Here is a 202418-nt window from a genome sequence, read left to right as displayed (position 1 = left end):
TTCCAGACTCCTGGGCAGTACTTGTAAAGCTTGTATGGTATCCCATTGTGGCCTGGGGCTGAGCCGGCTCTTGCTTTGTGCAAAACCTCTTTGACTTTGCTGAGCTTGGGCAAAGCAGTGTCAAAGAGGTAGGGTGGAGTGTCTGGGCGTTGAACTGCTGGTCCTAGCTAGGGTGGCCAGATGTCCGGCTTTAGGGCGGACAGTCCGGATTTTCATTGCACTGTCCGGCGTCCGGCGCTGCACCCAGCCGGACGTGTATTTGTCCTCCTTTACCCCCAGATTCCACATACTCCGTCAGCGCTCCGCCCCGCTCACGTACGGAGTACTTGTCTGTCATGTAAATCAATGAGAGCTGTTCCACATCCTCCGCTCGTCACCGCCCACGTACGTCTTCTCCGTCCTTCACCGTCAAAATACGGAGCTGAGCTATTTTTTGCTCCCCTCCGGTCCGTCCAGATCAAGACCCGCTATTGCAATCGCACCAAACAGAAAAAAGAATGTAGAGAAGACCCGGTTTGTCAAATTAAATTATAGTAAAAACAGATCGGTATCTAGAAATTAGAGCATAGTTTGTATATATTCCCAAAAACTAAGAGCAATTAATTAAATAATTGGATGCAGACTATTGGTGCTTCAACAGACCAGGAAGAAGTTGTGAGATTCTAGAGTGAATCTCACAACTTTAAAAGAAAATTCTTATTGCAGGAATGGATGAAGAGATGATGAGTTTGGAAGCAGAGAATAAACAGAGTTCATACAAACTATGTATGATCCTAGTTATCCCTGTTACAAAAATCGGCAACAGAAAGAAAATATTTGGGCAGAAACTGAACATCTGCTGGATGATGATGGGGATTTTTTTAATATGTCAGATTCAATTAAGCGTTCACAGGTTTTATACAGGAATGAGGAGCTCTAATTTAATGCTCTTTTAATGCTATTAGAAATAATTTTAATGCCATCAACAAGTATCATGTACACAAGTTATTAGTTTACATGAAATAAGGAGCTGTAAGCACAGTTCCATGACTCAAGTTTATATATATATATATATATATATATATATGTATAGATAGATAGATAGATAGATAGATAGATAGATAGATATGGATAGATAGATAGATAGATATGGATAGATAGATATATAGATAGATATGGATAGATAGAGAACATGGTGAAATCATCTTTACTCTCGACAGGCTGCAGCCATGTCATGAATTCCTCTTTTCCAGCCACTTTTTGCAGTTTGCATCGTCCTATTCTCTAGCTCTTTCTCGAGCTTCTTTTCCAAACAACTGCTTTATGATCAATTGCAGCAGTTCTGCGCAAATTAATTGTGTTAAAAAAATTGTCACTTTTTAAACACCACAATGTATTAAATAAATACAAATGCTGGGAACCAATTCTTTTTTACATTTCTTTAATATTTTGTTCTATTCAGCTACACAAGCATCCTCTTTAAACTACTAAGAATTGTGCTATAAATGTGACTTTACCCGATTCTTATGTACACCTTAGTAATTTATTGATATGCCGCACAATGTCCTCCTTTTTGGTGCTATAGAAATGGCCACCCTAGTCCTAGCGCAGTTTGTTTTCCTGGGTAGCTGTTGTGTTCCTTGAATTAACTTTCCAGCTCTGATTGTGTGATCTCCAGTTTGCCGCACCTCTTATTATATAGCAGCTGTTCCTATTATAAATAGCTGCTCCTCTCCTTCTACTTCCGCCTTCTGCGTCTGCAGATTAGCTCTGCTCTCCACAGGCTGCTAAGACTATTCCTCACCTCTTCACACATTGACTCTCATCATTGCCACCTTTAGAGAAAACGGGGTCCAACACGGACTCAGCACTGTTGTTATTGACCTGGTACCTGGTTCCTTTTGTTTGACCTGGGGTTGCAGTGCATTGTTGCTTTTGGCCCCATGTTTTGCATTCTTTCCTCCCCTGGTGGATCCTTAGTCCTTGAAAGGTGGTTAACTTCTCCCAACCACACCTGCCTAAGCTCATAATTTAATAATATATACCCAGAACATCCAAAGTGGTGCGAAATAAGAGTGATAATTCTTAAAAAAAAAAAAAAAAAGGTGTTTATGAATAATTGCCATATAAACGTTGATAGGTCCAGAATAATGGTTATGATAACATCAACACGAAATAGGAGGTAAAGTCACTTGAGACTGAGCTCAGGGATTGTCAGATCTTATTTACGCATTGACAAAACTGAGAAATAAGTTCTCAGCCTTACGCTTAACGCAAAAGGAAGACAAAAAACAAGGGTGAAAAATTGTCAAGAGTTTGAGTGTTGTTGCTGATTTAGCAAACTTTTAACTTTCAATGTGAAAGTTAAACATTTGCTAATTAGTCATGATTTTTGTACTACCAACTTATCTTTAGCATTAGCATTAGCGGACCTGGCAAAAGGTTGGTAAACTGTACATAACACAAGAACAAATGCGCCACCTACTGGCCAGAAAGAGTTAGTTTTGTAGCTATCGCCTTTAACATGAAATGTAGAATAAGAAAATATTTGTAAATGTGGAAACCAATGCAAGTAACAAATATATCAGAATAAATATCTATGCCTAACTTTAGCAGTTTGTGTCTTAAACGCTTAAAAACCAAATGATAAAAAAAGAAAAAATACATTTTAGTCATTTTAATGAATAAATCTAAATTAGTTTGATCACCAAAAATAAACTTAAGGGAAATATGGTCAACAGAATAGCAAAATGAATAGGTCAAATGATAAAGTTAAGTAACTTTTCAGTTAAAGGTTAAACTGTTTTTTAATGTGCTTTAAAAGAATAAGCCCTCTTAGCTGGTAACAGGTTTCCATTGAGACTGTTGGAAGGATTTAAACAGGTTTATGTCAGCTCAGACAATAATATGACAATAACAAAGCAGGTATGAACAACAAAGCTACATATTCAGGAGTGTAGGTAATGCAACATGTGATAAAAAAAAAAAAAAAAGTCCAAATGAAGTTAGATGTCTTCCAGTGAGGGAGTATTCAATGTAGATAAAGAAAAACATAAATGAGGCAATGAAGGGAAACATTTCTGTAAAACAAAAAAGTCATAAAATGCGACAGAAAATGACTAAAGATATAAATTACTGATATTTTCTGACACTGTAAAGTCACACATTTGCAATAAAATAAACTCCTGGAAATTATTCCTGGAAACTTGAAAGTTTGCTGATGATTTGTAATAGAAATTTACCACCATAAATCCCAAAGTCCTCCAAGATTGAAGTGACCCAATGTAGGTTTGTCATTCTGATCCATAGAAAAAGTACAAATCAACCTTGAACACACTGGAACATTTCTAGAACTGCCTCTCATAGCTTTATATATATATATATATATATATATATATATATATATATATATATATATATATATATATATATATATATATATATATATATATATATATATATATATATATATATATATATATATATTATATATATATATATATATTATATATATAATCATATTTAGAAGAATTTCATTATGACTCTGGAGTCTGGAGAGTATGGAGTTATTTTAGTGTTTTTATTAATTTCAAGAAGAAAAGTGATCTGAAAGGGGAAAATAAACAAAGTCTTGGGTTTTGACAAAAAGAAGAAAAAAGGTTTGAGAGAGAGATCTATTTTTGTGAGAAAATGTTTTCACTCCGATTGGAAAATGAAAAACAGAGTAAAAATATATTTTTATATTTTTCTGTGCTTATAAATCATTTTCCAAATGTCAAGTTATGTTTTATTTATTTTATGACAAAATATGTTCTATCAAAACTTTTTGTTTAGTCTTAAATAACAGCCATTTTTGTGTTCTTTTAAGCCTTGTTATTTTACTTTCCGAATTATTTTCCCATTTCAGATCGCTTTTTTTAATTTACTTAATAAAAACACTCAACAGAGAGTCAGGAGAAAGCTTTTTTCAATTAAAACTACCCAAAGGTTAACATATTTCTTCACATACTTTTCTATGTAACCAGCCAACAAAATAACCACACAGTCACCCATTGGCATTACTGACTTGCAGAATTTTCCAAGATCCCTAAAAAATATTGATAAATAAGACTTAAAGTGTGCAACCGCCGAAAGAATTGGAAAAAAAAAATATCTGAGTCAAACATGCAGCTCAGATGGTTATTGACTAGATGCTGGTTTCAAATCAGATGGTTTCACCTGAAACTAACTTAAGAAAAAAAACGGCAGTCATCTGCATAAAATATAAGCTTCCAGGGTAAATAGCAGGATTTACCTGGATCCATGAGGAATTCCCGAATAAAACCTAAAATATTTCCTGTTGTTGCTAAAACAGTTGGAGATGAGATGTTAATCTCAGAAGGCTGCAGGTGTGACGCTAATTATAGACCTCATATAACTCCATGGGTGGTCTATAATGTGCTGAGGGAATAATCTCAATGTCTCAGGTCTGTGACACGGACACCCGAAGGTAACACCAGGATTCAAGAACATTTGAATAAATCCAAAGATTGAACAGCATTCTGAAGTTGAGGAATAATCAGACGCGGAAATGAAAAGTACAGTCAAGTCATAAACAGTAACTTATACTAGTTGCATTCTGTTTTGGTGACAAATTACGTCATCCTGCAGGTATATAATTTATTAGTAAATATAGACTTTTTGTGAATATTTCCCAGATTAGATACAACTGGTAAACAAGTAGAAGAAATGGAGTCGAACAAGTGTGGAACTCCAGTTGTAGTTGCGACAAAATAAAAAAAGAAAAGTCCAAGATCAAGTGTAAAAAGGCACAAGAATATATTTGATTCCAAGAAGGATAAAACTGGAGTTACACTGGAAAACAGTTTGACAAGTGAATTCACTAAAGCTGGAGCTAACGATCAGGAAGCTTTCTGATGTGGCTGTAAAGTTACTAGTAGCTACATCAATGGCAACCATCTGTCTTTCTTGTAGTTCAGTGTTGCTGCCAGTAGATGGCCCTGCCTCTCTCTATGTCAGTTAATCATGTCCGTTGCGGAGGTTCTATTTAGGCTAAAAAAAAAGATTATGCAAACACCATCAGGATGAACGGTTTGGATACATAGCCTTATTTTATCATTATCTGGATTCTGGTCTGTTTCAATCTAGCATATAGCATGACTAGGTACCTTTACGGGTCTGAATTTGTAGAGGATTTACACAGATATAATATAGAGGGGAAGGGTGGGATCTTTGACATGGAGATAAACTGATTGAACACCAGTCCAGAGGGGAGTGTTGCAGAGAAGAAGGTAGAGTGAGATGCAATCCTCTGTCTCATCACCAGGGGGCAGTGTGAACGTGGCTCTGAATCCAGTCCACATATTTTTCCACCCGGGTGTACACGCCATAGACCCTCTGACTGCCACAGTCCTCGGGACCGCCCCAGGACACCAGGCCAAACACAGCCCACCTCCGCTTCACCTCCATCACGAACGCCCCCCCGCTGTCCCCCAGGCAGGTGTCCTTCCCCCCCTGGAAGAAGCCGGCGCAAAACATGTTGTCCGTGATGTTGTAGTAGTTGGAGCGCGAAGCATAGCTGGCCCGACACTCATCCAGAGGGACAACTGGCAGCTTGACGTACTGCAAGAGGTCAGAGGTCAGCAGGGACATGGATGGGGTGGAGGAAGCATTGGATATCCCCCAACCAGCGACTAGACCCAGAGAGTGGGGCAGCAGGGACGGAGGATGGTCCTGGTGGAGACAGAATTTAGAGCTAAGGAACGCCTCACTTTATCAGGAAAGAGCAGCAGTGATCTTACCGTCAGCATCGTCTCCTCAACAGAACACCTGAAACCTCCATCCCCCTCCTCACCTCTCTGTGAGCTGGTGGCAGACAGACGGGTCGAATCAGTCGGTTAAACTCCACCCTCTGGCTCAGCCTCAGCAGGGCGATGTCGTTGTCGTAGTTGTTGGGCTGAAAGTCCGGATGGAGGAAGATCTGGTCAACAGAACGGCTGGTGGACAGATGTTTGTCTCTAATGCTGTGGAGGCCGAGGACCACCTGAAGGAGAGGAAGTCCTGTTTGAGTCACGAGGACGGAGAAAAACCTAATGATCTAATTCCGGTTCCTTTCCACCTTAACATGATCCGGGACCACCGGAACAACGCTCGCGTCCCTCCTCTGGGAGCGCAGGACATGGGCAGCAGTTAGAATCCAGGACTCGGAAAGCAGAGCCCCGGAGCCAAACCAGCGGTCCTCAGGGACCCGGGACAGATCCTCCACGCTGAGCAGGACCTGCCAGGGGAAAAGGCCGGGCTCAGCACTCCGACCACCGACTATGCGCTTCACCTGAGGAGGGAGGGAACGGGACGGGAGGCCACAGGCTGGAGGGGAGACAGACAAAGGACAGACACGTAATTACACAGCAGATGGACAAGGAGAGACACAGACCGACAGGCAGACTGTTTAAATATCTACAGGCAGAAAAAGGCAGGTAGAAAGATGCAGATAGACAGGAAAACAAATAGAAAGACAATAAACTGGTAGGAAGACAAGAATACAGCAAGACAAGTGGTATAAATAGATGGGTTAAAAAAACACAGGTCAAAAATGGACAGATAAGTTAGACAAAGAGGAAAACTGATGAAAAAAACAGGGACAGGCAGGTGGGAAGACAGGAGCCAGACCTGGCAGACAGATGGGTTCCTCTACTCGTCCTTCAGCATCCACCCACTCACCGGTGGGTCCACACCTGAATGAACCTACAGCACAGGTAGATCAGACTGAAGCTTCCAGTAAATTTAGATGGAAAAAAATCTAAAGTTCGTTCAGTAGAACTGAAATAACACAAAGTTAAAGTTGATTTAAAGCCCTGGATAAACACCAGTTAATTAACCTTAATGACGTCACCAGTTGCCTTACTGTTACTCTGCAGCACACCGTCCTCCACACAGACGTAATGAACCGTAGCTCCAAAAAGCGTGCTGTTGTCATGGTTACCAAAGATCACAATAGCTCCTTCGACATTCTTAGGATTCCCACAATCCACCACTGCAACAGATTCAGGAACCAATCAGTGTTTTAGGATGATCCGACTGCGGGGAAATGTTCTCCAGTTATTAAAGCCACAGTTCAGCTTTTAAAGTGGGGATCAGTGGAGTGTTGATCGGCAGTCAGTACCTTACCTGCAGCAAATGGGTGCTTAGTCACAGTAGGTTTGTACAGTGATGTTAATGGCCTGGCAGACTCCCAACAGATCCTCTCCGAGGAGGTCACCCAAACATCTTAACTTTTTCTCTTAAGTGTCATTTAATTTTTTACTAGCAAATCCAACATCTATATCCACTCCAATGTGTAATCATGCTGATTTTTTATTTAATTAAGTTATTTGTTTTTCCACAAACAACTCAGACTATAAAATGATAACGTTAGGATAATCTCTTATCTAATTAATTACGGTCTTAGATTATCTAAGGTTCATGTGAGGGAAGAAATTCCAGTTCAAAATTTGTCAAACAGATTTATTGAAATCTATTGCCACCTGCTGACAGCGGTCGGGTACTACATGGAATCAATCAAGCTCTTATTGGTTGTATTCAATTTTTTGCTTCCATGAAATAAACCTAAATTTCATCTATTTTTTCATATCTGTTAGGGTCACAGTGGGACTGATGCCTATTTCCATAAATCATCTGAAGCCCTGAACAGGTTGCCAGTCTGTTGCAAGGCAACATAGAAACATGAAAACACACCTAAAAACATGTTAGAGATGCCAGGTAACCTACAGTAGCAGTCAGGTTTTCTGACTATGGCAAGAAACCAAAGTACTTGGCGAAAACCTACGCACATATAGGGAGAACTCGCAAACTCCTGCTACAAACTGCACCCCTGTATGTCTCAATAAAAATGATTTGTAAATCCAAATAAAAAAAAAAGACATGCAGTTCAGAAATTTAATAAAAAACAAGGTTTTGATTAAATTCTTTATTTCCTTTTTAGATTTTTTTTTATCAAAAAGAAAATGTCATGGTTTAATATTTTCTTTTTTATATATATTTTTTTTCCATTTCAATTTTCAGATCGAGTTCAAGAATTACATATTTTTCAAATTCATCACTCTGCTTCATTCTATGTTTATTCTCCCATTCTGCAGAATTATTTCGACCAATCTCTATTGTTATATACTCTGCTTTTTCTCATCATCTGGTCTGTTCCTGTTTGGCCTGCTGAGAAATATCAGCTCTGCTGCTGCCATCAACACCTTTGTTTATATCTGTTGGAGATCGGCCTGTTTTTCAGTTTAGTCCTGTTTCTCTGACAGTGACTGTCTGGATGTGCTCTCTTCATCGTCTCACATGGGAGCTGGCTCGGAGCTCGTCGGCCTGGCTGTGTGTTTCCTGGATTGGGCCACCTTTTTACAGTTGCCTTTTCTATTTCTGCTTCTGTCTCCTTGAACCCCAGTCGCCCTCAGCAGATGGCCGCTCGCACTGAGCCTGGTTCTGCTGGAGGTTTCTTCCTGTTAAAAGGGAGTTTTTCCTCTCCACTGTCGCTACAAACATGCTTAGTGTGAGGGATTGCCTTCGAGTCAATGAGTCGACGCAATCAACAGGTTTTTACTTAAATAGAAATCTTTGACATCAATCTGGTGAATTGTATGGTACCTTGAGATGACGTGTGTTGTGAATTGGCGCTATATAAATAAATTTAATTTAATTTAATTGATTATTTGAGACAGGGAGCTTCTGATGGTCACCAGCATGAGTCCAGAGGTTCGAATTGGGACTATGTCTGAGTTATACAGATTTCTTTTCTTTTTTTTTTTTTAACACCACCTTCTCTGTATCACATTATCTCACATATAATGAACAATAATATTTTTTTGTGAAAACTTCTCCCTGACGTTGTCTGAGTCAAACTTCAGTACCAGAAGCTTAGTCCATAAAATGTTGGAGACGAGGCAGCTTTACAGTTTACGACATCATTTAATGTGGTTATGTTAGAAAAATAAAACAGCTTGAGGTATTTAACAAGGTAAAGAACAGAAACTGAAGATCTGCGGCGGTTTGATCAGCATATGTGTCGATCATCAGCTCTGAGCTCAGATCAGAGTCTTACTGTGACAATGAGGAGGAGGGCCGCTCCAAGAACCGTCAGCCTGACATTCCAGCTGCAGACGATCCAACATCCCACCGTCCTGCAAACACATAGATCAGATTGAAGCTGAATCCTTTCCTCATCATGTGGAGACCAGCAGGACCAGCTGATTTTTGGGCTTTTAGAATCGTTAAAACAAACAGCAGCAAACCCCTGAAAATATCACTTGTTGTTGATTAAACATGTACACCAGCTTAAATAAATAAAGTTAGATCAAATTTAAATAAATTTGATACTCTGAGTCTGGTCCTTGTTCTTTATAGGTCAAACAAAACCAGCAGGAACTCAACAGGCAATCGAAATTCTGTGGAACATTACTGCATGTTGGTATGAAGTTAGTATTCTGCCAAATGTGCACATACTTAAAAGGAACTAGCGCCGGGAACTGTGAAAGAGTAAAAAACAATTCGTTTTTTAAATGCTACTGGCTGATGAACCAACGAGCTGCCCTGTGGTTCTCTGCAGTGCCTTGAAAAGGCTGTGTGTACATGATATACTGCCATCGTCCACACTGGATGCTGCATGCACGCCAGACATGTTCACAAGTCATTTTTTGCAAGTCCAAGTCAAGTCTCAAGTCTTGAGAAGGCCTGTCGCAATAATCAATTAATCGCACAAAAAATTCTAATCACTTGCTTAATTAAAAAAAGTGCAATAATTTTCGTGCTTGCTTGTTTCTCCTTGTGTTTTCATCTCCGTCACTGAGACGGTATAGCTTAAAGGTCGCTATTATATCTATGGAATTATCATTATCTTGAACTGCTAAATAAAAAATACCACTAAAAAAAGCACACACGCAAAAAAAATTTCCAGATAAATTTTGCATTTTTAGTTTTTTTTCTTTCAAAAAAAAACTATTTTCTTACAGTATTTACCTGACATTTGTGGTTACAACTTTTTGTAGTTTTAGCAGTAAATGTCTGCTCTTTTATTTTTAAGTGAAAATGAGGACTGTGGGGGAAAAAAAACAATCACAATCCTGCCTTTTATTAATACATATGAGGTTAGCAACTACAAGAGATAAAGAAAAACCCTAACAGCAGGACAATAACAATACTTTTATAAAAGAAACATTGTGGCAATAACTTTTTGTAACTTAATGACTTGGCGGGCAGTATTTTCAATTCAATTCAGTTTATTTATTTAGCGCCAATTTACAACATTATTAACAACATATTTCTCCTCTACCACTGCCATGAAGCTTTTAAAGCTGGGCTTGTCGATCAAAGACAAGGGGAGGTTGCATGAAATAAGGTCCTGAATTATTGCCTTATGTCTGTGATGTCCCTGTCTGTACACCTGCACTGCACTGTGGCTGATAAAACTAGATGTGGGGGACCAAGCATCGTGTATTTTTTTCTAAAGAAGCTGCAGTTTGCTGCTCTTTTATTCCCGCCTTATGTAAAGTTTTTGTAGCCAAAGGTTATTACGGTGGCACCGAAACAGGGGGGGTAATCATCGCTTCCATACCTGTATGGGTTGCATGCATGCATGCGCACGGGCATATATGTCACGTACTGTTGCGTCAGTGACGTCAGTGTGTTGCACAGGGAAAAATATGATTTATGGTTTTCTTTCATTTAAATGTTAGTTTTATGCTTTGCATGTTTGGAGAAGAAGATATGATTTGTTTTTCTTTGTATTTTCTTCTTGAGCTTTGCATGTTTTGATGTTTCTTTTTTATATGATTGTTTTCCTTTATTTTAGACTTTTGAATTTTTCCTGCATGTTTGGTTGTTTTGGTTTGTTTTTCCCTTGTGACAATCCATGCGCACTGGACTGAAGTAGTTGTCTGAGGAGGCCGTGTGCATTAATTGCGCTGCGTAATTGCTGCGCTCAGGTGTGAGCAAGGGCTGATTAAAGCCGACATAAAAGGAGTCTGAAGGAAAGGAGAAGGAGAACGGAATCTGCAGGTGACAGAGACGGACGTGCTGCCAGGGGAGAGGCAGGCGGGGTGTTATGCCCAAAAGTGCATGCCTGCCGAAATATGCATCCCCAGTCGGGGGAGCGCGAATCGCTCTGTTGAACTGCATATCGACGAGGAAAGCGGATTAAAATATGTTCAATGGAGCTGCTGCAAACCGATCACTCGCACCAGAAGCAGCATAACAAGCGGAGCCCAACTTCCAGCCTCTGATTTTTAAGGAAAACTCTTGAATATTAGGTTTTATCAGGAGAAGAAAAGGACTGTTTTATTATGCCACTTTTGCTGTGGCTTTTTGTATAAATAAAACACTTGAACTTGAGTGCTTCACCGTTTGGGTCTTTGAGTTGTTTGCTCCCCCTTGTGTCAAAGACTGAGTGTGGGGCCATACTGGCCACAAGCGCTACTTTTTTTTTTTTTTTTACCTCTTCTGTGTGCGGGTAAGACGAGCGGCGATCAGTCAAGTTAGTAAAACAAACACTGGAATAAAATATTGTTCACAAGTCGGAAATCACGAGTCTCAGTCGAGTCTGAAGTCCTTCAAATGTAAGTCTAAGTCGAGTCTGAAGTCATTAAATATGCGACTTAAGTGCGACTCGAGTATGAGTCACAAACTCGAGTCCCCATCTCTGATGCACGCCCCCTACAGCTTTGGTACAGGAAGTCCCAGTTTTTTCAGTAGTTGAAGAAGACTTGCTTGACATGGTTGTTGTTGATCATAAGCGTCGTTAGACCTATTTAAGGGTGGCTTCAGCCACCCTTTCTTTGGCATTAGCCACCCTATAATTATTTTGCGATTTTAAAAAATATATATTTTTTTCTGTATTTATTTTTTCCTCATATTTTCCCAAAACAAATGCAGTAAAGGACCGAATAAAAGCCATAAAGAAGACAAGTTAATCTGAACAATCATAGGCGTAACTTCCTTAAGGACTGGTGTGGACATGTCCCCACCAATATTTTGTACACGTATTTTGCTTTCGGTGCTGTGTATATCTGATTAAAACCCCATTCATGCCGCTCCTCAGAAAGAAAATAAAAAAAAAAAGTTCTCCCCGCTGCTCACCGTCCACAAACCCCGACAAAAAAACTCAGAAAAAAGAATCTGTTGCCTCTCGCTTTCTCCCCATCACCCCCCTCCAACCTCTCCCCATAACATTTGAATTGAAGATATCCGCGGGTGACGGGTCGGGTTCGGTAGTCATTCTAACGGGTTCGGGCGGGTGCGGGTTGGTAAAACTCGACCCATGCAGGTCTCTAAGCTACACTACATTCAGTATCGTTGCCATAGAAACAGACAACAGCGCCAATATATCAGAATTATACTAAAACACACGCAAATAATTTCCCACATAAAAACAGGACTTTCAGTCCATTACAGTTTTCCGTTTTTAGAGGGTTGTTTATTTTGCGTTTATTAAGTGATGGCTGTGGTATATTAGCTTTCACTGCTATAAGCTTTCGCAGCAGTGATTGATTAATTTAAACACCTGCTCTACTGATGGTCTATCGGAGTTGGTGTTTAGGTTGAACATAAAGAACACCTTTTATTTGAAGCTACTTGTAGCTACTGTTTTAATCCCGGCTTTACTTAAAACTTTTTCCTGACTTTGATAGTGTTGCCATTCAGTTGCAAGCACTGCGCCCCTTTTTCTTTTATATGTACACGTACATTTAAGATTTAGCGTGTTATGTTGACAACTCATGAGCAAGCTGCTTTTTGCAATCTAGCAGGAAGGTAAGGATAGGATCTTGCAGGTGTGACGTCACTCTGCAGGGGGTCCAAAGATAAAAGCTTTAAACAATTTTGGCATTGGAATTTCAGATTTAAGGGAGTTAGAAAGTTCACTTAGTAAAAGTGCAAATAATAAATCTGATTAGCGATTACTTTTAAGCTGGTTGAACATACTGCGACAGACTGGTGACCTGTCCAGGGTGATCCCACCTCTTACCCAGAACGTGGCTAGAGATATGCACCAGCACCTCCTGATCCCACTCAGGGATAAGGTTAAAGAAAATGGATGGTTGAACATAGTCCGCTCTCCCAGATTCTATCAAATCAGTATTGATACCCTCAGGGGCGGATTTAGGAAATTTGGGGCCCTAGGCAAAGACAGGCAGGGGGCCCCCTGAGAAGAAAACCCATAAAACAGACCCATTCTACAGATAGAGAAATGTTAATAGAATAGACATCCATTATTTGTTCTAGGTTTTGTCCCTCTCTTCTTGTCCCTTTTTCCTCTCTATTTATCAGCGTTCTGATGGCATTTTAGCCAAAGGATTTTTATCAAAAACATAATTAATGTGCACAAATAAGGATTAGTTGTATTAACCATACATGGAAACAGAGTTTTATGGAGCCCCCAGAACTTGGGGCCCTGGGCAACTGCCTAGTATTGCCTAATGGTAAATCCCCCCCTGGATACCCTGCTGGTGGATGTTCTTGACAGAAAGACGGAGTTGCTTAATCATATTCTGCTTAAGGTCCCATAAGATCTTGTCCGAGTCCTGGTTTAAAAGTAAATTAATTTTAAAAAGTGACCCAAAATTGACTGTCAATAAATGTTCTACAAAATTGATATATTTATTTGATTTCTTTGATTTGTACTGTCTGTTTAGATTTATGTGATATTTTTTGCACAAAATATATAAGTGAATATTGTAACAGTTATGTTTTCAACTGTAAGCATTAAATTGATAATGTTATTCGCATTTTTTTGGCTTTATCCTTTCCAACAAAAAAAAAAAGGCGTCGCGCAGGTAGCTCCCTTTCCTTATGAGCCGTCCCCACCAACTTTCAACACAAAGTTACACCCTTGTCTTAGACAACGCCTTAGCAGGTGCACTGAAAAAATTCGGCGCGCGCATGGCGCGCGCATTATCTTCTAGGGGCTAAGCCACCCTTGTCTCTTAAACCTAGAGACGCCCCTGTTGTTGATGTAATAAAACATGCACGAGGTCTTGTATTAACCAGCAGGTAGTAAACAGCGTTCAAGCATCACCAGTGTAGTGCTGTCAATATGTTTCTGCTCGCTCCCATGTTGGTATGGCTGGTGGCTGCGGTCACCTGCAGGGCTAGTTGTGTCACTCAACAGTCTCATTTCCTCATCCTGCCTCTACATCTTTCAATAGGTTAAGGTGACATGATTTCTGCAATCTAATCTGGGGACGATACCAGCTCATAAATACATTTTATGAAAATTAAAATAGGAAACGGGGACAGTTTCATCAATTTTTACATGTTTATTAATATTTAAACAAAAATCAAGTGTGAAATCCAGGAATCCACCTCTTCCATTCCCTAAGATAAATAATATTAATCAATCAGTACTGTTTATTAGTGCCATCTGGTAATTCAGTCTTCTCTGTCTTCTTCCTTTGTGAGCAACATAATATTGTGTTCAGGGACAGGCCAGTATGCATCACTACAGAGTCTGTGGGAATTTCCCTCTTTATCCATTCTAGATGATTAAAATGAAACTTATATATATATATATATATATATATATATATATAAATTGAGAATCATATTTTTTTTCTACATTATGTTGATAAAATGCAATATCCTGAACAGCTGCAGTGTATTGGGTAGCCTTCAGCAGCCTGGATTAAAATCTGTGTCACTATTTAAAAAGTTACGTTAGATTTTTATATTCAGATTCAATTATCTATAATCTATAAATCTGGATCATTCTCATGAGCAGCTTGAAGCAGCCACTCCAAAAATACATGTTTTGTCATCACATGTATAGATGAATGAAAAATAAGGTCTCAGGGCATAAAAATAATCTGTCCTTTTAAAAAGTCATAGTGAAACCTAATAGGAATATATTTTTACAATCCAAAACCTATTTTCTATTCATGTGCACATAGATTCAGCTGTGCTTTTTGTTTTAAAAAAGCTGTTATTATTTTGATAGGATGTAAATATAAATATATTATATGATCCTAGTTATCCCTGTTACAAAAATAGACAACAAAAAGAAAATATTTGGGCAGAAACTGCACATATGCTGGATGCTGATGGGGATTTTTTTTAATATGTCATATTAAATTAAGCGTTCATTTCTGCATGTTTTGCTCCTTTAAATTTAATAATAAGATATATAGCGCATTCTCTCCTCAAGCTCTGAGGAAGTCGCAGAGGAGCAAGACAGGAGGAACAGCGGAGGCTGTAGGCTTTGCTTTGCGCAGGCAGTCTGGATCAGAGGTGTCAAGTAACAAAGTACAAATACTTCATTACTGTTTCTAAGTACACTTTTTAGGTATCTAGACTTTACTCCATTACTTATTTTCTACTCATTACATTTTCACAGAAGTATCTGTACTTTCTATTCCTTACATTTTTAAAACAAACGTTAACTGTTACTATTGGCTTCGGTTTAATGTTTATGAATATTTATTTCCCGTCATGTGCGCCATCCAATGCAGATAATTGGCTCCATCCACATCTAGTGAAAACTAGTGTAATTGGATGAGTCATATAATGCAAACACTGATTGGTTAGCTAAAGGAAACCATCAGAAGCAAGCAGGTGTTCTTCAAACTGCAAACGTGAATTGTCTATGCCATGCTACAATGTAGGATTCAGAAAAAGATGTTGAAATGTCTGAAAGGTCGGATACAGGCGAGAGCGTATCGGGAGGTGGAGACCAACAAGACCTCCCTAGTCTTTGGCCATTTTTAAAGAATTTTTAGAAATAGTAGAAATACTGAGCTTTCAATTCATATAGTTGTGTCTGGCTGTTTTTTTTTTTTAAAGGTTACTTTGTACTTTTATACTTTAAGTAGTTTTACAGCTGTATACTTTTTACTTCTACTTGAGTACACCTGTATAAAATATTACAAATTTTTTGTTACTCTATCTGCTGTGAGTAACTTCACTATCTAGATCAGGGGTGCTCAAGTCCAGTCCTCAAGAGCTACCATCCTGTAACTTTTAGATGCATCTCTTCTCCAACACACCAGAATCGAACGGCTAAATCCATCATTTAGCCCAGCAGAGGAAAGGTAACGAGCCACTCATTTGATTCAGGTGTGTTAAAAGTGGGGTGCATCAAAAAGTTGCAGGATAGTAGCTCTTGAGGACTGGACTTGAGCACCCCTGATATAGATAGTCCTGAACAGAAGTGCCTCAGACAGAGACATGCAGTCAATGTTTATGTTAACTTAGTGTTCCTTTATGATACAAAAGCTCACTTTCTATCTGAGGAACCTATTTAGTAAGGGATAAAATTATCACTGGAGGTATTTGACACTATATTTAAGGAGTAACCAATTAAAAATCAGCGGGGTCTGAATAAAGAAATTCATCAACCAGTAAACGTCGAAAGACATTTTTAATTATAATCTGTTACTTTAAACAGAATTTAACACTGAAATAAAATTAGGTTTTTATGTTATCCATCCATGTTATTGACTTTTTAATTAAAAATATATTTAAAAAAAAATAGAAGATTTTTCCTTTGTAAAATCTAAAGTATTTTTTGAAGTAGAGAACAACAGTCGTTCAATTTGGTATATAGACAATTTCCTGATTCACATATTTTATTAAAAACCTGAACTGATTGTTTGCTTGTTTTTTTTTTTTTCTGGCTTAATAAGAGCAGTGGGCTTTATGCTGCCCTGCAAGGCTTTAAACCTGGGTTTGAATGGAGACTAAGCCATTCTAAAGCACATATCAAGGAGCTCATTTTGAGCCTGGATCAATATTTATTTTTGGTTCTGTTCATGTTGGAGAATCCTGCTTAACAGCAGCAGGTTGAGCCAAACATCCTCTAAATGTGCAGGGTCATCTTTGAGCCCCATTTCACTTTTCTTTCACCAGTTCACCACAGTTCTTCCAGCAGTCCACACTTTCTCTTCTCTCTTTTTCTCATCATCTCCTTCTTTCCCATCGTCTGGCTTGTCACAGGTTTGCCTGCTGTGTCCTAAAGTAGCAGCAGCAGCAACCCAGACTGACAGCAGCTCATTGGCTAGTTTGGATCACATGCAGCCTGGTGCTGCTCTAGACGGCTTTACCGTAAAAACAAGAGAAGTGGCGCAAGTTAAATTAGACACTGCCGTCGGACAACATGCAGTGATTTATAAAGGTTTTAAATCAGGTAGGGTCCGGATTAGCCAGCAGGTGGCTCCAGACCGCGGTCCGCTAATCCGTGACCTCTAATATTGTATACATTACCTCCTGTGAGGACTGGTTTCATATTTCTAAAAAAATATTTAAAAATGTTCTGTTATCTCCTTCCTTCCTTTTTCAATTATGTTTTTCATTTGTTTTAATCATCTGGGCATAGTATAAAACACAACATGTAAAGTTATTTTCAAATTCTGCTATTCTATGATAGTATTAAAATACCAGAATGGGTAATCAACTTTACATTTTTGTCTGTCTTGTTATCATTTTAAATAGTAAATAGTAAATTAAATATAGTAAGTTACTCAGTACTTAAGTCGCCTTTTTACAAAAATACTTTGTTTCATCTTTACCTGAGAGATTTATTGGATGGGTACTTTTTACTATTACCTAAGTAACAATATGAATATGAAGTACTGCTACTCTCATTTGAGTATAAATTTTAGGGACTCTACCCACTGCTGGAAAATAAGCCTAAAGTGAACAGCTATGAGCCTGAAGATTCTTTGCTAACATTTCTAGCTGCAACCAGGAAGAAAACTGTACTGTCTCAAGATGCGGGAACCACCAAAAAGAAGCCAATTACAGGCAGTTCAGTTTTTAAGGTTGAGCCCACCCTCAAAATGTGCACAGAAACAGATCCACATTGGAGTAGGAGAGAAATTACAGAAGCATAACAAGAAAGAAAGAAGCACAGATGATAAACTCATGGTAATGACAGATTGAGGGCCTTATAGTATAGAATCAAAACATGTGTGAAGAATAGTTTACTTGTGTGTGTTTTAAATAAAACTGCTCATATGACTATAATGTGTGTGCACTTTTGGCCGAGTTCTTACTCCGTATATGAGAACATCTCTGGCCAATTGGGAGTGGGAGAAGAGCCTCACCTGGAGCAGGAGGAACCCTGGCTGACAGCTGAATACCACGTGATCGTTGAAGGAGTACTCTGATTGGACGGGGACCATAACAGCATTGGGCGGAGCCTCAGGTACTGGACACCGACTTCCTGTCATTCAAAAATAAAAGACAAATCTCAGTTCTCCTGGAGAACACACACACACCTCCTCCACCCCCATGTTCTCCCTACCCTCAGCGGTGTAGCTCAGCCTCCAGCCAAGGTTTTCTCCAGATCCGTCACTATGGAATCGGATGGAGACGACGTTGCTGCCAGTCTGGATAAGTCCAGGAGATTGATCTCCACAAAACGGTCCGAACTCTCTGCCTCCTGCTTGGATCTGACACACATACACATTCATTGTTGGGGCACCTGAGGGTGAGTGTGTGTGTGTGTGTGTGTGTGTGTGTGTGTGTGTGTGTGTGTGTGTGTGTGTGTGTGTGTGTGTGTGTGTGTGTGTGTGTGTGTGTGTGTGTGTGTGTGTGTGTGTGTGTGTACCTGTCTCAGATTGAGGACCTGTTATGATTCTCATTTGTTGTGACTCTGAGTTTTCTGTCATCAGTTTTGTTTTTATTTTCCATAATATTCTAGCATTCTTTAGTTACTCTCTGTTGCCCCCTAGTGATTGTTTTCTTTCCCCTTAGATTCCCTCTTGCCAGTTCCACCCACACCTGCTCCTCATTCAGCTCATTAGTCCATCCTTTGTTTTGTTCTCCTTAAATACTCCACCTCTGCAGTCACTCAGTGCTGGTTCCTTCTCGTTGCTGTACTCAGCTACTCAGCTCATCTCCCCGTGGCTCCTCAGGCTAGTTTTTCCCCCTGATGTCTCCATGGTTTTGGTTTGTTTAATATTTTAAGTTGGATTTTTGGATTTTTGCCTCTGCTACCTTTGGTCTGCCATTAAACCTCTCAGAACTCATCTCTGCTTCACTCGTCTCTGCATCAGGGTCCTCGAGCAACCTCACCACCCATTGTTGACAGGACCATTTTTCCAATTTCGCCATCAAATTGAGAACCAGTTGCTGCAGTGTGGACATTTTGCCAGTCCTCACATGCTATTTTGCTAATGGTTAGGTTTAGGGATAAGGTGTCAATTGGTTAAGATTAGGGTGAGGTATGCATTGGTATTGGTCAGCTTTAGGGGTAGCTTTAGGGTTAGGCCATAGAAAGGGTTGAATATGACTGAAAATCAATGGGAGTCAACACATGGCCCTCACTACGATGGCAAAAAGAGTGTGTGTGTGTGTGTTTTAAGTGTGATAGTCCCACCTTAATGTAGTCATAGGGGCAGGTGACGTCTGGGTGGTCCTCCACGTCAAAGCGGGGATCAAACTGGAAATGGAGCCTGAATCCCTCCTCCACCTCGATTTGGTACGAGCAGTTGGAGCTCTTTGGATAAGGAGCGGGAAAATTAACGCTGCTGATCACTCCAGAGCGTTCCCTGAACACAGCCCCGCTGCAATCCACTGGGAAGACACACACACACACAGGGCCTGATAAACCCTTCCTCCTCCTACACACAGAAACATGTTGATCGTCTAAATATTTCCTCCAATCAGCAGCTGTTATCAGTCACACTGAGGTCGGAATCTAAGCTACCAGCAGGTCCAAGCTGCCAGCTAATGATGGTTTATAACAAACTTTTAGAGGATTAAATCAAACAGAGGGGAAACAGGAACGAAAAGCAGAATCATCACAGAAACAAATACTGTAAGACACCTCAACATGTTGGAGACCATGGGTTGACAATACCATATATTCTGGACATGCCCCAAATTACACTTTTATGGAAATGGTTGGAACATGTAATTATTTTATCTATTTTTTTTTGTTACCTGTAGTTTTTCTGCACTAGAGAGGTTATTAAAAATTGCTTAAACTCATTCATTCAATGTGTTAATAAAAGAAATTGGCTGAGCCAGCCCCACCCTTAGTGACTGGTAAGATCAACATGATGCCTGAAGTTTTTTAATGTGATCAATATAAAAGTGATGAACTTTACTTTATATGGGACAGATGGATTCTACATATTACCCTAACAAGAGCTGATTCTTCATGACTTATCTGCTTCGCCTATATTATCAGCTGTGAATACCCTTTCTCCCCTTCCACTACTGAAAAGCCCCCCTATATCTCTAAAACTGCACATTTCTTTATACAATTCTCTCTTTTATTTTATTTTCCCCCTCTTTGACATCTAAACATGTAAGTGTATCTATGCCTATGGGCTTGCAAGATAAATATACCAATTCGTTTTAACATAGAGAGGATTAAAGCTTATAATTATCTGGAGGAAGAATCCACCCACATATTTTCAACAAAACAACAGAACAGGGGAGTGAAAGCTTCTTTATTTTTCTCTTCACTGGGGAAAATGGTATTTTCTGTTAATCTAGAGATGCGTATGTATACCTAGATTTGTTTAATATTTACATTTAAAAACAAATTAATAAAAAAATTATCTGTTTCATGTTTTTAAACTTTACAGCTCTATAAGTTGTCAGAATCTTAACAGGACCTCATTTTCTAAGATATTTCCATGTTTTCTTAAAGCCCAGCCACAGACTTTAGATAACTTCATACATGGAAAAATGGAAGTTAAACTATAATAAGCTAAATACATAAAAAAAAATTTGGTGTGTAGTTTTGTTCACCCCTCTCTACTCTGACACCCATGAATAAAGTCGGGTGCAACACCACGACTTTATAGCGTTCAATCAAGCGTTCTAAAAAATTGGAAAGAAGAAAAAGAAACCCACAGTTCAAACTGTGTAAAATAATGTTGATGGCTGATCACAAGCCAGAAAGAAGACATAGCAAACATGTGGTAGAATATTCTCTGCTCAAAATTGGTGGCTTATATGCAGAAATATATGTTGGGTAGGAAAACTAAATATCCCCATAATCATCAATGACCAACTTCTACAGTGAAGGATGGTAGTGTCAGCATAATGCTTTGGACATGCTTCCCTTTAGCAGGGGAAGGGGAGTTGATGAGAAGATGCAGGGAGCTAAATTAAGGACAGCACTGAAGGAAAACCTGTGTGATAAAAAGCAAAACTTGAACCAGCTGAGAATCTGTGACAAGAAGACTGATATTGGCAGATGTTCTCTGTCCAGTTTGACTAAGGTGGAACGGAGGACGAACAATGTGAGCCCTAAGAAGACTGCTGCACTAAAATATGGTTCTGCAACGTTCCGATCGGGTCTGAAGCTATTACTAAAGATCTTCTTTCCACTCAACAATGAAGCTCTTCTTGATGTTGGAGAATCTCACTGAAAAGCTTTTAAACTACCTGAAAGTTTCTGTACCAAGACAGAATGTTTGAAGGTTCTGTAGCCCTGAGATTAAAAATTGGAGTTCTTGATTATTTATTTTCTGATCCGGTTCTACTGGAATTATGACTTGATGATGGCAGATAATCATCTCAACGATAATAATTCCGATTTTCCCATTTAGCAACAGTTCAGGTTGCTAGGTTCAAACCACTGATATCTATTTATTGGATTGCTGATAGCCCGAAAAAAGAGAAGCCATATTGGTATTCCCCACTCCCACAGAGATGTGCAGTAAAAAAGCCTACGTGTGTAGCATTTGACTGCAAAAACAAGCAGTTTGCCAGCTGTGGGAGGACGTTTCACAGGTAATTTCACAGTCAGTGGACGTACTAACCAAAAAAATTCATATATACATTGATATACCCTATAGTAAAATATGTAGCATAACACGAGCCTGGCTATCTTGGACTGACTCAAAGATATGGACCGAGTTAGCCATCAACATGCGTCTAATGTTAGAAAATAGAAAGTAGAGTAGATAGAAAGTAATTCACTGTAAAATGCCAATGTAGTAATTCTTTATTAAGTGGATGACAAGGTGGTTTTTGCACTGTTTGTTGTATTTCTCATTTGAAAAAGTCACGAGCTGAAATATATTGCGTGTTATATTGACCAAAAAAAAAGTAACTGAAACATTTTGAAAGGCTAGTGCACAGACACAGCATAAAAGTATATGGCATCATGCATGCATAATTCGCAAATAGGAAAATACTACGGCATTAACTGACATGTGCTTGAAATTGTGTGTAGGATGTAATTACCATAACAACGTAATCAATACATTTATATTCCATGTGCATCATCACTTTAGCACTTTTGGCACATCTGTATTATTGTGCTCCATTAACACACTAATTTTGTTGTGATGAATTTGTATAACATGTTATATTACATGATTTAGAGACTTCGCTGACTTCATACTGACTAAGCAACGTGATGGGCCTATTTTTTTATTATAAGGTAAAGTAATCTACTGATGCTATGAAACACCAAAGGTTTGTCAAATTGTTGAATTTATCTTTATTTTTAAAGTGTTAAAGCCCCCTGAAAATGAGAAAATCATCATTGTTCGATGCTGTAGCGCACGTATTGTTTACATTGCGACCGGTCTAACAATGGAATACACAAAAACGGCAGCCTGTGGCACCACTTTAACCCCGTACTACCAATGGGCAATCAGCGATCTAGTGAATAAATAAAGATCAGTGGTTCAAAAGCAGAGGGATAAATCATGACCGTCCTTCAGAACACCGACTGATGATTTCAATTGGTGGGTTTGACACCAGGCAAGATGGGTGGATCTGTCTGGGATTAAGAAAGGCTCTACTCGAGCCTTTATGGGGCGCCGGCTGACTCACCTCTGCAGGTATGGTTATCTGTGTGCAGCTGGTATCCATAGCGACAGGAACAGTAGTATCCCCCAATGAAGTTGTGGCAGAAGTGATCGCAGAGCTGCTCCTCGTCGCTGTGCTCGTTGCACTCGTCCACATCTGCAGAAGAAGAAAAGAATGTCCTCCTTGATGGATTGCTGCCAAAAAAGAACCTAAAAAAAGCTGATTTGTTGTTTAGGAATCTTCCTGTTCTCTGAGCTGACTTAACTGCAACTCCTACAGCAGCAAAAGATACATTGATGAAAGTGAATGATAATAGCTTTGCTCTGGTGCATTAAATGAATACATTGAATTTTTGGAGTTTAAATCAAAAATATAGATTGATCTAAACAATGTGTGGAAATATCTGAAAAGTTTAAAAAGTCTTTCTGTTAAAAATTGAATCAAAATGCAACATTTGTCCAGAAAAAGTCCAGCTTCCTTTAAGACTTTCAAAATTGGCGCGGCGGTTCTGATGGACGGTAAGACTGAGACATGCTGGTAAATGAAGGGGAACCGCTGCTCCTCACCAACAGCACTGTAGTGAGCCACGAAGCCGGAGAACCGCTCCTCGTTGGAGAAATCCGAAGAAAACCAGATGCTGAGGAAGCTTCTATGGGAGGTGATGACCCGCTGGGCCGGTACCTGCTCTGTATCCGTCTCCTCCTTCCCACAGAACACAGCCAGCACCTTCCCCTCTGCCTCCACCTGCACATCAACACAGCAGCCCGGATAACGTCAGACACACCAATGCTCTGAAAACCAGAACAACAGTAGGAAACAGAACTGTTCTAAATCTGATTATTTAATGTCCAACATCAGCAGCAGGACAGAACAGAACTTGAGGCTGATTCTCCTGCCAGGCCCGTTTCTCTAAAAGATGAACGGGTCAAACTGGAACTGCTAACCTCCCAGAGATCAGGGTCCCTCAGGGTCAAATCCAAACTGAGGAGAAAAAACAGACTAGCAGCTTTGTTTACCTTCAGCTGCTGTTTATCTGACCCAAAGAGCTCTGGGGGGGGGGGGGGGGGGGGTCAATGGACCCAAGGGCACCGACACAAACGGACTGAAACACACTCCAACCAACAGTGAATCCGCTCCGAAACCAGAATAATCCGCTATTAACTGGCTCTGGAGACGCTATAACTGTATATTCTTCCATCTTTGTTGGATATGGGAGGAGGAAAAAATTATGGTGAAGATTCCCAGTCATCCAGGTCATAGTCATTCCAAAAAGTAAAAAAACTGGACTTTTTTTCCAAGTTTGAAGACATTTTGCTTCCCATCCAGGAAGCCTTTTCAATTCAAAATGTGAGAAATAGCGTTTAGTTCAAGGCTTTATAGAGTGGACCTAAGCGTCTAAGCCAAAACAAGGCCTTGTTTTTTGGTCCACTCTATAACTCACTGCTATTTCTCACATTTTGAATTAAAAAAAGCTTCGTGGATGACAAGCGAAATGTCTTCAAACATGAAACCAAAGTCCAGCCGATTGTTTTTTGTTTTTTTTTTACTTTTTTGGAATGGGAAGAGGAAAGTTTGTTCAACTATCTTTTGTCCACAAGTCCTCTTAATGTTCTATAGTGACATCCTCTTTCAGAACTAAACGTTATTATTCCTCTGAAGCAGACCTTCACACCTCAACACTGCTGTTTGGGTTGTTTACTTCGGTTCTGTGTCCGGGTCACTTCTGAACAGCTTTAAAACGTAGTTTAGGATAAAAACCTTTGTGATTTTGGCACTAAAAGCAACCGGACCCATTGTAGTTTCTTAGTAAACAAAAGCAGAAGGCTTTATGTAACAACAAAAAATAAAATATATAACATAAGAAATGCCTCTGTTGTCTCTCAGTGAGGAAAGGTGTGACAGAGGCAAAAACAAGCAGGCGGACGGAAGACTGAAAGATATCAAAGGAACATTTGAGTTAAGCTGTTCAACAATAGAGAAATTAAACACCTCAACGCTAAATCTGAAATCTAAATAAGTGTATTCTTACCTTGTTTTGAGAAGGTAAATATGAGAATGTGCCAAAGGAAAACTGTGATTCATATTTAAAACAAAAACAACTACATCCTTATTTGCAAGTGCCAAAAAATGCCCATTCCATCAGCAGATAATTCTATGTTCCTGTTTAAATTAATAGCTGATATACACTTGTTTATAAATAATTCTGACTTATCTTGAGATCAGCTTTTGCAGTGCTGTCAGAGATGGACAGCAGAAATGTGTATTGAAGTGGGGGGGAAAGAAAATCCGCAGCATTTTAGCCAAATATTCGTAAAAACAATGTAATAAAACCCAAATAATAACAGAGCAGCTGAAGAAAATAGTCATTAACATCTCTGCTCTTTAACATGTGTTAAGGGGAATAGAACGGTAAAATTTTGGAATAGATTAATTCATGAATATGAATTTCCCAGGAAATTTTAGATATATACATATATATTTATACCATCAAATAAGGATTTGGGGCATTATGATGTATTATTTAAATATAATTTCTGTTTTTATCAATAATTATACCGTTAAATTGTTAAATGCAACTTTCAATGTCATTCAAAACATTTAAAATGATTACTTTAATAATAAAATGTTTGTTCATCTAAAAACAAATATGATTTACTTTCTATGTATAAGTAAATATGAAGGAAAAGTAATTACTTAATCTTCAGGGGAGCTCAGGTCTGTAGTGTTGTTAGTTTTGGGGTCAGGAGCTGAGGTGTTTAGGAACCTCTCCAGCAGTATGTGTATAAACACTTACAGCAGCAGAATAGATTATTCAGCAGCAGGTGGGAAGAATCTGCAGGGACGCTCCTTTGTGCATTGAGGATGCAACATACTCTGACTGAATCAACTCTGTAGCTCTGCAACATCTTATTACAAACGAGTGTTAAACAGCAGCAGATGGACTCCAGGAAGGTTTGGTTTTTTGTTTTTGTTTTTCAGAACTTTAAAGCTATATTTTAAGATCTGAACCAGAATCTCCCAATGATCGACTCACCTCTGGTCAAGGCGTAACATTGATAATCTCATCCCTGATCCAAACCCTAGTTTCTGTTTTTCTCAAGTCGATGAGCCACACTTCCCTGAATCTGTTGAAGAAGTTCTGATGGGCTTTCTGATAGCCCCTGACCCAGTAGCAGGTGTTTCTTGCTTACCTTGACATAATCATACTCGCACAGGTAAGATGGTTCCAGGTCAAAATGGGTGAAGAACAGGCTGATCCGGAACCCTGCTGGAACGCTGATGTTCCAGTTCCGCTCAGTGTCTCTGGGATACGGCTCTGGGAAGCCAGGAGACATAATGGTACCGTACATCTCCGACAGAAGCTGAGTGCCGCATCCAAACCCAATCAGCATGGAGAAGATGAAAATCCTGAGGGAGAGAGAGGGGGGGGGGGATCAGAACCAGCCAGACAGGATCAGATCAAACAAAACAACTTAGAAAGAGCTGGATCAGAGAGAAGCAGATCAGAGCCAGTCAATGAGAAATTAATCAGAACTGATCCGAATCAAAGTCAAGTGGATCAGAACCAAAGAGTATTGGTACTGTCCAAGGTGCTGACTCTATGTAGGTATTGTGCAGGTTCTTTCTATCCAGTGAAAACTTTACTTGCTAAAAGAAACATGGTTCAGGCACCAGAACTGGAAATGCTGCAGCCCTTGGCTCACATGATCCTGCTTGTGTCCCTGTCCTTTTCTTCTGATCAGTCAGAAACAAACTCGAGTTGAGGGGGGATGAGCGGGATGGCATCCTCAAAATCTTAAAAATCATCCCCCTTCTTAAATGACCATCACCCCATACCATCCCCCTGTAACATTTTATCACTGAATGTGTACAATTTCTACTATATATTACCAGAAATGGCAATAATATTGCCCTTTTAACATTTGGCGGACAGTGGGCTTACGAGAAACCTGAGCAAAATAGATAAAATCAAAGAAGTGGCCTACCAGGACTATGAAGCTGATCCCAGTGGGAAACTAGTCCTCTGCATTAGTCCCTAAGTATGGCAGTGATAGCTATGCCAGTACAGGGACTGACTGCAGTTCTACCTTAAGGTGCCTTGGTCAAGATCAATGACATGTAACAACCATACCATGCATAGTGATTCGGGTTAATAGACTATATTAATTAGGCTATGTATGCTTCCAAAAAAAAAAAAAAATCCCCCTTCTTGTTTTTTTTACAACTAGACTTCTGGTTAGAAGGAGAATCAGTCAGAACTCAGCATCTGTTCTCAGATCAGGTTTAATCAGCCTCCCTGCAGGTCAGAACCAAAACCTCACTCAGACCAAAAGCCTAGATTCTGTGAGCCCAAATAAAAATCTTTTCTGCTCTGATCAATAACTGATCATCGATCAATAATCAGCTGAAACTCACCTCATGATGTGGTGAAAAGTTCTGCTGCTCCTGCTCAGTCTGTCCAGTCTGGACCCGCACAGGGGCCTGCAGAGGTTTGGCCCTCAGTAGGTCACGTGACTCATCATCGGCGGAGTGGTGTAACAGCGGTTCCCCCTGGTGTGCACACCGACAACAGCTCCAAACGGTGGTTATTTCTAAGGTTCATCCAGCTGTTGAAGAACCAGAACCGGGATGGATTCATTATCAGGGAGTAACTTTGTGATGAAAGTCGGTGGGGAGTGGGACACTCTAAGGGTGGGGGCTGATGGATCTACAGTTACTAGACACTGACACTTTCAATAGGGCTTGCATTTTCCAAAAATGAGCTCAAACACATTTTTATTTAATGCTTTCCTATTGTTAAGAACACAAAAGAACCCAAATACACGGATATTTATATTTATAGTTAGACATTAATCTATATAAAAAAAGAGGAATAACAGCCAATTCCGATGCCAACAGCAATATTTCCTGCCTCCCCAGTTTCATGCATCCATCAATCCATCCAGAAAAGTGTGAATAGGTTGATGGATGTTTTCCCTTTCAGCTACATCAGTGATTATCCTCCTTCAGAAGCAACAAAATCAATTAGAAATTTAGTCCCTCATTGTAAAGAGTCAAAGTGTTTGTATTGAAATTATTGGAGGGGACATGTCCATACCAGTCTTTTGGAAAGTTAAGTGCTTCATCACATCCGGAGCTTGTCAAAAACCAGAAGGCAAACTATGGAAGCCCGTTTCCGACACTCTGTTAAAAAAAAAAAAAATCTCATTATAATGAGATAGTAACTCATAATAATAAGATACTATCTCATTATTATGAGATAGTAACTCATTTTAATCAGATACTATCTCATCATAATAAGATAGTATCTCTTTATGATGAGATAGTAACTCATTTTAATCAGATACTATCTCATCATAATAAGATAGTATCTCATTATGATGAGATAGTAACTCATTACTCTGAGATAGTATCTCATTACTATGAGATACTATCTCATTATAATGAGATAGTAACTCATAATAATAAGATACTATCTCATTATTATGAGATAGTAACTCATTTTAATCAGATACTATCTCATCATAATAAGATAGTATCTCTTTATGATGAGATAGTAACTCATTTTAATCAGATACTATCTCATCATAATAAGATAGTATCTCTTTATGATGAGATAGTAACTCATTTTAATCAGATACTATCTCATCATAATAAGATAGTATCTCATTATGATGAGATAGTAACTCATTACTCTGAGATAGTATCTCATTACTATGAGTTACTATCTCATTATTATGAGATAGTAACTCATTTTAATCAGATACTATCTCATAATAATGAGTTCCCGTCTCATAATAATGAGCTATTATTTTTGAGTTACTATCTCAAAATAATGGGATTCTATCTCATGAGATAGAATCCCATAATTTTGAGATAATATCTCATCATAATGAGATAAGTTTTTTTTACATTTTTTAACAGATTGGCGGAAACGGGCTTCCATAGCAATCAATTAACTGAACCGATTCTATTAACTAGTTTTGATCTGCTAGCAGAGAGCGCCCCCTGCTGTCAGAGTCCAACAGTTTGGATCTGACCCACTCACCATTCTTTGACCATGTTTCATTAAGACCTGTGATGGATTTAAGGTTCTGGTGAGTTTAATGTTTGTTTGACACTGTTTGTATAAAACAGAGGTCAGTAGGACGGTTCTGAGACACTGAGCCATCAGTCAGAGTTTATGGGACAGTTATGATCCTCCTACCATCCAGGAGGTAATTGGAGGCACCGTTGTTATGGTGACGGGAGAGCAGTAGAGGAGGTGTCATCTGATCTGATCCCTGTTCTGATGGACCGTCGGATCTAACAGCACAGCAATAATCCTGGGAGTTATTAATCCCTGCGGTTTAGTTTGGATTTTTCGGACCCCATGGAGTCCCGCCCAGCTTGACCCGGACCCATCATGCCGAACCGTCAGAAGCAGGTCCTGTTCTGCTCCGCCGGCATCCTGAGCCTCTGCTGCGCCCTGTCGGCTGCCGTCATCAGCGGCCTGCCCTTTTGGCTCCGCGGGTCCGTGCTCTGCAGAACCGGGGCCGAACTGGTCAACGCCACCGGAGCCGAACTGGACCAGTTCGTGGGAGATCTCAGCTACGGACTTTTCCACGGAGAGAGGGTGAAGCAGTGCGGCCTGGGCGGCAGACCGTCCCGCTTCTCATGTGAGTCCCACTGAGAAGTGCGTGGAGTGGATCAGAACCTGGGATGGGCTGGTTTTAGAATCCCATGGGTTTGTTAAAGTTAAAATAGTCTAAGGCTGAAGATAAAGCAGCAACAAATCTGTTTTATTTTATGATTTATATATCATAGATAAAAAATAATGTCTTCATAGTTTAGGATTTCTCCTTTTTCAGGGATTTATCTAGATTACAGGGGTGGACAGTTCCAGTTCCTGGAGGCCGTAATCCTGCAACTTTTATTCCAACACACCTGAATCAGTTACCTCCTTAATATGCAGTCAGTTCCTCCAGAGTCCTCTCAACCATCTAATTATTTGATTCAGGTGTGTTGTATCAAAGGTGCATCTAAAAGTTGCAGGATAGAGGCCCTCAGGAACTGGAATTGCCCACCCCTGATCTAAAAGCTTACTCCAGAATGTCCCGTATGGAACTTTTAAGAACCCAGAATGTTCAAATGGTTCCTGATCCCAGTTTCATCCCAGCATTATCATTTAAACTGACAAAAGAGGAACAGTCAGGCTTTGGGTCAGCACATGAAAGCACTGGATCAACCAGAGTCTTCCTGGAGGAGGCATTAGGTACTGACAGGGACGGATTTAGGAAACCTGGGGCCCTAGGCAGAGACAGGCAGGGGGCCCTCTGAATTGAAAAGAGAACACATAAAATACAGATACAGAAATTTTAATAGAGAGACAAAAATTGTTTGTTCTAGGTTTTGTCCCTCTCTTCTTGTCCCTTTTCTTGTTTTCCTCTCTATGTTTTGTACTCAACTGACTTTTCATGCAGTCTGAATAGGAATGAAAGAATTTTTTCCCATCACTAAGATCACTTAGCTGATCGCTCCTCCCTGTGTTTTCAAAAAGTCAACAGCAAAAGTAAATAACCAGAGATGGGAAGTAACGAAGTAAAAATACTTCGTTACTGTACTCAAGTAGATTTTTCTGATATTTTTACTTTACTTTACTACTTATTTTTATGGCGACTTTTTACTTCTACTCCTTACATTTTTACACAAATATCTGTACTTTCTACTCCTTACATTTAAAAAAATTGTCTCGTTACTTTTGTTTTGAATCATTTCAATGGAGTTACCATTATTATTTTTCACGTCATCAATACCAAATTGAATCTGATTGGATGGGAATCTACGTCGCATTTGACGCACCACTACAAGATTAATCGACAGATTTGGCGGTATTCATTCGCGGCAAATCATTGCAGCTTGGTGGCGGTGGCGTTAGCATAGTAGAATGGAAAATGAGATGATTGAAAATAAACACAACGGAGATCTAGTCCTATTGGCAGACATCCATTTAAAATTTAGGCAACGGCATGAAAAAAGTGGTTTCTACTTTTACTTTTATACTTTAAGTAAATGTACAAGCCTGTACTTTGTTACTTTTACTTGAGTAAAGAAGTTTAATCAGTACTTCCACTTTTACCAGAGTATTTTTTAACACAAGTATCTGTACTTTTACTCAAGTACGGAAAGTGAGTACTTTTGCCATCTCTGTAAATGACCCAGCCCTTCTTTTTACTGTAGACAAGCCATGATCGGCTTATCTGTTCTCCATTTTTCCAAAAAAAAAAGAAAAGAAAAAAAAATCCACTGGACTTTGTTTCCAACTTTAAACACATTTCACTTCCCACCCAGGAAGCTTTTTCAATTCAAAATGTCAGGAATAGTGCCGAGTCGAGGTTTTATACAGTAGCCCAACAAAGCCTTGTTTTTGTTTTGAAAACATGCAAATTGAGGGAGCGTGCAGATGGCACAGCAGTTAGCGTGCACAGCCCATGTACGGAGGCCTTAGTCCTCGACGCGGCCGACCCGGGTTTGAAGCCGACCTGTGGTCCTTTGCCGCATGTCTCTCCCCCTCTCTCATACCACCTTTCCTGTGAGCCTAATGTCGAAAAAATGAGCCACTAGTGCCGCAAAAACAAAAAACTAAAACAAACATGCAAATTGGAACAGACAAAGGGACCCACCCATTTGGAATGGGGGTCGTTTGGCTTCTTTGTTAGACTGCAATGCCTTATACCCATCTAAGTGTCTGAAAGGTCAGTCGTTAAAGGGGATTGTTGGCCTGGCTTCTCCATTTATCATTTGTATGAAATAATAGCTGCATGAATCATAACTGCAGACAAGACAGAGGAGAGCAGGAGGCAAGGTTACCAATATTCTTGCTCTGGAGAGCTGAGTTTGGTGCTTTTATATGTTGTCAAAGTCTCCAGTAGCAGAATAGGCACTTTTTTGAAATAAAAGTGTTAGAGGGGTCTGAAAACTTGCTAAATATAGCAAAAAAAAAAGCGCTAAGTTGGCAACACTGCTCGTTGCGTTGTTTTTTTTTTTCAAATGGTTTGCTGCTGTCTGTTTGGACCTTTCTGAACATGTGCAGCAAATGGACTGATCCAATGTGGTAGACTCTGGGGGGCTGGGACACACTTACGGTAATATTATAAGAGTTTAGTTGTATTAATTATACCTGTAAACAGATTTTTATGGCCCCCCAGGAATTTGGGGCTCAAGGCAACTGCCTAGTATTGGTAAATCACCTGTTGGATGTTGAAGATAAACGGTGTTAGAAAAAGGTCTGCATATAGACAAATACTTATGATTATTATAAGAAAAGAAAAACATGTTAAAGGGTCCAGAATGTTTCCAACAGGAACAACAGTAAGATTCTGCTTGATTTTTTTGATGAAAAGTCCTGCTGTTTGTCTAACAGGTGGATCAACAGGTTTCATGGATTTTTTCCTTTCAAAGTTCAAAGCTGGACCGAAACAGCAGAGCTGCTCTGCAGGCTATTACCGCTAGGTGGTGCTAATATGCAGCACAGAAAGAGATAGTTAACGTTAGACTTCCAGAGGAGCCAGTTTCACTTTTTTTGTATAAAGACATTTTAGTGTTGAAATGTTCTGCTTAGGTTTGTGAATTCAGTCTTTGGAGTGTTTTCTTTCTGTCCCTGTGGCTTACTTCTTTTTTCTGTCTCTGGTTCTGACCCACAATCACTTATTTTCTGCCCCTTGTTTTAAAACACTCCAGTGTGATTAATGTGTTCCGGTTCCCATCTCTCTATTTCAGCTGTTTTTGAGATTTTTGCTCTTCTGAATACAACCCAGATTTCCTGTTTGATCTTTTACCTTGTTGATGAAATGCACTAACCTGGGTCTCAGGTTCTAGTTCTGTTTCTCTAAAGCAGACAAGATGGCCGTAGCTTTTGGAACTTGAATCCAGTTCTTTTCCCTGAAACAGTGACCAGAGGAGAACAGAGGGGTCAGTTAACACTAATAAGCTTCATGCCTGAGTGGGCCGGATCAGAAGCACTCTGTTTCTCTGAATCACTGACAGTAATGAGTTCTCTGAGTTCAGTGCAATGAATTTTTTGACCCAAATGCTGTTGTTTGTGAGCAAGGACCCAGAAACCAGAGTAAAGGCTCAGAACGCTGCAGAAACTGGGCGTGTTCTACAGGTTTCCAGCAGGGCTTAGAGGGCCCTATGTATGTCGCAGCAACATCTTCAAATAAAGGAGAGATTTTTCTGGTCTTATTCTATAATGTTCCGGTTCAGGAAACAGAACTCATCTCTTTCCTAAACTCTCTCTTTCATCATACCTTCATTGTTTGTAATCATTTCAATAGATGAGCCAGGAACCTTCAGACATCTAGAGATTGGACCCGAAGAGGATCCAGAGTGTCTTTAGATTTTCCCTCATTGTCAAACCAACAGGCAGCGGTTTTTAAACCTTACCTTAAAATACATTCACACTGGAGGGCCTCCATTTAGTTTAGATTTATATCAACCAATCAGAAGTTTTGATTTGTTATTATTATTAATTCAGTTCAATTCAGTTTATTTCTATAGCGCAAATTCACAACACATGTCATCTCAAGGCACTTTACAGTTCACCAGATCATCCAGTCAAGCTGATTCAAAGTTTTCTATCTAAGGAAAACCAGTTGATTGCATCGACTCATTGACTTGCATGCAATCCCTCACTCTAAGCATGCTTGTAGTGACAGTGGAGAGGAAAAACTCCCTTTTAACAGGAAGAAACCTCCAGCAGAACCAGGCTCAGTGTGAGCGGCCATCTGCTGAGGCCGACTGGGGTTCAAGGAGACAGAAGCAGAGATACAAAAGGCAACTTATAAATGCAGCACCATCCAGGAAACACACAGCCAGGAAGACAAGCTTTGAGCCAGTTCCCATGTCAGAGAAACAGGACTACACTGAAAAACAGGCCGATCTCCAACATCTATAAACAAAGGTGTTGATGCCAGCAGTGCAGCTGATATTTCTCTCCAGGATGGTGTCACAGCCAAACAGGAACAGACCAGATGAAGCTACTATGAGAAAAAGCAGAGAGAGCATAATGTTCGAGATTGAACTAACAGATTCTGCAGAGTGGGAGAATAGAGATAGAATGAAGCAGAATGATGAAATAGGGGTCCCCATGTCCTTCAGAAGTCTAAGCCTATAGCAGCATAACTATAGAGATAGCTCAGGATAACCTGAGCCACTCTAACTATAAGCTTTATCAGATTATTATTATTATTATTATCATTATTTGCCTGATGTTATCTAAAGCACTAAGAAAAGGATAGTTCTGTGTTTTTGTATATAATGTTAATATATTGGGCTCAAATGGAGCCAAAGAAATAGAGCTGACGGTAATAATTTATTAATTTACTTCTGTGGAGGAAAAAAAAAAATCAAATTTGATAGATTTTATAGATCAGATAGTTAAGGTTGGATAGTGTCCTGACTGTTGGCCCCACGAAAGGTGAATGATGAGAGCTAGAAACCATGAGTTATTCGGATTAAGCCAATGGTGTAATTTCTTCTTCAGAGGCAATAAAGCACAACTGCGACCTCTAATGTTCATTGCATGCAATCATAATTTCCTTACTGCTGTTGTTAATCAAAATATTACAAATTACATGCATTTGTTTTTAAACTGATTTATATGATATGAAAACAAATCATGGGAACTTGACTTATTGTCCGGATTTGGTTTAGGATAGTTGAGGACCCAAAAGCAAAGGCAGGCAGAGGTGAATTTTAAGTAAATTAAATGAAGAATACTGAAACTAAGTCAAAAACTACAGGCAACAGGAATCCAAAATCCATAAGAAAACAAAGTCCAAAAACAAACGAGAAACCAGGAGCCCAAAAATAAAAAATAAAACATGAAAACACAAGTCAAATGTTACCAAAAAGGTCAGGGGAGGAACTATAACCTGGCGGATGGCTCAGAGAGACGAGTAGGAGGAAGACTGATGAGGTTAGACGAGGACCCAGCAAAGAAGAACTGAACAGCAAGAGTATTTATAGGAGACAGAAACAAAGAGAGGGCTAATGAGCAAACTGGGAGCAGATGTGCACAGAGCAAGAGACGAAAAAGAGCTAGGGAAAAAGGAGAACATAAGAGGGCAGCAGAGGGCAATAAATAGAAACCAAGAAAACTGAAAATAACCAGAAAAGCATAACAAAATAAGAATTAAACCCTTTAAACTAGAAAACAAGGAGTAAAGCAAAACTTGATACTTAAAAAATAAAAAAAACAGAACCAAGACTAAAACAGTAACTAGGAATTAACCAGAGAAAAAGTAAAACCTCTACCACTAGAAAACAAGGAGTAAAGCAAAACTGAACACTAAAAAGAAAATATAACAGAACCAAGACTGATACAGTAACTGAGAAAAACCCAAGGAACACAACAAAATAAGAACTAAACCATAAAAGCCTATAAAACAAAAACCAAAGCAAAACTGAATATCAAAAGAAAAACATAACAGAAACCTAACACTTTATATCCTGTTTGAGCTTTATGAAATAACCCCTGCAGTAAAATACTGCGGTCAATTCATGTTATTAAATCATCTTTTTTTTTTTAAAGGTAAAATTTGGATTTTGAGGGAGTGACATTGTGTTTATACTCAGATAAGGTGTATCAACAACATATTAAAAAGAGTGGATAGAGAGCAGTTGCTGCTCTTTGCTGTTTGTGTTGTTCAGTAATCTGGAGAGAATTTGATCAGGAACAGATTTTTTTTTTAAGTTCCAGCATTGTCTGATAAAGACAAAAGGTGTGAAGAAGAAGTTCCATTACTCTCCATTTCCTCTTCTCTCTCTGTCCAGTCTTCCCAGACCTGATGAGTGTAATTCCAGCCGGCCTCCACGTCACCATCATCTTCTTCTGCAGTGTTGTGGTTCTCTTCTCCTCCGTGGCCTCTGGCTTCTTCTTCTTCAACGCCTTCGGACGGCCCTATGAGACACTGCAAGGCCCAATGGGCCTGTACCTGTGGACCTGCATCTGCTGTGAGAATCCACACACTGATACTAGTCAGTAGACGTAGAACAGCAGAAGCTGGAAGGTTAAACTTTACTATAAAATATTAGATTCTGGGAACAGGGTATGCTTGTTTTTCTTTTTTCTTTTTGTGACAATTAAGTTTTTGAATGGTGAATTAATTACGAAGTTACCCTCCATGTGAAAAATCGCCTTCACTATTAAATCCTGAATCAACTGTGGTAAACATAATTTTGAAAAGCTTAGGTCAGTTTCTCTAACCACACCCTGACCAGAGTACCAACAGACACAATAGAAACAGATTTTTTCAGTCTGTTAGTATTCTAGTTTTGTATAATCAGCTCCAAAACCCAATAATTGGTTTTGCTGACCTGGACGCTTGATAACTGCCATCAGTAGTTTGTACCAACTGGTAGTATTTTAAACCCTGAAGGGATTTTGGCTTGGAGATATTGGAGGTTTCTCTCAAAATTTTCTGTTGCAAAGCAGAATTCACACCTCAGTTCATTAGAATAGAATAGATCCATCCATCCGTCCGTCCGTACGTCCGTCCGTCCATCCATCCATCCATCCATCCATCCATCCATCCATCCATCCATCCATCCATCTTCTTCCACTTTATTTGGGAGGCAGCAGCCTAAGCAAAGAGCCCAGAGACGTAGTCCCTCCAGCGTGTCCTGGGCCTTCCACGAGGCCTCCTCCCAATGGGACATGCCTGGAAAACCTCCCGAGGGAGGCGACCAGGAGGCATGCGGAACAGATGTCCGAGCCTCCTCAGCTGGCTCCTTTCTATGTGGAAGAGCAACAGCTCTACTCCGAGCTCCTCATGGGTAATTGAGCTCCTCACCCGATCTGGCAGGGTGCGCCCAGCCACCCTGCGAAGGAAACTCATTTTGGCTGCTTGTATTCATGATCTTGTCCTTTCGGTCATTACCCAGATCTCTTGACCATAGGTGAGGTTGGGAACGTAGATCAATCGGTAAATCGAGAGCTTTTACCCCGATTCAGCCCCCTCTTCACCACGACAGTCCAATATAGCAACCGCGTCACTGCCATCGCTGCACCGATCCATCTGTCAATCTCACGTTCCATCCGTCCCTAATTCGAATACAATAGAATAGAATAGAATTCAACTTTATTGGCATTACACTGTCACAAGTATAAAGCAATAAAACATAGTTTCCAGATGTACAGGATATAATTATTTCTTTATATGTGCACAGAGACTATGTATGTATGGACTATAAATGGTATATATAAACAGAGTGTAATTGCAAGAGGCTATAAAATAAATAAATATGACAACTAAATATAAATTATACAGAAAGGTTAGGATATGTAATATGTATGTATGATATGTATTATGTATATGTATGTGTGTATATATATATTTGTATTAGTGGGGTTATTACAACAGATTATCCAGGTCCTTAAGCAGCAAAACAACCAAAGACCATGATACTACCAGCACCTTGTTTGATTGCTGTGTGCTGTGCGTTTTCTGCGCCTCCATAAACTGCTGGTTTTATAGCAAATCTAAAAGAAAGTTCAGTTTTTGTCTCAACAATCCATTTTCCCAGAAGGCTTGCCATTCCTTAAAGGGGCCCAGTCATAAATAAAAAAACACCAAAAAACCATATGTTCATATTAAGATAAAGCAATATATGCTTATAATATGGGTAGATAGTGTTTAGTTAGTCCTTTTTGAGCCTAAAAATAATTTTTGCATCAGGTATAAACAGAAGTAATATTGTTGAACACTGTCACCATCTGCTGGTAGTCATTACTCATTCATCCATCATTTTTGCAGCTTCAGCAGCCTTAGGTGCCTTTCAGTGAATACCAATGGTCATATGGTATTATAAGCACCACTCATGTTTTAACTCTTTTGGGAGGCAATATTTTTGCACCCTTTTCACACTTGGTGTTAGGCTTTTCCTCTTTCCTTTTCCAGAAATTAGTGGTCATAGACTAAGGTCCCTCTAAGCAGTGGTTCTGGCATTAGAATGCTCCCATGTTGCCAATTTTAGCACCGTGTCTTTTTTTAATTGGTCAGCCATTCACTCTGACCTTATCTGAGGCAGTGAGGCTTCATGGTTGAGTCATTTTAGTAGGCCTGTGAGGGTTCACCACCATTCCATTCACCATGTGTTGATGATGTAGTAGAACTGAAGCTCACCAATCTCAAACCTTTGAAATGTTTCTTTAGTTATGGCTATTATGTGTTGCTTTATGCTGGAGGTCTTCAACAGGGGGTCCGCGACCCCTAGGGGGTCCACGGAGGTACAGCATGGGGTTCGCAAACGTTTTGGGTGATTAGACTTTTTTTTATATTCCCCGCGGCAATTTTTTCCACTTATGAAATGTCCTTAAATACATGTCAACATGAATTCAGCACGTCTTTCAGTCATTAATGCACACATTCACCTGTCCCATCAAAGAGAGTCCAAATCAGAAATACTTAAATAATCCCAGGACGACATTACTTTTGTTACCTGACTCCATCTGTAATAGAGTGACTATAGGACCAGTTTGATATAACACAATTTCATACAATATATATAATTAGGCGGTCCCGCTCCATCTATCCATCAGTTTGATGGTCCTTGGCCTGGAAAACTTTAAAGACTCCTGTTTTATCTAATCTGTCAGCCTACTTCATGTTGTGATTACTTGATTGTGAAGATTCCGTTAGTGATCAGGCACAGGTGTTTGTAAAATAAATAATACCAAAGCTATTTTAGTTGACCCTAGACTTGACCAGAAAGGGGTTTCATCATATAGTGAAATTGATTTTTTCCTTTATTGAATTAATTGATTAAAGTGCTTTTTGCATCTTTTTAGGTTATTTCCTGATGTTTAAATGTTCCAAAAAAGCTAAAGCAAGAGAAAAAAACTGTTAGAGGATAAATATCCTTTTTAGTGCAAGGTGTACTTCAGTCAAAACATGAGAGGCGAGACCAGTAAGAGGAAGCAGCACCAGTAAACTACCACCACATGCAAACATCTTCAGTAATTAATTATAGATCAGTCAGTCTGAGGATGATGACGGTAGCAATTAGGGAAACAGAGCTCCAAGCAGGAGACAGGAACCTGAACAAAGGAGGCAGGAAGCCTGGCTGGAGGCGGGGCTTTGTTTGAATGATAATCCTAAAATCAGTCCAGCAATTTATCATGAGAACTGATGATAAACATGATCAGAAAATTGAAATTCTGAGTAAATATTTGCATTTGGTGCAGATTTGAGCAGATAGAATAACCTTTCAACCTGGGACTGCTGAGGTCTTGTAGGTTTAATGTTAAAGGTCATTCTGTGAGAGAACCATCAAAGTTCAAATTCTTTTTTGAATTTTTTTGTAACAAAAGTTGACTTGTACAGTCTTGACTGGTTTTGGTTTATGTTCTTAATGGTTTCCTTGTGTTTGTCCAGCAGGTTTGACCAGCTGCCTGGTTCTGATCCTCTTCGCCTCTGAGGTGAAAATCCGCCGGCTATCCGAGCTCATCGCCAACTTCAAGGAGGAGAATTTTGTTTTTCAGACGTACTCGGAGAGCTACGACAGCTGCTTTTGGGTTTTCTTCATCATCCTCGTCCTTCATGGACTCAACCTGGTTCTGATTCGACTTACAGGGATCCAGTTCCCATTCCAGGGGAAGAAAGATGTAGAGCTGAGCGTCGGTGCAGCCGACCTCATGTACTGATGGACTCGAAGACTAACAGAACCCCAGCTAGCTGTTGTCTGGTGGTTCCGATGAAAACTGTAGAACATATTAGAGACACCTTAAAGGTTTTTAGTGTTTACCTCAACAAATCCAGAGAATCAATCTTGATTTCTGAATAGAACCTGATTGGTTGTGTTTATTCATGATGAGACGACATTTAGATTCTTTAGAGATTTTGTTTGTAACACTTTTTTTTAGAGAAAAATAAACTTGTTTTGACTGAATTTTATGTCTGACTTTTGATTTATTGATTCAGGGTCATCGATTAAAGCATTTGGATCTAGTTCCATCTTCCATTAGAACTAGTGTTGCACCGATACTAATACCAGTATCAGGCGGGGCCCCGATCCAGCACTAAAATGGTGGTATCGGTATCGGCATGTACCAACAAATAGGGCACTAATACCATTTTAAGAGCCTAAGTTTATTCAGCTATTGTTATCCATTCCTGGTAGGCAATAAAATGTTCTACTGGATTCACTTTGTTTTAGTCTTTTTCCTGCTTCATAAAGGCAGGCAGCAGCTTGACTAAGCAATGATGGCAAATATTTTACATCCAGGTAGTATGCAGTTCTTCATATATACAAACACATCAATTTCAAACATATGGTATCGGTATCGGCCGATACTGGGCAGCCAGGTATTGGGTATCGGTATCAGGGCCAAAAAAGGGAATTAGCACAACACTAATTAGAACCCCGGCTGGTCTCATGGACATTGTCTTTTTAGGCTCAAAGCACTGGAAATTAGATTTGACTTAAATCAGAGTTCCTGTTTTTGATCTACTGTAATCCCCTTCAGGCAGGATTGATTAGTAACAGATTGCTACTCTCTCATGCCTAAAAAGGGCTGAACCCTTCAGCTGTGAGTGGAAGTTGGACTGAAGCACACTTATGGACCCTGCTGATTCTTTTCTTTGGCCCGCCCCCTGCGGTGACACCAAACCTGAGCTTCCATCTCCAGACGAAGATGTGTTGACAGAACAGAGAGAATTAGACAATCGGATCTGAGCAGACCTAGATCCTCCTTGTTCTGCAGGGGGGGTTGGTGTCCGGTTGTTTAATTGTGTCTTCTTCAAGGGCGTTCAATCAAAGTCCAGGATTTCACCCGAGCGAGAGAGAGATAGACCCCCCTCTGACCCAAAAAGGTTGATGGATTCAAACACAATTGAAAAAAACACCACTAATAGTCAGATTAACCAGTCTCACATCTCCTTGTCTTCTTCACCAACAGGACATTCCTAATTTCATAAATAGAAGGCAGATGTCCTTATTTTATTGTCTCGGAAAAAAGGGAAGTCTAACTCTTTTGTGTTTAAGCACCTGAGACAGATCAGAACCCGGTCCCTGAGTTCCAGGAGGTCCACTCTTACAGACTGTCAGAGCTATTTGGATAAAAACCTGAGCTGATTGATTGGCTAATTATCGCTCAGTGATCAGTATGGCACTCGTTGCCATGGACACATGGGGGAAAGATAAGCTGACCTGGAAGAATGAGAAGGAAAGCAGAGGCAGAATTCAACCTCTTCGGGAGTTTGATCGACTGCAGGTAAGATTCAGACTTAACAGGATTATTAAATCATCCTTATAAAGGTGGCAAGAGGAGGATGAAACATGGCAATGTTAATATTCACGCTTTCATTTGTTAATGACCAGATCTTTGGTATTGTGTGGCTGAAGGGAACTGAGCATTAGTCTAAATAATCTGTGGAAACTGATAAGATTAAAAGGAGAATATCGGACGAAATGGGAGAAAAAAACTTGTCATTTCTTTTATAGATTTGTTTTTAGATCAGTCAGTAAGGAGGATATTTCAACATTCTTGTGGACTTGTGGACATGAATTGTAAAAGGACACTGCTTGTTTCCTGCGTCTTTTAGGCATGTCCTTGGTCGTAGTTGTGGAGAGGGTAATCAAAGGTAGATTGTTTGTATTTTTATCAGTGTGCAAAAGCAGACACAAACCTAACAAAACTTTTTAATAAAACCCAACCAATTATTTTTTTTATCCATAGCAATCTGTTGCCATCTAAAACAACCAACAGTTTATTTGTATTTTGAGTCTGTAAAGTAAGGAAAACAATAAAACTATTCATAAAGAGGAAACATTGATTTTCTTCAATAGGGCATTATTTTATGTAAAAAAAAAAAGAATAAAAATATTATTTCCAAGCTAAGTTATTGGAAAATAGCACTAAAAAACTAATTTCTGGTGCGTTTAATGTCATTCTGTTTAAAAATGCTATTCAAATTCAGTATTCTTTGTAAAAAACACAAACACAAAAGATTTGTTATTATAGAACATAAGTTCATTATTTTTTATCATTTTTAGCCACTATTAGCCACTATTAGGGGCTAGTGTAGAGGGTCCAAAGAGGTACATGGGGAGTCGCAGGTTGCAGACCCCCGTCCCCCAACCCCTAAACAGGATTTCCATGCATGGGTGTATCTAAAATTTTTAAAGTCATAGGGTAATCATATTTAAATGTCAAATTATTCTGGCTTAAACATGTATTAAAAATATACTCTTTATCAGATGATATTGTCCCAAAATTTTGAAGATTGGTGTTTAAAAAAAATCCTGTCTTAAAATCTGCGGGTTTTTTCTCGTTATTTTATGCAGGCCAGTTAGTTATACATCAGCTTGTACACCTAAATTTGACCAATCATATATCAACGGTCATCTGTCGATCAAATTTTTTCCGTCATAGCATCTTGATTCCTATGTCGCAGCTAATATACGCAACGGTTGAAATAAGAATAATTTCCTTTCCCATTGAGTTCCGTCCCAGTGTTCACAGGGATGGACGTCTGTGTCTTCAGCAGGCGTAGAGCTAACAGAACTGGCAGCATTCGAGGCAAGGGCTCAAACATGTACGGCTGTAAGCCTTCTACACCAAACCAAGCTTCTGCCGCCCTGGCGTCCTCTTCCACAACATCTTCCTCCCCGCTTTCCTCCTCTAAATAAAAAATGTATGATGGAGGAGACTCATCCACGACCTCCGACACAAAACTCTCCTGCTCTTGCATGTTTCCGCTGTCCATAGCGTTCCTTGACAGTGTCATTGCTAAGTAACCAATTTAGTGCTACTTGGTCCCAATTTAATTTCCTATTGGGAACCTACTAGCACTAAGTTGCTAACTGGTTAGCAAGATGCTTCCAACCACACAGCGACAATCAAACTTGCTTGTGAAATTTCCCCAACAACAACCCCAACCTCTTGATAAATGACCAATCACATTCACTTTATTCACTCGTGTAAAGTCGTGCACCATTCAGGAGAATTCGGAAATGAAACGGTTGGAACAGCCGCTTCCCTACTACTTTAAGACCTTTGGCTATAATGTAGCCTTTATCCAAAATGTTTATAGACAAACTAACTACTGCCACCATATACTTGATCTTTTGCTGAGACATGAATTAAGTTGGTATATTTGGTTAAATTAAGATACAAAATCCACTGAAATGAAAAGAAATATGTGGAATAACTCATATGTTTATCTAATGAAACATCTAACAGATGTTTATAATGATAATAAGAGCTAATTAAAGTCAGCTCTGTTGACTCTCCTTTGGTCCAATATGATATATATATATATATATATATATATATATATATATATATATATATATATATATATATATATATATATATATATATATATATATATATATATATATATAATATAAAAACAAACATAATTTCACAAACTAATTTGTATCTCAAACCTCTTTGGCAAAAATCATTCTACTGCAGGATAGAATGAATCTCCACCACCTGAACCACAGACACCAGCATGGTTGGAAAGCGTTAGCTCTCTTTAGCTATCTTATCTTTAGCCTTCCTGGGGTTAATAGAACTTTGGTCCAAGTTTAAGTTTGTGCTCTGATAAGTGGATACATAAAAACACATAAAACTGAGTCTGATTACAATAACTAATCAGTCATGATGAAGCAGCTGTAGCTTAAACTGAAGATATGCTAAGTGTTGGCTTCCTTCAACCGATCCAGCAGTATATAAAATGTTTATGACCCTATTTCAATGTTGTCTGTAAGTTGTAAATAAATCTGAAAGCTCTCTAAAGCTGAGATCTGTCATTAGATGGAGGCAGAGCTTCAGAAGATCCTGGTTGAGGTGTCCGACCTGCAGCAGCGAAGGAAAGTTTACTCTGCAGTAGCTTGAAAAGTTCAGTTTAGGCAACTTTTCTAGAAGACATTTCACCTCACATCAGAGAGGCTTTTTCAGTTCTAACTGATGATTGTAGGGAGCAATGAGATTAATTAAATATAATTCAGTTTATTTATATATAGCGCCAATTCACAGCACATGTCATCTCAAGGAGCTTTACAAAGACAATTCAACCAGATCATACAGTAAAACTGATTCAAAGTTTTATATCTAAGGAAAACCGGTTGATTGCATCCCTCACACCAAGAATGCTTGTAGCAGCAGTGGAGAGGAAAACTCCCTTTTAAAAAGAAGAAACGTCCAGCAGAACCAGGCTCAGTGTGAGCGGCAATTAGCATGGCTTAACAAAGGAGGGCAAAACTCCTCAGGATAGGACTCGGCAGATCCAGCATTTCTTTTCTCTCCAGCATTTTTATTGTCATTACACTGTCACAAGTACAGAGCAACGAAATGAACTTTCTGCATTTAACCCATCCCTCTGGAGAGCAATGGGCTGCAATTGTGCAGCGCCTGGGGAGCAGTGTGGGATTAAGGGCCTTTGCTCATGGACCCAGAGTGGCAGTCCATGGGCGTGGGGCTCGAACTGAAGGCTAAAGGACACTTGTTTGAAGACAACAACATCCTTATTCTGGCCAAGGAATACAGATGGTTTAAGGAAGCCATCTTTGTTAACCTGGAAAAACCATCTCTGAACAGAGGAGTTAACTAGTGACCTACGTCCAGCAGTCCAAGGAATGTTATTGATAGGCTCTGTGTCTGCACCTTGATGCTCTATCTTTCCGGTTCTTTTCCCTGAAAAGAGATCACTCAGGACAAACTCTTTAAATAACACTTCATAACTTATATGTATTAAATAACCAGGAGATATGACAACAGATTCTGATAGGAATTGTAATCTTACTCAGATCAGAGAGATTGCTTAGGGTTACAGAATGGCAGATGCTCACCTCTGGGCTAACCTCTCAGGAAGTGGCTCTGATTACCAGTTAAAAAGGCATTTTATATGTATCCACTTTGCCACATAATCATATTTTACATCATACACATTAGCAGATGAGTTGACATCCATGGCTCCAGCCTTATCAAAATATTACACTTTGTTCTTCACTGAAGAACGCTGCCCTCATTCAATTTCCCAATCTTTGCCACATACAGAATGAAGATTATAACTGTATATCCAGACAGAGGAACTGTCCTAATTAGATTAGCGATTGTGGAAAACATCAGTTCTGACATGCAACAGACAGCCAATACCAAGGTAATACCAAGGTGTAATAAACACACATCTTCAATGATTATTATCCTAACAGGAACAATACCCAGAAGATTCACCTCTCACCTGCATTCACCTGACTCACACTTCAATGAGGCATGCAAACGAAACCATTCTGAGGGAACAAACCATTAACACCCCCCAGGTGACCCCCATGGCCCCTCCGATAGGAGAGATCAGAGAAAGCTTTTGTTTTTCCCCAAATTTTTTTGTTACACATAGAATATATTAATCTCAGTGCTCCTGACCATCATTTATAACTAAAGAAGCCTCTTGGATGAGAGGTGAAACGTCTTCTAGAAAACTTCACTTCCAGTTGCTTATACTGAACATTTCTAGCTTGACCATGACCTGGATGATTGAGAATCTTCACAGATATGAACACAACACTGTAGTAATAAAATAGGCTTCTGACTGTTTCAATGACTGTCTCTTCTCCACAGTCTGACGAAGAACTGGCTTGTTTCCTCCAGCAGGCTGCAGTTGGACCACCGCTTGGTAAGGGACTGGTAACAGATTTATTCTGGATCTTTAAAGAATACCTTAAAGTGTATAAACAAAAGAAAAGGGAAGATACAACATTACAGAAGCATTGAGCAATAGGATCAGACAGATAAAAATAATAATGTCAATTAAACAATAACGGCAGAAGTAAAAAAACAACATCAAAGGCTGTGTCAAAAAAGAGAGGATACAAATTAGTTTAAAACGTTAAAAAGTGGATGATAAATCCTAACCCAGAACAGTCAAAGGCAGAGCTAAACATACTCATTTATAAGAACTTAAGGTTTCTGCATTTTTTTTGTCCCGTGGAGGATAAGAACTGTCAAAGCTGTGACAGCTATCATTTTACCATTTTAATGGTGCTGCTGGTACCAGTCTAAAAACTGAAATCCAGGTTGATAACACAAAAGCCTCTCAGCTTTCAGTTCCATATCATATCAGAAGATGGGAAGAACGCCTCCTACAGGTTACCCTGAGGTACCACAGTATGGTAAACACTGGACCTTCAGCATGGAGGGTTCTGGATCAGTTCTTGTTAGCAATTATTTCTTGGATTAGATCCTGCTGCTCTCTAGTGGTGTAGATCCTGCACTGCAGCCGGGTCAGTTTTCAACTTCCAGGCTATCATGTGTCAGTCAGAAAGGATTCAATTTCACTGCTACACCATCTTTTCTCTGTCCTCCCAAAGTCAGTAACAGAACCGGGCTAATCCAAGATTAAAAGTTAGACCTGAAGGGTCTGGATCAAAAGTTCAACGGCAGCGGAGTCAGCATGAAGACTGAACAGAGTTAATGGCTGAGCTGTAAGAAATACCGGATGTAGTTCTGATGGTGGTTCTGATCGGGGTATTTTTTTGGTGATGACGGACTCTGGGCTAGACTACTTTGAGCTGCTGCAACATGAAGTCAACAAGAATCCAGATGTGAGTTTACAGAGAGTCCTTTCGGTTCTGCTGCTGAGATCCCAAAAGGTGGAAGCCAACCCTTTTCTTCCTCTCTTCTGTTTTTTGAACTTTTTATTTTGCAGATAAAAGAAAACATTTGTTTCAAAGTGGTTTCCAAAACTGTAATGTGAGGTTAGGTCTGGTACCAAGCTGTGAGTTCCAAGGGTTATTTTATGGTAGTGAAAACAGTGAAGCTGAGATGTAACATTAAATATTTAGGTCTTTATAAAGAAGTACTTTTATTGCAATCTTCCCAGACAAGTTGTGCTCTACCTTAGTATAGTTGACTGAATTGTTTTAGAGATTATGTTTAAGGCAAATAATCCATCTTTGTGCCCTTCTTCAGAGGCTGCTGGATGTGGGAAAGGAGGAGGACCAGGAGGAGGTTGCTCCTCCTTGCAGAACCCTCCCAGCTCTCTGCTCCATCCCCCGGGGCTTAGTGGTCTCCCCTGGCCTTGGAGGAACACCAGTCACCCCCCAGTTGACAGAGGTAAACCTGTCCAATCGCAGAGGCACGACGGGTCACATGACACTGCTATAGGGAGTTTTTCTTATCCTAAATGTTTTCAATTTTTACTGGTATATGGAAGAAATAATGGTCCATTCAATAGGTTTTTAGGTCCAAATCTACTTAATCATCCCTCTACCATCAGCTGGTACAAGTTGTTTGTACACATGCTGTATAATTTACCCTAAAGCTTGGAGTTGCCCATTTTATCCCTACATCTCTGCTTTGGTATTATCTATACTATTAAGGGAGTGGTGGCCTACTGGTTAGGGCATTGCGCTTCTGTCCCAAAGGCTCAGAGTTCAAGCCCCACACCCACAGACTGCCACTCTGGGTCCCTGAGTAAGACCCTTAACCCCATACTGCTCCCCAGGCGCCGCACAATGGCAGTCTACTACTCCCCAAAGAGGATGGGTTAAAAGCAGAGAGTTTGTTTCGTTACTTTGTACTTGTGACGGCGTAATGACAACAAAGTTGAACTCTATTCTAAAGTCATTATTTAAATGCCTTGTACTTTATTTAGGCAGGTTGAAAGCCTGAGTCATGATGCCTCCTTCTTTCCCATATTGGACCAAAAACAATTTTGTCTGGTGCCACAAAAAAGTAAAAGTCTAAGCCTCATAAGGCAACACAGGCTCTAAGTGTGTTAGCCCAACATAAAAAAGGACTACTTGGCCTAAATATATAATAAGCATTCGTGATTAAATGTTTAACCTGGAGCAAATGTCACATCGTGTCACTACTCTGCTGTATTTAGCACTCTAAGTTTAAATTCCATTACAATATTAGGTTTTGTTGCCTTGATGAAATTATAGAAATATGATCAAGAAATCAGAGTTTTGGTGATATTTTTATTTTGAGGATTTAGGGGAAAAAAAGGGAAGAAAGTTCACATACCTGCATCAGAGCGCTACCTGTTCGATCTGTGAATGGTTTTCGATGCTTGCAACAAAACTAGCAGCAGTGTTTTGGAGTTTAAATCCACTTCTTAAATCTATTTTTGAGCTCCTCTAATTTATCCAGACGTTCTCCAATCAAATTTTTTCTCTAACTGGAGAAAAATAGAGCAGATAAACTGTGTACTGCTGGAAGAACTGTGGTGAACTGTTGGAAAAAAAATGAAATGGTGCTCAAAGATGACCCTGCACATTTTGAGTATGTTTGGCTCAACCTGCTGCCTTGAAGCAGGATTCTCCACCTGAACAGAATGAATGTGAAGCAGGAAATTGTCTATATACCAAACTGAATAATTGTTGTTTTCTACTCCTTTAGTGATGCCTCTTTATTTTTGTAACTCCATGTCCTGTGGGGAGCCTCCAGGACTGGTAGAGATGCTGACTGCCATCAAGAGGGCTGAGGCTTTTCCAGGAACCAATCACTGGCCAGTGCCTTAGCTGATCAGGTTTATCTGTTTTCTTTTTAAGGACCTGAGGAGGATTCTCTTCGGAGGAACGTTTCACGTCTTCAACTACGAGTGGAGGAAGTCTTTCTTCCAGTTCAGAGAGCCAGGCTCTGAAATGTCGTACGCCCTGGAGGCAGACAGGGTGAGAAAACTGGACCTCAGAGATAACTGCTAAATTCTACTCCTATTTCACTAAAGCGAGGCATCAAACGTGGGAGGAAACAAGTCCTGATGGGTTCAAAATGCAAAAAAATATAATTCTAACATGAACTCAATTCAAAGCAAATCAAAAACTTGATGTGTTGGACCGCTAAACGAGGACCAGGATCTCAAGTTAAAAACAAACAAAGAGCCTTAATATGACTTTTTTTTCATCTTTAAAAACATGAAAGACTGTCTCATTAGTAAAAAACAAACAAACAAAAAAAACACAGAAATAGATTCTGTTTGTGAGGCAGGATTTTATTATTGCATAACCTAAATGTTTCACTAAGCAGAGTTCTGATGGTACCAAATAAAAACTGTTGTCAGACCGGCCATAAGATGTATTGCCTGAATCACTTTCCTTTACACATTATTGTTGGAGCTATTTATTCTTTATTTCTTTATCCATTTGAATTGTGTTAATCAATTCCTACATTAATATTTTTGTATTATTTACAGTGTTTATTTGCAGGTTAATAATTGTTGATTCTATTTATCTTTGTTTTATTATTTTCCTTATGTAATTTTTGTTCTGAGGTATGACAGGAAGTGATGTGGATCATTCCACTTTCATTTTTTTTTTTATATTTATTTTTTTTTTGGTAAAGGCATAAACCATTTCTTTACAGAATTTTATAAACTGTTTACATTTTCCTTTCCCAAATGTGTTGATTTATAAATACAAACAAAACAAATTACAGAAGCCAAGACAAATACAAATACATAATTAAGAAAAAAAAAATTCAAAAGTTTAGAGAGAACACTTTAATATGTCAATCCATACACGTTCTGCATTCCTATTAATTCCAAAGATGAAAATTTTCACAGTTAAAGTTCCAGAACAGTTAAGGTTTTTCTATCTCCATAAGTTGTCGTAGGCGTAGTCCACTTTCTATAAGTGTAGGGGCCTAGGAAAGGACGAGCAGGTATTTTGGGTTTGGGGCCTGTGGTTTTTACCAATGCAAGAGAGGTAGGACAAAAGAAAAGTTTGTTCTCTTTAATTGCTGGCAAAAATAAAAAAAAATAAACCATTCAGAACCATCATCAAGACTGGACATTGAAACTTCTTTTAACCTGCCTATAGAAAATTGACCCCAGTGCCTTAGTAGTGGCTTAAACGAACTTTAATTGGATGTTTGGCAAACAATCACCACTATACATTATATTCTGAGGTCTCTAGCTATGGACCCTGCAGGAAGTCAACCCAATGGGCTATACACCAAACTCCACTACTTCCTGAACTTCATCCAGCTCCTTTGTTTCCTGTCTTTCATTACTGGACCAGCTGATTAATCCAGCGGTATCTGGCCAGTCTTGTCATGGTTACTTTCTGGTCAAACTGAACTTTAGTCATTTGAAGCTAATTTTTAATCAAACTTACCAGATTTTAAGTTTTGGTTGGGTCAGTCCAAACAGAGATGTTTCAAGTCAGACAAGGCAGGGTTTGGAGGGCAGAAAGGAACTTTGAACGAACCAGAGTTTCTACCAATCAGAGCAAAGTTTTCTTGGGACTAGGCAGCAATATGGTTGCTTGATGCTGAATTTTGTTCAGACAAGCAAGACTTGGAATTTGCTGAAGCTGAGCTTTCGTTGGATAAAGTAGAGTTATGGTCTGAAGGTCCTCTTTCAATAAGACCAATTTGTCTTAATCCAAACTGTTTTGTTTTAACCCAACATAGTCTTGTCTTTAGCTATTGGGTTAAAAAATATGTAGGTAACCTTTTGAGTTGCCTCACCTGCAGAGGTGTGTGTTTCAGGGCGGAGCTCGAGCTATTCAGATGGTCATCCAAGCTCGCATCATCAAGTACCTCCTGTTCAGTCGACCGGACAGCACAGAGATAGGGACGCTGGACAAGTGAGTACAGGTGTCCTAACACGATCCTGTTTGGTACTATGACACCTTACCCGGTTCATACAAGATCCAGTGACAGCTAAAGCATGGTTGCCTGAGTTAGAAACGCCATCTTGACATCAGAGCCATTTCAAAATCACCAGAGCTCTAAAATCCTATTAGGTGAGGAGCAGCGTAACTGACTAATTAGAGCTTAAAGCTTTCATGGATCCATACAGTGTGGGAATCAATCAATCAATCAATTAATTTATTGTCAACTACAATTTACATTGCAATTGAGGTTATAATTCAGTACAAACTGTTCATCACATACATTGGGGTGGGGGGGCTGAGAGGGGGAAAGTTTTACTGAGGCCATGCGTGCCGCAGAACACTGCCTTTAGCGCTTTCTTATGGCTGCTGAGGGTCCCAACCTGTAGGCGGTTCCCTTTAGCGCTGCTTTTATATTAGGGAGGGAGAGGGGAAAAAGCACAAGAAAAGCAACACGAGACAGACATTTCAGCAAAGGGGAAATGTCTTTCATGAGGCTGGAGCCGCATGAAAGAACTGGAAAAACAATCTAGAAATAAGTAAAAGTTTCTTAAAGGAATAGTACACCCAAAACATGATTAGCCTTCATTTTCTACTCACCCCCATGCTGAACAAAACTCTGGAGTACTTTTTTGATATCTCAAATGCATCTGGAGATCTGGGAGGCTTCTTGCTGTCTGCTGACATTCAAATAATGGAGGTCTATGGCGCCCGAGGCAGAAAGGTCCATAAAAGTCCACAAAAAACGTGTCAATATTCCTCCATACTGCTCGTCCAATGTATTCCAAGTGTCCTGAGTGGGTAGCATCCAGAATTTACTCGAAACGAAGTCATTTAGAATGTTTTTAGAGCATAAACAGTAGTGTATAGGATTTCCTGAAAGCGCGCACATGCGCGCTCATGACGCTACGGAAGCCAGCAGACCAAACCAGATGAAAGTGCGCATTCAGCGTCTGCTCTGCCAATAATGCAAGCGTAGAAGAAGAAATGTGCTGTTTACCTGTGCAAAGAAAGAAACAACGAAAGAAAAATGTCTGAGGACTTCAGTGTTGAGGAAGAGCATGAGTTCTTTGCCGAGCTGAATGCGCTGGTGTGGTCTGCCGGCTTCCGTAGCGTCGTGAGCGTGCATGTGCGCGCTTTCAGGAAATCCTATACACTACTGTTTATGCTCTAAAAACATTCTAAATGACTTCGTTTCGAGTAAATTCTGGATGCTACCCACTCAGGACACTTGGAATACATTGGACGAGCAGTATGGAGGAATATTGACACGTTTTTTGTGGACTTTTATGGACCTTTCTGTCTCGGGCACCGTAGACCTCCATTATTTGAATGTCAGCAGACAGCAAGAAGCCTCCCAGATCTCCAGATGCATTTGAGATATCAAAAAAGTACTCCAGAGTGTTGTTCAGCATGGGGGTGAGTAGAAAATGAAGGCTAATCATGTTTTGGGTGTACTATTCCTTTAAATTAAGCATATTTACCCTTGAGTAGGTAAATGAGATAGTTTACAAGTGGAATGAGTATTTTTACTCTTAAAATAAGGTAATTAGATATTCACTTGAAATAAGACAATGCAATTGTGTTTTCTTATTTTAAGTGTAAATTGTCTTGTTCTATTGACAAAATGTCTTTACCTCCTCAATCCAAGAACAAATTCACTTATTTCAAAAAAATAATGACTAATCTAGATTTTAATTTTTTCCAGTGAGTCAATCTGACATTTGAGACATTAGTTTTGTATGTATGATGAGTGCGTTTAATTTTTTCTTGAATGTATGTTGGGTTCTTTATTGTATTCCTGTTCTATTTCTGAGATGCTAATGCTACAGGCTAATACAGTAAGTAAATACTTTCCCCGAAGAAAAATCCTAAAGTGTTGAGGGAGGCTGAAAAAGCAGCTTTTCTGTATGGATGAATTTTTTTTCCCATTATTGTCGGAAGCAAAGAACACATTGTTTAATTAGAAGTTTGAGAGAAAAGGATAATTTAGAAATTAAATTTTAAGAAACTTTCTTATAAAATGTTTGCAAAGAATGCATTATGAAATTCTCAATCTGAAACACAGAAAATTTGAAGAAAAAATTTTTATATATATAAAAATGCGATTGATCAAACCAGATAAATAAAAAAAAATGTACCAATGTAAAAAAAAAAAAAAAAAAAAAAAAACTTAAGAAAAAAAAGGAAAGTTACTCCCAAAACCATTTTTAGAAGTTTCCTTTCTGGATTATATTCTTTTTTTCACATTTTCCTTTCCAGAACATGTTCTTTTGCTTTGCAGCAATGATGAAACAAAAATAACTCTGAAACAAGTTGGAGAGCCCTGCAACCAATCTGATTGGAATGGATTAATTTAATGCTCAGTGATGTGTGCCTGATCAGCCTCACTCAGGTGGAACAGAGGGACCAGGAAAAGGCACTTGCAGCTGCACTCTCTGACAGCCTCTGGTTGGCCGGTCAGGAGGAGCGAGCCACTGTTACCTTGGTAACGGAGGCCTACTGCATCACTCCCCACCTGGACTACAAGATGGACAACTTTACGGAGAAGGTTAGTTGTGTCCAGGCTGTCTAAATTCCTCTCTCTGCGCTGATGAAGTCCATACTGAATCTATGATGCGTTTCAGTTGCAGCTGTTCACATTCAACAAGAAGGAGGACGTCCAGAAGTTCATCATGAACCATATTAAATGTGTGAGTAAATCCAGAAATCAGCATCAATGATTGATCCCATATAAAGCTGAAATGGGCTTTTGATCTGTGCATGGACGGAGGTAGGCATCAAGGTTGGAAAAGTGGAAAAATAAATCTGGGAGACCTTTGAAAACCAGGATTTTCTATCTGCTTTTAGTTTAAAGAGGAGGGGAGCCATGGAGTCATCCTGTTCTTGTATAGCCTGATCTGCTCCCGGACAGTAGAGAGGTAACACCAAGACCATCCATGGTCTGACCATACAGACACCATGGATCTGAGTAAAACTGAATTAGGCTACATTCAGACTGCACGCGCTAGAGGCAGCAGGAGCAGCTAATTTACATGCAGTTTTGAGCAGCAGGAGCAGCACGTCATGAGCTTCTGAGCATCTGACACGTGGGACGTGCTGCAAAAGCAGCAGCTGGAAAAATTGAACTTTTGCTGCTCGACGCGCCACATCAACCAATCAGAGCAGCTGATCTGCTGGCAGGGAGACAGACACAGCACTGCTGATGCAGATCGCTATGATTACTCCTCTGAAACAGCTTATTAATATATAAATTAACCTAAAATGTTGAAACCTGTTGGCAAAATATGTTTGATTTTATGATTCTGATGCCTGCAGTTTGGATTATGTACGTGAAAAACGCCTTCCAGCCGCTGCAGAAAGTAGCGAAAAACAGTGAAGAGGCGACCTGGCCAGAGGCTGCTGTTCAACATGATTTCCAGGGACCAAACTCCACCGGTGTACGGGGTTCTGAGCGGTTAGAGACAGAGAAATAATATTTGAAGGCAGGATCGTAATCTTGATAAACTGACTGCACAGAAGTTTTTAGATGGACTTTCTCACTTAAAAACATATTAAAACTACTTTTTAGCTACTTACCATAGCAAACCCGCTCTCTGCCACTAAACACAGGAGCAGCAGATGCATCTGGACACACTTTACTAGACGCGCTTCAGGAGTGTCAAAGCTGCTCTGGCCAAAAAAAAACAATCTGTGCTTAATGTGTACAAGCATCAAAATTTAAGCAGCAGAAGCTTTTTTGCTGCTTCCAGTGCATGCAGTCTGACCGTAGCATAAGGGTTGAGACCTGCAGAGACAGTACAGACGTTACTTGGTTTTATTGCAAAATCTCGCATCAGACAAGTTCTGATATCTTACCCGATCCTTCTTCCTTTTAGGATGAGAGACGATTTGGACTGCGACACCGCCCATCTGCTGCACCTCAGCCTGGGAAACTTTGTGTGTCGACAGGTAAGATGCTAACCTGCGACGTTGAGTGAATCCTATACTAACTCCTGCCATCTTAAAAGACCAGCAGATTCAAAAACAGAATCTTACCTGGTTCTGATCAGTTGGTTTCTGAGAATTTGCTGCTCTATAAGCTGCCTGCAGGCTGTGTAAACGTCTCTTTCATCCCTGCTAATACCCAGCTTTGTAGGTCCTGACTGAGGAAGCACCTGAGCCAATGATGCATCCGCAGGGCCCCACCTAGTGCTCAGGTTCTACTTATGGTGTTGTTGTGTCCACAGCCTTTAATGAACCTGCTGCTGACCGGCAGAGCAAGCTCTCACGTCTTCAATGGGACGCTGCAGTTTGGGGAGGACGGCCAGCCTCTGGAGCGCCCCCTGAAGGGAGTCCTGTCTCGCAGCGATGTTGGTTATCTGCACTGGAGCCGGGAGCAGATGAACCGAGACGGGCTGCCGCAGGTATCTACTTCTCTACCCAACACTCGCCAATTCAATAAAATCATCTTTGCTCTGTACTACGTCTGTACTTCAGTCTCAGGTCTTACCTGTGTGAATCCTCCTGGCCTGCAGAGGCAGTATAACCCATTCTGTCTGATGATTTGACAGCATATAAGCCTCATTCACCTTTCAGGAGACCAACAGTAAGAGCTCTATGGGTAGGAAAGGAGCTGACTGCTGTGCTGAATCCAGACAGCCTTTAGCTATAGGGACGTCATTACTTAATGGAATCTCACATAGATGATAATAATCAAATTGGCACACAAATGTAGCAAATGGCTGAAGCTGTCCGTTATAAAACCCAAAAGATATGAAAGGTAGGACAATTAGCATGTATCAGACAAATGAAATGTGAAGACAACTCCATATTCAGGTGTTTATGCAAAGGATTGCATGAAATAGTATAGCTCGTAAGCAGAGGCGGTTCTACACCAAATGTAGCAGGGGGCCAGGAGGGGGCCAGAGTGTTTTCATCGGGGAACGGAAAAGCATAAAATAAAAAACAGGGCAAGGGATTCAAATATATTAAGAGAGCTGCACGAAGTGACATTTCTATTCAATTAGTTTTGATTAAAATTCTATTTCTTATTTTGTCAATATATGATCATAATATAAGAATTTCACATATTCTTGACTTAATTTAAGTTAAAATTATAATTTTCTGTTAAAACTCACCTGTAAAAATTAGAACAATTTGTTAAAAAAAAAAACATGTAGAAGACGAAAACTGGGATCCCATCTCAAAAACACTGAAGCTATCACCTTACTGTTTTTAAATAATTAGTATAACAGAATTTGTAAAGAAAAAAACTAGATCCAACGGACCTATCAGTAACCATGTCTGTTCCAGCGCATTTCATCATTAGAATGTCCTTATTGTCTTCAGTACATGGGCCATAACAAGGGCCAGGACATAATCTACAGGGGCGCTGGCCCCCGTTGGCCCCTGTCTAGAACCGCACATGCTCCTAACCTCCAGGCAGGAATATTAGGAAGTTCCTACCTATGCATAATGAACTACCTTCTCCTTACTGTCAGCATTGTTCGAACAGCACTCATCACGGTGACCACTCAGGAACTTCCACTTTGGTTTAAGAGTGCTTACCTGTTGCTTTATTTGGACTATGCCAGGCATCTTCCATGTACATTTCCATCACATACAGACATCCTAACGCTTTCCTTACAAAGTTCCTTTCCTACCTTCTTTAGTGTCCTTACTGTTGACCCCATAAAAAGTGAAGGAAGAGGAGCTAGGGTCTACAATTAGGGGATTTTGGATGAAGCCAATATTTTATCCTGTCCCATTCTGTCAGTATTTGGACACTGGAAATGTTTTCAGTATTTTCTGTGTTTCTGTGTGGTTTTAAACACATGGAGTTCTCTCCGGATACTCTGGCTTCCTCCCACGTATGATGATTAGGTTAATGAATGGTCTGTCCAGTGGACTGGCAACCTGCCCACACTATCACCCACCTATTAGCCGTTAGTGATAACGGTGGATTATATTGTTCAGGGTTTAACTTGGTTCAATTTACATTAAACAAGGCATCAAACCAAGGTTTTCCTTATATGGAAAACTCAACTCAGTGCTCATGCTCCGTTTTTCCCATTATAGACTTAAAAATGAAGATAATTGTTTTTTTCCCCATAATTTTTCCTTTTGAATAGTTTTTTCTCTTCTAACCATTTGAACAAAATGCTATCGTTCTGCAGGTAGGCAGCATGCTGAAGACCCCCAGGTTCCCAGTCTGGGTTTGTAGCATTAACACCAGCCACTCGGTTCTGTTCAGCCTGAGCCGCTCCCTGCTGTCTGACTGGAGGATGGAGCACCTGTTTCAGCTCTTCTATTATAATGGCCAGAACTGCCAGAGGTCCACGGCACGACTAACCGTTGGTAAACACCACCCTTAACTAGGATTCAGATAATTTAATCACTTTTAGCTCAAAAAAAAAATATATATATATATTTTTGGATCTCCTGCAGATACTCACTCCCACCACTGGGAGGCGATGTCTAATGAGTCAGACCCAGAGAAAAGGTTCCCGTCCCTGGAAATGACCATCAGGACAAAGTGGGACGGAGCCGCCATTAACTGGAACGGGACTGACCCATTCTACTGAGCAGATGAGTTATAGCTCCCCCTGCTGGCGCTATCCTGACCTGCATGTATTAATCAACACAACATAAGGATGAGAGAAATGAGAAGCTCTGATAATCTAAAGCATCTGGGGAGAAATCTAAATTGGAAACAATAAAACATTTTTAAGAATCAATATTTTTAAGTCTTGTCATGATGCTTTACTCTGAAAATATTTATTTCTCTTTTTGTTCTGAATGAGACAAATGCCTTTCATCTCCATGGCAACTGCTTGCAATCAACTGGATGTTTTCAGCTTTGCCATAAAAAATAAACATTTTCCTGAGAAATAAAAAAAACAAAAACACAACAAGCTTGTTTATCTTTAAATACACATTAAGTCAGAAGAGTTCTCAGTCAAGCTTATTGATCTGCCGGCACATTTCGAGGTTCTGGGAGCGAAAGAACGAAGGAGCCAGAAACTTGCTGATGAAGATCCTCCTTCACTGCTTCAATTAAAGGAAACAATCTAAGGGCCCAAAAGGTTTTAGGTATTTAGGCCTTTTAACCTCTACGTCTAGAACCTGAGGGGCCAAAAGGTGTTAGGAGGGGCCCAAAGACAATTAGGGGACTTTGTAATGATAGAACACAGGAAACTGTAGCAGAATCCACCCAGATCCACTCCACATCAGCTAAGGGGCCTCAGCTTCCAGTCCGGGGCCAAAGAGGCCCTAATGTCTGTGATATCAGAACCCGTTTGTTTTTGAAGGGGTTCAGCAGAAACTTAGCCTCAGTCGGGTCCAATTCTGGTTTCAAACTTGTTCCGGTCCATTCTAGAACCCCGGGTTCAGGATTCTGATGGAATGCTTAGTTACTCTAACATTCACAGTCCCCTCTTAGGTTCTGGTCATTTCCTGAATGCAGCAGGAAGTGGCCGGTCCCCCGCTACACCATCCCGCTCCACTGTAATGACGTGTACTGGACCGGGCCGTCCGGAGCTGGTGAGCACAGCAGAACTGTTTTCTTCACGTTGGAGCCCAGCCGGGCCACAGACAGGACGTCCAGCATGCAGATGGACTCTTCTAGAGTCAGGCAGATGGCGATGAAGTGGGCGTGGAAACGCACCGGGTCACCTGATGAGGAGGAGGAAGAGGAGTGAGCTGGAGGACCAACAGCTCAGACGGTACAGAGGGGTTTTCAAACTCACCTGGATACACCAGAAAGTCTCCTCCAAACTTTCCTGCAGGTGTCAGGTAGAAGCCCCGCCCCCGCAGGTCTCTGAACACCTGGTACCTGGCCTCACGGCGGGGGCTGTCCGGCTCCCTGATTGGCCAATCCGCTTTCAGAAAGGCGCGAGACTCATGACAATGGCTAAGCCCCGCTCTGGCTGTGCTCAGCTGCACCGCCAGCGCTGAGCGGGGAAAGGTGAAGTTCTGCTCAAGGGCCAGCAGACGGCGCTGTAGGGCCTCATCGGAGCCTCCTCCAGATTCAGAGCCTGAAGATCGGAACCAGGACAGTTAGAACAGAGCAAAGAGGTAGAGAATTTGCGCCACAGAAACACGTCAACCTGATGATGTCATGGCTCGAAGCAGCGCCGATTTCCTGTCCTCCAGAGCAAGGACGCTTTGCTCCTCGAAGCTTCTCTCCTGCTCCTCCTCATAGCGCTGCCGAAGCTCTGCAGCCGCTGCATCCTGTTAAAAAAAAACAACACACCTTTAGTGAAGCTCCGCCTTGCTGCATCTGGAGATGACTGATGAAATACACTTTTATTACATTTATCTGAATAAACGTAATCACTTAATTAGTCCTAAAGGCTGAGTTATACTCAGAAATCAGGTCGTCTGCGGACGTCTTCCACAAACACTCTGCATCTACATCTAATAATAATCTACAAACACTATGCATATTTCCTGTTTGGTACCTTGCCGGCTTGTTTTGTTTGTATGACCGCCATTGTGGAAAACGACTTGTTAAGATGGACCAGCTAGAAGAGCGAGGTACTCAAGAACGCTGGGACACATTTTCCACCTGGATCCCCGCTCTTTTTCACCCTCATGTCTCTCCATTGTTGCACAAACTTGCCCCCACTTCCTCACCGCCTCCACAGTATCTAGACCCACAGATAGTTCATGATTGTCCCTCTTGCGTTGTGGTGTGAAATAACATAGCGCAGACCACGCTTCAATATCGGGCATAAATCAATAATATCTGCGACAAGCTCACTGTGACACACTGCTGCGGGAGGATAAAAAGGCCTTTATGCCTTTGGAATTGACTATGTAATGTAAATCCCTTTATTGTCCCACAATTGGAAAATTCACTCCCTGCATTTGAACCATCCCTTTGGGGAGAGGTGGGCTGCCATTTTGTGGCGCCCCGAGAGCAGTATGGGGTAAGGGTTAGGGTTGCTCAGGAGACCAGAGTGGAGGCTGTGGGGATTGGTACTTTGCAACCTTCTCAGAGGACAATCACACCTCTCTGTAACCACTGGGCCAACAACTCCCCTGATGTATTACTAAAGTAATAAAAGAGTACATTAGTGTAGGTAGGTATTGATCCAGCAATGGAGTGATGGTGTTATATAATTTTTCACACTGTGTAAACAGATTCAAGGCCTAATACATAATTAGCAACATGCACAAAGAACATAGGAGACATTATATTGAAATCTAGCACACAGAAACATTGGAAAGTAGAGGTCACCTACAAATCTTGGTAAAAACAAGATCTTAACTGGTGACCTGAACGAAGGATTTCGAACCAAGAGATTTTGGCAAAAAAATTAAACATTTTTTTCCTCTTTATCGGTTCCAATTCATTTCGGATGCAAAAAATGAAATTCTTAAATTACACAAACAAGGACAGCATAGTTCTACACTAGGCTAGCGCTAGCTTAGCATTACTATGGCTTCTCTCTCTCCCTCCCTTGACTCTTTTCCAACTCTTCCTTCTTCCTCTCATCTCTCCTGCTCTCTGTGTCAGATGTGCAGTTATTCCTCTGCCTCTTTTAGTGATAATGGGATGTGTAATAAGTGTAGTATTTTTGTAGCTTTGGAGGCGAGGGTGTCAGAGTTAGAATCCAGGCTTCAGGCTGTTGAACATCCAGGAGTTAAAGTAGCCCCCCCACGTAGCTGTCCTCCAAAAGTTCCTGAGCAGCCAGGCGATTGGGTAACTGTAAGCAGAAAGCGTAGTCGTGGATCTCTGCCCACTGGTCACCACCAACCCGTTCACGTTTCTAACCGGTTTTCCCCACTCAGTGACACACCCACTGAGAAGCCCACTCTGGTGATTGGCAGCTCCATATTCAGAAACGTGGCATTAGAGACACCAGGGACCAAAGTGAAATGTTTGCCGTGGGCCAGAACGGGCAACATCAAATCCTACCTGAAACTGATGGCTAAGGATAAGGTTAAATACAGTAAGACTGTTATTCATGCAGGCGGTAATGACACCCAGTTACAATGATCTGGGGTCACTAAAATTAGTATTGCTTCGGTGTGTAAATTTGCCAAAAAAATGTCGGACTCCGTAATTTTCTCTGGTCCCCTCCCTGATCTGACCAGTGATGACATGTTTAGCCGCATGTCGTCATTGTCTAGGTGGGGTCCTGAAAACAACGTGGGCTACGTTAATAATTGGCAATCCTTTTGGGGAAAGCCTGGTCTGATTCGGAGAGACGGCATCCATCCCACTTTGGATGGTGCAGCTCTTCTTTCTAGGAATCTGGCCACATTTATTAGTCCTCCAAAACCCTGACCACCCAGGGTGCAGACCAGGAAGCAGAGACGTGTTTAACACACATCTCTGCAGCTTCTCTACTGTTACCCACTCTTTACTCCATCCAGACAGTGTCTTGCCAACGACCTAAATCTAATAAATTAGCAAATATTCCCAAATAAGTAAATCATGATAATCTAATTAAAATTAAAATAACTCCAATGGGGAAAAAGTTAAAATGATTAAATGTGGTCTGTTTAACATAAGATCTCTTTCCTCTAAAAGTCTGCTAGTTAATTATTTGATTTGTGATAATCACATTGACTTGTGTTGCCTTACAGAAACCTGGCTGCAGCAAGAGGATTATGTGAGCATAAATGAGGCAACTCCTTCAAGCTATTTAAATTTTCACATACCCAGAAGTTCTGGGCGAGGAGGAGGAGTAGCAACAATCTTTGAGTCTGACTTACTGATTACTCCCAAAACAGTTAATACCTACAACTCTTTTGAACATTTGTTGCGCTGAGAGGTGTGGTTGTCCACCAGGTCCTTACTCTGAATTTTCAGATGAGTGTTCAGAGTTCCTTTCTGATTTGGTATTAAATACTGATAGGGTCATCATAGTGGGAGATTTTAACATCCATGCTGACATTGAAGGCGATAGCTTAAGAGAAGCCTTTAGTGCTATCTTAGACACTATTGGCTTTGTTCAAAATGTGAATAGTCCCACACATTCTCATCTTCATACTTTGGATCTTGTGCTGACATACGGCATAGAATGTGAAGAAATACCAGTATTTCCTCACAACCCTGTCCTCTCTGACCACTTTCTAATAACCAACAGGATTACTTTAACAGAGTTCTCCTCCCCCAAAAGAAGGTTCAATTTTAGTAGATCTTTATCAGATAGTGCATTTATACAATTTAAAGAATCTGCTTCACTTTCTCTCTCCTCTGTGTCACTGAGCAGTGCTGCAGAGTGCAAAAGCTTAGCTTTTTCCCCTTCACAGGTTGATGATTTTGTTGATGGGGTTGCTAGTTCTCTGCGTACTGCCTTAGACAACGCAGCTCCTTTGAAAATGAAAACCGCTAAAAATAGATAACTTGCTCCTTGGTTTAATGCTGAGCTGCATACTTTAAAGCAAAATGCTAGGAAACTGGAGAGAAAATATCGCTCCACAGGCCTGCGGGAGTCCTTCCTAGTCTGGAAAAATAGTTTACTGCTGTATAAGAGGACCCTTTGTAAAGCAAGAGCAGCATACTTCTCCTCATTAATAGAGGAGAATAAGATAAATCATAGATTTCTTTTTAATACAATTGCCAAACTCACCCAGAGCCATAGCTCTGTTGAACCGTCCATTCCACCTGCTCTTAGCAGCAATGATTTTATGGGATTCTTTATAAATAAAATTGATCTTATTAAAAATAAGATCATAAGCACTCCTCTATCCGCGATTGTATCTGAGGTAGTCATGGAATCTGAATCGGGTTTAGACTGCTTTGATCCAGTTGAACTTTCTGAGTTAGCAAAAATCTTCATCTAGGCCTTCAACTTGTATGTTAGATCCAGTTCCAACCAGGTTATTTAAGGAGGTATTCCCTTTTATCTCCTCCTCCATTTTAGATGTGATTTATCCATCTCTGTTACAGGGATATGTACCTAAGGCTTTTAAGGTTGCTGTAATTAAACCTCTGCTTAAGAAACCGTCCCTTGACCCAGATGACTTGGTCAATTATAGACCTATATCCAATCTTCCTTTCTTATCTAAAATTCTTGAGAAAGTAGTTGTCAAGCAAGTTTGCGATCACTTCCACCATAATTAACTTTTTGAAAAGTTTCAGTCTGGCTTTAGAGCTCATCATAGCACTGAAACAGCTCTGGTGAAAGTCACTAATGATATTCTCATGGCCTCAGATAATGGACTTTTATCTGTGTTCGTCTTCCTAGAATTTCTAAAAATAGAATGGGAGGCAGATCTTTTAGTTATCAGGCTCCTCTCCTGTGGAACCAACTACCAGTTTTAGTCCTGAGGCAGACACCCTGTCTACTTTTAAGGCTAGGCTTAAAACTTTCCTTTTTGATAATGCTTATAGTTTGAGGGACTCAGGTTATCCTGAGCTATCTCTATAGTTATGCTGCTATAGGTTTAGACTTTTGGAGGACATAGGGACCCCCATTTCATCATTCTGCTTCATTCTTTCTCTATTCTCCTATTCTGTAGAATCTGTTAGTTCAATCTCTAACTCTCTCTAGCTCTCTCTGCTTTTCCTCAGAGTAGCTTTGCCTCGTCTGTTCCTGTTTGGCTGTGACGCCATCCTGGAGATAAATATCAGCTGTTTTGCTTCCATCAACACCCTTGTTTATAGATGCTGGAGATCAGATTGTTTTCCAGTGTGGTCCTGTTTCTCTGACCCTGACTGGCTGGATGTGCTCTCTTTGTTCTCTGGCATGGAAGCTGGCTCAGAGCTCATCTGCCTGGCTGTGTGTTTCCTGGACTGGGCCGCCTTTTAAAGCTTCTTTCTGTATCTCTGCTTCTGTTTCCTTGAACCCCAGTCGGCCTCAGCAGATGGCCGCTCACACTAAGCCTGGTTCTGCTGGAGGTTTCTTACTGTTAAAAGGGAGTTTTTCCTCTCCACTGTCGCTACAAGCATGCTTAGTGTGAGGGATTGTATTTGAGTCAATGAGACGATGCAATCAACTGGTTTTCCTTAGATAGAAAATTTTGAATCAATCTGACTATGATCTGGTTGAACTGTAAAGTGCCTTCAGATGACAGGTGTTGTGAATTTGGCGCTATAGAAATAAACTGAATTGAATTCACCTCATGGATTTGCATTGTGAATTGGTCTGAAAACATTCCAATTTGTCTAAATTAGTGAAAAGCTAATTTGATCATATCCCAGATTCTTCAATATAAACTTTGGTTTTCAAACACAAGATACATCTGAAACTGTAATATGCTTTTCAACCTATTTCCCCTTTCTCTTTGTACATAGTAGTTTGGTTTAGTTGAGTTTCACTAGTTTTAGTGAAGAGTCTTAAACTGAAATATTTTTGACTTGGTGCTGAAGGATTTTTGTTAATAAACTCTTATATTTTGAACAGAAGTTGTGGTGAATTTATTCCATGTATGTGCAGAATTAACTGTTTGACCATGATTTGAGCTCGAATCCCTCTTTCATTTATTGTTCTAACACACAGCTAGTAGGGCGTGTGTTCATAAACAATATATAACAGCCCGATATAATATCTGACTAAATAAGATATTTACCATCCCTACCGGGGAACCCTATCGTTGTCGTCTTTGATGCGGCCCTCCATCGAGGCGTCGTCTGCAAACTTCACGATGTGATTGGTGGTGAACCTGGGGAAGCCAAAGCCTACAGCTTCCGCTGTTCCTGCTGTCCTGCTCCTCTCCGATTTCCTCAGAGTTTGAGGAGAGAATGTATCATATTAGATTCAAAGCATCAAAACATGCGGAAATGAACCAGGGTTTCCGCGGATCATTAAAAATCATTAAATTATGGCCTTAATTGGCACTAAAATTAATTAGATGTTTATCGTGGCATTTGAAATGCTTTATTAAAAAATGTTTATAAAAACAATTTCGTCAGATATATTATATTGAGGTTCATTTGCGTGGAACTGCTTGCAGTTGATCATAAAGCCGTATGTTTGGAAAAGAAGCTCGAGGTGGGAAAAAGCTAGAGAATATATATAGCTCCTTCATATTTCATGTACACTAATAACTAAGGGTGTGCAAAATAATCGTCATGACGATGCATCGCGATTCTAATTTTTGTGATCTACTGCATCGATTCTTGAAGGCAAGAATCGATAAAAAAAAAAAAAATGAACAAATAAAATACACTAATGGTTGGCGCACATCAGCCAAATCAAGTAGAATACAACCTCCAGTCCAGCAGATGTCGCTGCGGATGTGTTGAAGCCAGCTGCCTTGTGTCACAAGCATTTCGTTCGCGGGATACTGAGACGAGTCATTCGTAAACAAAATATGGAGGAGACTGAGAAAATTCGCCCCACAGCTCCATCACATTTCGAGTCAGATGCTTGGATGCATTTTGGCTTTAAAAACAAAGAAGGTAAAAACGAAATTGACATGATGCATGTAATTTGCAAAAGGGGAAATGTCATACATTTGAATGTTTTCATTTCATTGGTTTAAAGGACCACTGAGGCCATGTAAACGGCACTGATTATCCTTATTTTGTTATTTAAAGTTTTATGAATCCTAAGATCTTTTTGTCAGTGTCCACACCAGTAATAGTAATATTTGTGTCCAGTATTTATTTTCATGGCAACACCTCCAAAAGTCGTTTCAATAAATATAGCTATGTATGAATTCAGTTTCTTTCAGTTATGTATCAACTGAAGATACTATCCAGATAATACCCAGCCAGTCAGCCACTGGTAATGGCTGTATCTTTTTCTTACAGTGTTCAGGGAAAATATCGCAATGCATTGCAATATTTCAAGTATCATGATGCATCGTGATAGAATCGCATCGTGGCATGTGAATCGTGATTTAAATCGAATCATGACATCTTTGCCAATACCCACCCCTACTAATAACTTGTGTACATGGTTCTTGTTGATGGCATTAAAATTATGTCTTAATAGCATTAAAAGAGCATTAAAATGCATTAAATTAGAGTCACTCATTCCCGTGTGAACCCTGTTAACGCTTAAAAATCCCCACCATCATCCAGCATATGTTCAGTCTCTGCCCAAATCTTTTTTTGTTGTAGATTTTTGTAACGGGGATAACTAGGATCATCTAAAACTGCTTTTCTTTAATGAACTATGTTTGCTCTCTGCTTCCAAACTCAGCATCTCTTTATCCATTCCTGCAATAAGTTTCTTTTGAAGTTGTGAGATGCGCTCTTAGAGGTTTTGAATGGATTTGATTAAACTTTTAAGCCTCTCGGTATAAAATAAATACTTTGAGGAGATGATAAATCTTCTTCCTGGTATGTTGAAATACCAATAGTCTGCATCCAATCATTTAATAAATTCCTCTTAGTTTTTGGGAATATATACAAATTTTGCTCTGATTTCTAGTTACCGATTTGTTGTTACTATATTTTCATTTGACAAACCGGATCTTCTCGATCTTCTTTATCCTGTTTGGTGCAATTCCAATTGCGGATCTTGACCTAGCCGGACCGGAGTGGAGCAAAATATAGCTTGGCTCCGTATTTTGACGGTGGCGGACGAAGTAGACATAAGTGGGTGGTGACGTACAGAGAGTAGCGGTGGATGTGGAACAGTTCTCATTGACTACTCCGCACGACGTACGTGAGCGGGGCGGAGCGGAGCGCTGACAAAGTATGTAGAATCTGGGAGTCAGGACGCAGCCCTGAGGGGAGCCTGTGATCTCATGTTTTTTTGGGATGTGTTGATGGGATGTGTGTTACCAAATATGCAGCCGTTCTCTGGTTATATTTGCATATCTTCTTCCGACAACCACTGGTGATGCAACAACTGCTCCACGGTGGGGCGCTCTTTTGGGTGTAATGCCAGGCACTTGTTCAGAAATTCTCTGCATGTCTCGGGGAGACTTGTGTTGATCTTCAGCTCATTTGACAGGAATTTACTGGTAATGAACAGATCTTCGTGCAGAATCGCATACAGCACCGAGCCCACCTGCCACACAGTTGTGGGTCCAGAACTGTTAAAATCTTGTGTTCTCCGTTCTGGTTGCAAATGGCCCCAAGTACCAGCTGAAATCTTGACGTTTCCTGTCTTGACAAAGCAACTTAGACCAAAGTCTATGAGATAAAGTTTTGGGACTTTTGACCTGGTCTCTATCAAGATGTTCGAAGGTTTAATGTCTCTGTGGAAGATTTTTGCCTCCTGAAGGTGAATTATTGCTTTTAGCAGCTGTTTTATCATGATCTTGGTGTTGTCCATCGTAATGCAACCCTTGTGGTTTTGAATGTAGTTAAAAAGGTCCTCAGCAGGAATGGGTCTCTCCATAACTACAATCACCTCCTCACCCATATCATACCAGTCTAGCATGGACAGTATGGCTGACTGCCCCGGTGAGCTGGATGTTTTAGCGCTCAGTTTTAACATGATAGCCACCTCCAAGGGCCTCAACTTTCCTTTCCTATCCTTATGTATTCGCATGTGATGTCTTTTTGGGATGTGTTTAATGGCTACAGGCAATTCATCACACACCCGATAACCAGCAAAAACGGTTCCATAGCCTCCTTCTCCAAGCTTTCTTAGCTCAACATACTTTTCCCTAAATTTGGCTCTAAGGTAATCCCCTCTTTCCTCATTGTTATTCTCTGTCTTTAATCTCTTCTTATTCTGTGAGTCTTGAAAGTCCCCTGCCTTTCTTTTTAGACTCATTTTCTTTAAATCTGGTTTTTCTGTTGAGTTATCATTCAGACAGGAGCTGCTAGGTGCTGGGAGACATACAAGGGCGGTGGAAGTTGATTCTTTAGTCAATACCGGTTCTTGGAGTCTTCTCGTTTTAACTGGGAGACGTTCTCCTTGTTCCAACAGTTTTCTCTTTTCGTTTCTCACCGTACTGAACTGGTCCTGGTAGCTTGTGGTAGGTCCATAACCCTCAGACACCATAAACCTCTTTCTGGGGGTTTCGTCTGTGGTGCTGTTTTTACGTTTCCTTGGACTTTCTGGTGTCATTCTGCTCTTCTCTAGATATCTCGTGAGGGCTAAAGTTTTAAAAATGTCTGCAGAATCTGTAGAACGTTGTCTTTCGTGTATTTTGTGCGATTATCGGTTTACCTTCAAGCCACAGCAGTTTGAACACTGTTAACTCGTGTTAAGCTGGTGTTCAACTGACTGGGTAAAGGTTCTAAACTGCTGACTGTACTGTGACATCACAGACTGTCTTTGAAGTCAAAGAGGCGTGACATCATCTAGAACATTCCAATTCTGACATAGGTAGGGTTGCCTAGCAACCACCCAATAGAGTTCCAATCCAATCCAATCTGCATTATTTAAATAGCACATTTAAAAAAAAACAAAAAGTTTCCAAACCGTTGCACACACAACAATAACCGTTACCTCCACCCCTAGGTAAATATAAAACAATAAATATAAATATAAATAAAACAGTTTAAAACAATAAATACAATACAATAAATACAAAGCCACTGGGAACCACACACTAACACTAGAAGTGCCAGAGAATTTCAGTTTTCCTGCAAGCCCCCTTCCCCTCTTCAAGTTTCAGTATTCACTCTACCTTCTAACTGTCCTTGTTTAATGCAAATAACCTGTGATATGACCAGCCCTTCTACATGAGACTGGATAAAGGCTGAAACACACTGGCGTCAGAACAAGAGCATTTTTTCCCCAGAACGTTTCATTACCTGCCCCTGCAACATCAGACCTTTTTTCAGGAATATATAGATAAGTCATATCTAAATCTTTTATTTAGGCAAACCTGTTGAACAACCAGATATCATACGGGTATATTGCAAAGCTCACAATGCGAAAGAAAGAACAACTTAGAGAATAATTGTATTTTTTCTTGTCTCACCTTTTCATGTCATTCAACATTTTAGCTTAGAAAATGACAAACAGTATGGTTTCAGTATTAGAGTAAAGTTTATTTTACCCAAGGAAAAGCACTACATATTAGGGTTGGAACTAGGGATGCACGATATAATCGGCCCCCTATCGGTATCAGCCTGTATCGGCCTTAAAACTGAATATCTGACATCGGCCACCCCACCGATATTTAACCCGATATTTGATCAGCTTCTGAGTTTCTAAAGACTAAAAAAAAAAAAATATACTACTTCTTCTTCTTTCTCAAAAACTTCTTTTTTACAGACTTAAAAACTACTAAAGACAAGGGAAAAAATATCGCTACATTAAAATATCACCATATCTTCATATGCTGATATATTGCCATTTAAAAACACCATATCAATCTCTTTTACTAATGAAATATTGCTATATGTCATCGTTATGCTACGAAATCCCCCAAAAATTCACAAAATTTTGCCATATTTTTATATGTTGATATATTGACGCGGTATCAATCTATTTTACTAACAAAATCTCACAAGAATTTGCAAAATATCACGAGAGTTTGTAACAGAACGATGAAATTTCACGAGATTTTGAAAGTAAAATAGATCTATACAGCGTTTTTAAAAATCAATTTGATATCAGCATATGAAAATATATTTGAGTATATTATTTTTCAAAGTGTCAGAAATGGATAACAAAACTGCTGTTTTCAATGACTACTAATTTTTGTCCAGCTTTAACATCGGAATCGATATCGGCTATCTGCTACATGAGTTTTAAAATATCCGCATATCGGATATCGGCCAAAATCCCAATATCGTGCATCCCTAAAAAAAACTTAAAAAAATAGGAGTTTAGCACATATTCTGAAAGTAAGAGTTGTAGTATGAGCTGCTTGCTAGCAAGGGCAACAGACCCAACTCTTTTGCCAAATGGCGATGGTTAGTGGGTCAACCCGGGTTCGAAAAAACGATTTTAACCCACTTGATGGAACGCAGCTTAAATAAGCTGCCCAGCTCTGACGCAGTTAAAGACAAAGCTAGAGTTTCTCTCTCAGATATCAGATATATTGATTACGAATGAGAAGACACGGGTGGTGCTATATAATATGTCTCAAGATATTTGGGTCATGATACGATATTATCACGATACTGTAATATCACTATATATTATGATATTTTCCCAGCTATCAGAATTAAATGTATAGATATAAAAGCAAGTCCTGCATATGTTCATCGGAAGATATTGATAATTAAATTACTATGGTATTCATTAGGGGTATAAATAATAATTGTTTTGTATCGATGCATCGATACGTCCGCAAGAGGATCGATTCATGTTTTTTATTGTCCTCCGGTCTATTTTTATCCATTTGCCCCTGGACGTAATTCTCCCTCCCGTCCTGCGGTGGTGCTGACCCTATTTTGCCCTCCTACCTCGCTTCCTGGTTATACTCTTACAGCAGTGTGTTGCAGTAAGCTTGACACAGACATTTTTGATTTATGCTCAATATTGAAGTGTGGTCTGTGCAACACACTGTGGGTCTAGATACAGCCGAGGCGGCGAGGAAGTGGGGCAAGTTTAGTTCGACAACAGGGGGAAATGAGGGCCAAAAAGAGCGGAGATCCAGGTGGAAAAAGGCTCCCAGCGTTCTCGCGCACCTCGCTCTTCTAGCGGGTCAAACTTCACAAGTTGTTTTCTGCAATTTCGGTCATAAAAACAAAACAAGCCGACCTCCTGTCTGCGGCATTGTTTGCGGTCAGCTACAATTTGGGAGAGGGGCAGCGGGGCATCTGTGGAGGGGGCGGGGACATCTGGGGCCGAGGTATTGAATTGCACTGATTTTGTGCAGTATTTTTTCATGCAACTTTTCTACTTCTGTTATTTGCTGTTGTTTCTCAAAAAAATGCATAACGATATTACAGCTTTCATTGATTTATTTCAAATTTGAAACATTGTCTAGCCTGTAAGGTGTAAACAAAAATAAATAAATAAATAAAAATTAACCAATTAATCGAATCGTATCGTGGTGTATTCTTGAGTATCGAAAATAATCGAATCGTTGGGTCAGGAAATCGATGCTGAATCGAATCGCCATGATGGATGTGATTTACACACCTAGTATTCATGTTGTTTGGGGTTAGAGTCAGTCCATGTCTTCCACTGTGACTGCCTCAGCTTCAGATACGGTGCTGCGCCGCACAGCAAAGGGGCTCCACCTGCCAGAGTGGTGGTGCAGAGGTAGCTATTTTCCCTCAGTATTTTAAGTAAAAATTTTTGTTTTTTTATTCAAGTCGATATCAAGAACTGAAAGATCGATATATTAGATAGGTCAGCCAAAAATCCCACACCAATCGTATTGATGACCTGAAGATATTTAAAGTACAGCTCAGGAAAAAAATACAGAACTACAGACTTTAGAGGATATTCTCAGTGGATGGAGCTAGGGCTGGGCGATAATTTGATAGCGATATATATCGATCGATAGACGTCTGGCGCAATAAAAAAAATAGGTTTGATAAAGAAACACAGTTTTCCTTCCTTCTCATTGTAGCCTATCATGTAGGTTGATGCAAGTCTCTACTTCCTCCCAACCAAGCGCAATTGCGGACCCAGGCATGACATCACAAAGCACCACCCTCTCAAATCACAACACAGAGCATATGAAGATTTCGCAGCAAGGAGAGGCGGAGGATATTGTACCGAAGAGGGGGTTTTGTAGTTCGCCAGTTTGGCAGTATTTTGGCTACAGCAAGTCGGACAAAAAACAAACTACAGTAATATGTAAAATCTGTAGGGAAACAGTGAAAACTAAGTCTGGTAACACAACCAACTTATTCTATCATCTCAGCCGCTCACACCCGCAGGAGTACGAGCTGTGTAGGCCCCAGCGTGGCTCTGCATCATCCTCCGAGGAAACATTGGGAATTTCTGCCAAGACAAAGCAGGCGACGCAAGCTAAATTGGGCTTCCTGGTTTCTGATAAATACGACAAAGCATCCAAGCGGCACAAGGACATTACTCATGCTGTAACATGCTTCATTGCAAAGGATATGCTGCCGTTCTCTGCTGTTGAAAAAACCTGGGTTCAAACAGCTGCTCGCCACTCTGGATCCACGATACGAAGTTCCAGGCCGAAAGTTTTTCTCAAACACAGCGCTCCCAAATTTGTACAAAAGTGCAGGGAATCAGTCAAAAGTGAGCTGCATTCTGTATCTTCCTACGCCACAACGTCGGACCTCTGGTCAAGTCGCACATCCGAGCCTTACCTCAGCCTATCAATTGACTACATAGACAGAGAATGGAACCTGAGAAGTACAGTAAGAGTCAAGAAACAGCGTACTTTCCAGACGACCACACAGCAGAGATGATTGCAAAAGGCTTGACAGAATTATTGGAGTCATGGGGTCTGAATGAAGACAAATGTGTGCATTACAACTGATAGCGGTGCTAACATAGTGAAAGCCACAACACTCAATCACTGGACTCTGCTCCAGTGTTTTGGGCACCGTCTACACTCTGCCATCGGTGAGTAGTTTGTTACTGAATTAAATCAGAATCAGCTTTACTGACCAGGGTTTGGCACACAAACCAAATGTCTGAAGAATTATGATATAGTATAAAAACTTAGTTATCAAAATAAATATTAAAATTTAAATCAATAACATTTAAAATAATGTGTAAGCAATATCATTATGGTCCATGGTTTAAAAGTTATGATAGTGATTTATAACAGAGTGCTTAATAATACAAATTATGGCTTGCTTGTCTTTTTAAATAACTTTTAAAATCTATTTCAGGTGCAGCATCCAAAGACAAGCGAGTGGAAAGGGCTGTTGCTGTGTGCAAAAAAGTTGTGGCAGCATTTAGCTATTCCTGGAAAAACCACCACCCAAATAGGGCATTCTATTTATTTTTTATTTATTTGTTATATTTATTTTGGTCGCTTTTCTGTTCACTTTAGTTTATTTTTTGTCAGTATTTAATAACATAACATAGATCTTTTAAGTTATTTTTCTTTAAACAATTCTGTTATGGTTAAAGTTGGTTAAATAAAGATTTAATTGGAACTCTGTGTTTGTCTTCTTTATTAAAATTAAATCATTTAGCAATATCATTAAATGTCCAGGTAGAACTGGACATAAAATATGGTTTCAAATCTTTTCAATAATTATCGATATCGATCAATATGCATTTTTTTTATCGATAAGCTTTTTTTCTATATCGCCCAGCCCTAGATGGATATAAGAGAAAATGTCAAATTTTGCAAGGCACTGCCATAAAAAAATAAAAGGAGGGGAAATTTTTCAGGAGAACTTATGAAAATTAAGACGGCTCGTTACCAGGACCGTCCAGACAAAACACCAAACACCAAACCAAAACACTGCATAATTGCAACATATATATTTAATGCTCTGAATGTCCATATTAATGCTGTTTTTTTGTTGTTTTTCTCCCACACCGTTTAAATTTGCTCACTGCTGCACTTTATGGAATGGAAATGTCGTGGAAGCTGTACAAAATCAAATTTTGTTGTATACACTCTGTGTATACAAAATGACCGTAGCTCCTGTATTGGATGGTGACTGTGACGTTTGTAAAGACCCAACAGGATCAGATATTTGGATCCTTGAGGATCATGGAGTCTCACTGCTCCATGCAGAGCTCTGATGGTTTTCATTCGCCTGAGTTGCAGGAGGAACGGTTTCTTACAAATGAGATGTTTCTTAGCAACCAATGAAGTGATGAATTAGTGTTGTGCAGAATAATCTGGCAGATGAATTTCATAATTTTAAGGAACTTGAGATACAAATGCAATAGGAAAAATTATTATGAGCACAAATAAGATCAAATAAAATGTGGAAAGTGCCAACACTGCGATCTTCCTTCTCACTGAGAAACTGGGCATCAGCAGTTTGAGTTCACTGCTGACTTTGTCGTTAAACAGAATAAGGTCTGACTCGGTTTGCATCCTGACCTGTTTTGGGCCGGGCAGAGCAGCGGCACCGTGGCGTTCCCTCAGCAGTCTCTCCTCCTCCGGCAGCAGCAGCAGAGGCCGGCCCAGCCGGATATTCTGTCTCGGGGTTCTGGGCAGGGAGCCGAGAAGTGCCCCCACCAGGCCTTTGGACCGCACCGTTTTAAGGTCCTGGATGCGCCACAGGAGCGGGGAAGAGTCACAGAGACTGAGCCCGACAACGAGGTCGGAGCTCTGTTCCTGCTCTTGCTGCTGTTCCTCCACCTGCCTGCAGGGCGACGCCTCCATCTGTGACAGAACGAGACAAAACAATTGTTAACTAAATCCAACCAAAGAGAGAGAAGGTCAAACTGAGCCTTAATCAGAGGCTCCGTTTGACCTGAACTGAGCTATAAAGTTAACTTCTCACCCTTAGTGTAAGTTTGACATGTTTATGTTATTGCTCCAAACTCACTGGCTGGTTAAGTTTCAGAAATTAATCATAACATTTTGAAGGAGAAAAGAAATCTAAACCTATTTCAGGGGCAGTGATGGAAGTAACGGCATTGAAAGTAACGGCAGCATTCAATAGCTCCACATCTCATCTGCGGAAGCATGCTTTGGTAAGCATTAGTACTTCATAACTAATAGCCAATTAGCAAAACAACCTGGTTATTTATGGAGTCAAAACAAGTGATTTAGCCTTTATTTGCATTATAACTGTTTATGTTAAAAGAAGTATGGCACTCAGAATGAACAATTCATGGCAATTCCACTTTCAATTGATGTGGAAACATTGAAAACATTTTATGGGATGTTCTGCACTAAAATGGCACATTATACCTTTCTAAGGGTCTTAAATGTCATGTGTGGCGTGTTTTATGTTGTTATTGCATTTGTCCTCGTACTCGTCGTCTCCCGCTTTATCCGGAACCGGGTCGCGGGGGCAGCAGACTAAGCAGAGACTCCCAGACTTCCCTCTCCGCAGACACCTCCTCCAGCTCTGTTGGGGGAAGCCCTAGGCGCTCCCAGGCCAGCCGAGAGACATAGTCTCTCCAGCGTGTCCTGGGTCGTCCCCTGGGCCTCCTCCCGGTGGGACGTGCCTGGAACACCTCCCGAGGGAGGCGTCCAGGGGGCATCCGAAGAAGATGTCCGAGCCACCTCAACTGACTCCTCTCGATGTGGAGGAGAACCAGCTCTACTCTGAGCCTCTCCCGAATGACCGAGCTCCTCACTCTATCTCTAAGGGAGAGCCCAGCCACCCTGCGGAGGAAGCTCATTTCAGCCGCTTGTATCCGGGATCTCGTTCTTTCGGTCATGATTCAAATTTCATGACCATAGGTGAGGGTAGGAACGTAGACCGACCGGTAAATTGAGAGCTTTGCCTTTTTTCGCTCAGCTCCCTCTTCACCACGACAGACCGGTGCAGCGTCCGCATTATTGCAACAGCCGCACCGATCCGTCTATCAATCTCCCGCTCCATTCTTCCCTCACTCGTGAACAGGACCCCAAGATACTTGAACTCCTCCACTTGATTCTCATCCCGGCCGCTTCACACTGGGCTGCGAACCGCCCCAGCGCACGCTGTAGGTCTTGGCAGGAGGGAGCCAGCAGAACTACGTCATCCGCAAAAAGCAGGGACGAGATCCGCTGTTCCCCAAACCAGACCCCCTCCGGTCCTTGGCTGCGCCTAGAAATCCTGTCCATAAGTTATGAACAGGACCGGTGACAGAGGGCAGCCCTGATGGAGTCCAACATGCACTGGGAACAGGTCCGACTTAGTGCTGGCAATGCGAACCAGACTCCTGCTCCGCTTGTACAGAGAACGGATGGCCCCTAATAAAGGGCCCCCGACTCCATACTCCTGGAGCACCCCCCACAGGGCAGCACGAGGGACACGGTCGAATGCCTTCTCCAAGTCCACAAAACACATGTGGACTGGTTGGGCAAACTCCCATGAACCCTCAAGCACCCTGCAGAGAGTGTAGAGCTGGTCCACTGTTCCACGGCCAGGACGAAAACCACACTGCTCCTCCTGCAGCCGAGGTTCGACAATCAGCCGGACTCTCCTCTCCAGCACCCTGGCATAGGCCTTTCCGGGGAGGCTGAGAAGTGTGATTTCCCGATAATTGGAACATACCCTCCGGTCCCTCTTCTTGTGGAGGGGAACCACCACCCCAGTCTGCCAATCCAGGGGAACTGTCCCCGACCTCCACGCGATGTTGAAGAGACGTGTCAACCATGACAGCCCGACAACATCCAGAGCTCTAAGATACTCAGGACGGATCTCGTCCACCCCCGAAGCCTTGCCACCGTGGAGTTTTTTGACCACCTCGGTGACTTCGGCCTGGGTGATGAACGATTCCAGCCCCAAGCACCCCGTCTCTTCTTCCCCCACGGAAGGCGTGTCCGTCGGGTTGAGGAGATCCTCAAAGTATTCCTTCCACCGCCCGACAATATCCTCCTTCAAGGTCAGCAGCTCCCCACTCCCACTGAAAACAGTGTTAGCGAAGCACTGCTTTCCCCTCCGGAGGCGCCGGACGGTTTGCCAGAATCGCTTTGAGGCCAACCGATAGTCTTTTTCCATGGCCTCTCCAAACTCCTCCCAGGCCGGAGATTTTGCCCCTGCAACCGCCCGGGCCGTGACACGCTTGGCCTCACGGTACCTGCTTATTGCATTTGTATAGTGCTTATTAATAACTGTTGTTAATGTTTGAAGGAAAGAAGGACGGCCCTCGGAACCAACAATTTATGGCACTTTTACCTTCAACTGATTGTTTGAAAAAGTTTTATGGGATGGTCTGAACTAAAATTGCACATTATACCTTTCTAAGGGTTTTAAATGTCATGTGTGACATGTGTTATCTTGTCATTACATGTGTATACATTTGTATAGATTTTTCTTTAATTAAAAACAAAATAGTTTTGGATTTATGACTCCTTGTCCTATTTTCACTAAATGGGAGAGATTCTCTGCCCCGTTCAACAGTTTTTTTTTTAATGTAACTAAGTAACTTTTACTTAAAATACATTTTAAATTAGCTAGTTATTACATTTACTTAATTTTTTTTTCTGATGGGTAATTTTACTTGAGTAATATTTCATCCAAGTATTGGTACTTTTACTTGAGTATGATATTTTAATACTTTTTCCACCTCTGGTTAAGTTTCTGATGGAGATGAGAAATCTGCTTCCTGGTCAGTTGAAGGACCAATAGTTTGCATCCAATATTTTAAATAAACAATGTTAGTTTTTTTTTATATACAAGAATTATGCTCTAATTTGTAGTTACCGATCTGTTGTTACTATATTTTAATTTGGATCTTCTTGCTGGATCTTCTAAACTGGATCTTCTTGCTGTTCTTTTTCCTCTTTGGTTCGATTGCAATAGCGGATCTTGACCTGGCCGGAGCAGAGAGGACCCTGCACATTTAGAGGATGTTTGGTTCAACCTGCTGCTGTGAAGCAGGATTCTCCACCATGAACAGAATCAAAAATAAATATGGATCCAGGCTCAAAATGAGCACCTTGATATTTGCTTTAGAATGGCTTTGTCTCCATTCAAACCCAGGTTTAAAGCCTTACAGGGCAGCATAAAGCCCACTGCGAACATTAAGACAGAAAAAAGAAAGAAAAATAACAAACGCTCAGTTAAGGTGTTAAAAATACAATATACAGTGGTGTGAAAAAGTGTTTGCCCCCTTCCTCATTTCCTGTTTTTTTGCATGTTTGTCACACTTAAGTGTTTCGGATCATCAAACAAATTTAAACAATAGTCAAGGATAACACAAGTAAACACAAAATGCAATTTGTAAACGAAGGTGTTTCTAATTAAAGGAGAAAATAAATCAAAACCATTATGGTCCTGTGTGAAAAAGGGATTGCCCCCTAAACCTAATAACTGGTTGGGCCACCCTTAGTAGCAACAACTGCAACCAAGCGTTTGCGATAACTTGCAATGAGCCTTTTACAGCGTTCTGGAGGAATTTTGGCCCACTCATCTTTGCAGAATTGTTCTTATTCAGTTACATTAGAGGGTTTTTCGAGCATGAATGACCTTTTTAAGGTCATACCACATCATCTCAATAGGATTCAGGTCAGGACTTTGGCTAGGCCACTCCAAAGTCTTCATTTTGTTTTTCTTCAGCCATGCGGTGGTGGACTTGCTGGTGTGTTTAGCATCTTTGTCCTGCTTCAGAACCCAAGTTCGTTTCAGCTTAAGTTCACAAACAGATGGTCGGACAATATCTTTCAGGATCTTTTGGTAGACAGCAGGATTCATAGTTCCATTTATCACAGCAAGTCTTCCAGGTCCTGACGCAGCAAAACAGCCCCAGACCATCACACTACCACCACCATATTTTACTGTTGGTATAATGTTCTTTTTCTGAAATGCAGTGTTCCTTTTGCGCCAGATGTAATGTAACCTTCCAAACAGTTCCACACAATTAATGTTCTTTTTGCTCAGCAGTGGTTTTCTTCTTGGAACTCTGCCATGCAGGCCATTTCTGCCCAGTCTTTTTCTGATGGTGGAGTCATGAACGCTGACCTTAACTGAGGCAAGTGAGGCCTGCAGTTCTTTGGACATTGCTGTGGGGTCTTTTGTGACCTCTTGGATGAGTCGTCGCTGCGCTCTTGGTTTAATTTTGGCCGGCCGGCCACTCCTGGGAAGGTTCACCACTGTTGCATGTCTTCACCATTTGTGGATAATGGCTCTCACTGTGGTTCGCTGGATTCCCAAAGCTTTGGAAATGGTTTTATAACCCTTTCCAGACTGATAGATCTTAATTACTTTCTTTCTCAATTGTTCCTGAATTTCTTTGGATCTCGGCATGATGGGAAGCTTTTAAGGATCTTTTGGTGGACTTTACTGTGTCAGGCAGCTCCTATTTAAGTGATGTCTTGATTGAAAACAGGTGTGGCAATAATCAGGCCTGGGTGTGGCAAAAAAATTGCATTTTGTGTTACCTTGTGTTGTCCTTGACTATTGTTTAAATTGGTTTGATGTTCCGAAACACTTAAGTATGACAAACATGCAAAAAAAACAGGAAATGAGGAAGGGGGCAAACACTTTTTCACACCACGGTAAAACAGAATATGTGAATCAGGAAATTGTCTGTATACCAAACTATTGTTGTTCTCTACTTCAAAACACACTTTAGATTTTAAAATAGAAATTTTTCTTTTTTTTTTTTACATTTTTTAATTAAAAAGTTCAATATATAACATGGATGCATAAACACCTAATATTATTTCAGTGTTAAATTCTGTTTAGAGTAACAGATAATTAAAAATGTCTCCAGACCTTTACAGGTTGATGATTTTCTTTATTCTAGCGCCGCTGATTTTTAATTGGTTACCCCTGCTATAAGGGTTGATGAACCTGCAGTTACAGGATTTAAAGGCTTTTGTTAGGTTTTTGTATTTAGCTAAAAACAAGCCCAAACAAATTTGAACGCCATACATTTATTCAGTGCTTTCATGTTGCTGAGAATGCAACAGTAACAAATAAAAATATTATAAAATACATATACGTAGACTGGTTTCTTTAATTGGCTCTTTTGTAACGGCTCAGAAACATCAGCAACATTAATAACAAATAAAAAAAGGAAAAAAACTGTGACTAAAAAAAAAGAGAGATGTTTTGATTTTTTTTTTAACTAGCAAAGAACACACTATTTAAAAACCTGCTTTTGTCAAACTTGCATTACAATATTAATTTTCAAGGCTACTTACACTCAGTTGCTTTTTTTGTTGTTGAAAAAGCTCTGTATGTCTGATGACTTTTTTGCTGGCATCCATTTTTTTTCCTTTTTTAAACCAACCCATCTACTACTTTTTTATTGGAAATAAAACGTGAAGTAGCTGCTGGTTAATATTAATGAGTGCTACTGTGTGTTGTCTCTCCTCCAATCACATAGCTACTGATGAAGCGGTAAATAGCGACTCTGATCCAATCAGGATATAGGATTCAATGATGTTATATCAGTAGGCGGGGCTCAGGAGCAGCGAGACAAAAACGCTGACTGAAAACCCTCAGAACACACACAGCCAGGCGCATCCTGAGGTTACTGTTGTTGACTAAAGTAAATGAGCCGAACATAAATGTACAAATTATTGGTGGTGACTGTCCCCACCCATTTCCAAGTTGGTGGGGACATGTCCACACCAGTCCTTCAGAAAGTTACGCCAGTGATATGGGGCTGCATGTCAGGTAAAGGCACTGAGGAGATGGATGTCATTACATCTTCAATAAATGCACAATTTTACCTTGAGATTCTGGACCATTTTTTTTTTCTATCCCATAAATTGAAAGGATGTTTCTGGATATTTTATTAATTTTTTCAAGATGATAATGCATCTTGCATAAAGCAAAAACTGTGAAAACATTCCTTGAAAAAGGAAACAAGGCCAATGGCATGGCCTTCAAAGAAACCAAAACTTAATCCAATTAAAAATCGTTGGTGGAAGTTGCAGAAAATGCTCCATGACAAAGCTCCAACCTGCAAAGCTGATCTGGCAACAGCAATCAGAGAAAGTTGGGAGCCAGATTGATGAAGGGTGCCGTTTGTCACTCATTAAGTCCATGCCTCACAGACTACAAGCTGTTGGAAAAGCCAGAGGTGGAGCAGTCTTTTGTTTTTCATGATTCCATAATTTTTCCCTCTACTTGGTCTAAAAAATTTACCATTACTGACTACAACTTTTTTGTTTTTTTTTAGCGTTTCTTAAAGCCAGACAGTTGCCATTTGAATTGACTGTTTTTTCAGTTTTGTGTCATGTCTGTGATCTACTTTTTTCTAAAAAATGAAACAACTGAATGAACATCCGCCGGTGATTCCATCATTTTTGCCAGGGGTTGCCATCAGGTAATTCAAAGTAAAATACAGAAAAAAAGAAAACTGCATTCTAGACATGAATCACATTAAAATCTCTATTGTAAACTATCAGCTATATGAAAGACACATTGAATCATGATTTGAATTTGTTAAAAAGATAAAATAAATAAAAGATTGCAGTAAATTATGATGTTCCAAAACCTGTTGAAAAGAAGCCAACAGTATCCGTCCATCTCTGGTTTTCTGAGTGCTGTTTTCTAAAGGTGAGCAGATCAATCCTAGGACCGATACTATCGATAGCAACGCTGGCATTGATATTGAACAATACTCGTTTAACAAGATCAATACTTTTTATTCTCTCCCGCACGCATTAACTGCAGCAGATTCACCAGTCTCCCCGTCTGTGTCACAGCACCTTGCTGCTCCCCCTTCATAACAACAGCACACGGGCTACAAAGCTGGTTAAATGCAGTGGAAACACAACAGCTTTATATAAGCACATGAAAAACCATAAGCAAGAAAACGTTGAGCTACAGAAATGGAGAGAGGAGACGAAACATTGTTCATTGCCCTGACAGACGGACGTCACTGACAGAGGCGTCTAAGACCTCCAGAGAATATTCAGGTAGATGAGAGGGATCCCCTTCATATTCACTTTTAAAGTAGATACTATATGTCATATATTACTGGAGCCCAATCAGAAAGTGTAATTAAGATTCCAGTACATTTATCCCATTAAAATATGTCCTCTAATTGGGCTAACATTAGCTAATCCTTTATTTATCCCACGACAGGGACATTTATAGAATTAAAGCAACAGGCAAGTGCACATAATACAAACAAAATTACATAATGATTGAAAGATAATATGAGGTGGATTGGGGGAAAAAAAAACACTATCAACATTGCATTACTAATACTATTATTATTATTCAATATTAATAATAAAATAAAAATCACAGAAACACTGAAAGATCAACAGTTCCATGATACATTGAGCTTAAATGTTAAAAAGTATCAGTATCATTATCGGCGATACTGATATCGATAAGATATCAGTATCGCTGATAATGTATTAACCTGCTATTGTATCGATTTAAATTCCCGGTAACTGGTTCTGGTCCACAGATAATGAGCTAGCATTTTTCTATTAAACCATAATATGATTTCAGGGCTGCAGGTTCTGCATTAAAGGTCAGAACATCAGCTAGATCCAGGTCTGGTTCATGATTCTGTTTTCCAGATCCATGCCTGTCTTAATTTTTAATAAATACAACTGAGATTTTCACCAAGCTGAAGCTTTTTATCCAAATCTTTCAGGTTGTGAATCCATTACATAGTTTTCTGGTTTTGAAAATGTGACTACCTGGTGTTTGGGTCTTACAGCATTTGGTTTCTATAGTTGCAGGTAACAGCCCTGTAAGGTTAGGGCTAATAAATGAAAAGTCGCCTCCTTTACATGATGAGTGACAGAATACAGTGTAACACCGGTTTCCTATTGATTCTGGTCACAGCGGCATCCAGAGACAAAAACATTAATCATATCTAAATTCAGGGTCATCGTTATCGACACATGTTCCCAAACAAGGATCTTTAAACTTCAGTTAAACAGTCAAACCAGTCAAATCAACATTTCTTACCTGCACGTGTTTATGCTGCTTCACGACCTGCCGTAAACTGTGCTAGCTGTAGTTCCACGGTCCTTGTATAACAGCGCCTAAGTCTTCATTCTGAACTACAGCCTCTAGTGTCGGAACCTCAGTGACCCTCTCGGTACAAACCTGTAGAGGGTGTAATCCTTTACAGTCTGCCGTAAGAGGACTCAGCGGGTGGGACGAGGAGAAAATGATGCGTCTACTACCAGGAGGGGTATAGAGACGGACCAATCAGAGCGATGTTTTCAGTGATGTCACTGACCGCTGCCAAAGCGAAGGAAACCCAACATCAGCTTTGGATTATGATTGTCCTTTTATCAGTAAGAAAACAACCAATAAAAGTTTAAGAAATATTTTATTACGAGATGTTTTTTCACCAGCTTTTATATTTTACTAGTCTAGCATTTTTAAAAATATAAATTAAACGTGGACTTGGTTTTTCAAAAATATTTATCCTGTTAAAGTATTTTTGATAAAAATATGTAAATGGGATTTGGACCCAATGTGTACTTTTTGTAAAAATAACGAAGAAAATATTATTCATCTTTTTTGGGATTGTAACTATACCAAAATATTTTGGAGAGATATTTCAATTTTTTTCATAAAAGAAATATAAATATTACCTTAACGGATAAGTATGTTTTTTGGGGGGTACAGGGAAATGCGAACTTGTCAAAACAGAATTTTATCTGTTATTTTTTTCATTATCTATGGTAAATATATTCACACCTATTTATTATCTTCTATTAATATCTATGTAGAATCCTTAAAATTTAGCTCAAATGTTAAAGCCATTCAAATTATAGCTGCCCTTAAAGAAATGGAACCCCTGAGCACAGATTTGATTTTGACAATGTAAAATAATTGTTCTATATTCTGTAAAGCACGTTGATGATGTATCTGTATGTACTCATTAATGTTCTGTTTTATGTTCTTTGTTTGCAATAAAAAAAATAAAATAAAATAAAAACCACACATCAGATAATTGGTCTGGGTTCTACAGATGGTGTTTTTAATGTAGTGTTTTAATAATGATAATATTGTAGAAACACCGGTTAAGAACACACATAGTTACTTTTTTTTTTACAGAAAAACCAGAAATAACCCATAGAGGGATTATCAGGCAACGTCACTCTACGTCACTTCCGGCACCAATGCGCATGTCGCCTGCAGAAAGAGCCGCTAACATGTCTTGTTGTGCTGTCGGTTGCACGAACCGTTTTGATAAAAACAATAAAACGCGCAAGTTTTACCGAATCCCATCAACTCGCACCCCTTTCAAGGCAAACAAGAGACGTCTTTGGTTGCAAGCCATCAGAAGAAGCGATTGGAACGAGCAGATGATTAAAAATGCATCAATCTGCAGCGATCACTTTATATCAGGTAAGTCTTATCTATAAAAAAGCTAAACGGCATCGCTGGTTTTACAAACAATGGTTTTACATACAATTATTAAGTATTACATATATAAACGGGATTAATGAATCGTACAAAACACATTGGAGCATAACTAGCATACAAGCTAATGTACCTTGATTCAGTCTTATCAAGTTGCAACTCATCGGGTCAGCCATAAGTTTATCATTAACATCATCACGTTGTCTGGTCTAAACTTCTCTGTGTGTGCTGTCTTTTCAATTGATTGACTAGTGTCTGTTGATGATGATGATGATTGCTTCAATTCATTATTTGTACAGGAGAGGCATCAGACGATATCCCAGACTTTGTCCCGTCTATCTTTCCATACTCAATCCAGCCCGGCAAAGACGGTGTTGCAAAACTGGAGCGGTAAGTATCACATCTGTGTGCTTGATTGTTGTCTGATTACAAGCATGACTCCACATAGTATGACTGGAAGTGCAAAGAAAAAATATTGATATATTGTAGCTATATAGGTTACCCGGGTTAAAGGTCAGAGCATGTAGTTTTTATTAGACATCTCATATGGAGAGTTGGGATGACTGAGCATGTGATTTGTATGGACTTGAATTCAGGAGATTGTTCTCTCCTGTGTGTTTCAGATATAAGAGAAAAAGAAGAAGGGATGCAACCCCCAGCAGGTGTCCAGAAGATGGACATCAGTGTACACCCTCTTCCATCTCTCCAACTAAGTGTGGAATAGAGGCTGGTGCTGATCTATATAATGGTATGAAACCTTATTACTAACCTGACCAAGACGGCCTGCAAACTCATTTGGATTTTTATAAAGGGACGTAGATCTGTGTGTTCCTAAATGTTAACATATTAATTATTGCAGAATAGAAAGGTCACTAGTGTACGGAAGAGGTTTAGGGCCACTGAAAAAAAAAAAGTAAACTGATTTTAAAATCTTATTTCAGTTTAACATGGGAACAAAGTCAGAATTCTGACTTTTTTCCCATACTATACTGAAATAAAATAAACAAAAACAGTTAACTTTTTTTTTTTTTTCCAGTGGCCCTTATCCTCTTCCGTACTAGGGGGATTAATCAGTTAGTAATGTTCATATTTGTTGCGAACAGGTATTTGCCCACAGTGTGACTTATCACCCAGAATGTAACCATTTGTTTTTTGTAAAGATAAGAATGTAAAATTTGTATTTATTTTTCAGAAGGTATGGTCCAAAAGACTGTCCATGATGACCTCCAGCTGAAGTACAGCCAACTTCATACAGAGTGTGATAACCTGCGTGAGGACATCAACAAACTGAAAACAGAGAATGAACAATTAAAAGAAATGCTCGGGACTGCACATTTCTCTTTTGCGTCACTGAAGTGTAAAGCAGCACAGGTGCTGTTTTTCACAGGTCTAACCAGTGCCCTCTTTAATTGGGTCCTGCAGACGATTAAGGACAGTGTTGAGGTCATCCGTGGCTCTCTGACCCTAGAGGATCATCTTTTGGCTGTACTCATGAAACTCAGATTAGGACTCACCAACAAGGATATTGCATTCAGATTTAATGTTAACGAATGTGACATCTCTAAAATCTTAAGAAGTTGGCTGCCTATTATGTCTCAGATTTTGAAACCTTTAATCAAGTGGCCAAGTAAGCATGCTATTTTAAAGAATATGCCAAAATGTTTCAAACCTAAATACCAGCGTTGCAGGTGCATTATTAACTGCACAGAAATTTTTTATTAACAGACCAACAAATTTAACAGCCAGAGCCCAAACATATTCAAATTATAAGAGCCATAACACGGTTAAGTATTTGGTTGGCATGTCACCTGCAGGAGCAATTACATTTCTGTCTGCAGGTTGGGGTGGGCGTGTTTCTGATAAACAACTTTCAGCCGAGTCTGGATTTTATGACCTTCTACAAGTAAATGATGAGATACTAGCAGATCGTGGTTTTACCATTAGAGATGAGCTTGCCTTGCGTGGTGCTACCCTGAGGATCCCTCACTTTACCAAAGGTAAAAAGCAGTTGTCTGCTCAAGAGGTGGAAACATTGAGGCGTTTGTCCAATGTTAGAATACACATTGAAAGAATAATAGGGAGATGGAAAACTTTCCGAATTCTTACTACTGTTATTCCTTTATCACAGGTGGACCTGTTAGATGACATTGTAATTGTTTGTGCAGCATTGACAAACATTTGCAAATGCATAGTCCCTAGAAAATAAATTAAAAGCCCTTAATTGAATTGTGCCAAAATTAAGGCCTTAATGTTGTTAACATCTATGAATTGAGGTTTAAATGTCATTGAATATTATTTTTTTTGAAAAAAATGATTGCCTAAGTATTTTCACTGCATAAGCTCATTGAACATTCAAAAGCTGTGGTTTAAAACATTTTGCAGCAGTTTTGGTTCAAAATGTGTGTTGTATCAAGTTTGCTTTTGAATATTGAGATTTTTCCTCATTCCTCTGTTGTATGATATATTTCAAAATCTTAAATGAAATATGCAGATATTTTGCTTTGTGTTTTGCCATTGAAAAGAATACAATTCAATCAGCTGATACCTGTGTACACCCTGTGTAAATATTAATAAAGTATTCAAGAGTCAAGGAAACATTGAAATATATTTATTCTTGTGCATGTAACCAATAATAAAAATAACAATATTAAACAATCTTGTCATAAGATGCACACTGAGAACCTTAGTGCATACTTTGAATGGTAAGCACAGGTACAGTTACAACTCTATTTTTCAGAGTGCATTTTTTCTAGTTTTTCTGTTTTTTGCGCTGATCACAATACCATTCTTTAGCCTTTCTTTTTACTTTTGCACATTCGTAATGGAAATGCCTACTGCACTTTGCACAGGTGGGAATGAATGTCCAGCCACTGAATTTTTGGGCCATTTTTTCTCGTCATTTATCCACTCACCGGCATGTAACGCGTATGGGTCATTAAGACGTATTCCATTAACTAGTGTTAATTTAGCAGCATAACTTATTTTATCACTAGGTGATAAACTGTTGTAGAACGCTGACAACATCGCTAGTTAGCAGATCGCAACTGCTAAATAACCGCGTATAATCACAACATTCGACCAGACGCTTTAAAGGACCCGGCACTTTTTGCAGTCAAGATGCGCGCGCATCCGCCGTGTTGATAAACAAATAATCCCTCTATAGGAGCACAGAAAGTCAGAATTGGCAACAAACCAAATCAATCCAGAGGCCAGAAATCCTCTTTAACTAGATTATTGAAAGGTGAATAAAACAAAAAGTTAGTGGAGTCCTGCTTATGGTTGGTGATCAGTTGGCTCAGTTCATCCAGTTGTTTCAAGTGCAGTGGTGTCAAAAAGTAGAAGTATAGATTCTGCAGTTTAAAAACTCTGGTAAAAGTTGAAGTATCAACTTGACCTCTTTACTCAAGTAAAAGTGAAAAAGTATGTGCTCCAAAAACTACTTAAAGTATAAAAGTATAAATTAACCTTTAAAAAAAACAGCCAGATGCCACTATATGAATGGAAAGCTTAATTTTATGACAATAAAAAAAAACGTTTAGAGATAGGGCCAAGGATGAGGCAGGTCTTGTTGGTCTTCATCTCCCGATACGCTCTCGCCTGTGTCCGACCTTTCAGACATTTCAACATCTTTTTCTGAATCAGACATTGTAGCATGGCATAGACAATTCACGTTTAGTTTGAAGAACACCTGCTTGCTTCTGATGATTTCCTTTAGCTAACCAATGGGTGTTTGCGTTATATGACTCATCCAATCACACTAGTTTTCACTAAATGTGGATGGAGCCAACATTAAATCGAAGCCAAGAGTAATGAGTGACATTTGTTTTAAAAATATAATGAGTAGGAAGAGAAATGAGTAATGGAGCAAAGTATAGATACCTAAAAAGTGTACTTAAGTACATTAACAATGCTGATGCTGGACCCAAAACCAGAATCAGGGATCATGAATAAAGACACTTTGTGTCAGAAGAGGCTTTTATTGTTAAAGAATTATGTACAGATGAGGCAGCATTTTCCATCTTTCACAAAAAAAACAGCCGTTGAACTAAAACCTTCTGCAGCCTACATTTCCCAGAACTGATCTAAAATATCTGTATCTAACTGATCAGCTGAAACAACAAAGGTTCATTATGAAACTCCGCCTCCATCCAGTCTGTAAATCAGAGGGTGGCTCCACTGATCCAGGATGTGTGACAGAGTGAAGCATGATGGGAGGTGAATATGGCCTCCTACTGTTCAATCTGAAGCTCCTGCAGCTCCTTCAGCAGCTGCTCCTCCTTCTGCATCTTCTCAAGCTGCAGCAGAAAGGAAGATAACATTGATGTCATCATTCTCAGTGAGATGGGGAACCTTCCCTCGGAATATCACATCCCTCCACAACATTTAATCTGCTCCAGTCTGGGTTTTACGTATCCTAATGTTATACTGTTTGCAGATGATGTTAGTCAATGTTTTGAGATCCGTCACCTGGTTTTTCTGCAAAACTTTTCCAGACGCCTGCTGCTCCCTCAGCTCCTCGATGGCCTTTAGCTTCTAAAAACACACCAAGACACGACAATGAGCCTCCAATAGAGATGGGTTAATGAGGCATATTTCCAAATAGAAATAAAGGCCTGCCTCTAATTCTGGCCTCCTTCCAATAATGGCCTGGACCAAGATGTACCCGAGTTAAATAAAGGCCTCGGCCTATATTAGAGGATTTACGGTACTTATGTTTTAGTGTTGGATATCAGAATTCATTAAAAGATATTAAATAAACAAATATTATTCATCATCAACAAAGGGTATGAAAACAACAGGCAGTGGGTAACATGAACTCTATATAGAAACAGACAGTGGAGTGATCCTATCAGCATGTTTATATCAGAGATTTTAGTAGGCTTATATTGTCTGATACTTATTTGGTAGTTGATATCAAACCGATATAAATATCGTCTCAGGACTTAGGCACCTAGACTGGGTGCCATCCCGAACTTAGTCCCGCCCACAACGTCTGGCATTGCTCAGTAGTAGAGCGAGTATGCTAGCACAATATCTGGCGGGCCAATCAAATTGTCAGGGCGGGCTTAATACGATGATGGACAGATGATCAACAGTAACGTAATCAACCACATGACCAAAGCGCGCTTGGGTGACAACAATAATGGCTGCCGCTGGAGAGCTTAGGTGAGTAGATTCTGCTATTAGGTCTGTTGTAGAAAATATTGACAGCAAATTAATTTTAAAAGAGGAACAGAGAAACGCAATCAAGGCTCATCTTCTTATTCTAGGCGTGCAACTGCACGCTTTGATTTTTGTTGACAACAACTATGCGTCGCTTAACATACGTCACGCACTCCGTTGCTCTTATTGGTTGTAGGTCTATCCAATTCCTGGTTAGTTCGAAACACGCCCCATAATCACAGCTCTATGGAGCAGTATCAGACTCATATTCTGACTAGAATTGAGTAGGACTACGTCAGGCTAATAGGCTCCACAAATATTCTATAAATATGAATAATTTCAATTTAAAACATGAAAAACCTTTATTGTTTGCAGATATGCGCCATTTAGAACTCCTTAACTTGCAGTTTTAGCTTGATTCAAAAATCTCCAATGAAGCATGTTTCTTGTTAAAATATCAATCAGTTAAGCATAAATGAGTCAACAAATAATCAAGTAGGGGAGTAATCTCTGGTTGCATTTATGCTATTATTATAAAGCTGTTTTTAGTGTTTTTTCTGGTCTGGAAGCAGGAGCTGCTCATGTATGCAACAACAGCTGTGCCGAAATGTACCGGAAGCGTTTCACCTTTCTGACCGACTTCCTGTCTGGCTTATCCACTTCTTAGAAACTGATGCATTCATCCTTCAAAGCTAAGTGCTACTGAGCCAGTGGGAATGACTGCATAGAATAGGAAGGCTGCTATTTGTGAGAGAAAAACAAACAATTTAAATCTGGAATATTAAAAAAGACGCTGCCGTCACAAATCAAAATGGCGCCTTTAAAAACACACAAGTTAGATGTCCTCTGGTGTCTGTCAGACATTTAATACAGAGCTACTCTTCCACATAATAGTCTGTCTTACAACTTAGAGTAAAATGACATGGTTAAGTTTGATGGTGTTGATTTTTCTTCCGGACAGATTATATTTTGTTGCGTTTTTGCTGCAGCAAAATAATTTTTCAAATGGAAATTGAAAGAAAAAAAAATGTCGTCCAGAAATAAACCTAAAATATTTACAATCAATGTTTTTGAGTAGAACTTTTCTTTCTATTATTTATTTTTAAATGTATCTAAAAATGTAAGTTTTCTTTAAATGTGATGTTTTCAATTTTCAAAGTTTTAGGAATTGATTCTTACAAAAAAAAATTAATCATTTGAAAACAGCTAAATTTATCTCAAAACTTTTTTTTTGATTAAAAGGTTTTCCAAAGTTCCATTCCTGGATGCATTTTTTTTTTTATTTCCATTAACAAAACTTGTTTTTTGCAATAACAGTGGAACTAAATTCCCTCCATAACTCTTCTCACCTTCTTTAGATTCTTGATCTTCTTGTCTGTCTCTGGGTCGCCGCTGCTTGCCTCTGATTGGCTGTTGCTCACGGGGGCGGGAGCAGACGCAGGTTCAGGGTCAGGTTTGGCCTCCTGCATTGAAGTTAGCGTACAGATCATCAATGATTAGAAAGATCATCAGAGAGATGACCAGGATCCTCAGCTTTCTGTTCCTTTATAGCTTTTGGTGTCTGTTTTTGTTCTCTGATCAGACAAAACCGTAACGAGAGAAAGCATCCAGAGTCTGTTCACCTGTTTGGCTGCTTTCTTAGCTTCGCGCTTCCTCTGGTTCTTCAGAGCAGACTTGGAGAGACTCTTCTCTCCTGAGTGTCCTTTTCGGAGGTCCTGAGGAGGCTCATCCTTGTGCTGATAGAAGACAAACACTAACATTTCTATTTCTATAATCACATACATAAGGTATTCAGATATAGTTAATAATTCCGTGAAAAACGTTTCAGTGGCAGAAAAGGAACTGGTCAGCTTCCTGCTTCTTCCTTACCAGTTTGGAGCTGGGTGTGGCGGGTAGGTGTCTCAGTGCTGGTGGGCGGTACGCCTGCGTGGGTGCAGCCTGAGTGGTCCCCAGCTCACTGGGTGCTGCCTGGTACTTTACGGGGCGCTCAGGAAACGCCCCGCTTGGGAAGGACTGCCAGCACACCTCCCAAAGCTGCGAGTTCTCAGCAACGCTGTGTTTGTGCAGCACCGAGCCCGTGTAGTGCCAGATCTTAAATCCGTTACTGACCCGCAGCCGGGGGGAACACGTTGCCGTGACAATGTGCTCGCCATCCGGACACCAGGAGAAAAAGGTGGCGTCCGGAGCCTCGGGCTTGGACATCTGAGGGGCAGAGAGTCATGGTGATGAGACCTTTGGAAAAGTGAGCGGACTTGGAAAAACTAACAGCAGAAAGCTGCTGACATGGAGTACGAGGAAAAATGGAGTGCTTAACGAAGCCAACATGAGCTAACGTGTAAAATGAGGTGGAAATAAGAAGCTGACATTAACCAGCAGGTAAAACAGCTACTAGTGCAGATGTTGCCTTAAAATAAGATTATAACCGTTAGCCTGTGATAGCAGTAACAATAACAAAGCTACTTTTACAGCAAGCTTTGATATTCATTTTTACTTTATAGTGAAATAGTTTGGAGAAAAGTACAAATTTGTACTTTGTCAATAGTAGGATATACGTCATGTCTACACGGTTCATATTACAGGAATCTGGTGAACTTTAATATGAGGAATCTATTCAGCAGGAGCTGCATAGCCACTGAACATCAAATAAAAAAAAAATTTGCTAATGGAAACACTGCAATTTTGAAAAAAAAAAATGTTAAGATAAAAGGTTTTTAAGGCTTCAATGATGTGGTTTTTCAGCCACTTTTGTTTCCCAAGCACATGAGGATCTGCAGCTGAACCTGAATGCCTAATGCTACGTTCAGACCGCACGCTGCAGAAGCAGCACAAACATGCGTGCTGCTTCATTTTTGGTGCTCTAGCTGCGTGGTCAAAAAGCAGGTCTGATGCGTGTTGGGCGGAGCTACGCTATCCGTTCTTTGTGTCCAGATGCTTCTGTTGCTCCTGTGTTCAACGGCAGAGAGCGCTTTTGCTATATTTGCTGTGATCAGTGGGTAAAAAGTAGTTCTAATGTTTTTTAGTGAGAAAGTCCACCTGAAAACTTTAACTGTGCAGTCAGTTTATCAAGATAACGATCCTGCCTTCAAATGTTATTTCGCTGTTGGAGCCGCTCAGACCCCCGTACACCGGCGGTCCTCTGTAACTGGGAATCCCGTTCAATGGCAGCCTCTGGCCTGGTCGCCTCTTCGCGGTTTTCCGCTTTTACGGCGGCTGGAAGGTGTTTTTCATGTACTTAATCCAAACTGCAGGCACCAGAATAATGAAAGCAAACATATTTTACTGATAGTTTTCAACATTTTAGGTTAATTTAGGCGTTAATAAACTGTTTCAGAGGAGTGATCATAGCGCTCTGCATCAGCAGTGCTGTGTCTGTCTCCTTGCCAGCTCCCAGATCAGCTTCTCTGATTGGTTGAAGCTCATGACGAGCTGCTCCTGCTGCAGGACCTTTTGCTGCGCCTTGTTCACTATTGACCTAGCATGTAAACCGGCCGTTTCTGCTGCCGCCAGAGCTTGCGGTCTGAACGTAGCATTATAGAAAGAGGAAAATGACCAGAAATGGTTGGAAGAGGATGGCGCCCCCTAAAGCTGTGGCAGAAATATGGATATATGTCTTCTGCCATGTTGTTTTCAGTGTTATACCATGAACAAATGTATTAAAGGCTCATTTAAATAGCATTTGTTATTTAATGGAAACATCACAACTACAAAACTTTGCATTGTTGAAATTAGCAGAGAATTAAAGTTTGGCTCACATTTGTAAATGAAACACTACAAGAGAGAGGAGTTCATTTAAAGGCGTTCTCTGTTCTCAGCAGCTTGGGCAGCAGCGCCTCGTGCTAATGCAACATCATGTTTACATCACATCAGACCTTAGTGTTCATGCTGAAGGCAAACCCCTCACCTGTTTATACTTCTTCACGTCCCAAACCTCCATATGGCCTCTTAGGTTCCCGAAGCCAGCCAGTACAAGGATGTGACCCTGAGGACTGAGACCAGGAAGGATGATCACTCTGCAGGAATTCACTGTGAGGAGCCGCATTTTATCAGACACTAAAGGCTTTTAGAGTGAAAACTGTAGCTTTGCATCTACTAACAGGCAGATTTCCTCGTGTAAAAATCTTTTTTTTTTTTCTTTTCCCATTTGCGTAAACAAGAGACGCTGGCAGAGCTGTAGAAAAGCCGCTCTCACCTGTAGTAGGCAGCATTGCGGGGACCAGTGCCAAAGTCGAACACCGGGTCACACTTCAGGTTGAAGACCGTGGCTTTGGCCGGCATGAAGCCGTACACCACGCAGAACTCCATGGAGTTTGGACTCCACGCCACGTCGTAGATTGGCCCGTTTTTCGCTGTTTGAAAAGTCAAATGGAGGAGCTGGTTTTCGGAATCAGAGCTGAAGCTTTTATTTGGACTGAGCCCAGTTCTTACCGAGCTGAACCAGCGCCGTCTCTCCGTTCACTGCCAGGTAGTGCAATGTCTGCTCGCCATAATATGAAGCTCCGCTTTTGTCCACCTCGGTGCTCGCCGTGACCAGGATGGCCGACGCTGAGTGAAGGAAACCCAAGTTAACCTTGAAGATGATCCTCTCTGAACTCATTGCTTAACTCTCACCTTTTTGGTTCCACTGCATTCTGACTTTGTCCGCCTTAAAGAAGCTCTTGTTGGCCAGCGCAGCGCTCGGCCCGCCCAGAACCGGGTACTGATACAGACGCACAAATGATGGCGCTCCTTTGATTCCTGGGACATATATGGCAACCTGCAGGGACAGACAGGACAGACGTGATGACACGCCCCACATAGTGGTGTATGGGTGTTGCTCTTTGCATGCTCTGACCTTGCTGGGCTGAGCTCCAGGCGACAAAGCAAAGTCAGATACTTTCTGCATGTGCAACTTGTTTGCGATTGAATCTAAAGGAGAAAAGAAAAAGATACTGATGTTACTAGAAGGACACAAATACACTTCTGCATCGCAATCCACTATAGCAGGGGTTGGCAACCCGAACTGCTCAAAGAGCCATAAGCCCCATTTCCACTACCCTTGAAAAACCGATCCATGCCGAGACTGGTCCGAGCTCGGATCAGTTAACCAGGCCGAGCTCGGTTCTGACGACCATTTACACATCACGCTATCTCGGTTCCTCGACTCCTTGCCTCCTAGTGAAGATCTGCGGTATTACTGCCAGTATTGAAGGAGGAAATCAAGCGGTTGGTGGCGGTAATGCACCAAAAGTTGTTTGCCAACTGCCATAAAACACAAGAAGAAGAAGACGAAGAAGGAGGGAATCAAGCAAATCAAAATGGCGGCGCTCGTCACATTCAGAAAGTTATGCTTGATTGTTATTGCTGTACTTCGCTGTTATTATTTAAAATGCCATTAATTAAAATCCCTGTTGTGTGGAGAAAATTTCGATTGTTGTTTATAGTTGAAGAAGTTCTTCTTCTTCTTCTGTTTCTGGAGGGGCATTAGCGCCAACTACTGGAATTGAGTGTGATTCGGGATGTGCAGCCAGACGGAGATGACGCATTCTGCTCATGCGCTCTTGTTATCAGAGAACCGATTGAGGGAAAAACTGAGCAGAGCCCACCTCTGGAACGGGTCTGCAGTTAGCTCGGTTGGGTTGTGTCTAGCTCGGTTCAGTTCAGTTTGCTTTCCATTTACACACGATAAGTTATCTCAGTTACTGGGCTCGGACCGGTCTCGGCACGTTTTTTCAAGGGTAGTGTAAATGGGGTAATATTGGACCAAAAAAAATATAAGTATATATGTCTGGAGCCATAAAAATGTAAAAAGCTCTATGTGTATTAGCCTATTATCAAAAAGGACTAGGACTTCAATACATAATAAGCATGAATGATTAAATGTTTATCCTGGAGCAAATGTCACATAGTAGCATGAGCTAAGGGGGAGAATTCACCGCACTGTTTAGGTTTTGTTGCACTGATGAAATTATAGCAGGGTTTATAGAGGAATGAATAACTCAAATTTAATGCTTTTTAATGCTCTTAGAAATAATTTTAATGCCACCAACAGGCTGCAGCCATGTCCCGAATTCCTCGTTTTTTAGCCACTTTTGTTGAAATGAGCTTTTTTCCCCCATTCTGTAGCTTTTTCTCCGACTCAAGCCTCTTTTCTGAACATACAGCTTAGCGATCAACCGGTTCAACGCAAATATATCGCAACATAATATGTCTGACGAAATTGCTTTTGTAAAAAATATTTTTTAAATAAAGCATTTTAAATGCCACAATAAACACAGTTAATGAATTTTAATGCCAATTAAGGGTTTAATTTAAAAAATAATAATTTAATGATTTTTAATGACCCGCAGAAACCCTGTATAGGAATCATTCTATGTTGAACGTGTTTCTGTTGGTGGAGTTCATCAGGTCATGAAGAACCAAGAAGGAACTGATCTCTATCAGAGCAGTGCTCTCCAACTCTGACATCCCACATCCACATCGCCAGCATTCCCTGCGTTATTTTTATTTTTAGGATTTGGGGGGAAAAAATGCATGCATCAGAGCGCTGCCTGTTCAATCTGTGGATGAGTTTCCATCCTTGCAACCAAACTAGCAGCAGTAGTGGAGTTTGGAGATGCAATCCACTTCTTAAATCTAGCTTTGCGCTCCTCTAATTTATCCAGAAGTTCCTCAAACACACTTTTTTTCCTCACTCTAAACCTGCCGATTGGCTGCATATTTATCTGCCTTCCCTGGAAATGCTTTTCCAATTTACTCTCTTTATTTTTGGACAAATTCTCATTACAAATCAAAAATGCAGGCGATCCCTCCTCACTGACAGGGGTGCAAATATGTATTTTTGAGGTGGATGCAAACACATCATCAAACACTGCTAACTGGGACAAGGCATCGTTGCTCATATTTAACAAAAGTATGTTTTGTTTTTTTTAAATAAATGTTTCAAATTTTATTTTTTGGCAAATCGATTTTTACTAACAGCATTTTAGAGACAACGTTCTTTTCACTTCAAGCCCAATACAAAAATTCTTAACACATTGACCAAAAAAATGTTACTGACATCCATGCCGACGAATAGAAATGCTTCTTTGCTCCTCATTTCAGAGGAACGCCCGCCCCCAGAAGTGAAGAGAATGATATCTGTGTAAAGCCGGGCGTACACTGTGAGATTTTTTCAATCGTTGTATGCAGCTTCAGCTCAAACTGCGATTTTCTAGTACAGTTTGAGTTCACAACTAAGATGCCTGTTCTAACACTATGCAGGACGACGCTCTGATGCGATCTACCTGCTCACACTGTACGTATAAAACCACGTGGGACTCAGCTCTGTATGGAAGTAAATCTGTGTCGCTGGGATTTGAATTAAAAATGCCACTGAAATTTAAATGTTGTATGTTTGTACTTACTGTTTCAGTGTTAAAATATATTCAGAACACATTTTTGACCTAAAAAGAAGTTAATTGTCATTATTTCTACGCAGTTGAAATTTCATTTGTTATTTTCTCTTCAAGCTAAAAATTCACATTACTATTTCAAAGTGATTACATTTTCAATACTTATTTTTCAGTGTTAAAAAAATCTGCATATATAAAAAAAAAAAATCAACCTTTCAAAATTCAAACTCAATATTTTCAGCCTCCTGAGATTCAATTGGCTCTATTTCACTGTTTTAAATTCGGCGTCTAAATTCAGTGTAAAAACGGAAGGGTTACTTCAGGTCACAGACATGAGCAATGGATTGTGGCGTCCAACACTCAGCCAATCCCGTTATGTTTTCTTAGTCACGTGACGTGACGCTTGTGGCGCTCACGCTAAAGGAAAACCAGCATGACGGAGCCGGTCATGCAAGCTAACGCTAACTCAACTACAGAAAAATGAAAGTAATAAACTCACCGTTGAGTCGCACAACTGGAAAAAATCTCACAGTGTGAGCCTGGCTTAACGCGATTTTTAAAAGAATGCAATTTGTAAAACTCAATCTGAAAAAGAGAAGTTTTTTAACAATTATTGGAAAAAATTAAATATACATAAAAATTGGAAAATAATGGATAAAAATAAAACAAATTAAACAAATAAACAGCAAAGTTACTCTCAAAACATCTTTTTCATTAAAAAAACGATTGAATATTTTTCCCTTTTCAAAGTTTGATTTAACCACGTTTAAATGAAATGAAATCTGGTCGGCTGATATTACGTGAACTGGAAAAGGTTTTTTTTATTCCTAATGGGCCGATAAGCGCGATCAGCAGCCAGACCGCATGAAGCGCAGCATATCACCTCTCTGTGTTTTCCACTATTGATGGTAAATTCAAAGCCTTCAGAACAAATGAATCAGTTTGACACAATTGGCCAAAACTCAACACGATTAATTTGATACGGCTTAGAATGGCGACATCTGCTGGATGCTATCAGAACTACAATCGAGCCAGTATCCTAATGTCCACATTATGTTATGGTTGAACTCGTTTGTTCCATAATTAATAGTTTTAATAATGGTTATATAAACAAATAATAAATAAAACTAATATCTGAACTGTGAAACTGCAATATAATAAACAGCCCCTCTGCTGCATAACAGCTATGTGAGGCGAGTTTGGTCCTTTCAACAAATTCTAATCCATCCTGGTTTCAAAGCTATATATACATTCGGTTATTGGAGGGGTTAACATGGAAGCCTCTCTACTGACAGATGCGGAGTTTGAATCCCACTATTTTAAATCTTTTTTTTTTGCTAATTTATAATAATTAGGACTATTCTCGGCCTGTGCAGACTAATATTTGATTGTGCTGCACCTACAACTATATAAACACAAAAAATAAATTATCTGATAGTTAAAATAATTTGAACCAACTCAACAGATGATTGTATTAAAGGAGAGGCATCAATTGTTTAGATGCGGCGTGTGAATAAATATCAGTTATAAATTAATCAGTGCAGTGTTTCCCACAGGATTTTAGGAGACTGTGGTTGGAGAGTCTCTGATGTCACACACACTCCACTTTCTTTTAAAAAAATATAAATATAAAAAATATAACTGCGGATGTCTGGGGACAGCGATTCGCCTACATTATTTTAAAACATTTAAAATTTATTTATTTATTTTAGACCAAATAACATTTTACATTTACATCCTGAGGGTAAACATGCTGTGGCTCTGACTGGCGCACTGAGAGGGACTCCTGTGGAAGCAGGAGAACGGCGTTGGGACGGGGGAGGTGCGCCACGGCAGCACCTGCCGCTGGAGGACAAGAGTAGGAACGATACGTGCTTTCACCTAAGAGTCTGTTAAAGCCGCCAGTCACACCAGAAAAGTCGCTAGATTTTGTCGCTAGTCGCTTTTTTGGAAAAGAGTTGCTGGAAGGGTCTGAAAAGTCGCTAAATATAGCGACAAAGTCGCTGAGTTGGCAACACTGCACGGGCGAACGGGGCAGCATTTTTCTAAAGGAGGGCGGAACGCGCGCTTTGAAAAAATAAATCTAAAAATATAAGGCGCTGGGTGGTATGAAAGTACAGCTGTGGAATGGGCTGATAAACTGACAGATCTTTTTGTTGTTTTCTCTCTCTGTGTGTCTATATCAGAATGTGGAGTTCATTACTGGGAAACACTGCAGTGGATGGAGTGGACCTTTATTTTAGATCTATCTGCATTAAGCAAACTATTTAGAATCAATTCTAAACTAGATTTAAATATACCATTTGTTTCCCTGTATTTGAATAAAACTGTAAATGGGAAAAAACCTGCGGTTTGGGCAGCAATTCTGATGCAATTAAATACTTCAGCAATAATTAAATTATTAGAATTTACTGTGAAGCTTGATAAAAAGCGTGACGTGACAAAACCTCGCTAGCAGCGGTCACATGACTGGGTGCACTCGAAACACCTCTCAGCAAAAAACGGTAGAAGCAGACTGACTCAAGCATAACATCAGTACTTTCCACTCATTGCGGCTATTCAGAGGCATTATGGAGTTTAATATGATACAAAAAACAAACTGCAGCACTCTTCTGCTCATTCTTGTAGTTTTTGCTCTCACTTAACCACCGTCTTTTTTATATTTTTTCACCTTACCTGGAATACCATTGATGTCCGAGTTGAGCTGAATCTAAGGCTTCCATTGTTTGCTGGGTCGGACCCATTCAACATGGTTGTAAATATCTGTTTGCTTCTTTCTGGTCGTTTTAAATCATGATTTTGGTTTTCACCTGCGCAGGTTTTATGTTGTTTTCTTTTACTGAAACAAATAAAATAAACAAACATGGACGCCCTTTACCCAATGTATATTAAGGGCTGCAGCCTTATAGGTGCGTCGGCGCTGAACTACTGAGGTGTCAGTCTGCTCACCAAAGATGTTTAGTTGTAACGGGTCAAATAAAAAGGATATTTTAAAGATAACTTGCATAATACCTCTATAATAAATGTTCCTTTTTTTATTTAAATTGAGACTTAGGCATTATGTTTTAGCCGTTGTGTCATTTTTATCATATAAATGGAGGAAGAAAGAGAAATATCTGCTTTAGGAATCGGCTAAACACCTATCAGGGATCAGCTATACCCGTAACATAATAATTTGGTTAGATCAGTGACATACTCACCGCTTCCTGTTGATTAGAGGCTGAGCTTCTATGGAAGTAAATCTGTGTCGCTGGGATTTGAAATGAAAATGCCACTGAAATGTAAATGTTGTATGTTTGTATTTACTGTTTCAGTGTTAAAATATATTCAGAACACATTTTTGACCTAAAAAGAAGTTAATTGTCATTATTTCTACACAGTTGAAATTTAGTTTGTTATTTTCTCTTCAAGCTAAAAATTCACATTACTATTTCAAAGTGATTACATTTTCAAAACGTATTTTTCAGTTTAATTTTTCAGTGTTAAAAAAATCTGCATACAAAAAAATTCAACCTTTCAAAATTCAAAGTCAATATTTTCAGCCCCCTGAGATTCAACTGGCTCTATGTCATTGTCTTAAATTCGGCGTCTAAATTCAGTGTAAAAACGGAAGGGTTACTTCAGGTCACAGACATTAGCAATGGATTGTGGCGTCCAACACTCAGCCAATCCCGTTACGTTTTCTTAGTCACGTGACGTGACACTTGTGGCGCTCACACTGAAGGAAAACCAGCATAACGGAGCTGGTCATGCTAGCTAACGCTAACTCAACTGCAGAAAAATGAAAGTATTAAACTCACCGTTGAGTTAACGTTAGCTAGCATGACCGGCTCCATCATGCTGGTTTTCCTTCAGTATGAGCGCCACAAGCGTCACGTCACGTGACTAAGAAAATGTAACGGGATTGGCTGGGTGTTGGACACCACAATCCATTGCTAATGTCTGTGACCTGAAGTAACCCTTCCTTTTTTTACACTGAATTTAGACGCCAAATTTAAGAGAGTGAAATAGAGCCAGTTGAATCTCAGGAGGCTGAAAATATTGACTTTGAATTTTGAAAGGTTGAATTTTACAACATTTAAATTTCAGTGGCATTTTTAATTCAAATCCCAGCGACTAAGAATTACTTCCATAAGCTTCTCTTATATTAAAGATGCATTTCATTATGTGTTGCAGCTTTGTTGTCATGTACTTAATGAAGAGTGTTAATCAGGAGTGGATCTGGATTTAAAAAAATAAACAACAGTAAAGAAAAGAAGGCTGCGGGTTTCTTACTGAAATCGTTGTTCTCAAAGAAGTGCAGCTCGTTGTTGACGCTCCGAACACAGAGCTTCTCATCTTCAGACCATCTGGGACACCTGGGAACAATCACAGACGTTAAATCCCATCGATTGGTCAGTCAGCGAGTGCAGGCGGAGTGATCGGACCAACCAGGAGTCGACTTTCTTCTGATACAGAGCTTTGATCAGGCGGCCACTCGGTAACTCCCACAGCTGCAGGTTGGCGTCACCCTGAGGACTGTCCTGAGTCTCTGCAAAGACAACACAGCATCTCAATCAGTTCTTGGATGTTTCCTCCTACATCATTATGTATTGTCGATTCTTACTGGTGTACGGTTGCCAGGTAACCAGGATGCTGTTGAGGGGAGAGAACTCCAGCATTGCCGTTTTTGGGAGATCCAAGGTGGACACCACAGAGCCATCAGCGCATTTTAACACAGACACACTGAAGGACAGGCGGACAGACAGTCAATGAGTCTGCATCTCGTCGCTTGGAAGCAAAAATGTTAAAAACCGACCTGTGTCCATTGCACCAGCCAAAGAGCGTCCCGTCCCTGCTGAAGGCGACCGACCTGCTGGGCCGACTGTCCCTGAGGAACACAGACACGGTCACAGCACGCCGCTGGGGATTTGTTTGTTTGTTTGTGGTGTGAGTGGAGGTACCTCTGGAAGAAGGAGGCATCCTCACACTGCGGCGGTCCGCACAACAAAGATGTCCCCTCTGATCCACGCACTGAAACAAGAGCTCACAGTGAAGCTGAATAATACGAACAGGGAGAGACGCAGCCTGATGACTGAAATATTCCCAGAATCCTCTGGACTGACCAAGCTGCTGTACCCACTGATCTCTATTTACTCACTGGATCGCTGATTGCCCCTTTGTAGTACAGGGCGGAATGAAGCCATCGGCCGCCATATTGGTACTCCCTTGTTAGACCAGTCGCAATGTAAACTACACGTGTGCTACAGCATAGACGAATGATGATGTCCTCATTTTCAGGGGAACTTAAGACTTTTTTAAGATTTCAAGATTTTAAAGAAAGACTGAATTACAAGTACATGTCTGTTAATGCGGGCTGCTCAGTGGTGCAGTGGCTAGCACTGCTGCCTTGCAGCAAGAAGGTTTTGGGTTCTATTCCCAGCCCGGTGTCTTTCCGCATGGACTTTAATGTTCTCCCTGAGCATGCGTGGGTTCTCTCCAGGTACTCCGGCTTCCTCCCACAGTCTAAAAAACATGACTGTTAGGTTAACTGACTTCTATAAATTCTCCCTGTGTGTGTGTGAATGGTTGTGTGTCTCTGTGTTGCCCTGCGATGGACTGGCGACCTGTCCAGGGTGTAGCCCGCCTCTCACCCATTGACTGCTGGAGATAGGCACCAGCACCCCTCGCGACCCCAATTGGGACAAGCGTGTCAGATAATGGATGGATGGATGCCTGTTAATGTTGTAGTATTTTTCTATTTCCAAACTATGCATGCATGATATATATATATATATATATATGTTTGGGTCAAATGTTTCAATTGTTTTTTTCCCTCAATATAACATGCAGTATACTTCAGCACATAATTTTTTCATGTGAGCAATATAACAAATATTACAAAAACCTCAGCGTCATCCACTTAATAATTATTACATTGATATTTCAAAGGGAATTGCTTTCTATTTAATTTCTATTTTCTAACTTTAGGCACAATGTCAATGGCTAACTCAGTCAATATCTTCGAGTCGGTCCGAAATAGCCAGACTAATGTTATGCTACATATCATACTATAGGATACATGGGCGTATATGTGGATTTTCTTGGTTAGCACATCCACTTTTTGGTGGAAAGACTTCACACAGCTGGCAAACTGCTTGTTTGTAGGCTGCTACAGGTGTAGGCATTTTTACTGTGCGTCTCTGTGGGTGTGGGGAGTACCAATATGGCGGACGTTGGCTTTACTTTTTTTGTGGCAATCAGCAATCCAGTGAATAAATAGGGATCAGTGGCTGCACCTAGGGCTGCAACAACGAATCGATAAAATCGATAAAAATCGACTTTTAAAAGCGTTGGCAACGAATTTCATCATCGATTAGTTGTGTCGCGCGATTATTGCGTCATCTGCCGCGCCGTCATCACTGCCTCTTGACTGAAAGAGGAAGAAAAAAAAAATGGCAGAGCGAGTTAGCTCTGCAGGTGCAGTGTTGCCAACTCAGCGACTTTTCAGACCCCTCCAGCGACTATTTTCCAAAAAAGCGACTAGCGACAAATCTGGCGACTTTTTTCGGTGTCCCTGGCGGCTTTTGGAGACTCTTACGTGAAAGCATGTATCGTTCCTACTCTGCCGTGGGGCGCCTCCCCCCGCTCCCGCAGGAGTCCCTCTCAGCTCTGCAGTCAGAGCCTCAGCGTCCAGACTGCAAATGAAGCGCGTATGCACCGGGATTGTGCGGGGCAAATTGATCACAATAATTAAAATAGCCTGCGCTTTGTAAAGTGAAAAAAGTGATAACATGCAACTTTTTTCAAAAGAAATTAACATGGCACGGAACCACCATGTTTGTTTGGTTTTAAAGTGGGGAAACGTTACGTTAGTTTCTCAGGTAGCTCATCTGATGCTTTCCTTACCTTGTTAGTAGGTTACAGACAGTGATAAGGTTGGCTACTTATTTTACTTTTAATTTCATTTGAATTAACTTAAGCAGCGTTTACAATTACTTTATAAAGAAAATTAACTTGCAAATTATGAGGGCAAGGCTTTTAAAGTTTAAATCTTCTGGTGAAGATAAAGTAAAGAAGATCCTGCAATTTATGGAAGTAAAGCAGAATAAAATCCAGCAAGATCAGTAATATGTCAATTAATTATATGCTACATTCCCATGTAAATTGGAGTCTTTGGAGGATGTGTTTTTTAGCACCCCTAGTTCTCTCATTTTTATTCCAAATACAATTTATAATTTGAATCACAGGGCTATTTTTATCTCTATGGTTAAGTATTTTCTCAAGTAGCAACTTTAACTGCTATACTTTCCTGTCTTAAAAGGCAGAACTCTTCTAGTCTAAAAAAACCTCATTTGTTGAAATGGGGGGGCCTATTGTTTGAACCCCTTAGGGGCTTTTAAAAACAAAAATGTCTTTTTTTGTGCTTTATGAAACAAAGTACCCTATATTTTGTGGATGTACAGCTACATTTCTCATGTAAGTTTGCGTAGTTTTAACACAAACATTTATTTTTCATATTGCACCAGTACAGTTAATGAGCAACCTGTACTTGTGTGCTTGTTTGTTCTGTCTAAAATGTTTATTTTGGAATAAAGAGGTTAATATAAAAAATATTTTTTGTCCGATTCATCGATTAATCGAAAAAACAATCGTCCGATTCATCGATTTTTAAAATAATCGTTAGTTGCAGCCCTAGCTGCACCTGAATACGGGTTTAGTTAAACAGGAGTTATTATTTCAGCCTATTCTGACCCACAGGTGTTAATAATACACTTAATAGCTGTTTGTCAGCCAACATTAGCAGACAGAAGAAATGATCTGAACAGACCACTCTAGGTTCTGAGTCCCCATTATTAGATTCAGATCCACTTTTATCCATCTATCCCAACATCAGCAGGTTTAAACCAAAGATCTATGAGGAGGAAATAAAACCTGCTTTATTCTCACACAGGTTTGTTCCCAATAACTAAAGGATTTTACTGCAGCATTAGTTTGTGACTTCTGCTTCTGTCTCCTTGAACCAGTTGACCTCAGCAGATGGCCGCTCACACTGAGCCTGGTTCTGCTGGAGGTTTCTTCCTGTTAAAAGGGAGTTTTCCTCTCCACTGTCGCTACAAGCATGCTTAGTGTGAGGGATTGTATTTGAGTCAGTCGATGCAATCAACTGGTTTTCCTTAGATAGAAAACTTTCAATCAATCTGACTGTATGATCTGGTGAACTGCAAACTGACTTCAGATGACGTGTGTTGAATTGAATTGAGGCATATTTCAGAAAAATCAAAATATTTATTAAACTAATTGATTTTATACCCGACAGTAAAGTAAGTTATATTTTCCCCCCATCCGTTTATCTGTATCATTCAAAGATATTACCCAGAACTATAAAAATCCAGTTTGTTGTTTTGCTTCTACACTGAATCTTATTCAAACTTTCTCACATTTAAAAGTTTAATTGAAATCCAACGATGAAAACACCGGATGAAATTAAATGAATCTATTTTCTAGTCTAAGTATGATAACTTAATATTTCGGTAAAAACCCAGAGCTACAGACAGCAGCGGAACCTGCGGATCTCCATGTTTTTGTGTAGAGAATATGTGCATGAGGAGGTCAGTCAGCTGCCATGTTGGTGCAGGTATTTTTCATTCTCGTCTTTCAACAAAAACGTTTAGGCCGATTTTATTCAAGCCGAATTAACCGGCTTGGTCTGCTGTTTTCAAGGAGTTGAAGTTCCTGCTGCCGGAGCTTAGATTTTACTCCCGAACAGATGTAAAACAGATTTCTTAGGGAGTCTGGTTAAACGCTAGTCCACAGTGAAGAGAAGCGCTTCACCAGAAACTATTACTGTAATTTACCGACCAGCTGCTGACATCACAGCTTGAAAGATAAACATTCATGCAGAGACTTTTGAAAGCAGACATTTAACTATCAATTACCTGCGAGCAGAGGAATGGGGGGCGCCATGATTACATGTGCAGGACGAGGAACGGAGTTAGTCGGAAGTGCGTGAGGCAGAGGAGGCGGGGCGGGCAGTGCCACATCAGCATACCACGTCTAGATGTCTTAAAAAGAGCCCTCTAAAAAATACATTTTACCTTTTAAATTCAATATAAACTTTCAGTATCTGTGTTAAGATGGCAAAAGCGTCTTTAATTAAAAAAATATATAGTTTTATTAACGATTAACGTCAGTTTAAACCTAAACCAAGATCAAAACTCTGGAATTTACTGACAACTAATATAACTTCCGTTTTCAAAATAAAAGCTAATGATTATGTACTGGTGAAGATTCTCAGTCATCCAGGTAATAGTCATTCCACAAAAGTAAAAAAAAAAAAAAAGAGTTAAATTTTAAAAGAAGTTAAATTCCAGTGGATTATTTTTTTCTGGAATCTGTGTTATGTGGGGTATAATATTTGAACAAAGTGACTCTATCTTACTAATAAAGAAAAAGTTTGTCAAAATTTCTTCATCAAGCTAAAAATCTATTAAATTAATGTCTTTGAACATCCAGAGCGGAGGTCTTCAACAGGGGGTCCACGACCCCTAGGAGGTCCTGCATGGGGGTCGCAAAAGTTTTGGTTGATTAGACTTTTTTTTTTTTTATTCCCCCCTGAAATTTTTTCCACTAATTGAAATGTCTTTAAATCCATATTAACATGAATTCAACACACTGTAGTAAACAGATAAATGGAGGCAGAAGTTGTCTTTCAGTCATCAATGCACACATTCAGCGACACACAGGAGCTCTTTAAAGCTGGGCACCGTTTCATTCACAACACCTGTCCCATCAGCCAGGAATCAGAATCAGAAATACTTTAATAATCCCAGGGAGAAATTACTTTCTTTACATTACTCCATCTGTAAAAGAGTGACTATAGGACCAGTTTGATAGAACACATTTTCACACAATATACATAATTAGGGGGTCCCCGCTCCATCTGGCTCTCGTTTGGGGGTCCTTGGCCTGGAAAAAGTTTAAGACCCCTTGTCTAGAGGGGGAAAAAAAACTGTTTTGAAAAACAGTTTATATTATTTTTTTTATTATTATTACTTCGTTTTTAAACTTTGAACTGAGCAGGATGTTTCAAGAGGTGCAGGAAGCCCTTGAAGGTTATGCATTCAGCATTACACAAAGAGTGAGAAGAAGAGGAAAAAGCCAAACCACTTCCACCTTCCAGGTCTCACTGAGCGCACCGCACACACACAACTTTCTGAATCTATATATATATTCCTTCTGGACTGATAAAACTTGGTTCACTACCCGAAATGGATAATGGGACATGCTTCCCTCTTGGACCTGCTATCATTTAATCAGATACGGAGAAAAAAAAGCAAATAAACTTTAAATAAATAAAATAATAAATAAACTTAAAATTTAATCTAATTTCATACAGTTGCTATTGTTTATTTTAAATAAACTGGTTAAACTGTCTTGAGATAACATACAATGTAATTTGGTGTTTATAAATAAACTGAGTTGAATTGCTAATATCTACCACAGTGCTCTACCATTATTAATGTTTATTCCAAATGATATTTTCCAGATTTATTTTTTGTCTATTTTATGTTTACTTATCTGCCTGTGTAGCACCATATCACCAAAACACATTCATCATACGTGTAAAGCACGACTTTGCAAGAACACTTTTTTTATTATGATTATGACATAGTGGAAAATAAAGGATAATTTAATCAGTAACACTTCAGTGGCTCAGGTCCAAATGCAACTGAAGTAGTCATTTTATTCTGAAAGGGTTCACAGGAAGTTCTCCTTTGGTGATCAGAGGTTTTACGCGGATAGATCTGATTGGTGGGGGCGTGGCTCGCTGAATGGGGGCGGGTACTTGTGTTTTTGAGTACGTAGACAAAGCTAAGTTCTTCCCAGACCGAGAGGCATCGGAGCGGAGCACTGGAGGAAAGTTACCAGCTAAAATAAACTAAAACAAAGAAACAAAAAAAACTAGCAAAGAAGAAGAAAAGATGGTGGCCAAACAGAGGATCCGCATGGCGAACGAGAAGCACAGCAAGAACATCACACAGCGGGGGAACGTGACCAAATCCACGGTGAGTGACCAAACCTGAACAGACCCAACTCAACTGGGACCCAGTCTGAGATTTCTGACCTTCCCGAACCAGTTTGAGCTGAAACTGGGATCTGATTGGTTTTATGACGTCAGGTTAACAGGACCTGGGGCCCCTGAGATCAATCAGCTGATTAGTTATTGATGTAGAAGAAGTTTCTCATTGGCTGCAGCTGCCTGTTTCTCTGTAGGATAAAGAAAATAATTTCTTCAATTCAATACAAACTGAATCTTTTATCAGTGGATCATCTGGATCAGTGAGGGAAACTTGAGGCTGTCAGGTTTGAGGAGGGATTGATGATCTGTCAGAGTGATCAGGTCATGATGTCACCAATCAGAGCTGGTTAATCATCAGGCTCATCTGTTCTGGTTTCAGAGGAACCTGGTGGAGGAGAAAGGAGTGGGGCCATGGCTGCTGGCGCTCTTCATCTTTGTCGTTTGTGGATCAGGTGAGTCTTCCTCCTCATGGAGCATACATCAGTTCATTCACATCCGTATTGATCTCTCGTTGGTCCTACTTTGAATCAAAACTTCATCAATAATTTTATATAAAAATCACATAATAAAATCTGTTATATTGAGACCAGAAGAGGATGTCCTCTGTAACCACCAGGGGGCAGCAAAGGTTAAAAGCCATAGCCTTGAAGGATGTAAACAACCATAGAGTTATAATGGAAGAACATATTTATTAGCAGCTAAACGGACATTTTCTGAAGTTTAGATCGTAAAAAACGGATTTATTTCAGTTTTATATTTGATTGTTTATATATTTTTTCTACCATAAAACAATTTTTTGTCTTATTTTATTATTATTTATTATTATTATTATTATATATATTTGTATGTTACGGTTTAATTAAATTTTTTATTTATATTTTAAAATCCTTTGGATTTTTCCGCCAAAATTTTTTTCACTACCCTATCAAGACATTTGCACATTTAAATTTTATTAATAATTTTTTTTGTTCTTTAAACCTTTACTTTTGCCTTTTATTGTTTCTCTTAAGTGTTTTATACAGTTTAAGAGCAATATAATTTGTTTCCCAGTCATGCTGCATATAGGAAAAAATACAGACTTTAGATAAAAGGAATAAATCTATTTGATCATTCCAGTATTAAGGCATTAATACCATACTGCTGACAGATGTTTTTCTTTTTTAATAATCAGGCTAAATCACATTTGAGAATCCTCTCTTCTGATTTCACATTTTGTTTTCAAATATTTAGACTATTTCACTTTAAGACCAGTTTGGTTCTTCTGCCAATTTCCGTAAAATTGGAAAAACCAATAAATATAACTTTGTTCCACATGTCTCAAATCATGATCTCCAGACGGTATTTCTCCAATTAGACTGTTAATATTAGATTATTCTTTGGACTATGGCAGCAGCAGCCTCAAATCCAGGGTGACGTCATGAAACCTCTGTAAACGGACACTTTGACCTTTCACAGTAAAAGTTGCCCTGACCTCAGAGAGAAACGATCGATATGGAACACCTGGGAGCAGGCTTGTGTTTATCTGAGCATGCTCCGTCGACACAGACCAGTCAGTAATCATCCTTCCTCATGTTTACCCTGTCGGGCTGCTCTCATAGCACCAGAGTTATAGTCCCTGAATTCACAAGTATTTTACCCTGATGTTCATTAGGAGCAAAATACTTTTAGCTGCTGAAAAAGGCACAAAATTTTAAATTTAACACAAAAAAATGCAGTTATTTGTAATAAAACATGTAAAAACATTTTTTTCATAACAATCTGTTAACAAAAAAATAATTTGAATCATCAGTGTGACTTACCTGACCGTCTGTTTTCCTGCAGCCATTTTCCAGATCATCCAGAGCATCAGGATGGGCATGTAGATGGACATCTTCGGCAAGGGGGCGGGGCCTGAACTGTGAAAACATGACATCATCAGAGAGCTGAGTTCCTGTTGCAGAATGACGCAAACATTCCTGAACTCTGACATCATTCCGAACCCCGCCCTCTCCAATTTCGCCCCCTGCCTGTTATTTGTGTTGGCTCGGCGTGCCGCCGTTTGCTGACCTTCCCACAGAGCTTCACCCCGTGCCTTCCTCTGTTTACCTGGACTGTCGCTCCGCCCCCTCTGGGTTTACCTTATCGGCCTGATGGAGGTGATGCGGGAATGAAAGTCCAGATCCAACCTGTCTCCCCGACAGGAAGTGACCTTTTGAATCAGAAGGTGTAAAGGTCCTGACAGGTGATGCTGCACCGTGTGCAGCCCTACCTGAACATTCCTGATCCACCAATAAAGTTTCACTCTCAACATCAACCCTGTTTCTGTGGTTCCTGGTTCTGGAATGCTCTAGAATCTGGTTGTTTTGTATTTAAGTTATTTTGATTTTGTTCTAATTAAACCCACAAAATGATTCAATTTCATAATAAGCAGTATTGATAAAAGTAATAGCTGAAGAAGCTGGAGCTTTAAGTCCTGCTGCAAACACTGTGTTTGTCCACCAGGTGGAGCCGTTTCCCCGCTAACAGCTTCCTCTGGAATCTCCAGGTTCTGTACCTACAGTCCAAAGAAGCGTTTTTGCCTTCAGTTCAACTAAAAACATTTACTTTAAAACAACAAATTTAACAATTATTTAAGATTGAATTGTAATATTTTTGGTTAATATTTAACCTCAACAGCCAAAATGAGGTCATTTTGGGAAATTCTCACCTTTTTTGCATACCCAAAGGCAAAGAAAATAACTTAGGAACTTTAAGCCCAAATTACATGTGCAATACATTATTTGAAAGCTAACACCTTCTAGTTTCAGAATATATGAATGCGAATTGGGTGACTACAACACAGACCAAGCTGCATAAGTTAAAACATGACTCAAACTTGTTTTTTTTTTTATTCTCGAAAATAATAGGTATGTTTTTTTAACAGCAATAATAGAAGACATTCTCGAGAATAGCATGTCTCATAGTATTACATTTGTTCTACAGCATGGAAACAACAAATGCAGAAAATTTTAGAACTCTAGCTAACTCTAGCTGTGGGGATTTTTGAACTTTTAATGTCACCAGCGTCTCCAAATGTGCCAAAAGCTTTTACTCAGCTATATGACCCATAGAATAACACTGAAGCATTTTGACTGCCACAAAACATTTATGAAGAAATTGTTTTCCACTTTTTTCCCAAATCAGTTTTGAATGTAAATGTAACATTTTTACACCTACAATAACGTAAAAATAAAAAATATAATCTATACAAAAATAGTGAAACTAATGCCTTTAAAAATAAAATAAACCCAAGTGCCTTTTCTGAGCTGTATTTTGATTTGAAATGAATAAAGATTTGTCTATAATGAAAAACTTACAAAAAGATTCCCATTTTTCACAGTGACAAGTAGTGTAAAAATACCAGTCTCAATCCTGAGGAGAAAAAATGAACCTTAAATAATGCTTGTAGCTTCATTTTGTTGTGGAAATAAAAAAAATGCTATTTTTATTGTTGTTCCTATCTATACTTAAATGCATTTATTTGTTCTTTATAATTTAGAAATCTAATCTACTAATGGCCATCAGGGAAGGTCCATGAGAAAGGAGGAATGCTTTTTTGTTATTACTGAATGTGTAAAATTACTACTATATATTCTGGTAATATATATTTCAACATTTGGCGAGCTGTGGGCTTATGGGTAGCCTGAGCAAAATTAATGAAATCAAAGAAGTGTCCTACCATCATTATGAAGCTGATCCCAGTAGGAAATTGGTCCTCTGCATTTGTCCCTAACTATGTAGGGGCAGTTATAGCCACGCCAGTCCAGGGACTGACTGCAGTTCTACTGTAAGGTGCATTGGTCACGGTCAATGACCTGCTTACCTGTAACAATCATATCATGCATATTGCTTAAGGATAATAGAATATATTAATTAGGCCATGTATGCTTCCCTCTTCTTTTTTTTTTTTTTTTCTGGAAATTTGGATCCACTTTGCCTTCAGGCCAGAAAGATTTCCAGGTTGACATGTGTTCAAATGTCCTTCAGGACCATGGAGCCCCTTTACACCAATGTTGAGCAGCTCCATCTATTATTGGAACTCTGAGATCTTCTATACAAATTACAAATATAAATTTATCCATGGGTGAAAATGACCTCCCGTCTTCCCCCCATGATCGACCAGGACTGGTTCCAGTTTAACACTGTGTTGGTAATAGGATTTTCCCAGGATTTATCCTGTTTGTCTCGTGTTTTTCCCTTCTTCCATGTTTTGACCCCATGTTTGTCTTTTGATTCTCCTGTTTTTGTCCTATTTCCCTCATGTTTATCCCATTTTGACCTTATTCTGCCCAACGATTGTTTTGTTTGACTTTTCCACCTCCAGGTTTGTCTGTTGTTGTGTTTACTCCTGCTTTTATACCATTTTTCCCTTGGTTTTGTCCAGTTATGTCTGTCCCATGTTTATCTCTGTATTGGTCCTGTGTGTCGCATGTTTAACTCCATCTTTATCATGATGTTCATTTTGTGTTTTTGTCCCTTTTAATTCCCTGTCTGACCCTGTGTCCATCCCAGAGTCTGCCCCTGTGAGGATTCAGCGTCTCTGACCCATATCAGTGTCTCCTGTTGGTCCCCTTGTGTTCAGAGCAGACGTTCTTTGTTCTCCGGCTTTTGTTTCCAGTGTCTAGAGAGCCATCCTCAGACAGCAGCTGGATGTTCATTCAGAAAGCTGGAAAACAACAGCAGGCTGCCTGTTTGGAGGCATCCTAATATACCTCCAGAGTTCTTGAATAGTTTCATGATATTCTGCACAAAATAAAACAGATCAGGTCTTTACCAGGTTCTATTATCCCTGAATTCCGACTTCGAACATAACAGATGAGAGGTTTAACCTTGTCTACATACAATAAAAAAGATTTTTTTTAAATCATATAGAAGCTATGATCAGTCAACTTCTGATAAATATGCCTCCTGTTGAACTGTGATGGATGCTTTTGCACGAAGACATCATTCAGTTTGTTTTTATATACATTTAATTTACAGAGCGATTTTTTAAATTTGGAAATCATTTATCACATTTATATTAAAATAAGTGCTCCCATTTTGGTTTACAATTTTTTTTTTCGAGATTTATTTTAATTTGTATTCTGTTGAGTTTGGCTGATAAACCATGGATAAGATGGAGGAGAGAGAAATGGGTCATATGGGTCCATCTGCTCCAACTGGTTGGTTTTGACCATCTCCTTGTTTGCTACTCCTATTTTTTTGCATGGCTCAGACAATAAAGGGATATGGGGGAAAATCCTATGCCTTAAACTGCTTGATCCCACTTCAGACACCAAAAGAGATGGACTGAGCACAATGGATACTCTTGGAGGGATGGATAGCACTGAGGGTCAACAGTGTAAGAACTGATTTCCATTCTTTGCTCTCATATGGGTCAGCAGGAAGCCCAGGAAGCAAGACGAAGGAAAGATTTTACCTACCAGGAACAGCATCTTAGAGCTCTGCAGCATATGTTTCAGCAGGTGGAAGTTCAAGGTTGCAGCTACCTCGCCCCGTAGCCTCAGTTTGATGAACATCTACCATCAGAAGAAGAACCCTCATCAGCTAACCCTCCCTTTGTTGGCTCCACTAATAATCTTTAATAATTCTTAACGGTCTCATTTTCATGGGTCTAGACTGGAAAAAAGATAAGATAAGGTAGACTTTATTAATCTCACAGTAGAGAAATTCACTTGTCACATTGATTCAATTGTCAGAAGAAGGTTCCAAAAAGAGGAAAATGTGCATGGGGTATATACAGTGTGTCCACATACATACAGTTCATCAAGAAAATAAAACAAACAAACAAAAAATAGGGCAGAGATTTAAGGTGACTTATGTACATTTAAAGTGACTTATACACATATGGATTTGGCGTTGAACATTAAAGTGGTACAAGCTAAGGAACAACGGTGAAGTAGGGAGATAACTATAACAGCTGAATTCTCTTATTTAACAGGATTATTGCACTGGTTATTGCACAGGGTACTAAGTAGTACTTGCGCACTAGTTATTGCAGTTATAGTGCCGTATTGTAAAGTCTGAAGGCAGCAGGGATGAATGACCTACAGTGGTGCTCCATTTTACAAACAAGGTGTATAAGTCTATCACTAAAGGAGCTGCTCAGTTCCTCTACGTCTGGCGTAACCATTTAAAAATCAGCGGGGTCCGAAAAAAGACAAACAACCAGTAAAGGTTGTTGTCGGAAAATGTTTATCTTTCTTCTATTATATATTAATTTATCCTATTACTCACTATAAAAGTTTTCACTCAGTCTGTTTCTCTCTCAAGGCCACACATTTCTCTCCAGGCTGGTGTTTGTAGACCAGACATAGCTGCTTCCCATAACAAATCAGGTTCTTTCTCAAGGTTTATTCATAACATGTTACTGTTAACCAAAAGTGTGTGTAATTTGTAATGACTCTGACTGTTTTCCATTGTTGTAAGTAGGGGGGGACGAACGCTATCCAGATTAGAACAGAGAAGAATGCTGTGCCATTAGGGCTGTATGATGAACTGTTCTCTCTTTGCAAAGATATTAATAAATGTGCCGACTGAGTGAAATCCATCGATCTCTGTTTATTTAACTAGGATGAATAGTTGAATACTTTTTTTCCACGACAAGGTCCAGTGAGTAGCTGGTGGGTCCTAAAGCAGACCATAAGATGGTGCTGTTCCTTGAAACCTTGGAAAGCATAAGAACATGGCCCACATGAAGAAACACTTCCACTGGCCTGGACTGCGGGCAGATGTGATCCTGTTTTGTAAAAGCTGCCCTCAGTGCCAAAACTTCTTACTGAAAATACACTCCAGAGCTCCTCTCAAGCCTTTACCAATCATCAGAAGTCCATTTGAAAGGTGAGGAAGGGACATTTTTTTAAACTATGGAAAAAGGAAAAGCAGGCAGGTATTACATGCTGGTTATAAAGGACTATGCCAAAAATTATCCAGAAGTGTTCTCTTTGTGCGACATGAAAGCCAAAGCATTTGCTTTCTGTCTTCTGCAGTTATTTTCAAGGGTTGGTTTCCCACATGAAATACTTGCTGATCGTGGAACTTAATGTCCAGTCAAAGCTTGATGACAACTTCGTATCATCCCCACACTCATGGCCTCATTGAAAGATTTATCCAGACTTTAAAGCAGATTCTGCTTAAGTTTGTCGATGAAACGGGAACAAACTGGCATCAGTTGCTACCTTACAGAGAATAAACATAGGCTTCAGCGTTTTTTTTAACCTTTTGAAATGTTATCCATCCATCCATCCATCCATCCATCCATCCATCCATCCATCCATCTATTTCCGCTTATCCGGGGTCGGGTCGCGGGGGTAGCAGCTTCAGTAGGGAGGTCCAGACGTCCCTCTCATCAGCCACTTGGGCCAGCTCCCCATGGGAATCCCAAGGCGTTCCCAGGCCAGCCAAGAAATATAGTCCCTCCAGTGTGTCCTGGGTCTCCCCCTGGGTCTCCCCCTGGGCCTCCTCCCAGTGGGACGTGCCCGGAACACCTCACCAGGGAGACGTCCAGGAGGCATCCTAACCAGATGCCCAAGCCACCTGAACTGGCTCCTCTTGATGTGGAGGAGCGGTGGCTCTACTCTGAGTCCTCCCTGACGACTGGGCTCCTCACCCTATCTGTAAGGGAGAGCCTAGACACACTACGGAGAAAACTAATTTCAGCCGCTTGCATTCAGATTCTCGTTCTTTCGGTCATGACCCAAAGCTCTTGACCGTAGATGAGAGTAGGAACATAGATCAACCGGTAAATTGAGAGCTTTGCCTTTTGGTTCAGCTTTCTCTTAACCACAACAGACTGGTACTGTCATGATCTGGCCTGTTTGCTCTCCCTTAATTGTTCATTTCTTTCACCTGTCGTTTTCCCTGCCCTCCTCAATTAACATTTATTCCTTTCACCTGTTTTCTTTGGTTTATATTCTGTTGAGCCTGTGCATTCGGGGCCAGATCATTATTTGTTTTTCTGCTAGTCTGTCCGTTCTGTTTATTTCATGGTTCATGTTTTGGATCCTGGCGGCCAATGGAAAGAGGTTTTTGTGTCTGTCTCGTCTCCTAATCGTCCACTGTTCCTCCCCCGTGCAGTCCTCTGGGTTTTTGGCTCTATACGTGGGGAGGTTCAGTTTTTGTCCCAGTAAGCCTGGCTCCAAGGAGGAGACCAGTTTAAAGGTCCTGCATCAAGTTCTCGTTCCACGTCCTGTCTCTGCTACCCTCTGCCACTGAGCCTGCCCGTCTGCACCTGATCCTGTCTATTCCTGTGGGTGACCACCTGGTCAGACTCTGAACCTGCCTGGGAGCTCTGGGATGTATGGAAGCCTGGATCCTGCCTGTTCTGTCCGTTCCAGTCTGTTCTGTATCCCTGACCAGGATCGGCTTCCTGCAAGACCTCTGGAACTGCAGCACTGGGGACATTCTTGGACTGGACTGTTAAACCAGGTAAGTGATCAACTCGGATAATTGTCTTCTGTCAGATGATCGTGGTCACTTACCTGTGTTTCTCCCACTAACAGAGTGTCTGTGATTGGGCGGTGCCCCGCCCCCCACCTGCAGTTGCCGCATGCCACAGGTCCTAGCAGCTCCCCTTGTAGTTTTGTTCTTCATTTAATAAATGTTTTGAACTTCCTACTGACTGTCTCTCCTTGAATACTGGGTCCATCTGTCCTCGTTTCATGACAGTGCACGCTTCACAGCAGATGCCGCACCAATCCACCTATCGATCTTCCGCTCCATCTTCCTCTCATTCCAATAGGGGCAGTGCATCCTTCCCAACCCGGAGAAGGTACTCTAACCTTTTCTGGTTCAAGACCATGGTCTCGGATTTGGAGGCACTGATCCTCATCCCGGCCGTTTCACACTTGGCTAAGAACCGCTCAAGAGAGAGCTGTAGGTCAATCCCTGATTAAGCCAATAGAACCACATCATCTGCGAATAACAGAGACGCGATCCTAAGGCCACCAAATCAGATCCCCTCAACACCTTGGCTGCACCTAGAAATTATGTCCATATAAGTTATGAATAGAATCAGTGATAAAGGGCAACCTTGGCGGAGTCCGACCCTCACTGGAAACAAGTCCTATTTACTGCTGGCAATGCACACCAGGCTCTGACACCGGTTATGCAGGGACACAACAGCCCCTATTAAAGGGCCCAGTACTCCATACTCCCAGAGTATGGAGTATTAAATGTTATACAGGCATGAAGTAATGGTTCCCCTATCTCCTCTGAGGAAGATTTGGGATGGTGACAAAGAAATGTCCGGAGCTGTTAAAGTGGTATTTTATGTTGTCCTGATGCATGAGCAGCTGGAAAAGATAGAACTGGCGCAGGCTCAAACGGCAGAATCACATAAGCACCAGAAGGCCTGGTGTGACCAGATAGCCAAGTGAGGTCTTTCACTCCTGGATAAAAGTGCCAAGGGATGACAGGAAGATGCTAGTAAAGTGGAAGGGGTCACATGAGATCCAGCAGAAACTGGGACAGACCACATACCAGATGACCAGTCCAGATCAACCCCACTCCAGCAGAGTACTGCACATCAACCTGCTAAAGGAGTGGATGGAGGGACCAAAGGCAGCAGAAGAGGTCTTATTTATCAAATATGTTCAGGAGGATGTGGAAGCAGAAGAGCACTATGTGTCAGCGGTCACTCCTCAAGACCTGGACCTCTATCACCTCTCTGAAGGAAAGCAGAGCCAGGAGAGAAATCTGTACAATTGGTGGTCCTGATTCCAAAGAAGAATGGCAGCATCCATTTTTGCATAAATTTCAGGTACCTTAATACAGTATGCCATTTTGACAACATGGTTGAGCACCTGGAGAAGGCCGACCAGCATTGATCTCTGTAAAGGATGTTAGCAGCATCTTCAGTCTGCTGGCTTGACTGGTAATCCATCAAAGTGCCTGTTTGCTAAAGCTGAAACTCAGTGTCTTGGATTAGTAATTGAAAATAAGGTGATGAGGCCTCAGGTAGATACAGTTTCTGCCATTGAGTCCATCCCATTCCAGTGACAAGAAAACTATTAAGATCATTCCTTAATTTCTGTGCCAGGGCAGCTGCTCTGACAGATAAAACTGGATCCTGGAGCCCAAACAACAGCTACTGGACTGATGACCCCAAAGTGGCTTTTCAGGATCTGTGATGATCATTCACTAAGAACTCAGTTTTGCAAAGTCCTCTGTGAGCTAGACTGCAGACTGATTTCTCAGAGAGAGGACTGGGAGCAGTTCTGTTGCAGGGACCACCAGGAGATGGTCATCCGGCTGCCTTTATCAGCCGCAAGTTGTTTCCAAGGGAAGTGCGTTATTCACCAGTGGAGAAGGAGGCTCTGGCCATCAAGTGGGCCCTGAATTCCTTCAGGTATTATCTGCTTGGACAATAATTAATTTTGGACACAGACCACAAAGGGGATGGAATTTTGCTTTCTTTGGTTTTGTGTGATTTTTTTTTTTTTTGCGATTGTGTATGTTATACCCCATGTCTTTCTTTAAGTTTCCCCTGTGTCTCAGCATGGTACTGTAGATCAGTTTGTTTCAGTTAGTCATATTTTGTTGCTAGTTATTCTGAGTAGTTTTGTTACTTTGATCTCTTTTATGGTCCCATTGTGTCTGTGTAAGTTATATTTCACTTTTTGGATTAAATAAAAGAACTGTATTTTTTGGACTCAGACCTGTGCCTGACTCTCCTTGCCGCTCGGTCCATCAAATGAACAGAAACGTTTTTTACTTAAAATTGGTCGGATCATCAAGCAAATTTTAACGCCAAAGATAACTTGATCCCTGCATCTTTCTTTTAAATCAGTACATCTTTGCTTGCCGGGTACTGACAAGCACCCAATGACTGCAATCTAGCTGTCATTGGGTGGGAACTAGAACTATGGACAGGTCTGTGGTCCATCAAAGAGACACATGGGACAAAAAAGCTTCTCAGAGTACTGAGGAGATTCCACTAATGCAAAAATAAAACATCATCTCTCTAGAAAGACCCCAGGTTGATGCTTCAACACTAGATTAAACTTTGGAACGGGGATTCCAAAGTCTGGTCCTAGGGCCATTTGGAGTTCTTGCAATGATTTTGACCAAATTAGTGCTCATAAATGGCATTAATTTGGTTTTGCTGCTCCGGCAGCTCACAAAGATAGAAAAAAATGTGCTAATATTCTGTTTCCATAGAAAGTTTTTTTTTTTTTTTACTAAAGTATCAGTCTCTCACTGATTATTTTTTTTGTTTAGTTTTGATTTGAGGCCAAAAAAGAAAAAGAATCAAATTGATTAATAGAATAATCGTCCAATTTTGTAATCAAATCTAATAATTACCAAGAGTTACGTATACAGAACAAACAAAACTCGAAAAAAATAAACATTTCTAATTTAAAATCAAAAATATTTGCCGTATACAATCATTTAAAATTCACAATATATTTCTTTTAAAATTAATAACACTCTTCCATTAAGAAATGTTGATTTATTTTTAAATTAATCAAAAAAGTAATAAATAGAAAAGTAATAGAATAATAAACTACTAGAAAAAATTATTTAATCTTATTGCCTCTTGGTTTATTACACTTGGCTAAATAAAGCAAAAGTGGCTTAATTATTATTTACATTTAAGCATAAACACACATATACAAAAATCTAGACTAAATGATCAAATACAAACATTTGTTTTTTTTTAATTTTCAAACGTTGTAAATAGAAATAAAAAAATTTTTTTATTGAGAAATTAATAAGAAATATTAACCACCCGGCAACCCCAAAAAACAACATTGCCCCTAATGTTAGCATCCTGTCGCAAATGTTAAAATACAACAGAAGACAACAGAAGTTAATGGAGCAGTGATAGCACGCTAATGCTATCAAGGCTAACTTTTAGGACATTAGGACACAACAATGATTTCTTGCAAAAATACAGAACTTTTATTGTGTTCTACATTTATCTACACAATAGCTTCCCTTTTCTTTGAAAGATGAACAACTTGTAAACAGGTTCAAGATTTTAACATTTTGAAAACATCCCAAGCACAGTATAACTTATTGGAGGAGCAGTTTTTAGGAAATACACACATTAAGTTTCAAAGAATACACTACCTAGTAGTAGAGTGGCAGGGAACTACTGTTTCATGCCCAGATAGCGTAGTTAAAATATTATATGAACAATTGAATTTCTGCAGTTTAGATGCAGAACAATAAGCATTTCCGAGATACATAAAGATGATGGAAAAATAGCTATATTTATTACAGCTGCTCAACAATCAAAACATTTCTATCATTACAATATTAGAATCTAGAATCTGGAAAGCTTGTAGATGTTGGCTGTTGGAATTTAAAGACCCATGTAGCAATGCTCTTTATAACAGAAACTTATCCAATCAGATGGACCGTCAGGTGTAAACAGAACTAGAAAAAACACAAACAATAAGCCAGATTGTTACCGTGGTGAGGTTCAGGAGTTAATAAGGAACACTGTCTGCCCTAAACCAAACCTTGTTCTTTCAAGGTTCTGAGCATGCACACATTTATTCACTGTGAGGTCTTGTAATTCATTAAGTTGGCAGAGTATCTGGGCTCTGGAAGCGAATGATGGCGTGCACTGGTGTGTTGAGCCTCTGGGAAATCTAAAGCAGGACTAAACCAGTCATGTAACATTACAAGAGCATCACAGTAGAAGGCTGGTGGTGGTCGTGGTTCTGCACGGATAACCCTATCACCTGCAACATCTTTGGCCTTGTTCCTATCTTGGCGCACAAAGGTGCAGCAGCTCCTTTGGGTCTCGGAATAAGGCTATATTATTTTCAGGGGGATTTAGGCTCTAGTTCAGTACTTGATTTACACCTAGAGTACATATCATCTAAAAATTATGCCCAAATGAGATGTTTAAATTTTTAAAAATTGCAAGACAGTGGCTCCTGATGACAACCGAGTAGAGACTGACACGGGAGTGGATTTTGACTCCTGTCCCGTCCCACTCCCACAGAAAAAAATTGTGTCCCGTCCCGATCCGGGGCCAGTTCCCAATTAGCCCAGGCGGAACGCGACCACTGGGCAGGAAAAACACGGGGAGGAGGACTCTGTATGTATATAAATAAAGGTTGGTGTAGGAAGAGTGGACTGGTAAAAAGCTACTGCTTTGGGGCGACAGAGCATAAGACAGTGAAATGTTGCCTGTAGTATCTGCTATTGAAAATGAATGCAGTGTTCATCGCTGTTGTTTACATGCCATCAGGAGCTGATGCAAACAAAGCACCAGTGGAGCTGTATGTTATCATTAGGTCGCTGCAGATAAAGAGCCTGTGTTGTTGCGGGGGACTTTAGCCATGTGAAACTCTACCCAGTTTTGACCTGCATGTCACCTTTTCCATGTGGAGAGACACTTTGGACTGTGTATAGACTAACATTTCGGATTCACACAGAGCTCTTCCTTGACCCCATCTTGGCACCTCTGACTATATTTCCATCCTGCTGGTGCCAGCATATCAACAGCTGATGAGATGGATTAGGCTAACTAAGAACACAGCCACCATGTGGCTCAGAGATGTAGCCGCTGTGCTGCTGGACTGTTTTCAGTGCACAGATTGGTAGGTCTTTGGAGAGGCGGCTACATATGGGCAGACCTGGAGGAATTCCCCTCTTCTGTTGTCAGCTTCACCTCCGAAAGTGCTGATGATGTCACCACCAGGATGGTAGACCTGCTATATAAGCCAGAAACACTGGCTGAATGCTGAGACAAGAGCTCGGATAAAAGCTAGGGATGCTTCAAAAAGGTTAAAAAACAATCCACTGGACTTTGTTACCAAGTTTTAAGATGTTTCACTTTCTATCTAGGAAGCTTTTTCAATTCAAAATGTGAATTGGGAAGTGAAACGTCTTCAAACTTGGAAACAAAGTCAAGTGAATTGTTTTTTAACCTTTTTAGGAATGACTATGACCTGAATGACTGAGAGTCTTCACCAGCTAGGGATGCTGTGTTAAGGACAGGTGAGTCATATCTGTACTCCCAATAAGTGAGGAAAACAGTGACTGCAGGCATCGTAATGGTACAAAGCCACATATGCCCACAAAATAAAATGGTCCACAGCACATGTGAAAGTGCATCAAATGTATTATGGGCTACAACAGAGATGCAAAATGTCAAATTGGACACACATGAGTCTGCCTACAGGAGGAACCAATCCACTGCTGATGCCATCTCATCGGTGGTGAACACAGCCCTCACTACCTGGAGAGGGCAAACTCCTATATCTGTCTGTTCTTCTTGGATTTCTCCTTGGCCTTCAGTACCATCATCCCATAGACCTTAGCACAGAAAGCTCTCCCACACTGAGAACTGGGTCCTGGTCTTCCTGACCAACAGACCTCAGAATTGCAGGGTTGACAACACCATCTCTTCCACCATCACCCTCAGCACTAGCTCACCCTGGGCTGGGTAATGAGTCCCCTTCTTTAGTCTGTGAATGCACAGCAAGACAATAAAGCGATCATATAGTAGGGTGACCAGACATCCTCTTTTTTTGGGACATGTCCAACTTTTCAATTCAATTTTCAATTTTTAATTTCAAAATCATCCAGGATTTTGGTTGACAACAGTGCAGCATGTAGTCAAAACAGGGAGCCAGCAGTGGACAGAGCAACAGAACATGACCCGTGACGGTAGCCTGGACAACAGCTGCCCCGTGCTGCACACCATCACCAGGTCGGTTAGGTCGCCCCCCCCCCCCCCCCCCCCCCCCCCCCCCCCCCACCACCACCACCATATGATATGGTAAAAATATCATATAATGAAGTTTGCAGACGACACAGCAGTGGTGGGATTCATCACAAACGATGCCTCTTATTACAGTTCTCTTTGTGCATGTGTGGGTTCTCTCTGGGTACTCCTCCACAGTTCAAAACCTTGACTGTTAGGTTAATTGGCATCTCTAGGTTGTCCTTAAGACTGATTTATACTCAGAATCCAGGTGGTCTGCGTGTGTGTCGCAGTTAATGCAAATGGGCCCCCCCCTTCTGCAGACACTCTGCTGCACCTCTCCAAAATTGTAGGTGACCGCAGACAGTGCCGAAGACAGGAGGCCTATAATTGGTCACATCTACATCTGCTTTACACTATGCTTTTTTCCTGTTTGGTACCTTACCGGCTTGTTTTGTTTGTTTGACCGCCATTGTGGAAAACGACTCGTGAATAATAACTCAATGTCTTCTATTTTGTACGTTCTTCTCTGCAGAAACAAACAGCTTGGCTCGGAAGACCAAAGTTGCGCAGATGACATAGGTTGGATTATTTACTATCATCAACTAAAGAGAAATCTTAGTCAGGTACGATAAAACTTATTGTTTTCTTTTCCATAGCAAAACTGAAATTGATGATGGAGACACAAAAAATCCCAGACATAAAATTAAGTCGACAGATAATGCCAAGGTCACAAAGACGTCTAATAGATGACCAATTAGGGTGCCTGGGAGCGGAGCACAGAACTGATGATTTCATGGTGAAGGTTTTCCAAATCTGCTGTGGTCTTGTTATGTTTCGATCAGTTATGTAAGTCATAGAGGGCAGGATGTTCAGCCTAAATGAGATGGTGAATCACTAGCAGAGCAAAGGAAACATCAGTTAGACAACTGACTTGTGTTTATAGTTTCCCTGAGATGAAGCTGACTCTCACAGAACTTTGTGAAATTTCTTGATGTCCCTGACTTTAGTACAAATTCTGAGGAGGTGAGATAAGTTCTGATCCACCTCCCAGAGCATCTGTAAGATTCTAGATCCTTGTTTCCCCATCAGACAGTTGACTCCGGACAGTGACATCCGGCTGGCTGCCAGCAAATCACATTATGCAATTCATGTTTCGTGAGAAGCTCCCGATTATCCAACACTAAATACTGATGGACTGTTCTTCGGGGTTACTATATCCCAAAACAAGGGTCCCCCTTCCCTTAGCGTCTCCTGTCCCTGTGTCCATCCATCCAGATGTCCTCAGCTGTTTGATGGCTGCTCTGGTTTCAGTCGAATGGCCCAAGAATTAGCCGATACGATGTCGCCGCGTCGGTGGATCCGGCAGGTGTAGACGCCCTCGTTGAACTCATTTGCGACGATGCGGAGGTCTCTGTCCTTCATTACGATGTAACCAGGGATGGAGGTTAAGATCTGCTCTCCGTCTTTGTACCAACTGGAGGACACATGGATATAGGATGGAAGAAGATGGAGGAAGTGGTTAGGTGGTGCACTACTGGTTCCAAACTGAACAGCTGAACAGGCTGAACCTGTCTTTGTCTGTGCTGACCTGACTTTGGGGGGTGAGCGGTGGGTTTTGGTCCCACAACGGAAACCAACAACCTTCCCTCGAGGAACCATCTTGATCTTTAGATTTGCTGGAGGCGACGTCGGTGTGGTGACCACATCCAGGGGCTCTGTGATGAGCATGAGATCCAGACAAGAAATAGGGTTTGGTTCTGCTAGCTCAAAGACCAAAGATAGACATTCTACTCTACAACATGATACCAAGGTCTACAATAACCATAGCAGAGATCACAGCGCTGAGGGCAGTTCTTCCTCATGAAGGTCCTTCTCCTTTCGCAGAATCCAAGTCGAGCCCATGGATCACAGACTCTCTTCTTGTCCCGGCATCCTGCAGACACACAAACAAAACAAAAATAGTGAAATAACCTTTAGATCCCTTTTCTACAGAAATTAGACTCATTTGATTGGTTGAATAGCATATGTTGTTGTTGAGAATGGTAATATAAAGACATAGTTAATTATTTGATTAATGATTAAAATAAATCGGGGTCAAATGAATAAAGTGAATTGATCTAAACCTACAGAATCATCCTCAGCACTGACACTACAACACAATGCGCCTAGAAACAGACTAGAGTTTAGATTTGACATAAGAACACATTTTTCTGTGTGTTTCAGGTAGGTACCATAGAGTCTTTGGATCCCCCACACATCATCCTGAGCAATGTTTCTCTGTCCGGTGTACGTGGCGTTGGGATGCATCAGAGCCTCTGGGTCCCTGGAGTGCCACAGACCCAAAGCGTGACCAATCTCATGAGCAGCCACCTGGACCAGGTCATTCAGCCAGACTCCTGAGAAATGGAACAGAGTCAGAGGTCCAAAACTGGTCCTGGTTCATTCTGACAGCTAGATTCTGATTGTTTGATTGTAAAAGGAGGCAACTGTGCTCAGGGATCAACAGATTTTACATTTGTTTGAACGAGTGAACCTTAAAAGAAATCGATTCTCGCATTAGAAAACTCCTCGTGCATCTGAAACAGCATATTAACAATCATTACCAGATTACATCAACAGCACTTCTGGTGTTATTTTATTACAGTAGCCATTTTAAGAGGCTTGTTTCCTGATGCTAACTGGACTTTCCTCCATTTTTCACCAGGTTTTACCAGGATGGAACCTGGAGCTTTGCAGGAATGTCCCTTTCCTGAAGAGCATCCAGATGTGGAATGTCAAACTCTGGTCCTTGAGGACCAGTATCCTGCAACTTTATAGAAGTCTACCTTGCTAAAATGATCTAAGTTTTGATGTGCACTACAGTGAACATGAAGGAATTTCTGTTTTGCCTAAGATGATTAGTCAATAAACACAATCAAAGTATAACATAGAAAAACATATTAAGATATTAAGATCATGCTTATCTTTCCCTGTTCCATAAAATGTCCTGGTCAAGGAGGTTGCTTTTTATAAAAGACAGGAAAAGACTACTTGGCATGGCCACACCCTCACAAAGAATATATTATTGGGAGGTTATGATTATCCTCTTTAAGGAACATCAAGACTCAATAGTCACATGTAAAGCATATGAGAAATAAAGAAAAAATAAAGTCTACTAAAATGTACAAATATGAATTGCTGGATCTTGGGAGTTTATATTATTGACTGTGATTTATTTTTATATATAATAAAATCAAGAACAAAAGAGGAGGTGGAGCAGCTGGTGGACTGGTGCAGAAGAACAGCCTGATCCTGAACATGGAGAAAAAAGGAGATCATGGTGGACTTCAGGAAGAACCGTCCTAACCACGCTCCACTACTCATCAACAGCTCAGCTGTAGAGGTGGTCAACAGCACCAAATTCCTGGAGATGCACATCATAGACACCCTCACCTGGAATGTAAACACCACCTCACTGGTCAAAAGGGCACAGAGGAGCATGTGCTTCCTGCGGAGGATGAGGAGAGCCCACCTTCCCCCACCCATCCTCATCACCTTCTACAAAAGCAGCATAGAGAGCGTTCTGACCAGCTGTCTCACTGTGTGGTGTGGAGGCTGCAGCGCCTCAGACTGGAAGAAAGTGAGAACAGCAGAGAAGATCATCTGTGCTCCTTTTCCCTCCATTAAAGACATTTCATCCCAGCGCTGCGTGTCCTGAGCCTGTAACATTTTCAATGACCTCTCACTCCCCCACCATGGACTGTTCTCCCTGCTGCCCTCTGGGAAGAGGCTTTGCAGCATTGGATGCAGGTGCAGCAGATTCTACAACAGCTTTTTGTTTTTCCCGCTGCCATCAGACTGTTCAACTGTAAAACTAAACTGGACTATGCATTACACTTTCAACATTATTTTGCACCACCAATGTGGCTTGAACTTTTATAATCCTTTAAAGTAGGATACAACTCAACGTTCTACTGCGTTTTGCACCATATTTATTTTGCGATGCACTGAACCTTTCCATATTAAATGTTGGGATCTGGAGGTCTGTCCACCCTTCTCCAGCAGAGGGCGTCCTAGGTCTCCTGGAGCTGAAGCTGACCACCGCACCTGCGGCTCATGAGCTCATCAGGAGACCAGCATTTAAGGAGGGGCAGAGCAACACTCCGGCACCAGAGTGTTTAGCCAGTTATGGTTAGCAAACCTTAGCCGACCAGCCTGTCTGAATCTCTGACTTCCCTGAAGCCTGCTGAACCTAATCTGTTTTTGTCCTCTCTGCTTCTCAGGAAGAACCTGCCTGGAAACCTGAAACCTGGAAGAGTTTCTCAAGCGAGAAACCAAGCAGTCTGTTCTCAGGAGAACCCTGGAAATCCAACTCAGTTTGAAACCTGCCTGCCCGCTCTCAGTAAGAGCTGAGAGAGAAGCTCTGAACTTGCTCAGTAAGAGTAACTGCTCTGCCCTGCCTCTGCCTGCCTTCAGCCTCTGGACCCTCCTGGTTCCCCTCCTCTGCCGCTCAGCCTGAATCTCAGAACAGAGAAACCAGTCGTGACCAGTCCTGAATCTGATAACCCCCTGACCTGTTAAGTCAATAAACCTTTGAACTTTTTCCCTGACTCCGGTTGTGTTCTGCATATGGGATAGAATCCTGATACCCATTATGACATTAAAGCCCTTATCTACTGTTGTAAGCTGTCAGCAACCAGCCCTTTACTTAGCGTCTGCTTTTTGTATTACTTGGAAATCTATCACTTTAGTTTTGCCAGTGCTGAGATACAACCTTGTTTCCAGCTGAACCTGGACTTCCCAAGGATCCAGAACTCATGGTTGTCAAAATGGATCTCTCCTCGTGGCGGCAGGAAGGCGTGTGCCAACTCTCCATTCAGGCCATCAAAGCAGGGGTGAAGAGGAGACCACCAGCAATCGGTGTGGTTAAAGGTGTAGAAACCTAACGCCCAAAGGACATTTTGATATGTTCAGAGGGTGTTTTAACTAATAACATTCACACCATTCAGCTTTATAGTATCAGAGGAGGTCTGGGGTGTTTAACTTCTGATCTGAGCAAAAGTTAGGGTTTAAAAATCAGCAAAGAAGTAGCAAAATAATAAAAATAACATTTTCATTTATTTCCTGACAACTGTTTTTTATTATTGCTCAGTGACATCATACCGATGGTGATGTCAGCAGTGGCGTTGCCTTCTGTAACCTCAGTGAAGGTCAGCGGAGACACGTCGCTCCACTTTGTGAAGGCGATGCTGATGGCCTTCCGGGTGTCCTCCTTGTTCAGAGTGTTGGGGAACTTGATGATCCTGGATTGATGGAGAGACAGCGGCTCAATGGGCATCTCCTTCCAGGCTGATTTAGAGATCGGCCTCATTCTCAGAGCCTCACAGATTTTCTGCTACGCCAAAGTGTCACACGCCACCAAACTAGATGCATTCCTTGTCAACATGCACATTGACATCTTGACAACAGCTTGTCACTTGATATCTCAATACTATCCAACACACCTTAACAGATCAAAACATGGATCAGTTCACAGCCTCTAACACCATTATCTGTGTCCGCGGAGCTCAGAAAGCAATTATCAGCTTCCTGCTCAGATGTGCCTGTTGCTGATCTACCTGTATGTGATGTTGTGATGACCCCACTTGTTTCCCAGTGGGTTGATGGCGTAGCGTCTGATTCTGGTTCCTCTGTCAGAGAACGTCTCTGTCATTGTTCTGCTGCCACAGGTCTGTAAATAAAACACCAATATTCAATTAGCTCTCTGAGGAACAGGCATGCATTTCCTCTGGTGTCCACCAGGTGATGCTACTGAAAGAACCTTCCTTCCTTCCTTCCTTCCTTCCTTCCTTCCTTCCTTCCTTCCTTCCTTCCTTCCTTCCTTCCTTCCTTCCTTCCTTCCTTCCTTCCTTCCTTCCTTCCTTCCTTCCTTCCTTCATTGCTAAGAATTGTGCCACCATGCAGCTTTTTTTTTGCATATTTGTTACAAATATGCAAAAAAAAGCTGCATGGTCCTTCCACAAAGGAAGGAAGGAAGGAAGGAAGGAAGGAAGGAAGGAAGGAAGGAAGGAAGGAAGGAAGGAAGGAAGGAAGGAAGGAAGGAAGGAAGGAAGGAAGGAAGGAAGGAAGGAAGGAAGGCTTAAGACAACATTTCAATGTTTTAGCATGGTCATCTCAAAGCTCTGATCTCAGTCCTGTTAGAACAGGAAAGGTGAAAAGGCATCTGAGAGCGAGGTGACCTTCAAATTGGTCACATCAGTTCTTCTAAGGGGAATAGGCCAAAGTATGGGGTAATATGAAGTATACATTTGTACTCTATACTTGTACTTTTTTTATTTGTGCTTGCACATCAATGATTCTTACTCATACATTTTTGATTTTTCCTCTTAAAAAATTACATTCATACAAATTTGTGATTTGAAATTTAAATTTTGGATTGGTTCTCATATATCGGTAATTTTTACACAGAAATGTGTGATTTGTTTGTGGTTCACACACATAAATATCTGTTTCGTATTTGTAAAAGTGTGATTTATTCTTGTAAATGTATGATTCGTACTCATATATATTTGTGATTCACGCACACATTTCTGATTTGTGCTTTTGAATTTGTGACTTGTTTGTGATTCATACTCATAATTTCTAATTCTCACTAATAAAAGTGTAATTTTTGTTTATAAATGTTTGCTTTGTTTGTAATTAAAAAATGATACCTGCTGTCATTATTCTGTCATTTAGAAAATATAGACTAATATCTATAAGTCTTTAGGACATAAAACAGATTCAGATTTTGTGTCTGACAGTGAGAAAAGTAAAAAGCTTCTATATCTTTTCACACACAGTAAAACTTCTGGCTTCAATTGTAACCTTTCCTGCTGCCCAGGCTCTCATGGCCATATAAGTGGATTAAGTGATTTAGCAGAATTTGGTATAATTTATATATCTATATGGTGCAGCTCTGGTTCCAGGCATTAGGTTAGGATCATAACTCACTGTGGGGTTTTATTTTATCAGAACTCAGTGTTTAAACAAAGGCAGTAGGTTACTTTCATTCCGCACAGATGTAAAAACTTTCCTTTCATGCTCCCCCTCCTCCCAAATATCTGTCACCCACATGTGAACTGGGCTCAGAGCCTCTTCTGTTCTGAAACATGTTTTGCCCCAAACTGGACCAGAACACAGCTTTGGTCATCACCCAGAGCAGCGCCCCCTGGTGGGAGAGATAAAACAATCTGGAGTGAAAATCAGAAGTTTCTGAACAAACAGGCTCACTGTGCAGACTTAACTGGGCTCCTATTGCAAACCCGAGCCATCTGATCTAACCCCACCTCCTGCTAAATACCAGGAGTCCGGTCCAAGAGACAAAACACATTCACCTCCTACACCCTCTCTGCCTGGAGAAACAGGAAGAAAAAAAAAATTGCATCTGGGCTGCAGCTTTAACCTGTGCCTCCCTGTTCCTCCCAGCAGGACGAGCAGCTCCTGCATGATTTTGGACCCGAGGTTCTGATAACCAGACTGGATCAGGGTTTCAATAAAGCTGAAAGAACAAACATCCATCACATGTTTCAGTTTTAGATCCTCTGAGAGATGTGAGGAAAACTGGAACAAACTGAGCTGCAGCTGCTTTATCCAACCGGACCTCTGTTTGGATCCAGCATTCAGTTTGTGAAGAGTTTAGAAAAGCTCAGACTGGAAACCAGAAGAACTTCTGGCAGCCTTACAGGTGGACCGACCAGTCCAGGTGAAACCCACCTGGTGCTGCTCTGACTCACCTTCATGCATCTGCAGACCTGCAGCCTGCTTTTAGCTTTGCTTCTCTTGGTTCTAATTGATTCAGATCCATGCAGACTCACAAAGCAGGGAGAACTGAGTCAGAACCAGCAGGACGATCAGAACAAAACAAAAACCTGCAGACACTGAAGTCCACAATGAAAATAAAACGGGACACTCAAGTTCAAAAACACTGCTGAGCTGAGGGGCCCCCTCATGAAGCTCAGGGGCCCCTGACTTCATCACACACATCCAATGGTCTGTTTGTCTGCAGACACTCGGCGGTCAGAAATCAGTGGCGGTTCGCTTGTTTTGATGGGGGAACAGAAAAGCATGAAATGAAAAAACAGGTCTTCAAATATATTAAGATCGCTGCATGAAGGGGAAATTTCTATTCACTTAGATTTAACTAAAATTCTATTTCTTATTATGTCAATATCCATTCATAATTGAGGAATTTTGCTTATTTTTTAAAACTAATTTAGGATAAAATTACTGTCTTCTATAAAATCTGAATTAGAACTCCAGAAAAAAATTATAAATTCAGCTGGAAATTTTTGAGGATTTTTTTATATTTGTTTAAAAAAAACATTTAGCAGATGAAAACTGGGATCCTATCTCAATACCACTGAAGCTATCACCTTATTGTTTTTAAATAATTAGTAAAAACGAATATGTAAAGAGAAAAAAATGAAATAGATCCAAAGGACCTATCACTATTATCTGTTTCAGTGAATTCATCATTATAATTTCTTTGAGTAGTATGTCTTCAGTAAAGGGACCATAACAGGGGCCAGGAAATGATCTACAGGGGCACTGGCCCCTGTTGGCCCCTATCTAGAACCTCCCATGTCAGAAATCCCAATCAGCTGATCCAATCAAACACTGATTCCGATCCGGACCCAGAACTTCACACTGACCTTTATCAGCATCATCATCAGGAGCAGAGGGAGCTTCATGGTGTCATCTGCCGCGGTCCCTGCTTCCTCCGTCCCGTTAACAACTCGCGACGCTCCGCTGCCGCTCAGGGAGCAACTGATGGAAGTTCACGGAGTGTGTTCGCTGCTGTGAGTTGGGTTGTCCGGATGGGCGGGCTCAGGTGTGTGCGCGGTGTCCGTTTACTCCGGGACATTTTAACCGTTTATGCGCCGAACCCATCCGAACCTTTCCAGAAAAGAGGAACCGGCTCCTCTCGGGAAGACAAACAAGACTCTGTGCAATGACTCCCAGGCCCCCCGGAGCCTTCAGGGGCCCAGGTAGGGTCACCCTGAGGTGTTTTTTTTTTATAATTTTTTTCTGGTCCAGATGTTTGGGACATCTGTAAAAACAGGCTGCTTGAAAACAGAGAGCAAAGCTCGATAGAGGAAAAGATCCCAACTTTTGATAATCAATAAATCAGCAGTTTTTACTTATTTATTTCCTTTGAAACAGTCTACTTCAAATACATTTTTTCTAAATTTCAATTGAGTTTATTTAAATAGTGCCAATTCACAACACAAGTCATCTGAAGGCATTTTACAGTTCAACCAGATCACACAGTCAAATTGATTCAAAGTTTTCTATCTAAGGAAAACCAGTTGATTGCATTGACTCATTGACTCAAATGCAATCCCTCACACCAAGCACGCTTGTAGCGACAGTGGAGAGGAAAAACTCCCTTTAACAGGAAGAAACCTCCAGCAGAACCAGGCTCAGTGTGAGCGGCCATCTGCCGAGGCCGACTGGTGTTCAAGGAGACAGAAGCAGAGATACAAAAAGCAGCTGTAAAAGGCGTCCCTGTCCAGGAAACACACAGCCAGGCAGACGAGCTCTGAGCCAACTCCCATGTGGAGACGATGAAGAGAGCACATCCAGCCAGTCACAGTCAGAGAAACAGGACTACACTGGAAAACAGGCCGATCCCCAACATCTAGAAACAAAGGTGTTGATGGCAGCAGCACAGCTGATATTTCTCTCCAGGATGGAGTCACAGCCAAACAGGAACAGACCAGATGAAGCTACTATGAGAAAAAGCAGAGAGAGCAGAACGTTAGAGATTAAACTAACAGATTCTGCAGAATAGGAGAATAGAGATAGAATGAAGCAGAATGATGAAAAAGGGGTCCCTATGTCCTCCAGTAGTCTAAACCTATAGCAGCATAACTATAGAGATAGCTCAGGAAAATCAGTCTAAAATTAATTTGGACTGAAAAAAAATAATAGAAGTTTCAAAATCCAATATAAAAACAGGTGGTTGGTTTGGGGCTTTAGTCCTCCAGTCTGGTTTAGATAAGAACACCAACACTAATTAACAAGTCGAAATCAGTGTGAGGACCTGTATAAAAACAAAAGTGTTTGTTATAGAATAGAAATTAATTTATGGAAGCACGAGAAACACCAGAAATAAAATCAAAAAGAATAACGGAGAAATAACTGTCAAAGCTTTGGTTCTGTTTGAGTTTTCTGCTTTTCTTTTTCTAGTTTTATTGGTTTAATTCTTATTTTGAGGTGTTTTCTGGATGTATTTAGGTATTTCTTGTTTGCCCTCTGTTGCCCTCTTGTGTTGGTCTCCTTTTCCCCTGCTCCTTTCAAGGCTCTTCTGTTCACACCTGCTCCCTGCTGATTAGCCTGGTCTCTGTTTCTCTCTTCCATATATGCACCTCCTGCTCAGTCACTGTTGCTGGTTTGTTGTCATTTCATCGCCCCCTTGTTGTAGATATTCCTGATTTTCAGTATTTTGGGGGGATTTTGTGGATTTATGTTTTTGGATGTTTGCTTCTGTTACACTTTTTGGTTAATTAAATCTGGCAAGAAAGCACCGCAGCTCCAGTCTCTGCATTTGGGTCCTGTCAAACCTCCACCCTACTTGACAATAACGGAATCAAATTTTACTGTGCAGCCATGCATCTACAAGTAAAATTTAAATAACCACCAAGTTTTCTGGAGCTAGTAATGTTGTAAAGTCTTAACAGCTGCAGGGAGGAAGGATCTGTGGTAACGCTCCTTTGTGCAGCTTGAGTGCAGCAGTCTCTCACTGAAGGAGCAATTTAGTTCTCCCACAACTACTTCATGCAGGTTGGGAGACACATTGATGGTATTTAGGCCAGAGTCCTTCAGTCACCCATCACCTCTAGTTCTGGACAGAGCTGGCCTCTCTGATGAGCCTATTCCTTTTTTTCTGTTTGAATGAACTCAATACCAAGATGGAAGCAGTGACTTTAGGCGAGCTACTGCTGCTCATCAGTCATCTGGAACTTGTTTTAAGGCCACATCTGAACTATCTGAGGTCCAAAGCTATGCAATGGTTGCTAACATATAAGGCCTGAGATGAATGTGCTGTGGATTTCAGTGCTGTCAAAAGTTCACACATTTGTTACTTAAGTAGAAGTATAGATACTGAGGTTTAAAAACACTCTGGTAAAAGTTTAGGTATCAGCTTGACCTCTTTACTCAAGTAAAAGTGAAAAAGTATGTGCTCCAAAAACTACTTGAAGTATAAAAGTACAAAGTAATCTTAAAAAAAAAACCAGCTAGATCCCACTATATGAATCCAAAGATAAATTTTTCCACTATTTCGGAAAATTCTTTGAGATAGGGCCAAGGATGAGGGAGGTCTTGTTGGTCTCCATCTCCTGATACGCTTTCGCCTGTGTCCGACCGTTCAGACATTTCAACATCTTTTTCTGAATCCTACATTGTAACATGGCATAGACAATTCACGTTTGCAGTTTGAAGAACACCTGCTTGCTTCTGATGAGTGTTTGCGTTATATGACTCATCCAATTACACTAGTTTTCAGTAGATGTGGATGGAGCCAATGATCTGCATTGGATGGCACACATGGCATGAAATAAATATTTATAAACATTAAACTAAAGCCAAGAATAACGAGTAACGTTTATTTTTACAACTGTAAGGAATAGAAAGTACAGATACTTGTGTGAAAATGTAATGAGCAGAAGTCAGAAGTAGGAAAGAAAACAAGTAATGGAGTAAAATATAGATACCTAAAAAGTATACTTAGGTACACTTGACGCCTCTGGTGGATTTAGCCCAGAGCCAGAGCTCAGGCATCTGAAGACATGTTTTTTTTTTTTTTGGTAGGATGAAGGATATGTCTTTTTCTCTCTAAAACAATACGGAAGCAGAAATTTGGTTGTGGATCTGAATTGGAATAATATGTCTGGAACAATGTCCAGAGAAATCAAAACCCAGCATATCTGTGCAAACGCCTCATAGCAGCTCAAAGCACGGAGGAAGAAGACTGATGATGTGGGCCTGTTGGCATCAACAAATCTCCTACAGTGTTTACCTTTTGATCACTGCTGCTTTTAAATGGAAACGTTCATTTCACTGCTGAGCTGCTCATTCAATGTCAAAAAGCTGTATGTATCGAAATTTCGTTTTGGATACAGTCTGTGTATAAAGAATGACAATAACGTGTTTCTAAGTCTAAGGCAAATGTGAATCAAAAAAGTAAGATCGAAGGTTCTGGAATGGCCCAGTCAAAGTCTGTTGCTTCGAACCTTTTTGTGCTCATGAACAAAAAACAAAAAGAGGGCCAAAATACCTTCAAAACAGTCCAAGGCTGATTAAGTCTTCCCTGCTGAAGCTAAAGACGGTTCTGTGTGATCTGGGAGGGCTGAACAGGTCGCTGTGAGTTTTTGACCCGGTCACGGTTTAAATTCAGCGTCCCTCTGCTCACCCTGCTTTCTGATTGGTTGTTTGCTCAGATTATTGATCCCTGCAGCTCAAGCTCTGCTGACTGATGATGTTTTATTGTCATAATTAATCTGGAGAAACTAATGAGCTGTTCAAAGCAGACTCATTAGCTGCTCCGCTCTCTCCTCACCGTCATCATCATCATCATTGTTATTCTAACTGTTATTGCTGTTGTTATTATTATTTATTGTTGTTGTTTATCAGTGAAGGACAGCTGGTCACCTTCAGTCTCCCTGCAGAGCTCAGCAGAAGCTGCATGTTAATGAGCTGCTCTGCTTCTCCGCAGCGGCTCATGGTAAAATCATCATGAGGAGGAAGATGATCATACTGGTTTGGGCTCAGTGTCTGAGTCCTCCCAGTGGTTTTGGTTCTGGTCATTTAGGGTCTGTTGTTTAAACCGAAGGGTTTGGGTCAAACTGCATTTTTTTATTTAACCCGTAAACCTTCCCCAACTGAGGCGAAAAGAAACGGTTGAGATTCGACCTCTGGTTGAAGGTAGGAGCGTCCGCACAGTGGCCTTACCAGGCCTCGGGCCCCCAGGGGACCTCCTTCAGCGCATCACACAGAGGGAGGAGGAGGAGGAGACGGACTTTCAGAGCAAGCTGAAGGATGACAATTTAATTACGCTTCTGTTCATTCATCTGTCGATCTACACAAACAGGGAGAAACCCCTGAAGACACACTGAAACTTAACACACAGAGCCTGACTTTCACAGAAACACTCTCACACTGACAGAAACAGTAAAAGTCACAGAGAAACACTCTCTCTCTCTCTCTCCTCCTCGGCAGGTTCCCACAGCGCTCCCAGAGACACCACCTCCTCCTCCTCCTCATCTCTGAATGGAAACTCGCCGTCTGTTTACAGGCTGGTGGTCGTCATAGAGACCAGCAGGTCAAACTGGACATTTCAACGATGTGACGTCTCACTCTGATTTTCAGCATCCAACTGAGCAAACACCTGCTCCAACTATCAGGACTCATAACACGTTTACTGATAAGAAAGACCATCGCGGGACTCAGTGACTGTTCGGGGCCCCAAACACTGCTTTGAGGTGCCATAGACTTTCATTCACACCTTTAGGGGCGCTAATGAAGGTTTTACAGAGCTATGGAATTCCACAAATACACCCACAGACCCTCTGGGGCCCCACAGACCCGTATGGACTCCAAAAACTGTTAAAAGCATTCACAGATCTGTGGGGCCCGACCAACCTCTAAAGTTTTTACAGACCCTTTGGGATCACGTAGACCCTTAAGGGCCCTTGTGATCTTCAGAACTTCCCATAGGATGCTTAAAAATCCCTTATTCAATTCTTAGAGGTCCAAAGACCTGTAGAGAATCAACAGACAGCTGAAGGACATGATGTAATGTCATAGTGTCAGGAAACCACCAGGGACCCACAGCTAGCTAGGGATCCAACAGAAAGAATCCACTTCCAGTGTTGCTATCCAAGAACTCTGTTGGAAATTATTTACAAGGAAACAAGGAAAGAAAACGTGCTGTTAAAAATGAAAGGAAAATATAACTTTAAACTCAACAGCCTGCGGAGGAATTTCAAAAGTCTGCGGTTATTTGATGTACAGCGCCACCGAGAGGACACAACAGGTAACGATCAAGAGGCAAACCTCTCATTGGTGCAATGAATAGACCCGTTTTTAATGAGAAAAAAAGGGCAGCAGGGACGATTAGAGTCATTGGTGAAGACCTAGCTGATTCCCTCCAAACCACACGCAACAAAACACTGTTACAATTTCTGACAAAATGAACTGCCTGATCTGAAGGTGACATCGGGGCGTTGGTGGTATAGTGGTTAGCATAGCTGCCTTCCAAGCAGTTGACCCGGGTTCGATTCCCGGCCAACGCAGGTCTTTTTGTCTTTTTTGTAATCTAACAAACTCTTGAAGCTCGAATCGAGTGTTAAGTAGTGCAACGAAAAACACGATTATGCTCCAACATTAAGATAAATAAGCTAAACCTGGATTTAAAGCCTTTCCCACATCAAATTATCATTGTTAACGCTGGTGTTTTAAAACAAAACCAGAGCGGATATGGCAGATCGTGAAATGATGGAAGATTTTAGTCACTCCTTGTGAACAGACTAATACGTATTTCATGGTATTGTAGTATTTGACTGTTCAGATGACTGTCCGCATGGGGGCGCTGGGAGGCAGGGAATATAGTTACGATGCTGGTAGAGATCCCATCCTGCGGTCTGATCCTGTATAATTAAATAAAAACAATAAAAGAATAAAATATATATAAGAAAGACTTAATATTTAGAGAGAGCAGTCATCTTTAAACATTGTATTGTTCGGGAAACAGCCCGTAAACTGCCGTGAACCATCCAGCCAGCAGAGGGCAGCAGTATAATTTACAGGTAGCGGAAACAGTAGCGGATGTGTCTCTGTTTGTGTGAAAAGCCCGGCGCATGTCTGCTCTCCTGTCCGATTAGCTCCTCGTTCACCGGTTCCTGGACTCAGCAGCTCTTTCCTCCGCGACCCACCGGAACTCCTGGGGACTGACCGGGACTCTGCTCCGGCTGTGGATTTGTCATGGCGGCCGGAGGCAGTTCGGTTCCTCCGCAGCTCGGAGACGTAGAGGAAGACGCTTCTCAGCTGCTGTTTCCTAAAGGTAACAAAGAGCAACACAACACCCCCACAGCTGCATTTGCTTTCTGCTTAACTTGTTTTATGTTATCATGTCTGTATATTGAAGCAGTTGGGATGAGAGTAGCTCTGGTTCTGGTTAAATAACCACAAAGTCTATCTAATCTATCTGGTTCCCATCATTTGGTAAAAAGCTGGACCTTTGACCCAGTCTGTTCTGTCTCCATGGTAACAGATACCTGTAGCTGTCCGGATTCCCTCTATAGATGAACAATAGATGAGTCAGACATGAACAGAAAGCAGGTCCAAAACCCAGGGGCGGATTTAGGAAATTTGGGGCCCAGGCAAAGACAGGCATGGGGCCCTCTGGACTGAGAAGACAACACATAAAACAGATACAGACATTTTAACAGAGTAGACATACATTATTTGTCCTACCTTTTGTCCCTCTCTTCTTAGCACTTTTCTTGTTGTTTTCCTGTTTTCTTTTGTCCCTTTTCTTTCCATACTGGAAATGTACTCAGCTGACATTTAATGCTGTCACAAAAGGAATCAAAGGTTTTCCGATCACTAAGCCCATTCTACTGCATTTCTACTGCTCAGTGAAGGTTTGGGGTGCAATTCCCCGTCCGGGGTCTTTCTGCATGGAGTTTGCATGTTCTTCTCGAGCATGCGTGGGTTCTCTCCAGGTACTCCGGCTTCCTCCCACAGTACAAAAACATGACTGTTAATTGGCTTCTCTAAGGCCCCATCCACACGAAGTCAAAACGAACACGAAACGCTAATATTTTCCAGAACGTTTGTCGTAAAGACGGAGACGTAAAATAAATGTGATCGTCCACACGAATGCATGAAAACGCTGCAAAATGTATGCAAGGCCTGTAAGTGGCGCTGTGGTGCCAAAGCAAAAATAGGCGACGAAATGTTGGGCATGCGCACTAATATTTATACATGGTTGCCCTGTGGGTCCATTTTCGTGGTTCAGTCAAATTGAGGTGCTGAACTATGTCGTCGATATTGCTCTGTTCTTCCTGGAGATATTCCAGAAGAAGAAGAATCTTTTGTAAGCCCGATAGCAGGGTGAGTAGCATGAGCAGCAACCATTCAACACAGTACGGCGCCATTGTTGTTGTGATACTGTGTCGCGCATGCGTGTTTAGAGGCGACGCTATGACGCATGCGCGAAAAAAAAAAAAATGCGGTTAGAGCTTAAAGATGGAAACGCGAAAACGGCGTTTCAAAATCTTCCCACTCTGAAGGCTGAATTAAAAAAAAGATCGTTTACAGACCCCCGAAACGGCATTTTCGTATGGATGAGAGGCTGGTTTGGTGAAAAATTTGTGCGTTTAGGCCAGGGTTTGGCTTCGTGTGGACGGGGCCTAAATTCTCCTTAGGTGTGCGTGAATGGTTGTTTGTCCTGTTTGTCTCTGTGTTGCCCTGCGATTGACTGGCGACCTGTCCAGGGTGGACCCCGCCTCTCGCCTGTAGACAGCTGAAGATAGGCACCAGCACAAACCCTGTTTGGGATAAGCGTGACAGAAAATGAATGGATGGATAAGCCCATTATAACTTAGCCGATTGCTCCTTTCTGTGTTTCTAAAAATGCGACGGCAAAAGTAAATAAAACAGTCCCTCTTTTCGCTGAGACACACTTAATATTATAAGCAATATGATAGCGTTTTAACAAAAGGATTTTTAACAAAAACATAACAAATGTGCACAAAAAATAAGTAATAGCTTCATTAACCATGCATGTAAAAGGAGTTTTATGGGTTAGGGTGAATGGTAAGGAGGGGCGGGTCTTCGGCTCTTCACAACCGCTATTGAGCATTTTTACTTTGGATAAACTTTACATGCACAGTGCACTCTCTCAAACAACTACAGGTGCTTGGCTTCAGGTACTTAGAGATTCACTTCAATACAGAATACTGTATACATGTCATATTAAATACTACTAATACTTCAGCAATACTATGAAGGTGTTACTTTATTTTATCTCTTATACTATAGAAGTTAGTTGTGCTGTTCTTTTTTACATCTCTTTGTAGGTGATGAAGCAGACTGAAGATGTTTTATCATTGTCTCCCTTTTATCTCCTCTTTCTTTCATCTTTTTTTTCTGTTTTTCCTTTCCTGTTCTACTTACATTGCAGTGTTCTTATAATCTTTTTATTACTCCCTGCATGAATTCTAAAAAGCTATTTCTATGCATTAATCAAGCGGAACACTATGGCAATAGCCGCACTGCTGCACTTTTTGGCATCAAGACAATTATTCCTATTGCCACATTGCCAGACAGGACACTGTAATAAAAATTAATAAAAAAAAGTGTTATGGGGCCTTAGGCAACTGCCTAGTTTTGCTTAATGGTAAATCTGCTCCTGCCAAAACCTACAGGTGAGGAACGTCTTGGTTCTGTTCTGGTGTTTCCGGCTAGATTGAGCTCGGTTCAGAACGTTCTGATGGTGTGTCTAGGTTCTGACTGTGCTGTTTTGTTCTGCAGAGTTTGAGAACGCTGAGACCCTGCTGAACTCTGAGGTCCACATGCTGCTGGAGCACCGAAAGCAGCAGAACGAGAGCGCAGAGGACGAGCAGGAGCTGTCCGAGGTCTTCATGAAGACGCTCAACTACACGGCCCGGTTCAGCCGCTTCAAGAACCGCGAGACCATCACTGCCGTGCGCAGGTACCGCCTCTCTCCCTGCTAACCACTTCTTTCCATCAGAGGTCTGAGGTTCTGATCCACTTCTGCCGGTCTCCCCAGTCTCCTCCTGCAGAAGAAGCTCCATAAGTTCGAGCTGTCCAGTTTGGCCAATCTGTGTCCAGAAGCAGCTGAAGAAGCCAAGGCTCTGATCCCCAGGTGAGTCGGTACCAACCAGGTCCTTTTGGGTTTGCTGATTAAGCACAGCCTGTTGTTTTGTTTTTATCCCCTGATAACGGCTCTTTGAAGGTATTCAGTTCTCCCACACAGATCAGTAGCCCCGAATCCCACTTTCTCTGTCTCCGCTGCGCTCCAGGCAGCAAAGCCCACTGCCTCCACTGTTTCCCCCGTCTTGCTCCACTCCGACTTCCTCAGAGCTTGAGGAGAGCATTCGCTATTTTATTATTAAATTCATAGGAGCAAAACATGCAGAAATGAATGCTTAATTTACTGACATATTAAAAAATCCCCATCAGCATCCAGCAAATGTTCAGTTTCTGCCCAAATATTTTCTTTTTGTTGTGGATTTTTGTAACTGGGATAACTAGGATCATATAAAACTGTTTTTTTTTATGAACTATGTTTGTTCTCTGCTTCCAAACTCAGCATCTCTTCATCCAAACATTATATCGTTTTTTTTTTTTTTTTTTTGACTAGATTTGATAAAACTTTTAAGCCCCTCGGTATAAAATAAATATTTTGATGGAGATTAGAAATCTGCTTCCTGGTATGCTGAAGAACGAATAGTTTGCATCCAATCTTTTAAATAAACGCTGTTAGTTTTCTTTAAATATATAAGAATTATGCTCTAATTTGTAGTTAATCTGTCGTTACTATATTTTAACTTGACAAACCGGATCTTTTCGCCTTTCTTTTTCCTGTTTGGTGCGATTGCAATAGCGGATCTTGACCTGGCCAGCCCGTAGTGGAGCAAAAAGTAGCTCAGCTCCGTATTTTGACGGTGACGGACGTAAAAGGCGCATGTGGACGGAGACTTGCGAAGGAGTAGCGGTGGATGTGGAACTGCTCTCATTGATTAACATGACAGACAAGTAATTTTTTTTATTCAGAACCTGCCGATGTTTAATTGGTTACCCCAGCTCTAAAATGATTAATGTTCCATTTTAAAGATGCTGTGCTAACGTGGTAATAAATCACATTACATATTAATTTTAATTAAATGTTAAAGTCTTGTACCCATTCAGGTTTAAACAGTTAACAATGTTTCATTGAATAGGATAAAAATGTTACCTCTCTAGCAAACATTTTTGTGCAAAGGAAATTGGGCCTTTTGCACATCTTTGAACTCAAAAGTGTGGCTGTGCTTTAGGTGGTGGAGGTTGGATGTCTTAATTTGGGTATTCCTAACAGTTTTCAGACAAACTTTGCATTTTGTGTTCTTTTTCTCAACATCTATGGCTTAATTTTGGCCCACCAATCTGCGCGTACATTTAGAATAACCTGCATCGTTTAAACTCAGACATCCTCGCTCAAAACCGGTCTGCCGCTCACTCAACTCTGACAACGTGCTCTGGACTTTTTATCTGCCCACTCAGCTCCATCTCTGCTCTCGCTAAAGGCCAATTTATGTTTCTGACGCATAGCATCTGCAACCGTCAAATCTGTCTCTGTGCGTGACCACGCCCCCCGCGCAGAGGTTCTACAACTGTTGTTGCGCACCTAAAAAAACCTGACTACGCGTTGGACGGTTGCAAACCCACGCAGACCTCAAGCAGAAGTGCGCAGACAAAAAGTAGCTGTGATTGGTCCTTGGTATGCCTTTCCGGCTGTCTGTGTGATCGTCCTTCTCGATTCGGTGCCGGGGTACGCCATTTTTAAAAACCGAGGAACAACTATAATGGACAACTACGACGAAAGGTTAATCCAGGAGGTTCGGAAGTACAACCACTTGTACGATGCCTCAGACAAATTACATAAAAATCCCAAGGTCTCTGCCAAAGCGAAGTTCTCGTGACCAGCCGCCGAAGTTCTTGCGAGTTCTCGAATAGGCTCCCTCTTGCGCTTTGGCGGGAAACTGCTGTGCGTCTCTAGAAATTCCAGACCGACGGTGCAGAAGCATACCAGCAAATGTGTCTCGCGACTAGACGCAAGCGACATGTGATGTGTGCGGTTTCAGAAGTATAATCTGCCCTTTAGCTTCAAAGGGTTAATTGATTAAAATTTCGCTCACAGCTGCGTTAGACGCTTTTTCACCGGGCTCATCCCACTGATCTCTATTTATTAGATCACTGGCTTATCTGCCTTTCTATTTGTTTACACTTCTGACTGGATGGGCGAAGTCACATGACTAGACACACGCTGCCATGTCTTAAAGGTGAATGAAATACCGGCCTCCGGCGCACACTAGAAAAACGTCAGAATTATTTACCCACCAGGTCAATTTTGCGCCTGTTATCATAGTGAATGGCAGTAATGTGAAAAAAAATCCTGTTTATCGGCCAGCTCTATTCCCCTACTAACCCACAGTGATCACACAGATTATGTAAGTATTGATTAAATACAAAGAACAACAGGTTAACCAAATGAAGATGAAAACCAAGATGAATGAAAATACAACCAGAATAAATGAACAAAAAACTAAGGATAAAAAATAAGGATATTGGTAATATTACATTTAATTAAAAAATTATAGTTAAATTTGGCTTTTAGCTCTGTGGTGGCCCATTGAGCGTGACGCCCTCTGGTGGCCAGGACCAGTACTTACGCCCAGACCACCATTTTCACTACAACCCCTTCTTTGGTTTGGGTTCCATCATAACCGCCTCAGAACACACCGAAACAAAGTATCTATATTTCATAACATGAAATATAGACATGCTTTATAGGGTTAGTGTACATGGTTCTATCAGCAGCTGTTGGTACCTGGACCCGGGTACAGCCGTTTCTGGTTAAATGGCTGATTTTTAGCTGAACAGTTCACTAGCATGATCCGGTTCCTAAAGTGAGTCATCTCTTGAACTCGGTTCAGTTGGGAATCAGAAAGTTCTTTAACCTGCCAGAATTGGACCTTTCACAGTGTTAAATAAGGAAGTTTGGTCCCCCTGAAGGCGGGGAGCAAGTTCCTAGTATAAGTATTCTTAACTCAAACTGGGTAAAACCATATAAAAATGACTATAAAAACAGGAGTGAAAAAGTAACAGAGTTTATTCCAGTTCTGGTCGTTACAGGACAGAGAAATTGCTTGGAGTCGGCACAGCTGTGAGCTCAAAACGTCAGCAATTTAGCCCCGAACAAGTTCATCTTCTGCTTCGTATTCCTCATAAATCTATGTGTTGCATCAGGTGGATGCTTAGCTGTTGGTGTCAGAAACTGACGCCTATCCATTCCCTGACCTTTGTGCCTCTTGCCTCAGGATTACAGAAAGCTCTCCTCTATCAGTCCGGCTCCAGGATGTGTCCTCATCCTGTGTATCTTCCAAAGACAAGAAGACTGTCCTCATTAGATGGCCTCTGTTCACACAGCATAATCCACCATGTGAAAGAAGGCCTTCTACTCCATCTGATCTGGCTAACAGATTAACAATACACATGATCAATAAAGAATAAACCTAACAGCAGTTCAGACGGGTTCAAACCTCCACCGACCCGGTTCTGTTTTTCCAGTTTCTGTGTGTAATTAAGGTTCTGTTCTGGTTCCAGTTTGGAGGGACGCTTTGAGGATGAGGAGCTGCAGCAGATCCTGGACGACATCCAGACCAAGAGAAGCTTCCAGTACTGAGCTGCTGTTCTGATCCCGGGTACATGTGGACCACCTGGAGCTTAGAGTTCTGATCCGATCTGTCCCGTCGACTCCTTCAATAAAGTCTTTGTCTGTTTGTTTCTTTTTAACCTTGTCTGTGTTTTGTTGTCTTCATCTTTTAAAAGTTCTGGCCTTCATTGTCTGGGTCAGAACCAAACTGTTACACGTTCACACAGTACTTGGTACCACCCTGATCCAGTAAGGCTTCAGGCAGAACTCCAGCTGCAGTCCTCGCCATCCTCACCGTGTTCTGACCCGACAGCTTCCTCTCGTACTCCATCAGCTGCCTCCAGAACCCAGCGTTGGGTCGAATGAACGGCCGGCAAAGCAGAACCAGTTCATGGGCCTGACAGAGGCTAAGACCTTCAAACCTGTAAACAGAGCAGATTATGAAACCCAGTGGTTCTGAAGTTCTTGTTAGCCTGGTCCAGGATAGGACAAGGCCTGAGCCAAAATAGTACCTCATCAGGTAAGCCATGATCAGAGCCGGAGAGCGGCTCCTGCCCGCCGAGCAGTGGACCAGAGTGGACCCTCTCTGGTTCTGATGGATCCGTTCAGCCACCGGGTCGAAGTACAGACTCAGGGGGGCATGGGGTTGGTCCTGGACGGGAACATGGAGGACCTGCACGCCGTCCAGCGCCGGATACGAGATGTCCTGCAGTCCGGTAGCGTTGATGATGAGGGTGACATTCCTGCTGGTCAGAACCGCCTCGTTCAATGCTGAGTCCAGATCGCTGAGGAAGAGCCGGGCCGAGACTCTAGAGACCCGCATTATGATGGTCGGTCAACCTCGCAAGCTTTCTGGAAAATGGAGCGAAAGATTCAGAACCATCGGTGTGAAGCCAGGAGTTTTAGCGCCACATTGTGGTTAAACTTCAGTTAGTCTGAAGGAGGTTTTCTAATCTTGATAAAATAAACAAACTGAGGCGACTTTCTGTTCTGGAAACTCAAATATTAGCTGAGAAAAGGATAAATATCTCCTCAAATTGTGTTAAAGCTCTTTAAATCAGCCTTTAGGTTGGTCTGCAGAGCTCCATAAAAGTGAAGAGAAAATGATCTGTTAAACACTGAAAAGATTGCATTTCACAAAAATAACAGAAAATAAAAAAAATTCATTAAAAAAAAACTATTTGAAAAAATGTAAAAAAGAAAAAGTTATTCAAAATACATGTTTTGATGATTCAGTTTAATGCAGCAGCTAGTGATTATTTAAATCTGTTTTGATCCAGATGGTTTCACAAACTGGTAATACAAGCCTTAATATATCAGAAACAATTTTTTTTTTAAAGCATATTTCTTTTTTTTTTTACTTAAAGACACTAAAAGTGTGATGTCAGGAGTGGGATTCGAACCCGCGCCTCCAGAGGAGACTGCAAGGTGAACATTACAATGTTATGAACCCATCGGGAACCCCCACATTCACTAAAACCGATCTATGAGTCAAGATCACGTGTCGATCATGTTCGGTCCTGCTCTAGAAACTTGTCTGTCCCTCCCTAGTTTAGGATATTTTCGGCAGGGTTCAGTTCCCCTCTTGCTGCTTTAGGTTTCGTTTTTCTTTCATCATTAGAGGCAGCGGCTACAAACGGAGAATAGACCGGTTCAGGAAAGAGAGCACACGATCGGGCTAACAGCACTTCCATCCAGGTAAGGCTTCCTTTCATTTACTCACCCGTTCGGGTAAACCCTTCTGAAATTAACATAACCACGCCAGACCTTGCACTTTAAGTCATAAACAATGCTCCAAATTAATCGCGAACTAAAATCTCGCGGTTTTCTCCGAGACTGGACGAAATTGCTGTCTATCACGCAGTGCGTTCAGACCAGACTTCATATAAAGAACCACAAATTTATATTTTTCTTCTTAAAAAAATCCTCTTTGAATTACTTCAGTATAAAATCTTTATTTAGTCTCAAACTGCGACGTTTCGGCCCATTTGATCCTGAGTGTTTACATTGTTTTCCTAACTTTATAGATAGTTTTTACATTATGAAACATTGCGCTACACAAAAAGCACCATTGCGATAATAATTATGGTATTTTATGAATTCGTTTGAGCGTTTAAAAGTCACTTATAGGCAAATATATTATGAAATAATCTAGTTACGTGGTTTAAATTTGTAACTAAATATAATAAACACTCTTCAAAGTGAAGCGGCCACAAACCTCTGCTAGTCGCCATAATACAACAGTTCTTTCTCCTTTTTTTATTTATTACTTCTGAAGACCGAGCAATTAGCAAACTAATAGAAAAAGAAAGTTCGTCACCACTTAGACATGATTCGCACCACTTAGAAAGTGCAGGCGCAGCGAAGTTAGCCGCTTCCTTCAGAGGGCGATTGTTATGGAGATTCTCACTGGATTAGGGGGCATAACTGCTCTGACAACAGAAGGATTACTGGAAATAATTAATGAGTCAGGCAAAGCGTTTTTCAACTGCTCTTCAATAGAATAATTAAAAACAAACTAATGAAAAAGGCCTTGAAAACATGTTGGTGCCCTTAACTTAATATCTGGTTGCACAACCTTTTGAGGCAATCACTACAATCAAAATTCCTGTCACTGTCTACGGCGTAGGTTCACACTGCAGCCTGAAGTGACCCAAATCCGATTTTTTTGCCCTTAGGCGACCTGGATCTGATCTTTTCATGGCAGTCTGAACAACACAGATCCGATCTTTTGCAATCCGACCCAGGCTGCTTGGCTATGGGGTCCTGAATCCGATACGAATCTGATATTTTCAAATGCGACCTGTGTCTGAACAATCATTTCGCATTCATCCAACCTGAACGCCATTAGTAACTGTAATAGGTCACTATTCTGTTTCTTGCTAAACAGAAGCGGCAAGAAAAATAAGCACCATGGCGGACGATGATGCGGAGAGCAGTATTTTGTTTAACCATCTTGAAAAGATTGAGGTTTTAAGGTTTGGGAAGATCGCTAGATGCGCTCCAGCGCTACCATCCATGTTTACTTCTGGAAACAGAGCCTGTGGCTTCTGACGTCATTGCGTCCTCTACTGCGCATGCGGGACACTTAAGCTGTATGAATGCTGTTTACACAGGAGTTTTGTGAGGGACTTGCACAAACCAGCCAGAAAACCACTGAAATTTTTCAAAAAAAGTCTTAAATTATTCCAAATATTTTCAAAAAATTATAAACTGGGTCCAAAAAGAGGTCAACAAAACAGAATTCAATTCAGGCTTTAGCATAAAGAACTCAAGCACAAACTGACCAAAGGGAAACTTAAATAGCCGCTGATCAGGCCACTGTTGACACACAAGGGGGGTAACTGACTAACAAACTAATAAACAAATGAACTTAATTAAACATATAAATACTGGCCAGACACTAAATACTTTTTAAATTTAGCTAAATAACAAAATTACCCAAACTAAGAATATTTAAACAAATAATAAACAAATTTCCCTTCCCATTACAAATGGTTTGATCTACCAATTAGCCTGCAACCAATTGAGGAAAGCTGGAGCTCATTGCAGCTCTCCAGCAGCAGATCCCAAGGAAACTGGCAACTCAAAGAAGAAAGAAATGAATCAATTGCATCTTGACAAAAAAAAAAAACAACAACCTGGCAAATAAAGTTAACTAAATGTGTGCACTGCAAAAAAGTCAACTTAAAGTCAGGCTAATGAAAATATATGAAATGTGCACCTGATTTTTGAAAATGAAAAATGTAAAAGTTACCACACAGCTTCAGGGTGTGACAGCAGGCTGTCACAAGTGTAAACAGGCAAACTGCTCCAGTTATCTCAGGTTTTAAAGCTGCCCTTTCCAGATGGAACGTTTCTTCTCCAGCCTCGTCTACTTCAGAACAGTCCAATGTTTTCTTCTCAGTTTGTATTCAGGACAGATTTGTACCAATAGGATCTTAAAAAGTCAACGACTCTCTTCTATCAGCTGAGTTTCCTTAGAAAACATTTAACCGATTTCTCTGGGTGATTAAAGTGAACTGACTCTGTGCAGTGCCTTAAGATGACACGTTTTATGAATAGAATCATTGTAAATAAACTAAATTGAATTAAATAGGATCATGTTGGTGTTTGAAATAAAGACGGAATTTTGAATTTGATGCCTTTTAGAGACGAGATCAAGAGTTTGCTGAAGGTGGATTGTCTAGAGTCAGGAGATCACACAGACCCAAGATTGGATTGATTTAATTAAAGATGATCAATCACTAACCTGACACTGATTATTCAGAGTCATGTGAATAATAAATAAGTTCAATCAGAACCAAGAAGCTGGACTTTCTAATGTGGTTTTTAAAAAGGGTTTGAATCCAGAGTTCTTGGTTGTTTTATCTCAAAGAGCTGGAACTAGAACCAGAAAAACAAGCTGGAGGTTCTACTGGGTCAGGGTACCCGCTGGTAAGATGAAACAATCCATATGTAACGACTCTAAAAGCCTAGGGTCAAATACTTCAGAAGAAAAGCTTCTGCAAGGATTTGGTTCTACTTAGTGGATCAGAACTGATAAAATCAGGAAATGTGGTTGATCGGGCTGTTTGTTTGTAATTATTAAAAGTGATTCTGAACTTAGATCTTCTTTGTGGTTCCTTTTGGATTACAGACTAGATGACCACGCAGAAGCCAGCTGCTCCAAAGCAGAGACCCATCATTCCACAGGTCTGCTACCACCCATCGATGCTGACCGCAGGAAACGGAATCTCAGGTTAAAAAACAATAGAAAAAAAAAGTTTGTCACCACTTAGAGATTAGCTGAAAAAGAAAAGTTGCTGCCCTGTGCAAGCTAGCTGATAAAAGAGCCACCTTGTGTTAACCTTGAGCCAGTTCCCCTCTATGATGGGAGAAAGTGCAGGCACAGCGCAGCGAAGTTAGGCGCTTCCTACAGAGGGGGACTCTTCACAGGACCGGGAGGCATAACTGCTCAGACAACAGAATTCACGAAAATTAGTCAAAATAATTCATGAGTCAGGCAAAGCGTTAACAGAATAATTAAAAATAAATTAATGAGAAAGGCCTGGAAAAAATGTTGGTGCCCTTAACTTAAAGTTATAGGGCAGTCATGTTTAAAAGTCAAATCATTCTGGCTTAAACATGTATATAAATGTACTCTTTATCAGACTATATTGTCTCAAAAGTTAGTATATTTAAAAAAAAATCCTGTTTTAAAATCTGCAGATTTTTTTTGTCATCTTATGCAGGCCAGTTAGTTATACGGCAGCTTGTACACCTAAATTCGGCCAATCATATATCAACGTCATCTGTCAATCAAATATTTTTGGTCATAGCATCTTGATTCATAATATACGTCATTCATAATATTCTAATATACGTAATGGTTGAAATAAGAATCATTTCCTTTCCCATTGAGTTCCGTCCCAGTGTTCACGAGAATCGACGTCTGTGTCTTCAGCAGGCGTAGAGCTAACAGCATGGGCTTAGGTTTGCATAGGGACCATAGGGACATGTCCCCACCAAAATTTTGGACCGACCTATTTGTCCCTACCAATAATTCGATTTGAATAAATGTTTGTAATTTACAGTTCAGCATAGTGGATCACACACGGCCACTGTGTGTGATCACAGCCTATTCTTTTTCTCTCGCAGCTCCGCAGCTTAGTAGCTGCTGCTGCCGCTCCGTCTGAGTGCTTACCGGTCTTTTCTGTCCCTTAAATCAATAACTGTGCTGTTTAACTCCACTCTCATTGGTTGTTCTGCCTCAAGTTCCACCTTCCGTCTTCCTGATTGACTGTTTTCTAGTCCGTATGCGCGTGTGTGTGCTTTGAGCACGAAATAAAAAATGTATTTATGCTAGTTACTTTAAATAATATTAGGCTACGAAACTAGTCCTAATGAAAAAAACCTTAATTCTATCTACACTAAAACAGACAAAAGCTGCTGATTGCTGATCTAAGCCACAGCCGACTGAAAAAGAAAATATGAGGGTTTCCCTTTTAACAATACTTCGTTGTTATTACCGTTTTCATTTTATGATTAACCTGTGAGGCAGTTCAGCTATAAATAGCAGGTGTTAATTCTTTTATAGAGTATAAAAACACAAGATGGTGCCTTAACATCTGATATTTTTTGTTAAGAAAGCATAATTAGCATAAAAGCATAATATTGCTATTTCTTTGAATATTTCTATTTTTAAAAATAGTATAAAGACAATAACAAACAGAGGAACACTATTTACATTGATTTTAGTTTACATAGATTTCCACACAGTCCATTACAAACATTAGTTTTTGGTAAAAAATGCTTGAATCCGGCTGTTTATTTTGTAAATTATTGCATTACAGACAAGATGGTTTGATATTTTTTGTTCAATAATTATTAAAAGTGATTTTATATTGGAATAAATTTAGTCTTATTCTTAGTGTTGTCTTTTTTAGATGATGCCACTAAATGTAAATACAATAAATTATTTGCCATTCCTTCAATGTGTTATTTTGCGTTGTTTCATGATACAGAGAGCGCATTTAAAAAATAAGAGTGTTTCACCTGTTTACCTTTGTACAATTATATATCTTCAGAAGAAAATACAGGATAAATCCACATATATCTGGCATATTTAGACTATATTTGGTTAAATTGGTACATATTTACCTACTGTCTTAGTCACAGGTAAGTTTAAATGCAAACCTTTTCAAAGTGGAGAAAAGTCCTAATTCCACATTCTTCAGAGCCGGTGATGTTTTAAACATTGATAAACAACATCTAGTGTGTAGTGCTTTTAAAATTAGTATAAATGTAGCAAGAAATGCTGCTGTTTTCTTAAAATGAAATGCACCCGATGCTTACGTCTAGCATAAAAAAAGCATGCATAATTTTGCATAGGTAAAATGACATTAATGAAACTAAGGACCAATAGTGTCTCTACCAAAGTGGAAATCAAACCTACGCCCTTGGCTAACAGAACTGGCAGCGTTGCGATACAAGGGCTCAAACATGTACGCTGTAAGCCTTCTACACCAAACCAAGCTTCTGCCGCCCTGCCGTCCTCTTCCACAACATCTTTGACCCCGCTTTCCTCCTCTAAATAAAAAATGTATGACGGAGGAGACTCATCCACGACCTCCGACACTAAACTCTCCTCCTCTTGCATGTTTCCTCTGTCCATAGCGTTCCTTGACAGTGTCGTTTCTAAGTCACCAATTTAGTGCTACTTGGTCCCAATGTAATTTCCCATTGGGAACCTACTAGCTCTAAGTTGCTAACTGGTTAGCAAGATGCTTCCGAGAAACCTACCACAACCAAAACGCTTGCGAACCTTCTGCCACAAAAATCCCGCCCCCTTGATAAACTACCAATCACATTCACTTTATTCACTTGTGTAAAGTCGTGCTCCACTCGGGAGAATTTGAAATGCAAAGTTGAAATGCAAAATCGTAGGAAAACAGCAGTTTCCCTACGATTTTAATATTTGGTTGCACCACCTTTTGAGGCAATCACTACAATCAGGATTCCTGTAACTGTAAATGAGACTTCTGCTCCTTTCAATTGGTTTTCTGGTTCAATCGTCATCAGCAAAGGGCAACAGTTAAGGGCCTCAGGTTCGAAGGCTTCCTTTTCTCCTCCTCCTTTGCTCAATAGGATGTAGGTGAGGGCTCATAGGAGACTATTTCAGAGCAGACCAATGTTTTCCTCTCAGCCATTCTTTTGTTTATTTTTTTTTCTGGTGATTATCCTGTTGACATGCAACTGAGACCAAGCTTTCTGACAATGAGTGGCAGATATTTCTCTAAAAATCCTTTATAGTCTTGAGATTTCACTGAACCAGGCAGTGTTTGCTTTGCTTATTCTGGCACAAGGTGTGCCAGAATAAGCAAAGCAGTCCCAGAGCATAACAGAGCTTCCTCCATGTTTCACAGTAAGGACGATGTTCTTTCTTGATATGCTTAATTTTTCGATCTGTGAACGTAGAGCTGATGTTCCTTGGTAGAAAGTTCAAAGTTCAGGGTCAAATGCTTCACACAAGGATTTGGTTCTACTTTGTGGATCAGAACTGATAAAGTCAGCCTGCTGTGGTTGATCTGGCTTTTTGTTTGTAATTATTAAAAGTTATTCTGAATTTAGATCTTTGTTCTGGTTTCTTTTGGATTACAGACCCAATGACCACGCAGAAGACAGCTGCTCCAAAGCAGAGACCCAATATTCCACAGGTCTGCTACCACCCATCGATTCGGACCGCAGGGACCGGAATCTCAGAGGCCGAATCCAACCAGAGGTCAACAGCTTCTGCTCCTCCTCGTCCTCAGACCAAAACGCAGCCTAAGCCACTGAAGATGAACCAGGATTCTGGCAGGACCAGACCAGCTGACAAAGACCCAGAATCTGCTGGAGACCAAGCCTCAAGAAAACCTACCCCGAGGAACAGAATAGGTGCTGCTCGTCACCCCCATAGCAGAACTGAACCTAAACAGGCTTTGGAGAACCAGGGCTCTAGCAAGACAAGTCCTGTTTCAAAACCTAATCTCAATGGAGGACCAGTACCTAAGAGAGATTTGGGTTCTGCTGGAGACCAAGATCCTCCAACACCAGATCAGGTTCCTCTGGATTTAAGGGCTAACCTTAATGAGACACTGGTGCAGCAGGTGGAGGTTCTGACCCGTGGTCAGAGCACCAACCAGGCCTGGTTCGACTGGAGGAAGAACCGGATAACGGCATCAGTGGCTCATCGCATTGCCCACTCCAAATTTGTTAATGGAGAGAGCAGAGCTCCGCCCACTTCATACCTGGCTGCAGTCACTGGTAGGCTCCGCCCACTGAAACCTGGACCCTGCTGCTGTCAGTTCTAATCTTACGAATCTGTTAACTCTACAGGTGAGGGGCCCAAAGTCCAGACCAGAGCTATGAGCTGGGGGATCCAGAAAGAGGCTGAGGTTGTCCGCAAGTACGAGGTGAGTTTATGAGGTGGTCGCAACGGCATCACGAAGGAGAGAAGTCATTGACATTGTACGTAATGATGTCATTGCTGATGTTCTACACAGAAGTGGAAGAGACGGGCGCTGGGGCGGCCCGTTAAGGTCCGGGACTGCGGCCTGTTCATCGACAGCGAGCGTCCCTGGCTGGCAGCAAGTCCTGATGGCATCGTGGTGGACGAGAGCGGCAACAAGCTGCTCTGCCTGGAGGTCAAATGTCCCTTCAAACACAAAGACCGAACCGTGGAAGACGCCTGTAGAGGCGACCCCGCCTTCTGTCTTCAGCTGCAGGAGGACGACAGACAGATGCCTGGGGAGGTAACACCTCAGCATGTTTCACCTCTGCCTCTGTCTCACCCTTCGTCTCCGTCTCACCTGTCCTCTCTTGTTTCCTTATGTATCTCCAGCCGCCAGTTTATGTCTTGAAGACATCCCACTGCTACTATACACAGATCCAGGTCCAGCTGGCGGTTACGGGTCTGCAGCAGGCCGACCTCGTCGTCTTCACCTTGAAGGAGATGGCCATTGTACCCGTGGAGTTTGATCCCCAACTGTGGGATGAGACAGTGTCCAAGCTGGAGTTCTTCTACAGGGACGCCGTCCTCCCTCATGTCAGGCAAAAACTCCAGCAGAATGCAGCAGCAGCCACAAGGCCAGAACTCTAGAGACAGAGTCCAATCAGAGCTGTCCCGTAGTTGGTCAACTGGACATGTTTTGAGATATTTCTTTCCAAAACATCCTGGGTTCTGGCTGTAGGTGTGATAAAGACTTTTATGTCAAAAAAAGGGTCATTTTATGTTTTTGTTTTATTTTTTAGCTTGTTCTAATTTCCTTGCTGGGTGACGGATTTGGCTTTGCTTAGATAAAACGGGTTAGACTTTGGAACTGGAGCACCACAGACAATCGAACAAACCAAATCTGGTTTGTTGAGCACAGTAGCAGAGGTTTGACCTAAACTAGAACCAGTACAACGTGTGACAACTGGATCAACTGCAAACACTTTGTCATTATTGAACTTCTGACTACAGCTTCCCAGTTCAGAAAATAAATATACTACCTGAAATCTGTCTCTGTTCATCATTACAAACCTCTTATGTCCAGTTAGCTGGTTATCAGTTATCAGTGAAGGCATAACTGGGATAACTACATTCATAAATCAATGGATCAACAACAATTAACTTACTGTATCAATTAGCCGGTCACCAGTTGCTGATTATTAAAGATATTTATAAATTATCTGATCTTTATCAGATAATTATCTGACATGAATTATCTGAAAGATGATAAATGAATTAACAGACCAATAATGGATCATCAATAATTGTCGATCAGTTAGCAGAAGATAAAGTGTTCAACTATTGGTTAGACCGAAGATAACTGTTAAGCAATTAGAGTAGTATTTTAAATATTTTTGTAATAATTATTAAGTAGCTATAAAATATGTAATCAAATAATAACTCTTTGTCAATTTAACCATGGATTATTTCAGTATAAGGTAAAAAATCCACTAATTTAATCTCCTACTTCAGCTGAACCATCCTGTTTCACCATAACTAAACCTGATAACTGATCCAAATAAAATCAGATGAGCTGCAAAAGTGATTTATTGCTTAATTTATTTGTTTAAAATAAAAATAAAAAAACAAAATTTTCTCACAAGGAAGGTCTGAGATATTTTACATTTGCAGTAAATCACTAATTTCTCACTTTTTTCAGCTTGGACAGCTCAGAAGTTAGACGTTTACCATTGCAGCACCTTTTTTTTTTCTTTTTTTTAGCCAGGGTGAGGAAATGTGTATGTACATTGCTCCTGCGTGTCTCCAGATTAGGAGAGCAACCCAGATCATGACCATCTTAAAATCTCCAAACAAACAAACAAAGTAATATTTATTACCAAATATGTCCCTGCTCCGGGTGACAAAAACCTGTTTCTCTTGTTCAGGCCATTTCACTTCCCTCCCTCTCTTTACATTATGACACATTCAGATCAAACGAGCTGTGCTGTGCACGAACACGTTAAATGATCGGCGTTCATATCTTTAGTGAATGCTGATCTGGACGGATCTGTTTTGAAGTAGTGAACATGAAGGAGAGTGACGTTCTCTCTGAGCATAATGAGCAACACACACAGTTCACGTTCAATTGATAACGACACTTTTCATTGTTTAACTCCAGGTTTTACTGCAAGAACCTCCCGTCACAAAAACAGTTTTTTCCCATCTGCTATCGGCCTTATCAACAAGGCTAAGACCCGCCCGTGACACTGGACAATGTTTCTCTCCCCCGTTCAGGATTTCTGCGTTACATTAAAGCACAGTCTGCTGTTTCTATATAGCTTCTGTGTATATATATATATATATATATATATATATATTTATATATATTCTATCTTATTTTGTTTTGTTTTGTTTGTTTTTTTTTTTGTCTGCACCAACAACACCAAGTCAAATTCCTTGTAAGTGCAAACCTACTTGGCAATAAACTTGATTCTGATTCTTCTGAATTATTACGGAAAACAGCATGACAGACCAGCATGTCTACTGCTAGTACTATTCTGTGTGATTCAGAATCATCTCCTTCCAGTTTTGCAGAGCGCTTTGCAGAGTTTTATGAACTAAGAAAGGAAGAAGACTCATGTTTTTGTGCAATCTGTGCCCACTGGGACTTAACAAACAAGTCTGTACGTCAGCCAAATCCACCTATCATCCTCCGGTCATCCTCTCCTTAATACAGTGCAGGTGCCCTCTCCCAAGTGAAGAAAAATACCCCCAAAGCATGATGCTACCTGCCCCATGCTTCACAGTAGGGATGGTTTTCTTGGGATGGTTCTCATCTTTCTTCTTCCTCCAAACACGGTTAGTCGAATTATGACGAAGAAGTTCTATTTTGGTCTCATCTGACCACATGACTTTCTCCCATGCCTCCTCTGGATCATCCAAATGCTCATTGGCAAACTTAAGATGGGCCATGACGTGTGCTGGTTTAAGCAGGGGAACCATCTGTGCCATGCATGATTTCAGATCATGACGTTTTACTGTATTACCAACAGTAACCATGGAAATGGTGATCCCAGCTCTTCTGAAGTCATTGACCAGCTCCTCCCGTGTAGTGCAGGGCTGATTTCTCACCTTTTTTTAGGATCTTGGAGACCCCATGAGGGGAGATCTTGCATGGAGCCCCAGTCTGAGGTGATTGTCATGTTTAGCTTCTTCCATTTTCTAATCATTGTAGTGGACCATTATTCACCAAGCTGCTTGGCAATTTCCCCATAGCCCTTTTCAGCCTTGTGAAGGTGTTCATTTTTTTTCTCTAGTGTCTTTGGACAGCTCTTTGGTCTTGGCAATGTTAGTAGTTGGATTCTTACTGATTAAATGGGGTGGACAAGTGTTTTTATGCAGCTAACTACCTCAAACAGGTGCGTCTAATTTTGAATAATAAATGGTAACAGATCTTTGAGGGGTGAGAAATCTAGCTAATAGACGTGTTCAAATATGTATGTGCAGCTTGATCATACAAATAATTAGTTTATAAAATCATGTATTGTGATTTCTGGATTTCTTTGGGTGTTCAAATACTTCTTTTCCTCACTGTATATGGCACTGAATGTGAAACGTAAGAAATCATTTTGGATCCAGGTCTTTTCCGCAGAACCTGAATGTTCTAGTATGTTGCTGAAGTTCTGTGTAATTCGGCTTAATAAAGGCTTCACTGCACATACAGAATTCTGAGAAAAAGTCAGAATTTTGAGATTAAAATCAGAATTCTGAGAAAAAAAATCTGAATTCTGAGGGAAAAAAAGTCAGAATTCTGAAAGAAAAAGTCAGAATTCTGAGATTAAAGTCAGAATTTTTAGATTAAAGTCAGATCACTGAGAAAAAAAAATCCGAATTCTGAGAAAAAAAGTCAGAACTCTGAGATTAAAGTCAGAATTTTGAGATTAAATTCAGAATTCTGAGGAAAAAAGTCAGAACTTTGAGATTAAAGTAAGAATTCTGAGAAAAAAGTCAGAACTCTGACTTGTTCTCATACTCAAATAAAATTTAAAAATAAGTTAACCTTTTTTCCAGTGGCCCTAATCCTCTTCCGTAGATTCCTTTTTGAAAATGTAAATTAATGTTTTATTGTTCAATAAAGTAAAAAAAAAAAAAAAGATGTAAAGGCTGATGAGGGCGGGACTTCCGGGTATTGACGTCAGTGCGCAGACTTACCATTGGGTCCAATGGCGGGCCGCGGCTGTAGAACGTTGTTTTTTTTTTTTTTTTTTTTTTTTTTTTGCCCATGGAGCAGCTGCAGGAGGGTGAAGACAGCTGTAAAATACAAACACGGGTAGTTGGAGAACTTTAGAAAGAGGAGACACCGCTTGAAGCTCAGCTGGATCCTCTAAGTAACTGTTAGAGTAAAGTTTGTAGAAGAAAAAGCTGACAGAGATGTGGAGTCAGCAGGTCAAACAGCGATTGGATCCAGCAGATGAGCAAAGACAAGAAATACTGGATGCTGCTTTCAGCCTAGAGGATCGGCTGCACCCATCAGGTCTGGATGTTGACATTCTGTAGAGCCGCAGCAGTGATCTGAGCCACAGCATTCAAAACTACGGATGTTAGCTTCTAGCTAAAATTAACTCTGCGCGAACACGGAGTATTACGGTAAAAAAAAAAAAAAAAAAAAACCGTCTGGGATTTCACAGTTTGATCTTTGTTGTGAAACACAGATCAAACCCGGACCTTATTAGTTTATAATGTATCTAAACAGATACACGATGTATGTATCTAAGCAGGTATATTATCATAAACAAACACTTAAGTTGATGCTCTAAAGGTGATTATTTAATTACATATTTCCATAACCCATTGGGAAGTAAAAGGTGAATAATCAAAGTTTGGTTAAATAAATATTTCACTTTTGATAATGGACCTTATAATTCCAACTGGATGCTCCTCTAATCACTGATTCATTCTGATCATCCTAGGACGTTATTTTTAATAACAGCAATAAAAGATTTCTTGTTATTTTTAAGAATTAAGAAACAATATTGAGCGTATATCTCTGTGTTACTCCCTTGTATTTTTTTATTTTTTATTTCTTATTTTTATTTTGTTTTTCATCGTGTGTGATACATGTACACTTGCACCTTAATTCTTATTTATCTTGATATACTGTATATATCTTGATATACTCTATATACAGTGCTTGCTTGTTTATTCTTAATGCACCTTTTCCACTTTGTTTGCACCTTCTTTAATTACTATGCTAATATGTGACAAGTGGATTTCTCTGCTGTGAGATCAATAAAGCTTATCTAATCTAATTTAATCTAATAATAAAATGATTGTTCCTTATGTTCCTAACAGAGCACTTCACTCTCAGTCTGCAGGTTCACTAGTGGTTCCTAGAATTTCTAAAAGTAGAATGGGAGGCAGATATTTTAGTTATCAGGCTCCTCTCCTGTGGAACCAACTACCAGTTTTAGTCCGTGAGGCAGACGCCCTGTCTACTTTTAAGGCTAGGCTTAAAACTTTCCTTTTTGATAAAGCTTAGAGTAAGAGTGGTTTAGATTATCCTGAGCTATCTCTATAGTTATGCTGCTAAAGGCTTAGACTGCTGGAGGGCATAGGGACCCCCATTTCGTCATTCTGCTTCATTCTATTTCTATTCTCCCACTCTGCAGAATCTGTTAGTTCAATCTCTAACGTTCTGCTCTCTCTGCTTTTTCTCATAGTAGCTTCATCTGGTCTGTTTCTGTTTGGCTGTGACTCCATCCTGGAGAGAAATATCAGCTGTGCTGCTTCCATTAACACCTTTGTTTATAGATGCTGGAGATCGGCTTGTTTTCCAGTGTAGTCCTGTTTCTCTGACCGTGACTGGCCGGATGTGCTCTCTTCATCCTCTGACATGGGAGCTGGCTCGGCCTTTTACAGCTGCTTTCTGTATCTCTGCTTCTGTCTCCTTGAACCCCAGTCGGCCTCGGCAGATGGCCGCTCACACTGAGCCTGGTTCTGCTGGAGGTTTCTTCCTCTTAAAAGGGAGTTTTTCCTCTCCACTGTCGCTACAAGCATGCTTAGTGTGAGGGATTGTATTTGAGTCAATGAGTCGATGCAATCAACTGGTTTTCCTTAGAAAACTTTGAATCAATTTGACTGGATGATCTGGTCAACAGTAAAGTGCCTTGAGATGTGTTGTGAATTGGCACTATTTAAATAAACTGAATTGATTGAATTTCAATAAAAAAAACATCAGTATGAGAGAGTTCTTGCAGTTACAGCACAGTGTCTGGCCTTTATCGCACAACTTTGGGAGCTTTTATAAACATATATCTAAACATTGTTTTGCAGTTAGTTGCAAAATCAGTTTTTATCTGTAGTCCCAGGGCAGGTGGATAATAACAACACACAAGAAAAGGAAACTAAAACAGCTGTGATAGATAAGCAAAACAGCAACAAATGACTCCTCAAACAATCTAAAACCGCAAACAGCTCAGACAATAACAACACAGACTATTCAGGCACAAAATCAACTAACGCTGTGCATGCAGATTTGATTATCCAGAGCGAGTGTCTTAGGGTGGTAATGTTCCTCATGTTTGGTAGACAAGTCATCAAGGTTTTTTAACACTGTTTTTCTCTCTGAAAAACACACCTGGCACCATCTCTAAAGTCGTAGGGAAATCATATTTAAATGTCAAATCATTCTGGCTTAAATATAAATGTACTCTTTATCAGACAATATTGTCCCAAAATGTAGAAAATTTCTATAAAAAAAAAAAAAACCTGTCTCAAAAACAGTTAGTTATACCTCAGCCTGAACATGTAAATTCGGCCAATCATATATCAACCTTCTTCTGTCAATCACATTTTTTCGGTCATAGCATCTTGATTCATATGTCGTAGCAAATAAACGCAACGGTTGAAATAATAATAATTTCCTTTCCCATTGAGTTCCGTCCCAGTGTTCAGGGGGATGGACGTCTGTGTCTTCAGCAGGCGTAGAGCTAACAGAACTGGCAGCGTTGTGAGACAAGGGCTCAAACACGTACGGCTGGAAGCCTTCTACACCAAACCAAGCTTCTGCCACCCTGGCCTCCTCTTCCACAACATCTTCATCCCTGCTTTCCTCCTCTAAATAAAAAATGTATGACTGAGGAGACTCATCCTCGACCTCCGACACAAAACTCTCCTTCTCTTGCATGTTTCCGCTGTCCATAGCGTTCCTTGACAGTGTTGTTTCTTTTTTTTTGAGTTTTTATTAATTAATTATTACCCACAGTTCCATTGCCATAATGCCAATAAGGGCTTACCCATCTACTTCTGTTAAGGCTGTGGATAAGTAGTGACAGGGCATTTATTGTAAAGTTAATCGATTGGATGAAATAGAGGGAAATGGTGTAATTATGAGAAAGGGATGAGCCCTAAATATTTGGGCTGTGCTTAGAGAGTGTCTTTTGAGAAGTCGTATTGTTATGAAAAAAAAAAGTAATTTTACTAAGACAAAATATTTGATAGTTATTGACCTAGCTCACCCAAACTGCAGCCTCATGATCCAGCCGTGTTAAAGGTTTTTCCTGGTAATGTTCTGACTTTAATCTTGTTATGTCTTTGACTTCCTAGTGTTACAGCTATTTTCTAATATGTTATGACTGTATTCTGGTACGACTTTAATCTTATAATATGGTTTTGTTCTCATAGACTTGATATTATTTATATTATCATTTTATAATTTTAAACCTTTAATTTCATGGTTTTATGAAATTATTTTCATAGACTTGATATTAGGAATAAATTTTCACATGTTATGAATTTATTTCCCATATTATGACTTTATTCCAGTAATGTTAAGTTTTATTATGGCCTTTACTTTGTATTGTTACAATTTTATTCAGGTAATTCTACGACTTTAAATTACTCTTGTAATTTTAGGACTTTAGTTTGGTAGTGTCACAACTATATTATTATAATGTTAAGACTGTATTCTGGTGCAACTTCAATACCAAGATGTTACAACTTTATTGTTGTTGACCTAATATAATTCTTTTATTCCTGTTATATGACTTGATTTAAATTTTTTGCTTTTCAAAATAATTTTCATCCAGGGTAGAATCCTTCCAGATCCCCTAGTGGGGTTTAATCTGTAGTCATAACGGTTAATATGATAAAAAATACTAATATTTAGAAACATTCTTGCCACAGAAAAGTTAGCAATGCCACACTAAACACCTCTTTTATTTAGCATGTTTTACCATAGTTTAATAAAATTTGACTCAAACTGTTGATCTTCATGTAAATCCTGTGTTTCCCTACAGATGTTCATCACACTGCTTTGGTTAAAGAAGATGCTCCTAAAGAACAAAGTCCTGATTCGGACCTTGAGGACCCAAAACCCATCCAAATAAAGGAGGAGCAGGAGGAACACTGGGATAATCCAGAGAGAGAGCCGCACGGTGTGGGGGAGGAGACCGACGGCAGTAGTATGTCACTGTCACCAGTTCAAGTGAAAAGCGAGGATGAGGAAGATAAAGCAAACCAAACAGAATCTAGAGATGTGCCAAGCAGCAGCTCGGTTGACCAGATGAAATCAGAAACTGATGATGAGGACTGCGGAGAAGAAGAATCCAGTAGGAACCCAAATCTAAACCGCCATGGAGACGCTTCCAACTCTTCAGAGACAGAAGTTAGTGTGGAGGATGACGATGATGATGATGAGGACTATTCTGACTCTCAGCTCAAACCCTTGTCAGACTCGGAGGCTGAAACAGAGGAGAGTGAAGATGACTGTGAGGAGAGCAGTATTTCTGAGTTGGATGGAAAAACTTGTAGAAAGCCTTGGAGCTGCACTGAGTGTGGCAAACGGTTCGTAAACAAGCGCTCCTTTCAGAGTCACATGGCATGTCATCCAAAGATAAAATCTGATGTGAAAGTCCAGAAGGATCAGAAAACTTTCTCTTGTGATGTCTGTGGGAAAACCTTTAAGAGAAAAAGTCATTTGAACTTACACACAGTAATTCACACAGGAGAGAAACCTTTTGGTTGTAATGTTTGTACAAAAAGATTTGGTCGAAAGTCTCATTTAAACAGACACATGACGATCCACTCAGGGGAGAAGCCCTTTGAGTGTGATAAATGTACGAGGAGGTTCGCCAGTAAATGTCGTCTTAACTCTCATCAGAGGGTCCATTCCGATGAGAAACCGTTTGGCTGTGACCTGTGTGAACAAAGATTTAAGGAGCGATCTGCCGCGAACAGACATATGAAAGCACACTCAGGAGAAGATCTTATTAAACAGAAAGAGTTTGGATGTGATCAGTGCAGCAAAAGGTTTGCCACTAAAAGCTGTTTGAATTCACACCTAAGGATCCACTCTGGCGAGAAACCTTTTGTCTGTGATCTCTGTGGACAAAGGTTTTTCTACAAGGCTAATCTAAAGGCACATATAAGGATTCACACCGGGGAGAAACCCTACAGCTGTGATGTTTGCGGACAAGATTTTAGATCAAAATCACATCTAAATACCCACCAGAGGATCCACACCGGGGAAAAGCCACTGAACTGTGAAGTTTGCGGACAGCGATTTAGTCGCAAGTCGCATTTGACGAGACACATGAAGGTCCACACGGGAGAGAAACCCTATGGGTGTGTTCAGTGTAGTAAACGGTTCACCAACAAAACGGATCTCACCTTCCACCTGAGAATCCACACCGGAGAGAAACCATACGCCTGTGACTTCTGTGGGAAAAGATTTATGGTCAAATCGGCTGCAAACAAACACATGAGAGTACATTCTGGGGTGAAGCCATTTGGCTGCCATCTTTGTGGTCAAAGATTTACAGCCAAGCCCAGCATCAAGAAACACATGATAATCCATACAGGGGAGAGACCCTTCCGCTGTGATGTCTGTGGCTATAGATTTAACTTAAAAACAAGTCTGGACAGGCACCTGAGAATCCACACAGGAGAAAAACCATTTGGTTGTGATGTCTGTGGACGACACTTCAACCGCAAGTCAACCTTAAATACTCACATGAAAATTCATAAAGAAGGAAAAGATGCTTAGAGAGGAAAGGATAGTGGAAATATGAGTCTGAAACTCACTGAACCAATGAACTTTCAGTTTTGATTTTGAAATAATGTGTTTTGGAAAGAGGAACAATATTTCTTCATGGAAAATGTCAGTTCTTTCTGAGAACTGATGCCTTCAAACCTGTTGAAACTTCATGTGTGATCATGAGGTTGACTTATTAGTAACTTAACCGGGGAATTGGATCATTGATGCTTTTACTGACTGATTAGAATAGCGCCTAAAGGTTAAAAAAATTTGGAACAGTCCTTCCAGGATTTCTGACTTTCTTCGAACTAAGCTAGTTGAATATTTTCCTTTCTGTGAAACTGTCTGACTGTAATGTTTTTTCTTTTTTTTTGACCCCAAGATAATTTGTTTATGTGTTATGTTCTCATTTAGAGAACATTTGTTACAGCTTGTTACTACTACCACAAGGTGGCAGCATTGTATAAGCTGTATGATTGGTGGAAAGGTTAGCACTGAAGCCCCTTTCTTCATTTTAACTTATATTTAACTTATAATATTTGAAGTTATTTGAACTTTTTATTAGCACTTTAATCTGGTTTTATGTTGAACCGATGCTAAATTCCAGCTTTTTGGTTCAGTTCCATAACCAGGACAGCTGTCATTTGTCTGAACGTAACATGCCCCCCTCAGCTGTGGTAATATTCATTCATAAATCTATATTTAAATATATTTAAATTCTGATATTTATAATTAGAAGAAGATTTATATCTAAAACTCACATCTCAACTGCAGTGAGTTAATAAATAAAAACAGATGTACTTGTTTTTTTACGGCAGTGTAGTTCTTGCCAAAAAGATGATCTGGTATCGATTTGTTTTCCTCTGTAGGGCTGATATGACCTCAAATCAATATCACGATAGAGTGGGCAATTTTACCTTAATAACAATAAATTCACTATAAATGCTTCGGCTCCTCTATCAGAAATAAAGGCAGGTGCAGGAAATGCAACTGATCTATTTATAATTTATTTATTGAATAAATCACCTTACATATTGCTTTAAATATTAAAGTATTGTATTCATTGAATTTTCAAACAGTCAACAATGTCTCATTGATCAGGAGAAAAATGTTACTTCGCTTCTTAACATTTTTGCGCAAAAGCAGTGGTGCCTTTTGCTCATCCTTGTACTCAACAGCCTAGCTGTGCTGTAGGTGGTGGAGGGTGGATGTGTTGCTTTATGTAGTGCTGACAGGTTTCAGGCAATCTTTGCATTTCGTGTTTTTGCTCAACATCTATGGTGCCACTAAACTGAGCATGCAGTGAGAACAATGTGCATCGTTTAAACTCGCTTACTTTCACTAAAAACTGCTGGAGTATCTTAAAAGGTAAGACACCAGCCATAGTTGCACACAGGAAAAACAGCAAAATTAAGTTTATTTCTTTTACCGACGTGGGAAAATCATCGCTGGTTATCGTGGTGAATGACAGTAACGGTAAAAATCCAGTGTATCGCCAGGCCTACTCCTCTGGGTTAATGCTTTATCTGTTTAAGAATAATAAAACATGATCCAATTACAAATGAGATCATCCTTCATTATTAAAGAATTGTTGTAATTAATGATATATTGGTCATATGTCAGCACACTGTTGTCTTTGTAAACAAGAATGGTTTGTTGCTATAGTAACACATTTTGATCGCTAATAATTATTGTTAGATAGTGGAGGGATGCTGGCTCTGATGCATTGATCAAAAACAAGTATGCAACTAGTTATGTGATTTAATGGGAATAATTTAGGGCCTAATTCCAGTAAACTTTAGTATCAGTTTCTTGTCAGTATTGCATAAATCAGCAGGTGTGAAAAAATGAAAGAAAGCAGCAGCAGAAAAAATTTAAAACATGCTCCGATTTTTTTTGTGGATGCGGATGTGCCTTATCGGGCACCGTAGTGTTTGGCGAAACCAATGAGCAGCGTGAGCTATGAACAGGCATGCAAGTGTTAGCCCAGCAGGCTGTGTTTGTTGCCGCTAAAGTATGGAGGACGAAGAAAAAGAAATTCATCCGCCTCCGCGGTCTTTAAAAGCAACCATTTGGAAACACTTTGGATTTTACCTTCAACCCGGCCCGGGTAAGAAAGGGCTTGACATGAATCATGCGATTTGCAGAGATTGCAACGGTAAAGTTAAGTATTGAGTAGTTGAGTACTTCAAATCCCCGTTCTCATCTCAAAAGACATCACCCAGAGTTTTTGCTAGAATTGGAAAATTCAGTAAAGACAGTGCCAACACGACCAGCCGACCAGCACACACTTCACCACTTCGAAAAACTGCCATATAATTGTAAACGGGCAAAGAAGATAACAAAATCCATCGCTTGTTTTATCGCAAAACAAAAAAAGCAGTGTTTTGCGATAAAATCCAAGACATGTTTTCTTGGATTTATCATGCGGTGTTTACATTATTGCAATAGGTAAATAAAACATTTACAATTATGAAGTCTTTATAAATGTACTCTTCTTTCATGCCAGCAGACTGGAATAGATCCTGAGAATCGTTTTGAATCGTAAATTAATTGTTTCTGAATCATTTGGATTTAAAAGAATCGGGGGAAAAAATCGAATGGTGACCCCAAGAATCGAATCTAAATCGAATCGTGGGAATCCCAAGGATTCACAGCATTGGGCAATGAAGAGTTATTTGATATAGAATAGTTATTCTCAAGGTTATTCACAATTTTCAGCATTTTTTACAATTGCTAAATCGAATGCCTGGGGTTGGAGGGTTTATTTATTTAAGTGATTATTAATGGCTAAAAAAAATCTGGCCTAATGAGACAGATCTGGATTTAATAAAAATGGATATCAGTTTAGGAGTGAAAAAGGTACACAGAGTAGTCTAGTAGAAAGTTAATTTTATTCCATTATTGTTGAAGTTTCCAGGGAGGAAAATTAAAAACTTTTTAAATTAAATAAATGTTTGAGAATGAATTTACTGTTTTCTCAGATTTTTTTCAAAATACTATTTACTTCTTATAAAATTCTTTTTACAGATTTTCATTTTGAAATTTCTGTTCTTCAATTTGAGGGTTAAGAAATGCATTGTTTTTAAAGTCTGTTTCACAGATCACATTTACTGCAAGCCCAATACAAATGCTTGCTCTACATCTTACTCTACTCAATAAAAATTAAAGGATCACTTTGTAATCAGAGTATAGCATCAAGTTAATTAAACTTCTGGGATATTGATTTGGTCAGGTAAGTAGCAGGGGTTTGTTAATCAGTTTCAGCTGCTTTGGTGTAAATGAAATCAACAACAGGTGCACTAGAGAGGCAACAACGAGACGACCATCAAAACAGGAATGGTTTTACAGGTGGAGGCCACTGATATTCTTTCCCCTCATCTTTTCTGACTCTTTTTCACCAGTTTTGTATTTGGCTAGGGTCACTGTCATTACTGTTAGCATGAGGTGCTACCTGGACCCTACAGAAGTTGCACAGGCAGTCCAACTCCTCCAGGATGGCACGTCAATACGTGCCATTGCCAGAAGGTTTGCTGTGTCACCCAGCACAATCTCAAGAGCATGGAGGAGATACCAGGCGACAGGCAGTTACTCCAGGAAAGCTGGACAGGGCCGTGGAAGGTCTACAACCCATCAGCAGGACCGGTATCTGCTCCTTTGTGCAAGGAGGAGCAGGAGGAGCACTGCCAGAGCCCTTTAAAATGACCTCCAGCCAGTCACTGTTGTGAATGTCTCTGACCAAACAATCAGAAACAGACTTCACGAGGGTGGCCTGAGGGCCCGACGTCCTCTAATGGGCCTTGTGCTCACTCCCTGGCACCGCGGAGCTCGATTGGCATTTGCCACAGAACACCTGAATTGGCAAGTCCGCCACTGGCGTCGTGTGCTTTTCACAGATGAGAGCAGGTTCACCCTGAGCACATGTGACAGACGTGAAAGGGTCTGGAGAAGCCGTGGAGACGTTATGCTGCCTGGAACATCGTTTAGTATGACCGGTTTGGTGGCGGTCAGTGATGGTCTGGGGAGGCATATCCATGGAGGGACGCAGAGACCTATACAGGCTAGACAACGGCTCCCTAACTGCCATTACATATCAGGATTAAATCCTTGCACCCATTGTCAGATCCTATGCTGGTGCAGGGGTCCTGGGTTCCCCCTGGTGCACGACAATGCCCGGCCTCATGTGGCTAGAGTATGCAGGCAGTTCCTGGAGGATGAAGGAATTGATACAATTGATTGGCCCCAAGGGTGTAACTTTCTAATGAAGTGTGGTGGGGAAGCTCTAAGCGTGGGGCTGATGGACCTACAGTTACTCAACCTGTGCACTTTCATTAGGTTTTTGTATTTTCCAAAAATGAGCTCAAACCCATATGTATTGAATGCTTTCCTATTGTTGAGAACAGAAGAGAATCATAACACACTAATATTTATATTTATAGATAGAGAGATGCCTTTTAGAGCATTATATATATATATATATATATATATATATATATATATAGGGACCAAAAACATTAATGTATGAAAAAATAAGAAATAACAGCAGATTCTGATGCCAAATTCAATAAATCATGCATCCCTAGAACTACAATTTCAATTCCATCCATCCAGAAAAATATGGATATTTTCTTGTAAACTTTCTGGTAAACTTGAAGATCTATTTTATTGCATGTTGCATATCCTAGTAAAACTGTTTCACCTTTAAATCTGCAGCTCTCCCTATTTCTCTCTGTGCTCTGTTTAAAAAGATTTATGAACATATTTACAAATATAATGATGCCAGAAACAAAAGTTCAAGATATGTAGAAGCTCTGCAGTCTGATTCTGTCTGTACAATAAGAAAACATGTTAATTTAAATCTGTAACTGGGAGTCATGGTCCTCTGAGAAGCCAAGCTTTATTAACTAGTAAAGAAGAACATAGCACTTAAACTACGTTTTCTAAAGCTTCTTGCATTATAATACTAACTTGTATAAACTGACAATCCGTTACCCTTTTTAGCTGAAAAAGCTGCGTATGTGTAACGAACAGATTTTTCGGTGGCATCACTAAATAAAAAAAATTTAAAAAAATGAAATGTGACCGCAAATCACAAGTCTCAAAGCGACGGATCCGATGATGTTACACCGAGAGGCGGGACACGGGAGAAGCTGGAGAGAGGAAGAAACACGGACTCAAAACGCTCTGAACACAGATAGCTGCACCCAACTCTGATACCTTTGGCTAAAGTAAATGAGCGGAAAGGGGAAAAAAACAGAAATCATTGTTGGCGTCTCTCCCCACCAGTCCTTCAGAAAGTTACGCCTGTGGTTACTTCAACAGATCAGGAAGCAGATTTCTCATCTCCATCAGGAATATATGCTGGATGCTGGTGGGGATTTTTTTAATATATCATATTAAATTAAGCGTTCATTTCGGCATGTTTTGCTCCTATAAATTTAATGATAATATCGCGCATGCTCTCCTCGAGCTCCGAGGATAAGTCGGAGCGCAGCAATACGGGAGGAACAGCGGAGGCTGTAGGCCTTGCTTTGTGCAGGAGGTCTGGAGCGGAGCGCTGGATGTGGGATTTCAGGGTAAAAAGAGAAGCATCACAAAAGATGTTTAGACACGTTTAGACATTCTTACAAATACAAATGATGTCACGTTTCCCATTCATGTGTATTGGGCTTTTACTTCCAGATATCTAAAATAACATCCTTCCTATCTAAAATAAACATTCTTCCCATCTAAAAATTAATTCTGACAAGGATGAATTCTAATTTCAGATCTCCATAATATAGCCACTACTAGTCATAATTACTATCTAAGATATCAAAAATGAATATAACATTACAGCTATCCAGAAATCCATTTCTTGACATCTAGATTATATTTCTAGTTGTAGAAATATAATTACAGATATCAACTATTGATATATGACAAGTTAAATTGGAATTTCAGATATCTAACCTTTAATAATGCCTATCCAAAATGCAGTTTTATATTTGAGACATCTGGAATCTATATTCAGTCAAGCTAATAAATGTCAAAGTGGCCTGCCATAGCCCTTCGACTGCGTTACCATCAAGCATCATGGTAACTTTTCTTTCGCAATCGAAGGTCATTCAAACTATCAATTCCGATTGGTCAAAATGATATAATACCCGCCCTCTTTTTTACCCACGTGACCACACGCTTTTCTGACTGCATCTCGGGCCTGTCAGTCAGAGCGGCTTCAGCCAATCAGGCGCCCTGTCCTCACGTCACAGTCGCTCACCGGCAGCTAGTGCTAGAACCCAAGATGTCCGCTATGTTCCCCATGTGTGTGAGAGCCAGCCGGAGCCTTTTGCGAATCAGGAGCGAGACGTTAGCTGCCTCCGGCCCGCAGCAGCTCCTGGATATCATCCGGACTCTCTCCACTGAGAAGAACCCAGCTGCCACTGGAGGTGCCACGGGGGGCTTAGCTCAGGCTATCCTCCAGGAGAAGCTTCAGCAGCAGAGTCAGGTGAGGGGCGCTCATTTTACTCTACGGGTAGTAACATCGGCGGGGTTGGTGCTTTTCATTGGCATCTCCGCCCAGCTGAGCTGCTCCAGGGATTGTAATCGAATCATCCCCTCGTCCGTATCGGTCTGACAGTTAGCTAAACGTGATGTATGTATCTTTTAATGTCTGCGCTAATGTTTTACATTTTCGGCACAGTTCATCTTTCTTGTGTGTTTGTGTCTGTATCCTCTGACAGTTAGCCTCCTGCTGTTAGCCTCCTGCTTGCTAGGTCCTGTGTTAACATGTGAGAAAAGCTCCTATTCCCAGACATTAGCTGGCCTCTGCTTCAGAGGGAGATAAATGACCAAGGTTTGTTTTGGAGTGAAGGTCAGTGGAAAATGCCCCCCCTCACACACTCCACCCCTTCAGGCTTTTTGAAGGTAAAATCTTCTGTCAGTGAGTGGAGATTGAATGCACTAGCTCATCACAGAGTCAGTACCACTCCTACAGTGGAGCATGGTGATGGCAGCATCATTCTATGGGGCTGTGTTTCCAGTAGCAGGAGCAGGCAAACTAGACAGGATAGAGGAAAAGATGAATGGAGCAATGTAGAGAGGCATCCTGGAATAAAACCTGCTTCAGAGCGTTTTTGACCTCAGCCTGCAGCAACGACCCGGGGCACATGGCAAAAATCTAAATGGGTGGATCAGAACCTCTCACCAAATGTCCTGGAATGGCCTGAGATAAGACTTGAGTCCAACTGCCCCTCTGGTGGGATCTGATAATGGCTCTGCACCAAAACTAGAGTTGGACTGATATTAGTGAATCAGCAGCGGAGACCTGAGATCAGAAAAGACTCGTCCATGCTCCCTCCATTTGCTATCCTTCAATGAAGGAATCTTCAAAGTTTTCCAGGCCAAGGACCCCCAAAAGAGAGCGAGATGGAGCGGGGACCCATAATTATATATATTGTATGAAATTGTGTTATATCAAACTGGTCCTATAGTCACTCTACTACAGATGGAGTCATGTAACAGAGTCATTTCACCCCGGGATTATTAAAGTATTTCTGATTCTGATTCCTTGTTGATGGGATAGGTGTTGTGAATGAAACGGTGCCCAGCTTGAAAGAGCTCCTGTGTGTCGCTGAATGTGAGCATTGATGACTGAAAGACATCTTCTGCCTCTATTTATCTGTTTACTACAGTGTGCTGAATTCCCGTTAATGTGGATTTAAAGACATTTCAATTAGTGGAAAGAATTGCAGAGGGGACTAAAAAAACAAAAAACAGAAAAAAGTAATCAACCAAAACTTTTGCGACCCCACCATGCAGTACCTCCGTGGACCCCCTGTTAAAGACCTCCGCTTTAATGCTTTGTTTAATTTGTCAATGTGTTATTTTTGCCAGGTTTGCCAACAAAGAAAGAAAAAGTTTTTTTTTGTTGTTGTTGTTTTAAAGGCTCATTTTTTATGGACAGTAGGCTGACAGGTCGAGGGCAAAGGCCTCTGCACATGGGTCGTGTGCGCTAACCGCTGCACCACCAAAGTACGCCCAGGGATCATGATTATACTGATAAAAAAAATACATCTTGAATGATATTATTGGGAAATACTTGATTAAATCCAAAAATAAATGAAATCTTCAGATACTCACTGCTTTCCGTCCAAGCAGTCCTTGGATTTATACTGGATGTGTAAATAGTTGAGATTAATGCTCTAAACGGCATCATGTTCATCCATTTTGAGGTCACTATAGAAAGGAAGGATTTCATGCAGCAGCCTCTTTTAAATTAATGCCTTGCCTGTTAGTTGCTTGTTGATTGGATAAAATCAGAGTGTCTAATAAGTATCAGTACTTTCTTTACCTCACAAACTATTTACTCAGATTGTGCTAGCTGGGCTCCTAACGTACTTTAATATTGTGTTTCATTATTAAAAAAAAAAAATGCAAAAGAATACTTTGTCTGCAGTTGACATCCATGGTGGAAAAAAACACCCATCTAATAAAACCGATCTCGTTTTTTAAATTTTGATTGTCTGTGTAATACAGATTCTGGAATAAGTACTGTAATTATCATCACCCACCCCTTGTTGTCCCGCCCCGTCCGGTGTCATTCAGGAAATGGATATAACCCAGAGTAAAAATAGAGTAGAATAAGAATAAATTGTATAAAAATAATAATACTAAATAAATAAATTAAGATAGATATTAAAATTTTATGTATTTTAACAACTAACCAATTGAGTGTCTAATTTCTCCACAAAATTTATAAATGATTCCCAAGTTGAATAGAATTTGGATATAGATTTTCTCAAAGTGCATCTAAGCCTTTCTAGTTTTAATGGCTGCATAAGCTCTTTAATCCAATGAATATAAGTAGGAGGGTAGGTATCCTTCCACTTAAACACTGTTAACCTCCTTGCTAGTAGGGTGGTGTATGCCACCATATGTGTCTGAGGGCCAGATTTATCAAGATCCAATTTTGCGTGCAGTAATTTGCGCTCGCAAACTGGAATTTTGCGCGAGGGGCTGAACCATGGTTTGCGGGTGATTTAACAAGAGCGATTGCGTAACTGGTGGCAGGTGCAAAACTGTTGGAGACGCCCTATTTAAATGATGGTTTTTGCGCGTTTTGTGGTTTGCGGCATGGCGAGTTTGGAAAGCAGAAAGCGCAAAAGGAAATTCAACCCCATGGAAATGGATGTGTTGGTGGATGAAGCCAACAAACATTTAAGTGAACTACAGCAAAGAAGGGTGACTGTCACACAGAGGAACGCTATATGTGAACAAATCTGTGATAAAGTAAACGCTGTTGGTGAAACCTTGCGAACAGTGGATGAAGTAAAAAGAAGATACCAGGATATTAGAAGGCGAACCAAAGAAAAACTGTTATATAACAAAACATCTGCGAACAAAACAGGAGGGGGCACAGTAGATGAGATGCTTCTGACCAGCATTGAGGAACAAGTACAGCTGACGCTCTGTGAGGAGCAAATCCTTGGAATTGCGGCTCCAAAATGTCAATGCTGGATAAACGAAATGTTTTGATGATCGTTTCCTCGTTCATTCCAAAAATATTCACACGGAGTGAAAAAATGCGTTCTCTGCTTCTCCTTGCTTCATTTCGATGTCTCCTTCTTGCGACAATAACCGCTGCCATGTGTGCGCAATTACGCATACAGACCATTTGCACCTTCTTTTGAAACGTGTTAAATATAGAGTCAGATACCGTTAGCAAAATTGCTTTCAGGTTTGATAAATCACTTTGCGGGTGCTAAATTAATATATTTACATGTTCTCCTTCCACAAGACGCACTTTTGCGTGTAAACGCCCCATATTGCATATTCATTGCAGAAAAAGTACTAAATGGATAAGAGGCGCTATTTAGCACGTTTTAAAGACTAAATCCCTTTAGCACGCTGTTGATAGATCAGTTTGTACATTTTTTAGCATGCGCAGTGAAATAGCTCACGTTTTTATACACGCAAACCTTTGATAGACCCTGAGTGGCATGTAGATGCGCACTAGCTGGGGAGAAGGTTCTAGTGGGTATTGATAGCCTGATAAACCAGACTAAATGTGAGATTAAATGTATAATTTAGTCTGGCCCCCGATGAACGAGACATCGGAAGATTGTTGATGAGAACAACCTGTTGTTTTTCAAACCATGTCTGTTCCTATTGGCCAACGCTCTGACCAATAAGCGCAACTGACCACTCACACTCAAAAATGATTTTGGCCGCTGGCGGGTGGGGCTAGTTTAATAGGGTATTGAAGGATAGTAGCTAGTAGGGGTGTGGAAAAAAATCATTTTGGCAATATATGGCGATTTTTGGCTGCCTGATATGATATCGATCTTTTAGTTCCTAGTATCGATTTTTTTAAATGAACATTTTTTGACCTAAAACTGAGGGAAAATGGGCTACCTTTGTACCACCACTCTGGCAGATGGCGCTGTGGCGCCCTTTTGCTGTGAGGTGCAGCATATTATTTACAGTTGAGGCGTTCACTTAAACCCCAAACAACATGATTACCAAAATAACTGAACCATCGATTTCATCTGATGAACATAAACAGAGGTTGTTTTTTTATCTATGCATTTAATTTTGATAGCAGGAAAAAAATCACAATATATGGTTATAATGCAATAAAGTGATAATATCGTATCGTGACCCGTGTATCGTGACAAGCATCGTATCGCAACACCCATGCCAATACTCACCCCTAGTGGCTAGAGCATCAAATATAGATTTCCAGAAGCGGATGAGTTTTGGGCAGGCCCAAAGGCTGGTAGCTTCCTGTTTACATCCATCACAGTCTAGCTAAGGATAAATCTTAGCTGATTTCTCTTTAAAGTAATGAAGACGATGAACCAACACTGTGTCTGACGCATATTGAATAAGAGTGAATCCTTTTTACCACCAGCTCCCAAGTTTCCTCTGAAACAGACATCTGCATATAATTCTCCCACCGAGTTTTGGGAGCTTCAAGGGCTCCTGTGCTAAGGGTATTAATTGCATAATAGAGTTTAGTAATGTAGCTCTTCATCGTAGGGTTAAAATCAGGGACGTTATCTAATAGATTTTTGGACGGAAGAGTTGGAAATTGAGTGAATTTAGACTGAGTAAAATCTCAAACTTGTAAATGCCTTAAAAAAAAATGTTTTTGGTTGGTTAAATTTCTCAGATAGCTAATTGAACCAAGCTAAGGTTCCCTCTATATAAAGTATATATATATTTAAAATACTCTATAGTGTCCAAGTCTCAAAGGCATTGTCAGAGATGGAAAGGGTTTTTTTGAGATTGGAGAAGCAGAAGGCAGGTCTTTTTGAAAGCTTGTCTAAACAGATCCTGACTGAATCACGTATAACTGGGTTTTCTCTCATTTTAAAGTGGGATGAATGTATATTTATACCATAGAGATGTTTGGTTCAAGCCTGGTAGCTCTAAGTTTGTCTGTAGAATCAGTGAAACTTCCAGTGCTGCTCATCCTGTCAGCGATGCAGGTTGTCCGCTCCCAGTTCCCTGGTTTTCAGATGTCTGCACTGAGTTCCAGTGAATTTCACCACATTTATGTTGTGAAGTCAAATGAGAAAAGAGGAAAAAAAAAAAAAAAAAGTGCACTGTTTCACACGGACCTATAAGAGGGACGGACAATGGAGGAAGGAGCAGAGGAGAAAGCCGGACAAAAGTTTGGGACTCTTATGATTAGAGATCCTGTTGGACTTGTGCAGATCTGGATGAACTTGTAGACGGGTGGAGAGGCAGCCGGTAAGAAAAGCTGTAATTTATGAGATTGGACTGCAAAGTTACCTATGTTCCTCCAGCCTGGCCTTCAGTTTGCCATTAACACCAATTAACAGCTACACCTGAACTGAAGAGGTGGATTGTGGTGCTAAAGTTGTTTGATTTTATGCTTGAACTTATTCTAATTTTGTTAAATAGTAAATTTTGGTGTTAAGTTTATCTATAAATTAACTATCAGATTAAGAAGAATAACAATATGAAGCTATTTATAAAATAAAGTAGTATTTGTATATTTACAGGTGCTGGTCATAAAATTAGAATATCATGAAAAAGTAGATTGATTTCAGTAATTCCATTTAAAAAGTGAAACTTGTATATTATATTCATACATTACATACAAACTCATATATTTCAGATGTTTATTTTGTTTAATTTTGATGATTACAAATGACAACAAATGAAAATCTCAAATTCATCATATCAGAAAATTAGAATATTGTGAAAAGGTTCAAAATTGATGGCCCCTGGTGCCACACTCTAATCAGCTAATTAACTCAAACCACCTGCAAAAGCCTTTAAATGGTCTTTCAGTCTAGTTCTATAGGCTACACAATCATGGGGAAGACTGCTGACTTGACAGTTGTCCAAAAGACGACCATCGACACCTTGCACAAGGAGGGCAAGACACAAAAGGTCATCGCTAAAGAGGCTGGCTGTTCACAGAGCTCAGTGTCCAAGCACATTAATAGAGAGGCGAAGGGAAGGAAAAGATGTGGTCGAAAAAAGTGTACAAGCAAGAGAGATAACCGCACCCTGGAGAGGATTGTGAAACAAAACCCATTCAAAAATGTGGGGGAGATTCACAAAGAGTGGACTGCAGCTGGAGTGAGTGCTTCAAGAACCACCACACACAGACGTATGAAAGACATGGGTTTCTGCTGTCGCATTCCTTGTGTCAAGCCACTCTTGAACCACAGACAGCGTCAGAAGCGTCTTGCCTGGGCTACAGAGAAACAGGACTGGACTGCTGGTGAGTGGTCCAAAGTCATGTTCTCTGATGAAAGTAAATTTTGCATTTCCTTTGGAAATCAAGGTCCCAGAGTCTGGAGGAAAAGAAGAGAGGCACTTCATCCACGTTGCTTGAAGTCCAGTGTAAAGTTTCCACAGTCAGTGATGGTTTGGGGTGCCATGTCATCTGCTGGTGTTGGTCCATTGTGTTTTCTGAGGTCCAGGGTCAACGCAGCCACATACCAGGAAGTTTTAGAGCACTTCATGCTTCCTGCAGCTGACCAACTTTTTGGAGATGCAGATTTCATTTTCCAACAGGACTTGGCACCTGCACACAGTGCCAAAGCTACCAGTACCTGGTTGAAGGACCATGGTATCCCTGTTCTTAATTGGCCAGCAAACTCTCCTGACCTTAACCCCATAGAAAATCTATGGGGTATTGTGAAGAAGAAGATGCAATACACCAGACCCAACAATTCAGAAGAGCTAAAAGCCACTATTAGAGCAACCTGGGCTATCATAACACCTGAGCAGTGCCACAGACTGATCGACTCCATGCCACGCCGCATTGCTGCAGTAATACAGGCCAAAGGAGGCCCAACTAAATACTGAGTGCTGTACATGCTCATACTTTTCATGTTCATACTTTTCAGTTGGCCAACATTTCTATAAATCCTTTGTTTTTATTGGTCTTCAGTAATATTCTAATTTTCTGATATGATGAATTTGAGATTTTCATTTGTTGTCATTTGTAATCATCAAAATTAAACAAAATAAACATCTGAAATATATGAGTTTGTATGTAATGTATGAATATAATATACAAGTTTCACTTTTTAAATGGAATTACTGAAATCAATCTACTTTTTCATGATATTCTAATTTTATGACCAGCACCTGTAAATAAATGTAATTGTAAATATTTATTTGAAATGTATTTGAAAGTTAAGGAACTTAAGTTTAGTTACTTGTTCATTTAACTTTAATGACTTTGTGGGTTTGATTCACAGCGGTTTGTTTAGCGTTGTACAGTTTATCATTTTCTTTTGTAGTTTAAGTGGAACTAATTTATGTAAGCTAACATACAAATCAGTATTTATTTTTCTTCTTTTGGGTTTGTTTAAAGGTTTTTACCTGCTTCTGGACCAATTGTAAATATATCCTGACACTCAAAATAAATGGAGGATAAAAGGAAGAAAACTTTGTGGTCCTTTGAGTAAAACCCTGTTCAACAAAGTCTGCATCAATTTATCCATCCCTTTTCAAGTGGGGAAGCTGCATAAGATTAGAAATAACTTGACATATGTTTCAGGGCCAGCCGCCTCCGGAGGGCGAGCCGGGCGAGAAGGATGGAGAGCAGGCGGAGGACAAGAAGCAGAAGGAGAACACTGCCTACGCTAAGAAGATGGCGCTGCGGCTGGCCGGACTCATGGGGCTGGGTGGGGCTGCCAGCCTGGTTTATATATTCGGTGAGTGAGATGAAGTTGATCACAGATTAAATGATTTAGCAAACAAAACAGGATCGACTTGATGCTAAACAGCCTAAAACACACATTTAGAGAAAGTAATGTTTACAAAGGAGGACGTGGGAATGCTCTGAAGAGGTTTGTTGAATGGCTTTTAGAAAAGCCTAGATCAGGGGTAACCAATTAAACATCAGCGAGGTCCAAATAAAGAAAATCATCAACCAGTAAAGGTGCAGAGACATTTTTTATTATAATCTGTTACTTTAAACAGAAATTTAACACTGAAATAAAATGAGGTGTTTATGCATCCATGTTATACATTGAATTTTTAAATATAAAAAAATATAAAAAAAAAATAGAAAATTTTTCCGTTTTAGAATCTAAAGGGATTTTTGAAGTAGAGAACAACAATCATTCAGTTTGGTATATAGACAATTTCCTGATTCACATATTTTATTAATAACCTGAACTGATTGCTTTAGTTTCTTTCTTTTTTACTGTCTTAATGTTCGCAGTGGGTTTTATGCTGCCCTGCAAGGCTTTAAACCTGGGTTTGAATGGAGACAAAGCCATTCTAAAGCACATATCAAGGAGCTCATTTTGAGCCTGGATCCATATTTATTTTTGATTCTGTTCATGGTGGAGAATCCTGCTTCACAGCAGCAGGTTGAGTAAAACATCCTCTAAATGTTCAGGGTCACCATTTCACTTTTCTGTCACCAGTTCACCACAGTTCTTCCAGCAGTCCACACTTTCTCTGCTCTCTTTTTCTCATCTTCTTCTTCATTCCCATCGTCCGGCTTGCCACAGGTTTGCCCGCTGTGTCTAAAAGTAGCAGCAGCAGCAACCCAGACTGACAGCGGCTCATTGGCTAATTTGGATCACGTGTAGCCTGGTGCCGTATGCTCCAAAGGGCTTTACCGTATTAACAGGAGAAGTGGAGCAAGTGAAATTAGACACTCTCATAAGACAACATGTGGTAATTTATAAATGTTTTAGGTCAGGTTGGGTCCGAATTAGCCAGCAGGTGGGTCCGAATCAGGACCGCTAATCTGTGACGTCTGTTCTAGAAGCTAGGCTTGGCTAGCCGTAGCCTCTCGCTGCTCATTCTCTCTGGCGGGCTACACAAAATTAGTGCTGTCCAACTTCCTCCCCCACATTCAGCGTTCTGTCTCTGCTCCTTGGATCCTCCGCAGTTAGCCTAGCTAGCCTCAGTTAGATGTAGCCTCTCCCCGTTCTGGTTTTGTTTCCCCAGTGGACTTATCTGAACTCCTGCTGTGCTCTTCCACTCTCCTTTTGATCTGCTTTATTTCCCCGCTCCGTTGCGCTGTTTCCCAGCAAGTCTTAATATCAAGATATCAGAAAACTCCCATCACTATTACTGAATAATGCTTAAATGAGATATATATAAAGAAATGAAACTATTATAATCTCATAAGTCAGCATTATATAATCCTTGTAGTGGTTGGATGCATTCATTTTTTTTTCCTCACTTAAGTTTAAAAATAGAAAATGCAAATGACATATATTGGTTTCGGAAACTTTTCTTACCCCCCACTTTAATTTAAAGGGAAACAAAATTCAAAAAAATGCAGTAATACAATAAACAATGAAAATTCTACAAATAAACAAGCTGGTTTTACACAGTCGGCTAGTTTTATCAGTTAGGAGGAGACTTTAAAGAACAAAGTGATGAAGTGACGTCACTCTGAGGTGTGGAAGTACAAGGTGTAGATTAGTGGGGAAAAAAACAGACTTTCCAAAAATGAAATTCGATTAAAGTTCTTTTTTTTTTTTTTTTTTTTTTTTTTTTATTCAACAATTGCACAGTTTACATGAATACATGAACATTCGTCTCCATTGTGAAAACATTACACTGTGCAGTATCCAACATTGCTGGTGTTTTAACATAAAACAAAAAACAAAAGTGAAAATTTACATCATCACATTTTGCCAGGAAAAGTACAAATTTACAAAAAGATATAAAATTGTTTACACATGTTTACAGTTTTTGTTGCCTTTTGATTAAGAGAATACTTAATCCTGTTGACATATTGCTTGACCTCATTGTTAAAAGCAATAAAAGATATTTTGGAATGTGTAAACTTACATTTATGAATGTAGAATTTTGCCAAGAGAATAATCAGATTAATAATGAAAGTTTCGTTTGGTCTAGTCTTAATTCGATTAAAGCTGAAGATCAGAGATTAAATAAAAGTCTGGATGATGGGAAGGAGAAATGAAGCAATTCCTATTAGATCATTTCATTCCCAGTGAGCCGCTGCCCTGTGATATATTTGAATGTCAGCATTTTGAAAAGTGTTGCCAACGTCTGACAGCCTGGAAAACGTCTCTCTCATATGGCTGCATCTGCTCCTTTTCACATAAAGGAGTTTTGTTGTTAGTTTGTACTTTTAGTTTGCTGATGTTGGTGTTTCTGCCTAACCTGAATAAACACCAGGGGGCGCCAAAGAGCCTTCACTGATTCTTCACACAGAGGCAGCTCTCAGTGGCGGTTCTGAAGGATTTGAGTTTTTATATAAACTTTGATCTCTGTTTCTGTTTAAACATTTTAAAAATTACTTCTTCTTTTTTTTTCCTCTTTAGGCACAAATTCAGTTGATGAACAAGGAAACAGGGTGAGTTGACGTATCAAACACACACATTCTGGTCTTACTATATCTTGCATTCACTTCTATTCATTTTTCAACCTTTTCTGTGGCTGAACCCAGAAACCAGCCTAAACCTAATGCTACGTTCAGACAACAACAGGCAAAAACGCGCGTGCTGCTTCATTTCTGATGTTTGTACAAGTTAAGTTCTGGTGGGAAAAGTGGTTCTGATGCACGTTGGGCGGAGCTACCCTATCCTTTCTTTGCCTGTAACAATGGCAGCTATATTTGCTGTGATCAGTGGGTAAAATGTAGTTTTAATAATTTTTATAGTGAGAAAATCCACCTGAAAACTTCATCTGGTCAGTCAGTTCATCCAGATTACCATCCTGCCTTCAGAATATTATTTCTATCAGAGCCGCTCAGACCCCAACATACTGGCAGGGCGCGCATTCAACAGCACCTCTGGCCCGTTTGCCTCTTCGCGGTTCGCCATGGCGGCTGGAAGTTGGCTTTCATGTACGTAATCCAAACTGCAGGCAGCAGGATAATATAAGCGAACATGTTTTGCTGGCAGATTTCGGCCTTTTAAGTTAATTTAGGCGTTAATAAACTGTTTCAGAGGAGTGATCATAGTGATCTGTATCATCATCAGCAATGTGTCTGTCTCCCTGCCAGCTCCCAGATCAGCTGCTCTGATTGGTTGAAGTGGAGCGTTGAGCAGCAAAAGTTCAATTTTTCCAACTCCAGCAGCAGCTGCTTTTGCAGCGCGTTCTGCGCTTCAGATGCTCAGAATGCGCTGTGGGACATTTTGCTGCGCCTTGAGGCGCGTCAACCATTGACTTTGCATGTAAGCTAGCTGCTCCTCCTGCTTTTGGTGTGAACGTAGCATAACAGTGACCTGTCGCACCTTAGTCCTGAACCTAACCTCTAACAATATATAAAAAAAAAAAAAAAAAAAAAAAAAAAGGAAGACCAGGAAAACACGGAGAAGTCTTTTTTTTGTTTTTTAAAACAACGTTTTAGTTCCTCATTTTGATGATAAATGTTATGATGAAAAATGTATCAGAATAACAATCAACATCCCTGCATGTGTGACAGCAACATGTAAAGAAAATCTTGCTTTCAGGTGAAATCAATACTGACTGTAAAGTTGATTTGTAGGTGATAATATATTTAGTGAGACTTGCCACATTTTTTTCCCAAAATAAACGGCATACTACCCTGAGAATCCCTTAGAAACTTTTGATGAAGCCTCAGATTTTAAAGATGCACATCTTGACTAACTGCAAAAAAATTTAGACTGAATCAGTTGGAGCCGATTTGATCAAGAAAAACTTTAGTGTAATTGTGGCAGGTAGTACCAAATATGACGCTCAATAAAAAAATAAAAAAGCAATTACCATAAAATAATTGTGTTATTAGTGACTGTAACTAACTGCAATCGACATGTGAGGTAAAGATGCTGGAAATAAAAAGCATGACTTCATCTTAATCCGGCTCCAGAATCAGATTCAACATCCAAGCAAGAGTCTGAAGAGTCTTTTTCTTTTTTGTCATCTCCGCCCTTTAAACTTCCAAGGTCCCCTGGATGGTTATTTTTCATGGCTTCAGCTCTTCACTTGTAATCCACTACGCTAAAGAGACAAAGAAAGAAAATAGAACGTTCTCTGGTTCTGTCGAGGAATCAGGTTCTTTAAGCTGAAAAGACGCGAGGTTGGATTCAGGTCTGACTGTTGTTCCTGTCAGAGGCGTCGCTGTGGGAAAGGGAGAGGACCCACTCAGCCCCCCCGCCCCACCCCCGAATGGGATCAGACCGGCACACTTGGCAGATAACTGAGAACTTCAGGTCTTCACACTTCCTGCTCTAATGAAAGCAGCCGTGAAACAAAATGACCTGTTTCTGCAGGATTAAAAACACCAAGGCCCAATTATCTGTGCTCTGGTGCTGAACTGGTCCTGAGGTAGAATCAGTACCAGTTCATATAATTTGATGGTTCCCAGTGAGACTTGACGGTCGTCCTCTGGGCTCTCTGCTGTAGGAGGCGTCGGTCTGGGACCAGGCACTTCAAAGGACACCGTTAGTCACATCAGGAGCCGTTTATTAGGCCCAGATGGCGCCGCTCGGCACACTTTTCACACCTCGCCGTGTCGCAGATTCCCGTCTTCCTGGGGAACATCTGCTGCGGCGGGAGGTCGGAGCTGCTCGTCTCAGACCCAAGAACCTGGAACTAAACCGTTCCATCCGCTCCCTAAAGCCAGAACCTGCTGTAAGAGTTCAATCATCTGAAACAATCCACCAAGTTATCCATAAAGATACTCAGTTTATGGATTTAATCTAAATCAGATATTTTTTATTTGCAGAAATGTGCTAAAAATATTTGATTTTAACACATTTATTCTGACCATAAATGTAAGATTTATTCATCATAAATTCATGAAATGATTTTAATTAAAGTTGAATGGAAACAGGCTGTTAGATGCTCCTGGTTAATTCAAACCAGGTCTTTTATCTGGGCTTGGGTCCAGTTAAAGTTCAATAATTCGGTTCCTGAGGATTCAGGTCCAAAATCCAGAGAATTCACAGATTTTAGTTCCACTACGTGCTCAAATAGTTGTCCAGAGGTGGGCAAGGAGACAACATGGCCGCCATATAAAACCTGAGTCATGTTTTTCATGCTGTATTTATGATTTTATTTTATCTGGCTTATTTGGGACAGACTCTAACTGACCCAGCTTGAAAACATGGATTTGATTTGAGTTTCAGTCGACTGAGCAGATTTCCGTCGAACATGTTTGTTTTACTAGTCCTTTGTTTGTTGCCATGACGACGATGCTGCTGCTGCTGTGTTATTCTCATGCAGAGTGTGAGAGCGGCACCTCCTGCTGCTTTCCCTGCAGTCGGTACACTCTTTATGAGCTTCTTCACACCTCGCTCTGCACAGACACATCGTGCTCCTGGCTTTACTTCAGCTCCACATGGTCCTCTGATGATGGGAAAATGTTAAAAAGTCCTACAAAATAAAAAAAAATACAAGAACTGCTGTGCAAATCTTCAACTGTTAAGTTTTAATTTTCCTGGGTCCATCATTAGATTCTGATTCCTGCAGAACCACTGAGTTCCAGCAGAACATGAACCATGGATATCCTCATAAGTGGATTCTATGCTGCGTTAAAATCTGCTGTTGATATTAAAGGGCATATCTGATTTTTTTGTGAATTTATTTGTTTTTTCTAACAGTGGCAGCCCAGGTGTAATTCCTGATGTTAGCCACCAGATGGAGCCATTCACTGCAGCAGCATTGGGCCTTCCTCTCACTCCTTCTCTGATTAAACACAAGTAAAAACAACTAAAACAACTATTGCAGAAAGAAAGTTAAAACTGTAAGAATAAAACAGAAAAATATCAGATTTTTCTAAATATAAACAGAAAAATCTCTGTTAATAAATAAACACACAGCAGAGACTTTTCTCACTAGAACGTCTGAAGTGGAAGAAACCAGAGATCAGGATTCTCGAGCGGAAGGGGAACAGGCTGATGCTGCATTCAGGGTCATCACAAACAAAAAGCTGCTGCTTTTAATTTCTTCATGGAACAGAACGGTGCTGCGTTCAGGGTCTCCGTTTCTCCTCTTCGAATATCCTAAAATGAAAATCCTCTCCTTTGTATTGACAAATTTTAAATTGAATTAAAATCTACAAGTGTTTTTGTTTTTCAGCTCCTGCTGATATTTCCTTCATGTTTCAGTTAAAAGTTAAAGTTTTCCTCTGTTGTATTTCTCAGTGTCACTAAATAGATATTCTTGTTGGTACTGTGAGTTTACACCTGCCAGGTGTTGTCTTTAATTAAAACGGACGGATCTGATTCATCCCTCTGTTCTTTTTTTATTCTGCAGATTCCCGATGAGTTCGACCAAGGTAAGCTGCTTTCATCTGGATCCTCAGAGGTGTTTTAAATCAGGGTTTCCGCAGGTCATTAAAAATCATAAAATTATTATTTTTGAAATTAAGGCCTTAATTGGAAATAAAATTTATTAAATGTGATCATAGTGGCATTTAAAATTTTTTATAAAACAAAACAAAAAAACAGGTTTATACAAACAGTTTTATCAGATATAACTTGTTCCACATGTTTGCACAGAACTGCAGTTGATTGTAAAGCCGTGTGTTCGGGAAAAAATAAGCTCGAGGAGGAGAAAAGGCTAGATAATGTCTTGAAAACATGGCTATATATATATATATATATATATATATATATATTAGGGATGGAACGGTTTATGAAAACCGTCCGAACCGTTCGGTTCGACTGTCTCGGTTTGGTTCGCGTGTGTTTCGTTCGGTTCATGCGCTGCTCCTTTTTCTCATAGGCGAAGCGTTTACACTCCAGAGCAGAAGGTGGCGGTACTGCGACCAAAGCCAACCGCCAGTAGTAAACAAGAAGAAGAAGAAGCGAAGCAGCGTAGCCAGGTGTAGCAGAAAATTATTAGTTGTTGTGGAGAATTGTGTGGGTATGGCGAGTGGGAAAGAACAGGAGTTGGAAGACGCGCCAGCAGCACTTTATAGGTCTGCTGTATGGGACCACTTTGCATTTAGAGTGACCTACGATGACGGCGGAAAGAAAGTGGTGGATAAAAGTGCAACAGTGTGCAAGCATTGCGCAACACGTTTTGTTTATGCTAACAGCAACATGACCAACATGTCAGGCTAACAATCAACATATACCGAACCGAACCGAAAACAGTGACCACGAAACCGTGAACCGAACCGTGGATTTTGTGAAACGTTCCACCCCTAATAAATATATACATATATATATATATATATATATATATATATATATATATATATATATATATATATATATACACAGGTGCTGGTCATAAAATTAGAATATCATGAAAAAGTAGATTGATTTCAGTAATTCCATTTAAAAAGTGAAACTTGTATATTATATTCATACATTACATACAAACTCATATATTTCAGATGTTTATTTTGTTTAATTTTGATGATTACAAATGACAACAAATGAAAATCTCAAATTCATCATATCAGAAAATTAGAATATTGTGAAAAGGTTCAAAATTGATGGCCCCTGGTGCCACACTCTAATCAGCTAATTAACTCAAACCACCTGCAAAAGCCTTTAAATGGTCTTTCAGTCTAGTTCTATAGGCTACACAATCATGGGGAAGACTGCTGACTTGACAGTTGTCCAAAAGACGACCATCGACACCTTGCACAAGGAGGGCAAGACACAAAAGGTCATCGCTAAAGAGGCTGGCTGTTCACAGAGCTCAGTGTCCAAGCACATTAATAGAGAGGCGAAGGGAAGGAAAAGATGTGGTCGAAAAAAGTGTACAAGCAAGAGAGATAACCGCACCCTGGAGAGGATTGTGAAACAAAACCCATTCAAAAATGTGGGGGAGATTCACAAAGAGTGGACTGCAGCTGGAGTGAGTGCTTCAAGAACCACCACACACAGACGTATGAAAGACATGGGTTTCTGCTGTCGCATTCCTTGTGTCAAGCCACTCTTGAACCACAGACAGCGTCAGAAGCGTCTTGCCTGGGCTAAAGAGAAACAGGACTGGACTGCTGGTGAGTGGTCCAAAGTCATGTTCTCTGATGAAAGCAAATTTTGCATTTCCTTTGGAAATCAAGGTCCCAGAGTCTGGAGGAAAAGAAGAGAGGCACTTCATCCACGTTGCTTGAAGTCCAGTGTAAAGTTTCCACAGTCAGTGATGGTTTGGGGTGCCATGTCATCTGCTGGTGTTGGTCCATTGTGTTTTCTGAGGTCCAGGGTCAACGCAGCCACATACCAGGAAGTTTTAGAGCACTTCATGCTTCCTGCAGCTGACCAACTTTTTGGAGATGCAGATTTCATTTTCCAACAGGACTTGGCACCTGCACACAGTGCCAAAGCTACCAGTACCTGGTTGAAGGACCATGGTATCCCTGTTCTTAATTGGCCAGCAAACTCTCCTGACCTTAACCCCATAGAAAATCTATGGGGTATTGTGAAGAAGAAGATGCAATACACCAGACCCAACAATTCAGAAGACCTAAAAGCCACTATTAGAGCAACCTGGGCTATCATAACACCTGAGCAGTGCCACAGACTGATCGACTCCATGCCACGCCGCATTGCTGCAGTAATACAGGCCAAAGGAGGCCCAACTAAATACTGAGTGCTGTACATGCTCATACTTTTCATGTTCATACTTTTCAGTTGGCCAACATTTCTATAAATCCTTTGTTTTTATTGGTCTTCAGTAATATTCTAATTTTCTGATATGATGAATTTGAGATTTTCATTTGTTGTCATTTGTAATCATCAAAATTAAACAAAATAAACATCTGAAATATATGAGTTTGTATGTAATGTATGAATATAATATACAAGTTTCACTTTTTAAATGGAATTACTGAAATCAATCTACTTTTTCATGATATTCTAATTTTATGACCAGCACCTGTGTGTGTGTATATATATATATATATATATATATATATATATATATATATATATATATATATATATATATATATATATATATATATATATATATATATGTGTATATATGTATATGAGCATTAAATTAGAATTAGTCATTCCTGTATAAACCCTGTAAATCTGTTCAATTCAATTCAGTTTATTTATATAGCGCCAAATTCACAACACATGTCATCTCAAGGCACTTTACAGTTCAACCAGATCATACAGTCAAATTGATACAAAGTTTTCTATCTAAGGAAAACCAGTTGATTGCATTGACTCATTGACTCAAATACAATCCCCCACACTAAGCATGCTTGTAGCGACAGTGGAGAGGAAAAACTCCCTTTTAACAGGAAGAAACCTCCAGCAGAACCAGGCTCAGTGTGAGCGGCCATCTGCCGAGGCCGACTGGGGTTCAAGGAGACAGAAGCAGAGATACAAAAAGCAGCTGTAAAAGGCGGCCCCGTCCAGGAAACACACAGCCAGGCAGACGAGCTCCAAGGCAGCTCCCATGCCAGAGGACGAAGAGAGCACATCCACTCAGTCACGGTCAGAGAAACAGGACCACACTGGAAAACAGGCCGATCTCCAACATCTATAAACAAGGGTGTTGATAGAAGCAGCACAGCTGATGTTTCTCTCCAGGATGGAGTCACAGCCAAACAGGAACAGACGAGGCAAAGCTACTCTGAGGAAAAGCAGAGAGAGCAGAAGGTTAGAGATTGAACTAACAGATTCTGCAGAATAGGAGAACAGAGAGAGAATGAAGCAGAATGATGAAATGGGGGTCCCTATGTCCTCCAAAAGTCTAAGCCTATAGCAGCATAACTATAGAGATAGCTCAGGATAACCTGAGCCACCCTAACTATAAGCTTTATCAAAAATGAAAGTTTTAAGCCTAGCCTTAAAAGTAGACAGGATGTCTGCCTCACGGACTAAAACTGGTAGTTGGTTCCACAGGAGAGGAGCCTGATAACTAAAAGATCTGCCTCCCATTCTACTTTTAGAAATTCTAGGAACCATTAGTAAACCTGCAGATTGAGAGCGAAGTGCTCTGTTAGGAACATAAGGAACAATCAGATCTCTGATATAAGATGGAGCTTGGCCATTTAAGGCTTTATATGTGAGAAGGAGGATTTTAAATTCTATTCTTGATTTAACAGGAAGCCAATGAAGAGAAGCCAGGATAGGCGAGATATGATCTCTCTTTTTAATTTTCATTAGAACTCTGGCTGCAGCATTTTGGATCAGCTGAAGGCTTTTAACTACAGTTTGTGGACTTCCTGATAGTAAAGAATTACAATAGTCCAGCCTTGAAGTAACAAATGCATGGACTAGTTTCTCAGCATCACCCCTGGACAGGATATTTCTAATTTTTGTAATGTTCCTCAGATGAAAGAAGGAAATTCTAGAAACCTCTTTGATATGGGATTTAAATGACAGGTCCTGATCAAAAATAACACCAAGATTTTTTACTTTATTATCTGAAATCAGTTTAATCCCATCCAAATGAAGTGACTGGCTAATCAGTTTCTTTTTCAGAGACTCTGGTCCAAAGACTATAACTTCTGTTTTGTCTGCATTCAGGAGCAGAAAGTTAAGAGTCATCCAGGTTTTTATGTCTTCAAGACATGCCTGTAATCTATGTAATGGGTTAGCTTCATCTGGATTTATAGACAGATATAGCTGGGTATCATCAGCGTAACAGTGGAAATTAATCCCATGCTGTCTAATAATTCTACCAATTGGGAGCATGTATAAAGTAAAGAGAATTGGTCCTAGCACTGATCCCTGTGGTACTCCACAGGTAACCTTTGAGCGTGTTGAAGATCTATCATTAACATGAACAAACTGAATTCGATCAGATAGATAAGATTTAAACCAGTCTAGTGCTGTTCCTTTAATTCCAACAAAATATTCAAGTCTTTCTAAAAGAATATTATGGTCAACTGTATCAAATGCAGCACTAAGATCCAACAGGACGAGCACAGATACAAGTCCATTATCTGAGGCCATGAGAATATCATTAGTGACTTTCACCAGAGCTGTTTCAGTGCTATGATGAGCTCTGTTGTAACACTCTGTTTGTTCTGGGATGATGGCATCCGTCCATCATTGAACTGACTCCCCCTTTAGCTCTAAGCCTAAAGCCATTTTCTTTCAAACTAAATAGAATATAAAATTTTTTAAATATCACACTTCTGTCATTTTGCACATCTCCGATGTTGCTGCTAATTTTAAATATTCATTACTGTAAAAATGCCGTAGATTGGTTATTTATTCTCCAGGTGCAGCTTTTATATTGTTAAAACATTTTACAGTACAGTAATTTATTGTTTATTATTAACTCTTAACTATCATGTTATTCTTATACGTTTTTCTAAGGTCCACATTTGTGACCATTTTTGTCTATAACCTTTTGCTGCTATGAACCAGAATTTCCCCCATTGTGGGACAATAAAGGGATTTTCTATTCCATTCTAAAATCCTGAACCATAGAATCAGCTGAGCTTCTGTCTGTTGCTTAAACTCTGTTCTTTTCTTCTAACGGTTAAAATCTCTAATGAAGATCCAACATTTAATGCTTTATTTTTACTGTTATTAGATATGTAGTTTCGGTGCAGATTATTTTCCCTCTTTGCGCAGGAATCGGTTCTGATATGTAGGCCTGTCACGATAACAAATTTTGCAGAAAGATTAATTGTCTCAAAAATTATTGCGATAAACGATGATATTGTTTTAAGACCTTTTTCCACTGATTTAATGGAAATGACATAATAATGCATGCATTTTCCTGCCAAAGATAAACACTTTATTCTCAACAGAACACTTCACACTGGAACTGGTTAACAAATAAAACAAGAAGTAAAAATTAAATGGACTCTCGATCTCTGTTAACTAAAAATACACTTGAATAAAAACTAAACACAAGATAAAACCACAGTGGAAATAAAAACGTATGTAGACGTATTACGTTTGTGATATGTATGTTTTCCCAGGGAATTCAAACTGTCTATCAAATGTCTGGAACATTTTTCGAAATGTCGGCTTTTCAACAATATTAAATGGAAGCATCTCTTTAGCAATTAAATGAACTACGCTGTCACCACTTGGCACTGTCCTTTTTATATGCTGCCTGTCGATTAATTGCTTCAGTGATGGTGGACTGTCACGAACTTGAAGACGCAGGCGGGCCACTGCTTGTACTTTTTGTCCCCAGCTGGAGAACCTTTGCTGGGTGGTTGTGCTTTAGGTCCATGTGTACGTTGCTGCTTTTAGTTGCTCCTGTTTTATGACAGATGCGACATACTGGCTCGCATACGTTTGCCTCGGTCATTTGGTTTGAATGCGAAATACTCCCACACTGCGGCTGTTGCGCTCGGCTTTTAAAGCAGTTCCACTTCGAGCTTTCCCCCCCAACATTTTTTTTAACCTTGCTAACTCCTCACGGGGCTCAAAAGCTGCAGAAGTACAGAATGATGTGCGCTGACTACCTGATGCGATAGTCCACTCCTCCTCCCTCCTCAAAAATGAGGAAGGGGAGGGGTCAGTAGATAGCACCGGAGTTAAGCCTTTTCATCCAGCGTCATCAATAGGAGAAAAACACAGGCAGAGACGATATAGCCGATAAAGGAAATGACGTGGATTGTTTTTATTTATCGTGCGATTAATTGATTTATTGATTATCGTGACAGTACTACTGATATGTAAATAGTGCAGCAGCCAGATGGGTCCTGTTATTGATGTCTTGGCAGTGGCGTGCGTCTCTTTGTTTCTGTGATGGGTCACTCTACAGTCTGGGCGGCGCTGCCAACTGCCTTCCTTCTGTTTGTGTTCCACCCCTCGGTCCATGTGCCCACATCCCATCACTCACCCCCCCCCCCCCGTACCAGTCCAGAACCCTCAGACTTAGTGGGTCCAGTTACTCCTCTTCACCTCCTTCAGGAGGCAATGCTAGAAAATAATGTTTAGGCTCTGCAGAACCTTCCGCCCTTCCAAGAAAAAAAACCTTTCTGGGAACGATTCTGATGAACTGAAATGGAGGAAAAGCAAACTAATGGGTTTAATCATGTTGGAATGTTGGTTCTCTGCATCCAGAGCAGGACTTTCTATGATCTAAGATTACATCTGTGATTATTGGCAGCTCTGATGAAAGCGGCTCTTGGGAAACATCCAGATGAAGGAAATGGTCCAAACTCTGCTGAACACAAACTAAACTCAAACATTTCTCTGAGATGTTTACAGCAACAACCAAAACTATTCATGCACCTTAAACCTTCAAACATTAGTTTGTTTTTGTTGTTTTGTGGGTTTTAGGGCCTGTTAGATGTTGAAGTGGAAGTGTGCGGTTTTTATTTTTTTTTATCGTTACACGCAGCTACAGCTCACACTTTACGACGAAGCCCTGCAGTTTCTTTGTAGTGTGGGTTCACAGCTCCCCATGTATGTTCTCACACTGTCCGGCCCGACGCTGTGATGCGATCCACCTGCTCACTGCTTTTACGTCTAAAAACCACATCAGACTCAGCTCCGCAGTGAGATGGCGCTACTCGGACTCGTCTATCCAGAAGCCAAACCAGTAGAAGAGGAATATGAAGCTCACTAGAGTGAAACGTGCTACCTTGGCAATTTGTGCAATTTTGTGCTGAAAGTCCTAAAAAGAAAAGGCAACGAAGTGTTTGGACATAGACATGGCTGAGCAAACGTGGCTACTACAGTCTGTCAGTTTTACAGAAAGAACTCCATTTCACTCGTACCGCTGCCACGCTTCTGTGTTTTCATCTGAGAGTAAGAAGAAGAAGAATCCTCGTTTGCCCACGACGGCCGACTGAAAGTTAAACATGTTTGACCTCCTCTGGCTGCAGGTCTCCTGCAGGTCTACCAACTAAAATCTCTTCCCTCTAAATTCCCTTTGTCAATGGAACATGACAATTTACATTTAAAATAAGAAAGAAGTGCATATTATCTATTTATCTTATTTTAGGTGTAAAAATACTCATTCCATTGGCAAATAGTTATATTTATCTGCTAAAATGAAGGGTAAATACACTTTACTTAATTCTTGATGGTTTTAGCAGTGTGGTTTGATTTCATTGAGCTCAGATTTACAGTAGACTTCAAAGCATTATTTTGTTCCTAAAAATGGCTTCAGGCAGAGACTTAACTTTTGATTATGTTTATCACCTACCCAGGAATGTTCACCAGTAAAGTTTCACACAGATTATCAGCTAAAATGCACATTAGCTGCAGAATTTTTATTTTTTTATTTTTTTTAAGATTTCCTAATATTTTGTGGATATTCTGGAAATTTAAACCTCAACCATTTTTTGCCAAAATAAAACGCCATTAATACTTATAAATCATAAACACATTTTAAACTCTGTTGGTGCAGATTTTATTTATATTTAATTGTGTTACTTTAGAAACCAGATTTCCCATCCTGCTTTGTTTTTAAACTTGTGCCCACAGCAAATCTATAAAATTAATTAATCAGATGTTCTGTTTATGAACATTTAATTTTTTGGAAAGTCGAGATCTTCCCTTACCTCCTAAATAAAAATATGCACTTAATTTAAGCAAAAAAGACTGATTTAGATTTCCATTTTTGCAGTGCAGAAATCAGACTCTGTAGGAGTCATGGAAAATATTTCCTTTTCTGTATTATAGCTACCAAACCTAAAGCTGCTTCAGTTTTAATGCTGCTCTTCGGTCGACCCTTTAAAGGTCCTGAGGTCTGGACTGAATGAGAAAGTTTAGTCGTTTCTGCATTTCCTGCTCTGTTTTCTTTCATTTAATGAATGAAATGTTTATTGATCTGAGTTTAGATGAAGTGAAACAAAGCTGCCGCCTGATTGGCTGGAATCTGAGACCTTCAGTGTGTTGCTGGTTTGTTTTCTGGCTACAGCTCTGCTTCATAAACTTTTATTGCCGGAATAATTTTAAGATGAGCATAAAGTGTTTGTTCTGATCCGTCTGAACTGGCCTGGAACCAAACGAATGAATCAACAAGGACTTCAGAAGCGTGAAGCCATCATCTGGTTTGAATCTTTTCCATTTCGACTTCATGGAAGCGGCTTTAGATCCATCAGCTCTTCCTTTTCTGTGTCCCTCGGCCGCCTCATGTCCGACCATCCGTCTCTCTGTCAACCAAAGTCCCAGAGTGCCACTTCCTCCTGCTCCTCCTCCGTCTGTAACTTTACGTCCTCCTCTCCTGACCGTCCATCTGTCTCTCGCTCCCTAAAATCGTCCAGAGGACTGCAGGAATCCCAGCCTGGTTTTCTGAAAGGAGGTCCAGATGGGCGGATTGATTGAGTCAGAACTGGACCTGAGGGACTGGGTTGTATTGATCGTAGGAATCAGGCAGTGATCAGAAGTGAACGGCTCTGTTGTGGCGGCAGATCGACCAGGCGGGACGGAAACTCCCAGATGTCCATCAGATGGGGTCTGGATGTAAACCTGCTTCCTGCTGCAGCGCTTCAGAGGCAACGATGAGGAAGCTTTAAGATTTACGATTCATTATTTTAGACAATTTTAAGAATTTTAATCCTAATAAAAGTAGTTTAAAGCAAGAATTTGGTTGAATGAAGAAAACCTTAAAGGCAGCAACGACAAACAAGTCAATAGAATACCTTCTAACTTCTCGACTCAATCATCTGATGCGTCCTCATGATTGACCATCAAAGCTTTTCTTTCCCTCAGACTGATGCCTTTTTAATCGTCCTTTGAGAAGCGGACAGATTTCAGAAATGCCTTGTTAGACCAGACATGCTGTGCTGTTCGCACACCAGAGGTCGCTGGCAGGGGAAAGTTAGGTGGAAGGAGAAAGTTTAATAATTGCAGCTGGGATGGATGGATGGATGGATGGATGGCTTCTCTGTTCCTCTGTTCTTATCCACCTGGCCCGTCTCCTCTGTACTTTACATCCTCTTTATTTCCTCCATTAATCCCTCCATATTAGTTTATCGCTGCGCTAAAACCAACTGATGATTGACGGTTGTGTTTGTGTGTTTCTCTTCCTTCAAACATCAGCATTTCTTTGTATATAGACTCCATCCTGCTCTGTGGTTTGAATGACTGCTGACCACATTTAACCTAAAACACCATCATAAAACATCAATTCTGACCATTAAATTCCTCACAATCAGGTTCTGTTGGGATAACATCCTTCAATAACATACTAGAGAAGGTTCTGGAGCCTTTCAGCCATCAGTGCTGCAGTGAACTCTGGGGGATGGAGTCCAGAGCTCAGAGCGGGACAAACTGTGGGCGTTGTTTTCTTCCTGTTAGATTCTTATTTTCAGTAACAATGTTAAACGGGGTCAAAGGTTACACCAACAATTACTAAAACCTGATCCAACCTGGAGGACGGTGACTTCCTGTTCTGATTCAGGCTTTATAAAGAAGCAGCCTTCTTGTTGGGAGGGTTTAGAGAATAAAAACAGACGCACATTTTCCTCAAATCAATACTGAAACATTATTGTGTCCATCAGTTATTAAATATCAAACTGAAATAGCTGTTGCAAACACCCAAATATTTAGAAATAAAAATAATTAAGATTAATAGGGATGCCCAAACTTTTTCATACTGTATGCACAGCTGCAGCGTCGGTCATCTGCTTCCACTGCACACTATACTTATCTTTCAGCACCGCTTCAGAAAAAGAGATGGCCAGAGTTACTTTTCTTGTCGTGTTTGTCTTTGCTGGAGCTACCGACTCTGCACTCCCCAAGCTGCGAGCTCCCATTCTGTGGGATTCTGAAGCGACTTAGTTGTGCTGCTAGTCTTTGTTTTGACAGCGTTTCGACAAACTTTGCACACTACTGTAGTCTGCTCCACATCGGCCTCGTCAAAGCCGAACCGCTTCCATATAATCGATGAAACACGAGTCCCTTTTCTCAGTGCCAACGGTGCAGCATGCAATCAGGCAGGAGGAGGAAAGAAGCAGAAGCAAACTCCAAAGTAAAAAGATTTCCTCGATTTTACGATTTAGTAAAATTTCAAATCATGGACTTTAAAAAGTTTAATGATTTGAATAAATTTGATTTATCGCCCAGCCCTAGTATGACGCTAGTTTTAGGGCTGAGATCAGCAGCTCCTTTAATAACAACCCAGAATAAGGTGAAGATGGGTCAGACAGAACCTCTTGGTTCTGGTTGATTCTAGAAATGTGCTGCTTTTAATGTTCTGACTGGGTCTCCTCTTCTGTTTCAGAACCTCCCGTCATCCAGCAGTTAAAGAGAACCTACAAATACATGAAGGACTACAGACAGGTGAGGGGAACCGGATCCAACCCAGTCCCTGCTCTGATCTAAAGCATAGAAATCATCTAGTAGATCAGAACCCAGTTTATAAACTGGCTTGTTTTAATTTCCAACCAAATCCAAAGTTCGGGTTCTAGCAGCAGACGGAGATAAAGGCGGTAGGTCCAGTAGATCCACTGGGACGGTTCTGCTCATACCTGTATGAGGAAAGTGTTTGTTCTGTTTTTACCAGAGGGGTCAGAACTTCCTCTGACTGGACTTATAGAGATACTTCCTGTGTGTCAGAGCAGAATTCTGGAGGAAGTTCAGGTTTTTATTTTTCTCTTTTCAGATGATCATCGAACCGACGAGCCCAAAGCTGCTACCCGACCCGCTGAAGGAGCCGTACTACCAGCCGCCCTACACTCTGGTTCTGGAGCTGACCGGCGTCTTGCTGCACCCGGATTGGTCGGTGCGTCTCTTCTTCTTCTTGTGAAGAGGAAAAATGATGACACATATGGATCGGGCCCAGAGTTCTGCTCCCTTTGCTCTGCTTCACACCACAGGAAGTGGCTGTGACCCATGAAGGACCTGGGTCCAGTCAGTGCAGCGGCTCCCGGGTCAGAACCAGGGGCTGTGTAGTTTGCTTCTTTCTGTTATCGTTAACCACAGCATCCTGTTTGTTCTGCTCTGTGTCCAGCTGTCCACCGGGTGGCGCTTTAAGAAACGGCCCGGCATCGACTACCTGTTCCAGCAGCTGGCGCCGCTCTACGAGATCATCATCTTCACCACTGAGACGGGCATGGTGAGTAACGCCAACACGGATCCGAGCTCCAGGAACCTCCTGATGTTTCAGCTCATTGGTCTCTAATCTGCGTTACCACGGCAACCCTAAAGCAGAAATGGGTGCTGATTAAACTTTCCCTCCGTAGGAGTTTAGATCCTTCCTCTCCTGCAAACTCGCTTCCTTCAGTTTGATCCTTTTCTGAAACAGCAGAAGTTTTTAGAGGCTTTAAAGGTTTATTTTTGGACGGATGGTCCATAAAGCTGTCGTTTCTGTTCCCGCTGGGCAGACGGCGTTTCCTCTGATCGACAGCATCGACCCCCAGGGCTTCGTCATGTACCGCCTCTTCAGAGACGCCACGCGCTACATGGAGGGCCACCATGTCAAGGTAGGCGTCTGTGCTCACCGCTTCCGTACCGACGTCGGCCATATTGGACCTCAGCTCAGTGTTTCCAGAACCGCTCTGTATCTGATGCTTCTGTCAGGATTTAAATCTGTTCGTCTTTCTTTATGTTTTGGTTTTAATTTAAACCTGGACATGGACAGCGCCCCCCTCAGATCACTGGATTACCAACATTTAAACATTTCTGTCCTTCAGGATGTGTCGTGTCTGAACCGGGACACCAGCAAGGTGATCATGGTTGACTGCAAGCGGGAGTCGTTCCAGCTGCAGCCCTTCAACGGCTTGGCGCTGACAAAGTGGGACGGCAACTCTGACGACCGGGCGCTCTACGACCTCGCCAACTTCTTGAAGAGTAAGTCCTGACTGTCGCTCCGCTAGTCCATTACACCATGTTACTGATTAGGTTTGTTTGTTTTTCTCAGTTTTTCCTAAATGGTCACTGCAAAAGACATCGTTTCCAACTTAAAATATGAAAATTAAATATTAAAAATATGTTCTAACAAAGCAGCCAGAGCAGAAAAAAAAGAATAATAGAATAAAATATGTTTTAAATAACCTACAAAAGATGGAAATATATGATTATTTTTATTTGTTTATTTTTTTTTTAACAGCTTTAAAAACTGATTGCAGCTTTTCTAAATCTGTGTTAATGATCAACCTAAGTACCCAAAGACATAAAATAAAAATTTAAATAGAGTAATATAAAGATAAAGAATTAATTAAATCTAAAGATAAATGTAAAGAATTTGACATTTTTTTCTGAAATACAAAAAAACACTTTCTGAAAATTGGAAGAAGTTTGATTTTTTTTTAGATTTATAACCTATTAAAAATAACTAATTAAATAACAATGAAAAATGATAGTAAATGAAAATGATTCTGAAGAAAGCAGAACCCGATAGTTAAAAGGCAGAAGCACAGGAACATAAAGATGTGATCAAAACAAAAAAAAATACAGAAAAGTTTCAGGAACTGTGACTCTGCAGCGACGTTTAGCAGGAACCAAATCAGAAACACTGGAAGGATCTGTTGCCTTTAAGAACTTTTGATCAAGAATATTTTTATTTAAGCTCCAACTTCTTAAAAATACGGGAAATAAAATGAGATCTGGTTTTTAATTTATACATCATAACGAGCGAAACCTGAACCAAAACCCGATGGATGTGACTCTGTGGAATGAACCGGTTCTGATCCATGATCTCCTCTGAGCATCAGAACTTTCCTTTGCTGGTGAAGGGTGTTCTGTTTTTCCCACGGTTGCAGCCATGAGGAGGTCTTCCTTTCTGCAGCCGTCTGACTCCCGCCTCTCCTTTCTCTCCTCTTCCCGCCGTCAGCCATCGCTCTGAGCGGAGTGGACGACGTTCGGGGCGTTCTAGAGAACTACGCGCTGGAGGACGATCCCATCGAGGCCTTCAAACGCCGGCAGGCCCAGCTAGCCCAGGTAGGAGCAGTCGACTGCGTTTTCCTCCTTTGAGGTTCTGTCTCCGGTTCTGACCTCATGTCTCGCCCCGCAGGAGGAGGAGCACCGTCTGGCGGATCTGTCGCAGCAGAAGAAGCAGGGACTCTCTCTAGGCTCCATCGCCACTCGCTTCTGGCGTTCCAAACAGCAGTGAGGACGCCACAGAGCCCCTCCCACTCACACTGCTACACCAATCCCAGCCCTGCGTGCGGTGAGGGGCGGGGCCTGCGTACTGAACCTGAGCCATCACGAGTCAGTGGGCTGCATCAGACATTGTTCAGCTCTAGACCAATCAGAGTCGGAGCGGGCGCTGAAAGCCCCTCCTTGGGTCGTCCCGGTGTCACTGATGGTTCTGGAAGCTGCTGATTGGTTAAAATAAACAGAGACATTGCTGTTGGTGGCCGGAGGCCGATCCAGGACCAGCGCTGCTGTCGCCTCCTCCACTCACAGGACCTGACCCCACTGCAGTTCATTTCCTCTGCCTGCAGGGGGAGCCGCTCACAGAACCAGAACAGTTTGTAAACTCTAGAAATAAAGAATCTTGCTGTTTAAACGAGCTCTGAGCGTCCTGCGGTGGTTCTGATCAATGTTCAGGAGATGCTGCTGCTGTTCCTGATGATTTATTTTCACTTCCTCCTCTGCTGACCTCATAAACCCGTTAAACCGAGGAGCAAACAGGTTGTCAGGTGCAGTCGCTCGGTCACAAGAAGCATCCCAGAAAATCCTCCAAACATTCAGAAACTGTCCTCATTCTGTTGATGTTGGTGGTTCTGATCCACTGAACACTAGAATATTAGATCAGACCCATAAGAACAGGATTTATACACTGAAATAGTGATTGAGCTGTGGAAGAAAAACTGTCTTTTTTTACACATTGAATTCCTTACACTCAATTGTTATCTGGTAAAAATTGGCCTGCAAAACATTCAGCTGCAAAAAATTAATTTGCAAAATATTCAACTGCAAATGTGTCGACCTTCTGGTGAACTCGAGCCAAAACAATCTACCCTTGATGAAGTCGAACAGCTTTCAGCCAATGAAATTAGCTCATTTGGTCACGTGACACAACAGCTGGGCATAGCTTTGTTCCCGGCTGAATGACGCTGACGAGGAGTTTTTCTTGTTAAATAGATGATGATAAAACGTCAGGTAGCTAATAATAGACCGCCATTAGAGTTTTTCATCTAATCAAACTGGGTGAATTAAGTAAGCCAATCCCAGCTAATGCAGCACCCCTGTCTGCCCAGGCTCTTGGTTTGATCCGGAAGAAGCAAATGTGCAAATGCCATTGACTAGAAGCTGCTCGACTGCATCGCGTGTAGATTGCTTTGCCAGTTCCACCCACACCTGCTCCTCATTCAGCTCATTAGTCCATCCTTTGTTTTGTTCTCCTTAAATACTCCACCTCTGCAGTCACTCAGTGCTGGTTCCTTCTCGTTGCTGTACTCAGCTACTCAGCTCATCTCCCCGTGGCTCCTCAGACTCGTTTTTCCCCCTGATGTCTCCATGGTTTTCGTTTGTTTAATATTTTAAGTTGGATTTTTGGATTTCTGCCTCTGCTACCCTTGGTCTGCAATTAAACCTCTCAGAACTCATCTCTGCTTCACTCGTCTCTGCATCTGGGTCCTCAAGCAACCTCACCACCCATTGTTAACAAATAGTAAATATAGAAATATATTATTTCGTATTCCATCTTGGAGTCACCGATTTTTCCACCTGAACAAGCATGAAATGTCACAAGGTTGGCAGTTTATTTATTCCATCTCTGTCATGTTGGGGTCTAATCTTCTAACCCACATGCAGAAACACTCCAGAGACAGGGAAAAGGGTTAAAAGGTTTATTGACAATGTTTTCAGAGAAATGTGAACTGGGTCTTGGTTCGTCAGGCTGGTCACGGGAGGGAAGCAACTAGAGGTGGACAGGTTGGTTAGAGTGGATCCAGGAAACTTGCTGCTTAACGGAGGTTTGGGTTAATACCTGTTCAGAGGGTATTCTGACCGGCAGGGGGGGGACCTTAAGGGTCCAGAGGCTAATCGGCAGGCTGAGGGCAGAGACGGAGGCTGAGGGCAGACAGGCAGGTTCCAGGCAGCGAGAGATTTCTTCAGGAGTTGACTGATCACCAGATATGCCAGGTTCTGAGAGGCAGAAGAACACAGAGAGGTACTCAAAAAAATCAAGAAAACATCAGTATTTGCTGGCTCAGGATTGCTGGTACCATTACTGGCAAACATTCTGGCAGGGAAGTGTCAGCCTCCTCCTTCTTAAGAAGGCCTCCAGATGAACAGATGGAAAACAGGTGTGCAGAAGTCAGCTCACAGCCTCAGGAGGAAGATCTCAGGCTCCCTCTGGTGGAGAAAGGTGACAAGCCTCCAGATCCCAACAATCTCATTTTTAAAATGTATTTTTCTTCGTTTTTTTTTTTTACATTTGGATTCATATGGATAATCATTTATAACTTTCATTTACACAGCACTGATTCCAGCTCTACCCCTGTTGCAGTGTAAATCTGGTTGGTCCATCATTATCTTGCTTTAGTCCAGAAGTGTTCATTGAACATGTGGCTGTGTTTGGTCGGTCCAATAGTAGACGTTGCAAAGACGTTTCGTCGTACGGTTTGAGCTCACAGCTCACGATGTATGTGCAGCACGATGCTCTCATGCGATCTACCTGCTCACACTGTACGACTAAAACCCACGTCAGACTCAGCTCCGCAGTGGAGCTACTCTGACTCGTCTATCCAGAAGCCAAACAAATAGAAGAGGAATATTAAGCTCACTACAATGAAACGTGCTGCCTTGGCAATTTGTGCAATTTTGTGCTGAAAGCCCTAAAAAGAAAAGGCGACGACATATTTGGACAAAGACATGGCTGAACAAATGTGGCTACTACGGTCTGCCAATTTTATAGAAGGTACTCCCTTTCACTCGCACCCCCGCCATGCTTCTGTGTTTTCATCTGAGAGGAAAAAGAAGAATCCTTGTTTTCGCACTGAGCAATTTGCCCACGACGGTCAGGAGAAAATCGAACATCTTGATTTTCTCATGATTCCTCATGGGGAGGTGGTCTGATCGCCCCTCGTAACCCTCTGTACACTACACGACTCACAACGCACTGGAAAATTGCCCCGATAATCGCACAGTGTACGCCGGGCTTTTTATAAATGGTAAGAGCAGTAATACTCCCAAGGAGAAAATTTAAAACAACAAAAAGCACTGTGGTTAATTATGCACTTCAATATACTAACATTAAAAATGATAAGTACAGAATTCATGCTCTTTTCAGAACTAGATTTCGTGTTATATGGGGTAAACAGAATTATGTGTCTCTGCAAGTCATTTAGGAGTCTTAGATAAATAACTATTTTAATAAAAAGGTATTAAGTAATCAATTTATGTAGATATTACTACTTGTACATATCAATTTTATGCAGAATAAATATTGACAAAAGTAGGTAAGTAATGACAATAGAAAAGATGTCCGTCCCAGAACTCAAACCCGATAGAATTTTACCCACACTGTAAGTAATTGTCCTGTAAAATAACAGTAAAGAGCTGGCAGCAGAGACGCCAGCAATATACCGTTATTTTTACGGTATTCATCCGTAAATTGATTTTACAGTAGTAGACCGTAAACCAGAAATACGGTATATTTCTGTATTTCTATGAGTTACAGTAAAGAGCTGGCAGCTAGGACACCAGTGATATACTGTAATTTTAGGGTTTTCATACCGTAAATTGACTTTACAGTAGTAGTCTGTTTTCTCACTGTTTAATGATTTCACTGTCTAATACATAAAAAAATAAATGCATCATATTTCTATTATTTGGAAATTACAATAATATTCTGTTTAAGTTTACTGTAGAGAGGCACAGTAGATACACAATACAATAATTCAGTTTAGCAGTTTCCTAAAATATCAACCTTGAATACATGCAATCAATATAAGAGCTTCATTATTCTACAGACAGTTGCTCGAGCATTATTATGAATATTGTGCAAAATAAGCAATCAAATCAAAAAGAATCAAAATAATTTATTTCAAAAGGCAATATAATATTGAATATTATTACTTTCAAAAAATTTAAAAACCCCCCCAGAAAATAAACCGTGTTGGGTGATGCGGAGAAGATATTTCGAGTAGCAAACAGAGACAGGTGACTAGCTGACTTTGAGCCAATGTCAATATTATTTAACATTGTCTTTTACACACCAACACAACAAATACAGAGGAAATAAGAGTTTAAACATTATTAAGACTACTTCAAAGTAGGAACATTAAGACCTTTTTGATTATGAGTAAAAACATTCAGCAAACCAGTGTTTTTCCTCTTAAAATAGTCCTGTGAGATAGATTACAATTTTCCTCTAAACTCCACTTAAAACATGTATATTATGTAATCTGCAATGTATTTTCTGATGTCTGTGAAAATGCAGAATATTGTATGCAGAATTGACAACATGTGGAAAACAAACGTAAGAACATTTTGAAAAAGTGCATCAAGGCCATTTCAAATCTATTACAGTACAGTTAGAACATGTGGATTTATACATCATTACAGTAATATGGATAAAAGAGAACATTTAGGGAAGAAACTGTACTTTACTTCTTAAAGTAGTCCTGTGAGGGTAGTAGTAGTAGTAGTATTCCCGGGAATCTGGGTGGGTGTGAACCACCCTGATTCAAATCTTGTGGATCCAGGAGAGATGTTCAGTTTGTTAGCCACTGTTCCTCTGCAGTATTATTCTAGTGGAGCCACTGTCAAACAATAACAAACAAATATTATACAATCAGGAATGTACAATATACTCTCCAAGCTAATGCTTATAAAACTAATAAATTGTTGTGGCTTAATGTGGCAATGCCAGATTGTCAAAACAACACATGGACAGACAGCAAGATTAAGGAGTACTCACTGATCTATGTGAAGTCCCATTCAAAGTCAAGGAGTTTCTTCAGGAGCATGTAGACGTGTGTGTTGACTGTGGAAGACTTCTTCTGGACGATCACACTTTTCTTCTTGGAGACAACCTTCCCCCTTTTGGCCTTTGTCCTTCTCTCTGGATTTATACCAATGAAGCGCCTAAAATCGTCAAAATAGTCTAACATCAGAGTGGAGTAAAGTGACAGCAAATGGGATTCTAATGAGGTCCAATACCCTGTGTGTGTGCGTGTGTGTGTGTGGGGGTGTGCATGCGTGTGTGTAAGCTGTCGTCCGGCTACTATATATTATAGTTAACCAAGATTTAACAACAACAACAAAATAGTAGAGAAGTAGAGTAGAATATAGTAGAATATTGACTACCCTATTCAAATCTAAGCATCACTGATAGCTTACATATAGCCTAGCTAGACAAACTCCTGAGCGTTAGCCTATATCAAACATTCTTGGCAATATAAATAAAATAGAAAACACAGAGGCAAAGAAAAAAAGATTTTGATTTACGTACCGTTACATTTTTTTAGATGCAAGGCTGGAATCGTTGTGATGAAGACAGATGGTAGCACGTTGTGTGTTCTGCAGTCTTCTGGAAATTTTTCAGAAAATACTGTAGTATCCCGTTATTTAAAACAGCCGCATACCGTTTACGGCCTCTGTCCTGTTGCTCCAAGTTAAGAAGCCCACAATGCATTGCTTATTACAGTACTGAACTGTTAAACATGAAAACAGTATTTTAGTGTTGAAAATTTGCTGTAAATTTACAGCAATTGCTTACAGTGCACTATATCTTTTATCTAGAAAGCACAGATGTTTAAATATATGCATCTATTTGTTAGCAAAGGCTGTAGGAAAGGATAATTTGTCTTCATTTAGAAAAATATGGATGTTATGCTTGTTAATTTTCCTTTGGAACAGGGTAGATTGACCCTGAGGTTCTGGTGCCTATATCCACTATCAGCACCCTCATTGGTTGTTACCTGGACACCCTTATAAAAACTTTCTGGCTACGCCTCTGAAATCATGTCGTCCTTTCAGTTTATTTTCAACCAGTTTCTTCTCGGTGGGTTGGACTTGAGCTTCTGACCCGTTTCGTGTCTCAGTGAAGGTTGGGGGCCAAACGGTGGGAGGCAGGAAGCTCCTGAGGTTCCCAGCTTCACACCTCCAGTCCCCCTAAACAGCTGCAGCAGCTTTCTGCACTGAACAAAAGCCTCATTTTAACATGAAACAGAGAAGTGCGCGCGCCGCCGCGGGGACCATTAAAGGCACGCGGCCGCGTGTCGGATGAAGGGGCGTCGTGCGGCTTTCTGTCACCTGACAGACGGTCAGCAGGTAGGTGTGAACCCTCCACCCAGCCCACAAGGCTCAGTGTAAAGCGCATCGTTTGCATGAATCCAGCCCCACTCCCACGCAGGCTGGGGGCCAACAGGTCCAGGCACCGACTGGGCTCAGATGGGTCCAGCTTTTTGAGCTGAATCAGGGGCCCCATTAACAGTCATATTTAGGGCCCCTTTTCCCATCAGGGCCCGGATCCAGATCTTCTTAACGTCCAACCCTTTACTGCAAA

The 202418-nt window shown here is 40.5% G+C and overlaps 12 protein-coding genes and 1 non-coding gene across 18 annotated transcripts; 8 read left to right on the top strand and 5 right to left on the bottom strand.

Annotated features, from left to right (window-relative positions):
- Window positions 1-4698: 4698 nt before the first annotated feature.
- On the bottom strand, window positions 4699-27200 carry masp1 (mannan-binding lectin serine peptidase 1). Its single transcript, XM_038297771.1, has 13 exons — window positions 27160-27200; window positions 25935-26151; window positions 23310-23487; window positions 22768-22899; window positions 19340-19536; window positions 18263-18410; window positions 18063-18181; window positions 9077-9155; window positions 6884-7012; window positions 6649-6723; window positions 6098-6345; window positions 5834-6022; window positions 4699-5712 (listed from the first exon to the last, which is right to left on the bottom strand). The coding sequence occupies exons 1-13, from the start codon at window positions 27162-27164 to the stop codon at window positions 5299-5301; spliced, it is 2130 nt and encodes a 709-aa protein (XP_038153699.1). The 5' UTR covers window positions 27165-27200; the 3' UTR covers window positions 4699-5298.
- Window positions 27201-28980: 1780 nt separating this feature from the next.
- On the top strand, window positions 28981-39664 carry clrn1 (clarin 1). Of its 2 annotated transcripts, none has more exons than XM_038297790.1 (3): window positions 28981-29402; window positions 35560-35739; window positions 39162-39664. In XM_038297790.1, the coding sequence occupies exons 1-3, from the start codon at window positions 29150-29152 to the stop codon at window positions 39428-39430; spliced, it is 702 nt and encodes a 233-aa protein (XP_038153718.1). In that variant the 5' UTR covers window positions 28981-29149; the 3' UTR covers window positions 39431-39664. The 2 variants fall into 2 exon arrangements, with proteins under 2 accessions (XP_038153718.1, XP_038153719.1); XM_038297791.1 differs by having other exon boundaries at window positions 39165-39660.
- A 6430-nt stretch (window positions 39665-46094) lies between these two features.
- On the top strand, window positions 46095-57058 carry mindy4b (MINDY family member 4B). The gene is made up of 11 exons (XM_038297767.1): window positions 46095-46338; window positions 46706-46849; window positions 48292-48411; window positions 50231-50328; window positions 52741-52906; window positions 52983-53048; window positions 53206-53276; window positions 54234-54306; window positions 54585-54761; window positions 56514-56694; window positions 56785-57058. Exons 1-11 carry the CDS (start codon window positions 46276-46278, stop codon window positions 56919-56921), a joined length of 1296 nt encoding a protein of 431 aa, XP_038153695.1. The 5' UTR covers window positions 46095-46275; the 3' UTR covers window positions 56922-57058.
- Window positions 57059-57089: 31 nt separating this feature from the next.
- tsen34 (TSEN34 tRNA splicing endonuclease subunit) lies at window positions 57090-81764 on the bottom strand. Of its 2 annotated transcripts, none has more exons than XM_038297768.1 (5): window positions 81569-81764; window positions 73114-73398; window positions 58446-58569; window positions 58086-58373; window positions 57090-58011 (listed from the first exon to the last, which is right to left on the bottom strand). In XM_038297768.1, exons 2-5 carry the CDS (start codon window positions 73396-73398, stop codon window positions 57824-57826), a joined length of 885 nt encoding a protein of 294 aa, XP_038153696.1. In that variant the 5' UTR covers window positions 81569-81764; the 3' UTR covers window positions 57090-57823. The 2 variants fall into 2 exon arrangements, with proteins under 2 accessions (XP_038153696.1, XP_038153697.1); XM_038297769.1 differs by lacking the exon at window positions 81569-81764 and adding an exon at window positions 73624-73698.
- A 5174-nt stretch (window positions 81765-86938) lies between these two features.
- Window positions 86939-104577, bottom strand: eif2a (eukaryotic translation initiation factor 2A). 2 transcript variants are annotated; one of them, XM_038297796.1, is made up of 16 exons: window positions 104433-104577; window positions 100458-100527; window positions 100313-100384; window positions 100121-100239; window positions 99946-100045; window positions 99790-99872; window positions 92976-93049; window positions 92753-92897; window positions 92570-92686; window positions 92334-92490; window positions 92046-92130; window positions 90014-90346; window positions 89767-89880; window positions 89494-89607; window positions 87385-87514; window positions 86939-87309 (listed from the first exon to the last, which is right to left on the bottom strand). In XM_038297796.1, the coding sequence occupies exons 1-16, from the start codon at window positions 104458-104460 to the stop codon at window positions 87272-87274; spliced, it is 1779 nt and encodes a 592-aa protein (XP_038153724.1). In that variant the 5' UTR covers window positions 104461-104577; the 3' UTR covers window positions 86939-87271. The 2 variants fall into 2 exon arrangements, with proteins under 2 accessions (XP_038153724.1, XP_038153725.1); XM_038297797.1 differs by having other exon boundaries at window positions 86939-87276; window positions 87449-87514; window positions 104433-104576.
- A 1796-nt stretch (window positions 104578-106373) lies between these two features.
- LOC119791581 (stress-associated endoplasmic reticulum protein 1) lies at window positions 106374-108869 on the top strand. The gene is made up of 3 exons (XM_038297765.1): window positions 106374-106562; window positions 106956-107028; window positions 108398-108869. Exons 1-3 carry the CDS (start codon window positions 106479-106481, stop codon window positions 108436-108438), a joined length of 198 nt encoding a protein of 65 aa, XP_038153693.1. The 5' UTR covers window positions 106374-106478; the 3' UTR covers window positions 108439-108869.
- A 12462-nt stretch (window positions 108870-121331) lies between these two features.
- Window positions 121332-130135, bottom strand: mmp23bb (matrix metallopeptidase 23bb). The gene is made up of 8 exons (XM_038297774.1): window positions 129941-130135; window positions 126866-126978; window positions 126411-126550; window positions 126022-126189; window positions 123500-123664; window positions 123091-123201; window positions 122857-122983; window positions 121332-122742 (listed from the first exon to the last, which is right to left on the bottom strand). The coding sequence occupies exons 1-8, from the start codon at window positions 129977-129979 to the stop codon at window positions 122550-122552; spliced, it is 1056 nt and encodes a 351-aa protein (XP_038153702.1). The 5' UTR covers window positions 129980-130135; the 3' UTR covers window positions 121332-122549.
- A 5379-nt stretch (window positions 130136-135514) lies between these two features.
- On the top strand, window positions 135515-135586 carry trnag-ucc. Its single transcript has one exon. It is a non-coding gene; the product is annotated as a tRNA-Gly (tRNA).
- A 528-nt stretch (window positions 135587-136114) lies between these two features.
- Window positions 136115-142874, top strand: polr2d (RNA polymerase II subunit D). The gene is made up of 4 exons (XM_038297787.1): window positions 136115-136353; window positions 138831-139011; window positions 139090-139185; window positions 142686-142874. Exons 1-4 carry the CDS (start codon window positions 136275-136277, stop codon window positions 142762-142764), a joined length of 435 nt encoding a protein of 144 aa, XP_038153715.1. The 5' UTR covers window positions 136115-136274; the 3' UTR covers window positions 142765-142874.
- LOC119791596 (dual specificity protein phosphatase 14) lies at window positions 141645-144589 on the bottom strand. Of its 2 annotated transcripts, none has more exons than XM_038297785.1 (3): window positions 144458-144589; window positions 143247-143586; window positions 141645-143156 (listed from the first exon to the last, which is right to left on the bottom strand). In XM_038297785.1, the coding sequence occupies exons 2-3, from the start codon at window positions 143555-143557 to the stop codon at window positions 142946-142948; spliced, it is 522 nt and encodes a 173-aa protein (XP_038153713.1). In that variant the 5' UTR covers window positions 143558-143586; window positions 144458-144589; the 3' UTR covers window positions 141645-142945. The 2 variants fall into 2 exon arrangements, with proteins under 2 accessions (XP_038153713.1, XP_038153714.1); XM_038297786.1 differs by having other exon boundaries at window positions 143247-143582; window positions 144458-144558.
- LOC119791595 lies at window positions 144171-152754 on the top strand. 2 transcript variants are annotated; one of them, XM_038297783.1, is made up of 6 exons: window positions 144173-144432; window positions 147374-147475; window positions 150877-151521; window positions 151594-151670; window positions 151761-152009; window positions 152099-152754. In XM_038297783.1, exons 2-6 carry the CDS (start codon window positions 147379-147381, stop codon window positions 152354-152356), a joined length of 1326 nt encoding a protein of 441 aa, XP_038153711.1. In that variant the 5' UTR covers window positions 144173-144432; window positions 147374-147378; the 3' UTR covers window positions 152357-152754. The 2 variants fall into 2 exon arrangements, with proteins under 2 accessions (XP_038153712.1, XP_038153711.1); XM_038297784.1 differs by lacking the exon at window positions 147374-147475 and having other exon boundaries at window positions 144171-144432.
- Window positions 152755-155955: 3201 nt separating this feature from the next.
- On the top strand, window positions 155956-163605 carry LOC119791585 (gastrula zinc finger protein XlCGF57.1-like). Its single transcript, XM_038297770.1, has 2 exons — window positions 155956-156221; window positions 159985-163605. The coding sequence occupies exons 1-2, from the start codon at window positions 156119-156121 to the stop codon at window positions 161730-161732; spliced, it is 1851 nt and encodes a 616-aa protein (XP_038153698.1). The 5' UTR covers window positions 155956-156118; the 3' UTR covers window positions 161733-163605.
- A 4348-nt stretch (window positions 163606-167953) lies between these two features.
- Window positions 167954-197176, top strand: timm50 (translocase of inner mitochondrial membrane 50 homolog (S. cerevisiae)). Its single transcript, XM_038297794.1, has 11 exons — window positions 167954-168210; window positions 175759-175915; window positions 178520-178551; window positions 182421-182442; window positions 193239-193297; window positions 193620-193739; window positions 193968-194072; window positions 194341-194439; window positions 194650-194806; window positions 195789-195895; window positions 195969-197176. Exons 1-11 carry the CDS (start codon window positions 168007-168009, stop codon window positions 196065-196067), a joined length of 1161 nt encoding a protein of 386 aa, XP_038153722.1. The 5' UTR covers window positions 167954-168006; the 3' UTR covers window positions 196068-197176.
- Window positions 197177-202418: the final 5242 nt, after the last annotated feature.

The sequence above is a fragment of the Cyprinodon tularosa genome, unplaced genomic scaffold, assembly GCF_016077235.1.
Source record: "Cyprinodon tularosa strain WSP-4 unplaced genomic scaffold, ASM1607723v1 ctg397, whole genome shotgun sequence".
NCBI classification, from domain to species: Eukaryota; Metazoa; Chordata; class Actinopteri; order Cyprinodontiformes; family Cyprinodontidae; genus Cyprinodon; species Cyprinodon tularosa.
The sequence above is the reverse complement of the archived record's forward strand: the minus strand, read 5'-3'. Positions and strand labels throughout refer to the sequence as shown.

What these genes read in the sequence shown, in the direction of transcription:
- masp1 (XM_038297771.1), bottom strand. An exon ending in CGGTGTGCTGCAGAGTAACA is followed by an intron (nt 6,724 to 6,883) that starts GTAAGGCAACTG and finishes CCTGTGCTGTAG; the next exon opens with GTTCATTCAGGTGTGGACCC. An exon ending in TGGTCCCGGATCATGTTAAG is followed by an intron (nt 6,023 to 6,097) that starts GTGGAAAGGAAC and finishes CCTCTCCTTCAG; the next exon opens with GTGGTCCTCGGCCTCCACAG.
- mindy4b (XM_038297767.1), top strand. Translation starts at nt 46,276, where the DNA reads ATGACGGACTCTGGGCTAGACTACTTTGAGCTGCTGCAACATGAAGTC. An exon ending in TGGACAACTTTACGGAGAAG is followed by an intron (nt 52,907 to 52,982) that starts GTTAGTTGTGTC and finishes GATGCGTTTCAG; the next exon opens with TTGCAGCTGTTCACATTCAA. An exon ending in TCATGAACCATATTAAATGT is followed by an intron (nt 53,049 to 53,205) that starts GTGAGTAAATCC and finishes ATCTGCTTTTAG; the next exon opens with TTTAAAGAGGAGGGGAGCCA.
- tsen34 (XM_038297768.1), bottom strand. Translation starts at nt 73,398, where the DNA reads ATGGAGGCGTCGCCCTGCAGGCAGGTGGAGGAACAGCAGCAAGAGCAG. An exon ending in CTCTGCCCGGCCCAAAACAG is followed by an intron (nt 58,570 to 73,113) that starts GTCAGGATGCAA and finishes TTTTTTTAACAG; the next exon opens with GATGCAGCGGCTGCAGAGCT. An exon ending in AGACTTTCTGGTGTATCCAG is followed by an intron (nt 58,012 to 58,085) that starts GTGAGTTTGAAA and finishes CCTCCTCATCAG; the next exon opens with GTGACCCGGTGCGTTTCCAC.
- LOC119791581 (XM_038297765.1), top strand. Translation starts at nt 106,479, where the DNA reads ATGGTGGCCAAACAGAGGATCCGCATGGCGAACGAGAAGCACAGCAAG. An exon ending in GGAACGTGACCAAATCCACG is followed by an intron (nt 106,563 to 106,955) that starts GTGAGTGACCAA and finishes TTCTGGTTTCAG; the next exon opens with AGGAACCTGGTGGAGGAGAA. An exon ending in CTTTGTCGTTTGTGGATCAG is followed by an intron (nt 107,029 to 108,397) that starts GTGAGTCTTCCT and finishes GTTTTCCTGCAG; the next exon opens with CCATTTTCCAGATCATCCAG.
- clrn1 (XM_038297790.1), top strand. Translation starts at nt 29,150, where the DNA reads ATGCCGAACCGTCAGAAGCAGGTCCTGTTCTGCTCCGCCGGCATCCTG. An exon ending in CAGACCGTCCCGCTTCTCAT is followed by an intron (nt 29,403 to 35,559) that starts GTGAGTCCCACT and finishes CTCTCTGTCCAG; the next exon opens with TCTTCCCAGACCTGATGAGT. An exon ending in CCTGTGGACCTGCATCTGCT is followed by an intron (nt 35,740 to 39,161) that starts GTGAGAATCCAC and finishes GTGTTTGTCCAG; the next exon opens with CAGGTTTGACCAGCTGCCTG.
- polr2d (XM_038297787.1), top strand. Translation starts at nt 136,275, where the DNA reads ATGGCGGCCGGAGGCAGTTCGGTTCCTCCGCAGCTCGGAGACGTAGAG. An exon ending in ACCATCACTGCCGTGCGCAG is followed by an intron (nt 139,012 to 139,089) that starts GTACCGCCTCTC and finishes CGGTCTCCCCAG; the next exon opens with TCTCCTCCTGCAGAAGAAGC. An exon ending in GCCAAGGCTCTGATCCCCAG is followed by an intron (nt 139,186 to 142,685) that starts GTGAGTCGGTAC and finishes TTCTGGTTCCAG; the next exon opens with TTTGGAGGGACGCTTTGAGG.
- timm50 (XM_038297794.1), top strand. Translation starts at nt 168,007, where the DNA reads ATGTCCGCTATGTTCCCCATGTGTGTGAGAGCCAGCCGGAGCCTTTTG. An exon ending in CAGCCTGGTTTATATATTCG is followed by an intron (nt 175,916 to 178,519) that starts GTGAGTGAGATG and finishes TTTCCTCTTTAG; the next exon opens with GCACAAATTCAGTTGATGAA. An exon ending in TGGAGGGCCACCATGTCAAG is followed by an intron (nt 194,440 to 194,649) that starts GTAGGCGTCTGT and finishes TCTGTCCTTCAG; the next exon opens with GATGTGTCGTGTCTGAACCG.
- LOC119791596 (XM_038297785.1), bottom strand. Translation starts at nt 143,557, where the DNA reads ATGCGGGTCTCTAGAGTCTCGGCCCGGCTCTTCCTCAGCGATCTGGAC. An exon ending in ATCATGGCTTACCTGATGAG is followed by an intron (nt 143,157 to 143,246) that starts GTACTATTTTGG and finishes CTCTGTTTACAG; the next exon opens with GTTTGAAGGTCTTAGCCTCT.
- eif2a (XM_038297796.1), bottom strand. Translation starts at nt 104,460, where the DNA reads ATGGCGCCCCCCATTCCTCTGCTCGCAG. An exon ending in CCACACCCAGCTCCAAACTG is followed by an intron (nt 89,881 to 90,013) that starts GTAAGGAAGAAG and finishes GTCTTCTATCAG; the next exon opens with CACAAGGATGAGCCTCCTCA. An exon ending in TAACATTAGGATACGTAAAA is followed by an intron (nt 87,310 to 87,384) that starts CCCAGACTGGAG and finishes TCACTGAGAATG; the next exon opens with ATGACATCAATGTTATCTTC.
- LOC119791585 (XM_038297770.1), top strand. Translation starts at nt 156,119, where the DNA reads ATGTGGAGTCAGCAGGTCAAACAGCGATTGGATCCAGCAGATGAGCAA. An exon ending in GGATCGGCTGCACCCATCAG is followed by an intron (nt 156,222 to 159,984) that starts GTCTGGATGTTG and finishes GTTTCCCTACAG; the next exon opens with ATGTTCATCACACTGCTTTG.
- mmp23bb (XM_038297774.1), bottom strand. Translation starts at nt 129,979, where the DNA reads ATGAAGCTCCCTCTGCTCCTGATGATGATGCTGATAAAG. An exon ending in CACTGCTGACATCACCATCG is followed by an intron (nt 126,190 to 126,410) that starts GTATGATGTCAC and finishes TTTGGGCGTTAG; the next exon opens with GTTTCTACACCTTTAACCAC. An exon ending in CAGGTTCAGCTGGAAACAAG is followed by an intron (nt 123,665 to 126,021) that starts GTTGTATCTCAG and finishes TCCATTTCTCAG; the next exon opens with GAGTCTGGCTGAATGACCTG.
- LOC119791595 (XM_038297783.1), top strand. Translation starts at nt 147,379, where the DNA reads ATGACCACGCAGAAGCCAGCTGCTCCAAAGCAGAGACCCATCATTCCA. An exon ending in ATACCTGGCTGCAGTCACTG is followed by an intron (nt 151,522 to 151,593) that starts GTAGGCTCCGCC and finishes TTAACTCTACAG; the next exon opens with GTGAGGGGCCCAAAGTCCAG. An exon ending in ACAGACAGATGCCTGGGGAG is followed by an intron (nt 152,010 to 152,098) that starts GTAACACCTCAG and finishes ATGTATCTCCAG; the next exon opens with CCGCCAGTTTATGTCTTGAA.